Source organism: Oryza sativa, chromosome 1 (genome assembly GCF_034140825.1).
Source record: "Oryza sativa Japonica Group chromosome 1, ASM3414082v1".
Taxonomy (NCBI): Eukaryota; Viridiplantae; Streptophyta; class Magnoliopsida; order Poales; family Poaceae; genus Oryza; species Oryza sativa.
This window is the reverse complement of record NC_089035.1, coordinates 15,056,344-15,344,057: the sequence shown is the minus strand read 5'-3', so window position 1 is coordinate 15,344,057 and position 287,714 is coordinate 15,056,344. Positions and strand designations below refer to the sequence as shown.

At 43.8% G+C, this 287,714-nt stretch overlaps 17 protein-coding genes, 1 long non-coding RNA gene and 2 pseudogenes across 24 annotated transcripts in view; 12 read left to right on the top strand and 8 right to left on the bottom strand.

The window, feature by feature from the left end:
- The first annotated feature begins 4,172 nt into the window (after nucleotides 1-4,172).
- Nucleotides 4,173-4,571, top strand: LOC107280845 (probable carboxylesterase 2). Its single transcript, XM_015782288.3, has one exon. The coding sequence runs from the start codon at nucleotides 4,173-4,175 to the stop codon at nucleotides 4,569-4,571; it is 399 nt and encodes a 132-aa protein (XP_015637774.3).
- A 16,050-nt stretch (nucleotides 4,572-20,621) lies between these two features.
- LOC4325709 (probable glutathione S-transferase GSTF1) lies at nucleotides 20,622-22,293 on the top strand. The gene is made up of 3 exons (XM_015780023.3): nucleotides 20,622-20,868; nucleotides 20,951-20,999; nucleotides 21,634-22,293. Exons 1-3 carry the CDS (start codon nucleotides 20,719-20,721, stop codon nucleotides 22,095-22,097), a joined length of 663 nt encoding a protein of 220 aa, XP_015635509.1. The 5' UTR covers nucleotides 20,622-20,718; the 3' UTR covers nucleotides 22,098-22,293.
- A 40,581-nt stretch (nucleotides 22,294-62,874) lies between these two features.
- Nucleotides 62,875-64,014, top strand: LOC4325707 (probable glutathione S-transferase GSTF1). Its single transcript, XM_015788177.3, has 3 exons — nucleotides 62,875-63,142; nucleotides 63,243-63,291; nucleotides 63,431-64,014. Exons 1-3 carry the CDS (start codon nucleotides 62,993-62,995, stop codon nucleotides 63,886-63,888), a joined length of 657 nt encoding a protein of 218 aa, XP_015643663.1. The 5' UTR covers nucleotides 62,875-62,992; the 3' UTR covers nucleotides 63,889-64,014.
- Nucleotides 64,015-85,194: 21,180 nt separating this feature from the next.
- Nucleotides 85,195-88,008, top strand: LOC9269485 (putative 12-oxophytodienoate reductase 9). Its single transcript, XM_015775226.3, is given in 5 exon segments — nucleotides 85,195-85,382; nucleotides 86,398-86,900; nucleotides 87,040-87,180; nucleotides 87,254-87,558; nucleotides 87,560-88,008. Coding segments are annotated over 5 exon segments (1,317 nt in total). The 5' UTR covers nucleotides 85,195-85,323; the 3' UTR covers nucleotides 87,869-88,008.
- A 4,753-nt stretch (nucleotides 88,009-92,761) lies between these two features.
- Nucleotides 92,762-95,812, top strand: LOC4325705 (putative 12-oxophytodienoate reductase 10; annotated as a pseudogene).
- A 13,360-nt stretch (nucleotides 95,813-109,172) lies between these two features.
- LOC4325704 (glutathione S-transferase 4) lies at nucleotides 109,173-110,533 on the top strand. The gene is made up of 3 exons (XM_015767000.3): nucleotides 109,173-109,339; nucleotides 109,633-109,681; nucleotides 109,899-110,533. Exons 1-3 carry the CDS (start codon nucleotides 109,190-109,192, stop codon nucleotides 110,375-110,377), a joined length of 678 nt encoding a protein of 225 aa, XP_015622486.2. The 5' UTR covers nucleotides 109,173-109,189; the 3' UTR covers nucleotides 110,378-110,533.
- A 4,647-nt stretch (nucleotides 110,534-115,180) lies between these two features.
- LOC4325703 (uncharacterized) lies at nucleotides 115,181-119,118 on the bottom strand. 3 transcript variants are annotated; one of them, XR_010742572.1, is made up of 7 exons: nucleotides 118,577-119,118; nucleotides 117,833-117,866; nucleotides 117,644-117,761; nucleotides 116,275-116,344; nucleotides 115,743-115,845; nucleotides 115,631-115,669; nucleotides 115,181-115,427 (listed from the first exon to the last, which is right to left on the bottom strand). It is a non-coding gene; the product is annotated as an uncharacterized lncRNA (long non-coding RNA). The 3 variants fall into 3 exon arrangements; XR_010742573.1 differs by lacking the exon at nucleotides 117,644-117,761 and having other exon boundaries at nucleotides 115,743-115,860; nucleotides 117,815-117,866; XR_010742567.1 differs by lacking the exon at nucleotides 117,644-117,761 and having other exon boundaries at nucleotides 117,815-117,866.
- A 303-nt stretch (nucleotides 119,119-119,421) lies between these two features.
- LOC4325702 (protein SRC2) lies at nucleotides 119,422-120,526 on the bottom strand. Its single transcript, XM_015767014.3, has one exon. It carries the CDS (start codon nucleotides 120,520-120,522, stop codon nucleotides 119,503-119,505), a length of 1,020 nt encoding a protein of 339 aa, XP_015622500.3. The 5' UTR covers nucleotides 120,523-120,526; the 3' UTR covers nucleotides 119,422-119,502.
- A 3,233-nt stretch (nucleotides 120,527-123,759) lies between these two features.
- On the top strand, nucleotides 123,760-128,643 carry LOC4325737 (probable potassium transporter 3). Its single transcript, NM_001401483.1, has 6 exons — nucleotides 123,760-123,944; nucleotides 125,653-126,151; nucleotides 126,251-126,562; nucleotides 126,646-126,698; nucleotides 126,841-126,958; nucleotides 127,061-128,643. Exons 1-6 carry the CDS (start codon nucleotides 123,870-123,872, stop codon nucleotides 128,428-128,430), a joined length of 2,427 nt encoding a protein of 808 aa, NP_001388412.1. The 5' UTR covers nucleotides 123,760-123,869; the 3' UTR covers nucleotides 128,431-128,643.
- On the bottom strand, nucleotides 128,621-134,866 carry LOC4325736 (cullin-1). Its single transcript, NM_001401482.1, has 18 exons — nucleotides 134,608-134,866; nucleotides 134,380-134,479; nucleotides 133,166-133,351; nucleotides 133,000-133,047; nucleotides 132,715-132,918; nucleotides 132,563-132,640; nucleotides 132,359-132,448; nucleotides 132,177-132,257; nucleotides 132,035-132,097; nucleotides 131,092-131,130; nucleotides 130,924-131,010; nucleotides 130,672-130,821; nucleotides 130,538-130,593; nucleotides 130,149-130,431; nucleotides 129,792-129,935; nucleotides 129,473-129,691; nucleotides 129,229-129,396; nucleotides 128,621-129,056 (listed from the first exon to the last, which is right to left on the bottom strand). The coding sequence occupies exons 1-18, from the start codon at nucleotides 134,748-134,750 to the stop codon at nucleotides 128,955-128,957; spliced, it is 2,241 nt and encodes a 746-aa protein (NP_001388411.1). The 5' UTR covers nucleotides 134,751-134,866; the 3' UTR covers nucleotides 128,621-128,954.
- A 6,616-nt stretch (nucleotides 134,867-141,482) lies between these two features.
- On the top strand, nucleotides 141,483-149,902 carry LOC4325735 (cullin-1-like). The gene is made up of 18 exons (XM_015763583.3): nucleotides 141,483-141,817; nucleotides 141,915-142,014; nucleotides 144,791-144,976; nucleotides 145,089-145,136; nucleotides 145,211-145,414; nucleotides 145,498-145,575; nucleotides 145,782-145,871; nucleotides 145,957-146,037; nucleotides 146,116-146,178; nucleotides 146,426-146,461; nucleotides 146,539-146,625; nucleotides 146,708-146,857; nucleotides 146,933-146,988; nucleotides 147,084-147,366; nucleotides 147,478-147,621; nucleotides 147,695-147,913; nucleotides 148,807-148,974; nucleotides 149,344-149,902. Exons 1-18 carry the CDS (start codon nucleotides 141,678-141,680, stop codon nucleotides 149,443-149,445), a joined length of 2,235 nt encoding a protein of 744 aa, XP_015619069.1. The 5' UTR covers nucleotides 141,483-141,677; the 3' UTR covers nucleotides 149,446-149,902.
- A 5,646-nt stretch (nucleotides 149,903-155,548) lies between these two features.
- LOC4325734 (glutaredoxin-C1-like) lies at nucleotides 155,549-156,310 on the bottom strand. Its single transcript, NM_001401481.1, has one exon. It carries the CDS (start codon nucleotides 156,131-156,133, stop codon nucleotides 155,822-155,824), a length of 312 nt encoding a protein of 103 aa, NP_001388410.1. The 5' UTR covers nucleotides 156,134-156,310; the 3' UTR covers nucleotides 155,549-155,821.
- Nucleotides 156,311-161,187: 4,877 nt separating this feature from the next.
- LOC4325733 (protein DMP2) lies at nucleotides 161,188-162,277 on the bottom strand. Its single transcript, XM_015787565.3, has one exon. It carries the CDS (start codon nucleotides 162,165-162,167, stop codon nucleotides 161,520-161,522), a length of 648 nt encoding a protein of 215 aa, XP_015643051.1. The 5' UTR covers nucleotides 162,168-162,277; the 3' UTR covers nucleotides 161,188-161,519.
- An 18,361-nt stretch (nucleotides 162,278-180,638) lies between these two features.
- LOC136355305 (protein DMP6-like) lies at nucleotides 180,639-181,196 on the bottom strand. Its single transcript, XM_066307695.1, has one exon. The coding sequence runs from the start codon at nucleotides 181,194-181,196 to the stop codon at nucleotides 180,639-180,641; it is 558 nt and encodes a 185-aa protein (XP_066163792.1).
- Nucleotides 181,197-194,024: 12,828 nt separating this feature from the next.
- LOC9266649 (flavin-containing monooxygenase FMO GS-OX-like 8) lies at nucleotides 194,025-195,786 on the bottom strand (annotated as a pseudogene).
- A 2,004-nt stretch (nucleotides 195,787-197,790) lies between these two features.
- On the top strand, nucleotides 197,791-205,169 carry LOC4325731 (probable chromatin-remodeling complex ATPase chain). The gene is made up of 25 exons (NM_001401480.1): nucleotides 197,791-198,218; nucleotides 198,553-198,675; nucleotides 198,816-198,919; nucleotides 199,441-199,553; nucleotides 199,673-199,770; nucleotides 199,867-200,046; nucleotides 200,133-200,354; nucleotides 200,486-200,620; nucleotides 200,712-200,994; nucleotides 201,078-201,151; nucleotides 201,357-201,577; nucleotides 201,663-201,750; nucleotides 201,834-201,927; nucleotides 202,011-202,199; nucleotides 202,267-202,298; nucleotides 202,378-202,454; nucleotides 202,528-202,617; nucleotides 202,721-202,790; nucleotides 202,968-203,010; nucleotides 203,103-203,161; nucleotides 203,255-203,420; nucleotides 203,570-203,748; nucleotides 203,829-204,044; nucleotides 204,645-204,755; nucleotides 204,880-205,169. The coding sequence occupies exons 1-25, from the start codon at nucleotides 197,883-197,885 to the stop codon at nucleotides 204,898-204,900; spliced, it is 3,324 nt and encodes a 1,107-aa protein (NP_001388409.1). The 5' UTR covers nucleotides 197,791-197,882; the 3' UTR covers nucleotides 204,901-205,169.
- Nucleotides 205,170-213,541: 8,372 nt separating this feature from the next.
- Nucleotides 213,542-221,645, bottom strand: LOC4325730 (probable serine/threonine-protein kinase At1g54610). 2 transcript variants are annotated; one of them, XM_015765830.2, is made up of 7 exons: nucleotides 221,165-221,645; nucleotides 220,755-221,039; nucleotides 220,351-220,668; nucleotides 217,736-217,963; nucleotides 216,778-216,878; nucleotides 214,986-215,103; nucleotides 213,542-214,202 (listed from the first exon to the last, which is right to left on the bottom strand). In XM_015765830.2, the coding sequence occupies exons 1-7, from the start codon at nucleotides 221,474-221,476 to the stop codon at nucleotides 213,888-213,890; spliced, it is 1,677 nt and encodes a 558-aa protein (XP_015621316.1). In that variant the 5' UTR covers nucleotides 221,477-221,645; the 3' UTR covers nucleotides 213,542-213,887. The 2 variants fall into 2 exon arrangements, with proteins under 2 accessions (XP_015621316.1, XP_015621317.1); XM_015765831.2 differs by having other exon boundaries at nucleotides 213,542-214,199.
- Nucleotides 221,646-257,191: 35,546 nt separating this feature from the next.
- On the top strand, nucleotides 257,192-261,164 carry LOC4325729 (uncharacterized). 2 transcript variants are annotated; one of them, XM_066305474.1, is made up of 9 exons: nucleotides 257,192-257,386; nucleotides 257,634-257,752; nucleotides 258,092-258,261; nucleotides 259,425-259,518; nucleotides 259,733-259,844; nucleotides 259,971-260,059; nucleotides 260,665-260,750; nucleotides 260,850-260,914; nucleotides 260,996-261,164. In XM_066305474.1, the coding sequence occupies exons 1-9, from the start codon at nucleotides 257,203-257,205 to the stop codon at nucleotides 261,103-261,105; spliced, it is 1,029 nt and encodes a 342-aa protein (XP_066161571.1). In that variant the 5' UTR covers nucleotides 257,192-257,202; the 3' UTR covers nucleotides 261,106-261,164. The 2 variants fall into 2 exon arrangements, with proteins under 2 accessions (XP_066161571.1, XP_015622661.2); XM_015767175.3 differs by lacking the exon at nucleotides 259,971-260,059 and having other exon boundaries at nucleotides 259,733-259,831.
- A 6,655-nt stretch (nucleotides 261,165-267,819) lies between these two features.
- On the top strand, nucleotides 267,820-274,083 carry LOC9270146 (uncharacterized). Of its 2 annotated transcripts, none has more exons than XM_015760550.3 (4): nucleotides 267,820-268,116; nucleotides 269,526-271,264; nucleotides 271,441-271,656; nucleotides 273,267-274,083. In XM_015760550.3, the coding sequence occupies exons 2-4, from the start codon at nucleotides 269,526-269,528 to the stop codon at nucleotides 273,403-273,405; spliced, it is 2,094 nt and encodes a 697-aa protein (XP_015616036.1). In that variant the 5' UTR covers nucleotides 267,820-268,116; the 3' UTR covers nucleotides 273,406-274,083. The 2 variants fall into 2 exon arrangements, with proteins under 2 accessions (XP_015616036.1, XP_015616045.1); XM_015760559.3 differs by having other exon boundaries at nucleotides 271,438-271,656.
- An 8,930-nt stretch (nucleotides 274,084-283,013) lies between these two features.
- The window catches only part of LOC4325727 (uncharacterized), a 4,879-nt gene continuing 178 nt past the window's right edge, over nucleotides 283,014-287,714 (top strand). The window contains exons 1-9 of one of the 2 annotated variants that reach the window (XM_066305137.1): nucleotides 283,014-283,257; nucleotides 283,434-283,531; nucleotides 283,801-283,973; nucleotides 284,424-284,517; nucleotides 284,722-284,832; nucleotides 284,945-285,034; nucleotides 287,131-287,216; nucleotides 287,342-287,406; nucleotides 287,496-287,714. The exon at nucleotides 287,496-287,714 is cut by the window's right edge and continues 178 nt beyond it. In XM_066305137.1, the coding sequence (XP_066161234.1) occupies nucleotides 283,080-283,257; nucleotides 283,434-283,531; nucleotides 283,801-283,973; nucleotides 284,424-284,517; nucleotides 284,722-284,832; nucleotides 284,945-285,034; nucleotides 287,131-287,216; nucleotides 287,342-287,406; nucleotides 287,496-287,605 (1,005 nt within the window). In that variant the 5' untranslated portion in view covers nucleotides 283,014-283,079 and the 3' untranslated portion in view covers nucleotides 287,606-287,714. Of the gene's footprint in view, nucleotides 283,258-283,415; nucleotides 283,532-283,800; nucleotides 283,974-284,423; nucleotides 284,518-284,721; nucleotides 284,833-284,944; nucleotides 285,035-287,130; nucleotides 287,217-287,341; nucleotides 287,407-287,495 lie in introns of both variants that reach the window. The other variant, XM_015760539.3, reaches the window with a different exon arrangement.

Genomic DNA, 287,714 nt, shown 5'->3' with positions numbered 1-287,714 from the left:
GATATGTAAAACCTCAAACTTTTTAAATTAGACAAATAACCTCCATATCTCGATCTGGATTGGTTTTGTTCCAGCGTGGTAGTTCAGCCAGCATAAAAAAAGAAAAAATTCGGAGGACCCACATGTTAAAGAGTCATTGTTACTCAATTCCTTTTATTCTTTTCTCTTCCCTCCCCTACCTTAAGTACGCGTTGACGGCCAGCCTGTTGAGCTCACCGGCAAGGCCTTATCCTCCTCCTTGGCACAGTGTTGACGCAAAAAAAAAAACACTACGAAGGTTTGGGAGATCTTCTGCTGCTGCTGTGTAGTTCCTAATATTTGATGAGATGTGGGCGTGTCAGTCAATTTGATCATGTAACTGACAAGATAGATATATTGACGATAAATAACCCATCAGCTAACAAGCCGATGTAGTGACACTTAGCCGATGTCAATAGGGTTTTGAATAATCGGTTATATGTCAAATGTATATTCTGACACTTAGATAAACATGAAAAAAATATGAACAAACAATCCAATCAACCGACGATAATATATTGAAGTAATGAACTAATCGGCTAAAATAAACTTCTATATAATCCTTACAAGCCAATGCGACATTTAGATAACTCATCGGCTGAAACCCCGATGCTACCCTTATCAGCAACCAAACAGCAAGTTAGTTCTTACAATTCCAAGTATGACTTAGTAGGTCAAACCCAATTGATGCAACACTTAGTATGAAGGAAGTATAAGGTGTAAACAATCGAGCCTTTGATTGTTTTCCAGGGTGCTCGTCATGTATTAAATTTAACTAAGAGAGTAAAACAATCAAAGGGAAATTTAACACATCAAATAAGATCGGCTAACCCTCCGATAAAACATTAGCATGAACCTATGGGCTTAGCAAGACTTAGGGATTATCAACAACTATATAGTATGTCAGACCTAACCAATAGAACATGAGATTGTATATAATAATGAAGCACTCAATGAGCCAATAAATCTGTCTAATATGATGGATATAACTAATCTATCTAAAGTATCATTGTGATTGTTGAGATATATTGGCTAAGTCAGAAGATTAGACCTAACCGAGACAGTCTCAACTAAACCGATACGTCTCTAAACACAATGCTATTAAAGATAAAATTGAACTATCAGGTAGGCAAATATCTTAACCGAACCAGAGCAATCCAAGAGGTCGAACCGATGCAGTCTTGAACAACACCGATGTAGCCGATACATTCACTAAGGCCAATAGAACGTAGGGTTTACCCCTTCGCCGGAGATCAAAGCCGATGCAGCCCCGTGTCAGGTGCCAAGTTCCGCCGATAATAAGAAAAATACTGAAAAAGAGGGTGGCAATGCGTCGAGATTAGTTGTATTGATCCGTGAGATAAATTACAAGGGCTCGAGTATACATATTTATACCTATGTGTAGATACTAGTCCTTATTGGATAAAACTCAAACTTTCCTAAAGATAAAAGGAGAAACACAAGTCCAGATCGGGCATTAAACACACTTTCTTAAAAATAAAAGAAACTATTTAACTCTGACTAATTAATAGATAAATTGTCATGCCGCATCCTCCTTCAACTCTCTTCTAGATAAACTTTCTTTAATTGATTAATTTTCTTAAACGAATCCATCAAGAATCCAACTACTAGAAGTTGATAATTTCCATTAGCCAATTCCAGAACTCGAAGCCGATACTGACTTTAGGCCGATGATGACTTCGGGGCTTACCAAATTTTGACGTTAACACACAAAAACCACGCCACCATGTCATCAGTCTCCCGCGACATGCACTCGTACAGCCATGTCTTCCCTGTCGACCTATAGGTTGCAGTTCCCGATTTTTCCCAAATTATTCCCTAACTCCCGAACATTCGTTAGAGTTTTCCATTGCCGGCGCGGCGCGCCATGACCCTAGGACCAAATCAGTGTGCGGCACGCTCCTCGTGTTAGCTCATGGAGGACAACAGTGAGCGGGCTCATCTGCGAGGAGGTCGTCACTCGGGACATGACTGCCGAAGGGGGAGAGGAGGAAGGGGAAGGGGTGAGGAGGTAATGGGATTGACAAGGAGGAGGAGGAAGGGGAAGGGGTCTAAATTATTCCCTAACTCCCGAACATTCGTTAGAGTTTTTCATTTGCCGGCGCGGCGCGCCATGGCCCTAGGACCAAATCAGCGTGCGGCACGCTCCTCGTGTTAGTTCATGGAGGACAACAGTGAGCGGGCTCATCTATGAGGAGGTCGTCACTCGAGACATGACTGCCGAAGGGGGAGAGGAGGAAGGGGAAGGGGTGAGGAGGCAATGGGATTGACAAGGAGGAGGTCGCAGCCGGAGCCAGAACTAGGGAACACGTCTGTGTAACAACCCTTCCTCCAGAACTGTGTAGCTAGCCCATCCGATGGGCAGGCCCACTTCCACATACCACTCCACTTACACTAGCCCATCCGATGGGCAGGCTCACTTCCACATACCACTCCACTTACACTTTCGTCCCCGCTTAATGTAAGAGGGTTAACCCGGGAGTGGTATGGTTGGAGGGACAAGCCCTTGTAAGTGAAAGTGGTATGGTTGGAGAGACAAGCCCTTGTAAGTTGGTTCCACTCTTGCTAAACTAGCAAGGTGGTACTAAACATGTACACACAGCTCTCGTCCTAATTGGGCCAGGATGTCACATACCCCCTCCCCCCCAAGGATCCGGCGTCCCCGTCAGTCCAACTCACCCACATAGGCATATAGGCAAATGGTCCACTCTTGCTAAACTAGTAAGGTGGTACTAAACGTGTACACGTAGCAGTCATGGGCCACACATGGCTCATCCTAATTGAGTCAGGATGTCACACACACCCCCCTCAAAGGACCCGACGTCCCCGTCAGTCCAACTCACCCACATAGCCACACAGGCATATAGGCAAATGTACAGGAACACACCCCTCTTAGCGCATGTCCGTATGTCTAGTACCGGCCCCCATATGCCATGTCATGTGCCTCACTTACCATTTGTAATGGCCCTTCGTCTAGAACCGCGTAGCCAACCCATTCGACGGGCATTCCCACTTACAAATACCATTCCACTTACACTTTCATCCTTGCTTCGTGTAAGAGGGTTAACCCGGGAGTAGTATGGTTGGAGGGACAAACCTTTATAAATTGATTCCACTTTTGCTAAACTAGCAAGGTGGTACTAAACATATACACACAGCTCTCGTAGGCTACATAGGCCTCATCCTAATTGGGCTAGAATGTCACAATTTGGGAGGAGGCGCTGCTGGGAGGTGGCCGATGGTGGCGACAGTCGGCATGCTTGCTATGCGGATTTAGGACACGGCAGCGGTGGATGGGTGATTTAGCTAGGGTAGGGTGGAGAGAGCAGGGAAGAATGCCTATATTATATGTGGGTCCTTTATTATTTTTAACTTTTTAGTGTTGACTAGGTTAGCACGTATGCGCCACACAACCGCTTCAGATTGAGTTAGGGGTTTACTCGTTCGGTTTAGAGAGTTTGGGATATCAAATATCCTGTTTTGTTGTTTAGTTGTGCAATTCAGACCATCGCGATAGTTTAGGAGTAATTTAGATTTTTTTTCCATCTACATAAATAGAACCTACCAAAATTTATTTTCCAATCTTTCTTGGAGTGACATTTATTTGATACCAGTGCTTACAATCAAAAGGAAAATGCTACACACACGACCCAACATCCGACTCTCAGATGACTACAATGTCGATGTACGCGGCGTCAGCAGCATGCAGTACGAATCATCACGCCGTCTCGCAATGTGTTGCTCTGCCGTTTCAGTGGTACGCCGGTTGGATGGATGGGTCGTACGTATAGCATGATTCCAATCAAAACTATCTCTCCCATTAATCTAATTAAATTACTGTAGCACCCTACCTTCATCACACCACACCATTCCAAGTGCTTTAGAAAAGGGAAATTTTGCTACAGGACATTGTGACTTCACGGTTTTAGCTGTAGGACACCGCGCAAAGTGAGTTTTGGTGGAAGACACTCTAAAAAGTTTGATATTTGCTGGTGGACACCGTACCGATTAAAATAATAATTTTTGATTGGAGATGAGAGAGAAATTGCGTGAAACGTCAAAAATACCCCTGGACCCACATGTCAGCTCTCCCATCTCTCTTCTCTATCCCCTCCTTCTGGCTAGGCCGGGACATGACGTTGTTCCAGTCCCAGATCTGGGGCTCGGAGGCCATCGGCGAGGAGTACCCCGACCCCGAGGGGTGCGCCATGGGCACCGGGCTGTGGATGTACGCGTGCCCCTGCACCACCGGCATGGACGACCCGCGGATGAACCCCATGGTGCCCGGCGCGCCGGCGCTGGGGCAGATGGCGTGCGACAGGGTCATGGTGTGCGCCGCGGTGGGGGACTTCCTCAGGTGGCGCGCCCACGCGTACGCCGCCGCAGTGGCCGCGGCAAAGGGCGACGCGTCGGTGGAGGTGCTGGAGACGGCCGGGGAGGGCCACGTCTTCCACCTGTTCGACCCCGACGGCGGCAAGGCCAAGGAGTTGCTCAACAGGATGGTCGCCTTCGTTAACGCCGCCGGCGCGTGATCTCCGAGTTCGTGGCCACGCGCCATTGTTTGCTGTTGGGTGTGCGAAAAATTTTCCTACTTTGATTTGATGAACTCTGCCAAGTTGTGATTGAATAAAGGAGACAATGAGTGATTTTTATGGTTGCTGACACAGTATGTGTTAATGGAATGCACGAATTTCCAACATCTTCATATGAGAAAATTTTGAGCTGCAAGCCTGCAAGCATTAGAAATCTTTGGAGGAGAATGAGAGTGACAGGGCGCATTCACGATGGAGATGATGATGCGGTTGTTGGAGGAGAATGAGAGTGACATGGCGCAGCCACAGGTCGGCGACGCCACCGGCTCTGGCACGGAGGTGGCCAAGAGCCCGGCGTCCAGGGCGAGCTCGCACCTCAGCATGTCGCCATCTTAGCTGGGAAGAGGGGAGAGAGAGGAGAGATAGGAGAGCTGACATGTGGGCCCAAGGGTATTTTTGATATTTCACGTGATTTCTCTCTCCTCCCTACCTGGAAATTATTATTTTAATGGGTGCGGTGTCCACCAGCAAATATCCAACTTTTGAGAGTTTCTTCCCCCAAAAGTCACTTCGCGCGGTGTCCCACAGCTAAAACCGCGAAGTCAGGATGTCCTGTAGCAAAATTTGCCTTTAGAAAAATACCAGAACTTGGTGAACTTGGTCTTGTGAAAATTTTAGACCGGTTCTTATCTACCCTATTTTCCCACCAAAATGACTGTAGCACCATGGTACATGGAGTAAAAGTGTTTGCATTGTCCACTATGGTGAAATCCTTTCATGCCATTATTTTTTTCTTTTAACAAACGATATACGGCATTATTGGTTACCAGCATGGCAATCTTACCCTGGCAAATAGGTTCATATTTGAAAATATGTTTATAGAGCATTTATTTTTAAAATTATAGTCTGTTTGTCCTAAAAATTTATGCCGTGAATTTATTTGTAACGCCCCGATTTTAGAATTTTAGAATTAAAATTCCAATAAGTTTATCAGTATACAATTGTTTGTAGATGCTCTTATTAATTTGTGATTTCTAGAATAAACTGTATGTTTGGATGCACTTGTTGCTGACAAGTGGGAGAAATTTTATTAGGATCAATGACAGCTAGCAGTGGACGTGGTACAAACGTCCCAGCGGGCCGCGAGCAGGACACACATCTATGAAACGCACTGTTGATAGTAAAGAGTAAATTACGTCTACAGTACACAAACTTGGTAAGTGGGTGCGATCTAGTGCAAGAATTTAAAAAATGATTATATAGATGTAACAACTTGGTTAGTACGTGCATTTTGGTTAAAATATCTCTCTTCCACACCATACTTTTTCAGCTATGTAAAGAAAAAGCAGCCAGTTAGGTCATCTTGAGTTCCGAATAAGGTTTTAGATGTATTGCATTTGCTTGGTTATAATACTAAAATAACCTATTATTTAAAATTAGAAAAATAATGATTATCAAAACTAAGTGCATGCCAACTAACAAAATTTCCGAGCGATCCATCTGATCATACAAATTCGGTGATGAGCACTGTAAAACATACTCATTGCCAACAATTAATCTAGCAGTCATGTTTACAAATACAACCAATAAAATACGATGAACCATAGGTATGTAACCGTGTTTTTATCAAAATGCACATGATTGTTAAGTTTATGTACCAGTTTGCTTATTTTACAAGTTTTTACACTAAATCGTACCCACCTGCCAAGTTTTTTACCGCTGGCGCAATTTACTCATAGCTAAACGTGCCAAACTAAGGCTGTGTTTGATTCTAACTTTTTTTCTTCAAACTTCCTATTTTTTCATCACATCAAATGTTTGCACACATGTATGGAGCATCAAATGTGGACAAAAAGAAAAACTAATTGCACAGTCTGACTGTAAATCGTGAGACAAATCTTTTGAGCATAATTACATCATGATTAGCCATAAGTTCTATAGTAACCCACATGTGCTAATAACGAATTAATTTGGCTCAAAAGATTCGTCACGCAGATTACAGTCGGAATCTGTAATTTGTTTTGTAATTAGTCTATGTTTAATACTTCAAATGTATCCGTATACGTCAAAAAAAAATTTTGGCCAAATTTTTACAGCATCTAAATACGGCCTAAGGCCTTGTTTAGTTGTGGAAAATTTTTAGGGTTGGTTGTCATATCGGATATACGGACAGACATTTAAAGTATTAAACGTAGTCTAATAACAAAACAAATTACAGATTTCGTCAGAAAAATTACGAGACGAATTTATTAAGACTAATTAATCCGTTATTAGCAAATATTTACTGTAGCACCACATTGTCAAATGATAACGCAATTATGCTTAAAAGATTCATCTCACAATTTACACGCAATCTGTATAATTGGTTTTTTCCCTACATTTAATACTTCATACATGTGTACAAACATTCGATGTGACAGCGTGAAAGTTTTTATTTTGGGAACTAAACAGGCCTAAACAAGAAATAAGCTGAATGACAGAAAACATTCCCATGATGTCACTTTCATGGGAGAGCTATTTATTTAAGTTGCTGTTCTAGGAGCCTTAAATAAATATTAATTTTTAGTTTCTAAATTAATGTGAAAATTAATTTTTAAATTCTAAATTAATAAATGGCCTCGTTCTATTTGGTTGTCACTCTAAGATATAAGTTTGTTTATGATTTAATAATATATAATTATAATATAGAGTTGTACTTGATCTAGAGTCTCAATTAAAGTTTGTACATAATGTAATAATTCTAGAATCTGGAGTTATTAAATTCCAACTCATACTTGTTCTAATAAAATATTAATTAGTTTTCTTGGTGATTTAATTATTTCAAATTTCAAAAAAATAAATATCAAATTGCACTTTGTTTCGGGATTGAATTATAGTTTATTTCCCTCACAAAATAATCTAATTTATTTCATTATTTGGTAAATCCAAAATTTGAAATTAATAACAACAAATATAACAAATAAATAGTCAATCAATTGTATTCTTATGAATACCTAGTTTCTTCGAAATTTGGATTAATAATAGCAAGTTGTGGTCTGTAATGATAGAAATTTGAATTCTCAAATAAATAATAGAAATTTGAATTCTCAAATATAATATTTTCATCATTCAATAATTCTACAATCACAGTCGTAGGAGCCTCTCCTGTAGTTTCTCGTAAAAAAATAATTCTACAATCAGAATTAATAATACCAAATTGATAATCATTTCAAATACGTAGCTCGTTTGGATGTGCCAGTTGATTCCTGGTGAATTGAAATTTAGACTCGATGAGGTTTCGTGAAACACTATGACTTGTGATGTCCAATAACCATGACCAAAAAATATGTGTTTAGCTAAATTTTACTCAGAATCAAATATCAAGAAATATGTCACTAAAGTTTTAGAACTAAAATCCTCTTTAACTTTCTCATAAAAAACTCAATTGTTTGTAGATGCTCACATTTGTGATAAAAAATATTGTCCTGCAGATTTCATAACTCGCCTAGAAACCGCGAGACAAATCTTTTGAGCCTAATTAATCCGTCATTAGCACATGTGAGTTACTGTAGCACTTATGGCTAATCATGGCCTAATTAGGCTCAAAAGATTCGTCTCACGGTTCACATGCAAACTGTGCAATTAGTTTTCTTTTTATCCATTAAGAGAAATATCACAGTTTACAGTATAAGAGAAAAAAAGAAAACACAATTGCGTTTAGAGTTTATAAAAGCGACAACAGATATTTAACAGATGACTCTCCTAAACAGGCTAACAAATGTGTCCTTGTTCAAAACTTGGATATTTCTCTCCTCTCTTCTAATCCGCTCAGCTGCTTGTAATCCTTCTGAAGGGCGCGCCATCCATGTCTTGAATTGAACACCTCATTTGTGACCTGCTTTAGCAATTGGATTCCCCATCGCAGCTTTTCTTGATTTCCCACCTGTCTCTGCAGAATAACCCAATCATGCATCCATGAGCACGCTTGATATAAAATTTCAGTGGGGTCCTATGGCAACAACCGCTCAAAACAAGCTTTATTTCTTGTCTTCCAAACAGACCACCGCACAGCTGCTATCCCCACCAACATTAAGTATTTTGTTACTTTATCCCATTTCTGGATCCAAACCCCCAACCCAAAGCATATTGAATGTTTTTCACAGGTTGCAAACCAAAAGTACATGCCACCACATTCCAAGTAAGCCTTGTCATGGGGCAATAAAAAAATAAGTGTTGAATTGACTATTTTTTATCACAGAACTGACATGTTTCATTTCCTTTTTTCCAACCCCTTTTCTTTAAATTGTCTTTGGTTAGAACACTATCTTTCAACAAAAGCCAAAGGAAGATCCTGATCTTCATAGGAACTTTTATCTGCCAAATCTTCTTGTGTATCACCCCCATCATAGAAGCAGCCTCTTGCATTTTCATAGCAGTATAAAAGGATTTTACACTGAAGATCCCATTTTTGGTTAGTCCCCAAACAGTTTCATCTTTGGAGTCTTACTTGATCACAGCAACTTTTAATGTAATTCCAATCCCTCAAATTGTCTCCCAATAGGTTCCTTCTAAAATTATGCTACCCCAACCTTTTTGTTTAACCTCTGCCAGAGTTATATAATGTGTATGTGTGACTCTGTATAGGTAAGGGAATTTTTGTGCCAGAGGCTCCCCCCATCCAGTTATCCTCCCAAAACAGAGTATTTGTCCCATTTCCTGGTTTTTTCCAGCAATAACTAAAGAAAACATCTTTAATTTCCATAATCCCTTGCTAGAAATGTGAAGCCCCCTTTTTGATTTTCTGGGCTGCCAAGATTTTCTTTGATAGGTATTTTCTTTTTAAAAGCTTTTGCCACATTCAATCAATTTTCTCCAGGTTCCAAAGCCATTTACCCAACAAAGCTTTGTTCATAATGTCTAAGTCTCTAATTCTCAAACCCCCTTGCTCTTTTGGAGAGCAAACTACTGGCCATTGTACCAAATGGTATTTCCTAATCCTTTGGTCTTCTTGCCAAAGAAACCTTCTTCTTATAAAATCAATTTTTTCTTTCACTCCTTTGGAAATTCTGTAAAAAGACAACATGTATAGAGGTGTACTGCTCAAACAAGAGTTTATCAAAGTTACTCTTCCTCCTATATATTGCAAATTCCCCTGCCAACATCCTACCCTTTTTTCCATTTTCTCCTCAGTCTGTTTCCAGTCTTTATTCATGATTCATTTTTTATTAATCGGTATACCCAAATACTTTATAGGCAAATTACCTATATTGGAAGTGAAGATCTTACTGTACTCCTCTTTGTTTTTTTGCTTCTCCCAAACAAATAACCTCACTTTTATTAAAATTGATTTTCAGTCCTGAAAGTTGTTCAAAAATGCAAAGTATTTTTTTCAAGTTTCTAGCATAATCTAATATATATATTTAATGCTTCATATATATGCCCAAAGATTCGATATTATGTTTTTGGAAAAAGTTTTTAGGAACTAAACAAGGCCTTAGGAGTATGACTGTACTGCACGTGGTACGAGGTCCTTCCTGGCCTGCAAACAGTACACAATTTATGAAACACACCGTTGATAGCGAAAATGAGAAGAAATATGAAACACACCGTTGATAGCGAAAACGAGAAGTAAACTTTTTCTTGTGCCCAACTGAAGGACAGTAGTAGTATTCATTAGAAAATCGGCGCGCCTATTGGCGTGCCTATTGGCGCGCTGGATAATTTATCATGTGATTTTTTCCCCTCGGGCACATGTATACTTTTTAGAGTAATTACTTTAATACTAATAAAATCTATGTAAATATCATATATTAAAAAATATCATTCAATATGTACTTGGTTTTGGTTTTATGTTTGTATAATTCCTACGGAGAATTATAGCATGACAGTATACACAAACAAACGGTGAATTTAGTCTCACGTTTGTAATTTTAAAATTTTGTATATAAGCTGTTAGAATTAGTAAAATTAAAATAACATATTTTTTATTTCTTGCTATCGATTGTTTTACCTTTTGTTAATAAATTGTTTAACCTTTTCTATAATATAGGATATTAACATGGTTAAGTTACATGTTTCCAGTTTTAACCAATCACACTTAGCACTAAGGGCATGAATAATGGTACGATCACCGTGTAGGAGAGAATGCCACATAGTATATTTTTTGATGTGGAGGTGAGTGAGAGGAGAGAGGATACGTGCGTCTATTAATTGGTAGACATATATGCTAGACACAGTATTTTAGATAGATAGCTTAATACTATATATGCACTCCATATACAAAATATAGAGCCAAATTACTAAGTATAATGTAGGTAATATGTTATATGAATTCTTTTGTATATCGTGTAAATATGATGTGTGACTATTATAGGGCAACCACTCTCTGAACTATTTTCCACACTGGTGGAGAAATGCTTTTTAGTCCCGGTTCGTAACCCCCTTGTAGTCCCGGTTTTCCAACCGGGACTACGAATCCGGGACTAAAGATCGCTATCTTTAGTCCCGGTTCAAATAACCGGGACTAAAAATCAATCTTTAGTCCCGGTTGGTGTTACCAACCGGGACTTAAGATGGGAGCATCTTTAGTCCCGGTTGGTAACACCAACCGGGACTAAAGATATTTTTTCTTTTTTTTTCTGTTTTTAATATTGAATATTGATTTCACACCATCCCCTCCCATATCCAAATCATCACATATTACAGAACATATCCAAATCCTCAAACAAATCATCTCCAAATACATCACAAACTCTTAAAAAAATTACATCACAGGGTTCTAAAAAATTCATCACAGATTCACATCTCACACAAAAATACATCACAGATTCACATCTCAAAAAAAAAAAAAAATCCGGCCGGCGGCCACTGCCTCCTCCCCTCCTCCCCTCCACGCCGGCCGGCCAGCGCCGAGCCGGTCGTCGCCGAGCGGCCGCCCACCGCAGCCGCCGCCTCCGCGCGACCCCCGGCGCCGCCGCGCGGCCTCCCGCGCCGCCGCGCCGGCCGCCCCCCGCCGCCGGCGCGCGGCCCCCCGCGCTGCCGCGCCGGCCGCCGCGCAGGCCGCCTCCGCACCGTCCCCCGCGTCGCCGCCTCCGCGCCGGCCGCCTGCACTGTGGTGAAGGAAAAAAGGAAGGAGAGGAGGGGAGTTAGAGATAAGGAAAGAGATAAGAAGTTAGAGAGGAAAAAAAGAGATAGAGGGAGGAGTTTGTTGTGTGGACGGGAAAAGAGGATCGGTACTATGGATTATATAGTGTGTTTTGATTTTTATTCCCGGTTAGTAACACCAACCGGGACTAAAAATAAGTTTTTAGTCCCGGTTGGTGTTACTAACCGGGACTAAAGATCATAGGGCCCTGACACAGCCTGACATGGAATCAACCGGGACTAAAAATGAACTTTAGTCCCGGTTAGAGTTACCAACCGGGACTAAAGATGATTTTTAGTCCCGGTTGGTAACAACAACCGGGACTAAAGATCTTCCTCTTATTAACCGGGACTAAAAATCATTTTTAGTCTCGGTTTTTAATGGAACCGGGACTATTGTAGATATAGGTCGACCGACCAAAGATGGTTTCTCTACCAGTGCCATGTTCTTATTGGGACATTTCACACCAACATTCCTATAATAGTATGTAAATATTGATATTAGTAGAACTACTATATTTGTCAGTTTTTAATATTTGTTTATACTTATCTTTTTTATACACAAATTTTATTATTTGTTGTTTTATTTTTAAGTAATATATGAATATTATAACCCAATCAAAGTGTGTGCATTTTTTTCTTTATTCTGTTGCAGACTATACCATACTTTCTCTTTTTGAGAAATATATGATGTGTTAGCTTTTAAAATAGCATTGACACCAAAATTTGATCATCAATATTCATGCAAATTATATTATTATTAACTATAAAACTAATACTAATTGAATGCCACATATAATTGTATATTAGACCAATATGGTTTGATTTATTTATTTATTTTTTATTCCAAGCCTGTCATATGCTACAATACTCACATGCATGGGTTCGGCTCACAGGTTAGCCATATAGCTGACTCAGCCAGCAAAGGCGCACGGGCCAATGTGGCGAGGCCAGCTGGGATGATTGATTTTTTTTTATAGAACTGGGATGAGAGATTAATGAGTGTTTGGCCCAGATAGCATGGACATGAGGTGAGACGACATCCAGAAGCTGCTGTTATTTTTGTTTTCTGCCGCATGAAGACAACAATACATGCGCGAGACACTCGATCGTTTGCCGAATGCTTCATGGACACGTGGCGTAAAACTAAATAGGGGTAAAACGAACCAATCAGCTTGCGGCGATAACCGCCAGCTTTAGATAATAAGATTTCGATGATGTCACTCCATAGGTCACCCATTTAGTGGCTCTCATAGGAGCGTCAATGTTAACCAGGTGAGATAAAAATAGCATGAAATTGCTAGTATAAAAAAGGTAAACTCATATAAAGTCCTCTCTCAAATCCATTGTTACGTTTTCAAATTCAGAATTAATAAATACATCGTTGTATTCAGTTTGGACTCTCAATTACAGTTTTTGTTGTTTAATAATTTAAATAATTCAGAATTAAGAAATATAGAGTTGTGCTCGATTCTCAATTATAGCTTTCGGATTATGTGATAATTCTAAAAGTTGGAATTATTCAATAATTTAAAATACGAAATTAATTAATATAAAATTTACATAGTTTAGATATTGGATTATTGTTTATTTGATGATGTGATAAATCTTAAAGTTGAAAATAACAAAAAATAATAACTAATTAATAAATGCATTGGAATGTAGTCTCAATCAATTTTTTGAAGAATTAGTATTTTGAGATTTAAAATTAACAATACCAAATTGTGCTCAGTTTTGAATAAATTTAATATACCTCATCATTTAATAATTCTATGATCATTTAATATTTTTTTCATCAATTAATGAATATTATATTGATTTTAATAATTTAAAATACATAACTCGTGTGGACTACAACTTGAGGTTTCATGAAACACTACAGCTTGTGATTTGTCATAACTATGGCTATCCAACATGCGATTAATTAATTATTTTTGAAATTTTATATCAAGAAATATGACATAATATTCAAGATTGGCCAAGGGCCTACATGAAATCATTGTTCTACTATTAGCACTCCGCCTCTCCAGTAAACAATGTACGCCCTTCCTTCCAGAATATAAAAAGTTTTAGGGTTGAACATGATTATTAAGTAAGTAGGTAGAAGTGAGTGGTGGAGGGTTGTGATCGGATGAGTAGTAGAGATAGGTGGGAAAAGTGAACAGTGGAGTGTTGTGATTGGTTAGAAAGAAAATGTTGGTGGAGAAGTTGTTATATTTTAGGACAAATCCTGAGAGCTAAAAGTTGTTATATTTTGAGATGGAGGGATAACAAGCTTTTAGAGATGAATATAGATGCTGCAACTTAGTACTACACCGATTTCACATCATGCTGAATTTGAGTTTTTGAATGCCCCAATGTATAGTTTCTGGTTTAATCAAGCAACAAACGGCATCTTCATAAGCTCTGTCACTTTCTTCACGCTTGGCCTCAATGTTTTTTTCGAGAATATACTTGTTTTTCACCGGTTTTACAAAAATATACATGTTTATAATAAATTGGCAGAAATATATACACCGTTGTCACGTGAGTTCACGTGGTGAGTGCACGAACTCGTATCATATGTTCGTGATGGCAGTGATCCAAGCTTTAGGTCTGGTATGGTTCCCAATTTTTTTTTTAAAAACATCACATTGAATTTTTAGACACATGCATGGAACATTAAATATAGATAAAAATAAAAATTAATTGCACAGTTTGCATGGAAATCGTGAGACAAATCTTTTGAGCCTAATTAGTCCATGATTAGCCATAAGTGCTACGGTAACCCACATGTACTAATGACGGCTTAATTAGGCTCATCAAAAGATTCGTCTCGTGGTCTCTAGGTGAGTTATGAAATTAGTATTTTCATTCGTGTCCGAAAACCCCTTCTGACATCCGGTCAAATATATATCCAATGTGACACCTAAAAATTTTCTTTTTTGAACTAATCAATAATCCCTTAACATGAGGACAGTCATCAAGCACAGAAGCATGGGCACAAGTAAATAGGTAATATACCATCGAAGAATGGATGGTATCTGACAAGCTAAATGGATGGTATCTGACAAGCTAACGAAATCTCCGGCTAAGAAATAAAGTTGCATGCAACGTAACCTTAAGAAATAAAGTAGTCATTTTGTTTTAACTTTATGCGTTGGGAGAAGAGAAGGTAAGAAATATACTGCTATGTCCAACCATAACCTTAGTAAGAAATATATTGCTATGTCCAACCTTAACCTTAAGCTCAAGACTAGACCAGAAGAAATAAAAAAATAGTTCATACCTTTTGCAACATGCATGGTGCTTTTCATTCATATTGAATAGAGTTTTATTTTCATGAATGGGTCCCAACTTAAGATCAAGAAAATACCATATACATGTAGCATATGCTATATACAAAAGAACATCAAATTGTGAGTCCCGTCTAATTGCTCTAGTTACATTAAACATTGAGGATGCCATAATGTCACAGCCTGATTTTCCGTTTCAGGATTTATAAATTATTTAATAAATTATTAATAGAATTTATATTAAATATTCATTAATTTACAAGTGAAGTTAAATGTGGTCAATAAAATTTCCTAAGTATAAAGCATGGCTGGATTTAATTTTTATTAAATTCTCCATGATTAATTATACTCTCTGAAATTTTCTCGGTTTTTTAGAGCTCAATTCCTAAGTGATACAAAGAATAGTTCAGTAATTAGTTAATCAATTAATGATCTAATTACAATTATGTTAAGTGCTTTTCTTGTTTAAAAATCCTTAAGTTATAAATTGTTGTTTAAAAGGAATTATTAGAAATGATCTTAAAAGCCTAAAAGAGAAGATCTAATTTTAATTTGTTAAATCTCAATATAAAAGTGGGCTAGATAAAATTTTGTTAAATACTTCTCTTGTTTCTATAGTTCCTAGATTTTTCTGGGATTTATTTGAGCCAGGGAAGTATTTTTAATCAATGGAATATCATTTCATGAATAATTTAAATAGAAAAAGGTTTTAAAATCTCCCTTTTGGCTTTGGGCCGAAAGTCGGCCCAGGTCTCTCTCTCCCTCTCCTCGGCCTGCTTGCGTCCGGCCCGTTTGGCCCAGTCCGCCGTCCCTCCCTCCTCTCTCTCTCAGTGCAGCTGACAGGTGGGGCCCACCTGTCATTCGTCTTCAACCTCCGGCCGCTCCTAGCCGCGCCGCAAGCCGCCGCCTCCTTCCAAAATCCGGCCGCCACTTTCCTTCTCCGGCCAAATCAATTGAGGGGAAATAATCTCCTCGATCTCCTCTTCCTTTTCTCTTTTGGAATCTTTGGCTAATATAAATAGGTAATATACCATCGAAGAATGGATGGTATCTGACAAGCTAACGAAATCTCCGGCTAAGAAATAAAGTTGCATGCAACGTAACCTTGAGAAATAAATTAGTCATTTTGTTTTAACTTTATGCGTTGGGAGAAGAGAAGGTAAGAAATATACTGCTATGTCCAACCATAACCTTAGTAAGAAATATATTGCTATGTCCAACCTTAACCTTAAGCTCAAGACTAGACCAGAAGAAATAAAAAAATAGTTCATACCTTTTGCAACATGCATGGTGTTTTTCATTCATATTGAATAGAGTTTTATTTTCATGAATGGGTCCTAACTTAAGATCAAGAAAATACTATATACATGTAGCATATGCTATATACAAAAGAACATCAAATTGTGAGTCCCGTCTAATTGCTCTAGTTACATTAAACATTGAGGATGGCATAAGTATCAAACTTTGACCCCTCAGTTTCATATTATAAATCGTTTTAACTGTTTTATTTTCAAAACTTCAAGTTTAACCAAATTTATATAAAAATTTAGCAACATTTAGAGATTCATTAAATCTAGAACTGAATGTATTTTAATAATATATTTGTTTTGTTTTGAAATGTTACTTATATGTTATACGTGAGAGAATTACTAGCACATCCAACAGTGCATGTATTTTTTTCCTTATTAAATTTTTTCTTAAATTATTTATCCGATCTACAATCCGATTACACCACTGTGTGCTTATTGCAATTAAATCTTTATAACAAGATCTTACATGATTATATTACGACGAAAAAATATTTATGTTCTAAATTACTTTTATTATATATGTAAGTTACTTTTATCATATATATAAATTACTTTTATATTTGATTAAATTACTTTTTAGACATTCAATGAACTATTTACTTTAAAAATGTTAGTTCTATAATATGTTGATTAAATTTAATTTCTAGATAGACTTATGTTTTTACCCCAACAATAGATTTACTTTTAATGTCATGACAAGTTGCTTTATTTTCTAAGTTACTTCTATAATATATGTAAATTACTTTAAGGCTTTGTTGAATTTACTTTTATATGCCTAACAAGAAATCTATAAATAATTTAGATATTATATAAAAGTAATTAATTTGTAATTTTTCATAAAAATATAATCGTGTGACATCTTGTTATACAGACTTTATTGCAATGAATAGAACAATATAATCAGATCGTAAATCAGCTAAGTATTTTAAAAGGAAATTCTATAAGATGACAAAAAAAGACATACACTGTTGTTGGGTGTACTAGTAACAACCGGATCTGATTGGTTGTACTAGTAACAACCGGATCTGAGAGTGAGGTTACTGGTTATATATATCTAACAAATAGCCGTTGATTTTCATTAAATTTGATGGGTCCATTATTTACAATCATTAGATTTATGTTTAACAAAAAATCCACCTCCTAAATGGATCCAGCCCCACCGAGCATTAGGTCATACGTACGTTAAATATGTATAGTTACGTACTAAGATATTATATATGCATAAGTTACGTACCTTCTCTTCCTTCGATTCCCTCCTGTATTCCACCAATTCCTTTTTAAAGTAAAATTTTATATTAACAAAATTAAGTAACAACGATATCTAAATCATACAACTATTTTTTTACCCGCCAATATCTTTGTGCTCCTAGGCCGTTATGTGGCATTCTTCAATCCCACCATCGATTTTTATTTAAATCGGTGGACACATTATTTTACACCGTCCGATTAGATCTATTTTAAAAAATTATGCTTTCTATATCCGAGATAATCCGTTTACCAAAAATATTTATGTACGTACATTGAATGAAAAAAAGATATGTACAACAATATATAACCATTGAGGCCTTTTTAAAATAGAATCTTATATACTATAGAACTCTAAAGGAAAACTCTAAAGGAAAATATATGTACAACAATATATAACCATTGAGGCCTTTTTAAAATAGAATCTTATATACTATAAAAATAAAATTTATTACTCTACAAACATGGTCATTTGGTGCTTCTACAAGCACTCTTAAACCACCATGTTTTAAGACAAAAAAAAGATATGCATTTAGGTACTGTTTATTCGAAGAGAAAAAATAAAGAACATAGTACATATGATTAAAAAAATATAAAAACAATAATAACAAAGAACGTAGTAATACGATAAAAAAACTATAAAAACATAAAAAAACATTAATATACTGTTCACCTATGAAAAAACAAAGGATATGTATCATGTGCACACGATTAAAACTCTAAAGGAAAATATATGTACAACAATATATAACCATTGAGGCCTTTTTAAAATAGAATCTTATATACTATAAAAATAAAATTTATTACTCTACAACATGGTCATTTAAATTAATGGACCCATTATTTTATACCATTACATGAGCTCGCTTCCTTTTATTTTCCTTTTTTATACGAGAGAAACTGTTTACCGGATGTTCGATTAAAAAAAAACCAAAGTAACATACGTATATACCATTAAACAAGCTATAAAACCCAAAAAAAAATACATATGTATGTTCGTACAACCATCGACAAAAAATATAGACAATCCTCAAGATAAGATTTTATATACAATAAAACCAAATTTATTACTCTAGAAATATGCAAGTTAAACTAGATCCATATAAATATCAAATCAAAGGTATTTAAACACCCATTTTTAAATTAATTTTAAATTATAATCCATTGTATTCAAATGTTGATGACTTATCATAGTTATATTATGATGCTAAATACATTATAACAAATGGAGATAATATATAATAATTAATATTATAATAATTTTCAAATAATTTAGGTGACATATAATAATTAATTTCATCATAATCTTTGAATAATTTCACATCATATTTTGTGGTGTCAAATATCACTTGGCAAATATATAACACTAACTGAAATCTGTGAAAGCGAAACAACATTATGTTTTGTCAGTTATATATGATTTAATTTTAATTTATGGAGACTAAGATTCTCAAATGTTTTGTTTCAGATTTTTCAAAACTATTTCAATGGTATTTCTAGGCAATGATTTCGCTATAATACGACCCCTTAATCCATACGTTTTTCCCTTTGCCAAATTGGTTTGGTAAAAAATAGAACAATCATATAACATATGCATTAAACTACTCATGATATTTTTTTGTCAAGTAACTCTAATATGTCGGGCATAAGTGATAGTTGATAGATGTATGCCATATACTCCCCACTGACGTGACCGTAAGTGCACTCCAACAAATTAGTTATTGTAGATAATTTTGATAAATAAATAGATTTTAAAATTAGTAAAGGTGTCTGATGCAATTATGAACAAGTGACGAAAACAAACTAGACGCTAAAATAGAGATCTTTGTCAAAATATGAACAATGATATAATGATATGATACTCTGAAGATTGTTACGGTCATATATCTATTTAGCGATACATTTTTTAATGATCAACCTCACTCATTTCAAAAGAGAATATTGTATATATACCATAAAAATTTGGGTAGTACTGATTTAATACTATAAACAAATTATAACTACACAAAACGTAAAAACAACTATTTTTTATGTGAAGAATTATTTTCATTACATCTATCTTTTCTTGCTTTCTCTAAAGGGCACTGAGGAAGTATAGTAGGGGCATACATTTGGTTCAGTTGAGGTAGCCCCAGTGGAGACCACCATTGACAATAGTGCTCAACTTTCTACTTACTGATGCAATCGTCTTTGAGGGTGTTGATAGTGAATTAAGCATTAAAAGTACATTATACGCTGGCCTTGAGAGGCACGAGTATGTCGATTCGGAACCCATGTTTAAAGGCAACAAAAAAATAAAGAGTTGGTAGCTCCACCTTTTAGAGAGGACATTCATGTCTAATTGTTAACGGTGATATCCCATTAACCAATAGAAGCATCATTTTAAGAATATTTATTTATAGATTTAGAAATAAGTGTTGACATAAACATTTAGGTATGTAGTGGAGACAAATGTTTTATGTATTAATAATGTATTAGGCTTATTTTGGTGGTACAGATGCAGTTTCATTTATTAAAATGGCATCTAGCGACAATGATAATAAGTAATAGTGACAATAGGTGAGTTTACATAATTTGGACAAAAGTGATTTTTTTAATATAAGAAACATTCTTTTCGTTTATATTAAAGTATTAAAGTCTACAATATATTTCACAACATAGATTTTTGTTATTATGAGGTAAAATATACAATTTCTTATACGCGTATGGTGAGATATGACTTAATTCTCGTAACATTATTTATATAAACATAATAAATAAGATGCCTGCGCATTCGCGTGGACTAACTTCCTAATTCCTATAAACCTGATCAAACTAAAATAAATTTATATAGAAAATAATCTAAACGATTTATAATATGAAACATAGGAACTAGACGTATAGAGCTCAGTCTCCCGTTTCTTGTATCTATGCTCTCCGATCCTTGAGCGTTAAGCTAGCGTTAGATTTCGATGAGAACTCGTCCTCCTCTACCGTGCCAAGAACGGATACCAGTAGTACCAGTACAACACCTGATAGGAAATTTCCGAGCACGATGTCAAGCACGTGCTAACCCGGCTGCTAGTATTTCGCCAGGGAATTTCCGCGTTATAAATAAAAACGGAGTCGTGTAGTGCTCACTGCACCACACGCAGCCGCACTCGTCTACTCCACAAGATTCCTCTGATTGCTCGCGGGCAGCTAGGCTCCACGAAGATGGCACCGGTGAAGGTGTTTGGTCCGGCCATGTCGACGAACGTGGCGCGGGTGCTGGTGTGCCTGGAGGAGGTCGGTGTCGAGTACGAGCTCGTCAACATCGACTTCAAGGCCATGGAGCATAAGAGCCCCGAACACCTCAAGCGCAACGTAAGCACACGCTAACGCTTGTGCTTACTCTGCTTTTGTTTTCCTGTGCTCCCAGCTTGATCTCTGTGCTTTCCTCTCGCAGCCGTTTGGTCAAATGCCAGCTTTCCAGGACGGGGATCTGCTTCTCTTCGGTCTGTAGTTCTTCTGTACTCTTGGACAGGAGTCGTGAATAGTTTGGGAGACATCATGAGAACACAGAACTAAACCAATCGACTGGCATGCATATTCGGCAGCTAATTGAGATTTTACAACTAAACAGAGCTTTTTGCAGGGAGTTCCACTGCGATGCTCTCTATCGGTAGTATAAAGTAATCTGAATCGTTGATTTCATTTGATCGAAGTGCTTAAATCTAAGTTTTACTAGCATCAAAGCTATCAGTAGTAGAAACGTGAAGGGAAATTATTTAAAAAAATGCCAGCCGGAGGACTGGGGATCCAGAGCCCTTTTTCCTTTTGTTTTTCTTGATAGAATATGAGCGATATCCGCGATAGTGAGATGGATGATCACCGACCAACCTATATAGAGAAAAACATAAATTACCCTAGTCACTGTATGAGTAAATTATTAATTTACCTTTAATAATAAATAATTCAGATTATTTCCACCGATAATATAATACTACAAATACATAGCATCACATCGCTCATTTGCGGCACAATAGATTTTCATATGTTTACATTACAAATAAATTTTTTTCACAGATTTACCATCTAAAATATTCAGATTTAAGCAAATAAAACTGGCTAAATGCATTTCCTTTTCAGAGTCCCGCGCGGTAGGAAGGTACATCCTTCGCAAGTACAAGACCAGCGAGGCCAACCTACTGCGGGAAGGCAACCTGACTGAGGCGGCCATGGTGGACATCGGGATCGAGGTGGAGATACACCAGTACTATCCGGTGATCTCGTCGATCGTGTATGAATGCCTCTTCAACCCGGCCATGTACGGTGTCCCGACCAACCAAAAGGTGGTCGATAATAGCCTGGAGAAGCTGAAGAAAGTGCTGGAGGTGTATGAGGCCCGTCTATCGCAGAATACGTATTTGGCTGGCAATTTCCTCAGCTTTGTGGACCTCAGCCACTTCCCCTTCACCTTCTACTTCATGGCGACGCCATACGCTTCACTACTCGACAAGTACCCTCATGTGAAGGCATGGTGGGATGGGCTCGCGGCGAGGCCCTCCATAAAGAAGGTCACCGCTGCCATGGTTCTTCCCCTGAAGGCATAAGTAGGAACTTCAATTAATTGTTCAGCGATGGGATTGTTCTTGTCGAGCATGATCCATCTTGCTGTGGGGTGCTTACTGTTTAGGAAGATGTGCACACATGCACGGGCACCTTATTTAATATAATTACGAATGTCCGTGTATGGGTGACTTTATATTAAAATATTCTTTTACCATATCTAAATTATAATTGAACTTATTTAATGTGCTAGAAACATTGGTTATGGTTTTCTTCTAATTACCCTTGCAGCACATAAATTCTAAAGTAAAATTACTTGAAACTGTAAATTGAACAGTTTTCAATTTATAAGAAAATATTATGTCGAAACAATAGATGTAGTTTCTATGAGAAAAATTTGAGTATTTCGACTCCCCACAGGGATATCTTATCCCTACCAAAAAGTCCAATTTTTGTATTAGATTCTATTTGAAATTTTAGATATGGTCATTCTATTAGTCCTACTAAAATATTTGAATATTTATATTTAGAATGGGTTTTAAACCCAACAATTATTTTTTAAAAACTACATAAATTTTGAATTCTTTTTTCCAGCCATTTTTTAAAATTTTGGAGAATTCCACTCTATGAAATATCTTTGAAATGATTTGATCTCTTCAATTTGGGTTAAAAATATATGTGGGTTCAGCCTACAACCTAACATTGGTAAAAGTCATATGTTCTAAATTATCTCTCTTCAAATGAGTAAGAAATATTAAAATAGAGGTCATATAATTCAAATTCCACTGTTAACAATAATAAATACACATTTCTAGACTATTCTACGCTAAAAGTTAAGAATTTACGATGTAGCATAGCAAGTTTTACCAAAAAGAAATAAATGAACATGGTCTTTAATTTCCATATGGAATTGACTCCCTATATTGGTAAGGACACCTTATTATTGTTTCACTGCTAAGATTCCTTGGTGCAACCCACAAGCTTGGTACGAATATTATGATGTTCAACTGAGCACGTTTTAATTTTTAAAATGTTGTCTATAACAAATTAACACTAGATGGGGTACGCATTATGACCTAAAAATTGATATCATTCAATGATTTTTCTCTAATTTATTAGTGACTTCATAAATCATATATATAATTTGGTCTCCTAAAACAATCATTTATTGATAAAAGCATCAAAATGAAATTGTATTGGTAAATAGCCCGAGAAATTAATTAAGTTGATAGAAAGTTGTTAGTTGTCTAATGGGATATAAGTAATGGGTCTACCGGCTTTATTGAAAATTAAGATGGGATATTTTGATTTTTAGTAACGAATTTTAGTTTTTTTTTATTTAGTGGAGGCCTCAGAATGGATGTGGGTTCGGAATATTATTTTTTCTGTTAGCATTTAAATATAGTCAATATAGATATTGAAGTATTGACTTCACTAAAAAATATAATAGTTTAAGCATATCATAAGTTGTATGACTTAAAAAGTTATTATTATTTTATTTATATTGTTCCTATAAGTGCTAGCAAGAGGAGAAAGAGAAGAAAAGGGGCAGTGGGACAGCTAGCTAGACCTGATATGTGGAGGTCCATTTGTGGTTTTTCCCATAAAGATAATTTTAATTTCAATTATCTTTTCTCTTGTCATAAATAGAAAAATAAGAGAAAACGAACGACACACACCGCATGAGGACAGGGAGGGTGGAATGCTTTTTTGTTTAAAACAATTATTTATTTAATGATCTAAAATAATGTATTGGATGTTTAAGTCGAAACCAACAATCGGATGTTTTTTTTTCTTATAATTTTGTATGATTTTTTTAACTTAAGAAAGACCCGTAGTGGCTTAGAAATATTTATAGGATGTTTAATATACTTTATGTCTTTAACATTGTATGGGCGTGGAGGGAGGAAAGGAGGTTTGGTAGTTTTTCTTAAAATATAAGTCTAATAACAACCTATATGATATGTTCGTCGATTTAAGGCGAAACCAATGATTGGATGGTTTGTTCTTAAACTTTTATGATCTTTTTCTAATTTAGAAGTGTCACAGAGTGGTTTAGAAACATTTATGAGGATGGTTAACAGGCTTTAACGATGCATGGGAGCACGGAGGGACTTTTGGGATGCTTTTCTTAAGAAAAAGATATATCTAATAACCTAAAATAAAGTAAATCGATGGTCGAATGTTTTATTTCTTTTTAGATTTTCTCTAATTTAAGAGTGCTTTATGGATGGTTAGAAATTTCTATATGATGTTTAATGGAATATTTATTAGGAGAGGATAGAGGAAGAGCTAGCTAGATCTAGTAGATTGATGAGCTTTTTAGGCCCTTAATTTTTTTTATTTCAATTTTTATGGGGATGAAAAAAAGAGAAAAAAAAAGGAAACGGGGTCAGTAAGTAAGCTGCAGAGGGATCGTACGCACGTTGGTACGTTGGACGGACGGAGATTATGTTTTCATGCAAAGATAAATCTAACGATAGTGGGTGCACCAATTTAAAGAAAATTGACGGTCAAATTTTTTTCTATTTTATTAGAGTGGCATATGGCGGCTCGAGAGTGATTATAGGATGCCACATGGTAGCTTAAGAGTGTTTGTAGGAAGTTTAATGGACTTTTAGTATATAATAGATAGAAGATAGATAGATAGATAATAGATAGATAAGGTAGCGCTGAATTGCTTGGCTGTGCAATTTGCTTGACGGTTGACCATGTTTAGTGTATCTGTGTCATCATAAGAACTCAAAGTATTGGATCAATACTTGATAAGATTGCGTCTTCCAAAAATTTGAGAACAATTCTTACAATGAAAACTGTCTCTCCTGTTATAATCTTGTGAAGGTTACTCATGTCCAGCCATGCAGTGTCTGCTCCTTGGTTTAGGGCACATTCAATAGTAAAGACAATTATGGTCACTTAGACAATATAAACCGAGTCTTTATAACAGTTGAGACGATAAAAGTTCTAACCAGTAACTAAAAAAATATTCTTTTTGTTACTATTCTTTCTATGTTTCTTTCTCATGCAACTATGTTTCCATATTATGGAGGCTAAGAATCATTGTCGAGCCGTTGTTACCCATAACAATGATGTTTTATCTCTCCTCTTTCTCTCTTCCATATGATCAGCAAATATTCCTAATTAGCAATATTAAGAGACCATTATTTACAACCATTGTGCATCCCTAATGATGGCTGCCGTGGGTCCGGCTTGCTCTAGTGACTTTGCTCCCCTAGCTTCCCCGAAAATTTGTGTGGTTCCTTGGGTAAGGTATCATTACTGCTGCGGGTTCACAACAAAAACCATCCGTGTTAGCACCCGTATTGAATTTATTATGAATTGCAAGTGATATTTAGAACAATGCTATGATTCATCGTTAACGGACAATGAAGTTGAAATATCGTTGTCAATTTATAATAAAAACTGACAGTGATATGCCACCGGAACCGGCTAAACAAATAGATTGAGCCAATATTTGCAAATCATGGTGTAAGAACTCCACTAAACTCTTACCCCTTCTTGTTGTCACCTGAACCTCACAATTTCCTATCTCGCCCTCCCTCTCCCTCTCACTCTGCGAAGCCTACCTCCTTCCCCCACCACTCTCCCTTAATGGCTCAATTGATCTGATGGAGCGGGGGACTGTCGAGGAGTGATGCTATGGCAAAACAGTAGTGGTGTGGTAGCTTGCTGAGGAGCAGGAATACACGGAACTCTGATGGTGGTGGTAGTACCAACTACCAAGGCTGCTAGATCCACAATCACTTCCTCTGCCTCCCCGAGCATGGTAAATTGGCACAAGTGATGGTGGTACGGGCGTGCGCAGAGTGGTAGATGAGCCTGAGAACTAGAGTGGACATTCGACTGTGATGATGCTGGTGTCTCCATGACTACTGGATCCACTAATGAGGAGGTTGGGGCTACCGGATCCACTATGACGTCACTCCCTCTCCCTTCCCAAGAATGGCAACTGTGATGAACGATGACAGGCTATCTCGATCAAAAGGTTGTTGGATCTGGCCAAGCGAGCTTTAGGTCACCACATTTTGACGCTCTAACAACTGGCACAGATAATGGCGATATGCAGGATCAACGATCATGGGCGATGACAACAAAACATGACATGATGGCGAGAGTGGTTGGCGCTTCAGCACCTCGAGGAGCATTTGGGGGCCCAAGGAGCTGTCGAGGAAGTCGGCTCCAGGTTGGAGGGAGCAGGAGATAGGTTGGTTGTTGACTATCCTTTTTGGCTCCATGAAAGCATTATCAATGCTGATTCTTTTAATTTTCCTTCATGAATCAAATACGAGAATAATTTTTGATATCCACATAGCAAAAATGTATAAAAATTTTGGCCATTTTTAAGTCTGTCACACCACCCTATGCCAATATCTTGATCTTCGATTGTCACATCTTTTTCCTCTCCATCACTTCATCTTGGCCAGAAGAACCCCATGTGTGCTTCTCCGTCACCATATGCAACCGCTACTAGAATCCACTATCCTTTCTTTAGGTCATAACATGTTGAATCTCTTCACCGCAGTCACCTACATCTCCTACTAACCTCCTAGCTTTGACCCCACGATTCCTATGGCACTATTGTTTCCTAGCCATGCTGCCACCTCCACCTCCCATGATAGGGTCACTCACACCCTCTGCTTCCTACTAAGCCCATGATCTCCGACCCTTATGTAGCACTACCGCTGGCTCACTAGAAAAGTAGAAGAAGTGATCTAATGGTACAAAATTCGAGTCAAATCATAATGACAACAACAATCTTTTGAATAGTGTTTACTGACAACATGTACTGTACTTAAAAACACCACAATCCTTACCATCAAGGCTGCATATCATCTGCACTTACAAACATTAAAATGGTATTATTTAGGAGAAACAGGAAATGATCAAACAATATATAAGCTTCCTAAATGCAATAACTTCTTCTACGGAGAAGCCCCTGAGAGAAGCACATTGGCGCGGTTGTGAATTCCACGATGGCACATACACAACACCCATTCTAGATTGTCAATTATCTTGGGAGCAAGATCATCCAAGTTCTTTTGGTGCATCATTCATTATCACATTGATCTAAAGCTGATAGTTTTGGTATTCAGCCGGAGGAGTCTCTCAGAGTCCAACATTCTTTTGTCCTTGTAGCACTCCGGAGTGTCAATTGTAGGCTACAACAAGTTGGTCTCCACCTCATCATCTATGTTGTACAAGATGACATGGGCTGGGACATTGAAGAGCATAGACAGCTCTCGCACCTTTTTCAGCAACCTAGAAGAGCACCTCTTATATGTGGACCACCAGAATATGGATGGCTTCATTGGTCATTGGATGGACAGTGATTTCCATTAGAGGCATGGCAGCGGAAAACATAATTACATTGAAGAAAAGCATTTGGCTAAATTTAGATTTTCTTGTGTGAACATTAGGGCCCAAGGAAGTCCTCTTTATAGCCAAGTTGGGTGAACTTATAATTATGAATTGAAGTTAAATTAATATGTAAGGGGTGAGTAGGATATGGTCTAACTAATGACAAATATAAAATTTGGACAACTTTGTACCTACCGAGAATATTCTTTACCCCTTACCATGAATAAGTTCTTAAAATAAACACATATTAAACAACAAATATATCATGCAATATATCTGACTATCTAAGTGCTTCCTTGGAAGGGTGTTGGCGGTTATTAAATGCCGACTCTATACCGCCAACATCTGCATAAAGTCTAGATAATAAAACATCCAACATAGTGATAGGTATTAAATCTCACATCTTCCACAAGTGTTGGTGTATATTTGTATGCAGGTGTTAAACCCCGAAGATGGGAGGAAATCTAGACTAAAGTAAGGAGAAACATGTATCCATATAAGGATGGGTTGTAAACTTCATCGAAATATCAAAGACTTAGCCCAAAACTCCGAGAAATAGATAGAGTAGGACCAAGGGAGGAGATCCGCCGAAGGCCAGGCCAGGAGGGCCCAGCCCAGGGTTCGTGTCACACCCTGAAAATCCTAAATATATAAATTGTTGTTTAATTGGAATTTTTAGAAATAATTTTAAAAGCCTAGAAGAGAAGATCTAATTTTAATTAATAAATTCCAATATAAAATGGGGCCAGATAAAATTTCATTAAATACTTTGCTTAATTCTATAATTCCTAGATTATTCTGGGATTTATTTGAGCTAAGGAAGTATTTTTAATAAATGGAATTGCATTTCATGAATAATTTAAATTGAAAAAGGTTTTTAAAAGTCTCTTTTGGCTTTGGGCCGAAAGTCGGCCCAAAACCCTTCTCTCTCTCCTCGGCCCAAGTCGGCCCAGTCCGCCGCAGCCGCACGCGCGCCCTCGCTCGCTGCCAGGTGGGGCCCGCCTGTCGGAGTCGTCGTCTTCGTCGCGCCGCCGCCGCCCGAAACCCTAGCCGAGCCGCACCGCCGTCTCCTTCCAAATTCGGCCACGTCTTTCCGTTTCCGGTGAAATCAATTGAGGGGAAACAATCTTCGGGATCTCCTCTACCTTTTCTCTTTTGGAATCATCGGCTAAATCGTTTTGGAAGTTCGTGGATTCGAGGTCGAATCGGATCGGTCTCTTTCCTCTGAACCCCGAGGTTTCCTTCGCGTCGCCGGTCGTCGTGGGCCTTCGCCGCCGCTCTCCAACCCCTTTAAAAGGATCCCCGGTGTCGCCGCTACCCGTCGCCACTCTCGCCTTCGCCTCTCGTCGCCGGTAGCGCTCTAGCGCCGTGCCGCTTCGCGCCGCCGTCTTCGCCGCCACTTCAGCCGTGCGCCGCCGTCGCTCCAGTCATCATCGTCGCTCGGGAAGGTCGCCATCGTGGTCGCCGTTGCGTCGCCGTCCTCGTCCGCTCCTCCGCCGTTGCTGTAGACCGCCGGAGCACCGTCGCCGCCGTCGACCCGATCTTCTCCGCCGCTTCGATCTCGCCGCCGGTGCCGTCCGTTGATCTTCCGCCGCTTCTTTGGTCACCGGTGAGTTCGCCGCGTCATGCTCTACGTCCTGGTGCCCTCCGTTCTCGTCGTCGCGCCGTCGTTCGCCGGCGAGCTTGCGCCGCCCGAGCCGCCGCCGGTGGTGACGTCACCGCTGACGTCATCGTGGCCGTTTGCCGTGAGCCGGTCGTGGACCGTTCGATCTCGGCCGTCCGTTTTGGATGGATCGATCTCGGCTGTCCGTTTCCATGAACCGCCGCCGTGCACCCGGTCCACCGCAAACCCTAGCCGCTGACGCAATAAATCCCTTTTTCCTTTTCAAAAATAATTCATTATTGCGTCATAATTCAATTAAAATCGATATAAGTGTTTTAATCCGATTAAATCTTCAAAAATTCATAACTAATTCATCTTAGCTCGGATTTAGTTGGTTCAAGTCTCTAAATTTTTCTAAAATTGAGATCTACATGCTAAAAATATCCACATGTACTGTTCATGCTTGTTTATGTGCTGTTTTGGTGATTTTGCTTCTTTCTGTTTAGATTCCGACGTTTCCGGAGAGTCCGTTTTTGCAGGAGAAGAATTTGAAGAGTTCCAAGGCCAGCAAGGCAAGTCACACAGATCCCAAACAACCCTTTGAGCATGTTGATCCCATTTAAAGCTACTGTTTCTATTCAACTATTGCATTTATTTTCGAATGTCATTGGGTGGAATTAACCTATTGTTTGTTATAGCCCTTTTGTTCTTGATTACTTTATTCCTTGATACCTTGGGTTATTATAACTTGACTAGTTGGGCTATATATATTGGTTCAGCTAGATATTAGATATGATTGCTTAGCCATGCTTAGAAACATTAGCACACTATTGGGATAACTTTTGACTCACTATTGTTTAATGATGGCTTAATGATAGTTCACGATGGTCAATCGTGATTGGTTAATTAATTACATGCCAACTAAAACCTGATAATGGTGGGTTGTGAGCACATGGTTTTGAGAGTCGTGCTCATGACAATTAAGGACCGGTTCACGAGTTTCGGTTGTGAAACATTAACCGTGCCAACCACAACCAGCGTGGGCAACGGCTTTACCTTTTGTATAGCATGGTTCATTGCGGAGCACCAGACTGAGAAGTGGCGGAGATAAGCCCACAGGGGTCGCTGGGGAGTCCATGCCTTGTTTATAAGGGGGTGATTATGATCCAGGAAAGGTGCGCTGTAGTGGATTGTGTTGTACGAGAGGTAATGTCACAACTCCTTTCCGAGGTACCGTGGTGGTATTGAGGCACATGGTGACATGATGTGGGGCTGTGTCTTGTGGGTACAGTGGTACACCTCTGATCAGAGTAAAACTATTCGAATAGCCGTGCCCGCGGTTATGGGCGGGTCTAACAATGTCTTTCGTGATTAGTCTCACCCTTCTCATCATAATAAAAGGTGCTTTAATTGGTAATAATTTGATTAGCTCCTGGTTTGGAATGGTATATTCCTGGTTTGGAGATAGAACTGTGCAGCCGGGATGGTTGTTCAGAATGGTTGGGCCTATACAACAGGGTATGTTGTATAGCGTTGGATTAATATTGTCTATTACTTAACTGTTTTATTAAATTCTGAAATGTTTATTAAATGCTGTTTATGCAAATGAAACCCTACTATGCCATCCTTTGTTATCCTGTGCACTTGCATATTTGCTGCGTGGCTTGCTGAGTATGTCATATACTCACCTTGCAATCATTCATCAGAGAAAGAGTTCTACAATGATGCTGATGGTGTGGAGGATTAGGTGTAGCCCTGGTCAAGCTGCCTGTGGAGTGGAGTCGTCTGCGCCGTTTATCTTATTTTTCCGCTGCTTAGATCTCTATTGATTGAGAGGAACTATCTACCTCTGTAATGACATTTTATTCGCTTATTTAATTAGAGTAATAATGGTACTCTATTATCAATTTGTTATTGTGTGCCTCGGCTGATTCCTGGACGAGGGTTCACGCACATGTAAGCGTTTGGAATTTTGGATAGAAATTCCGGGCGTGACAAGTTGGTATCAGAGCCTCCTTAACCCTAGGTTATGCCAAATGGTAACCCATAGAAGCCCTCTAAAAATATTGGAAAAGTAGAACTGTTCTCCTCCCTTTCTCTTTTAATTAAACCAAACTAATGGCACATGCACTTCATAATCTCTTTTAATGGTTCTCAATCAAAATTTATTCCAGTGTTATTAGTACTGTACATCTATTACTGTACTAATGGCTCATTTACCAACAAAAGTTTTACAATATTGTTTTATTTAATCTTGCTTCAATAAAATAAATTTAGCATGTTGATTTTATAACTTTCTTTTATTTCTTTTGGAACCTGATGTTCAAAAGTACAAAATTGGTGACCTTGTTTCCAACTGTTTCAACTTATCTTGCAAGCTTGGTTTACTTTATTTACTTACCTTTTTACTTTGAATTTCTAACTTTATTCAAATTAATCCAAAAACTTGTGCTATTAATTGGATAAATGTCTTAACTCCCTCCTTTCACTTGTCTTTAGATGCCGCGCTACAAGCCTGAGTACTTGTTTGGTGTTGAGGGATTTGTCCAGGAGTTGCGTACGATGTCCTTTGTGATAGGATTTGGGACTACCCCTTTTTATGCCCAGATTCCTCATGATCGTCATGAAGAGAAGTGCCGAGTCAAAGTCACCTTGAACAGTAATAGTGAAGATATCCCCTCAGTGATGTTCGAAGCTGGAGGAAGAAACTACATCCATGCATGTCAGGAGGTGGCAAGGATCGCCATAGGAGAGCTTCGCGATCGCTACAGTGATCAGTTGGCCGACACTGAGTATCGCTACCATCCTCGCCAACCACAGGGAAGTGACCGCGGCAGCTACCTTGAGACTGAAGGAATCGAGAATGATGTTACCACAAAGCATTTGGTTGAGATGCTGTGGGCTATGGATGAAACCCGTGCGGAAACTGTGTTAGCGGCTCAAGATCATGAAGACCGGAATCGTGGTAAGATTTGCAAGCTAAAAGACAAAGTGGATCGTTTGGAGAAGGAACTAGCCGCGTTAAAGGGAGAAGCACCACCGCAGAAGGCCAGGATTCGTCTTACCGCAAGGAAGAGAGCTCTATTTGTCCCTCGTTACCAATTGGCGCCAAAGGTCCGTGTGGTGGAGAAAGAAGTTACCCCAGCCCTAGCGGATCCTCCGGTCATCAACATAAGTGATGATGAAGAAGAAGAATCCAAGCACACTCATTCCAAGATTGAGTAGGGAGCAACTCAAGATGATGAAGACGAGCCGAACGAGCCTTCAATCAACTCCGATGCCCGGAAGAACTGGAGTGCCATGTCAAGCCGTTGTCTTAGATCGTTGTGTTAGCTTGTTTGTTTAAGTTTGGTTGTGTGGGTCTTGCATGTTATTTACATCAGTGGTGGGATGTAAGTGCATGCGTTTGTTTGCTTTTGAGTGTTAGGAAGTTGGTGAGTTTAGTGGTGTGAGAGTCTTCAGTTTTGTAATAACGAAACTCATTTAAGATCAATAAAAGTTAAATTAATTCTTTGTCCTAAGTAGTTTTCCCCGGTTTCTCTTCTTGTGCCTTGCCCATACCAGATGGTGAACACTCGCGCCAGTGGAAGTGGAAACAACAACAATGGAGAGAATCCCACACTTGCCCAAGTTCTTGCTCAACAGACTCAGTTAATGAACATGATGATGCAGCAACTCCAGAACCAGCAGAACCAGGGAAATAACCATGCACCTCCCCAGAATAAGTTAGCAGAATTTCTTCGTGTGAGGCCGCCTATTTTCTCTAGTACCACTAATCCTGTTGAAGCTGGTGATTGGTTGCATGCCATAGAGAAGAAGTTGGATTTGCTTCAGTGCACTGATCAGGAGAAGGTCTCATTTGCATCACATCAGTTGCATGGCCCTGCCTCTGAATGGTGGGATCACTTCCGCCTGAATAGGACTACTGCTGAACCTATCACTTGGCTTGAATTCACCGCTGCTTTCCGGAAGACGCATATACCATCGGGAGTGGTGTCTCTCAAGAAGAAGGAATTCAGGTCGCTCACTCAGGGGTCTCGCTCTGTCACTGAGTATCTGCACGAGTTCAATCGTCTGGCTCGTTATGCTCCGGAAGATGTGCGCAATGATGAAGAGCGCCAGGAGAAGTTCTTGGAAGGACTTAATGATGAGCTTTCTTACCCACTCATGACTGGGGATTATCCTGATTTCCAGAAGTTGGTGATTAAGGCTATTCGTCAGGAAGACAAGTACAACAGCATGGAGCAAAAGAAACGCCGGATTGCTCAATTCAAAACACAACAGGGAAATAATCAGAAGCCGCGTCTTACTTTAGGACCGCAGTCTATGCCACAGGGAGGTTCTTCGTCTGTTGTTCGTCCGCAGCGTCAGTTCTTCAACAACAATGCTGGCAACAACATCCGCAATCAAGCTCCACGTCCTGTTGCAGCTTCGACACAGCAACAACCTGCCAAGAGGGAGCAAGGCAGCAAGCCCGTGGTGTGTTTCAACTGTGGAGACCCAGGACATTACGCGGACAAGTGCCCGAAGCCTCGACGCGTGAAGGTTGTCCCTGCCCAGAGCAACTCTACCGTACCAGCATCAAAGGCTCGTGTCAATCATGTCGCTGCTGCAGAAGCTCAAGATGCTCCAGATGTGATTTTGGGTACATTTCTTGTTAACTTAGTTCCTGCAACAGTGCTTTTCGATTCTGGTGCTACACATTCATTCTTATCTATGAGTTTTGCGGGAAATCATGGGATGGAAGTAGAAGATCTTAGACGTCCTTTGATGGTTAGTACCCCAAGTAATCAAGCACTCTCTTTGCAACGTAGCCCCTCTGTCAGAATAGAAATTAAAGGAGTACCATTTCTGGCCAATCTTATCTTGTTAGAATCCAAAGACCTTGATGTCATCCTAGGGATGGACTGGTTAGCCAGACATAAAGGTGTGATAGACTGTGCTAACAGAAAAGTAATTCTCACCAGCAATGATGGTCGAGTTGTGACTGTTCATGCATTGTCTTCTGAGTCATTAAGGTCAAGACTGAACCAAATAACTTTGGAAGAGATTCCTATAGTCCGGGAGTATCCCGATGTGTTCCCAGATGATTTACCTGGTATGCCGCCTAAAAGGGATATAGAGTTCAGAATAGATTTGGTACCAGGAACAACTCCGATCCATAAGAGACCTTATAGAATGGCAGCCAATGAGTTGGCAGAAGTCAAAAGGCAAGTAGACGATTTGCTTCAGAAGGGATACATCAGACCGAGTTCATCTCCATGGGGAGCTCCGGTTATTTTTGTGGAAAAGAAAGATCATACCCAGAGGATGTGTGTGGACTATCGTGCCCTAAATGATGTGACTATCAAGAATAAGTATCCCCTGCCCAGAATTGATGATTTGTTTGATCAGCTTAAAGGTGCCACCGTTTTCTCCAAGATAGATCTTCGATCAGGATATCACCAGTTGAGAATCAAAGAGGAAGATATACCTAAGACAGCTTTTACCACTAGGTATGGGTTGTTCGAATGTACTGTTATGTCTTTTGGACTCACCAATGCCCCTGCTTTCTTCATGAACTTGATGAATAAGGTGTTTATGGAATACCTAGACCAGTTCATGGTGGTCTTTATTGATGATATTCTTATCTACTCCCGAACCAAAGAAGAGCATGAAGAACACCTTCGCTTTGCACTAGAGAAGCTACGAGAACATCAACTGTATGCTAAGTTTAGCAAGTGTGAATTTTGGTTGTCTGAAGTGAAGTTCCTTGGTCACGTCATCTCAGCAGGAGGAGTTGCCGTTGATCCTAGTAATGTGGAATCCGTAACCAACTGGAAACAACCAAAGACAGTTTCAGAGATTCGCAGTTTCTTAGGCCTCGCAGGTTATTATCGGAGGTTTATAGAGAATTTTTCCAAGATTGCTAAGCCCATGACACGATTGCTTCAGAAAGATGTGAAGTACAAGTGGTCGGAAGAATGTGAGCAGAGTTTTCAAGAGTTGAAGAATCGCTTGATATCAGCTCCTATTTTGATTTTGCCTGATCCAAAGAAGGGTTTCCAAGTGTATTGCGATGCATCCAAACTTGGGTTAGGTTGTGTTCTGATGCAAGATGGGAAGGTGGTTGCCTATGCATCTTGTCAGTTACGTCCGCATGAGAAGAACTACCCTACTCATGATCTTGAGTTAGCTGCAGTAGTTCATGCGTTGAAAATTTGGCGTCATTATCTTTTCGGTACTCGTACAGAGGTGTACACCGATCACAAGAGTTTAAAGTATATCTTTACTCAGCCGGATCTGAACATGAGACAACGGAGATGGTTGGAATTAATTAAGGATTATGACATGGGAATTCATTACCACCCAGGAAAGGCTAATGTTGTAGCAGATGCTCTTAGCAGGAAAGCTATTGCAATGCTACGGAAGGACGACAGTTGCCATTGGAATTATGCAAGGAATTTTAAAGATTAAATTTGGGAATTGTCAGTAGAGGTTTCGTTGCAGCCTTAGAAGCGAAGCCCACTCTAATTGATCAAGTTAGAGAAGCCCAAATTAATGATCTTGATATTCAAGAAATCAAGAAGAATATGAGAAGAGGAAAAGCTATCGGTTTCTTGGAAGATGAGCAAGGAACTGTATGGTTGGGTGAGAGAATCTGCGTCCCCGACAACAAAGATTTAAAAGAAGCAATTCTGAAAGAAGCTCATGATACATTATACTCCATTCACCCTGGTAGTACCAAGATGTACCAGGATCTCAAGGAAAGATTTTGGTGGGCAAGTATGAAGCGTGAAATCGCAGAATACGTAGCAGTATGTGATGTTTGTCAGCGAGTCAAGGCAGAACATCAGAAACCCGCCGGTTTGCTGCAGCCTTTGAAGATTCCTGAATGGAAATGGGAAGAAATCGGTATGGATTTTATCACTGGTTTACCTAGAACATCATCAGGCCATGACTCTATTTGGGTGATAGTCGACAGACTTACCAAAGTAGGATATGGTCTAACTAATGACAAATATAAAATTTGGACAACTTTGTACCTACCGAGAATATTCTTTACCCCTTACCATGAATAAGTTCTTAAAATAAACACATATTAAACAACAAATATATGATGCAATATATCTGACTATCTAAGTGCTTCCTTGGAAGGGTGTTGGCGGTTATTAAATGCCGACTCTATACCGCCAACATCTGCATAAAGTCTAGATAATAAAACATCCAACATAGTGATAGGTATTAAATCTCACATCTTCCATAAGTGTTGGTGTATATTTGTATGCAGGTGTTAAACCCCGAAGATGGGAGGAAATCTAGACTAAAGTAAGGAGAAACATGTATCCATATAAGGATGGGTTGTAAACTTCATCGAAATATCAAAGACTTAGCCCAAAACTCCGAGAAATAGATAGAGTAGGACCAGGGGAGGAGATCCGCCGAAGGCCAGGCCAGGAGGGCCCAGCCCAGGGTTCGTGTCACACCCTGAAAATCCTAAATATATAAATTGTTGTTTAATTGGAATTTTTAGAAATAATTTTAAAAGCCTAGAAGAGAAGATCTAATTTTAATTAATAAATTCCAATATAAAATGGGGCCAGATAAAATTTCATTAAATACTTTGCTTAATTCTATAATTCCTAGATTATTCTGGGATTTATTTGAGCTAAGGAAGTATTTTTAATAAATGGAATTGCATTTCATGAATAATTTAAATTGAAAAAGGTTTTTAAAAGTCTCTTTTGGCTTTGGGCCGAAAGTCGGCCCAAAACCCTTCTCTCTCTCCTCGGCCCAAGTCGGCCCAGTCCGCCGCAGCCGCGCGCGTGCCCTCGCTCGCTGCCAGGTGGGGCCCGCCTGTCGGAGTCGTCGTCTTCGTCGCGCCGCCGCCGCCCGAAACCCTAGCCGAGCGGCGCCGCCGTCTCCTTCCAAATTCGGCCGCGTCTTTCCGTTTCCGGTGAAATCAATTGAGGGAAAACAATCTTCGGGATCTCCTCTACCTTTTCTCTTTTGGAATCATCGGCAAAATCGTTTTGGAAGTTCGTGGATTCGAGGTCGAATCGGATCGGTCTCTTTCCTCCGAACCCCGAGGTTTCCTTCGCGTCGCCGGTCGTCGTGGGCCTTCGCCGCCGCTCTCCAACCCCTTTAAAAGGATCCCCGGTGTCGCCGCTACCCGTCGCCACTCTCGCCTTCGCTTCTCGTCGCCGGGAGCGCTCTAGCGCCGTGCCGCTTCGCGCCGCCGTCGTCGCCGCCACTTCAGCCGTGCGCCGCCGTCGCTCCAGTCATCGTCGTCGCTCGGGAAGGTCGCCATCGTGGTCGCCGTCACGTCGCCGTCCTCGTCCGCTCCTTCGCCGTTGCTGTAGACCGCCGGAGCACCGTCGCCGCCGTCGACCCGATCTTCTCCGCCGCTTCGATCTCGCCGCCGGTGCCGTCCGTTGATCTTCCGCCGCTTCTTTGGTCACCGGTGAGTTCGCCGCGTCACGCTCTACGTCCTGGTGCCCTCCGTTCTCGTCGTCGCGCCGTCGTTCGCCGGCGAGCTTGCGCCGCCCGAGCCGCCGCCGGTGGTGACGTCACCGCTGACGTCATCGTGGCCGTTTGCCGTGAGCCGGTCGTGGACCGTTCGATCTCGGCCGTCCGTTTTGGATGGATCGATCTCGGCTGTCCGTTTCCGTGAACCGCCGCCGTGCACCCGGTCCACCGCAAAACCTAGCCGCTGACGCAATAAATCCCTTTTTCCTTTTCAAAAATAATTCATTATTGCGTCATAATTCAATTAAAATCGATATAAGTGTTTTAATCCGATTAAATCTTCAAAAATTCATAACTAATTCATCTTAGCTCGGATTTAGTTGGTTCAAGTCTCTAAATTTTTCTAAAATTGAGATCTACATGCTAAAAATATCCACATGTACTGTTCATGCTTGTTTATGTGCTGTTTTGGTGATTTTGCTTCTTTCTGTTTAGATTCCGACGTTTCCGGAGAGTCCGTTTTTGCAGGAGAAGAATTTGAAGAGTTCCAAGGCCAGCAAGGCAAGTCACACAGATCCCAAACAACCCTTTGAGCATGTTGATCCCGTTTAAAGCTACTGTTTCTATTCAACTATTGCATTTATTTTCGAATGTCATTGGGTGAAATTAACCTATTGTTTGTTATAGCCCTTTTGTTCTTGATTACTTTATTCCGTGATACCTTGGGTTATTATAACTTGACTAGTTGGGCTATATATATTGGTTCAGCTAGATATTAGATATGATTGCTTAGCCATGCTTAGAAACATTAGCACACTATTGGGATAACTTTTGACTCACTATTGTTTAATGATGGCTTAATGATAGTTCACGATGGTCAATCGTGATTGGTTAATTAATTACATGCCAACTAAAACCTGATAATGGTGGGTTGTGAGCACATGGTTTTAAGAGTCGTGCTCATGACAATTAAGGACCGGTTCACGAGTTTCGGTTGTGAAACTTCACGAGTTTCGGTTGTGAAACATTAACCGTGCCAACCACAAGCCAGCGTGGGCAACGGCTTTACCTTTTGTATAGCATGGTTCATTGCGGAGCACCAGACTGAGAAGTGGCGGAGATAAGCCCACAGGGGTCGCTCCAGTCATCGTCGTCGCTCAGGAAGGTCGCCATCATGGTCGCCGTCATGTCGCCGTCCTCGTCCGCTCCTCCGCCGTTGCTGTAGACCGCCGGAGCACCGTCGCCGCCGTCGACCCGATCTTCTCCGCCGCTTCGATCTCGCCGCCGGTGCCGTCCGTTGATCTTCCGCCGCTTCTTTGGTCACCGGTGAGTTCGCCGCGTCACGCTCTACGTCCTGGTGCCCTCCGTTCTCGTCGTCGCGCCGTCGTTCGCCGGCGAGCTTGCGCCGCCCGAGCCGCCGCCGGTGGTGACGTCACCGCTGACGTCATCGTGGCCGTTTGCCGTGAGCCGGTCGTGGACCGTTCGATCTCGGCCGTCCGTTTTGGATGGATCGATCTCGGCTGTCCGTTTCCATGAACCGCCGCCGTGCACCCGGTCCACCGCAAACCCTAGCCGCTGACGCAATAAATCCCTTTTTCCTTTTCAAAAATAATTCATTATTGCGTCATAATTCAATTAAAATCGATATAAGTGTTTTAATCCGATTAAATCTTCAAAAATTCATAACTAATTCATCTTAGCTCGGATTTAGTTGGTTCAAGTCTCTAAATTTTTCTAAAATTGAGATCTACATGCTAAAAATATCCATATGTACTGTTCATGCTTGTTTATGTGCTGTTTTGGTGATTTTGCTTCTTTCTGTTTAGATTCCGACGTTTCCGGAGAGTCCGTTTTTGCAGGAGAAGAATTTGAAGAGTTCCAAGGCCAGCAAGGCAAGTCACACAGATCCCAAACAACCCTTTGAGCATGTTGATCCCATTTAAAGCTACTGTTTCTATTCAACTATTGCATTTATTTTTGAATGTCATTGGGTGGAATTAACCTATTGTTTGTTATAGCCCTTTTGTTCTTGATTACTTTATTCCTTGATACCTTGGGTTATTATAACTCTACTAGTTGGGCTATATATATTGGTTCAGCTAGATATTAGATATGATTGCTTAGCCATGCTTAGAAACATTAGCACACTATTGGGATAACTTTTGACTCACTATTGTTTAATGATGGCTTAATGATAGTTCACGATGGTCAATCGTGATTGGTTAATTAATCATATGCCAACTAAAACCTGATAATGGTGGGTTGTGAGCACATGGTTTTGAGAGTCGTGCTCATGACAATTAAGGACCGGTTCACGAGTTTCGGTTGTGAAACATTAACCGTGCCAACCACAAGCCAGCGTGGGCAACGGCTTTACCTTTTGTATAGCATGGTTCATTGCGGAGCACCAGACTGAGAAGTGGCGGAGATAAGCCCACAGGGGTCGCTGGGGAGTCCATGCCTTGTTTATAAGGGGGTGATTATGATCCAGGAAAGGTGCGCTGTAGTGGATTGTGTTGTACGAGAGGTAATGTCTGTCACGCCCGGAAATTCACTAGTAATTTCCGAACTTATTTGTGCATGAAATCCTCGTCCAGGAATCAGCCGAGGTACACAAATTGACAATTTAATATACAGATTCATCAAATACTTACTTAAGAGGCACTTAGTCCTCACCAAGAAGAAAATTGCAGTGGAAAATAAAATCTAGCGAAGCTCCGGCTCCACTCCCACAGGCAGCTCAACTGCGGTATAAGCCAAACGTCTTCTCCTTCTGGATCCTTTTTCTTCAACTGAGGTTGATTGATTATTGCAAGGTGAGCATATGACATACTCAGCAAGCCACACAGCAAATATGCAAGTGCACAAGGATACCAAAGGATGGCATAATATAGGCTCATTTGCAAAAGCAGCGTTTAGCAAAATATTTAAGAGAAATAAAACAGTAGAGTAGTTAATCAGAAATTTTAATCAACACTGAACAGCACACCCATGCTGCACAGGCCCGACCATCCTAAACAACCATACCCGGCTGTACAGATCTAATCTCCAAACCAGGAGCTAAGCAAATTATTACCAGTTATAACATCAATAATTATTGTGAGAGGTGTGAGACTAATCACGAAAAACATTGCTCAACCCGCCCATAACCGCGGGCACGGCTATTCGAATAGTTTTACTCTGGCCAGAAGTGTACCACTGTACCCACAAGACACAGCCCCACATCATGTCACCATGTGCCTCAGTACCACCACGGTACCTCGGAAAGGAGCTGTGACATTACCCCTCGCATAACACAACCCACCACAGTGCACCTTTCCTGGATCATAATCACCCCCTCAAAAACCAGAGGCATGGACTCCCCAGCGACCCCCGTGGGCCTATCTCCGCCACTTCTCAGTCTGGTGCTCTGCAATGAACAATGCTATACGAAAGGTAAAGCCGTTGCCCACGCTGGCTTGTGGTTGGCACGATTAATGTTTCCCAATAGTAGCTCGCGAACCGGTCCTTAATTGTCATGAGCACGACTCTCAAAACCATGTGCTCACAACCCACCATTATCAAGTTTTAGTTGGCAAGTAATTAATTAACCAATCACGATTGACCATCGTGAACTATCATTAAGCCATCATTAAATAATAATGAGTCATAAGTTATCCCAATAATGTGCTAATGTTTCTAAGCATGGCTAAGCAATCATATATAATATCTAGCTGAACCAATATATAAAGCTCAACTAGTCAAGTTATAATAACCCAAGGTATCAAGGAATAAAGTAATCAATGCAAATTGGCCATAACAAAGGAATAAGTTCACACCACCCGGTGACATTCGAAAATAAATGCACAGTTGAAATAAATAGAGAATTTAAATATAGGATCAACATGCTCAAAGGATTGTGTTTAGGATCTGTGTGACTTGCCTTGCAATAATCGGTGTTCAATTAATCTTCTTGAATACTTCCGGCGCACTCGCGAACCTTCGCAACGACGGAAACGACAAACTAACACGCAAAACGAAGAAAAAGACTAATAAAAACCAAATAAACAGTACATATAAAGTAAACAAACATGTAGATCATAATTTTAGATGAATTATGAGACTTGAACGGCCTCATTCTGACTTCAAATGAATTTATTATGAATTTTACAAGATTAAATCTAATTAAAGCCCATTTAAAAAGAATTAAATAAATTTAATTCAATTTATGGACAATTTTAATATGTAGATCTTTATTTTATACAACTTTTGCAACTTGAACCACATTAAACTGAGCTAAGATGAATTAGTTATGAATTTTTAAAGATTAAATCGGATTAAAACACTTATATTGATTTTAATTGAATTAAGACGCAATAATGAATTATTTTTGAAAAGGAAAAGAAGGATTATTGCGTCAGCGGCTAGGGTTTGCGGTGGACCGGGTGCACGGCAGCGGTTCACGGGAACGGACGGCCGAGATCGAACGGTCCACGACCGGCTCACAGAGAACGACGACGATGACGTCAGCGACGACGTCAGCACCGGCGGCGACTCGGGCGGCTCGGACGGCGCAAGCTCGCCGGCGAACGACGGCGCGAGGACGCGAACAGAGGACACCAACGGATAGAGGGCGACGCGGCGAACTCACCGGTGACCAAAGAAGCGGCGGAGGAACAACGGACAGCGCCGGCGACGAGGAAGAAGCGGCGGCGGAGATCGGGTCGACGGCGGCGACGGTGCTCCGGCGGTCTTCGGCGGCGGCGAAGGGGCGGACGAGGACGGCGACGACTTGGCGATCCCGATGGTGGCGACGGCGACCGACGACGGCGGCTGCAACGGCGGCGCGGCGCGGCTGAACCGACGGCAACGACGGTGGCGACTAGGGCTACGCGGAGGCGGCGCTAGACACGACGGCGGGCTAAGGCAAAGGTGGCGGCGGGTAGAGGAGATATCGGGGGTCCTTATATAGGTGCAAGGAGGCGGCGGCGAAGGCCCACGGCGGCCGGCGACGAGAAGGAAAGATTGGGGAAAAACGAATCCGAATCAAACTCGAATCCGCCTATTTCCAAAGGAAATTGACCGGAGTTTCTATAAGAGAAAAGGAAGAGGAGATCGAGAAGATCATTTCCCCTCTATTGATTTCACCGGATCGGGAAAGACGCGGCCGAATTTGGAAGGAGACGGCGGCGGCTTGCGCTAGGGTTTCGGGCGGCGGCGGCGCGAGGAGGACGACGACCCCGACAAGTGGGACCCACCTGTTAGCGGCTGAGAGAGAGAGGAGAGCGGCGGCTCGGCGGACTGGGCCGACTTGGCTGACTGGGCCGGGAAGGGAGAGAGAAAGAGAGGTTTTGGGCCGACTTTCGGCCCAAAGCCAAAAGGAGGATTTTAAAACCTTTTTCTATTTAAATTATTCATGAAATGCAATTCCATTTATTAAAAATACTTCCTTAGCTCAAATAAATCCCAGAAAAATCTAGGAATTATAGAATTAAGCAAAGTATTTAATGAAATTTTATCTGGCCCCATTTTATATTGAGATTTAACAAATTAAAATTAGATCTTCTCTTCTAGGCTTTTAAAATCATTTCTAATAATTCCTTTTAAACAACAATTTATAATTTAAGGATTTTAAACAAGAAAAGCACTTAACAATTATAATTAGATCATTATTGATCAAATAATTACTGAACTGTTCTTTGTATCATTTAGGAATTGAGCTCTGAAAAATCCGAGAAAATTTCAGAGAGTATACTTAATCATGGAGAATTTAATAAAAATTAAATCCATCCATGCCTTAGATTTAGGAAATTTTATTTCCCACATTTAACTTCACTTGTAAATTAAAGAACATTTAATATAAATTCTATTAATAATTTATTAAATAATTTATAAATCCTGAAACAAAAATCAGGATGTGACAATGTCACAGCTCCTTTCCGAGGTACCGTGGTGGTATTGAGGCACATGGTGACATGATGTGGGGCTGTGTCTTGTGGGTACAGTGGTACACCTCTGATCAGAGTAAAACTATTCGAATAGCCGTGCCCGCGGTTATGGGCGGGTCTAACAATGTCTTTCGTGATTAGTCTCACCCTTCTCATCATAATAAAATGTGCTTTAATTGGTAATAATTTGATTAGCTCCTGGTTTGGAATGGTATATTCCTGGTTTGGAGATAGAACTGTGCAGCCGGGATGGTTGTTCAGAATGGTTGGGCCTATACAACAGGGTATGTTGTATAGCGTTGGATTAATATTGTCTATTACTTAACTGTTTTATTAAATTCTGAAATGTTTATTAAATGCTGTTTATGCAAATGAAACCCTACTATGCCATCCTTTGTTATCCTGTGAACTTGCATATTTGCTGCGTGGCTTGCTGAGTATGTCATATACTCACCTTGCAATCATTCATCAGAGGAAGAGTTCTACAATGATGTTGATGGTGTGGAGGATTAGGTGTAGCCCTGGTCAAGCTGCCTGTGGAGTGGAGTCGTCTGCGCCGTTTATCTTATTTTTCTGCTGCTTAGATCTCTATTGATTGAGAGGAACTATCTACCTCTGTAATGACATTTTATTCGCTTATTTAATTAGAGTAATAATGGTACTCTATTATCAATTTGTTATTGTGTGCCTCGGCTGATTCCTGGACGAGGGTTCACGCACATGTAAGCGTTTGGAATTTTGGATAGAAATTCCGGGCGTGACAGTTCGTCCGAACACTGGTGATCGCCGTTGATCCCAGGTTTTGGCATGGACGCTCCAGATCACTCCCTGATGACGGTTGCGGGGTAGTTCGGACATTTCCCCTTCTCACAACCGTCATAACTGCCCTATAAATGGACCTCACTCCCTCACTACACACACTTCCAAGCTTGAGCTGAATTATAAGAGGCTCTATTATACTATATTGTGTAATAGAATAGGAAGAGAGTAGAGTAGAAGAAGTCGGAAGAATTCCGGAGTTGTCGGTAATCTTCTCTCAGTTCTTTTATTCTGTTTATACTCTGATTTCAGTATAATATTCTTCCTGAGTAATTCAGATTTATCTTGTGAGAATTATCTCTTGGTTAGTTCCTAAATAGTATACGGGATTATTGTTCACTATAATCAACTAAAATATAGTGATTGCTTTGGTGAGTTATAAACAGCTAAAATATAGTGATTGAAAGTTTGAAACAGCTAAAGTTCACCCTTTTTGTTGCAGATATGCAATATTCCTTGGGTGAGCACCAAATCAATTTGAAAATTTCTAAGAAATTTATGTATTTCTGTTGACTAAGTAGATGACGACTACGGTATTTGCAGAGTATGAGGATTGTTGGTACCGGGGTATGCGCGAGATTGAGGTAGAAAAGATGGGAGATAGGGATTTTTATATAGGTTCGGGCCCCTTATTTGTAAGGTAATGGCTCTACTCCTGTTGGCCGAAGCCGGTGTTCCTCTTATTCATCAGGATCACACAAGTACAATTTAGGATAACCTATCTAGTCATCGTCGACTTGGCGGTATGGAACACCACGCGTAGTCGATGATGGGGTAGTCTTCCTCCTGGAATATGAACTTGGCGAGATTAGAGATAACGCTAGATCCCTCTTGTCGGCCTCTGTAGTATCAGATTGGGTATGTCTAGGCTTATCTTCTGATGTCGATGTTTGGCAGTGTGTATTGGTGTCTATTATGACTGACTGTGTCCCCTCTCCTCCTAGGGGGTCTTGTATTTATATCCACAGATATCTCTTTGTCTAAGTAGAACGAGAGAGACAAGTATGGATATGATATGAGTAGTCCTTGTAGTTTTCATATAGAACTCTGCCTCTCCTTCCTTATCCGGAATACCTTCTGTATATGAGACATGACTCCGCATAAAACTTAGTATATGGTGCCGCCCCCCCACCCCCGGAGCCTAACCAAAGACTATTGGGTATGCCTTATCTATAACACTAACAATTTCTTAATTTAATCCGTCTATGAGTAAATTATTTTCATGCACTCTACGGTAAGTGCAACAAAATTTAAGAAATAGGATAGATGCTAAAATATAATGTAACTGCTGACCTATTTCTATTCCCTTCATTTTATATTATAAAACGCTTTGACTTTATTTCTATCAAACTTCTATAAATTTAGACAAGTTTATAGAGAAATAGTGTACTATCTCCATTTCAATATAAAGTATTTTGCCTATGTATCACCCTTTTTGTATTTTGAGCGGAGGTATAACATCAAATTAGTTCCATTAAATATAACATTAAATATAATTAAATGGTGTGTTTGTTTGGTGTTAACATAACATTAAATATAATTTGTACCAGCGGCATCCGGCCGAGGGTCATTGTTTTTTTCGTGTTTGGTTATTGATGTGCTATTGGGATTGGTTATATAACACTTGCTTTCACAAAACTTATGCCAAGCTAAAACATATTCCCTCTGTTTCACAATGTAAGACTTTCTAGCATTGCCCATATTCATTTAGATGTTAATGAATCTAGATATATGTATATGTTTAGATTCATTACATCTATATTTATGTGGGCAATGCTAGAAAGTCTTACATTGTGAAACGGATGAAGTATTTTAATATTGATGAGAAATATATATTGTAATTCCTACACTTTGGTGTTGCTTAGGTTCACAAGAAAAGAGGAAATTGTCCTTTATTTTTCAGTTAGGATTTGGACAAGCTATATGTTCTGAAGAAATTTGTATTACGAGCAAACGGATACACCAAACATGCTGAACCGCCAAGCAAATTATTCCAGTCAGGCAATTGGACTTCTATGAATCTTATTGTATCAAATGCACATGCTCAGAAATATTGGCAAAGCTAACGAATTCTCCGGCGAGGTATGTGTTCTCCGATAGATGTGCCTCGTACACCTCCAGCACCTTCTTCAACTTCTCCACAGTCTCATCCACGATCTTCTGGTTGGTTGGGATGCCATGCAAGGCCGGGTTGATGATGCACTGGAACATGATTGGCGATAGTGCTGGATTAAATTGGTGCGTCTCCACCTCGGTCCAGAGATCCACCATGGCTGCCTCCTTGAGGTTACCTTCACGGAGTAGATCGACCTCGCTCGTCTTGTAATTGCGGAGGATGTACTTTCCGATTGCGCGGGACTCTGAAACAGATGATGCAATGAGATTTCTTTGTTTTTAACCATGTTTTAAATGTGATAGTTTATTTTATAGTAAAAATAGTTACGAAAATAGTTTGCACGCCTCGTGGTGGAATCTCTCCTTTCTTGAAATGCATATAAGTAGTAATAAAATTTTTTGATTGAGCCGAAGAAATCTCTTTTGGCTGTTGGATATGCCAGTCATTTGTTTGGCTCTGTGTTAGCAATCATGATGACAGAAACATTTCCGGTCCCTTCGAATTACAGGATTGAGAAAACGTAGGAATATAAAAAACGTAGGATTTTGATAGGAATAATGCAAGTGTAAAACAGAGGATTGCAAAACGCAGGAATGAACGTTTGATTGAACCGCAGGAAAAATGCAGGAATTGGATGAGAGAGATAGACTCAAAGGAAAGTTACCAAGAGGTTGAAGCTCTTGCTAAATTTCCTCCAAAATCTCTATAGAATTGTCCATTCCATAGGAATTTCAAAGGATTGGATTGGATTCAATAACAAAGGGCTTCATAGGAAATTTTTATACAGAATTGAAATCCTCCAAAATTCCTATTATTTTCCTCCAAATCAAAGGGACCCGAAGACCATGAATTAATCATGAACAATAGTAGCCACCGACAGCTCCCGACTCATTAAATTTAGAGGTAAAAAACAGAGTAACCAGAAAGTATTAAAATGGTACAGGTGCATTTCTCGGGTAGATAACATATATAATCGTCGATAGTGAGACATCTATTATCTATTATGATTTCTTTAATCTTAAGATATACCGACTCAATCTTCAAAGGAGCTAATAAAGATAGGGATGTACGTGTGTGCATTTATTGGGTAAGTGTGCATGGGTTTATATGAGCGTATGCTTGTGTATTGTGTTCATAAAAAAGTTGATATAATTTTTTCTGAGTTATATTTAATTTTAATCCTAGTGTCCATAATATTTTACACATGGATGTATATTATTTAGTGAGATTAAACATCAGAGGTTGCCATTAACCTCTGAATTTTTAAGAAATCGTAAGCCTCCGTCTCTTTAACAAATGAAACAATATATGAAATGTAATGTTTATCCCTTGTTCGTATGCCTATTCAATGTAATCAGAAAAAAGGCTGATAAGTTTTCATTTGAGAGTTGAGAGCAAGAATTAATCGAAGCCAAAATCAAGCATATATACTAACAAAAGAGATACAGATCCCCGTCCTGGAAAGCTGGGATTTGCCCAAACGGCTGCAAGAAGAGAAAGAAAGCACCATTCATGGCGTCGCCAAATTCAGGAATTCAGGAGCAGAGCAGAGGCGGCGCGCTGGTACACGTACGTACGTTGCGCTGGAGGTGTTCGTGGCTCTTGTGTTCCTTGGCCTTGAAGTCGACGTTGTGCGGCCGTCTGAGGTCCCAAAATCTAGGGGCCGTATACACATACGGTATATATACTACGTACGGTATAAATTTAGTCCACGTGCCATAGATCTATATTAAGTTATATAGCTGAATAGCCCAATACAGAAAATAAATTTTAGTTCATCGTTAGGCCTGTTTTAGCGAAGCCGAAGCGATCTTCATTTGACTCCCATCGCTTTGCCTTGATCACATCACGCCACTCGCGTCGTGCCGCCTCGATCACGTCATGCCGCTCGCTGCTTCTGCGCTCTCGGTGACTTCTCGGCGTCTCGCAAACGAAAACAACAAGTTGGCAAATCGCGACTCGCCAATAGCCACGCTCGTGTCGATCGTCCGCCGGTCGACTTCTCTGCTCATTACTGCTATTTATTTTTCTTTGAAGTTTTAAAATGTTATATATAGATAATTTTGTCACATCGAATATTAAATGGTATGTGTTTATAAGACTATATAAATATATAAATTAGTTTATCTATACATGTAGGGGACTCCATGTAAGTTTTTGCCCTCGGCCCTAAAACCCCAGGACCGGTCCTGTTCACCGGCGCCATATTCTCCGCGCGCGATCCGAGTTCATGGCGGCCTCGGCGTGTGCAAACAGAGGATCCTTTGGAGCTAGCTGGTGCCTGGTGGTAGCTTTAGCGTGCGATTTCTGGAGAGAAATAGATGGATTGGTTGGACTAGTTGGTGTGGTGTGTGGACAGTGTGGTGTACTGTTCTTGTGGGACAAAAGAAGCAGAAAGAAGAGCAAAAATGTTATCGCTTGATACTTTGATGACTCGTCTAGGGTGAGGTGAGTGTCGGTAATGTACAGTGCCTTCTACAAACAATATTATCCTTTTGGATTTGGAGGATTCTGAAGGTCAAGGTGCTGGTGCTTGAGACGTCAGCTCCATCCGAACTGGGATAAAGGCCCTTCAAACTTTCAACTTTTCCATTACATCGAACTTCTACACACGTAAACTTCTAACTTTTCCATCACATCATTCCAATTTCTTCAAACTTCCAATTTTAGCGTGGAACTAAACACATTCTCAAGGGTATATCCCCTTGTTTTTGCATGTCACTTAAAAAATCATCAAAAAATTTAAAAAAGATTTATATGATAGATCAATATGTGATATGTCACTTTATAGATATGCATATTCAAATTCAACTTATACAAGTAGAAACGAAAATAATAAATCTGACTATGAAAAGAACGAGTAATTCACAATCAATTTTTTAATTGTATAAGTCAAATTTTAACTTGCATGTTTACGAAAAGATATTTCATATATATATTGATCTATCTTGATAAATTTTTTAAAATTTTTTTGATAAAATTTTAAATACCATGTATAAAACGATAGGATATCCTTCGAGGGAAAAATACACTTCCATCATCATTCGCATTCGCGCTGGGGAGCCGGTTGCGCATGTTACATGTTGTAAGAAAGGACATTCAACCAACCACACAACATAATGGTGGGATGCTGTGGAACAGGATCATCTGACACACAGTGATATTATGTGTGAGGATGTGGTTGCTTTTCTCTATTGCGATTAGCCTGTTAGGTGTAAGATTTGTAGGGACTCGAATAGATGGGATGCCTCATGGGCCCAACGAGCTGCTAGGCGTGAGGGTGAAACTATAAAGCGAACTAGGTGAAACCCCGCGCGTTGCGATGGACACATTAGAAAAGATTAAATATGGATGTAAGTATAAAATGTCTAGCAGATGATGTGGGAATGTATGCTATACTATAACTATTTTTATTTCCAGATGATTGTTCAGCAGTAGCTGCTGGTTCAGAGGAAATGGATGGTTCAGCAGATTGCCGCTCTGAAACTGATGGATGTGCATAGTTTCGAAAACAGTATAAGCTGGACGTTCCATTTTTTTTAAGAGACTAAAACAGTACTCAGTGCATAGGTCCCCTTTATGCCCGAAAACCACAATGTATGCTCAAATATAATTCTGACAAAACTCATGTGAAATTCACATATACTGAACTGACTCATTAAAGCATCCAATAGTTCTCATTTCTTTTTTTTTTTACCAGAGAACAGTGGGGGGGGGGGAAGCCCCCACGGTTGAATTTCATTTATAAAAGAGAAAACTGTACCAAATTGACATTACAGATCATCAATCCATGATTGCAAAATAGGTCTATCAGCTAACTTAAGCCTAGATAAATGTAGGCTTAACTCTTCTCTTAAATTCAGCTTCCAACACGGGACAGATGTTCGAAAGCTATTAAAGATGATATCATTTCTTTGCTTCCAAAGCAACCATGCGGCCACCAAAAAAATTTCCATGAAACAGGCATTACTGAATCCATTTATCTGAGAATGAATCATCTGATGAAATTCCAAAGAGGTATCCCACCAAAGTCCAATAGAGTTCCAACATGCAGTAGCAAAAGGGCATTGGAAGAACATATGCTCTCTTGTCTCAGGAGTTCCCAAGGAACAGAGATCACAGGAAAGAGGGACATTGGGGGGCTTACTGTGCTTTCTCTCTAGAAGATCCCTGGTATTTAATCTGTCCAAGAAAAGGAGCCATGCAAACACCTTTATCTTCATATAGACTTTACTGGTCTATATCCAAGACAAACACAAAGGCGGTTGGATTGACCAGAAAGAAATTTTATAAAACTTATGAGAAGAGTAAACATTAGAGTCCCAGATGTATGTCCAAATGTCGGCCGAAGAGTTTAAACTTATCTAAGCAATGTCCTCCAGATATAGTTTGTATTCATCATAGGCTTGAACTGAAAGAGGTAAATAGAATTGATCATCCACTGCCCTCTGTAAATGTTGTTGGACAAAGTCATTCTTGTGCCTGACAAAAGAGAAGAGAGTAGGATACACCTGAGCAAAGACCTTTCCATTACACAAGTCATACCAGAAGCTCACTGAAGATCCACTGTTAATTGTTGGCCTTGCAAAACCTCTGAATAGAACTTCAAACTGAACAATGTCCTTCCACCAAAATGAGCCACAAACACTGGCATTTTGAGGCAATATCCTAGAGTAATAGGAATTCCAAATCAGTTTAACCCAAGGTATCTGCATATGCTGGTTGAAAAACTTTCCTAACTGCTTGAGGAGAAGGGCCCTATTTTGCACTCACAAATCTATTACACCCAAACCACCTTTCTTCTTGGGCCTACAAACCTTCCCCCAGGCAGCCAATGATTTTTTGGTGGAAGTTAAATCCTTTCCCCTCCACCGAAAATGCCTTCTTACTCTATCAATATTCTCTATCACTGCCACCGGAAGCTGAAGGGAGCACATATAGTAAGTGGGCATTGCTAACAGAACTGAATTTACAAGAGTTAGCTTATCTCCATAAGAGAGGAAGGAAGAAGTGGCCACAAGTCTTCTTTCAATCCGATCAGTGAGAGGAGAAAAATCCACTACCTTGTGCTTAGAACAACTGAGAGGGAGCCCTAGATAGGTGAAAGGCAGAGAACCCAGGACACAACCAAAAGTCTTTGCCAGACAATCAGCCTTCTCTTCATCCAAATTTAGGGGTATCAGACATGACTTTGCATAATTCACTTTCAATCCTGTGGAAAGAGTCACTGTATTCAATAAAGCTTTTAGAGCTAGAAGTCGTTTCCCAGAGGCTTGCATGAATAGCAGTGTATCGTCTGCATATTGCACAATTGGAAAATTTTGATCCCCAATGACAGGAATAGGAAGCTTGAACACCCCTCTTTGATGTCCTTTGTTAACAATGGCTTGCAAAATATCTGCACCAATAGCAAAAAGCAGAGGAGACAGAGGATCTCCCTGCCTAACACCCCTTTTGCAAGGGAAAAACTTTCCTGGGACCCCATTAAGAAGAACTGAAGTTGAAGCTGAACTGAATAAGAGCTGAACCAACTCAATCCATTTGGGTGGGAATCCCATTGAAGTCATAATCTGAAGGACTGCAGGGTGCTCTATCATGTCAAAAGCCTTTTCAAAATCTAGTTTTAAGAGTACAATTTATCTCTTAGACTGCTTGCATTGATGCAGATATTCAAAAGCCCAGCCTAAACAATCTTGAATTGTCTTAGTTTTGATGAAACCATATTGGTTTTGGTGGACCAACTGAACCATTTTCCCTTGTAGTCTATTTGTCATGGCCTTTGAGATGATTTTTACTGAACTATTCATCAAGGAAATTGGTCTATAGTCACTTGCAAACTAGGGAGAAGATTTCTTTGGCACTAGAGTTATGAACGAGTAGTTCAGAGGCTTTAGATCACAAAATCCTCCATGGAAGTCAGCAAACAACCTGTAGAAATCCTGAGAGATAACTGGCCAACATTTTTTTAAAAAACACCCATTGAAACCATCCGGTCCAGGAGCTTTATCAGCTGGCAAAAGAGATATAATGCTATCAATCTCTTGAGAGGAAAAAGGCAGAACTAAGTCATCCAAATCACCCCTCTTATCAAACAACTCAGATAAGTTAAAAAGCATAGAGGGATCTTCTGAAACTCCCAGCCTTGATCTGTAGGCCTCAAGCAAAAGGGCAGCTTTGCCATCATGATCTGAGACTTCAATTCCTTCTGAAGAAGTAAGCTGAGTAATTGAATTTTTTCTGAACCTTTCTGTGGCCATAGCATGGAAAAAATTAGTATTTTCACCCCCAAACTAAGCCCAGTTCTGTCTGCATCTTTTTTTCCAATAAACTTGCTTGTAATGGAGAAGGGTGATAACTTGCTTTTTGACAATATTTCTAAAAATAAGTTCAGGCACTGAGAGCAAGCGACATTCTTCCAGGATGTCCAAGAAGTGAATGACTTTATGACAATTATCAATAAGCAAAGAGAGTTTCGACAGCTTCTTACTCAACATTTTAAGTTTCTTCTGAGCTGTTTGAACTTGGCTGAAATAGCAAGGGCATTTGAACTCGCATTTTGAATCGAAAGCCAAGCATTTTCAACCTGTTGTAGGAAACCATCATGCTGAACCCAGAAATTCACAAATCTGAACACATTAGCTTTAGGGATGGACATCTTCACCTGGATCATAAGGGGCACATGATCTAAAATGTGCTTAGAAAGAGCTAGAACCATAGTGTTCGGATAGGAGATAGACCAATTTGGGGTAATAAAAACCCAATCAAGCTGCTCCAATAATGGGTTGTCCTGCATGTTACTCTAGGTGAAAGACCTGCCTTTCAAAGGGACTTCAATCAAACCCAGATTACTAATTAGATCATTAAACAGGTAAATGTCACTCATGTCAGCACAAGGCCTGTTTCTGTTGTGGATAGATCTGTAAAAATTGAAATCACCCGTAAAGATCCAGTTTTCATTCAAATATATGTCTAGCCCATTCATCCAGTGAACAAAATCATCTCTTTGGGGGCCAGAAGATGGCCCATAAACATTAACCAGATTAAAGGTATCAGGGCTAACTCTGGCAGAAAACTGCATGATAATAGCATGATCTGTTTGATCCACAACTTGACCATTGAAATGAGCACTATTCCATCCCACAAACAAACCACCAGAAGCTCCCCTAGAACGGACAAATACAAACTTATCAATACGTCTGGGACAAAATTTCTTGACATAAGCCAAATCAAAAACCTCTCTCTTAGTTTCCTGAAGACATACAACTGCACAAGAACTCTCTTCAATTTTTCGTCTGATAGCATTCCACTTTGCATCTGAATTTATTCCTCTCACATTCCAACACAAAAAAACTCCAATTTGTATGCATACCATTCATTTATAACAGGGACGAGAAGGATTAAAAAGTGGTAAATAACTAGTAAGTACCACACAGGAATCAAAAGACCATCCAAAACTGAAGAAGCAAACATCCACAATGCTAATCCAAGATACTGCATTATTACATTCCAAAAGTTTCTAGACGCAGCCAGACAGAGAACATGAAAAGGATTGTCTAACATTAAGACTGGCTAGAAGCAGCAGCATCTCCATTCCCCAGTCCTGCTGGGGTGGTCAGAACTTGGGCAAACACTTCAATTTCTTTCAGCCCATAAAGTTGAGTGCCTATATTCTGCAGCAACTGAATAGAGCATTCAGTAGGAGGATTCTCAGAATCACTATTATCATCAGCCTGAAAAAACTCAGGGGGTAAAGGATGAAAAGAAGAAATAATACCACTTTGTTCAGCCAGAAGCTTGAGCCTTTTAGCACTTTTCCCCCTAGGTTTTCCAATCCCCAGATTGGGGTCAGGTGACATGTACCCCTCTGTGAGCTTGTTTATTCTAGAGCTCCTCCTACGATCAGTGTCCACAATAACCATAGTTTTACCTTTTTTCTTTTTGCTTTTCTTCAAGGAAGGCCGACAAGAGGACCAATTCTGCTGAAAAGGGTCCAGGGGCAGATCTGAGACATGTTACACAGGGGGGACACAGCTAATGGGCTCAATTATTTCAGCATTTTCAAAATGTTGGGCCTCCAAATCTTCCTGGCCCAACATGGTCTGTTGAGTCTCACTGTCTTCAACCCCAACCACCAGCAGGACTGCTGCTAGAAGAGCAAACTGAACAATATGAATAACAGGCAAAGAGAAGGGCACAATCTGAAGGTCCTGAGGGGGGCCCAATGCCAGAGACCACTGAGGTGAGAGCTACAGCAACCTGAAGGGACTCTGATTCTGAACAGACAAAGAGCCTTCCCAAGTAGAGAGAGCTATGTTAAAAGCAGACAGAATCCTCAAAAAGAATGGATTAATAAGAAACTGAGGCTGCACAAGATGTTCAAAAGAGATAATCCCCTAATTCTGCAGCACCATGTTATGAGAACCAGCCACCACTGACAGAGCACTATTTTGAGAAATTTGCTGATTAGCAGGGGCATCCTCTTGCATATTATCCCCAAAGACTTCCACATGAGATGCCGGCTGTAGGACAGGATCAGGGATAGGAATATGATTCACAGGAGGAAGATCTTCATCCCCAGGCATGATATCAGGCATCTCCCCATGACACAGAAAGACCGAAACAGTCCAAGATCTTCCAACACCCCCAAAAGCAGCGGCCCTTTAAATCACAATTCTTTTAGGGACCTCAAGAGCAGAAGAGTACAAAGCTTTAACCAACAATCTTCCTCTTATATTATCATCGAACTGGACTTTGACTACTTTTCCAAAAAGAGAAACTGCTTTGTCAATAATGGCCGGGGTTTTGAAGTCCAGCGGGAAGTCCAGAAACATAATCCACCCTTCCACAGTAAAAGGAGAGTTTCGGCAACTAGAAGTGAGATCATGGGGGACAAAACGAAGCATAAACTGGTTATCCACCTCATAAGGACCCCCCGCAATTAGTGTATCTCATAGCAGAGCAGACGCAACCCGAACATAAAGAAACTCCACAGGATGACGGCTGACCTCTAACACATGATACCCCAACACATTCTGAACATAGTTTTACCACCAACTGTCGAAAACCCTCAAACTGGTCAGGGGTTGGGGGAGGCTCAATGCAAGCCACAGCCATACCTTCATTACGCCTTGGAGGATCCTCTTGAAGACAGAGATCAACGTGCTCAAGCTGATGATCCCAGGGTCCATACAGTTGTAAGGTTGGAGGGAGGAAGAGAGCAGGGTCAGGGTTGACAACCGCCATGGAAGCACTAGGCGAAGCACTAGGCGAAGAAGCTAGGAACAAAAGGGGAACACTCTGCCGCTGATGCGAGGAAGAGGAAGGGTTTCCTTGATTCATAAAACAAACAATCTCCTTCCCGAAACCAGCCCCACCAACATCAGGCTTAGACACAGTCCTGGGCCGCCAGACTTGGGCCTTCTTTTTATTCCAAAAGACCGCGGCCCGATGGTCTAATTTGCGATAGGAAGCACATTTAACCCTATTAACACATTCAAATTCCCGGTGACCATGCGACAAACAACGATCACAAAAAGGAGGGGTTTTAGGCCGATCTAAAATTGAATTCTTCTTCTTATCAGCCGATAATGGCGGATCACAATTCCCCTGAACACGGACCGGAGTCTTACCGGCGGTGATCTCCGGAAAACGAAGACGGGCAAAAACAGACTTGACAGGAATAACATTCTTAGTCTGAAATTTAGAATCTGCAACCTTTGGAGAGCGAACCAAAGAGAGATCTAAAGACTTTGTTATGTTAGGCTTTAGAGAACTAGAGACCCTGGGAGGATTAACCATCTTAGGAGAGGAAACAGACTTAACAGGCTTGGAACGCACAGCAGTTTGCTTTTTAGATTTTCTAGAAACAAGTGTCCATTCAGAATTCTGCTCAGCAGACCATAGCCTTCATTCTCTCTGCCAATTTGAACCTCCATCTCTCCAAAGATGGAAACGAGCATGATAGTCTTTACAGATGAAAGAATGAAGATTATAGATCCAAATACCCATGGCTTTAGAACAAACCAAAAAGGAATAGCTCCGATCCTTTTGATTAGCGACAAACAGATCACCCGGAGATCCCCCAATACAAGCTCTCAGCGCTAGACTAACCGAAGAAGTGCACAACCGAAAAGAAGAACGGGGGAAATCGACCACAAGACGAAAAGGACGACGAGAGAAAAAAACGAGAAAAGTGCACCGGGGAAGAGAACGTGGAGAAGACTTCATCACGAAAACGGTCACCAGAGGAGAAATCCCAACCCCCTGGGGGTGCTGGCGTCACCATGGATGCACTCAGAGGACTCCATGGATCGCCTCCCCAATCATCCAAGAAACCCGGAGCAAGGAGGTCGCCTCTATAAGATTCTCATTTCATCATACTTATGCGGCAAAAAAAGCATCATAACATAATAATGGCTGAAGAATAACCTGAGGATCTTCAAGTCTTATCAATTCAATTGCCTGCGCAATTCTCAGCAGTCCTCTGAATGTTTTGAAGGGATTAGCAGGGAATTGAATGGGGGTGCTGCTGACATAGAATCAACTCAAAGTCAGTGTCTTTCAAAACAGTTTGTACAGTAGTAGCTAACCCTTCCATCTTGGTTTCCACCAAAATAGCTTGTATCAAAAAGACACAGAAAACATGAATAGCATGGGTGAGCTCAATAGAAGACATACCAAGCAGGTTAGGAGCTTCTTGCTATGTGAGGACATCTATGTAGCAATCCTTTGGCTCATCCCCAACTGCTCAAATAAATTGAAGTGATAGAACATATAAGTATAACTGGAACAACAATCAGTGCATACGATAGGGATTATTTCTGTAGGTTTGGAGAAACCAATTTACAAAACCTTCATACTGATCTTGCTTGGTTCAAATCACAATGTATGCTCAAATAGAATATGGAAAAAATTCATGTCAAATCCAGGCTTATTAAATATAATAAATTCACACACTTTTTTTCTTCACAAACTAAAATTAGTACTGACAGCAAAGAACCAATTCAATTCAGACATACAAATTCAGTAAAGAAGCTTACATAAAAATTTGGCAGTGTAGTACAGATGTTTGCAGAATGAAAGGATGATGTCGAGGAAGGTATGGATCTGACGCTTCCAGATGAATGGGTGATATCTGACGGAGACACATGTTTGAGGAGAGGCCTGGTTGCGCTGGGGATTGCAATAGGATTATCAAAAGGTTTGGAAGAGATTTATCAAGAGAAATTGCAAGAGGCACATAAATTGTATTAACCATCGCCTCCTGTCCCATAATGATTTTGGTGGTTTCTAATGCAAATGCACGTGATTAAGGGAGGGGAATGAGAAGGAGGAAGCGATTACCGTCTCTGCTACCGGTTGAGGATGAGGGAGGGGGCGGTTGATTTCACCATAGATGGCGTCAGGTTTCCCGATGTTTCTCCCCATCGGCGCATTGCTGCATGGATCACTCCCGATATTTCTCCACATCGGCGCATCGGTGCATGGATCGCCATCGCAACCTCCCGCGACCGATGCCAACGGATGCTGCACCACACCTCGTCGTGCCCTGTACCTACCAACACCTCCGCGTGACCGCGCCGCACCACACCGCGCAGCGCGCTGTCCCTACCAACAGCCACGCGCGACCGCACCGCACCAGGCGGTTCGCCGCACTACGCCGCCGCCGCTCCTATTGAGAAGTCAGCTTGGGAGGATGAGACACCGAACCCTAAACCACTGATTAGGCCGCGGGCTGCAATGCACTGACGTGGGCCTCCTTTGCTGCGCTAACATGGGCCTTCTTCGCTGCCTCACACGTCCTGTGAATGCATCACGTCATGTGAACTCAACCGCCTTTTCATCCAACGGTTGAGATGCAATGTAATCAAGTGATCCAACGGCTGTCAATTAATGATGACGTGGAGCACTGTGGTTTGTGTTTTAGGAGATTAATTGCACTTAGTGGGTGATAACTTTATAGGAAGAAGGGATACCGTCTGTCAGCATTAGAAAAGCAACATCAGTACCTCATTGCATCGATAGGCCAATCATGCACTCTCCAATCGCACAATCGCATTGGTACTTATCTGATTCAGGGCCAATCATGGTTTGAAATTTTCCAATCCCCACCCATCCCACACGCACTCACGCACGGACGCACGCAACTATCTCGTCCAACATTTTTGGATTTTTTTATGAATTTGGCCTAAATTAATTGAAAATCCGTCAAACTTTGTTTAAATTGTAGGATCGCATCACAAGAACTAAGCTAACCAGAGGGGGTGAATGGTTGGTATAACCAAAAACCGAAAACTTTTAGCGGAAATAAAAGACAAAGTTACCCTCGAAATCGACGGATCGCGGTCTGACCGAAGTAGATGCACCGGTCTGACCGCCTGGATATCGTCGGTCTGACTAAGGTTGTAACACTGGTCGAACCGCCGAGATCAATCGCCAGCTCCAGTTGCCGCCGCCGGTCTGACCGCAGGTCACCCGCCGGTCTGACCGCTGCCTTGCCGCCGGTCTGACCGCCGGAGTGTTGCCAGTTAGACCGCCGAAACCCAGTGAAACACAAATCGAAGAACTCTCAAAGTAAACGATAACTTTATTGCTTCTCTCTGTGTTTACAAAGTGCACCAACAGCACACCTTACAAAAATCTCGACTAAACTCGAAACCCTAACTAAACTAGCAACTCTATTGCTCTCAAAAACCGATACAAAAAGCGATACCGGGAAGCCTCATGCTCTCCCTCTATTTATACATGAGATAGGCAGCCTAAAGCCACGAACCAAACTCATACTAAGAGTCCAAAACACCTTAGGAAACCCTCTAGTACAAGACACAAACTTTACATAACCAATCATACCAAATTTGGACTCCTTCCAAATTCGACTCCGCATCCCATACGCACACAATACCTCCATCGTATGCCATGTGAAATCTCCATCAACCACGTGCATCAACTCTAGCCTTAGTATCACGCATGATATCTGACCACCACGGACATCGTCTTACCACCAAGCCGACTCCCGGTCCATCGCCGCAAATACTCTCCCGAGGTATCGAGTCACCTACACATGAAACAAACAAAGAAACCATATTCCGAGACTAAGCTATCCCCAACTTGACTCATTGTTAGCAAACAACAGTATTACATACGTATAGTATCCATCTAGAAGCCATAACCATGAAACAATCACGGATATCCAAAGAAACAACCCGAAACCGAAACCGACACGGCGTCGGCCGGTCAGACCGCGGGCCTGGCCGGTCTGACCGCACACATAGCACCGGTCTGACCGGCAACCTCCGCCCGGTTGGACCGGTCACATAAAATAACAGTGAATCCGATCATCACCTGAAAATTGATTATCTACAAAACCACTTCGACGATAATCTCCAAATATCAAAACCAATAATCACGGATGCCAATTGTTCATCACATAATAAGAATCAAAACACACATTGATCTTATATGTGTTTAACACGCCCTAAAGCATCTTTTCAACTTCATCTCATTCAAAACACACTTTGAACAATCTTGAGAAATCAAAATACCATTGTTTTGTTTTGCCTTATTTGCACATGAAGCATTGACCAAAGAACTTGCACAGAAAGCAACTTTTTATTTTTTCAAAACGATCTTTGTCAAAATCAACTCATCAACAACACGAGCATGTAAAGCAAATCCAAGAGCAAAAGAAGACTCCAACTTTTTATATTTTTCAATCTCAAATTTTAATTTTTTGCAATTAACCGAATTGACATCTCGCAAAGCATTAATTTCAGAAAATAAAACATCACAAGATTGACAATTATCATCATTAGGAATCAAAGATTTTAATCTAGAAATTTCAGCATTTAGAATCTCAATAGTGCGATCCTTCTCATCAAGCACAATAGAACATGTTTGAAGTTTCTTAGCAAATTTGTAAGCAGCAAGAATTGATCATAACTAAGATTTTCTTCATTATCATCATCAGATTCATCAACATCAGAACTTGCATTACAAGCAATAAAAGCTAGATCAACAACTTGCTTACCTTTGCCCTCATCTTCATCTTCCAATTCATAAAAAACTTTTATGAGTTCTTGGATTAACCACTGCATGCAATGCTTCTTCTTCTCCTTCTCCTTCATGCTCTTCTTCTTCTTCACGTCATCATCTTTGACTTTACAATCATCTTCCTTCTTGCCTCTCCCAAGCTTAGGACAATGCGAGCGAATATGATCAAGTGCACCACACTCAAAACAACGATTTGGTTCACCTCTTTTCCTGTTCCTAACATTTTTCATAGCTCGAGAAATTTTGGTAGATAACAAAACCAAGTCCTCCTCCTCGAACTGTTCGAGTTGATCATCGGACACGGCATTAAATAAAGCAAGATCAGAAGACTTCGATGAAGAAGCACCAACATCCAAAGAAGTCGAGGAAGAAACCAAAGCACTAGACTTAGAATCAACTTTACGAGCAAGAATATTCATCTCATGAGTTTTCAGTTTTGTGTAAAGCGAATCCAAAGTCAAAGTAGACATATCAACTGACTCTTGAATAGATGTAACTTTCATCTCCCAAATAGACATGTCAAGACCATTCAAAAAGTGGCGAGAAATCTCAGATTGTGGATAATTGGCATCATAAGAAGAATCAACAGATCTAAGATCACTCAAAATTTTATTAAACCAAGAAAGATAGTCATCCAAAGCTTCTCCAGGTTTCATCTCAAATTTAATATACTCCTTTTTGAAAAGATCACGACGAAGTTCTTTAATATTATTTGTTCCTTGATAAAAATTACTCAAAGCAGTCTAAATCTCATAAGCAGTTTGAAGATGAGCAACACGATCATAATCCGAACGAGAAATCCCACTCAAAAGAATATTGCGAGCTTTGCAATTTAGTTCAAACTCAGTTTTTGCAGTAGCAGTATTAATAACTTCAGGAATCACATAAGGATGAGAAACTTTTCTCCAAATATCATAATTCTCAGCCATAATGTAAGATTGCATCCTACTACACCAATGAGAAAAATCCGTTCCATCGAAAACATGAGGCTTAGTTGTAAACTTATTAGAAGTAGCCATGACAAAAACTCAAGATCAGTAAAGATCGAAAAGAGCAAACGTGGCTCTGATACCACTTGTAGGATCGAATCACAAGAACAAAGCCAACCAGAGGGGGTGAATGGTTGGTATAACCAAAAACCGAAAACTTTTAGCGGAAATAAAAGTTACCCTCGAAATCGACGGATCGCGGTCTGACCGAAGTAGATGCATCGATCTGACCACCTGGATATCGTCGGTCTGACTAAGGTTGTAACAGTGGTCGAACCACCGAGATCAATCGCCAGCTCCAGTTGCCGCCGCCGGTCTGACCGCAGGTCACCCGCCGGTCTGACCGCTGCCTTGCCGCCGGTCTGACCGCCGGAGTGTTGCCAGTTAGACCGCCGAAACCCAGTGAAACACAAATCGAAGAACTCTCAAAGTAGATGAAAACTTTATTGCTTCTCTCTGTGTTTACAAAGTGCACCAACAGCACTCCTTACAAAAATCTCGACTAAACTCGAAACCCTAACTAAACTAGCAACTCTATTGCTCTCAAAAACCGATACAAAAAGCGATACCGGGAGGCCTCATGCTCCCCCTCTATTTATACATGAGGTAGGCAGCCTAAAGCACGAACCAAACTCATACTAAGAGTCCAAAATACCTTAGGAAACCCTCTAGTACAAGACACAAACTTTACATAACCAATCATATCAAATTTGGTGTCCTTCCAAATTCGACTCTGCATCCCATACGCACACAATACCTCCATCGTATGCCATATGGAATCTCCATCAACCACGTGCATCAACTCTAGCCTTAGTATCCCGCATGATATCTGACCACCACGGACATCGTCTTACCACCAAGCTGACTCCCGGTCCATCACCGCAATACTCTCCCGAGACATCGAGTCACCTACATATGAAACAAACAGAGAAACCATATTCCGAGACCAAGCTATCCCCAACTTGACTCATTGTTAGCAAACATCAGTATTACATACGTATAGTATCCATCTAGAAGCCATAACCATGAAATAATCACGGATATCCAAAGAAACAACCCGAAACCGAAACCGACACAGCGTCGGCCGGTCAGACCGCGGGCCTGGCCGGTCTGACCGCACACATAGCACCGGTCTGACCGGCAACCTCCGCCCGGTCGGACCGGTCACATAAAATAACAGTGAATCCGATCATCACCTGAAAATTGATTATCTACAAAACCACTTCGACGATAATCTTCAAATATCAAAACCAATAATCACAAATGCCAATTGTTCATCACAGAATAAGAATCAAAACACACATTGATCTTATATAAATTGCATATAAATTTGTTCCAAAATTTTCCCTCTTTTTTTCCCTCCTCCATGCACGCCACTGACATTTTTTCCCTCTTTGCACGAAAATTGTCGAGTGATTTTTACAATTTCAACGAAGACTTGAAGATGACTACTTGGGCAGTTGGGCTTCTTCTGACGCTACGCTTTATATAAGTGAAGGGCACTCTGCCAAGGCCTTGCATCCGCGCTACAGTGGGTCATCGTCTTCACTGCACTTGCAGTGTCATCTTCAAGCTGCAGTGAGGACAAAGGAAAAAAAAGAAAGAAGGCATGTCGCCGGTGAAGGTGTTTGGCCGGGCCATCTCGACGAACGTGTCGCGGGTGCTGGTCTGCCTGGAGGAGGTCGGCGCCGACTACGAGCTAGTGACCGTCGACTTCCTCGCCGGCGAGCAGAACAGCCCAGAGCACGTCGAGCGAAACGTAACTGAATTTCTCCAGCTGTTTTTTTCAGTAATTTTTCATATGTATGTATCAGCTTCCACCGTGATACACAGTGGATGCCACCTCTCCTTTTCTGCAGCCATTTGGGAAGATCCCTGCTCTGCAGGACGGGGACCTCGTCTTGTTCGGTGAGTGGCCACCATGGCCAACCTGCAGCTCTCTACCAAAACCCAAATAATTAACGACCATGTTAATTGTTAAATACTTGCGGCAATCTTATCAGCTTCTCCTGCAGCAAATACAAACTTACTAGTCCTCTTTTTTCAGAGTCGCGCGCAATCGCAAAGTACATTCTTCGCAAGTACAAGTCGAGCAAAGTCGATCTCCTCCGGGAGAGCGACATCAGGGAGGCCGCGTTGGTGGACGTATGGACGGAGGTCGAGGCGCACCAGTACTACCCTGCACTGTCGCCCATCGTGTTCGAGTGCATCATCTTCCCCATCATGCGCGGGGTCCCGACCAACCAGCAGGTGGTTCACGAGAGCCTGGAGAAGCTGAAGAAGGTGCTCGAGACGTACGAGGCGCGGCTGTCGGGGAGCAGGTACCTCGCCGGGGATTTCCTCAGCTTCGCGGACCTGAACCACTTCCCCTTCACGTTCTACTTCATGGCGACCCCGTGCGCGTCGCTGTTTGATGCGTACCCTCATGTGAAGGCTTGGTGGGAGGGCCTGATGTCGAGGCCATCTATCAAGAAGATTAGCGCAAATATGCCTACCAAGTTTTAGATTTGTTTTTTTTTTTTTGCGAAATGTGGCTACATGAGAATTAGCAGGGACATTTTTGCTCTTGCAGAAAGATTCTCTCCAAAACGGATGAAAATAATAAAATCATTCTTGTGCCTCGTAACAAAAGAGGGAGTGTCGAGCAAAACCACATTTTCCTATGTGCTGTAACAAAATTTGCCAAAATATAATGGAGCTGTTTGGTAGGATGCTCCATTTTACCAAACATTTTATCACACGTAATAATTTTTATGGCACCAAATTCATTGACCATAAGGATAGCAATGTTATGGCAAAATTTTGTGCGTATGACTTGCGGGTACACGAGCTACAAAAGCGTGATAATGAACTAAACAGTTATCTAATTTGATCAAAGTGCGTAGCCACAAGTTCCTTTAAAATTGTGGCATCCAACTAAACAACCCCTTCATGTAGGTAACGGACATGACAGATAGCTAATCAAATGGGAGGTACTACATCTATCAACTAAATAAATTACATAAGATAAAAACATTGATCTTTTTTTTTTTTGCAAAGGGCGAGAGCCCTCCATTTCCATTAATAGAAATGGAAATGAAAAAGTATCTATGGAAACATTGAACATAGTAGATGAATATATCCTCGTATGCCTGATATACCTTAAAATACATGCCCGTGAATTATAATGCTATACCCAGAATAACACAATATCTACATTCAAGACAGAAAATTTCTTGTATACCCATGAAATTTTGCCCAATCTTTTCTATGCCCCTGAATTTTACTCATTCCCTTATATACCCCTGGATCTTTTTTATATGAATTTAATGGTCAACTAATGAAAAGTGTATGGAAGAGATTCAAACTAAAATTCGGGCGTACATAAGGGACTGAGCAAAACATGAGGGTATAGAAGGCAGGCTTAGGCTAGGGAGGATTCCTGTGGTTTTTAATTAAGTAGGCTTAAGTTGAATGTAAAACTCTATCGATTACTTCGGGCACCGACTCCCCCCAGTCTACCAAGCTGAGTCCGGCATGTAGCTCTATGATGTGTCCAAATATGGAGGGATACAAAGGATGAACAACGCTATCATCACCTACTACCTACCTCACTTTTCAGAGAGCACACAACAAACAAAGGTAATCGCTAACCTAGACAACACACCTAAGTTATTGATTACTCTAGCCTCGTATAGGAACTTCCTTTTTCCTACAAAGTCCTAGTACTAAAGCACTCAACATAAATACTAAGCGACAAACACGCAACGATAGGAATATATATCTCACTTAAGTAGTAAATTAAATAAAAAAGAAAATCCCGAACACTTACTTTATTAAAAGAAGCATCCGCGGAGTACAAGCGAGGAGAGAGCACCGACAATTCTGACGCTTCTCTAGGACTCCCCTGAAGATAGGTCAACACTAGAAAATAGACGCGGCTTTGCCGCATAATGGACCAACTAGTATAAAATACTCCATTCGTTTTATATGGATCATCGTTTAACACAAATTAAAATTTTCAAATTGATCATCACGTAATCATAGACCCTTCGTTTACTTGTAATATTATTGCATTTAAGCATGAAAATTGAGTTTGCATGCATGTTGTACGAATTTGAGGTAATAAAGCTATCGTTTCTTATGTATGGGGCCCAGAAGGAGCTAAAGTGTGCATGTTTCTTGATTTTTCCCTACCACATTGTAGCGCCCGTTCCGTCGTGGCGCCTAGCGGGAAAACTATCTCTTAAAAACCCTAATTGCAAAATCTGTTACTTTGCTTGTTGTCTAGTGTCCGTGCCATCTCAGATCTCAAATCCCCGATCTATTGCCGAGTTCAATCCCGAATCCAAATCCTTCCCAAATCAAATCCCTCCGCAAAAGTCTATTTTGCCTCCCTCGGGTTCGATGGGCCGAACTCCTCTCGGCCCATCTCCCCCTCCATCTCTCTCTCTCTCTCTCTCTCTCTCTCCCTCTCCCCCACTCTGCCCGTGCGCTGCTCACGCGTGCGCATGAGCCGCGCTGAGCCGAGCGCCCTCTGCCCTCGCTGCCGCTTCCCGCCGACGCCGCTGAAATCACCGCGCCGCCTGTTGCTTCCCGCGCGCACGCGCGCCGTGGTGGCCGACCGCCTGGTCACTGCCGCCGTCAGCGCCTGCCCGCGCCTACCGCCCGTGTCGTCGCTCCGCTCCAAACCGCCCGGCCGTCATCGCCGTCGTCATCGACTTGGCCCCGCCTCTCCTCGCGCGTGCTTCCAAGGGACAGAGGCAGAGCTCCCCCCCGCCTCTGCCGCATCGCCCTCTCTCCTCCTTTTCCCCAATGTGGCAAGGGGGCAAGCCCCCTTTCTCTCCCCCTTTTTCCCTTTTCCCTCTCGCCGGCGTCATCCTCCCCCCCTGTCGCCGTTTGGGCCGCGACCGCCGAGCGCTAGCCCTCTCCCTTGACCGCCCTAGGTCGGTTCCCAAACCGACATTGTCGCACCCTCTCCTTCCTCTTCCCCGGCCCGAGGCCGGAGAGATCACTCCGACACTCCCATGCCGTCGGCCTCTCGTCACAACGCCCCGCCTCGTCTCGGTAGTGCCTCCCTCCGTTCTCCCTCCTCGTTCCATCTCCTCCCCTTAGACTCGGGTAGTAGCACGAGTAGCCTCCCCACAGCTAGCTGGCGCCGCCCCGACTGCTGCCGTCGCTCGCCGTGTGCTCGCCGCCGTCGCCGCCCGAGCTCGGAAGCGTCTCTCGTCGCCGACCTTCCTCGATGCGTTTCCTCCTAATCCGGCGCAAGAGGTGGATTCCCGTAGCCGCGTAGATGCTCTCACCGCCGGGAATCGGCCCCTCGTGACCTCGTCGCCGTTTCCCCCTTTTCTCTCCGCCGGTTGCCGCCGCCGTAATCCGCCGCCGACGGACTCCCTCCGGCGAATCCGAGCCATTGGCTCGTCTCCCCTCGTCCTGTGCAACATCCCGGTGTGCTCGCCTTCGCCTGTATCGCCATGGTTCGCTCCGCCGCTCGCCGCTGTCGTCCACCGTCCGTTCCGGCCGGCGTCGTCGTCTACCTCCCGCCGGCCCACGTGGCAGCCACGTAGGCGCCACGTCGGTGCCACCTCGGCCGCGACCGGGTCAAGCAGACCCCGGTCCGCCGCTTCCCTCCGCCCCCTCGCGCGCGCGGTCCACCGCGAGCCGTGAGGCTGCGCGTGGGCCCGCCGCACCGTGTCCTCCGCGAACCGCGCGCATGCGCCACGCCTCCCTCCCCAAACCCTAGCACACCCTGCGTGCACCTCGCTCACGGTGAGCCGAGTCGCCGACAAGCGGGTCCCACCAGGGACCACGCGGTATGGACCTGGCCCACCAGCTCTCTCTCTCCCCTCCCCGCCCGCGCGCGCGCCTTTTGGCCGCCTTCTTGGGCCGGCCGGCCCATTAAGCTCGGCCGAGCCGCCCCATTCTCTCGGGCCGCGCCCTAGCCGCCCGAGGGAAGTCTAATTTCCCTCCCTCCTTCTTTTCTTTTCTTTTCTTTTTCAAAAAGGATTTAAATAAATCCTTTTCCTTTAGACCAGAAATCCAATAATCTTAGAAATTCAATATCTTCCCAACCGTAAGTCCGTTTGACTCCGTTCAAGTTCCAAAATTCCTCAAATCTCAAGATCTATCTAATGGCACGCTTAGAGGTCAATAATAGGGCTTTATTAGTTGTCCCGTTTCGCGTGTAGTTTCGGAGCCCGAAGACCCGCAGTGTGAGGATTTCGAGGATCAAGTTCAAGATATCGAGCGAGGCAAGCCACCTTTGAACATCTTAAGCCTATATTTGAACTTAATTATGTTGCTTGAAAAATATTATGCATTGATAGGATCACACTTAATCTGCTTGTCCCGTTTGCAAGGCAGATTGGCGGACCTACCTAATTTGTTGCATTTGACCCTTCTATTGTAATTGTTATACCATGTTCCCTTGTACTCACCTAGTTGCGCCTTGGTAATCGTGCACTCTGCATAGGTATCGACGGTCGCCTTCAAACTTAAAATCTGAGAAACATCTTGGGTAAAACTTGGGTTTTACAAAAGACTTGGAAAACCCTACACCTGGGTCGGTGCTTGCGAACTAAATGAATTTTCAAAACCGCGGACCGGGGAACGTACCTGGTGTACGGTTTCCCGCTCTTGCACTTAAGGACCGTTTCCTTGGAATTTCATCCGAACATAAGACAAGTACGACCACATGGGTGGAATGGGACACCCCTGGCTGAGTAACTAGCTTATCGGGGGAGCCATGATGCTAAGAGACATGTGGATTCGCCGGGGTGGTGTCGGGGAGGACCCCTGGGCTTCCTGGCACAGTATGGTCTGGGACCTAACCTGGTGTTGGTCTAGGACCCCTCTCGTTGGCATATGGTGAACCCATGTCGGCTTTCGAAATGCCTTGTCATGAAAGCCTTAAGGTCTCTAGTCGTGGCCGTTCTGCACGGGCTGGATGATCCGGGTTAGTAATGTCGTGTGGGTAAAGTGTACCCCCTCAACAGAGGTTATTAAAACTGTTCGAACAGCCGTGCCCACGGTCATGGGCGGATGTGAGGTGATTCCTAGCGTAGTTTTGTTTGACTACTGCCTTGTGAAATTTGCTGTTGTGGAATGGGTTTGATGTTTGGAAAATCTGCGGCTGATGGGATCAGCCAGGCCCGGGTGGCCGTTTGAAAGCTGTTGGCCGGGTGCCAATCTTGATCAATTCAAAAGACTGAATCATTGCACATACTCCGACCGGACGAGACGCACTGTCTCATCCATGTCATTTGAGAAGCACTCCCTTAGTTGTTTCAGAAAAGAGTTTAAATAAAATCAATCGCAAAAACAACAGCCTTTCTTTGAAGCCTGCATTAAACACTTATTTCCCATGGCTTGCTGAGTACTCCTGTACTCACCCTTGCTCTATATAAATAATCCCCTCCCCCAGTTGCTGAAGAAGATGAAGCGGATCCTGCTGACGAGGAGTTCTTCCAGGAGCAAGCCGGCTACGATGAGTTTTAGGGTTTCGGCCTAGTTCCCAAGTCGTGTCTGTGATGTTTGGTCCAAGTCTTGGCTTCCGCTTCCCTTTTGTAATGCAGTTGTGAGCTCGGGATCTGTCCGCAGCCCAACATGACTGTACTCCTACTCTATAATAAAGAGACCTCTGTTGCTGTGATATTCTGTCTTCCTGTGATACCAGCACTGTTTCCTGGGACTGGTATCGATTAACAGGTTAATTTGGAGCGTCACGGGCTAGTTCCGGTCGGGACTAGTTCGGGGCGTGACACACATACTCACATTAAATGAAATATAGGAAAGTTAATACTTTTTGTTGGTCTTGGTGAAAAAGTTATATAATAATGAATATGGAATGTAGGGAGTCTCATAAGTACACCTAATTTCTTTATCTATTTAATACCTGAAATTATGAAATTTTACCCTGTTATTCATATATTAATTTAAAGCAGCAAGACATTGAATTCATCGACATAAGTTGGAAGTCGAATATATGCGCACAAATTCCAAATTCCAATGAACCAAAGTGATGAAACTACTTATTCCCATTTTATCTCTCCTCACAGTGGCAGAGCTAGAAAGATTTTTGAGCCTGAGCAAGCTTCACTTCTAGTAATTGTTATATAAATTTCATCATCAATTCATTCAATAACATATAAATTTAATGGAGTTTTTGTCGGTGAGCATGCGCAGCCGCTTGGCTGGCTCCGCCCTTGCCTCCGTATGTCTATAAAAATTGAGAAAATCCATTTTTTAATAACACAATTCGAATGCATCTGTCTATAAATGCTGTGCAATTCAAATGTATTCTGGGAGTATTTTTTTCTTCTATAAGAAAATAATGTATTAAGTTTTAATGCAGGTGTATACTATGGTGCAGTTCAAATGAATTTTGGTAGTAGCATTTTTTTATGGTGAGAAATAATGCATTACATTTTGAATGTGTCAGGGTTCCGGGTTAGGCATACCCTTTACCCTTCGATATACGTTACATATTGGTAGGGTATACCCACGCGCATACGGATACTTCCTGCGTACACTAAGGAAATCCTTCACGGAGTCTACGAATGGAAAGAGTCCTACTCGGACAAGACTGGGTCGTCAATGTATTGTATAGGGTCTATTATCTCCGAGTTCTACTTGGAAACCGCCTGACCAGCGATATAAAAGGGACCCCCCGGGGAGGACCTGGGGCATCGAATCTCGGAGCCAACACAACCCTCACAACCTACGAAGTCGGAGCCTGCAAGGAGCCAAATCGCGAGGATCTAGTCGAACCAACTTGACCATGATCTCGCCGGATCCCTCAAGTTCCATTGTTCCCTTTGTAACTTGTGTTTTCCACCGTATAATCCCACATCAACTGGATTAGGGCTATTACCTACCAAGGGGCTTGAACCAGTATAATCCTCGTCTTTTGTCTGCTTGATGTCGTATTACGTAGATCCTTGTACCAACGTACCCCAATACCCTCTATATCGGTCTACGGGTATCACCCGTCGACAGAATGCACGTACATTACTGTGCATTCAAATATTAAGTTATTATTAAGAACATTTTTTCCTTGTGCAAAATATACATAGAACACAATGCATCTATATATGATGATGTAAAGATAAATGTATTATGTGTTTTCTACCAATGTCGTATAGGATTGAGATCCTCTGCCCTAAGTCAGGTGACTTTACCGTCACTGACATGTGGGTCCATAGCAAAGAGGACCCACATACCAGTGACTCAAAGTCATGTGGCTTAAGTCAGAGGATCTCAATCCTGATGTACATATATTTGCCTTTTGAGCAATTCATAAGTGTTGCAATTTAAATCTAAATTTGAACCCAAGCAACTAGTACTCGTTGTACAACAAATTTCAAACAGCGCGTGAACTCTGAAAAAAATACATTAAGCGGTAGCGTTAATTCACGTGTTGCGCGCGGAATATTAGTTCGAGCGCCGCACAACGCACTCTCCTTCCGATTTTCCTCTTTTTTACCACCCCACCTTTACTCCGCATCCCACCTTTTCTCAGTTCGCGCGTTTTTTCATTTTTTTACCACCCCGCCTTTCGTGTTTTTTTTCTCTTTAACATCTCTTATCCATGCTTCATCATAGGACCCAATAAAATATTAACCATCCAGATTTTTTTTCCTTCTCTCTAGGTTTTTTGTTTTCACGTTTTAGTAAAATATTTACCATTTAGTTTTTCATTTTCAGTTTTTCTAGTGTATCCCCACGTTTCAAAAATAACGAATTTATTGTGTTGAGTTTTCCATTTATTCCTAGAGTAACAAATTTACTCGAATGAATACCCTCTTCTAAAGTAACAAATTTACTTGCACGAATACCCCCATATAATACGTGCACCATTCCTAAATGATTATAAAAGAATTACTACCAGCTTATAACGCTAGTTATTCATTTACCAGTGTTATAAATATTATTTAAACTAGCATGGTGGCCCGCGCAGATTACGCGGCTAGCATCATTATATTTTCTCTCATATAATAGCATATATGTTTTCTCATTATATTATTTAAATATATTAAAATGACAGCATAATTTTAAATTTTGCAATAACTTTACAAAACTACTCATGTGTAATATTCATATTGTATTTTATATACGTGTTAGTTATTAATTATTTTTAATATCAAATTTTAGTTATTTGTAAATTATATATATTCCTATATGGACTCTAGACTCATCTTTTAATATTTTTTTAATTCTGAATTTTCTATAAATTGTATTTCTATATAGACTCTATGATCTTCTTCCAATACTATTTATTTTTGTTTCTGAATTTTTATTATTTCTTATTGTATTTCTATGTGGACTCTAAACTCATCTTTCAATATTCTTTAATTTTTAATTTCGAATTTTAGTTACTTCTAAATTGTATTCCTATATTGATTTTAAACTCTTCTTCCCATGTTTTTCTTAATTTCAAATTTTAGTTATTTATAAGTTGTATTTTTATACGGACTCTAAACTCTACTTTTAATTTTATTATGTTTATTCCAAATTTTAGTTAGTTTTAAATTCCTAGATGGACTCTATACTCTACTTCTAATATTCCTTATTTTTAATTCCCAATTTCTATTATTTCCTAATTGTATTTCTATATGGACTCTATACTCTACTTCTAATATTCCTTATTCTTAATCTCGAATTTCAGCTATTTCCTAATTGTATTTCTATATGGACTCTATACTCTACTTCTAATATTCCTTATTTTTAATTCCGAATTTCAGTTATTTCCTAATTGTATTTATATATGAACTCTAGTCTCCTCTTCTAATATTCCTTATTTTTTAATTCCGAATTTTTCAACTATTTGTAAATTGTATTTCTATATGGACTCTAGTCTCCTCTTCTAATATTCCTTAGTTTTTAATTCCGAATTTCAACTATTTCTAAATTGTATTTCTATATGTACTCTAGTCTCCTCTTCTAATTTTCCTTAGTTTTTAATTCCGAATTTCATCTATTTCTAAATTGTTTTTCTATATGGACTCTGGTTTTTCTTTTTCTCGGATTAATGTGAGAATTTCTAGGCCATGAGTGTCGATGGGGGATACCCGTAGACCAGATATAGAAGGTATTGGGGTACGCTGGTACGATGATCTACATAATACGACATCAAGCAAATAGAAGACAAGGATTATACTAGTTCAGGCCCCTTGACAGGTAATAGCCCTAATCCAGTTGGTGTGGGATTATATGATGGAAGTCACAGATTACAAAGGGAATAATGGAACTCGATGATACCGATGAGATCATAGTCGAGTTGATTCGACTAGATCAACCGGCGACTTTGCTCCTGAGGCTTCGGCTTCGTAGGCTGTGGTCGATGTGTTGGTGGTGAGATTCGATGGCTTAAGTTCTCCCGGGGAGGTCCCTTTTATACCGCGGGTCAGTTGGTCTCTAAGTAGGACTCGGAGACATCGGACCCCACACGATATAGTAACGACCCGGTTCTGTCCGAGCAGGACTCCTTCCATCCGTGGACTCCGTTTCTGTTACACGATGAATTCCTTAATGTGTACAGGGAACATCCGTATACACGCAGGTATGGAATTCGTTAACGTGTACAGGGAACATCCGTATACACGCTGGTATACCATACTGGTATACATCGTATATCCAAGGGTAGAGGGTATACCTTATCCGTAACCTTGACAATGAGAGCGAACGTTTAGTTTTAAATTCCTATATGGACTCTATACTCTACTTCTAATATTCCTTATTTTTAATTCCCAATTTCTATTATTTCCTAATTGTATTTCTATATGGACTCTGTACTCTACTTCTAATATTCCTTATTTTTAATTCCGAATTTCAGTTATTTCCTAATTGTATTTCTATATGGACTCTGTACTCTACTTCTAATATTCCTTATTTTTAATTCCGAATTTCAGTTATTTCCTAATTGTATTTCTATATGGACTCTAGTCTCCTCTTCTAATATTTCTTATGTTTTTAATTCCGAATTTCAACTATTTCTAAATTGTATTTCTATATGGATTCTAGTCTCTTCTTCTAATATTCCTTATTTTTTAATTCCGAATTTCAGCTATTTTTAAATTGTATTTTTATATAGACTCTGTTTTTTCTTTTTCTTCGATTAATGTGAGAATTTCTAAGCCATGAGAGCGAACGTGGATGCTCCTTTTTCTATTCCTTTAATAATATAACTAGCATGTTGGCCTGCGCAGATTGCGCGGCTAGCATCATTATATTTTCTCTCATATAATAGCATATATGTTTTCACATTATATTATTAAAATATATTACAATAACAACATAATTTTAAATTACGAAACTACTAATGTGTAATATTCATATTGTATTTTATATACGTGTTAGTTATTAATTTTTTTAATATCCAATTTTAGTTATTTGTAAATTATATATATTCCTATATGGACTCTAGAATTGTATTTTAATATTTCTTTTTTTTAATTCTGATTTTTTATTATTTCTAATTGTATTTCTATGTGGACTCCAAAGTCCTAGATTTAGACCTTATGAACAAAGCCCTACTTGGGAAATGGATCTGGAAACTCGAAAATGAGGAGGGTTGGTGGCAAGATATTTTAAAAAACAAATACTTAAGAAAGAAACCAATGTCAATTAAAAAAAACAAACCTGGTGACTCACATTTTTGGCAGGGGCTGATGGAAATAAAAGATAAGTTCTACTCTTTGTGTACTAAGAAACTTGGAGATGGGAAATCTATTTTGTTTTGGGAAGACAGTTGGTTAGGGGGCAGACCCCTGAACATCCAGTACCCTGCCTTGTATAATATCACTTTTTCTAAACACATTACCTTAGCCAAGATAAAAGAGAAAGGCTGGGAGGTGATCAAATTCAGAAGATCCTTATATGGGGATAAGCTACATGACTGTAACAAGATCAAATCGAAATTTGGGGAGTTGGACTTTCAGGAAGGGGCTAAAGATAAACTTAGTTGGACTCTGACAAAACATGGGACCTTTTCTGTGAAATCTTTTTACAGGGCTCTGTGTGTTCAACAGGCCAGCTCACCTCTGAAAAAGGTTTGGAATTACAAAATCCCCCTGAAAATTAAAGTTTTTCTCTGGCTCTTGCTCAGGGGAAGAATCTTAACTAAAGACAATATGTTCAAGAGAGGGTGGAGGAAGGGTAGTTTAAACTGTCAGTTTTGTGACAAAAGTGAGACTATCCAGCACCTCTTTTTTGAATGTCCCATTGCCAAATTAATCTGGAACACTGTCTACTGTGCTTTTGATCTAAATCCTGTGTCAGACAGCAACCATCTCTTTGGCTCTTGGATCTCTGCATTTGGGAAAAAAAATGAAGAACCTGATTGTTGTTGGTGTGGCAGCTATAATTTGGGCCATTTGGAAAACAAGAAACAAAGCCTGTTTTGACAAAAAATTGCCAAATGATCCTACTGATGTTATTTTTTTTGTCTGTCATTGGATGGACTCCTGGGCTATTTTGCAGAAAGCGGAGGCCGATCGAAGAAGGCTGCTCTTGGGTGCCAAGCTCTTAAGACAGGTGGCAAATGATATCTTCTGCTCAAAGTTTGGATGGAGGCCTGGGGCAAGAAGAATTGGCTACTGTTGACAACACTTGGATATGCAGGAAAACGAAAAAAGAATCTGGGGCTTGGAGCTCCTTTAGGCTCTTCTTTAGTCTGATAGTTAGCTTAGTTTCACCTGGGTGAATGTTGTTTTGGGAGGATGTTTGCAGGTTCTCTTAGAAACCATGCTGAGTGTTGTCCTGTTTTCAGCCCGACAAAATGTGGGCTTTGTGTCTGCTACTTAACTTCTGAACTCTCTGTAAACTCGAATTTTTTTTATTTTTAATTTTTTTTATTAAAAGTTTTACAAAAATAATTTTTCATTTTGAAAATTGACGGAAGTAGTCGCCTACCGCCCTCTGGGAGGGCGATTTTTAAAAATCGCCATCCCAGAGGGCGGCGAAAATGACGTGGCAGACGGCCGTTCGCTCTCGGGCGACGGCCGTCAACGAAATTTGCAGGCGGCCCCCTTGCCGCCCTCCGCTAGGGCGATTTTATACTGTGCGGGGGGCCGCCTGCAAATGGGCGGCGAGGGGGCATGGAATTTTGCAGGCGGCCCCCTTGCCGCCCTGGGGGAGGGCGATTTTTGCCTCCCCCTATAAAGCCCAGTCCCCCCTCTCTGAAATTTCATTATATTCACTAAAAATCCAAAAAAAACGAAAGAGAGAGAGGGGAGGGCAGCAGAAGGGGAGCGGCGAAGCCCTGCTGGTTCGCTCACTTCATCACAGGTTTGCTCCCATACATCTTTTACATTTGTACTAATATGTTATGTTTGAGTATATATGTTGCGTTTTAGTTTTAGTTCCATATATTTTAGCATATCTGTAGCACACAGCACATATGTGTAGATCCAGAGTATAGAATATAATAGTATGAATTGAGACATAGACAGTAGTGTTAATTGTAAGATGTAATTTAGTTTGATCTGGAGAATGTAACCTACTTTTAGAATTTTGGAGAACAATATTGTAGAGAATGTAACTTAGGGCGTAGTACAGAAATGCGAGGTTAACGCAGTTATTGTTTTCATCAGGCACAATGTCAAATAAGGTCACATTTCAGATAGTTCACGGTGAAGGAAATATTAGATTTGGTCCAGATGGTGTTGATCTGTCAGATTTTGTAATGACATCTAAGGGCATCGATAGGCCTGCGGAGAGAACATTTCAGTCAATTTATAGTTGGTTGTTGAGAGGATTTAGAATAGACCAAGAAGTCTACACAATGACAGTATCAGTTGTAGTGAGTCGTGCAACAGAAGGTTATTTTTGGGAACTAATACCGATGGACAGCACTGCTGCTTGGAGACGGTATGTGGAAATGGCTTTTGAACGGTCATGGCCCCTCGTTATATTTGTGTCGGTACAAGAGAAAGATATAAATGTTTCAATGCAAACCGAAGATGTAGAGGGTCCTATCAATGCAGGGGATGTTGTTGGACCATCGATGCAAAATGAGGAAAATCAACCAAGGGAGGAGCAGGCCATGGGCATGGCGGATGAGGGGGAGAGAGTCGGTATAATTGTTGATGAAATGGAGAGGGAAGATTCGGATAATGAGGAAGCGGACGACGACGCATCATCCGATGAGGAAGGTGATGTAATGGCCACTGATTGGGCAAATGAGGACTTCTCTGGACTTGTTATATCAGAGGGTGATCATGTACCCTGGGAGTATAAGGAGAACGAGGTAATTGACGGTGCAAGGTATGCTCATAAGGATGAGATGAAGGAGGCAGTGAAGCATTGGGCAGTTTCCTTGCAGAGAGAGTTTAGGGTGGTCAAGTCAACAAATTATGTGTATGAAGTGAGGTGCATGAAGGAAGATTGTCCGTGGCGTGTCCATGCATATAAGGGTAAATGGAATGATTATTGGAAAGTTAGCATTGTGACCGAGCACAAGTGCTACTTACAAGGGGTGGAGAAGTATCACCGAAACATCACTTCAGCTTTTGTGGCAAGTGAGATGTACAGCAGTGTTGTTGGTAACATTGGCTTTGAACCAAAATCAATTATTAGGCACATCGAGAACAAATTCAAGTACACCATAAGCTATGCAAAGGCCTGGAGAGCCAAACAAAAGATTATTGAGATGAGGTATGGCACATTTGAAGCTTCTTATGATAATTTGCCTCGTTTGTTAGCCACCATTGCCCAGAGGAATAATAATACTTACTATGACCTACATACATTTACATCGGTTGATGATCGAACAAAGAGTGTGCTGCAAAGAGCCTTTTTCTCATTGGGTGCTTGCATTAATGCTTTTGTGCATTGTCGACCTGTTCTATGCATAGATGGAACTTTTATGACAGGTAAATACCGAGGTCAGATATTGACAGCAATTGGGTGTGATGGGAACAAACAGGTTCTACCTATGGCTTTTGCATTTGTAGAGAGTGAGAACACTGAAAGCTGGTACTGGTTCCTAGAGAGAGTGCACATTGCAGTGGTGCGTATGAGGCCCAACGTTTGCCTTATACATGATCGTCATGCGGGTATGTTGCGGGCTATTGACTACTTGCAGAACGGTTGGGATGAGAAGGGACTTCCAGCTAAGTGGCCTGATGTTCGGAGTCGGTGGTGCATGCGTCACATGGGTGCAAATTTCTACAAGCAATTCAAGAACAAACATCTTATGGAGCTCTTTAAGAGGCTCTGTGCACAGAACCAAGAGAAGAAATTTAATGAGTTGTGGGACAAGTTGGATGAGTTGACAACGAAGCAAACAGATGAGCAATCTCGCAGACCACAAGTTGAAGGTGACGAGCCTCCCATACCTCTTGGTGCATTACATGATGACCCACCAACAATGAGAAGGAGGTCAGGGTCGTCCATCAGAAATTTCACTCAGTGGATTGAGAATGAGCCTAAGGAGAAGTGGTCTCTATTGTTCGACACCGATGGATCCCGGTATGGCATAATGACAACCAATTTGGCAGAGGTGTACAACTGGGTAATGCGAGGAGTTCGGGTACTTCCATTGGTTGCTATTGTTGAATTCATCCTTCACGGCACGCAAGCGTACTTTAGGGATCGATACAAAAAAATTGGTCCGTCCATGGCCGATAACAACATAGTGTTTGGCAACGTAGTGACAAAGTACATGGAAGATAAAATCAAAAAGGCACGGAGACATAGAGTTGTTGCTCAAGGCACACAAGTGCATCGGTATGAAATAATGTGTGTTGATAGGAGCAGGCGTGGTATCTATCGCAAGCAAGCCGTGCAGGAATGTGTCTTGAAGGCGGATGGTGGATGTACCTGCAGTTGTATGAAGCCGAAGCTTCATCACCTTCCTTGCTCACACGTTCTTGCTGCTGCCGGTGATTGTGGCATATCTCCCAATGTGTACGTCTCAAATTATTTCAGGAAAGAAGCAATCTTTCATACATGGAGTGAGGAGATATATGGGTTCGGGATCTCAGGATCTTACACAACGTTGAGTGCCCAAGTTTTTTATATTCCAGATCCATCTAAGTTAAGGGTGAAAAAGGGTCGACGCCAAACTAGACGCATCAGAAATGATATGGATGAGTCAGAAGCAGGTGGGAGGACTTTACGCTGCAGCAAGTGTGATCTGCGCGGCCATACTTACAAGAAATGCCCGAAGAATGCAGAAGTTCCAAGCGGCGCAGATGCTAGTCCATCTGGACAGGCAAGTGATGGTAGGCGACCACCTGGTGAAGGAACAACAAGCAGGCGCGCAAGGCCAAGGCGTCGTCGCGCAGCAGGCGATTCCATGGTGTAACAATGCTATCGATTTAGGAAATAAAATGCTGTTGTGATGTGATGAGTGTTCGGACTAAATACTTCTATCGTGTAATTTCAATTGAATGTTGTTGTAATGAGTACCTCTGACTATTGTTGTACTAGTAGTATTGCGAACTATTCGGTGTTGTATCATAATGTTATCGTGATGAGTGTTCGGACTAAGTACTCATATCGTGTAACTGCAGTTATTGTTGTAATCAGAAATATTCCGTATGGTGACACTTTTGTTTGTTTGTACTCTTGTTTAATATGTGTTAGTAATTCGCTTATGAACATTTATTACTTATGTTGAACTAATTATTTATATGTTTCTGATCAATCTATTTGATGCAGGTATGGCGTACGACACACCGGCGCTGTTGAACCGTGGGATTGACAGGAACCACCGCTCGTTCCTGTCAGCAGTCGAGGGTGCACAGCTCGGCACCTTCCGTCCACGCACGTCGCGCGCGTGGTTGCGTGTCGACCCCCGTCACGTTCCTTGGTACGCGTATGTTCACATTTCAACTCAACTTTGCTTTATGTTGTACTTATGTTTGAAGTTTGTTCTATACAGGTTGCGTGCGGCAGGCCTTCTACCACTTTGTAAGCTTGTTGAGGCGGCGGCGGACGACCGTGACCCAGCGAAGCGGTGGGATGCAGACCGGTCACTCCTTGCCGCTCTGGTAGACCGCTGGAGACCTCAGACGCACACGTTCCACCTTCCCTGTGGGGAGATGGCTCCGACACTGCAGGACGTGTCGTACCTGCTCGGGCTACCGCTGGCGGGAGCACCAGTTGGTCCCGTGGACGGTGTTTTTGGGTGGAAGGAGGATATCACTGCGCGCTTCGAGCAGGTGATGCGCCTTCCACACCTAGGACCGGCCAACACCCTTCCTCCGTACTCTACAGTCGGGCCTAGCAAGGCTTGGTTGCTCCAGTTCACTGTAAGTAAATAAGTTGTTATTATCATACATGCTTATTTGCGATCAACATAGTGTTTTGTACTAACATTTCATTCTTAATTGTAGGCGGACCTTCTGCACCCTGACGCTGATGATAACTCGGTCCGACGCTCCCTTGAGGCGTACCTGTTGTGGTTGTTCGGGTGGGTGATGTTCACTAGCACCCACGGGCACGCTGTGGACTTCCGGCTGGTCCACTACGCACGGTCCATCGTGGATGCTCAGCCACAGGACGTGCCGCAGTGGAGCTGGGGTTCTGCCGTGCACGAAGACTGACGCGGGAGCGATCATCGCTGGCTGCCCTATGTTGCTTCAGCTTTGGGCAGCCAAGAGGTTTGCCATAGGTCGACCAGTGGTGGACAGCGCACCCTACGGGGTTGGTCGCAGCGCGCAGTGGCCAGAGGACGGTCCCACGATGGGGACTTACTGGTGTCGACGTGGGGTTAGTGCAACTTCGCTGCGTTATAAGTTTATCAGTCGTCTTCTTTTTTTTCTTCACATAACATGTCTAATTCCGATCATGTTTATTGCAGCGTCGTTACGCTCACGTCCAGGTGAGACGAGGTTACCCGGACTTCGTGTTCGAGTTTGACCGTCTCCAGCCGAGCGACGTCATCTGGGAGCCGTACACAGAAGAGGCCGTCGCTGCGAGAGCACCGCTAGGACTTTCGTCGTTGTGCACACGCGACCAGGCTTACTGGCTCACCATCCTGCCGATGGTGTTCGACATTTTCGTTGAGCCTCACTGCCCGCAGCATGTGATGAGACAGTTCGGACTTAGGCAGGTGTTTCCGGGCAACGTGCAGCCGACCGTCCTCCCTGCCGACCACTCGTGAGTTCGGATTGTTCATTTCTAAATTTTTATGATAATTACTTCATCGAGCCATATAATTTACCTCTCTTCACAGGTTGACTCGACGGGGACAGCTAGCAGGCGCACTTTGGGCTCCACGTGTACAGCAGTACGTTGACGACTGGGTGTTAGCTACAGAGGAGGTGATCAACGAGCTCTTCCCACACACGGAGGAGAACTACCGTGACTACCTTCGCTGGTACCTTCCTCGCACTCGTGCGCGTGTGACCTTCACTCCAGACGCCCCAGAGCCGCACGTTGCCGCTGTGACGGACGCGTATCCCACGCACCGTGACCGAGACTACTTCGTGGGGGTACGTCGAATTTGTATTAGTTCTTACAATTATTTCATTTATCTTGCATAATATAGGACAACTACTGAATTTTTTATTTCCATCTTGCATAGGCTGATGCCGCACGGGATATCAGTGCCGATATCACCGCAGTCCAAGTGAGGTTGAACAGAGGTTTGCACTTGACTGACGTTGAGCAGAGGGTGACCTTCGACTGGATGCAGGAGAAGATGCGTGCGGTCATGCGCGTCTTCTCCTGTCGCAGCACCGTGGACGTCGTACCTCCAGCTGGTCCGGTACAACCACGGCCTCGCGCGCCTACCGTCGGAGCAGCACCTCGACCTACGGTACCTGTTTCGCACGGTACTGCTCAGCCCAGAGGTTTCTTAAGTTTTGTTTCTGTTTTTGTACGAAAACATCACCCCGTCGTAACTTGATGTTCCATCCTCGCAGGACCTCGTTTGCCTTCGAGCGCCCCTAGCTTCGGAGCAGTGCGACCTACAGCACCGGTTTCGCACGGTACAGTTCAGCCCAGAGATTAGTTCATTTTTGTTTCAGCTTTTGCACGAATATGTCACCATGTTTTAACGGCACGTTTCTTCATCGCAGGACCTCGTCTGCCTTCGAGCGCGTTCGCAGGCACGACCGGCGCTTCCGCGAGCTCCGCAGGGGCGTTCGCCACCTCTTCGGGCGTGTTCGCCAGCTCTTCCTCTCACGGAGCGTCGATCCCTCGCCCACACGGTACTTTACTTTTTATTAATACTATTAAATACCTGTATGAAACTGATGGTCCTTGTCCAGCAGGATTTGCAGCCGGGATCTTCGGTACTGGGGCCTCTTCGTCTCACGCCGGTAGGACTGGTCCTACTAGCCAGTTCTACGACGACGACTTGCACGGTGCACACCACCACGACGTACTAGGCTCCTCTCAGCTTGGAGGAGCTCCAGAGGCGCACACTCAGGAGCAGCCAGAGGTCACACCTGTACAGGCAGGACGGGTTGGCCGTGCCGTACCCCCGGACCGACTCACGTACTCCCAGGGGCACATTAGGGCGCAGGGTAGGAGGGACAGGGGTAAGAGGCCTCGTCAGTAGTGTTCTACCTCTTCTGTCCTTATGTGACCGTTTCTTTTGGCTTACAAACTTGTAAAGCAGTACTACTTTTGCTATTACTACTGCAGTACTACTTGTGTTTGTCTCGTCTACATAGTTCTTTTCATTCATATGGTGCTAGAACAACTTATGCTCACAACAACACACTTTCGGCGCTTCACGGTAGTGTCAGATCCAGTAGCGCGCACAGTCCATAACAACACACATGAAAAGCGGCAGCTCGAGTTGTCACTATCAACTTTCGGCGCTGCCTGTTGACATAAAGTGAATCACGCCCACGCGTGATCGTCTTGTCACATCTAATGAATAATGTATCTCATTGAGTTCACATATATTGCAGTGAAAACGACGCTATATAATTGACAATCTGAAGGCAACCTCTTCATATCTTCTTTCCCACTAGCACACAACACACGAAAATGGAAGCGCCATTCCTTGAGCGTCTCAACTGGCGAAGCGATCCTTTTGCTGGTTGGTTTCTACCATGGTGTGACCGTCCTTTGTGCGATTGTGGGGATGGATGCATACTCAAGTCTTCCCTCATGATACAAACTCGGGGCCGGAGATTCTTCCAATGCGCGAACTTTGATCAGTTATGCTTCATCTATTCGAAGTTCAAATGGATAAAAAAACTAACTTCTTCGTACACAATTGTAACATCTTACGCAGACATATCGTCCAATGTGCAACTTCATCGAGTGGGTAGACATGGAGAACCCACAAAACGACGGAACCCGTGCTTACCCACGTAGTGAAACAAGATCGGACTACCTAAGGCGGAAGGATGAGCATGAACGTCGAATTGCTGCTGAGGCTTTAGAATGGCACGTAAATCCCCTAGGACTCCCCACGTGGCGTGAGCGTCCGGAGTGTCGTTGTGGTGACCGTTGTCAGGTCATAAGGTCCGTAAGGCACCGAACTCGAGGACAAAGGTGTTTCGTGTGTCCAAACATTGTCGACGATGATTTCGTGGTAATTACAACTATTCTTTTCATCACTCCTCAGTACTATCATTAACTTAACTATCCCAAAATGGATGTACATAGGAGGATGTAAGGAAATGTCAATTCGTACAATGGATTGACACAGTCAGAGTTACTTCAAGTGGCGGGCCGATAACGCAACCTGAACCGACCATACAGTTCATTCATGCTTGGATGGAGTACGAACGTCGGGTGGAAATTGCAAGCTTAGACTGGAGGAACAATCCATTAGGGTTACCTAAATGGTCCGAGCGTCCAAAGTGTGGGTGCAGAGATCGCTGGCATGTGGCTACATCCTTTGCTGAACAAACATTTCGAAGGAGATATTTTGTCTGCCCCAATGTAGACAACGATTTCGTTGTATGTCTAACCATTTACAAAATCCGCTATGATTTGCACAAAATTACTACCCAAACTGAATAACATTACTATTTTTACAGGGCAATCCAAGGATGGGTGGATTTACTCGATGGATCGACAATGTCACTCCATCATATCATGGCCAGAAGATAACAGAGTCAGAAACACAAGTAGAGTATCAACGATTGAAGGACCACGAGAATACAATGCATTCTGACCGACCTAGAAGGGGCCGATAGGTTACCGCATGCTTGATTCGTCGGGATCGACAAATTTGTACCGTGTATCGATGGCACTTCTTATCTATCTTATCATTACAATGTTTAATTATGGTGGTGATTTTTTGTATGCGTAAGACTAAGGGCCTATTTGGATTGCTACCAAAAACATGCCCTACCAATATTTTGGTAATTTGAATAGTACTTGTGTTTGATTTCGATTGAAGCCTATTCATTGGTAATACGTAATCTAGATTTGAGATTATGTAGAACATTCTTCACTACAATTTTACATTTTGGCAGCAAACCAAATATGATCAAATGCAATTTTACCTTACCAAATATTTGGTAGTGCCAAAACTTGCTTATATTTTGGCACTAACAAAATATTTGTACGGTAACATTCCAAATAGGCCCTAAAAAATAATAAAATTGTATTTTACCAGTCTTGGAGATTTTAATCTTGTATAGTTTTCAATATAAAAAGATTTGATAACTATTGATATTTATACAAAAATATAAAGCACAGTATAAAATCGCCCTCCCCCAGGGCGGCAAGGGGGCCGCCTGCAAAATTCCAGGCCCCCCGCCGCCCATTTGCAGGCGGCCCCCCGCACAGTACAAAATCGCCCTAGCGGAGGGCGGCAAGGGGGCCGCCTGCAAATTTCGTTGACGGCCGTCGCCCGAGAGCGAACGGCCGTCTGCCACGTCACTTTCGCCGCCCTCTGGGATGGCGATTTTTAAAAATCGCCCTCCCAGAGGGCGGTAGGCGACCACTTATGTCAATTTTCAAAATGGAAAATTATTTTTGTAAAACTTTTAATAAAAAAAATTAAAAATAAAAAAAATTCCTGTAAACTCTATCATTTCTAGTAATGGAAATGAGAGGCTTTCACGCCTCTTGATAAAAAAAATATTCTTTAATTTTAAATTTTAAATTTCAGTTACTTCTAAATTGTATTCCTATATTGATTTTAAACTCTTATTCCCATGTTTTTCTAAATTTCGAATTTTAGTTATTTGTAAATTGTATTTTTATACGGACTCTAAACACTACTTTTCATTTTATTATGTTTAATCTGAATTTTAGTTAGTTTTAAATTCCTATATGGACTCTATACTCTACTTCTAATATTCCTTATTTTTTACTTCCGAATTTCTATTTTTTTCTTAATTGTATTTGTATATGGACTCTATAGTCTACTTCTAATATTCCTTATTTTTAATTTCAAATTTCTATTATTTCCTAATTGTATTTCTATATGAACTCTATACTCTACTTCTAAACTTCTAATGTTCCTTATTTTTAATTCTAAATTTCAGTTATTTTCTAATTGTATTTCTATATGGACTTTAGTCTTCTCTTCTAATATTTCTTATTTTTTAATTCCATTAATATAATAGATAGATTTCATGGTCTGGGACTAAAACAAACACAGAAACAAAAGGGTTCGTGTAATCGCCGGTGCGGCGTCGGGGCTAGCTAGCTAGCGTACTCCATGCATCTAGCGTCTAGCTACTACCGATGTATATAGCGTGCAAACCCCTCCCAACTCCGAAGTCAACAGCCAGATCAACACGAATCCTCTCATTCCCAAGTCAACTCTGCCGGATCAATACGAATCCTCGCGGCTCGCGCGCTCCGGTTGTTAAGCAGTACGTGTTGAGTGCTACCAGAAAAGCACATAGCCATTAACATGCATATATACGATTCGTAATTTGATATGACTAATTAACTACACCTCTTCTTCCACTATAAGTACTCAAGATGCCAAGCTAGAAGATGTAGAAGCGAGCCGAAATAGCCTCGAAAGGAACAGAGGTGCGTTATATAGATCGGGCTGTCAAAAGCATACAAACACACATGGAGGACACTCATCTCCTGACACCCTACAAGATGGGCCAGCTCAACCTGGCACACAGGTCAGTTATGAACTAGTTACTCTCAAGTAAAGAACTTGATTAGTTCGTCCACGGTCCACCCCACCTATAAAATTTCCTGAAAGTTGAGATGTCTTTTCTTTGGTACAAACAATGTGTTACTTTCATATATACGGGACACGTGATTGTACTTTTGCACAATTTTTCTTTTAAGAAATGTACTTTTACAAGCTCTGAAATTGGGAGTATGTAAAAATAAATGCAGCAAATTTTTTGAGGCAGAAACTTTTATATGTAACTACAGTATAATTAAAGTGCAATTACATTATAATTACATTATGACTGCAATGTAACTGCGTTGCAACCATAATATAACTTATATAAAACTTCCATTCAACTATGGTTTGATTAGCTAGCACTGGGACATGTGATATGTGTGAAATTTTCTTTCTAGCAATTTTTTTCATTCGTGCACAAATCTCGAGGTGATACGATGGTCACAAATCTGAGTGTTTTTGGGGGAAAAGAACTTGCAGCCTGTTTGGTTGGAGGGAGATGGTGATGGGGAATGGGAGTTTATGATATCTGGAAGTTTAAGTCTGTAGTTTGGTTGTAGTTTGGTTGGAAGACTTGGGATTTGAGAGTGTTTGAGATGGGGAATTAAGAGGTCCAATTCCTACAAATCTCTTACCTGGGGGAGGCCTATTAATTCGTGAAACTTGGTGGGATTCGACTAAGGCTGTGTTTAGATTCAAAGTTTAGATCTAAATTTCAGTCTTTTTTCATCACATCAACCTGTCATACACACACAATTTTTCAGTCACATCATCTTCAATTTCAATCAAAACCCAAACTTTGCGCTGAACTAAACACAGCGCAAACAAGGGATGGGAACTAAAAATGTAACTCCCATAACCAATCATACCACCAACTCCCTCCTTGAAACTCCCATTCATCTTCCCTTCTCTTGCCAAACAGGCTGTTGGGGGAAGTTTTCTAGCAAATCCGTGAAAAAATTACTAAAATTCATTACGGAAACTTACGGCGGTGGTTACAGGATTGTACATGCACCGGTATCAAGGTTCAGATCATATGGGAGCATGCCCCAGCCACACAATCTCCTCTACTACGCGCAGAGGGCGACGCCGGGCGCCCTCCTCATTGCAGAGGCCAGCGCAGTCTCCTACGCTGCGTTGGGACGATCCAAGGACGACGCTGCGAACGGTCCAATCCACCGCCAGCGTCCAGGTCCCCCTGGCTTTCTTTTCGGCACGAACTTAACAGACTATAATTCAGCTACAGATGGTGTCAAAGCAACTGAATCAGGGGTAAATGACCGGAATAACCTGTCAAAATGGTGGTTCATGTCACGCCTAAACGAGAGCGGGAATGCTGGTGGTGCTGAAGAAAGCCACTACACGCTTCCGTCGTCCCTAGACGCGCCTGGACTTTGGAACCAGGAGCAAATCGAGGCCTGGCGGCCGATCGTTGATGCCGTGCACGCCAAGGGCGCACTCTTCTTCTGCCAAATCTGGCACAACGGTCGCGTGTTTTCAACGGGTATACTTAACATGTTTAATTCTTTATTACAACTCTTTTTTTTCTCTAGGAAGGGAGTATTGGAAAGAGAACATTTTACGGTATATATGCTCTTATTGTTTCACATAAACTTCCCTTCATGCCCCGAATTCAAACACAGATAATCCAGTAACACCTCAAGTCAGCTATTTTGGAAATACCGATGACCTGGCACCGGCGGCACCTCAAAGGCTGGAAACAGGGGAGATAGTCCAGATCGTCGAGGACTTCCGTGTGGCCGCTAGAAATGCCATCAAAGCTGGTAATATTTCACCATCTAACTACTAGAGATCTTACCAAGTTATTGATACCGTTAGTCTTACGCTTTGACGAAGGTTTCGACGGCGTGGAGATCCATGCGGCCAACGGGCACCTGCTTCACCAGTTCATGAAGGCTAGCGTAAACGACCGCACCGACGAGTACGGCGGCAGCGTGGAGAACCGCTGCCGCATCACCGTGGATGCCATGTCCGCCGTCGCAGAGGAGATCGGCGCCGACCGCGTCGGCGTGCGCCTCTCCCCGTTCGCGGACCACTGCCGCGAGGAAGGCACCGACCCGGAGGAGGTCGCGCTGCACCTGATCGGCGTCATGAACGGCCTCGGCGTCCTCTACTGCCACGTGATCGAGCCGAGGTGCATGCGTGAGCAGCATCGAGGAGCACCGCGCGCGCCGCAACGTCCCGCACCGCCTGCTCCCGTTCAGAAGGGCGTTCCACGGCACGTTCATTGTGAACGGAGGGTACGACCGGGAGGAAGGGGACAAGGCGGTCGGCGACGGCTACGCCGACCTGGTGTCGTACGGGAGATTGTTCCTGGCCAACCCCGACCTGCCGGAGAGGTTCAGGCAGAAGGCGGCTCTGAACGCGTATGACAGGAGCACCTTCTACACGCCTGATCCTGTGGTGGGCTACACGGACTACCCGTTTCTTGAGCAGCCTCTAGCTGTTTGATTGATTCGACTGACCCATCTGTTGATACTATGGTCAAAGTTGGTGCAAGTCAGCAATAAATTAAAGCTAGTTTGTGGTCGACCTTACGAATAAAATGGAGTGGTGGACATGCATGTTACGCTACTTTGTATATGTAGCATTTTGCAAGAAGCCTATATCAGGGGCAAAGTCACAGAGAGGCTGAGGGTGGTATAAAGAAACTCTTTTTTCTGTTTTTAATTTGATCTCCTGTTTATTTATCATACGTAATGCACCTCTTTTTCTTTAATAATAGAATAAAATATGGCATTTGCTTCAGAGAAGCTACACCCACTTGTTACATAATTCTCTCAAAGAGAGCAATAATCCAGGCAACCAAAAAAAGTTTGACTAACATACACTAACACTTAAGGATAATACAATTATTGAAGTTTATTTGTAAATCTCCAACGGAAAATGATGAAAATCTGCATAACTGTAACCTCCAAGTTTTGGCATGCAACATGTATTAGCTCCTTGTTCTGTTCACACTTTTGAAACAATGCCCTAAACTAGAATCAGTGTGTTGCCTTTAAAAGTACCTGCACCATAAGTTTTTTTAAGATTTATTAAAAACCACATCATTTCTACACAACCATTGAACCCACATAATGTGGACGCTCCTAAAAAAAATAAGTTTCTTTGTTCTTGAATCGATACCACAAAGCCAATTCCTAGGTATATTAGAAATACTATTAAGAGGTTTTAGTTCAAAGAAAATATAAACTACTCTCCAACGAAATTTCTAATATGACAATAAAAAAATGTTGAATATATAGTCTCATATCTCATAAAAAATAGCATCTTTTACTACCATTCTAATTTCTTTTTGCTAAATTATTATAGGTTAGAATTAGTCCTTTGAACAGAAATCACACATAAAAATCTTGATTTTAATTGACATTTTTAGTTTCTATATAAACTTATTTATCTCAATATGACTGTCGGAGGAGCGATCAACCAACAGTGGGGGAGGTGCAGACCTCTCCCCGAGTGAAGATTCGGCCAGGGGGTTAACTACAGATGAAGTTGCATTGACTGAAATTGTTAAGAACTGTGAAAATCCAAATGAACACGCGGATTATATAGGTTCAGGCCACCCGAAGGTGTAATCCCCTACTCCTGTGTTTGTTTTTTTTTTTTTTTGCTATCTTGATATGGAGAAAATACAAGATTTAACTATTCTTGAACTAGATAATGTGCATCCTCCTCTAAGTGGCATCTCCCTCTCCTTTTATAGTTCAAAGAGGGGCTTGCAATTCTGCTGTAGGCTAGGGACTTTGGCTTTGAGTTGTCTTGTCGCTGCTTGGTGGTTCTTTGGCCTCTTAATGCAAGACCTACTGAAGATCTTGTCATTGGATTGCCCAGGCTCCCCCGGTGATGACCGAGGCCAGCTGGTGAAGATCTTGTCTTTGGATTACCCTAGGCTCCCCCGGTGATGACCGAGGCCAACTGGGCCATTGTTTAGCTCGCCACGCGCCAAGTGGTGGGCCCAGAGGGCCCAAGCCTTGCCGAGATAATGTCACATCTCCACTTTTCTGCCGACTGGCGCTACTGGGTGTCGTTGGGCATGTTTGACGCGCGGCTTCACTCCTATTGTCCCAGGTGACTCAGCAGTGCCATATTTTCCATGTCTTTTCACCTCTAGAAAACTTGGAAATCCAGCTGTGAACCCGTTTCATGGACTTTCACATACTAGCAAATAGCTAGTTGGGGGCTGGACCCATGGACCCTCTCGTTCTCGGGCACACCCCGATGCTCCTTAGTAGGTAGTCTTGTTATTTAAGACGAGCTTCTCGAAGACATTATGAATGAGTTTAGGACACTAAGTCCACATCCACGGGATGTAGATCTTACATGTCTCCATGCTCTCTCCACGTAAAGGAGAGTACGAACTAAGAAGAGCCTGAGGGGTCCTTGTTCCTGGAATAGGGTGAGTCCCAGGCTCCTCATGGCTTCCAAATCCACAGATATAAATCTTATAAGTCTCGACACTCCTCTAAAAGAGGAATGTGTGGTCTAGAAAGGTAAGGAATGCCATTTGACCTAGTCTAGGTTAGGTCCTAGGCTTCCCCTGGCTTATTATCTTAGGATGTAAATCTTATAGGTCTCCACACTCCTCTCAAGGAGGAATGTGTGACCTAGAAGGGCAAGTAGAGCACTAGGACCCGGTCAAAGGCGGCCCCGGGCTCTCCGCCTTGCTAATTTATAGATCCAAATCTTAGATATAGATTTTATATGTATCTACACTCCTATGGAGAGAGAGATAGAGATGTATAACATAGAATAACATAGGAGCCCTTGGGACCCGAAGTAGGGCGGGTCCTGGGTCCCCTACCCTGACATGCGGTCGTCTTTAGTTGCGACTAAATAAGGTTTTTCTTCTACGGAATAAGAATGTAAGCTCGGGTCACTGGGGAAAGGGATACCCTAGTTCCCATTTCACCAACAATGACCATTGTTAATCAAAGATAAGTACATTGATCTAATAGAAAACTAACCATTTTGATGAGATTCCCTGTAAAGCTATCTTTGCTATCATTCATATTAGTATGTAAAATCAACACAACTAAATTGTGCCAATTATCTAAGTTCTGATCAACCAACGTCCTTCTAAAAGAAACATTAAGTGGAACATAACTCATAACTATTGCGATTGAAACAATCCTCCTTTGAACGATATTATAAAGGGATGGGTATCTATTCTGAAAGGAATAATTTCCTACCCATTTGTCTTCCTAGAATCTTAGTTTAGTGCCATTATTAACCATTCAAGGACCCAAATTTAAGAATCTATCTTTAACCATAAGACCTAATAAAAAATGGGAATCTACTTGTTTCCATCCAGCTTGAATAATTGAGCAATTTTCAAGTATTTTCTCCTCAAAAGATCTTGTCAAAGTCCTTCTTCATCAATCAGTTTAAACAACCATTTAATTAGTAAATATTGATTCTGGTTTTCTATATCATGAACCCCTAGTCCACCTGTTCTTCTGGTTGACATAGATATCATGTATCCTATCTCATTTTTTTTTCTCGGAATTAGATTTGGGAATGGATATTTATTTGTATCACTAATTCATAGATATTAAATCTAGGGAGGCAATTAGAGTGTTAAAAAGATACATAAGTAAGAATTTATGCTATATTAGTTATGAACTTGTAAAATAGTGATTAACCAATATTTTATCATGTTTGTAGCTACTTGGATTCCTAATAGATTTATATAAATTTTTTATAATATAGGACATACGGTTAGATAGAACTCTTCCTTTATCCCTAACTCATAGTTTGTGCGGATTCAGGCTAATTTGAACTCGGATAGTACCGGGTCTCCATGTTTCTTGCCCATTTCCTCCTCGCGAGCTTCAGGTTGGGTGGGTAGGATGGAATACACATCCCATTTCCTTCACCACCTCATATATATTCATGTGCCCATGCTATTTCAAAAAAAAAAAAGAGAGCTAAATTTACAATTTTATGTTATTTGGATTCTAGCTGGATTATTTAGTTGGTTGGCTACCCAAATTTACCACACTTGTGGAAGCCAAATTTGACCAACCAAGGCAAACGCTTGGTTCATATTATTTTAATTTCTTGCCGTATTTTGCCACCTTCATGGGCACAAGTCTCGTTCACCATAAAATATGTCATGCTCATTTCTCCAATAGTTTCGTGTCTTGTGGCAAATGTAGATTGTGCCATCCAAACAACTAGATATATACAGTTTTGTGGGAAAAAAAAATCTGCCAAGTCTATGGTTTTTTTTACACATGCCTATATAGCTTTTTTTTTTATTTGCGCCTCACGATAACTTATTGTCTGAAATGAAGAAAACAATGAGCTGAAAAAAACAAAACTATAGTGTGCGCTCCGTCACAATCTGTGAGTAGTACTAAGACGTGACCCTCAAGGCCTGAACAATCTCATTACTTTTTTTTTCGCCCCACAAACCATTGCTATTGTTCCAGTTGATGTGATATAATAAAAGAAGAGAAGTTGCTTTCGTCCCAATTCATCAATTTATAATGTTGTGGCCCACAGAGATGCGACAACTTAAAGTATGTAACTCGCGTGACCTACACTAGAAACTCAGGTCTACCTCCATATGTTCATTGTATGGTACTACCGGCGAATCTATTACTAGTAATTAATTTATACAAGATTTTGACTTCTCTCTCGAAATAATTTCATTTTTAATAATCATTCCATCAGGGTTTGTGAAATTATGAAGTAACTATGTTGGAAATAGATAAAGTGAGAACTAGTTGCATTAAGATTTGATAAAGTAGGAATATTATAGTATTTTTAGTTTTATATTAATATGTGTAATATGGATAAAAAAATGAATTTATGTTGGGAGGGATGAAGGGAGTTTTTTTCTCAGAAACTGTCACTTTCGTTCAGTTTGATGTGATATAATATAAGGAAAAGTGAAGTCGCTTTCGTCCCAATTCATCGATTTATGTGTTGTGGCCCACATAGATGCAATAATCTACACTATGACTATGGAACCTGCGTGACCTACAATAGAAAAAAAAAAAGAAACTTATGTACGTCTATCTCCTTGTGTTCATTGCTTGGTACTACCAGCTAGTCTATTACTAGTAATTAATTCATACAAGATTAGATCGACCGCTGATTGGCACAATGCCACAATGACAGGACCTGCCCGTCCCCTTCCGTTAGCCGGGCAGACAAGCACACGCCATTGCCAAAGAAGACTATAATATCCCAGCTAGCGAACCATTTCGGCCGGGCAAAGTCAACTAGGACACCACTACTCTGCCGCGCGCGCGAAAGCAGAACACACTACTACAGTGACGCAACTTCCCTCTGCCTATAAAAGGTTCAGCGGCAGAACAAGCTCAGCTCAGCGCCTCGCAGCCTTCTTTTTCATCATTTCTTGCACAAACAAAACAATCCAACCATCGGTCGAAGCTGTCACAATAATGGAGGCGTCGACCCCTCTTCTGACCCCTTACAAGATGGGCCAGTTTGATCTCGCTCACAGGTTCGTGTCCATGCTATTGTTCTCGTCGATCGATCGGGTTCTCCTGTGCACGTTTCATGCAAATCCCTTCAATTTGCTTCTGCCTTGTGTGTGCGCGCGCGCGCGTACTGATGCAGGGTCGTTCTTGCGCCGTTGACGCGGTGCCGGTCCTACGGGAACGTGCCCGGGCCGCACAACGCCGCGTACTACGCGCAGCGGGCGGCGCGGGGCGCGCTGCTGGTGGCGGAAGCCTGCGCGGTGTCGGAGACGGCGAGAGGGTACCCCGACGTGCCCGGGATTTGGAGCGCGGAGCAGGTGGGGGCGTGGCGTGCACGCCAAGGGCGCCGTCTTCTTCTGCCAGATATGGCACACGGGCCGCGTCTCCCCGACAGGCAGGGTGACGCTCGCTCGCTTGATTATATAGTTGGCCATAAGGCCCGAGGCCCGAAGGCCCGGCCCACGGCACGCCTTTTTGCCCGGCCCAAGCACGGCACGGCCCGACTTGGGTCGGGCCCGTGCCGGCCCGGCCCGACTGTCGGGCCGTGCCTGGGCCTCCCCACCAGCACGCTGGGCTGGCCCGGCACGGTCGGGCCGGCCCGGCACGATGGGCTGGCTGGCTAGGCCCGGTACACAAAGTATAGGGACTAAAAATAGACATATAAATGTCAATGTCTAAAGAATAGGGACCTTAAATAGACTTATTTTAGCTATTTATATACCACAGCACAAAGAAGAGGGAGGTAAAATAGACTTTTTTTAGCTATACAATGTCACAGCCCAATAGGAGGGAGAAAATTTAGACTTATTCTGAGGAAAAGCACGATGGCCCATCGTGCCTTCGGGCCGGCCCGGCACGGCCCGAGGCGTGTTGGGCCGTGCCTGGGCTGTGAGTGCAGCACGTGAGCTGGCACGGCACGGCCCGGTGCGTCGGTCGGGCCGTGCCGGCCCGACAAGCCTCGGCCCAGGCACGGCCGGGCCTAGGCCGTGCCGTGCCGGGCGGCCCACATGGCCATCTATACTTGATTAGTTCTTCTCCAAGTCGTCCTTTTATGTTTTTTTTTAAGTTTTTTGGTTTGATTCATCTTTCTGCAGTTTGCCATAGTACCATGCGCTAAAAGTTTATCTAATTATCTAAAGTATATTGTTTGCGTTTCGTAGTTCTTAGTTTATAGTTTGATCTAAGCAACACCTCGGCAGTTTCATTTCAGAAATTTTTGCAACCCAACACTGCTGATGATTTGTCACTGATCGACGCTGGTGAAACTCGTGCTTTTTTTTTAAGATAATGAACTGGTGCTGTTTTGTGATTTGTTGGCTACCTTTTTTTCTCTCTCATTCATGCTTGGCTCTACTTTGTATTGTCATCCAAAACGATTTTGATTTGTTGTGATATATTTTTAATAATAATTTTAGACAGATATTTATATATCCTTATCTTCTTATGGTCCTGAAATAGACCACTAAAATGAAAGTGACAACCCCCTCCTCCTTAAATTAGTCATGAAGTCAAGTCCAAATCAGCTGAGTATCTTTTCGTATCTCCTGGGAATTTGCTCGCTCGACACTTTGTTAAGTCCAGTTGGCCGCAAGATGGATGCAATCAGTCCGCTGGTGATTTTAAGGATGGACAATCATATATCCTCTTTTTTTTCAGAGTTCCAGCCTAATGGGCAAGCACCCATCTCAAGCACGGACAAGCAAGTGACCCCACAGGTCAGCCATGATGGCCAAGTTCTGGAATTCGCTCCTCCTCGAAGACTGAAAACAGAGGAGATCCCAAACATCGTCGACGACTTTCGTATTGCTGCCAGAAATGCCATCGAGGCCGGTAATAAACACAACTCGGACATATCCGCCGTAAACATGTTATGTATCGATAATGTTGAAATTTTGTTGCAATTGCTGATTCGGTCTGTTGCAACGAGTAAAGTGTTTGGAAATGGTTTGATCGACCCACACATATTTTCTTTTTCTTTTTTTCTTTTTTTAATCATTGCAACAACATTAAAAGTCAATGGACGAAACATTGTTTTTTTTTTACACTTAGTCGATATTAACCAGATACTACGTCCTCAAGTGTTAAGAGTCTTCGGTATCAGTAACCACAGCTTAACAATGCTACTCATTTTCTAACAAAGGTTTCGACGGGGTTGAGATCCACGGCGCCAATGGTTACCTGATCGACCAGTTCATGAAGGACAGCGTCAACGACCGGACCGACGCGTACGGCGGCGGCATAGAGAACCGGTGCCGCTTCGCCGCGGAGGTGATCACGGCGGTGGCCGGCGAGATCGGCGCGCACCGCCTGGGGGTGCGCCTCTCCCCGTTCGCCGACTACATGGACTGCCACGACTCCGACCCGGAGGTCCTCGCGCTGCGCGTGATCGGCCTCATGAACAACCTCGGCGTCCTCTACTGCCACATGATCGAGCCGAGAATGTGCGTCGGCGCCGGCGAGGACGGCAGCAAGCCGGTGATCGCGCACGGCCGCCTGCTTCCGTTCAGGAAGGCGTTCCGGGGCACGTTCATGGTGAACGGTGGGTACGACCGGGACGAAGGCGACAAGGCGGTCGCCGACGGCTACGCCGACCTGGTGGCGTACGGGCGGCTGTTCCTGGCCAACCCTGACCTGCCGGAGAGGTTCAGGAGGAAGGCAGGTCTGAACAAGTATGACAGGAGCACGTTCTATACCTCTGATCCTGTGGTGGGCTACACGGACTACCCGTTTCTGGATGATCAGAATTCAGAACTAGCAACTCGTTGAGTTCTTCCGTCCCAAAGACCGACCAGATGCTCGTGCTACCATGCTGGGCACTTGCATGCATCTAGCTTGGACATTTGTGGTGTGAACCTCAGCTTGTACCGTGTGTACTATACTAGTATAAAAACGACTTACTCAAAATAAGTACTTGATTTTATTATGAATTTTTTTAGTTTTCAGGTGTCCAAAAATATCATAAATTTGAGCCAAATTTTTTACGTCTAAGACATGCATCGGGATTCATGCGCAATAGTAAGCATTAGGCCATTTCCAACCCAATGACTAGGATAGTGTTCATAGTATTAAATAAGTTGCCACCTAGAATGAAAAATGATGTGGCAAGTGAATAAATGAGGAAATAAAAGGAATCTATATACTCCCTCCATCCCATAATATAAGGGATTTTGAGTTTTTGCTTGCAACGTTTGACCACTCGTCTTATTCAAATTTTTTAAAATTATTATTTATTTTATTTGTGACTTACTTTATTATCTACCGTACTTTAAGCACAACTTTTCGTTTTTTATATTTGTAAAAAAAATTTGAATAAAATGAATGGTCAAATATTACAAGCAAAAACTCAAAATTCCTTATATTGTGGGACGGAGAGAGTATTGCATGAGACATGGTTTCTACACAATATCGAAGACATCATGTGAGATAAGTAGCATTAAATTTAAGTATGGAATAGTGGTGTTTGCATTGGAAGAGTAGTGTCTAGTACTAGTTTCTTGACGATGTGGAGTTTATAGAAACTATGTCTAGTGTCTTGGGTTGGGAATGGGCTTATCCCTTCTCCCCCTCCCCACCTCCCTCCCTCACTTCCTCACTAAGCCAACGGCAACACCATTCCCCTGCACCACCTTTTTTCTAGTCTTTGTCGCCGTCCGACCACCACCTGCTAACCTCATATCTCGTTGCCACCCATCGCCAACTCCACCCACTGCTGGCCTAATCTAGAATAAAATTTACTAGGGGTATGTCGGTGATATGGGCCCGGGGGTATCATGTTTAGAGGGAGGAGGCTGCCCCCCAAGGCCACGTGGCCCTCCCCCGAGGGGAGTGAGGCCCAAGGTGGGGTGGCGGCCACTCCTTCCCAAAGACGGAGTCAGGCCCGAGGTGAGGTTGGCGGCCACTCCTACATAGACTAGTCAGAGGAGGCTGCCCCCCAATGCCACGTGGCCCTCCCCCGAGGGGAGTCAGGCCCGAGGTGGGGTGGCGGCCACTCCTACATAGACTAGTTGGAGGAGGCTGCTCCCCAATGCCACGTGGCCCTCCCCCGAGGGGAGTCGGGCCCGAGGTGGGGTGGCAGCCACTCTTACATAGACTAGTCGGAGGAGGCTGCCCCCTAATGCCACGTGGCCCTCCCCCGAGGGGAGTCAGGCCCGAGGTGGGGTGGCGGCCACTCCCTCCCAGAGATTGGACGGAGGAGGCTGCCCCCCAATGCCACGTGGCCCTCCCCCGAGAGGGATCGGACCCGAGGTAGGGCGGCAGCCACTCCCTGGCCGAGACTAGAGGGAGAAGGCTGCCCCAGGCGCCACGTGGCCCTCTCCCGAGGGGGGATCGGGCCCGAGGTCGGACGGCGACCGCCCCCTCCCATGACTAGGGGTCGGGCTCCCCCGACCCCCTCTCTAGGTCACCACGTACGGTGGGTTAGGTGTCCGCCTCCAGGTGCCCACCTACCCACATTAATGGCAACCCGAGCGGTCGCGCCACGCCGCATTTAATGCGGTGTGCAGTGCACTCAACCGGTCTGTGACCGGTCGAATGACTGATGGGACCCAGGATGTCAGGCGCACCATCGCGTGTGTCAGGCGACGTGCAGCCCGACATATCCCATCAAATAATGATGGTGAGAGGTTCTCATCCTCTTATCCCAGCCGGAGTCGGTCCTCCCGCTCTGGTCAAAGCAAGGCTCTCGTTTCCCGGTGTAATAGGAGCCCAGAAGTCTTCACCCATTAAATGGTGACTGACAGGGGCACCCCCCGTGTCAGGCGGCAAGGTTTGACAGGCCCCATCATCAAGACGACGTGCGCTTGGCTTCCCAAATCAAGAGACAAGACATGCATTTAATGCAAAGATTATAATACTTCTCCACCGGAGCTAGGTTAGGTTGTTGGGCCCATGTGGTAACCCCTTGAGGTATAAAAGGAAGTCCAGGCCTAGTGGTGGAGGGGGGGACTTCCGAGCGAACTGGCGCTTGAGTCTAGCAACCCCAGGCACTTGTGTTCTACACTCGACCATAATCCCAAACACAGGAGTAGGGTATTACGCTTCTTAGCGGCCCGAAACTGTATAAACCCCATTTGTCTCATCGTCTTTAGGGGATTGAACCCCCTCAAGATCACACATCTTCGCTCACCGAATCCTCGAATCTCACCCGCTGCCCCCGGCCGAACTCACAAAAGGGGGCCTCACGGTTCCCTGGTGGAGGTGTTCATTCTCCGACAGGGTCTAATATCTAAGTAGTGAAAATACTAAACTTTTTGACCATTAGAATGTGCCACATCATCGGATTAAAAGTGACAGTCGAATGCAGCTACAAATTCACTGGGCATGTTTGCCAAGCTAGCTGTGGTGGCGGCTGCGCCTACACCGTGTGTGTGCGGCACTGTTGGAGAACAGGAGAAGCCTCGCGAATGTAAAACGCTCATGAGGCCAAGAGCGAAAAACAAATCTCAAATGCCTCCCAACCTTTTCGTTGCCGCCCCAATTCCCGTTGTTTTCACCGTTACATCTTCCACTACACCTCCCCATCACCACCACCCACCACTTCTGCCGCCGCCACACCCCCGCACCCATTACGACCTCCACCACAGCTAGTTCTGCCGCCATCCGCCCCTATCAATTGTTGCGTCCATCCTTCCACATCCCCGTCCCAACCACCACCGCCTCCTCCACTGCGCTTCCCCATCAAGGTTGGCGACGAAGAATCAGATTCTCGACGAGAACAACACCAATACATTAGTCCAACAATAATTTCTTTAGTTCGCCCCAATCATCTGGTAAGTTTAAAAACTAAGGGTGTATTTAGTTCACGCTAAAATTGGAAGTTTGGTTGAAATTGAAACGATGTGATGAAAAAATTGGAAGTTTATATGTGTAGAAAAGTTTTATGTGATAGAAAAGTTGGAAGTTTGAAGAAAAAAGTTTAAAACTAAACAAGGCCTTAATGAATCGCCATCCCCTCCTGGTTCTATTCACTTAACCATGATTTGTTTATTCTGTAATGAGAAAAGAAAAACAGTCAACGCTACTAAGTTACCCAGGTGAAGCATGCCCCAGTGCCGCCACTATAATATATTAATCCTAACACCATAGGAGTGCAACAGCTAGCACTTTCAGATATACTCCCTTCCTTCCAAAATAAATACAGCCATAAGTTTTCGTATCCAACTTTAATCGTTCATTATAAAAAAAACATTTAATTGTTCGTTTTATTTAAATTTTTTTAAAAAAACTAAGAAAAATAAGTCACGCATAAATTACCATTCATATTTTATAATATAATAATAATAATAATAATAATAATCATAAAAAAAATCAAATAAGACAGGCAATTAAAGTTGGGCACGGAAACTTATGGTTACGCTTATTTTGGGACGGAGGTAGTATTATCTGCCAGAGAAAGGATCGATAATGATGTATGTGGGTTTTTTTTTCACATCAATCAAGTAATTTATGGATGATAATGATGTATGTGGATTTATTTTTTTAATTTTCACATCAATCAGTAATTTATGGATGACTACTGACTCTTTCATCGCAATTGTTTGGTAGTCCATTGTCCCATATCAGTTTGTAAGCTAGTAACGCCAAGCACTCTGTGCTAGTGCTTAATGCTAGCATCTTCCAATCGACAGACCAATCTCAGAAAGGTCCAAATGAATGCAACCTGGTTCATTATTTCTGCAAATGTAATGTTTTGAACACAAAGTAACAACCTAACTAAATTCCACCTCACTGCTGTTTAATTTTTAACACACATATATATCCATCATTTTTATAATATTTAACATATACTTATCTATGTGCGGGATATATTAATATTTCATCTACAATCTCATACATAGTCTACTAACTATATGTCTCTTTTAACATAGTTTGACAAACCAATTTTATTTAATTTAATTTGTTGTTAATAACTAATATATTTTTTATTTTTAGCTTGATTATTAAAAAAATAAAAGTTACTTAGGAACTTACATAGCAAAACGCGGGGAATTACCTATTGTTCCTGCCACAGGTTATCCATACATACTCAACAAAAAGAATCGGAACACGAATATCATGCACCTGATGAGAATAGGTGCATTTTAGTAAACCCACGTTCCATAATTTATAAAGAACGGGGCAAAAGTGAAATTGCATGTGAAAACTCATATTGAAAATCATGAACAGTGGATGTGTAGAGCTATGTTGCTTTGTATCCGTTCACCCAAATCTTAACTCGACCCAGCCAAACTAGAACATCCATGTGGTGCACATATTTTAAGAGATCTTCAATGCTTGAAATTAATTAGAACGCTTGATCAGTAATAATCTAACGGATAGAGAGAAGAAACTAGAAAAAAGGTATTAAAATGGTGAGCCAGGTATAGAAGGTGGAAGGGTAAAATAGTAATTGACTTTCATAAAATTATTTTTCGGTAAAGGGCAAGAGCGGTGGACCTCGTTGCCATGATCGCCATGGTGCGGAAGGAGGTGTTCTGATTAGGGCGGCATCAATTGAGTTGAGATCTCCGGTGATCAATCTAGTCAATCTATCTGCAGGATTGAATTGTTTGCTTGATCGCTTCATCACTAGTTGGTCGGTTGGTGTCGTTTTTCTTTCGTATCCTGTAGCTGTGATCTCGGCTGCCTGACAGCCTGAGGCCCTTGTGCTTCTGAAACTTCTGATCAATTTGATGATCCGAACCTGAGATGAGATTGACCGCCTTGCTGTTAGTGCGATCATTCAAGATGTTCGATCGATTTTGATTGTCTCGTCAATGTACATGATCGACCTGCTCGAGTACCCAGTACCCTTTGCCTTCCTGGTGAATGGATTTGTGCAGTGTAAAAATTTTTGTTCCTAAATTATCCTTTGAAGATTAACGGTGGATAACAATTCGTTAAGGAGGTACCTCAGGTACCTACCAAGCACTGTAAAAGAGTTTTTTTTTCTAGCATAGACACAGCCGTTGAGTTTCTGATTTGCAAAGCTCACTCTAATAAATATTTTGGTGCTTTGACACTGGCAGGTTCTTAATAATGTTTTATTAGTTTTCCCATAGGTTGTAATATATTGTAAAAAGTGTGAATAGTTAGCTATATATTTCTATGCCATATGTATGAATAAATAAAACGCAATAAATAGGTAACAGTTGGAAGAAACTAATTGAAGTAGAGAACAAATATGTATTTTGCTAATTAAGCATGTCAAAACTAAACCAGATCACATCGTGACATGAAATTAGTAGATTAAAATATGACATCATTCAAAACTTATAACTGGTGGACAAAGCCAGAAGCAATGAATTATAAAGGGGAAACACCACTGCTTGCAATTAAGTTGTGTGACCTGAAATGATGACTTGACAGAAGTACATAACCCAAAACGTAGTATATAAACCACTAATACCTATGAAAACAATCAATTGAAATATCTTATAAATATTGATATGGCATATATGTTCCTGGGCAACCTAATCTAAGCACTAGAGGGTGTTCATAGTGTGATCTTTGGCCAGTGCAGGTGGAGATCCAAACGCGAGGCCGCTACCTCACATGAGATCACGAGCGATCACTACTAGAAAATACATTTTTCCCGACGTACGGGTCTGATTTTCGCAGACGGACATGACCCTTAAAGCCAAATGACCGCCTATAAAAATATAAATCGGGGTGAAGTTCGCTGTCTATTTTCGCAGGCGGACCACTTAAGCGCCGCCTGCGAAAATCATTTTCGCAGGCGGACCACTCAACCCGCGCCTGCGAAAATCGTACCTACCCCAAAAAATTCTAAGTCTTATCTTCTCCTCCACCCCCTTCCCACCACTCATTTCCCTCGCTCAGCTCTCTCTCTCCCTCAACACTTTCCCCTCCCCTCCCTCCCTCTACCGGCGGCGGCGGCGTGGACGGCGACGACGTTGACGCAGCTAGCTCCCTGTGCGGCGCGGCGGCTCCCCTCCCCTCCCCTCCCAAATCCGGCCGGAGGGAGACCTGGGAGGGCAGTGAGGCACGGGGCGGCGACGACGATGGCTCGGCGGCGGCGGTGACGACGACGGCGCGCGCAGGGCGGCGGCGGCGTGGATGGCGACGACGACGCGGCTAGCTCCTGGTGCGGCGCGGTGGCTCCCCTCCCCTCCCAGATCCGGCCGGAGGGAGGCCTGGGGAGGGCGGTGGGGCGTGGGGGCGGCGACGACGACGGCGGCAACGGCACGCGCGGGGCGGCGGCGGCGGCTCCCCTCCCCCCTCCCTCCTAGATCTGGCCGGAGGAGGGAAGGGGGAGGCCGGCGGAGGGGGGGGGAATCACACCAAGCATGATGGCTTCAAGTAACGATCCATAATCTTAAATTCCGCATTATTGTGATCTTTAGGTTAAGCATATTTTGTACATTAGAAAATCTACAGGTGCAGAGATCATCTTGTTGGCCTGAGCTCCGATTTAGGCGACTTGATACAAAGCAACATATATAATCAACGGTTAAGCTCTAAACAGCCACAGTTCATGATTTTCAATTTGAGTGCCCAAATGAAATTTCACTTTTGTTCCCTTCTGTATAACTAATCTAACTAGGGTTATCACAGACATAACATCGCACAATCACTCTCCAAGAAATAAATAGAAAATTTGATAAAATAGTTTATCCGAATTCTTTTTGCTATTTGAAATATTGGAACTTTGAAATTTGATAAGACCATTTATAACACTAACTAAATACCCATGCGTTGCAATGGAATTTAAGAAGGATGTTTTTATTCTAACAAGAAAGGTAGCCCACGCGAATGAGTGGGCATGTATCGTAAGTTGTATTTGAGAAACTTATTGAAGCGGAATATTAACTGAGTAACATTTGCATGCCATGCTTCAAAAGAACTATTTGTTTCATAAATTTTCTTTTTGGCATTGCTTAGATAATTTTTCAAACCTATTAGAGTTGTTCCAATTATCTAAGGTAATTATTATGCAATGGTTATTGCAATACAATAATTGTCAGGCTTAGATAATTTTTCAAACCTATTAGAGTTGTTCCAATTATCTAAAGTAATTATTATGCAGTGGTTATTGCAATACAATAAATGTCAGTAAAGTAGAGCTCATACAATAAATTCATGTTTCTATATTGTTCTATGCTGATACAATTAGTATGGTGTTCAACTGATCATGTTTATATATTCAACATGTTGTCTATATGAAATTTAGGCAAGATGGGGTACACATTATGACGTAAAAAAATGATATCATTTAAAGATTTTTTCTTTAATTTATTAGTGTCTTCATAGATCATATATATAATTTAGATGCTATGATCATTTTAAGATTATTTATTTATCTCCTAAAAAGATCATTTATTGATAAATGCATGAAGATCAAATTGTATAGGTAAATAGCCCCCATATACATGTTGAGAGAAATTAATTAACTTGACAGGAAGTCGTTATATGTCTATCAGGATATATAAGTATAGGTCTACCAGCTTTATTAAAAAATAGGGATTTTTTTAAAAAAATATAATAACAACCTGTTGACGAAAAAATCGAACACACCGGCCTGGGAGATCTGCTTGGCTCCAATGCAGGTCCAAAGGTTGTTGAGATGCGGGCGAGCCAGTCAGTTTGATCCTGCAACTGACAAGATATGCAAATAGTAGATCAAAACAGCCAATCAGCTGACAAGCCGATGGAGTAGCTTCAGCCGATAGCCGATAATAGCCAATGCCAATACCAGCCGATAGCGATAGGGTTTAAGCAATCGGCTATATGTCCAATGTAGATGATGATATAAAGGCAATCGGCTGATGATGATGTAATAAAATAACAATATAATCCAGTATAAACCAATCGGCAAATAATGATATGATAAATAAGCATCGATCCGAAGGTTAAAGCACACATCGGCTGGAGGTCCGATGTCATGAAATCCACAAGATTAGATTAAACAGTGAAACCTTTGTTGTCATCGGCTAAATCCAACTTATATGTATATGCAATCCTTATGAGCCGATGCAACGTCCAAATAACTCACCGGCTGAAACCCCGATGAAACCCTTATTGGCAATCAAGAAGTAGGCTAAAGATTATGGTTCTAAGCACAACTTAGTAGATCAAACTTAACTGATGCAGCACTAAGTATGAAAAGAAACATAATATCTAGACAATCAAGCCGTTGACTGAGTTTTCAGGGTGGTAGATGTCTAAGTTAGTCTAATCTAGCAACGCGATTTAGCCGATACCGGCAGAAACCCTAAAATGAGAAGCAGCCGATAGAGCTAAATTGATATGCTAAGACTAGATTAACATAGACATATGATAAATAGGTAGGCAAATATATCATCCAAACCAGAGTAATCCAAGAGGTCGAATGTCCTGATGCAGCCTTGAACGACGCCGACGTAGACGATACAATTGCCTGGACCGGCGGAACATTGGACTTATCCCTTCGCCGGAGATCGAACACCGATGCAGCTCCACGTCAGGTGCCAAGTCCCGCCGGACGATAAAACAAAGTAGAAAAGGTAAAAGGTGGCAATGCGCCGAATTGTATTGATCATGAAGATAGATTACATAGACCCCGGGTGTACATATTTATACCCATGAGTTGATACAAGTCCTTGTCGGACAAGAAAAAAACTTTCCTAAAGATAAAAGGAAACTAACAAACTATTCCTAATTAATAGATAACTTGCCATGCCGCATTCTCTTTGAACTCGGTCTCTTTTGGATAAGCTTCCTTTAGTAGATCAATTTCCTTAACCGAATATAGCAAGAATCCAACAACTGACGACTTGGCAACTCTCATCGGCTAATCTCAGGACTTCAAAGCCGATGCTGACTCTAAGCCGATGACTACTCCGAGCTTACCAAATTTCACCATTAACACATCCCCCCCTAGTTTTGGAGTACGAGAATTCATGCTTCAAAATTTCTTGTCTTGATAACTCCAAAACCAATCTTCCTTTGCTTCTTGTAATCGGCTTTCATGAGCCGATACTGATGTGCTCCACCATGTTGAAACTGATGCGCTTGCCCCCCGAGCCAATATTGTTGTTCCTCCGTTAAATTCTCCACCGTGACCATGATCTTGGCATTGACTTCTTCTTCAGACTTGTGGATATAAAATTCGTGATCCCACCGGGCGTGCCAATTGCGTGTTGATGAAAAACACGAGGCCTGAGAGATCTGCTTAACTCCAGTGCAGGTCCAAAACTCACCTTCGGGTATGCTAGCGTACCAGTTGATTTGATCCTGCAATCAACAAGAAATAGAAACAAAGAAACCGTGGTTAAATCCATAAACGATAGCCGATCGGCTAAGTGCCGATGACATATCATTTATCTTTGAGCCGATGTCATATATACATCGATCGGCAGTTATAATTAGATAATAAAGGACTAAATCTACTCGATCGGCTGTAGATATTAACAATATATAATCCTTATGTCGATATATACTTAAATCAAGTGATTGGGATAGATCAGTCGCCATGCCAAGACAGTATAAATCACTTAAATTGAAATATATACCAACAACAAGACTATATATGTTTATAGCATAGCTGATCAGATAGATCTAGCATGTATCGGCTAGTACTCAGATACAACTCTATATTAAGATATTAAAGTAAGCAGAATATATCAAACGAAAGCCTAATATACTTAAATGCAATAAGATCTTAACATAAAGGGCAGATTTAACATGTCAATAAAGCATATAAAGCAAGTATAGTTAAATCAGGTAAGATCGGTTGAAACCCTGATACTACCCTAATCAGCAACCAATAAGCAGGCTAGAGATTGATATTCTAATCACGACTCATAAGATCAAACAACTGATGCAGCTATAAGTGTGAAAAGAAGGACAATATCTAGACAATCAAGCCATTGGAAGTTTCATAGAGTGGTGGATATCGTATATAATCTAAGCCAGCGTTGATATTTAACCTAATCGACTGCCCTCTACTGATAGATGTTAGCCGATTGTAGGTTAGATAGCAATATTGCCAGAGATTATATAAAATATATGATAACTCGACGAATTACATAAATAAGATTAGAGTATCATAAAGATGGAAGCACTAATCCCGAAAACACAAGCCGTCATAACAAGTTTTACCTCTTGTTGAAGATCGAAACCGATGCAGCTCAACCCGAAAGCAAGAACTCGTCGAAACAAAACTAAAGCAAAAAGGGTGGTGATGCGCCGAGATTGTATTGAACGTGTGTGTTACATTACATAGACCCCGGGTGTACATATTTATACCCATGGGTTGATACAAGTCCTTGTCGAACAAGAAAGAAACTTTCCTAAAGATAAAAGGAAAAGATAAAGTCCTTATAGGACACTAAATACACTTTCCTAAAGATAAAAGGAAACTAACAAACTATTACTAATTAATAGATAACTTGCCATGCCGCATTCTCTTTGAACTCGGTCTCTTCTGGATAAGCTTCCTTTAGTAGATCAATTTCCTTAACCGAATATAGCAAGAATCCAACAACTGACGACTTGGCAACTCTCATAGGCTAATCTCAGGATTTCAAAGCCGATGCTGACTCTAAGCCGATGACTACTTCGGGCTTACTAAATTTCACTGTTAACACAACCCAATGGTTGGATGCTTTGTTCTAATTTTTTTTATGATTTTATCTAATTTAGAAGTGTCACGGATTGGTTTGAAAACATTTAAAAGATGATTAATGGGCTTTAACACTGCATGGGAGTGTGGAGGGAGGTTTTGGATGTTTTTTAAAGAAAAAGATAGATATGATGACCTAAAATAATGTAAATTGATGGCCGAATGTATTTTTTTTCTAATTTAAGATTACTATACAAATGTTTAGAAATATTTATATGATGTTTAATGGACTATTTATTAGTAGAGAATAGATGAGAGTTGGTTGGTGTTTATCTATGGCCTTTTAAGGCACGTAAAAGAGTTTTTAATTTTAATTATCACGGGGTTAAAAAAAAGGAAAGGCACTGAGATGGGATGGATCATTCCTATGTACGTCCGTGAAAGCCCTGAGGCGCGCACGGAGGGGGATTTTATTTTTATTTTCCTGTAAAGATAAATCTAACGATCTAAAATAATGAGTCTACCAATTTAAATGAAAATCGATTGTCAAATTTATCTATTTTATTAGAGTACCACATGGTGACTCGAGAGCGTTTATAGGATGCCACATGGCAGCTTGAGAGCGTTTGTAGGAAATTTAATGGATTTTTAGTATATCATAGATAGATAGATTTGTTATACAACATATATTGTATTAAAATATAATTTTAGACCTAAAAAATCTTATGACGTATAGCAGATCCATCCTGAAACCACACGGAAAAAAGAAAGTTACATTCAGATGGGCCACTTCAGCCCGTGTGCTTACTGCATGCACACAACTCATACACCCTTTGAACTAGGAAACTTCTCTTACCATCGTTGGTTCCCACAAATCACTTGGTAGTGGTGGACACAGACTAACTGCCACCGCCACTATTGGTAGTATAGATTACAAAAACTTACATCCACTAATTAACTTTAGTTGAGCCAACTAGGTCAACACTTTGAATTATAATAAAAACTAAACTAATGATCTTCCTAGCCTTCAAAATGATAAAAATGTGACAAATTTACAGAACACATAGCTCATAAAATCGCTCCAGGATCGAATAAAAACTTCAAGATTAGTGGATGGACTTTGTATATCCTAAAAAAAATTCCCAACTCCGTAATTCATCTGAATAAGCTAATTTGGCCAAATTGCTTGGTAACTAATGTGACATTGTAGGAGCCAAGTTGTGGAAACCACTCACACTCATCAACAAACAGATCTTGTTTTGCTAATTTGATTGTGTCGACGTTTGATGTCGCGATTCCGGTATTTGCATAGTATGGGGATCGTTGGTACTAGGATATATGCGAGATTTTAATAAAAGAGATGGGGACGAGGAATTTTATACAGGTTCGAGCCCCTGAATCGTCAGGTAATAACCCTACTCCTGTTGGCCGAAGCCGGTCATTGCTCTTATTCACCATGATCACACCAGTACAATATTTAAGGTAGCCTATCTAACTGTTGTCGACTTGGCGGTCTGAAGTGCTGACTCGTAGTCGACAACAGGGTAGCCTTCCTCCTCGAATCCACATCCGGCGAGATCAAAGACAGCGCTATGTCTCTCCTGACAGTATCCGTAGACACCGTAGGGACTAGCCATGCTTATCTCTGAAGTCAATATCCGGCATCTTGTCTTGTCTTGGCGTATGTTGGCTTGTATGTTGTATCTTGATCTATTGCTCCGTGTCCCCTCTCCTCCTATGGGGTCTTGTATTTATACCCATAGGTGTTCCCTTGTCTAAGTAGAACTAGGGAAACCAATATGGATACAATCCGAGTAGTCATTGTCGTTTCCATGCAGAATTATGGTTGTCTTTCTCTATCCGGAACTCCCTCCATATCAGAGGTCAGTATCCGTATAAGACATGGTATGTGGTGGGTTCTGCCAAGATTTAGTCAACTACTATTAGGTATATGGTATCCATAACCCTGACAGATTATTTGTGGCTTATTCTTGGTTTTTTTTTATGCATTGTATTTGCATGCATATAATTAAAAATGACAAATCACTTATGCTCAAATAAATTTCTACAAAGTTTCTCACATTCTATGAAATAGCCTTCTATGAAATATTTTTTCATAATTTTGTTTCATATTTTGGTACTCAATTAAATCAGTCAAAACGGTCAAATATGTAATGAAACAATAACATTCTCACAGATATTCTATCTTTTGCCAATGACCAACGATTGATCCTAAGAATTGCCATAGATTACGTGAGTTGCATCACACAACTATTTTTCTTCCTTTATGTTATTACCGTTAGCTAGGCTTCTGTCAACTTCAGTTAAAATGTATAAAAATGTAAGGAGAAACACGTAAATATAACATTCAAACTTTGCAACTACCACTGATGAGAGAAAATTTATAGGCCTTAAAAAGATGCCGAGATATACCATTTTTTTTCTTTGGAAAAAAGTAGCTCCCCTGTAGCTCTCAAGAATGGTGAATTCACACTTCCATAGAACCAGAGGTGCACGTGCCTGCGTGGAAAGAACAAACAAATGGCCCTCGCGTAAGCAATGACGCAAGGCAATAGCAGCCACAGACCCACAGTTCCGCAGCCAATATATAAATCACAAAAGAAACAACGCTTATATCACCAAATCCCCCACACTACGGTCAACATTGTACAATAATAGACGCCCAGGGTAGCAACAAAATGGGCCGATGAGCAGCAACTATATATGTACCAACAAAGTGCAGGGCAAATTCAGCTGCAAGAAGGACCAATGGCGCCGATGAAAGTGTACGGGTGGGTGGTATCGCCATGGATGGCGCGGGTGCTGGTGGCCCTGGAGGAGGCCGGCGCCGAGTACGAGGTCGTTCCGATGAGCAGGTCCGGCGGCGACCACCGCCGGCCGGAGCACCTCGCCAGAAACGTACGTGAGCCTCTCATAATTCTCGCACTATATCTTCTTCGCATGTTACGCAAATTAGTCCAAAGGGTCAGAGCGACCTACAGTGCAGGCTGATTCATGGAATACCTGCACTTCGATTGCCCAATAGTAGACTATATGTTGGCAATAGACGTTAGGATCCGAATTGTCATGAATACTCGGTTATTTGGATGCGCTTTTTGCCCACGAGTTGTTGTTTCCAAACTTAATTTCTCCTGCTAAGAACATTTCAATTCCTGCTTATTAAAGTTGTTTTCTGTATATCAATTATGCAGCCGTTCGGTGAGATTCCAGTACTGGAGGATGGCGACCTGACGCTCTATCGTAAGCAAGCTTGACTTGTATTCTTGTTTTCGTCGATTGAATTCTATTTGCTTCTCTGAATTATTCCAATCAAAACTAATACTTGTTGTTCTCTGAATAACTGTTCAATTAATAGTAGAGATTCAGTAATTCTTTATTCAAGATCACGGATACACATACTATATAACACACTATGCCCAAAAGAAGAAACTAAAATCGTTTGTATTTTTCTTGTCAGAATCGCGAGCAATCGCTAGGTACATCTTTCGCAAGTACAAACCAGAGTTCCTGGGACTCGGAGAAGGTGGAAGCCTGGAGGAGTCGGCAATGGTGGACGTGTGGCTGGACGTGGAAGCCCACCAGCACGAGGCCGCCGTGAGGCCCATCCTGTGGCACTGCATCATCAACAAGTTCGAGGGCCGCGACCGCGACCAGGGCGTCGTGGACGAGAGCGTCCGGAAGCTGGAGAAGGTGCTCGGGGTGTACGAGGCGAGGCTGTCGGGCTCCAGGTACCTCGCCGGCGACCGCATCAGCCTCGCGGACCTCAGCCACTTCTCCAACATGCGCTACTTCATGGCGACGGAGTACGCCGGCGTGGTCGACGCGTACCCGCACGTGAAGGCGTGGTGGGAGGCGCTGCTGGCCAGGCCGACGGTGCAGAAGGTGATGGCCGGCATGCCACCGGATTTCGGCTTCGGAAGTGGGAACATACCATAGTGTGCTTGCTGTTGTCCAGCTTTGCAGCTTGTTATTAGCATGTCTGCATTTCCAATAAATGGGATAGCCAGCTCTGAGAACCTCCAAACAATGTCAATGCTCTGCATCAGGCGCTCGTTGCAGAAGCAAAAAATCATGGCGTTGCTTTTTCTTCTCTTTGACAAGCTGTTTTCATCATGGTGGCTTTGGCGTTATTGTCACAGCCTCCTCGGTTACCGTTGTTATTGCGTTGTCGATGTGGAGAACGTCGCTGGTGATGGCAGACGTCATCCTGCTCCTATCGTTCCCGCCTACACCCGTTCAAGTGGTCGCGAAGGTCGCGATCATCTCGGGGCGATAGGGTCTGCTGACTTTGTCGTCTTGGTGAGGCGTTCCAAAGGTTCCGGCCTAATCTCGACTCGGGTGCTCGCAAAGGATTTCGGTAGCATCGACGTTCCCATCGGCATGCACCTCTTCTCCTTGTGCCGGAAGACAAGAGGGTCCCTGAGTTGCTGGTCCAGCTGTTGCTGTAAAGGCACTGTTGAGGTTGGATATTGTAGATCGTATTCTTCCAACCAGTGATCTGCTTCAGGGTACAGAACCGGATCGAAAGGACTCTCTCAATAGCAAGTCGATTGCGGTGAGATGTTATGCATGAGTACGGACAGGATCTGTAGCCTCGCGATGAGGTGGATCACATGGGTTTGCATTGCTTGGAGCGTCTCCTTCGATAACGTTCACATCACGTGTAGTATTAGATGCTGAAGATTCTTGATCCTCCATGCTATGTAGAACTAAGGGTTTGTGGGGGTCAATGCCGACGGATCCCACGAAGCGATCTGGAGATCCTTCCACGCTTTGTTCCTCTGCAACATGTTGAGATTGAACTTGTCGTTGTTGGATCTGGGGGTGTGGAGGTATAGTGGCGTCAAGGAAAACCTTGCAGTTTGAAAGGTCATGTTTTCTTGACTTATTGATTGGACTACACCAGGTGAATCTGGTTGGTGAGACGCGTTGAATATCTCGTTATTTGCAAGCTTCGAGTTTAGCCTTCATGTGTTGTACCACCTTGTAGTCCGTCAGAGCCTGTTTCGCAGAAAAAGAACGAGATTTGGCCGCTTGAGGCTTCTTCCTGAGTGTTGTCGTAGTCGGCGCCCTCTTTTCTGTCGAGACGGGAGGTGCGGCTGAAGTGATGTCGTTTCTCGTTTTCTTTGCTGCACCATTCTCAATCTCGACAAACACTAGGGCATACGAGATTGGTTTTGCAGCGTAGACCGGAAAGACGATGGATCCAACTTGAGTCCACACTAGCGACGTCTGGGTTGGATCTCCTGGGCCGAAGCTAGTGCTGATGCAGACGTCGGGGAAGCTTGAAATCATCTCGGTAGAACCTTGTGCACCAAGTTCCCCTACCTGGCACTCCACTATCGACGGGGGATACCTGTAGAACGGATGATGAGAGTATTGGGGTATGTTGATACGAGGATCTACACGATTTGACGTCAAGCAAACAAAGAGACAAGGATTATACTAGTTCAGATCCCTTGTAAGGTAATAGCTCTAATCCGGTTTTATGAGATTGATATGGAAACCACATAGTACAATAGAGAACAACTGATTACAAGATTACAAGCAAGATCCTTGTCAAGAGATTCTCGACAAGATCTACTGGCGAGCAGGCTTCAAGTCTTCTGGATTACTTCTATGGTGACGGGTTATTGGTGTTATGATTCGATGCCTTGGACCCTCAGGGGGTATGTATTTATATTGTGAATTCTCTTGGTCTCCAAGTAGAACTCAGAGACCCCAGACACTGCACGATATGATATATCAGAATCCTTTCCGAGTAGTACTCTGTCATGCACTTGCCCATGAGGATTATTTCCATAATCTCTTGTCGATGTCCTTATCGCATACGGAGCTTTATCATACATACGAAGGTATGCCATATCCGTATATTCCATGACTAGTAGAATAGAGGGTATGCCTTATTCGTAACCATGACAACTACTGATAAGGAATGACCTAAAAACATTATTTTTCTCTTTCATATAACAAACTACCACAAGAAATGGGCAAGATCACCAATGCTTACTCAAGGATTCTGAATAAATAACCAAATGGCGCCATCATGGTTACCTATGGCACTTGAATTACATAACCAAATTGAGAATATAGAATCATAAAACAATAAGAGCATCATTTACATTAATATCAACTTGAAACTTGCATATATAACTAGAATGGTAGCATTAATGCATAAGTTAAGGAAAATGAAAGAAAATAAATAGAGCAAACTAGTCCATTTATCACAACAAGTAGTTTGTCATAAACTTGAGTACCACATTGGTACCAATCCTATAATTCCACAAAATCCCCTAATTTTCCTTTTCTTCTTCTCTCCCTTCCTTACCCCTTTCCCTGTTATTGGCCAGCAAAAACAGCAACAGCGAGCAGACAAGAAAGCAGAGAAGAGGTAAGCATTAGCGCAGCCCATGGTGGTGGTGGCTACACTGTGTGGCGACAACAGTGGTAGCTAGCAATGGTATGAAGCAGTAGATGGCGTAGCTAGGCTTTGAGAGGCTTGGGGTGGTGAAGTTTGACAAGGCGCAGCCCAGCCCATGCTTCTCACTCTCTTTTTGTATCTCCTTTCTGAAGCAGAAGCGATTAGGAAACACAAACATATCCAATGGCCAAAACAATCCAGTCGTCATTTTTAGGATAAACCTTAAAAGATGATGGGACTCATGTTTTAGGGTAAACCAGGAACAAAAACCTCATAAATGCACAGGTAATTGGGTAAAACTGGCAAAGAAAACCACACAAAGAACTAACTATACACTTGCGGCAGCATAATTGAAGCTCAAACACAACTCATCATTGTCAAGCCCAAAGAGAAGCTCCAACTTCCTATGATCAAACCATAAACGAGACAACCAAAATAACCAAGAAACCACCCCTGGCAAGCTACTTTGCCTCCACCACAACACACCGACATAGAGCCATTCCGCTATCTCTGGATATAGTTGTTTGAGGATCTAGCTATTTGCTCTCATGTATAATTTAGATGCTCTAGCCCCATTTAGCCCGCTATTAGCTATTTGAGAAGACCAATTGCTAAATGTCTTAGCCGGCGATTTAAAACACTGGGTTTCATACCAGAACTGAACTCTGGAGAGCGCTACAAATCAGACGTCCAATATTCATTAAAACACCAGAAGGTGTTACACTATATTGTTGCAAAATGTTTCACATGTTGCATTACTCGATGAAAAATGTTTCATATATTTTATCAATCGGGAAAAAATGTTTCATCACTTGAACGAAAGTGTTTCAACTAAATCAACATTTTAAACATACTGACTACAACACGAAGAATCAGTAGATGCAACATCGATTCAAAACAAAATGAAACACCTTGATACAATAAAGTGCAATAAGATAAACAATAGACTGCAACATCGCTAAAACTCTAACAAAATAAAACCACTACCGTCTTCTTCTCATACTCCAACCGCCGAAACTACTAAGTGGCTGATGCGGCAGCAGGAGGTGATGTCTAGGGAATGACATAGATGAGTAGTGGCACGAGGCAGGCAACCTTAGCTAGGACCAGCAGTGTCCGCATCCGGTCCCTATCGGTTGCCAAGTCCAACACTGCCATCAACACCGCCTACCACTGCAATACGTGTAGCCACCGACAACAATAGCTTTGGCCTCTCTCATAACACCCGGCAGAAGTAGAGGCAAGCCTAGGGAAGCTTGGGCTTGAGCCGTAGGCTTGCCTTCATAATCATGCTTAAATTCTCTTAATTCACCATGTAATTTTTTGAAAAAAAAAACTTCATTAGTTGAGCCCTACCCAACTCTATGATTTGTTAATTTCTGTCTCTGCCACTACACCCGGCAATGGTGGCAATGCAGTGTCTTTGAGACTATAGAGAGTAAGAGGAAAAGAAAAAAAATAAGGAAGGGAATGTGTGGTGGAGGAGATAGCTTGGAGTTTTGGATAAGGACGAAATGTATGATACTTTCCCGATGAAAAATAGGACCTTTCATCCAAAATATTTTAATTAAACAGAGAGCTTGAGAATTGAGGAATTTGGACTTTCTTATCATATTGGAATTTTCGAATTAGAGACTGGAACTTCCAATCCAAGTTGGTTTATGACATTTGTAAATACAATTTAATCCGGTTTAGGATAGATTTGAGAGCAAATTTTGAGGGAAAACAATCGTCAAAATTATTCTACTATTTTTGTTCTTCCTTTTCCCTTTGTTAAATGTTAACTACCAATTTGTGCTTGGTTTGGAATCTTGATTATAACATTTTTCATGATTTAAAACTTCCAAAATATGAGTTTAATTACAAATATATACCAAGTTGATATTAAGTTATATATGTAGTACTCCTACTAGTTGGGTGCCCGTGCGTTGCAACGGGAAAAATTATACATAAATTTAAAATCACTATGGGTCAAATGATGTTAAATAATCAATGAGTGTAAATTTCTTGGAATAGAAAACTTAATATAGCACGCAAAATAATTACAAATTTTGGATGTTAGTAACATGAACAAACAAAAGGCATTATATGTTTTGGCAAGCAAGCATGGAAAGAGTTATAGATATAAGACTCATAAAAAGGAAATTGAAGATAATTAAAATTTTAATTATAGAATGAATTAACAGCAGGTAACCACCCCAAACCATTTTCCAGAGTTTACAATCCAGACTGAACAAGTCTTGCTACATTGTGACTATAAGACGCACCAAAGTCTGAAATTTCATAAGAAATGTTAGTCAAATTAATTTTCACAGATATAGTCCAATTGAGCTTTAATTTGATGAATGTCATATTTCAAATATTTTTAAGGAAAAGTTCAAAATATCATATTGTTTAGAAATTAATTCGAAACCATCAACAATTATATCTAATCAGAATCAGCTAGCAAGTAGTAGTACTAAGGAGTTGGGAAAAACTATGAGCTTCATTCAGATCACAGGTTTGATTTATCTTCTGCAGATCGCCATTGATGACTTGTGCTCCAGATTCCCATTGTTGCTTTTCCTAAAATGCAATTCAATAAACCGAGGATGCAGCAGGGATTAGTCCAAAATTACTACCAAAGAGATTATATGTAGATCTGGATAAGTAGCAACAAGATACATTATTAGCCACTTTCCTGGCAGAGTGCCACTGGTCAATGGTTCCTAGAATGCACAGAAATATGATAGCGGCATGGAATAAAGATGCACAACTAATCGACATACTCGTACTTGCCGGCTTGTCAGCCACCAGGTGGCGTTGTGCTGCAAGGAAATCAGGAATCAAAATCAATATTAACCAATAATGGTGGCCAATCCACTGGATTAGGAGGGTCACCTCGTATGCATCCATGAACCATGACAGTTGCCGCCCTCCAACGAAGTTTCCCTCGTAGACCAGTGAACTTCAAGATTAATGCACAAGTACAAACCAATGCATGCTACACAGCAAATACCTATAATTAAATGTGTGCAAATTGATCTCATTCCCATTGCCAAAAATGATTCAGCTTACGACAGTCAATTGCCGACCAAAAATGATTTCCACTGGTTTCTAGAACATAAATCTTTATGTACAAGCAAAAGCGTGTGCAAACACAACCCTCCCAAACGGTTCCCATGGATGACCAGAACATATATTTGGCATCTTGTCTCCAAGTAATAATAAATCTGAATGTGTTCATCCGTCCAAGCATAACATCAAATGGCGTCCGGTTGCAACAGTAATAACAATAACCATTGTATAATTACAGTTCAATTTTCATGACCCGAGCCCTTTAAAAAAACATCTGTTCACTTAGAGCCAAAAAAATGTTGGATTTTCACACTAAATGATCCAATAGAGAAAAGAAGTATAGTACGAAATGCACCTCTTTTCTTGCAGCGGACCATGATCACACTTTTTTTCCTAGCCTGTTTCCTTCTCCAAACAGACTTGGACTGTGTCAGAAGAATAAATAAAAGGCATAATTATTTTCTTCTAAGGCATTCGAACTTAGTAGATCATCAAATTAATATCAGTATGTAAACTTAAACGAAATCAATCTGAACATATGATCATGCTCACATATAAAATTCATATTGAATACCTAGATAATTTTAAGGATAATGAGATTGTTTCTCCTGATACAAATCTGTGGGTAATTGTATATTTAGGTTCACAAAAAACGATAATAAAATTGTAGCTTTAGAGTTAGATTTTTATTTGGGTCATGAAAGAACTGATTTATAATGACATATAAAATCATTAACTCTACACAAATGCTATAAATTCATAAGCAAACAAAAAGGCACCGAGAAAGCTATTTTGAAACAAAAAAAAAGTCAGGAAGAAGCACTGTACCCTTCATCAACCTCAAAGCCTCAAGCTACTATACAGCAATCATATTGGCATATTGCCATCCATCCCTAATTAAAAAGGTGCACAAATCCAAGTTTTGCAAAAAGCCTAATCATAATCATATTTTTTTCATGCTGGCAGTCAGCTGAAGAGGTGCACAGATCAAGACTTGCAAAAGATGTACTCATCTTCAGAGCTATGGTCAGGCATTTTTCATTCTGACAGAACCGAAAACTCTTTACTCATGATTCATCAACCATAGCTCCAGGTTGTTCCTAACCAGGGCACTCAGGGCTTCTCCTAGCTCGATAAAAGATTAGGCCTGCTATCTAAATTTGAGAAACACATGCAGATAATAACTTCTTTTTTTTGTCACACATGCACATTAATAATTTGATTTCAATTATATCACTGATGTATGCTATAGTGGGTGGAAGGAAAATTAAACAGCAAATATTTTGTCACACATGCACATAATAATTTGATCTCGGTTATCTCACTGATGTAGATCACATAACTGATCGAGTCACTATTGAACAGATGCATAATAGCCATTGATAAATTAGTATTAGGATGGTTCATAGCTTCTGTTAACATGAAAGAGAAACCAATTTTTGTTTCCATGCTGCACAGCATCATATTTGAAAGAGCAGCAACCATGATTAGTGGCACTAACAGTAAATGGATAATAATATGGATTGCTGAAACCCTTTAGAAAAAAAAAGGTACCATTTGATTAAACCTTCAGAATCATAGTCATTGAACATTCACAAATCAAAGCAACCTAATATTCTTACTTATGTGCATGACATGACAAACCACATAGTCATCAAAAATGGGATATGCTATCTATCATATGTAATGAATGTACTAATCTCTATCCACGTCTCCAGCATTACGTAATATGCTATCTATCATGAGAGATTGTTGATCTCAGAGCATGCAAAGTAATAAAATGAAGTAGCACATCAGTCCACTGCTCTTTCAAATTCAATCTTCAGATGATCCTTAAGAGTTCTGCAAGAACAATTACAGATCAGTGATAATATCAGTGCAAAACATGGACTAACCAATTTAGCATCATAGACCTGAAGAATTAATTTAGCATCATCCATTGGAACCCTGAAATGCACAAGTCCAAATTTATTAGAGTTCAATCCAGTACAAACCATAAGGCAGAATCTCAGTGCTGCTGATGGTTGTTTTTTTCTCATCGGTTGATGTAAACGTTCAGAATCATAGTCATTCAACATTCACAAATCAAAGAAACTTAATATTCTTACTTATGAGCATGACATGACAAACCACATAGTCATTCAACAATCACAAATCAAAGAAACTTAATATTCTTACTTATGAGCATGACATGACAAACCACGTAGTCATAAAAAATGGGATATTACTACTTGATTGCAAAAATTATTACTTAATGTATTTGTGATGAAAGAAGGGATTCACAAAGCTTGAAACATGAACTGATGATAAATGAACACTTGAGCTCATTGCCTACACCTAACATTTGGTTTAATACACGGTAAAAAAAATAAACCACATTATAGGGATGTTTCGAGAACAAGACGATTCAGATAGCTTGATCAAAAAAGAAAATCAAACCATCTCAAGCTGTATATACATGGAAATCAAGGAGTAGAAAACAGGAGTTGGACAGGTGCACAGGAATGGTCGACGTCATCACATAGATGATTTAGAAAATAAATATTATCAGCAGATGTCCTAGAGCCAGGTTAATCGTAACAGCTGGCTCAAAATCACACCACGGATTGAGCTTCTTACTGGAACATGTTGCGGCCATATCGTCAGGGGATACATACCTTCAGATGACGGCGATCGTGACCGGCGGAGGTGGCTGCGGCCTGGCGGCGCGGGGCGTCGGCGGTCGAGGGCGGCGAGGAGGCAGCGGCGGTCGAGGGCGTCGAGGGGCGTCGGCGTTCGACGGCGGCGAGGAGGCGGCGCAGGTCGAGGGCGGCACGGGTGGAGAGACGAGGGTAGCCGGCGCGGTGTGGGGACGGCTTCTGGTGGAGGTGGAGGGGCGGCGCCTCTCCGGCTAGGGGTGGAGGCGCGGTGGGGAGGCGAGGGTCGCCGGCGCGGTGTGGGGACGGCTTCTGGTGGAGGTGGAGGGGCGGCGCCTCTCCGGCTAGGGGTAGAGGCGCGGTGGGGAGGCGAGGGGCGGCGGCGGCGCGGGTGGAGAGGAGAGGGGCGCCGGCGCGGTGTGGAGATGGCTGCTGGTGGAGGGGCGGCGCGGAGGAGAGGCGAGGGGAGGGCGCGGGGCGGCGATGGACCGCGCCGCCTGCTGGTGGAGGGGCAGCGCGGAGGAGAGGCGATGGGAGGGTGCGGGGCGGCGATGGAGGCGCGCGGAGGAGGGGGCGCAGGTTGCGGGGCGTTTCTGTTTTTTACGATTTTTTTTTTTGTTCCGGATCGCGTGTACGTCTTCTTTTATTTTTGTCGCTCCAAACGTGTCGATGGTTTGTATGTTGGATCGCATGTCTGCTTTGTATGTTAGATCCTATATCTGCTTTGGCTTCACTATCACCAACACCAATTTGAATTTTTTAAGGAGTAGAGATGTGTGGTTGTACGTACTGGATGATATATATATATATATAGCGTTGATTTAGGATCTGCTTACCCTTGTGGCCTGACATCGCGTTTCCCATTGTTGGATCGTGAAATTTCTTATGCACGTGACAAATTTATACAGGTGCATTGCCCATGTACACAGGAAAACACGACAAAAGACCTAAAATTCCAGTGCGTCGTTGAACCCGGCGTCGTAGGCGGCGTCAGCCTCCATGTCGCCGACCATTTCCCCGAGCATCATCCCGCCGACCGCGCCGCCGAGGAGCCCGAGTCCGAGGCCCATGCCCATTCGTCCACCTTTCCTCGCCGCCGGCTGTTGTGCCGCCGCGTAGCTGTACGTCGCCGGCGGCGGTGGGCCGGCGTTGTACGCGTACGGCGGCTGACCCGCGTAACCGTACTGCTGCTGATGCGGTGGGTACCCTCCTCCGTACGGCGCGCCGTACGGCACGACCGGCGGGTGCGCTACCACGGCGTTCGACGGCGGCGGGTAGGCGGTGACCGGCGACGACACGCTCTTCTCCGTCGCCTTCTCATCAGAGTCCTGCGCGTACATGGGCACGTACTGCCCTTGTTTGGTGGCGCTGCTCGTCGCGGTCGCGGTCGCGGCCTCGATGGCTTCGAGGGCGGGATGCTTGACGTCGGTGAACCTGTAGCAGAAGTAGAGCGTGCCGTGCGCGCGGGCGGACATGGGGCGGCGCACCTGGTAGCTAGCCGGCCTCGGCTCGCCGCCGTCGTGCGCGCCGGCGAGGAGGTCGTCGAGGGGCACGAACACGTCCCCGACGTCGCGGTGGCCGCCGAAGGAGCGCCGGGCGCGGAGCTGGACGTGGAGGGCGAGGCCGCGGGTGTCGAAGCGGGCGGGGACGGGGAAGTGGAGCACGGTGTTCCACGCGGGGTTGCTGCCGCCGTTGCGGTCGGCGTGGGTGCCGTGCATGGGCATGGGGACGTTGCTCCCGGAGATGGAGGCGACGGCGTAGACATGCATGCGCGAGAAGAGAGTGACCTTCTTGAGGTCGCTCGCGGAGACCAGCGTGAGCTCCAGCAACCGGTACGCCATCGCCGGCCGGCACAGGATCAGGAGGAGGATCGTCGGAGTGGAGGTGGTGGAGGAGGAAGGGAGAGAATTTTGCGTAGCCTGTGGTGGCAACGTGCGTGTCCTCCTCGAGTTGGAGAGGAGCGCCATGGCGGGAGTTAAGAAGGGATTCACGGTTAGGCTTGGCAGGTGTCGGTGCTGCATTGTGGCACTAAGAATAGCATTGTGCCTAAATCTCGCATGCTTATCTTTGTGTGGTGTGGCGTTCCGCTCGGGCACTCGCCGTAGAAAATTGTTGTTCTGTTTTTTTCCTAGAGGCACCTTCAAATTAATAATGCTGCTTATCTTTATATATGCACAGTGGTGGAGGACGGGAAAAAAAATTAGGTGTGACGGTGTCGCCGGTGTGGCCCATGGACTAGCACAAAGAAAAAAAAACAATCTTAATGCACTATATTATATGACGCAACATTATCCGATCATGACGCAATCTCAAACATGGCAACAAGCACTAGCCATAGGTTCACATTCATCATCCATTTGCCAAAATTGTAAATAATACCTCTAAGATTCCAGCTGTCAGCAATGCATCACATATAAGAACTAGAGACTAGTGAGGATAGATAGACATATAGAAACTGCAAAACAAATTGCAAAGATTAATTAGTATACTATATACTTAAGATTGATAACATAAAGAGCAATGATTGGAATAAAATGTGAAGGTATACCAAACATTTATTTAATTGCTTAGAGGTCTAGGAGATTTAGGCAATTGCATTTGCCTACTTTTCTTTTTCTGAAATACTTTTTTTGATTTTTTTTGAAAATCAAGTCCTTTGAATCGATGTAGCACACCATCAAGTCATTGAGCCAACCATCGGACATCTTGTTGCGTAGCTCCGTCTTGATAATCTTCATTACCTAGAAGGCCCTCTCAACTGATCTAGTCGCCACCAGTAAAAGCAATACTAACTCAATGAGACAATATACCAATGGAAATACAATGTGTCTCTCAAGTTCAGCCATCTTTTTTGCTAGGCTTGCTAAATCATGACAAACTTTGAACTCGTCAAGCCTTCGCACATAAAGGATGAACCAGGCCAACTAATTAGGCCCATTCTCTCTCTCTCTCTCTCTCTCTCTCTCTCGATCGCGCCATGTTCTCACTCTCCCTCTCTCGATCGTGCCGGTGCGGCGCGGCGTCCTAGGAAGGAGGACGCGCCCCGGGGGGGTCTCACTAGCAGATCAAGGTATGGCGAGCGCCACAGCTCGCCATACCGAGTCATCTGCCCCTTATATGCAGTGTTCTGGTACGTTGAAATGATTTGACATCATTTGATCAAACCTAGCCTGTCAACATGGAGCCGATAAATAAATGGGAAAAGTCTGAATTACACCCCTAACTATTGGGTGAGTACGAATTACCCCCCCCCTAAACCCGAAAACCAGATATCTTTCACCCTTAACTATCAATACCGGACGAATTACCCCCTAACTCAAACTCGGAGCAGTTTTTGTCCTACGTGGCAATCCAGTCAGCAATTCTTTTTCTTTAAATCGATAGGTCCCACCTTTTAGTCTCATCCTCTCTCTCTTTCCCCTCACCTCTCTCTTTCTCTTTCTCTTTCTCTTCTCGACTCCCCCTCTCTCTATCACCGAGCAACCGGCCGAGGAGGAGTCAAGGATGGCGATGGCGGGCATCATCGAGGGAGGCAGCTCAGTGGCGGAAGGGGAGCTGAGGACAGTGGTAGCGGGCAGGGACGGGGAAGGCACCTCGAAGCAGCGGCAACAGGCGGGGACGATGGAGCCAGCTCGGAGTGGCGGAGGGGGAGCCAAGAACGGCGGTGGGGGGGCACGGCTGCTGTTGTGCGTGCTCGCCGCCAAAGCTCATGCCGGCCTGCTGCGTGGAGCTCCCTATGAACATCACCGACCTGTACATCGCCGCCGATTCCCTTTCCGGCCATCGCCTCCAGCTAGTGTCGCTCGAGCTCCTCCACCTCCGCCACTCGAGTCCCACCGCCCCCAGTTGCACTCCTCCTCGACGGCCGCCACCGCCACGCGCTCCTCCCCAGTGGTGGTCGTCATCGCCTTCCGCCTCGGTGCCAGGGCGACGTCAGCGGTGGCCCAGCCACATCCTTGAGGGGGACCAAGCAGAGGCGGACCTGGTGAGTGAAGGCATCGATGTGCTCCTCCGTCATGGGCACGGTGGTCATGGTGACGGCGACCCCGGAGGACGCCATCATTCCCCTACCGTGCTCCCCTGGCTCACTTTCTCCGCCATTGCTCTCAAATTCTCGACCGACTCCCCCAAATCAAAATCATCATATCTGAGCCCGGTGTCGATGTCAGTCGCCCCCCTCTACTGGTGCGGCGAGATGCGCCAGCCCTGCCCCCCAGCTTCCTTCACTGGCTCCTCCCGTGTCGCTTGTCACCGCCTCACCCTCGACATAGCTTTTTTTAAGCAGTGGCAACGAGGAAGAAGAGGAAGAGCTGGCAGGTGGGTCCCACCATTTTTTAAGCTGACTGGACCGCCACGTATGATCCAAATTCGCACTGAGTCAAGTTAGGGGGTTTTTCATCCATATTGATAGTTGTGGGTTAAAGATGTCTGGTTTTTAGGTTTAGGGGGATAATTCATACTCATCCAATAGTTGAGGGGTGTAATTCGGACTTTTCCCTAAATAAATAATGCACTCTATAATATAGTTTAACTTTTTTTAAGTCAAACTTCTTAAGACTAAGTTTATAAAAGAACAACACCGAACAAATATTCCATCAAAATATATTGACTGTTGGATTTAATGAAATTTGGTGTTATAAGAATTGTTAACTTAGAAAAAATTAAAGCCTGGCCAAACTTACATAAACGGAGGAAGTGCTATTTTTAAGTTAAAAACTAAATGGATTCGCTCAACGCCTCAACACATTGTTATTACTTGTAACGGTCTTTGACACTATTAAGTATTAATAACAATCCCGAATAAAAAGTACAAACAGCATGGACTATGAGTAATTTTACTGTTCTTAAAAATGTACCCGAAGATGATAATATAAATTTGGTACCTCTAGATATTTGGTATTTCGTGGTGTCAAATTTTTTAGTGTAAATTTTAATACGTACCAGTACTTTTCCAAGGAAAGTAAAATATCTTAAAAAGCGGCACAGCTACAAAATTAGAGTACTATACGCTACTACTCCTCTAATGCTTCATCTTTGCATGACTCCATGGCCACAACTGTTAACACCTCATTATAAACCGGGGGCTCTCCCCCTCTCTCTCTCTCTCCCCTCTACATTTGCCTCGATGAATACAAACTCATCCACATAACCCCAAGAATACCGACGAGTGCTCATTAACCCAAATAAAACAACAGATTTAGGGGACGGCGAATCGGAGAAGAAGCACGCAGTGAGAGAGAGTGCGCATGTCCGCAATTGGTGACTCCATCCCGGCCATCTTCCTCCCTCTCCTTTCATCTTCCAATAAAATAAAATGCCGGTGGCCGACTGCGAAAGCGGTCTCTCGCCGGCAGATGTCACCGGTGCAGGTGCCGCAAACGGGAACCCGGTGAGCTATACATTTCCCCTTGCTCTGGCGTGCATTGAAATCGCATTTTCCAAATAATTTATTTATTTGCCTCTTGTGATGAATTTGTGATATTGTGTAAGCATACGGACATGATGTGCACCCCTACCGTTTGCAATTTTTTGCATTTCTGTTACCTAAACCAACATCGGTGCTGGTCCATCAACGGAATCTGACCCTTTTTTTTCCTTTTCTCTTTATTTCCTCCTTTATGTTACTGAGGTGTAGTAGGAAATGGTGTTGATTAATGTACCCTGCATCTTATCTCTGACCATACTTATGGAAGAATATATTACTAGTACCTAATCAGGAAGAACGATCCCAACTAAAATGTTATTCTTGACTGAATTATTTGACAATAACAGAGTGATTTGTTTGTTTTTTTTTCCAAGAGTGGATCATGCAAGGAGAACATTTACATTAAGAGTGGCATGCAGTAGGAGTAGCTCATTGTTATTTTACACCACTAGTTACTAACACCGTCCTAAAAATAGCTTGTGACCGAGTCAGACAGTGTGAGCACAGAGGGCATCAGTAGTATACAGTATTACCAATCCATGAAGAATACTGACGCTAGTTAAATAATTTTGCAATGTGTATCACTTTAGTGCGACCAATGATGGAAGGAAAATGGACAGCTTTTTTTTCCTACCGATTTTGTCTCTCCTCAGCCGAACCAGATTAAAAAAAAAAACTTAGGACATGTTTGGTTCTTGGCCATTGTTGGCCTTGCCAATTTATTTGGCATGGCAAGATTTGATCATTGCCTCATTTTTTTTATTTATTTATTTTTCTGCAAAGTGCTTGGATTGTTACCAAATGTTTTTGGCTAGGCTTTGAATTTGGTTTGTTACCACAAAGGGATGCTAATGTTTTGGTATGTGTTTTATTTGCTACCTATGAAGTATGCCAAAAACCAAATAATTTGGCATGACAAATTATTTGGATATAAAACAAATGGATGACAGTTTTTGAGTAATGCCAAGTATTTGGTATGGTTAAGTTTAGTATTGAACCAAACATGCCCTTACATTGTGCAAAAGATGTGGTTGGGTCATGTCCATCAAAAAATACACTAAACCAAGTAAGACACGAGGAGAAAAAACGCGCAAACAATGGTAATTGGGAGGAATATATATCGAAACAAGGTGAGTTAAGACATGGAATTTGTAACAAGTCGTTTTACATGAAGAAATCTCGAACTTAGGATGATATATTTAGGGTGATTTTTGCAATCTTCCCTAAATTAAATAAGCACGTATTTCTCCATATATTGGGCCTGTTTAGTTCGCGAAAAGAAAATTTTTGGGTGTCACATCAGACGTTTGACCGGATGTCGGAAGGGGTTTTCGGACACGAATAAAAAAAACTAATTTCATAACTCACCTGGAAACCGCGAGACGAATCTTTTGAGCCTAATTAATCCGTCATTAGCACATGTGGGTTACTGTAGCATTTATGGCTAATCATGGACTAATTAGACTCAAAAGATTCGTCTCGCGATTTCCCTCTAACTGTGCAATTAGTTTTTTGATTTATCTATACTTAATTCTCCATGTATGTGTCAAAAGATTCAATGCGATGTTTTTAGGAAAAAGTTTTTGGGAACTAAACAGGGCCATAATACGAAGAATGAAAGTAATAATCTGATAAAATAATAAATAATCAGTAGAATTAATTACGGGTACAGGGTCACTGGAGGAGCTACTACAGGCATGTGCTGCTGCTGGCGTACCAGAGCTGCGGCGTGGTGTACGGCGACCTGAGCACGTCGCCGCTGTACGTGTACAAGAGCACCTTCATCATCGGGTCGCTCCGGCGGTTCCAGGACGAGGAGATCGTGTTCGGCGTCTTCTCCCTAGTGTTCTGGACGCTGACCCTCATCCCGCTCCTCAAGTACGTCTTCATCGTGCTCGCCGCCGACGACAACGGCGAGGGCGGCACGTTCGCGCTCTACTCGCTGCTGGTGCGCCACGCCAAGTTCAGCCTCATGCCAAACCAGGAGGCCGCCGACGAGGAGCTCACCTCCTACTACCGCCCCGGCTACGCCCCCCAGGAGACCCCCATCCTCACCGCGCTCCGTCGGTTCCTCGAGAACCACCGCAAGTCCCGCACCTTCCTCCTCGTCACCGTCCTCTTCGGCGCCTCCCTCGTCATCGGCGACGGCGTCCTCACGCCGCCCATGTCCGGTGAGCGCGCGTACCGTAATACTACTACTACTTGGTGTGTGGTTTGGGTTGCTGATGTGATCGATGATCGATCTTTTGTCCTGGCTGCTGGCTGGGCAGTGCTGTCGTCCTTCTCTGGGCTGCAAGTGCACTCGACCGCGCTGACGAGCGGGGAGGTGGAGATCCTGTCGTGCACGGTGCTGGTGTGCCTGTTCATGGTGCAGCACTGGGGCACGCACAGGGTGGCGTTCCTGTTCGCGCCGGTGGTCATCGTCTGGCTCCTCCTCCTCGGGGCGCTCGGCGTCTACAACATCGTGGTGTGGAACCCCAGGGTGCTGCGCGCCCTCTCCCCTTACTACCTCGTCAGGTTCTTCCAGCACACCGGCAAGGACGGCTGGATCTCCCTCGGGGGAATTCTCCTCTCCATGACAGGCAAACAAACCTTATTTTGCTCGCTGCACTGCGACTCATCAACTACATATTTTATAATAATATATATATGTATGTATGTGCAGGGACCGAAGCCATGTATGCGGATCTTGGCCACTTCACAGCTGCATCCATAAGGGTATATGTGTCTGTTTATGCTTGCTGTCAGAGCACTGATAGTGCAGTACTGCGTCTCGTTTAATATAATGCAGATTGATTTTAAGAGCAGGTTAAATATCTTGACATTTGTTTGACACGTACGTACGTACACTTGTTGACAGGTTGCGTTCGTGGGGCTCATCTACCCGTGCTTGGTGCTGCAGTACATGGGGCAGGCGGCCTTCCTGTCCAAATCACCCCACTGCGACATCCACTTCGTATTCTTCGAGTCCATTCCAAGTAAGTGGAGTACTCCTCTAATCTACTGCTAATCACTGGTGGTGAGGTGACATGAATCGTGATACGACGACATCGATCCGAATGAAATGTCGCATTTTGCAGCGGGCATCTTCTGGCCGGTGCTGGTGATCGCGACGCTGGCGGCGATCGTGGGCAGCCAGGCGGTGATATCGGCGACCTTCTCCATCGTGCGGCAGTGCACGGCGCTGGGCTGCTTCCCGCGCGTGAAGATCGTGCACACGTCGCGGCGGATCCACGGGCAGATCTACAGCCCGGAGATCAACTGGATCCTGATGCTGCTGTGCATCGCCGTCACCATGGGGCTCCGCGACACCACCCTCATCGGCAACGCCTACGGGATGGCGTGCGCGGGGGTGATGCTGGTCACCACGCTGCTCATGGCGCTCGTCATCGTCTTCGTCTGGCAGTACAGCTGCCTGGTGGCGGCGCTCTTCCTGGTGGCGTTCGGCGTCGTCGAGGCGGTGTACCTGTCGGCGGCGCTGATGAAGGTGCCCCAGGGCGGGTGGCTGCCGCTGGTGCTGTCGCTGGTGTTCGTCGCCGTCATGTACGTGTGGCACTACGGCACGCGGCGGAAGCACCAGTTCGACGTGCAGAACAAGGTGTCGCTCAGGTGGATCCACGCGCTCGGCCCCAGCCTGGGCATCGTGCGCGTCCCGGGGATCGGCATCATCTACTCCGAGCTGGCCACCGGCGTGCCGGCCATCTTCTCGCACTTCGTCACCAACCTGCCGGCGTTCCACCAGGTGCTCGTCTTCATCTGCGTCAAGGCCGTGCCGGTGCCGCACGTCCGCGACGAGGAGCGCCACCTCGTCGGCCGCATCGGCCCGCGGGAGTTCCGCATGTACCGCTGCGTCGTTCGGCACGGCTACAAGGACGTGCTCGCCGAGGACACCGACTTCGAGAACGACCTCGTGCTGCGGATCGCCGAGTTCGTGCAGATGGAGGCCGACTTCGACCAGCGCTGCAGCATCAGCGACGATGGGGTCGTCGCCTCCGTGGAGGTGGAGGGCCGCATGGCCGTGGTCCCGCGGCCCAGCGACCTTGCCAGGACGGGGCTCCTCATGCGGGAGCCCGGCGAGGAGGAGAGCGTGGTGGCGCGCGCCGCCGCGGCCGCCAAGCCGGAGTCGCTCATCCACTCGATGCACACGATGCACGAGGCGGAGTCGCCGGGGTTCGCGAGCCGGCGGCGCGTGCGGTTCGAGGTGGCGAACCAGCACACGGACCCCAGGGTGAAGGAGGAGCTGAGCGCGCTGGTGGAGGCCAAGCACGCCGGCGTCGCCTACATCATGGGCCACTCGTACATCAAGGCGAGGAAGAGCTCGTCGGTGTTCAAGAAGTTCGCCGTCAACGTCGCCTACGCTTTCCTCCGCAAGAATTGCAGAGGCCCCGGCCTCGTGCTCAACATCCCGCACATCAGCCTTATCGAAGTCGGCATGATCTACTACGTCTAGTTTAGATATAAACTGCTTATTACCCCCAACATTTTTTATTTTATTTTATACAGTACTAGGTCGTTTATTAGGCCTGCAGAACAATTAATGCAGGGCGTGTCATCGACATGTATTTAGATTTAATAATAACGAGCTTAATAAACCACATATGCTAATGCTAGGCACTAGGCAGGTAAAGTGCCAGTGACTCTGCAATAAAGTTCTTTCTCCATGATGAGTTGCGATTTAACACAATGATCGGCAAGAAGAAAGTAATCAACAAAAATTATAGAAACTCAAAAGGTAGAGCAAAGGGCGTCAAAGCTAAACATGTAAATGTGGTTCACAGTCACAGCCGAGCCATAGCTGCTTCTCCTAATCTGTTTTTCCTCTAATCATTCACTTGAGCAGGAAAAGAGTGTACAACCCTGATGCGTGGATGTAAGTAAACAGAGACTACTGGTGGCAACATCAGGGCACTGCCCTAGGAATCCAGAGGGTGAGTAAACAGACAAACAGTCAGCAAGTCGCCTCAGGACCAATCATCAAGCCAAGTATTTGTAGGTCTGGGCATTCTCCGAATCACGCTCCAAGTACTCCCTGCTGATAAGATCCTCGATCCTCCTCTTGATGATCTTGATGTCAGGCTGCACAAGAGTGAGAACAAATCCCCATTGTCAATATCTGACAACACAAGTCTTAAGAAAACATGGATTTTCTCTCCCTTCTCACCACAGATGACTGAAAGCTTTACACAAATTGGCAGAATGTTCAAAAAGTAGGTTAGCAGAATCGACATGTATGTGTTCTGCCGTGTACCTTAAACATGCGGCTGAGCTGCTCCACGCATTCCGCTACAAGTTGCTGATGGCCCAGAACTTTGCGGCTTTTCATGATGCGCACAAGAGATGCATCAATTGCGAACCTCCTGTCCTTGTTGACATCATCGACAACCTTTTTCTTCTCATCGATTTGAGGAAGTGGTACCTGCACACAAAAAAAAAATTACGTTTAGTTAGCTCGAAAAACCAGGGGGGAATGGGTAAATAGTTAGAAATGGCACCTTAATCCTTCGCATCCTATCGGTAAATTTGGAATTGAACTCAAACTCGTCCTCTGGAGAAATCACTCTGTTGCTAGGCTCTTTGTTGAGAATCTTATACTTTGCACAAGAAAGCGAATGAAGCAAACGCACGGCATCATCATCAGACAGTTTTAATTGTGACACAATATCAGAGTAACTCAGTTTATCAGCTTCATTGAATAGCAGCAACAATGCAGCCTGACCAAAGAGGGAAAAGGTAAGAGAGAATTAAGTGAGAAGTTTGTTCCATGCATTAAGTGTGTGAGCGATTCACTTTGTACAAAGATTTCGAAATAACCTGATAAGTGTTGAGAACGAACTCAACAGGTTTAGCATCAAAATTTCCAATGACGACGCAGTTTCCCAAGGAAAAGATCCAGGTAAGCTTTCTGTGTTGCTTGTCGGACCGATAATATTCCTTGAAAACCTCCACGCATTTAACCTGAAAACATGGAGTTCCAGAACAATAGATGGCATTATGGCTTAGCACTGCAATATTCAGGTCGCATTTCGTGGCCATTGATGAGTTACAAGACAAACTCAAATAGGAAAATGAGAATGTCTCAAACAACTGTGAATCGGACGGTTATAAAGTTAATCTGTGATAGTTCATCAAAAATTTAGTGCAAATTAAACAGGAAATCCATAGACGTACCATCTCCAATGGAAGATTTATATCTGAGTTCTTGTATGTTGGCCAGTATCCTGTTGTCAAGACAGTCACATTCAAGTCTATCAGAGGATTTGACTCTGGATTGTTGCTTACGTACTCCTCAAAACTTGACTGATGTTCTTTTGCCAATGTAATATCTTTGAGCATCCCCTCCATTTTTGATGTAAACTGTCCCCCGAAGAATTGCTTCAGCTTGGAGAGTAGGATTCTCTCATGTTCGTCATTTGTATTCTTATCAAACAGCAATCTCCTTCCAAGTTTCTTCCTGTAATAGATTATTCCAGAAAAAACAAAGGCTTCCAAAATGTGAGTTTCCTATTTACTTTGGGAACATAATAAAATTGTCATCAAGAAAATAGAGAACCACGAACCTATGAAACTCTACAAAGAGGTCCTTGTCGCTGAGATATGTTAGAAGCTTGACAACCTGATACAAATTAAATACACTGTTGAACAAGAGATTTCGTAACTAGTTTGTACAAACAGTATTGCAATAACTATATACCTTCTCAAGACTTTCATCTATAGCTTCATCACTTAGCTTTTCACTTCCACCTCTTTTTAAGATACTATCACAGTATGCCGCAAACAGTTCAGCACTACTGCAACCAACAACATCTTTGTTGCAAATAACTTCAAAGGCCTCCTTAAGTGCCTGAGACAAGTAAATAAAGTAGGTCAATCAGCATTATACAAGGTTTGAGCAACCAAATGCTGCAAGACAAAATTAGGGTCGGTAACTTGGCAAGTAGCAAACCTTGTGAAATACTGAGTTGCTCTGGAAACAGTTGGTGACATATGCCATATATTTGTCATGGAGCTCTATGACACTCCTCACAAAATCCTAAAATCGGTGGTAACCCATTAAGACTAAAAAAGCAGTAGTACAACCTTAGTTAAAAGCAAATGTATGTCTAATTCAGACCTGCTCCGGCAATCCCACCACCACCCCCTTCTTCTCATCCTGTATACGTGCAGAATACAATAATATAAGTAATCTGATTAGCACAAGTTGTACACAATACAATTCCAACGTTTGCGATGCATTCACTTCTGAAAAAAATAACACGAAAAAAATATTGCAGTAGAAAGCATGAAAACCAGTTAACTAGTAAATCCTTCTAATAGCAATTGACTTGTAAAGCTGTCAGTTGTAATAAGCTTCCTTACAGTTTCAGATACTCCGCCCTTTTCATAAAGTACTCGACCTGGTTTAACAACGGCTACGGGCTACCCAATATTCGTGGATCCCTTTCTCGAATCCATATGTGCTTCTGTGGGTCTTATTGTAACCAGTTTGTTGGACAGACTACATCGACCACATAGTAAAGATTCACAGCAGGGTGAGATCTAGGAACAAATAGTCCATTCGAAAATCAGATTCAAGAATAATTAGAACACATTATTATCTATTGCATGTATCTATTTAGCAATAATTAGGGTATGTTTGGCACAGCTCCAACTCCAGCTCCACCTTTCCTAGAGCTGGAGCTCAACCAAACGGTTTCAGCTCCACTCAGAAAGAGAGTAGAGCTCGCAGGAGTACTCTCACAAAATAAACTAAAGAGATGGAGTTGGGTTTAGGCAGCTCCACAACTCCACTCCATACTCAATTTCTAGAGTTAAATTTAGGAGTTGGAGCTATACCAAACATGCCCTTATTCTCTTGCTATTATAGAATTGCAGGCTAGTCAGCACAATTAAGATGTTAGATGCCATTATGCACCCACAGGAGACTGATTTGACAAACAAATGAAATATAAATTAAGAATGTCATCCCAAGGATGTGGAAACTTGCAAAGCACAATATGAAGGAACAGAGCAAATCCACTGGGCCAAGGAACAGAGCAAAGACATAGAATCATCACCTTTCTGCTGTTGGCAGCATCTGTTGCATGTTTCAGCAGAGACATACCCTCAGCAATGACATGCTGCACAGAAGTAACATTTCAAGGAGATTGGAATATTTCAGCAGTGCAGCATGTGGAGCATAATGAGACAATTCAATACCTCCTTAAATATTTTCGATACTGGAAGCAGCCCGTCAGTTATCCTAGAGAAGAGCCTAAACATCCTTGCTAGATCCTCGGTCTACAGTCAGAAAGCAAAAAATAGTCAGTAAATTGATTGCCAGCGATTTCCTCATTTTGCAACTTCACAAACCAGAGTTTTTTTTTTCAGTGTAATGCAACCTTTTCATCACAAAGCAACACTTTGCATCCGGAGTTCTCCTTGTTCAGAATTTCTTCTGCACGCCTATCTATCAACTCGAAGAGTGCAGCCTGAAAGCATTTAGGTTGAAGGGTACAATTTCAGAAGCACAGAAAGTCATTGCATGTTTTACATGCATCATTGAAAAGCTGCCAAGAAACATCAAACATATAACTGAGACAAACCGCAAATAGCTTTGGTTCTGTAGTAGAATGCAAGTAATTTGCAACCCGGTCTTTCTCTTTTTGTAAGCATTCCTCAGCCTATTAAGCACATAACTAGTAAGAGGGTATCGTTAAACTTAGCAGCAATGTAAATTTCAGAACTCCACAAATACCTTGAGCATGTATTCAGGGCAAGAATTCTCAAGAATCCATGTTTGTGCCTTCTTAGAATAGTAATCTGTTGTTCCGTTGAGAAATGATTGTTCAAAATCATCACTGTAATAATTCAGTTGACTATCCCCAATTTCAACATAGATATCAAGGGCATTCTTCAGGAGTGGACGGTCTATTAGATTGCCTTCCCTCTCATCATCAATCTATTAAATAAAAGAAATTAGTAGTGATCAAGTTAGCTCTGTAGAATGCGCACGAGATTAAGAAGCGGAGGGCAAGCTCACCATGCCAATCATAATTGTTGCCACAGTACTTTTGAGCTTATCGAAAACCTATCACAACAGAAGAATCATCAAAGGTATTTGTCAAATCATGGAGTAATAATAAGCAACTGTAGTGCTTCTAAGTTATACTCGTCTAAAGATTCTCTGAAAACTAACTGAGGCTCACCAAATCCCGGAAGCTACTCCAGCCCAGATCTTTGAGTGAATCAAGGGACCTCCGTGTAACATAGTAACGATCGAGGTAGTCAAAGAACCTCCTCAGCCACCTTACCATTAGCTTGTGTTTCTCCCACCTCTGCACTATTTCCCTCAGAAGGAACACGCCATGCTTCTCATTCAAGGAGGGCAACACCTTCAAGCTCAAAGATATAAATTAGGAAAAAGGCACATTAACGATCTCATACTATCATTCTTAAGATGCAATCATCGATCCCAACAAATGTGCCTCGCACTGAAAGTACAGAATCAATCTAATTAACATGCTTCACTGCAAACAATTATCATAAATAAGGCATACATATCCATCTCCAAGAACTCATTCAGGAAATACACAGGAGGACACCAATAACATGCAGGTTGCAACACAGGAGCAGAAAAAAAAATGAACCAAATTAAATAAGCGTCAAAATGCCATCAGCCGTCTATGTAATTGCTACTACGTTGAAACGTCTTGGCTTTTTCAAAGGCTGCACAAACACAAGTCCTATTATGTTTCCATTACAAGATCACGTTCAATTTTACTTTCCATGATTTCCGTCAGCCATTTACGCACTATGAAGAGATTTTCACTATCGGGGTTTTTTTGGTTGCATCGCACGGGCAGGGGCGGATCCAGGAACAAAAATTTGGGGGGGCTTAATTACACAGTTTCTTTAACCTCCAGCCATTTAGGGACCTTTAGTTTATCATTTATGGTGAAAAAATTGAATTTATGGTGAAAAAATTGAAGGGGGTGTTCCTAAGGATATCCATGGGTCTTGTGGGTGCAGGAGGGACTGATCAGCCCCTGCGCACGGGCACAACTAAGCAACAATAAAAAAAAAAGCGGAATAACAATGGATCGATAAAAAAAGTTTAAAAACAATAACAGACAGTTAAGAAATAAGAATCGTCCACATAATGCCTCAAGTCCTCAACCGAGGGTCCAAATCACGGGTTACAAGTGCAACATGTTAAACTGTACGGACCAGCGGCAACCCCTAATTGGTGCGAAATTCGCCCAAAAAATCGCTGATAAATCAGAATAAACCGAAAACCCCCTTCGGCAATAATTCATCATCGCACTAAGAACCTAAACGTGCAGCGGCGAAATCGAGCAGCCGGGTCGCAGAAAAAACACCCAAAACAAAAAGGATGGGAGATTAAGAGCAGCACACGTACGACGGATTCGATGTGATCGTCCAGGGCCTGCTTGTAGCGATCGTAGAGCACCTGCGAGTAGTCGTTCGGCGGCTTCTGCGTGCACATGTTGTAAACCGTCCTGCCACGGATCAGCCGTACCAGATCAGATCAAATCAGATTGGAACCAACAACGAACGAACAAAAAAACCCCCGCGAATCCGAGAGAACCCAAGCGGAGAAGACGAGCGAGCAGATTGGGGAACGTACGTGTAGAGGTGCATGTACTCGTCGGGGACGAAGTGCACGACGTTGGAGCCATCGAGGATGCACTTGAGCTTGGCGACGCCGGCGAGCACGTCGCGCCACCCGTCCTCGAGGTCCACCACCGGAATGCGCGGCGACATATTCATCACGCCTACGCCGCCGCCGCCGCCACCGCCGCCGCGCGCGAGGCTTGTGGACGAAGGAGGCGTGGGGCGAGGGTTTTGGTGGGGTTTGGGGTTTCTTCGATTCGATCAATCGATCTCGCGGGGGAGACGGCGGAAATAAATAGGGGAGGAAACGGGGGTCGTGTGGGGCCCTTCTGTTTCTGGAATGTGCGGAGGCAGTTTGGATCGTTCGTCTGCTTCGATTGAGTTTGGAGGAAATCCACGGCCTGCCTTTTTTTTTTTTACAGAATCATACCAAAGCCATTCCTGATAAGTTGCAATGTGGGCAATAAGAATATGAACTATGCCTTAGACGGAATACAACAGAAAATAAGGAGAAGGATATGTGAGATTACAATTATAACCATATTAAATTGTGAAATCTTAACAGAGAGCGTTCTCGTTCTTTATTAAGCAATGACGCCTTCCATGGTTGTCCGATCTACTAGCAATTGTGTAGCCGTCCGATCGAGCTAACGGGTTCGATGCAAATGTGTGGGTGAGTCAAGAAGCATCCAAGATGAGTCGTTCTACCATGTTCCTGTGCGAGACGGACACTCAGTGGTTTCTCCCCAAATCCATGATTTTCGTGTGTGTGTATGCGAGAGAGTTGTGGTTTTGAGTTTGTATAAGTGCTTGGTGTTAACTCAAAACTTATATATGTAAGTTAGACAAGGCTCTGTATGGCTTGAAACAAGCACCACGAGCCTAGTTAAGTATAAAATTTCATGAGCTTGGGTTTAAACCATCAAGGAGCAGATACATCCTTATTCTTTTATACTAAAGGAGACATCACAATTTTTGTGCTTATTTATGTTGGCAATATAATAGTGGCTAGATCTACAGCAAGTGCAACTTCATTAATGTTGCAGAGAATGTAAAGCCGGAAAAAAGCCTTGTAAACTGGCAGATCGTCTGCATGCCGAGGGAACTAGGAGGGTTGGGAATCCTTGACTTGGAAAGATTTTCATCAGCCCTTCAAGTGAGATGGTTATGGATAAGATGGCATGATTGTAACAGACCATGGAATGACATGGAATTACCATGCAATGCAAAAGATTTGCAACTCTTCCAAGCCTGCACCCAAATTGTCATTGGAAATGGGCAAAAAATTCTTTTCTAGAAGGATAATTGGCTCCAAGGAATGTGCCCCAAAGAAATTGCCCCAAACCTCTTTCAGTTGGCAACAGGAAAAAACAAGAATCTAGCAACCGAACTTGACGATAACCACTGGGTGTTTTCGCTTAGACAGATTGACAATGGGGAAGCCATACACGAGCTGGTGCAACTTGGCAATCTTCTATCAAACATTCAACTATCAATACAGAATGAAGATTCTATAATCTGGAAGAGAACCAGCACAGGTATCTACTTAGCACAAAAGTTCTTACAAGTTCCAATTCATAACTTGCCAACAAGACCCCATTCTCAGAGCAAACTGGAAAGCACAGGCACTACCAAAGCAAAGATTGTTTTGGATGGCTGGTGCTACACAAAAGAGCCCTAACAGCTGAAAACCTTCTAATCCGACATTGGGAATGCGATTGGATTTGCCCTCTGTGTAGAAGCGCTTTTGAAGACACTGAACACCTCTTCAGGGAATGTGATTTCACTAGAAGAACTTGGAACTTGTAGCGGCAACACAGGGCATACAGGGGACAATAAACCAAACCTCCTTGGCACACTGGATGATGGATTTAGCACAGGGAACCAGTAGAATAGAATCACGACACCGAGTCGAAATCCTAATCAAGACACGGTAGCACATATGGCTGCAAAGGAATGCAAAAATCTTCAAACATCAGGAACCGAATTCAAGTCGAGCTGCCCAACAGATCAATGAAGACATACAAGAAAGCGTTTTCGTTTTCCAACTGCCCTGATTTAGCTTGTCGTCCTAGTCTTATACCTACCTATATGCTTAATAGCCCGAGGCGCTCACTTTATGCCTGTAATATTGCTCTTTTGAACGTTATGTAAAACTCTCCTCTCTCTAATATATTCGGCAATACTCTTGCCGCTTTCACCTCAAAAAAAATTAATGTTGCAGAATCTTACAAGGAGTTTGCCTTGAAGGACTTGGAGACTTGCACTACGTTCTTAGTATAGAGGTGAAGGTAAATGATGAAATAATGTTGATTCAAGCCAAGTGTGCATATGATATTTAACAACGAATAGGAATGCACGATTGCAAACCAGTAAGTACTCCCTTGCTTAGATGCGATAAAATTGTCAACTCATGAATCTATTTGGGCCAAAAGATGCAATACTGAAGTATTGTTGGAGCACTCCAGTACTTAAATTTGACAAGACCAGGTATTTCTTTCTCAGTTAACAAGGTTTGTCAATTCTTTGTTGGTCAATGGTTTTTCTGATGCGGACTTGGGCATGATGCTTGGATGACAGGCGTTCAACTAGAGGTTTTGCTATCTTTCTAGGCTCTAAAGTGTCATGGAGTGCAAAGAAGCAAGCAACTGTGTCCAGGTCAAGCACTGCAGCAGAATACAAGGCGTTAGCTGATGAAACAGCTAAGATTATGTGGTTGCCGACTCTGTTATGTGAAATTGGTATAGATGCACCTAAGGTCGCGAATCATGTGGTGTGATAACATTGGAGTTAAGTATCTATCAGCAAATCATGTGTTTCATGCTTGTATTATCACTTTGTTCGAGAAGAGTTTCTAGAAAATTATTTGAGATAGGATATATTTCTTCCAAGGATCAAATAGCAGATGGATTCACCAAACCACTGGCTATGCGCCCGTTTGAAGAGTTCAAGAGCAATCTCAACATTGATAGTTTGGATTGACGGCGAGTGTTACAGATAATATATACGTGGTATGCGCACAACGGCACAAGGTTGAGGAGACCAGTAGTTAGAAGATAAGGTTTTTTTATCACATATAAATAGGAATCCGGTAACCTCAGCTAGATGTGCATATATATGTATTTTTTCGCACCATTTTGAGTGCCAAGATTAACACACATCGTCGCATTTGTCAATGTTACCCTAGATTGTTATTTCTTTCAAGGTTAATAGTATAGCCAACTGCTAGCTATAAAAATAACACATAATCTAATGCTAATTAAATAGCCATACATACAATAGTTAGTTATAGATATATACAACACTATTAAAGTATGGCCCATCTCTTTCTCTCACACAACTTAATTATTATACCATATATCTCGCTTTTCTTCTCTCTACTCCACTTAAGCACAAATCTGATGTGCAAACTTTTATAGCCAGCTATATCATCTTATTGTATTCGCTTTTATGCATGCATGTGTGAAGTATATATTATTTTTTTTCTGACTAACATATGGATCTCATTAAGTTTTTAAAGTTTTTCTTCTACTGCCACATAAGCATCCACATATGACGAAAACCAAGTTAACATACCACGTGGACGCCAGATCAGATGAAACCATCGTGGGACTCGATTTGCAATAGTTTTGATAGTAAGAGGAAATTTTGTAGTTGGTTTTATGGCTGAAGGCCGCGAATGAATCTCCACCATAGTTGAGGGACATAAAATAAACTTTACCCAAAAGTATAAAACAAAGGAAAGGAAAAGGAATAAGTTCGCTTTGACTCCCTTAACAAGTGACCGAATAATCAGATTCGTATCCCTCAACCATAATGCCAGATATCTTGACACCTCAACTATTAAAAACGGTGCAATTTGACTCCCTTGGCGGTTTTGGAGGGCGTTTTAGCTGACGTGGCCCACACGTGGCGGTGTTGACCTAGTATTCGTCCTACGTGGCATTGACGTGGCATTAATGTGGCAATAAGATTAAAAAAATATGCGGGACCCATTCGTCATTCACGCAAAAAAAATTGTGGGACCCACAAAATGTAGGGCCCACATGTCATCCTCTTTCTCCTGCCCTTCTTCCTCCTCCTCTCTCCCTTATCTCTCTCCCCTTTACTTCACTCGGTGGTGGCAAGGAGAGGATCCAGGCAGCGAAGCATGGTGTCCAGGCGTTGTTTCTCTAGCCGCGTCGCCTCCTCTTCTACCTTTGATATGGCGCCGCCGCGGCAAGTGAATCCAAGGGGAACGGAAGGGCGAGGCGGTCGACCAACGGCGGCGATAGGCACCCCTGGACCTGGAGCGGCGGCGGCATCGAACAGCACGGATGTCGAGGTCCACACCGGTGGTTGCAGCGGTGCGGCAGCGGGTGGCCATGGAGAGTTGTTTGGCCCTCGCCAGCCTGCCATCGTCGCTACTCCAGCGCCCGCCCTCCCGCCCGCCACCGCCGCTGTGGCCCTCGCCCGCCTGCCTGCGTCGCTGCTCCAACACCCGCCCACCCGCCGGCTACCGTCCACCGCCCGCCGCCGCCGGCGGCGGCACTCGATCCCCCGCCTGCCTCCAGCAGATTGAGTGAAGTAAAGGGGAGAGAAAGAGAGAGAAATAAGGGAGAGAGAGGAGGAAGAAGGGCAGGAGAGATAGGATGACATGTGGGCCCCACATTTTTGTGGGTTCCACAATTTTTTTTGTGTGAATGATAAATGGGTTCCAAATATATTTTTTTAATTTTAATGCCATATAAACACCACGTCAATACCACGTGGGAAGGAGACTAGGTCAACATTGCCACGTGTGCGCCATATCAGTGAAACCGTCGAGGGAGTCAAATTGCACCGGTTTTAATAGTTAAGGGATCGAGATATAGAATTGTGATTGAGGGATACGAATCAGATTCTGTCACTTGTTAAGGGAGTTAATGTGAACTTATTCCAAAGGAAAAACACTGAGTTGAATTATAAAAGGGCTTGTGGGCTGTGGTCCATTACCAACATCACACGCAAATTCATGTAGGCAAAATCTGAATAGTGGATACGCATAATTCTTCCTTAACTAGTGCACACTCTATTTTTTCCAATCAAATACTATAGGGACTGTCTAGGTGTCTTTTGACAGAAAAAACCTCCCCAAATCTTGCAACATAACAAACATACTTTTCCTCCACTTCTCAATCCATCCACCGCCACCACCGCTTTCACGCATGCGTGAGCGTGAGCGCTCCTCCACGTCCTGTGCAGTCGCCGCGCCGCTACCCCGCCGCCTAGCCTTGCTGGCTAGCCGGAAGGGGTCAACGGCGCCCGCAAGGCTCCCCCTAGTTGGCCTCCTCTCCCTCCCCCCATCTCTTTCCCAAGGTTGCAATCCGTTTTCCCCCGCCGCCAACGCCGGCCCTCCGCCCGCTGTCAATCCCGCGGTTCCGGCGCTTGGCCGCCTGTCCATGTGCACCACCCACCGCCCCACATCCTTCCCTCTTAAGCCCCGAGAAACCCCTTCTTCCCCCTCCCTTAACTCCAAACCCTAACCGATATGCTCCCTGCTGAAGTTGCGGGTGTCGCTGGCGCCGGGGAAGAAGGGGAGTCCACTGGAATTGGAGGAAAAGAAGTCGATGCATAAATCTTGGCACAGATCCAATGGTCCAAAATATGTAAGATTTCATCCCCAAATTTCTGTCGAATGATATATAGTTATTCCGCTCTTTTAAAGAGAGTATAATTTTTAAGATCCGATTACATCATTGTATTTAGGAATAAGTCTGCTTCACCCCTTGGGGTTGGTCTGCTTAACCCCCCTAAAGTACGAAACCGAATATTCTACCCCTTGAAGTATGAAAACCGGTTCAAATAACCCCCTAGAGTAGTTTTGTTGGTAGTTTTGCCATGTAAATGATTATGTGGCAGCGGTATTGGCTTGCATGACACAAAGATTAGTCTAGTAAACCTAAGTTGATCTAACTATTGCTTTTCACTCATTGATCGGCAAGCCTAAAATATATTACTCCCTTTATCCTATAATATAAAAAATGATCAAAATTGGTACGATTGGCTTATAATTTCTCATATACTATAAGGTTTATTATAGCAACAAAATTATAATCATATGAACGTAAATTCAAATGCCAATCCAATGATAATATTCCCAACAAATAAAATTTAATTCATATTATACTAATTATTGGTCAAATATTATAGAAGTTGAATCTTGAAATGCTTGTGCGCCTCATATTATGGGTTGAATGGAGTATATATTAACACTAATTTACATCATTCTCAGCCTGTTTTCACTTGTGAATAAAATGCTTAGCATGTTACAAGGCCAGAACCATTGACATGCCATCGTGTGCACAACAAAACCACATATAAAACCACTCTAGGGGTTATTTAAACTGGTTTTGATACTTTAGAGGGGCAGAATACCCGGTTTCGTACTTCTGGGGGTTATGTAGACCAACCTCAATACTTGGGGGGTGAAGTAGACTTATTCCTTGTATTTATTTCAATTAAAATCTTTATTTATAACAACATCTCACATTATTATATCTGAAAGGGTCAATTAATGCCTAGAGAGGAGTAGAGTAGATAGGTGATTAAAACTTTTAAGTAAATGCGAAAGAAACTTTTCAGATATTCCGAGAATAATAATTTTTTTACCAATTTACAAATGGGCCAGTTTTCATAGAATAGCACCACTAATTTACCAATTATTGAATTTCAGAATAATCAATTATTACAGATATAAAAGACCTGGTTCCTTTACCCCGGCGTGTTTCCCACACGAGACACGATCACACGACCGCCCCAACAGCAAAACTTCCACCCCGCGCGGCCGCGCCCCACCCTATCAGCGAAAAGGGAGCAAAAAAAAAAAGGAAAAAGAAAAGAAAAAGGCCCCTCCACTTTTCCCATTTCGTCATCCCCCCTCCTCCTCCCCTCTTCGCCTCCGTCCACCTCGCGTGCGGCGGGAGGGAACCCACCGACCTCGTTCCCCTCCCCCCACGTACACGACAGCGAAGAGCCCCCCCCAAGCTAGGGCTCCCCGGCGGATCCTCGGCGGGGTGGGTCTCGCGCCGCCCTTCCCCCGATTCGGCGGCGGCGCCGGCCGCGATGGCGACCCACGAGCGGAAGACGATCGATCTGGAGCAGGGGTGGGAGTTCATGCAGAAGGGCATCACCAAGCTGAAGAACATCCTCGAGGGGAAGCCCGAACCCCAGTTCAGCTCCGAGGACTACATGATGCTCTACACGTGCGTGTGCCCGCCCTCCTCGATTTCTCTCCCGATTTATTCGATTTTTTTCTTCCCCGCGCGCTGATCTGATTTAGGGTTCGTCTCCGTGCTCCAGGACGATTTACAACATGTGCACGCAGAAGCCGCCGCACGACTACTCGCAGCAGCTCTACGAGAAGTACCGCGAGTCCTTCGAGGAGTACATCACGTCCATGGTGAGCGGCTGTTGGGTTCCTCCCTTCATTGACTAGCTCGATTAATGCGCTCCTGTGTTGAATTTTCTAACGCAGATGGGTTAGGGATAGCGTTGAAATTATGCCAATCATGTCGTATGTACCAATGGACTAATAGCACACGCATTGAGAGTTTATAGCTGTTTACATAGAGAAGATAGATTCGATGCCGAAAGATGCTGCTCTAATTTTGATCATTGTCGATACTTTGGAGCAATCGAGATATTTTTTGTTGGCTTCTTCTGATAGGTAGATAATTGTACTTTCTTAACTAAGGAGGACCGCACTAAGTACTGCAGTATTACTTCATGTTTTTTTGAATATAGCTTACTGCGTTTTGCTTATTATTTGGTCACTGTGCTCTTAGATGCTGTCTGCTAAAAGTACTTTAGTTTGTACTGCCTGTGTCCACTATACAATTTTTTTTGATTTGCTTGGAGAGCATGAGTTGCTCAATTTAGCATGATTTTATTCAGTGCATTTGGATTTGATCTTACTGGAAGTAGGCTACTAACATCATCACTACAGAAGTACTCCAATTCACTGCCTGTGCATTTATATAAACTTCGCGATTTACTTAGAGAGCATTGATTATTCAATTTGGGATGATTTTCTTCAGCACATTTGGATTTGTTGTTACCCAGAGCAGACTAGCATCATTTTTACCGAAAAGGCTCATGCCCTGCTTTACTGAAAGCTTCAAAGGTTCAACAAAATAGCATCATATTGAGTTTTGTTTTCTGAATTGGAATCCCTTTATGTTGAAATGATTGTTCTTTCATGATTTTGTCCCTTTTCATCATGGCAGCATGTACTGTGCAACCACACTTTATTGTGTAATCACTTTCTGTTTGGGCGCCAAATCGACATGAGAAGTTTTGAGAAATACTGAATTTGCAAGGCATATGTTCCTTTCAACTATGAATTGTGATTGTAGGATCAATTGAGCAACCACTGTGGGTAGAATGCTAGATGCCTGGATGCATATTACTGTTGTTTCTTTATCCTCCCTCAGTCCCTTGTATTGACCTTTACTTCTTTCCCAATAAATTATTATCCACAAAAGGATCAATTTCTTTAGTAAATGTACCTTGCACCAGGTTGCATCATGAAATCGGAGGAAAACCTCATGAAATTTGAGTGAAGCCTTATGAAACTTGATGAATCTTGACCATGTTTGACAAAGTTTCATTTAGGGCTTATGGCATTTCTTGGGATATATATTAGTTCGATGATGTAATCTGGTGCGAAATGTGTGCCACACCTCATGCAAAGTGAAATACGGTGCTTACCGTGCTTTACTTGGTGCAAAATGCAGTTTATTCATTTTTGTTCAAAGCTAATCTTTGATTTTGTTACCTGTTGATTGCATGATGTGTCATAAACACTTCGAAGATATTGTGATTTGAACTGTTTATGGTTTAATGTCACATCTTTCATATCTGAGAGAATTTACATAATGACCATATGCATATCTATTACACTCTCCCTCACTCATTTTGCATTGGATCATTTTAATGCTGAGCAAAGTGCTCCTCAAGTCCTCATGTAATTCACCAGAAAAAATGCTTTTCAATGTTCTGAATTGTGCCGCGTCTATTGTCTAATATGTTAACTTTGTTTTTCAAGGTGTAAGTTTTTCGAGGTCATAACTTGCTTGCTAAGCATCGATTACTTGATTTAGTGATGCTGGAACAGTTGCTGCTGCTGAAATCTGTCCATACTACATCCATTCCATTTGAAATATCGGTTTCCTTTTCCCTTTGCATCAACAGGACCTTTATAGTATCATCCTGGCATATAGATATGCATATGTTTCTAGGATGTATGTGTTCATTGCTATTTAGTGTGCAGCGACTTGTATTAAATATGTAAATATGCTAATTGCTATTTGTTGTTGATAAGTTAAGTATATCTCAAATATATGGTTGATCATATAATTGATACAACATTTTCTATAACTAGATATTGCAATGCATACGATTCTATGGTCGGGACCCTGGTTCCCCGCCATATTGAGGATCTGTATATGAAGTCCTGAGCTTAGTTGCTCCCTGTCCTGTTTCCCTTCCTATTTGGAGAAAGTCTATTTCTCGTCCCTCAATTTTTGACTCAGTTTAGTTTTGTACCTCAATTGCAAAACAGGGTTAAATATGTCCCACTCCCACAATTCTGAAAACCGGGTAAAAGTTGCCCCTCCACCATGTTTGGTGATAGTTTGGACCCAAATAGATAGTGGGGCCCATTTGTCATAGAGTGTCATGGCTGATTGTGTAAGATTCACCATTCTCCAGTCCATTTCCCAAATAGATAGTGGGGCCCCACCTGCTGAGTCAAAATCACTATAGGATAGGGCAGTGGGATAAGTTTTGTTTGGTTTTGAGAGTTGATGGGCAGCTTTTATATGGTTTTATAGTTGAGGGATGAAATTAAAACGTGTGAAGTGTTGAGAGATGAAAACAGACTTTTTCCATCCTATTATGATAGGATTGAGATCCTCTGACTTACTTCTCTCTAACGTGGTCACTGACATGTGCGCCCTCTACTCAGCGGTCCCACTTGTCAATAACTCAAAGTTAGAGGATCCTCTTCCATTATGATATAGTTCATTAGTAGTTCTAGCTAATTATCATGCACTACAAATTCAATGAAGTTTAATTACTCTTCATCATTTGCATGTTGCCTATCTCAGATCTTCTTTTGTATTGTTCACTTCTTTTGGAAGATAAGTCCTTTATTTGGTTTCAATATTTTGTAGGTCTTACCTTCATTAAGAGAGAAACATGATGAGTTTATGCTGAGAGAGCTAGTAAAACGGTGGTCAAACCATAAAGTGATGGTTCGGTGGCTATCACGCTTCTTCCATTATCTTGATCGGTACTTTATTTCAAGGAGGTCCCTACCACAACTAAGTGAAGTTGGGCTTAGCTGTTTCCGGGATCTGGTAACACTACTTGCTTGATTACTCATGATTCTCGTTTTTTATGCAATACAACTTGCATTTCTTTGCTTGATGACTATATCTAGAATTTAATCAGTTTTATTTATTGTAACAGGTATATCAAGAGATCAAAGGAAAAGTAAAAAGTGCGGTGATATCCTTGGTGAGTCATTGTATCTTGTGATGCTATCTTTTTTTATTGTGTATGGCTGGTGATAGACATACTTTCTCGAACAGATAGATCAAGAACGTGAGGGTGAACAAATTGATAGGGCCCTGTTAAAGAATGTTCTGGATATATTTGTTGAGATTGGCTTGACTAGCATGGACTACTACGAAAATGATTTTGAAGATTTCTTGCTCAAAGATACTGCAGACTATTACTCTATAAAAGCCCAGACCTGGATTCTTGAGGACTCTTGTCCAGATTACATGTTAAAGGTATTCTCAAGAATGTTTCATGAACATCCCTATCTGTAGGTAAGCATAATATATATTTTTTCTAATGGTTGTTTGTTTCATAGGCAGAGGAGTGTCTGAAAAGGGAGAAAGAGCGAGTTGCTCATTATTTGCACTCCAGTAGTGAACAGAAGTTGTTGGAGGTTAGTGAATTGTCTGCTGTTGCTTCTACTCCACAGTCCACATTTTAGAGCATACTTTTTGATATTTAATCTACGTTTGCTAAGTGCATACACACCACATGTCCATATACAATTTATAATTGTATGTTCAGAAATCAGAATATATTTTTTTCCTGATAGAGCATTATGTATAATTCACTTTCTCCGGTATGACATGATTTTCACAGAAAGTGCAACATGAGTTGCTAACTCAATACGCAAGTCAGCTCCTGGAGAAGGAGCATTCTGGATGCCATGCATTGCTTCGTGATGACAAGGTTTCTTGGAGAAGCTCCACGTCTCTCAACAGTTTATCAGGAACAAATGAAGTCTGCTAACATAGCATCTTCTGTTTTACTCCAGGTTGATGATCTCTCTAGAATGTACAGGCTCTTTTCCAGAATAACTCGTGGTTTAGAACCTGTTTCTCAAATATTTAAGCAGGTATTTTGTTTTTCAGAAGAGAGTGGTTTATTTCTTAAATCTATTTTGATGATGTAATGGAATGTTGCTTCTGTGTAGCATGTTACTAATGAGGGCACTGCCTTAGTGAAGCAAGCCGAAGATGCTGCTAGTAATAAGAAGGTGCACAGTCTATATATTAACTTTTGTTTGTATTAATGTTGTCTTAGTACATTCATCTTATTGTGTACTTGGGGTGGTATCAATTGGTTAGGATATTTAATCAATTAGCTAGACTTTGTACTCAACTCTTGCTGGTAACATATGTAGTGATATTTACTCTGCTGATCTGTACATATAGCTCTGCACTCCGCCAAACACTTTGGATTTGCACTTGAAGTAATTTTGCTTTTTCTTTGTTATACTGCAGCCAGAGAAGAAGGAGATAGTTGGTTTACAGGAACAGGTTTTGTTTCAATAACTTTTTATATATTCTTTCGTGGCTCTACACTTGTTTCAATTACTCACTGTTTGTTATCTTAGGTTTTTGTCCGGAAAATCATTGAGCTTCATGACAAGTATGTAGCTTATGTTACGGATTGTTTTCAGGGGCACACTCTCTTCCATAAGGTTTGCTATTTGATATGCTCACACCATTATTGTCATAATGATATCAAAATATTGGATCATGTTCTGTATCCTGTTTATGCAGGCACTTAAGGAGGCTTTTGAAGTTTTTTGCAACAAAGGTGTTTCTGGCAGTTCAAGTGCTGAATTACTAGCTACCTTCTGTGACAATATCTTAAAGAAAGGCGGTAGTGAAAAGCTTAGTGATGAAGCAATTGAAGATACCCTTGAGAAGGTACAACCATCAATTTGTTATGTTTGATCTATTAGTGTCATTAGTAAGTCCTAATCTTGAATGGGTGATTACCAGGTTGTAAGGTTACTTGCCTACATTAGTGACAAGGACTTGTTTGCTGAGTTCTATAGGTAAGCTGTTATTATCTTGCATGCTTATTCTTTTTGTCTTTAAATTCTTGCGCATGGATTCATGCAGTTGTTAACCTCTGGGGCTAAATTTGCAGAAAGAAGCTTGCAAGGAGATTGCTTTTTGACAAGAGTGCTAATGATGAACATGAGAGAAGCATCCTTACCAAGCTAAAGCAACAATGTGGAGGGCAGTTCACTTCCAAAATGGAGGGCATGGTTACTGATCTCACTGTGGCAAGAGATCACCAGGCTAAATTTGAAGAGTTCATAAGCACACACTCAGAGTTGAATCCTGGAATAGCCTTAGCTGTTACTGTCCTCACAACAGGATTTTGGCCAAGTTACAAATCTTTTGATATAAATCTACCTGCAGAAATGGTAAGTTTGCCTTGAGGCTTTTAAAAGGCCGGAGTTTGCCTTATTTTGCATAAAATTTGTGGTTGGCATTCTGCTCTACACACAGTGATTGTTTTATTTTTTTATTTTTAGGTGAAATGTGTAGAGGTTTTCAAGGAGTTTTACCAAACAAGAACAAAACACAGGAAACTTACCTGGATTTATTCACTGGGAACCTGTAATATTAATGCTAAATTTGAGGCCAAAACTATTGAGCTCATTGTTACAACTTATCAGGTAGTTCGAAATCACATTATCCACTTCCCTCTTGTATTATGACTTCTGAAATGCCTTTCACTTTTGTTGGTAGGCTGCATTGCTGCTGCTGTTTAATGGAGTTGATAGACTCAGCTATTCTGAGATTGTGACACAGTTAAATCTCTCAGATGATGATGTTGTTCGATTGCTCCATTCTCTATCTTGTGCAAAATACAAGATTCTTAGCAAAGAACCAAATAATAGATCTATTTCACCAAATGATGTCTTCGAGTTCAACTCAAAGTTTACTGACAAGCTGCGAAGATTAAAGGTATCTTCAATTTATTTGTTTTATAGGTTTGATAATTTACTTCTGGCAACATTGGTTATGTAGCTTCGGAAGTTTGTATTTTTAGTTTTATACCCCTCAAATTTTTGGGTTCATTTTATTACCAAGGTCACACCGTTGCATCTTTTAACCAATTCAATGATGCTGAGACCACCTGTTGTTATCTTTGATCATGTGGCCTCATCCGATCAGACAGCAAGGTTGGCTACCCAACCAAGAAGCCAACACAGGCTTGAATTAGTCTCCATATGCTCAGCCATTAAATTGTACACAAGCAAGCTGCACACCAACAAAAGAGAATGGAAACTATGGCAATGTAAGATGTAGAATGTGGCAGTGCTGGCAAAGGCATCATTGGCAGGTGCCAGTAAGCGGCCGCTAGCCAATATGGGTGCATGCTAAGGATGATGGGTTTTGCGTCCTCAGTTCTGGATAAAGTTAAAGAAAAATGAAAAAAAAAAACTCCCTCCGTCCCAAATTATAGGACGTCCTCTTTTTAAGGAAAATCAAACTTGGTAATTTTTTTTTACTAATAATCATACTAATCATATATATGCTACATATTATGCATGTTATATCACTAGATTCATATTTGTTGGAAACATAACATGGTATAAATTAATGGTCAAAGTATGTCATTGAAGACCATGTAAAAAAATATAGGCCTTATAATTTTGGATGGAGGGAGTACTAAGGAATATGTATAGAGTGGTAAAGAAAATCAGCAGTGAGATCTTCTGACGGCAATAAAGTGAACCCATATTCAGTGGTATAATATGAAAGCGTGAACTTCTGATGTTGCATAATCAATTATGCTTGTACTTTTCTGATTTCTCTGGTTCAATGTATTATCTTTGTGTTTGTGCTGTTTTTAGATACCTCTTCCTCCAGTTGATGAGAAGAAGAAAGTAGTTGAAGATGTTGATAAGGATCGCAGATACGCAATTGATGCATCAATTGTGCGTATTATGAAGAGTCGCAAAGTATTGGGTCATCAGCAACTTGTGATGGAATGTGTGGAGCAGCTTGGACGCATGTTTAAGGTACGAGTTATTTCTTCAAGAAAGTTCTTGCACTTGTTAGTGAAAGCATTTTAAACACACTCCATTTATGTAAGTGCTGGGCTCAATCCATTATGTTCTTTTAAGGTCATGGTGTTCCTACGAAATTCTTGGTACAACTCATTAATTGTACTTTGTTGATGTAGAGTTTGTTGATTGCCTTGATGGGCTAGCACCGTTTTGTTCAGTTAGACTTGGACCACCGTCTTGTTGGTGTTTCCTTATTCTGAAATATACTATAATTATTAAATATAATGAATCTGACATCCGGGAAATGTGTAAAGCACTTGTTTGCTCGAAACTCCTTTGATGTCTTCACCATCACAAGTTTTTTTCTCTTTTCCGTTGCAGCCTGACTTCAAGGCAATAAAGAAGCGAATTGAGGATCTTATCACAAGGGATTACTTGGAGAGGGATAAAGACAACCCAAATGTGTACAGATACTTGGCTTGATGGGTTTTCTGCTGGTGGACGGATACTTGCCGGAGCCTGACTTCTGTGCCCTGCGGTGCTGCATTTACGAATGGGAAAATGATAAAAGTCGTCTTGTGGTACAACACCACTGGCTGCTTTGAGTTTTCAGGCAATGGTTGGTCTGTCAAAAACTCAGCAGAGTCCGCCAGGACAAAGATTTGCTGCTGGGACTTCGCAAGGTTCTCCTAAATGTTGTAATCTTATACTAGGTGATGCCTTATTTGTTACTTTTCTGCATATCATATAGTTTTGTTGATTTTCAATATGTTGTCTAGAATCTAGATAAATGGAGGGATACTATGAGTTAGCGATCCAACCGTGCCCTACTCTCAAGTCACAAAGCAGTAAGATGGCCATCTCTGCTGTAATATTTATTGTGTATGATGTCGTAGATATGCTGGAAGCACTAATGATAATGGTGCATTGCTTCGCCCCACATCGTGGTTTATTGTACAAGTTGAGCTACTTTGTTAAGTACTATTTGTGCTTGTAATTTTGCAAGTTTGCGGTACTTTTTTTTTTGGCATAAAATGTTGATTAAGCCGTGACCCCCAATAAAGTGTTATTAGATCCCTTATTTCACAAATAAGGCCCTATAATAAATGCATGTCTTTTTCCTGAATGCAAGCAGAGCTACAGTGCTATTTAATGTGAAATATGTGATGCAACATGACCCGAGCAATACAGCGGGGTTCTCAAGGTTCCACTCATGCTTCCCTTAGCAAGCGTTTAGTTAAGGGATGGAATTGGTCGTGTTGGGTCGGACCCATTTTCTAGTGTTTGGTTTGGGAATATGTGAGGTGGATGATCTCTAAAAGGAAATATTCTCCTCATCTAGGGTGGTCTCTTGAAAATTGATGGACAAATCCAATCTATTTTTTTATCTCCCTAACATGTGTGCCATCTTTTGAAAACTAGGACTATCCCATCCAAAAAAGAAGGATGAATCAAACTCATTCCCAAACCAAACACATGCTTAGAAACAAAAGATGAACGGTTAATAGCAACTACTTCCTTCATCCCAAAATATAAGTATTTTTAGACTCTGACACGGTTCTTGATATGCTACTTTGACCAATAATATCTATAAAAATAAGATGTTTTAAATAAAAAGAGTTGCATATTATGATAGTTTGTTTAATGATAAATCTAGTAACATCAATTTTAGATGATTGATCTTTTTTATTTTTTTGTTATTAATGGTCAAAGTTGAAAATGTTTGACTTGTCACTATGCTAAAAATGTTTATATTTTGGGACGGAGGGAGTACGATATTTTCTTGGGATACATTGGTGCTCTAGGGATTGTTCTAGATTGTGCTGAATATCAGAATGATCTATATATGATTATTATTCAATGGTACATATGAATGAATTAAATGATATAAATAATCTATGGCAGTGTAAATTTGCACTTTTTAAAAGTAACATCATAATTCATTCACAAGCCATTATAAATTTGTTAAAACTCAAAGTAGTCTCAAATACTACTTCCTTTGGTTTTTAGTAGATAGTTTTGTCTTTTGGACCTATTTAACTTCAGGAGACAGGGTTTGCTAGAAGTTTTTGAGATTGCTTGGTACATTCATAATGAGATAATGCACGATAAAAGACCAACACCCATAATTGCATCGAAAAGGTTCTTGGAAAGCTACGTCCAATCCTTGCTGATAATAAAGAATGGCCAACTGATAATAAAGAATGGCCAAAGGAGTGACTTGGTAAAGGCGAAGCAGATCCAGGGCGACACAATTTGCCGGACGCAAAAGGATGATAAGCCAAAAGTGTCGGGATACGCGTAGACTACGATAGCATAAATCAAAATTTTCTATCACGTAAACTAGGAACCATGCAAGTATTAGATCATAGATCGTTACCACTCGACGCGCTGTGTAGCGGAAGAAGGCGCTAAGAAGTCGAAGGAACTCTCGCAAAGTAGCGCGCGTCGATACAGAGGAAGTAGTCGATCGCACCAGCTCGTCATTATCCTCCTCGTGCGTTCTCCTCGCCGTACTCCCACGCCCATCAGCACCGCAAAGCAGTGGCGCCTCTACCGGTATCCACACGTACAGGGACGGAACGACACGCGCAGATGTGCTAGCACCCGCGCGCGGCTAAGGTTTTGCCCGGGGAGGGGAGTGACGGCTAGGGTTTCTCACGTGATGCAATACCTCCGCCGATTACACCCCTCACGAATATATAGGATCCATAACTCGGGCCTCCAAGGCCTGTAGGACTCCTATTCGGATCCCTATCCGAATTAAGCTTATATTGGATCTCCATCCAATCCCCTTATTTCGGCCCATTAAGCGTGTGACCCTGTAGGTTCATGTACACTCAGCTATAACCCGAAAACTCCTTTTCGGTCCACGTGTCAACAGCGGTCCCTAGCAGAACGTATTGACCCACCGGACATACATAAAGATCATATCGGCTGAACCTCTAGTGTATACTTGTTTGAACCCCTTCGCCTCACGATATCGATTAAGCTCAAGGCTAGATATGTGCCATCCTTTAATAGCTCAATCATTCGCTCGAACCTGTGATAGATTATATAACCTGTGATTGACTCCTCAATCACCTTTGGCATGGCCATGCACTTCCATAATCTATAACATCGAGGGGCCCAGAGATATCTCTCCATAGGAGGGGCAAATCTCATCTTGATTATTCATATCCTACTGCATGTTTCACAGCATACCCGTAAACTACTTTTATAACTACTCAATTACGGAGTAGCGTTTAGCAGTCCCTAAGTAAGCTACTACACATGTTGGGAATCATGATAATCTCAGGTCTAATTAGGATTCAACACCAACACTAAATGAGATCACTGATGATACAACACATATGGCTCTTACAGTGTCTCATGTTGGGTCTATCCAACAACATGTTCCCCAACATGTATTCACATTATTAATTTGATATCTCTGTACCATGATCCATGAGATATAATCATCAATTAATACATGTGCTGATCATTTAAACTTATTTGTTCCACATATGTTATTTGATCAGGATCCTTTAAAAATAGTAACAAACAACATAAAGAGTCTCATGAAAGAATCACATATTCATTAACCAATAATAAGTTATCTACTTCAAGGAACAAAGTCGGAAAAATATGTAAACATAGTATGTGATACAATAATCTCTATGATTGCCTCTAGAGCATATCACTAACAAAAAGAATGCTGGAAACGACATCCCTCAGGATGGGCAAAACTGAACATCAATGGCTCCTTCCTTGAGTCCGATGGTAGTGCTGGGATCGGTGCAATTCTTCGGGACTACAATGGTGAAACCCTCTTTACGATGTGCAAGTCACTTGCAAACTGCTCTTCAGCGTTAGAGACTAAACTTGCCGCCTGTGTGGAGGGCCTTCGGTTAGCACTGCAATGGACACTGCTGCCGGTTGCAATTGAAACAGACTACATCTCAGTTGTGCATCTACTCACTGATAAGGAGGAGGACTGCTCAACCCTGGCGTTTCTAGTCAGAGAAGCAAGATGGCTTTGATCAGGAGAAAGGACGACTTCCATTACGAAGATCCAGCGGGAACAAAATTTGATTAGCCATGAATTAGCAAACAAAGCTAGAAGGGACGATTACTCAGGCTTCTGAACTGGGTTTGAGTCCAATTCTGTTTCTTGGTTGATTGAAAACGACTGTAATTTGTCCCATGTGATTTAATGAAGTCCTTTTTCTTGGTCCAAAAGAAAAAACGGTTATCTACTAAAAACCAAAGGGAGTAGTATTTAGACTGCTTTGAGTCAAAAAATGACTCACATGAGTCACGGGACATGCGAGTTTGATGTATCCCATTTGATATCTTCGTATCCGAGAATCAATAAATTCTACTCCGCATTTTTGGCAAAATCTTTCGTCTTCGTTTTCAGCTCCGCTTGCTCGAGAATTTCCACAAGCACAAATTCTGCTTTTTATGGGTCCAAAGATTCTTTCGCAAAACAATCCATCTTTTTCTGGTTTATCGGTTTTATAATGAAAAGTAGAGGGCCTTGTGACTTCGCCAACGGCTTACCTATTAGGTAGTGTTTTGTTAGCCCAAGCCTGACTCAAAGCAGTCTAAATACTACTCCCTTTGGTTTTTAGTAGATAACCGTTTTGTCTTTTGGACCTATTTAACTTCAGGAGACAGGGTTTGCTAGAAGTTTTTGAGATTGCTTGCTTACCTTTGACTAATCCATGGTATTCCAAGTTTATATCCTGAAGCTGGAAGTTTTTGAGATTGCTTGCTTACCTTTGACTAATCCACGGTATTCCAAGTTTATATCCTGAAGCTGGCCGATCTCATTCCTCAGCTGATGCTCTCTAGCTTTGGCGGCTTCTTTAACTTCTTTAAGGGCCCATTTGAAATACAGGATTGTCAAAACATGGGAATAGAAAAAATGTAGGAATAGAATGTCATGTTCATTGGATTCCTATGAGATTTGAAAACACAAGAAAGTTTCAAAACTACCATTTCATAGTTACACATGAAAAACATAAGAATTCAAGACCCGGGAAGAAGAAAACATGAGGTAAGACCTCATGCTAATTTTCCTCTAAAATTTCCTACAATAGTCCATTCCATAGGAATGTCAATGGAATTGGTAGAAATCAATCCTTTATTTCAAAGGGTCTCATAGGATTATTTTCCACATGGTATAAGTCCTTTGGAATTCCTATGTTTTTCCTTTGTTTTAAAAGGGGCCTAAATTCTTTCCTGGCCGACTCCAAAGTATCAAGATAAGTCTTTCTAGGGTTTCAGACTTAGCTTGGAATTGCTGGTATATTCTCTACAAACACGAAGCAAGATGTCAATCGGCATAAAATAAAGTACCAATTACGTGGGACGGATTTTAACTTACGTTCACAAGCTTGGTAGACTTGGATAATCTTTTTTGACCAGGAGATAATCGTTTTTGACCAGGAGATCACATTCCTCGCCTTTTTTTTTGCTTGTTCAAAATTATTCCGTGTTTACGGCCTTCAGAATAGTGCCGCTGAATTTTGACAGGGGGAAGGGAGTCTCAGGAATCGACGGGTCGCTACTTGGTATAGGATATCATCCATGGTGTTACCTGGTGCAGCGATGTACTGGTGATGTGGTGGGAAGGGACGATTGTGCGATGGATGGTTGTGACGGTAGCAGATGAAAACTTTCGAGTTATTGTTAATGGGCCAATCATCTAGCCCAGCTAACAAACGTGGCCCTAGATTTCTGAGTGCGTTTCTTCTCGTGCAACCATTGCTCGAGCTCTCTAGCCTCCATGCTGCAACACACCTAGCCTATTTCAATCTCCTCTTGTCCCAAACCACTGTCCAAAAAATATATTGTTCTATAATACTCCAACCCGTTTAGTCTGTTTCAGCTCATGAGTGTTCTTATTTCGGTTTAGACCTGTAAGGTCCAAGTGTTCATTTAGTGATAATAGTCCTATATGGAGAGTCTTCATAGGTTTGAGACTGCTTAAATATCCAATTCACTCCAAACACAATATCACTAGATTAACCATTTTACACGAAACAAAAACGAAAATATAAGCGAGTTGCTATGTGATTATGTGAATGTGGGTCCACTCAGCGTGTAGAGTGAACTAATGCGAGTTTGAAGACGCTGTGTTATAGGTTCTTGATCCACATCCCAAGAGGTATACCCCAAGTCCCTAATTAACCAATCGTCCTACCAGTTTGGAGATGGTTTTCCTAATTAAGCATATATGTGTTTGTGCTAGAGTAGATCAGGGATTTCAATTTCGGTTTAAGTTTTTTGAAATTTTAGTAATTTTGCCCCCCCCCCCCTTCCGGCAAGCAAAATTTGCACCCTAATTTTTTTTCAAACTTTTGTGAATTTGATCAAAATGTATTCAAATTCAGTCAAAAATTGGTAAAATTTTCAAATAATTTCGGACAAAAAGTTGAAAATTTCCCAAAATTTTTGGAAATTTCAGTTGCACCAAAACTTCAGAATTTCGATGCAAACCGAAAGTGAAAACCCTAAATTTCGATGCAAACCGAAAGTGAAAACCCTGGATTAGATAGCTTTTTAAAAAATCACACAGACGAAAAGACCAACGATCGACAAAAGAGGTATACTCCATTAAACGGATATGTGTCATTATTACATCTCAAAAGAGCCTTACAGGCGGCTGACATGACACACTTAATTCCCCACTCTCTATAGATTTACTAGTATTGCAGTGCAAAAAAGGCCTGCACGTACTATTTATTTTCCCTTAGATATACCTGACCTGCCTGATACAAACCAAAGTACCCGTATAAAATTATTCTGCGCCACGGTATCAGTCCAAATCAAGAACCAGTCGCTGGTAGGTATAGTTGCGTCGTTGGTGCTACACCCAGAGGGCACCCGCATTGCGAAGCAGCGGGACAAGGTTGCCGCTGAGGTGCAGCGACATGACCTTGTCGGTGGAGCCGACGAGCCTCCCGCCGATGAACACCGCCGGCACGGCGGGGCTGCGGCCGAGGAGCCTCGCCAGCGCCTTCTCCATCTCCTTCCCCCTCGGGTCCTCGTCCAGCTCCACCACCGTCGGGTTCACCCCGAGCTCGCAGAAGAGGCGCGTCACGGTGTGGCACATGCAGCACGAGCTCATGCTGAAGATCACCACCGCCCGCTGCGCCGCCAGCCTGTTCACCCTGTCCATTTTCTTCTTGCCTTCTTCTCCCAAGAGCTAATTAATTAAGCTAAACTGAGAGATTTTTCCTCTGGAAAAATGCAGCTGGTCGCCTGCTACTGCTAGCTAGGTATTTAGCTTGAGTACTAGCTAGCTAGCTTCTTGTATGAGGCTTTGATTGTGTTGTGCTTTGCTTTGCTTTGAGCTGTGCATAGGTGAGGAGCCTCCTGCCTGCTTATATAGCCATGGAAAATGTGCGTGCACGACATGAGATTTTGCGGCAATTCGATCGGGGAAAAGACGAAGGTTCGGATAATGTATGGCCAAGCAAGCTTGCTCCTCGCGACACCACGGTCCACGGATCGATGGATTTAGTGTGGAATATGGAATATATGGATGACAATGGTGATGCAGCAAACTGATGCCGAGATGGTCCTTGGGAGGTGTTGATAAGGCCTTGACCCTCCTCTTACTTTTAGTAGTTCCATTCTATCATATTTGACAAAGCTAAGTCAGAAGAGAGAGAGAGAGAGAGAGAGAGACGCTGGTGGTGGTGTTCAGATTAATGCCAAAATGAATCTTTCCAAAATTTGGTATTGTCAAAATTTTGGTAAATTGCAACGTTGCCAAATTTTGATAGGATAGTCTTAATACAATATTGCCAAAATTTCATAGACATTACCAATATTTGGTAAGAAACTAAATGCAACAACATGATTGTCAATTTTACTAAATAATGGTATGGTTTAAAATGGTACCAATCTGAACAAGCCTGTAGTCTTAGATATAAAATACTATGGAATTCTGTAGAAAATCCAAGGAAAATATCAAATAACTGTGAAGGAATCAGAACAAAGCAACTTGCTAGAATTTGCTGATAAATCTGCTTTTACTAGTTTTTCACCTTTATGAATAAGAACGAGAATGATATGAAAAATGTTCTGTTATAAATAGCATGGACTGACTAACTAATGCAAATTATTTCTTTATTACTCAAGAGAGCAGCGCTTGCTGATATATAATCTCTCAAATCCCAACAAAATTACCAGGGTCAAGGTCTCAAGGCATAGGAACTAGGAAGTACCATGCTTAGGGAGAAAAATTTTGAGGAGAAAGAGAATTTTGCCTTTCAGCCATTAGGTGTGGTATGGATAATGTCTGCGTAAGATTGTACGGCTTAGACCTTTGCGTGAGAATAACAAACTTGATGATGTAAAATGCACAGGTCACAGGTATGAGGAATGCAAATCAACGCCAACATCAGAATATGAGTTGTTTTTTCTTTCCTACTAAGATCTAAGTACAGATCAATTCATTCTGAATTTTTTTTTCTTTGTCCTATTGTATAGTTGCTTTTGCTGTCCAGTATCCAATGGAAGTATGCAAAGTGTTTTATTAAGAAACTGAACTGTGGAAATTCAGCACTCTGGATAATCTATACCTGTGCTTGGAAATTCAGCAAATATTGTCTCCTGTCATCCCGGATTCACCGTTCAACTGAAAATCAATTTATTCAAATTCAGACAACATCACCCTCTTGGTTTACAACATTACCAATTGATCAGCAACACTGACATTAGGCCAGAGCCACCAAATGTATGTGTTGTGGTCATCCCCAAGGAATCATATCATCGTCAGCCAAGTCAACGTTGAGAGAAGCTTTGATTCCATTCAGAGGCTCTCATGAACAGCAATGGCCTCTCAACAGGAACTCTTATCCCGTATGTCTAGAATTAGAATCTCACAAAAAGCAAGGTCCTCACACCTCATCAGATATGGAGAGGTTAGAGGTATGCGATGCCGCGTTCCGAAGTCGCCTATTGTAATATGAGTTTTTCTTTCTCTCTTGTTCTTTCAGTACTGGCCAGAAAGTCAGCATTTTGTATGGATAAGGAGCATCTGAAAGAGGGTAGGGATTCCAGGCAAAGTGGGTATCAAGAGATCTGCTATGTGGCAGCTTGTAACTTGCTAGTGAAAAGAAAGGAACAATGCTACACATGGGTGTGATACTTACAGGCAAGAGGGGGGGCTGGCTGCTGCAATTGGCAGATCGATTGTATCCCAGAGAAATTCTGGGAATCTTTAATGGAAAAGTATTCCTAACTTTGGTCAAATCGCTCCTACAAAGCATGTAAGCATCTATAGATCGTCGGTTAGAAACAACATTCTTCAATTAGTGGCATACTCAAGATGAAGTGATGACAAACTTTGTAGAATGGATGTTCATATATAGAGATGAAGGTAACTTTGAACAATGCATGTTCAAAGTTCAGTTAATAATATTTATTAATTTACTTTTTGGGAAGTTAATTTAATTTATTGATTCACTTTAAACTGCACTCATAATTTCAATTCAAATTAAATGATGTAATCATGTAAAAAAAGTAAGGTTTGTTAAGACGAGCACATAGAACATCTATACTCCTTTAAAAGAAATTAATGGTGCTGGTAGTGAATCTGTCACCCTATCTATTTCCATTGTCAATTTTATAAATTTGCTCTTGAACTTCTTATTATTAGAAAAACAAACAAATCTAAATGATGCCCACATATAAAATCAAATTAGGGTCAGAGTTCCCTATAGCAAAGGAATTGTTAACACAATTAAGAGAAAACACATGTTAATTTATTTTAGACAATATTCTAATATACTTTTTTATCATCCGTAGCAAAGCACGGCATTCAGCTAGTGAAGAGAAAACAAGAGCAACAGATAGCTGAGCTTGTACTGTAGCAAAAATGACAACAACTTTTCAAGAATTTGCATTTGAAATTATGACAGCAACAGTGATCAGCCGAAGAGACTGTTAAAAGTTCCAAAGCAAAACAAAGTAAAACAAAATTTTATTTTGTTGGTATGTCTTTCATTCATAAAAACTGGTCTGGCAGCTGGTAAATTAGCAAGAAAAACATATTTTTCTCTCGTACCTTCCATTTAAGTTATATTCTCTTTAAGATTAAAAAAATAACTTCTGCATGTTTAGAAAAGATGCCATGCTTGTACAGTTTAAGCCTCTTGTGATATCATGGCCCCTCTCTAGTAGTATCAATCTCTCAACAAGAATAACATATATTGCTGTTATATTCTTTTTACCAGATTCTTACATGCCATCGTATACTTCTCATTCCATATCGCATCAATGAAATAATTATCATTGTAAGGTTGAACGTCAACTGTTCAATAGCTTGTTGAGTTGCTGTTCATCGGAGCCAATGACAAATGCGAATTACACCAAATTTCTGGAAAAGAATGCGCTATAAGAATTGACCTAAAAAGTTATTTGTACAGCAAAGCATCTAAAAATAGTCAAACACTAGAAAAGGGAATATATATATATATGTCCTATTTTAGTTTGTGTATATTACGACTTTTACCCTGTTCTCTTTTCATATATCAGCTACGTGGCTAGAGCTAGTGTCCTTTGAGCGAGTGAAGAGCTAAGGGACACTTGGTGACCTATGCTGCATAGACAGGACCATTTTGAAATGCATATATGCTGGTTGCAGGGATCTTATCAAGAACAATTCCACTATCTGAATCTGCAGCTCGTGGAACTCTTCAGATGGAGTAAGATACATTTATCGTGAATTGCAATATGAAAATTTATTATTACGTGTTCAACACATAGAACTAGCGATGAAGCGCTGTTGAAGGCATTGGAGCAGGGCATCCTCATTGCCTGCAACAGTTCAGCAAAAGTTCCGGATGAACAACAAACCCACAGTTTGGTCTCTAACGAGTATGAACTACCCCCAATCGAAACGGCAATTCATTGACAAGCTAAAGGGTTATAATACAAAGGATATTGAGCTAGTAATTTACATCCTTGAGGGATGTATAGGCCGGATTGATATCCACTACCTGAAAAAAAAATAGTTTCAAGCTGCTCTGTTAAACATGACAAGGAGAGCGCACGCCCAACACATAAAGCTAATGGGAAATACAAGGGCTTGGTATGTGAACAAGAATATGAGCAATGTTTCTGTTAGATTTGTGTCAGATACATATACGTAGTCGGTTATAGTTTAGGATTTAGAGTTGTACTAGATATTAGCATGAAACATCCCGAAAATTTCGAATTTAAAATGTGGAAACCAAAATTTGGACAAATATTTTTTTTTGAAAATTCCCTTATGCTGGTATTTATTGGATTTTCAAAATTACCTCATGCTGCCAAAATAAATTAAATAAGAAATTAAATGCAAATTCTAAATTCAATTGTGGAGTTAAAATAATATTTATTAAACAACCATGATTATGAATTAATATCAAGAAAATATTTTCACCTAAAGGCAAATACTAATTACTTTCCTGAAAACCCTTTTATTAATTAATATCCCTTTAATGAATTCTTTTACAAATAAAATCAAATATTTTTTAAAAAATCCTTTTAAAGGATTAATCCTTATTTACAAATAAAAGAAACTAATAAGTATTTTTTTAAAACCTTTGTAAACTAAAGTATTTTGATAATCAATTTTTCAAACTTGTAAGCTAAAGTCTAATGTTGTCCCTTGCGGGCCTAGCCCAACTCATCTAGACCCAAACCCTAATCCTCTTGTTTTTTTTCTAAAAAGTCTAACTTGAGTCGCTCAGCTCTTTTCTTCTCTTTTTCCATTTCCCCTGGCCTAGCCCATCAAGCCTACCAAGCCGACCCAGCTCGGCCATGAGGCAAACCCGTCTTCCTCCCCTTCTCCAGGCGGCTTTGCTTTGGCCTAAACCGACCGAACTGGACTGGCAAAAGCCATCGAGCCGAGCCGCCACTCGCTCCGACTTAATCCCTTTCGCCCCTAACGCTAGCCGCCGATCTGCTGCCCTGCTTCTCTCGTGCAGTCGTGCGCCATGCCGCGCACAATGCCTATGTGAGGCAACGCCGTGACGTGAAGGACTCGGCACAGCACCAATGTCTCGTGCACGGCGCATCGTCTCCTGTGCGCCGCTGTCGTTTGCCGTACGTGCACTGCACCGTGTATATGTATGTATGTATGTATGTATGTATGTATGTATGTATGTATGTATGTATGTTGAGGTTTGCTCCAGTCCATAGTATGTATGTATGTATGTATGTACGAACAATCAAGCATGGTAATAAATAAAATCCACAATTTTCATTACTCTGTCTAATCTTATGTAGGTAACTTATCCAAATATGTTTTCCTTGACAATTACCTACAAATTCCGCTGCAACGCGCGAGATATATGTAATTTCCGATGATTTTTTTACACCACATATATGCTAGTTTAGATATAAAGAAAGAGGGCTTAAAGCCCCACATGAGTACATTCTACAGTTCCATGCTTGGATATATGTCCAATATATATACCAACTTCTACACACCACTACGGATTTACACTGTACAGTCATTTATACCTTCCTATAAAGTATAAATGGAGTATCATGTTATGTTTACTTCATCACACCGACGGCGTGGTCTGGCCAGGAATATTATTACCTCCTTTCCCGTAGTCTTCCTTGTGCGGCATCATGTCCGTGTAGCCGATGCTCTTCCTGGTAGTAGGGAAGATCATGAACACCATGCTGGCCAGCAACCCTAATCCCATTGGCAGGTTCCTGAACATCTCCGTGAAGCCAGTGCCGGCGTCGGGGAAGAGGCAGCCCTGCACGTCGGCGTTGCCGAGCGCGACGACGACGAACACGACCGCCGAGACGTGCGCGTGCACGAAGTCCAGCGCCCTGACCTTCATCCCCGGGAGGTCGCCGAACCTCTCCTCCATCTCCTCGCGCGTCCCCTCGAAGTTGAACGGGCGGAATCCCCGGAGGGTGGCCACGCCGTAGTAGAGGCGGCGGCCGTCGACATGGCTGACGAGGCTGTCGGTGAAGGAGAGCAGCACGCAGGACGCGGTGCAGGCGGCGATGAGCGCCGCGGTGGTGTACCGGCTGGCCGCGCCGCACGCGCCGCCGTGGTTGGTGAAGGACGGCGCCAGCTCGTGGAAGGCCAGCACGGTGCCTGTCGGTAGGAGCTTCAGGATGTCGCACGCGGCGCACATCGTCTTGTCGACGACCGCCGGCGGTGTCGGTGGCCTGGCGGCGCCGCCGATCATGCTGTCGTACGTACAAGGAGAGTGGGGCTTCTACCTTTCTTTTTTGTTTTCCCTATGTGAACGATTATTGTTGCACTTGTCACTTGGCAGCACGAGAGACTGCTGCTCCATGTTTGTACGCATACATATTTATGGGTACTCCTGCGTTTCAAAATATATTAAACTCATATTGTATGTGATACATCTTAATACTATTAATTTAGATATGTCTATTAGCATGTGTCTCACATCTCATATGAGATTGATTTATTTAAATAATGATGTGTCATATTTCGTACGAGATTGATTTATTTTCGAGCTAAAGAGAAGTTGGTTGCAGAGATGAGACATGTGACGACTGTGACAAAACATGTGGTGCCTTGTCATGCAAAGTGCAAACTCGTGAAAAGCAGCTCGATGATGATCATTGAAGTTAACGATAATGTATATCGTACACGTGAAATATTTTCTTTTAGTAAATTTCAGATATCCCTACGTATATGCACATTAACCAAAAAAAACCCTCCATGATTTAACTATCTTTCCCTAAACCCTTCATGTACATGAACATGAGAGACAATTAATAAGAAATACATTGCCTTTTAGTCACTTAGGCCACGTCTACTTGCCAGAGAGGTCCTAACTCTCAACTGACAGATTTGGTGTGATAACTGGGTGCGCCTAATTTAGGTGCGTGTCAAGGGAAATTTGGCTGGGCCACTGTATTATTTTTTTAAAATTATTTTCAGAACTCATACTCATTCCATCTCAAAAATATAAGTCACGGATACTTTTTATCGTGTCTCATAATATAATACGTGCATGCATGCATATATTACTGGCACTTTAAATCCTACACCATTAACCCCTTCCCCCTCCGATCACATTGCTTATATGCATCAAGGTAAATTTTGAATTGGTCTTTGTGTTAAAAGTGATTGAGCCTATATTTTAGAATGTAGGGAGTAACATTTTTATTACACATGACAGATTGAGGGGGCAGGTTACATTAACACCCCCCCTCCCCCCCCCCCAACACACACACAACACATCGTCGTACTTATTAGTTGAAAGTATTGAACCATGCAACTTTATGGAGGGCTCAGTTTACTGAACTAAGGAAGCAATCTATTCCTAATGAAACCAAACAATAGTAGAGTAGCAGGTCGATTTGGAGCTACGGCATTGCCACGACAACTACGTCCTTGGATCTCATTCAACATGCATACTACTTGACATCCTTGGACCGCATTCAACGTGTGTACCACTTGACAGGCTGGCAATCTCTTTTGGCTATCTCCACGGAAACGGCTCAAAGCAGAGGTTTCTTGCTGAGCCATAGATTTTGGTGTATATAAGCGTTATCAGACTCGGCAAAGGATTTCAGCGGAGTTCACCATTGAATCTAAAGAGCTTAGAATGCAATCCTGTCAACTAGAGTTGCACAAGTGGTCCATGCTCTACCCAAATGGCAAATCATGTATGGTTGCAGCTATTAAGAAACAAATAGAAAGATGAATCCAAAATCCAGATAACCATAGTGGCAACGGTACTCAGATGGTCGTGAAAGAGTTGTCTTGTTGGATCGATGAAGGACGTTAAGGAAGAGGTGACAAGAAATTTGATTTGAGGCTGCTAGATCCTGGCTAGTGGAATCCCCATCTCGCAAGCTTGCCGAACATCTCACCAGAGTCTGACTGACGCCCCTAAATCAACCGATTAGGGAGAGAGATGGAGTAGGAACAACACCAAGTAGATGGCAAAGGAAAGTGTGAGGATGAGTAGGTGTACAGGCCAATGGCAGTAACATGGAGGTGGTGCGGGTGCAAGTGTGATGGGTGCTTGGATTGCACCAGCTCCTTGTCATCGGGCTCCGGTCCTCAACCACCACCGCCTGTAGCAACACGTAGTTGCACACCGTTAGCGAGCGCATCAGTGACGAGGGTGTTGGTGTCAGCTCTTCCCCATCCCCACCTCCCCCTCCCCAAATTGCCGCCTCCCCTCCACACCCATCCATCCCTTAGCCGCGCCGCTTCTTGTTGAGCAAGGTCGCTCCATATCTGTTGAAACAAACTGTCTTCGTCGTCTGCTTATAACCCTGGAGCCCGAATTCGATCAAACATCCTTGTAGAATAGGGACAGCACAACCACCACAAGCAAACGCCTCCACCAACACCATGGCCTCCAACCTCCATGTACTCGACCTCAGCAAAAAAAAAAAAACTAAAATGGGACAAACATAATTCCATGCAGGCGGCTGGCTCAGGGGCAATCAGATCCGACATCCACGTGCTTCGGAGGTGGCTAAATCTTGTTGTCATGAGCTCGGGGAGGCGGGGGGTGGTTGGCCCATCAACATTGAGCTCCGGTTGCTCCATGGTGATGAGCCCCAAGCAATCGGTGGTGCCCTTCCCTCACAAGGTGTCGAAACATGAATTCGGCAATAATAAAAGGGGGTAGCACACGGGACCTAAAAGTGGATGGATGCGGAGACAAAGGATTTAGACAGGTTCAAGCCCTCTCAATGAGAGGTAATACCCTACTCCTGTTTGGGGATTTGAATCCACCGGGTGTAGTATAGATCTGACGATCATATGTGCTCATGCCCCCTAGAGGGCCTCCTGCCCACCTTATATAGGATGGGGGCAGGATTACAAGATAGAAACCTTAACCAATACGGTATCGGTTTCCTAAATCTACTTTACAATATTATCAAATGAGGACTTTAGGCCGCTCCATAATATAAAAGGAAACGTAATACCCAAGTCATGATCTATTACATATTCCATAGATATAAGCTATCCTCTATAACTAGTCGGATAACCATGCCGTGTGGGTATGCGGTACCCATAATCTCCACACAAGGTGACTCAGGGGTGGCCAGATGCAGCCGCCACGAGCTCAGGGCTCGCTCGACGTCCTCTTCAACATCCATGCCCTTCGCCTTACCTCCCTCCCTTGGCCTCCATCTCGCCATGGGCCGTTGGCTTCCACAAGCTCGACTTCACCCACGGTGGGTGGCGGGCGGTGGCTACGGTGGCCTTCCCTACGACGTCCTCCTCTCCATGTTCTTGGATTTTATCGTTCATGGATTTTTGTGGTTCATGTGTGAATATCAATTTTCTTCTTGATCCTGATTCTATGATCTTGTTCTTGGATGTTGATTTTGTGGATGCTGCTGGATCTTGGGGTGATGGGGTGCTCAAAGCATTGGCTCGATTAGAGCTGATGCTTATTTTTTGCGATTTTTTTTTCTTGGATGCCGATGGGTTTTGGGGTGATGGGGTTGCTCAAAGCATTGGTCGATTCATCCCATGTTTCGAGTCGACTTTTTCTTTATTTGTGGAATCTAAGGTTTACCGGTTCCTAAAATTGCTAGATCACACCCACAATGTAACACCGTATTTTCGTCATCGTTCGAACCAGTGTTAAATCCTCAGCATCCATCTCTTTTCTAGTTTTCTAAGTTGGTGACATTCTCTCCAAATAGGACTAAACTTTAGCTGCTGCTGCCGATCTGTTTGCTAGCTCTTGCTGCTCTATTGGGAGTACCTAGCTAGGCTATTTGCTGCTGCATGGGCCAAGGCCCAAGGCCTGCACTACTACCGCTACTGCTTGGAATAAGTCCACATTGAGTCCTATTTAAGTCCAATCTAATCGGACATGGCATCCCAAGCATCAAAGAAAAGAAAGACCCACCTGTCATACTTCCTCCACTCTCTCTCTATTCTTCCTTCTTCATCCCAAATTCCCTCTCCTTCCTTCCATTCAGGTCGTGGGAGCCGCCGAGCCTGTCCGTGGAAAGGAAGGCACATGTAGGCGGTGGCCGGCGCTTGGCAGCACTGGGCTCAACACGGCAGTGGCAAGTCAGAGGCAGCGCTCGTTAGAAAACGATGGGCAAACAAACGACAAAGAATAGTAGATTAATCGTAGAAGACACAAGATTTAACGTGAAAAAAGCCTCTCAAAGTAGGAAAGAAAAAAACCACTAGCGCCAGCCAGCAAAATATCTTCACTGTATCGGGGTGAGGGTACAACACCGCACAGCGGCTTACAAGAGGTATATATATGAGGTGAAACCCTAACAGGTATTACAATCCGTACCGCAGAACCCAATGGGTGGCCCAAGCCTCCGGCGACGGGCCTCCGCTTTACTTCGGCAGAAGCTGGTCTTTATTAAGTGCAAATGAATTTGGATCATAACTCAACAGCGCTGCGGTGTCCGAGTGCACGCAATGCAGGGGAGGCAGGACTAGGAGGAGGCGCACGTAGATGGGGGGGATCCCCCGCCGCTGGCCAGCTTGGATCTCCCGGCGTCCATGCCATCTCCGCCGCCTCACGATGAGGTGATGGCCTACCTTTCGAGTAGTGCATCTGGAGCCTCGAGGCCAAGAAGGCCAAGACGGAGGTGTCGATCTCATTGCCCATGGTTAGCTCGTTTACTCGATTGCTCACTCCTCAATCTGCTTGTACAAATTACAGTTTTTCGATGTGTTGGGATGATTTCTAGATCAGCTTGTAAAACATTGCAGCTCTTCTTGGACGGTTTTGTTGAGAGTTTAACATTTTTTGGGCGTTGGGTAATAGTGATCGTGTTTATTCGAGAACAGGCCTCCATGATACATTATTTATTAGAAAGGCAGTTTGGCTTTTTACATATGCATTAGGTAATGAATCACCTCTTAAGTCTATCCATCAAAACTTTTGTTACAATCATTTCAGAAGTATATTCATGATACTCTATACGACTGAAAAAAAATTCATTTGACGAATATATTTATTAATGTATCAATAGATAGATACAACCGTTTGAATGAATACAAAAGTTAAGGCTGTGTTAATATGGTATTTAGTATGGGACAATTGCTTATTTGACCCTGTTTTGAAGTGTAACTACCAATATGACCCTACTTTTTCTAGTTTGCTTATTTGACCCTACATTTTTAAAACGAACACTCCGTTTGGCCCTGTTTTTTAACACTGTTAAGTTTTCATTTTTTAAAAAAGAAAGAAATACAATTAATTTTTGTAATGACCAAAATACCCTCGACCAAACCCTATCCATATCTACGTCTCTCCCCGTATTCCATCTCTCTCTCTCTCTGAGTGCTGGCGGCGGCGACCGCGAGGTGTTGCGGCGGCGGCGGTGGCTTGTGGAGGGAGGGAGGGGATCCGCGTGGCGCTGGCTCGCGGAGGGAGGAGCGGCGACGCCGGCCTGTGGAGGGAGGGAGCGGTGGCGACCGTGTGGTGCGGAGGAAACGGCGGCGGCGGCCGTGGGGGGAGGGGGGTCCGTGCCGGCGCCGCCATCGGCGGTCGTCTTCCTCGTCGCCGAGCCGCCGCTCCTCCACCGTCAACGGAGGGCCGCCTCGTCGCCGAGCCGCTAGCGGCGCTCCTTGTCGCCGGTCGTATTCCTCGTCGCCGAGCTGTCGCTCCTTCGCAGCCACCGCCAGCGGAGGGCCGCCTCGTCGCCGAGCTGTCGCCGCTCCTCCGCAGCCCTCCGCATCCGCCGCCAGCGGCGGCCCTCCGCATCGCGCCGTCCAGCCGCCGCTCCTCTCGCCGCCCCTCATCGCCGCTCCTCCGCCACCAGCGGAGGGCCGCCTCGTCATCGAGCCACCGCCGCTCGTACGCAGCCCTCCGCATCTGCCGCCAGTGGCGGTCCTCCGCATCGCGCCGCCGAGCCGTGCTCCTTCGCAGCCGCCGCCGCCGCTCCTCCACCGCCGACGGAGGGCCGCCTCGTCGCCGAGCTGCCGCCGCTCCCTCCGCCGTCGGCAGTGCTCTGGTGAGAGAGAGAGAGAGTAGAGAGAGAGTGGATAAGAATGAGTGGTAAGAGGATAGATGGATGTATTAGGGGTATTTTCGTCATTTTACCACTTAGTTAACGGTGTTAACTCGTCTTAACGGAATAGGGTCAGCTTTCCTCTTCGATTTTGAAAAGCGGGGTCAAATAAGCAAACTGAAAAAAAATAGGGTCAAATTGGTAGTTAGCTTTCAAAATAGGGTCAAATAAGCAATTACCCCATTTAGTATTTAGTACGATTAGCACGCAATTAATTTAGTATTTGCTAAATTTATTTTCAAAAATGGATTAATATGGTTTTTTTTAGCAACTTTCGTATAGAATTTATTTTGCAAAAAACGCACCGTCTAGCAGTTTGAAAAGCGTGCGCGCGGAAAATAAGTGACGGAAGTTAGAAACCATGGGTATAGAACGCAGCCCTAGCCAACCCAACAATCTGTGTGGGCTCTACGTACAAGAGCAGATACGAGAAGCACGTAGCACAATCGCACGCCGTGCGTGCGTCCTTTATTCGGACAAACAAAAGTGCTCGCCACCTTTCATCCCGGGAAAATATATAGTGCAAATCACATATGTAATGGAAACTTAGAAACTACCGTTGGATTGAGAAATGGACGTCCAAGATTTATCCACGTCACTATGAGTTAAAATTTAACTCGCAGATTCACTGATGAGTTAAAAATTTACTAGGAGTCAAATTTTAACTCATGGTGATGTGGACGAATCTCGGACGTCCATTTCTCGATCCAACGATAGTTTCTAAGTTTCCATTACATATATTATTTGCACTACGTATTTTCTCTTTCATCCCTCCTGGCCTGGCGTTATTCAAACAAAATACACGAGCATATATACCATATATGCACGTGCTCAAACATCATGCATGCATGCATGCCGGCACGTACACACATGCAGACACACACTTAATTATCACACAATATTAGCTATCTTCTCATCAGCCCTGTTCGATATCTCTTTAGTGGAGGGTTGAATGGGAACAACCTGGTTGGCAGAGTTCTTCTGCACGCTGCTGCCCGCGCCGTCGCCGCCGCCGCTGCCGTCATTGGTGGTGGTGGTCTTGGGACAGTCGTCGTTGTTCTTCTGCTTGCTACCTTCCGCGTCGACGCCGCCGGAGCCGCCGTTGGTGGTGGTCTTGGGAGGCTCGGCCTTGCCATCTTTGTCGGCGTCGGCGCCGCCCTCGGTGCCAGTTTGAGCCTCCCTGGGGTAGCCAACGCCCTTCCTGGTGGAGGGGAAGATCATGAACACGAAGCTGGCGACGAAGCCGACGCCGAGCGGCATGTTGACCAGAGCCTCCCTCCACGTCGCGCTCTCCTGGGGGAAGAGGCAGGTCTGGATCCCGGCGTCGCTGAACGCGAGGGCGAGGAAGACGAACACCCTGAGCGTGGCGTGCAGGAAGTCGAGCGGCCTCACCCTCCGCTTGTAGAGCTCTCCCACCGGTGGAGAAACCATCTTTCGTCGGTCGGCCGATTTCCACAATAGTCCCGGATGCAATAAAAACCGGGGCTAAAGATGATCTTTAGTCCCGGTTCAAAAGGGTAACGGGCATATTTGATCTTTAGTCCCGGTTTGTGTTACCAATCGGGACTAAAGATCATCTTTAGTCCCGGTTCGAATGCTGTCAGGGCCTGTCAGGCCCCCCCGGGATCTTTAGTCCCGGTTGGTAACACCAACCGGGACTAAAGTTACGATCTTTAGTCCCGGTTGGTGTTACCAACCGGGACTAAAGATCCCGGTGATCTTTAGCCCCGGTTGGTGCTACCAACCGGGACTAAAGTCCCACCCCTATATATATATATGTCTTCTTCCTCCTCCAGCTGCCCGAGCAAGCTTCAAAATTTCTTCAAAAAAGAGGGGAGGTCATGCCAAAATTTCTATTGAATTTATTTTGGTGATTACATACAAATCAGAGGTGCCTAAAAGGTTTGCAACTTCATCCTCCAATGTTTTTTTTTTGTCATACTACATTTGCACCTATGTTTTGCACACTTTTTTTGTCTCCAAAATTTAGTTGTAAGTTGATGAGAGAGAAAATGTGTGTGGGGAAGAAAGAATATATAGAAATTTAGTTCATTTGCTAAACAAGGTTTTATAAAATAGTTGAGAAGGAAAACTCTAGTGAAAGTTAATCTTAAATAATAGAAAACAAACTAAAATGAAAATTAAAAGAAGTAAAACACATTAAAATTAGTTTAAAACTTTACAAATAGTTTTTAAGAATTATTTGGTGTAATATTTTATGATTTTTGTATGAATAAAGATATCTTATAATTATTGTATGACTGTCATTATTGTAAGAATAATTATTTGTGTACGGTTTTTTTGACTCATGTAGATGGATCGGCAATGGATGTACGCTGACAGGCGATCCAAAGAGTTTATTGACGGCGTGCACTATTTTTTGAGAGTGGCCGAAGCTAACAGGCAAAGGGGTTTTATTTGTTGTCCATGCAATAAGTGTAAGAATCAGAAGGAGTATTCTGCATCCAGGACTATTCATTTCCACTTGTTTGAGTCGGGGTTCATGCCAAGCTATAATTGTTGGACATCCCACGGAGAGCAAGGTGTTGAAATGGAAGAAGATGAAGTGGAAGATGACAATATTCCGGACTTTGCTCAGTATGTTGGATTTGAAGGAAATCAAACGGGCGAGGAGGAAATAGCTGCTGATGGTAACGACGTTGCGGATGATCTTGGTCAGATGTTGCAGGACGCCAGGGAGGACTGCGAAAGTGAAAAGGAGGCGCATAAATTGGACAAGATGTTGGAGGACCACAGAACTTCATTGTACCCAGGTTGCGAGCAGGGGCACAAAAAGTTGGATACCACTCTGGAGTTGTTGCAATGAAAGGCAAAAATGGGGTTAGTGACAAGGCATTTGGCGATTTATTGAAACTCGTCAAGAACATTCTTCCGGGGGGAAACAAATTGCCCGAGACAACGTACGAGGCTAAGAAGATAGTCTGCCCGTTAGGACTGGAAGTTCATAAGATTCACGCATGTCCGAACGATTGTATCCTATATCGTGGTGAGGAGTATGAGAACCTAGAAGCATGCCCTGTTTGCAAAGCACTACGATACAAGATTAGACGGGACGATCCAGGAGAAGTTGACGGGCAGCTAACAAAGAAGAGAATTCCTGCTAAGGTGATGTGGTATTTCCCTATAATACCACGGCTAAGGCGTTTGTTCAGGAACAAGGGGAATGCTAGAATGTTGCGATGGCACGCTGAAGAGCGTCAACAGGACGGGATGCTGAGACACCCCGCCGATGGTTCGCAGTGGCGAAACATCGACAGAAAATTTAAAGAATTTGGAAAGGACGCACGAAACATACGGTTTGGTTTGAGTACGGATGGCATGAATCCTTTTGGAGAGATGAGCAGCGGCCATAGCACTTGGCCCGTTACGATGTGTATCTACAACCTCCCCCCCTGGCTATGCATGAAGAGGAAGTACATAATGATGCCGATTATTATTCAAGGCCCCAAGCAACCTGGTAACGACATCGACGTGTACCTAAGACCACTGGTCGAAGATCTTAAACAGTTGTGGAAGAAGGAAGGTGTCCCCGTGTGGGACGAGGACAAACAGGAGGAGTTTAACCTACGAGCGCTGCTGTTCGTAACCATCAACGATTGGCCTGCACTTAGCAACCTATCCGGACAGTCCAACAAGGGGTACAAGGCTTGCACTCACTGTATGGATGAAACAGAAAGTACGTATCTTAAGCACTGTAGGAAGGTTGTATACATGGGGCATCGTCGATTTCTTGCAGCAAACCACCCGGTACGGAAGAAAGGCAAGCACTTCGAACATAAGGCCGACCACCGTACGAAACCTAAACATCGCAGCGGGAAAACAGTGTTTGCTATGGTTAAAGATCTTAAAGTAGTGTTCGGAAAGGGGCCTGGAAGCCAGCATATAAAGAGCGAAGATGGTCACGCGGCGATGTGGAAAAAGAACTCTATATTTTGGGAGTTACCATATTGGGAATTCTTGGACGTACGCCACGCAATCGACGTGATGCACCTCACTAAGAACCTTTGCGTAAACCTTCTTGGCTTCCTAGGTGTATACGGAAAGTCGAAAGATACACTGGAAGCACGTAATGATCTGAAGCATATGGAACAACGCGGCGACCTTCACCCGGAACCAAAGGAGAAAGGAAGCCATTACTTGAGTCCAGCCAGCTACACTCTTAGCAAGGCAGAGAAGGAAAGTATGTTTGAATGCTTGGAGAGCATAAAGGTACCGTCTGGATACTCCACGAATATCAAGCGAATAATAAGCACGAAGGAGAAGAAGTTCACAAACCTAAAGTCTCATGACTGTCACGTGTTGATGACACAACTGCTACTAGTTGTAATAAGGGGTATCCTTCCAGACAATGTCCGGGCAACAATAACAAAGCTATGTGCATTCATGAACGCAATTTCGCAGAAGGTCATCGATCCAGATAGATTAGAAGCCCTTCAGAATGAAGTGGTGCAATGTCTCGTCAGTTTTGAGTTGATATTTCCACCTTCATTTTTCAATATAATGACGCATCTGCTTTGTCACCTTGTGAAAGAGATCCGTATTCTCGGGCCTATGTACCTACACAACATGTTTCCTTTCGAGAGGTACATGGGCGTTCTGAAGAAGTATGTTCGTAACCGTGCTCGTCCAGAGGCAAGCATCGCCAAGGGTTATGGAACAGAGGAGGTCATCGAATTTTGCGTAGAATTTATCGAAGACCTTCGCCCAATCGGGGTACCTGAATCACGCCATGAAGGGAGACTACGGGGAAAGGGAACTCTCGGAAGGAAAGCAATAACGACGGTAGACAACAATTTATTCCGTAAAGCCCATTTCACTGTTCTGCAACACTCTTCATTGGTAGCTCCTTACATCGAGGAGCACTTGGCTCTAGTTCGCGCCAGGAACATCGGTAAGTCCGATGCATGGATTACACGGCATCACATTGATACTTTCCCCGCGTGGCTACGACAACATCTCATGGGTAACGAGTCGATCAACCAACAACTTGCCTTCCTGGCGAGGGGACCGTCTGGGTCGATCGCGACATTCCAGGGATATGAGATCAATGGGTACACATTCTACACGAGAGCCCAAGACATGAAGAGCACGAACCAAAACAGCGCTGTTCGTGTCGATGCCATGGGACACGATGGAACAACTGCCACATATTACGGTGCCATCGAGGACATATGGGAACTTGACTATGGTCCTCTCAAGGTTCCTCTGTTCCGGTGCCAATGGGTTAGGTTGACTGGTGGAGGCGTAATGATTGATGACAGTGGGATGACAACTGTTGACCTTAACAAGGTTGGATACTCGGACGAACCTTTTGTCCTTGCCAATGATGTAACGCAAGTCTTTTTCGTGAAGGACATGTCTAGCAAAGGAAAGAAGGGCAGAGGGCCTGATGAGCCTAAGCGTCAAGTGGTTCTCCCAGGCAAAAGAAAAATCGTCAGAGTTGAGGACAAGACTGACGAGGATTACGATCAGTTGGATGGGCAACCCCCTTTCACGGTGACGATTGACCCTAGCATCTTCCTATCAAATGAAGACACCCCTTACTCACGCAGCGATCACAAGGAGGGAACAATAGTGAGGAGAAAGTACGTGCCGTAATTATTGTGTACACGATGTAAACTATTTTGGATGTATTGATTATCCATATAAATCAATTGATGTATGGCATATGTTAATTACGCACGATTATTAGAGGTTTCAACAAGTTTAAATCATGTATATGCTAGTTATATGTGATACTTACAATTTTGAAAAGTTTTAAATCACACAGGTGGCAATTTCATATGTATGTTAATTAGAGTTTTTAACATTTAATTTACTAGCATTCATATGCTAATTATAATTGACTAGAGGATTTTTAAAAGTTTTAAATCACGCAAGTGGCAATTTCATATGTTAATTAGAGTTTTTAACATTTAATTTACTATCATTCATATGCTAATTATAATTGACTGGAGAATTTTTAAAAGTATTAAATTTAACATATTTTTAAAACTATCATTCATATATTAGAGTTTTTCACAATTTAATTTACTATCTTTCATATGCTACTTATATATGACTATTCGAATTTTTAAAAGGTTTAAATCATGCATGTGGCATTTACATATGTTAATTAGAGTTTTTAGCATGTAATTTAATATAATTCCTACGCTAAGTACATATGATGATTACAATTTTTATTAATTTTAAATCATGCAGTATGTACATACATATCTTAATTAGAGTTTTTACCAATATAATAATATCATTCATATATATGCTAAGTATATATGATTATTGGAATTTTTATTAATTATATTTGCTTATTACGATTTATCCACTTCATTTATTACAGACAAAAATAATTTTTCGAAGTAATTGTCATTAATCTTTGTACTTTAAATAATGTTAATGCATTAACTTCTATTTTATAAACACATATGTAAGCGAAAATCATATGCAGTGCTATAATCTTTAGTCCCGGTTCTTAACCCTAACCGGGTTTAAAAAGAATTTCGAAATAGCGGGAAAAGATATTTACTCCCGGTTGTTGAGAACAACCGGGACTAAAGATATCTTTAGTCCCGGTTGTTCTCAACAACCGGGAGTAAAGATCCGGGGGTATATATATTCTCGGTGCGCCCTCGTCTTCTTCACCAACACTTAGACGTTTTCGGCCGATCGATCTCTCTCGGCCTCTCTCCTTCGCCGCCACTGCCTAGGGCAAATCCCCGCGCCGACGCCGCCGTATCTCGCCGTCGTCTCGAGCTCGTCGTCCTCGCCGCCTCCTCCGCTGCCGCCGCATCTCTGGGGTGAGAGCCGCCGCCGCCAGATCTCCCTTCATGCATCTCGATCTCTCCGATCTCGATCTCTCTCCGTCGCGCCGCCCGCCACGAGACGCCGCGCCACGACGATGACGCGCCACGACGACGACGCGCCACGCCGCCGCCTTCGCCGCCGCGCAACGCCGCCGCCGCATGCCAACGCCACGCCGCCGCCGCCGTCGCCACGCCGCCGCCGCCTTCGCCGCCGCGCGCGCAATGCCGCCGCCGCCACGCCACGCTGCCGCCGCCACGGCCCCGCAACGCCACGCCGCCGCCGCCGTCGCCACGCCGCCGCCACGCCGCCGCGCCAACCGCCGCCCCGATGCCGCCACACCGCCGTTAACGAACGAGAACGAGAACGATCGAACGAACGAGAGCGAGAACGAACACGTCAACGTACGTTGCCGCGAGGACGTGAACGAGAACGAGAACGATCGAACGAACGAGAGCGAGAACGAACACGTCAACGTACGTTGCCGCGAGAATGTGAACGAGAACGAGAACGATCGAACGAACGAGAGCGAGAACGAGAACGATCGAACGAAGACAAGCGAGAACGAGGGAACGAACGTGAACGAGCGAACGAACGAGGACGAACGTTAACGTGAAATGCAATATATATATATATATATATATATATATATATATATATATATATATATATATATATATATATATATATATATATATATATATATATATATATATATATATATATATATATATATGTTACTTTGCATTTATCCTAATACATCTTTTTGTATCTTGCAGAAAAGACGTGTTGTCGGAGTCGTCCGTCAAGCCTGAGTGGAAGAGCTAGCCCTAGAAGGAATTGGAGCAGGCAAGTGACGTAATAATATAAATGATTGTTATATTTGTAATGCAATTAATTAAGATTATTAGACCTAGCCCTAGAAGGAATTGGAGCAGGCAAGTGACGTAATAATATAAATGATTGTTATATTTGTAATGCAATTAATTAAGATTATTAGACCTGTAATTAGACTTATCATATAAGATTGTGTAGTGTTCTAATATTATTTGAGTTTTAATATAAGATTATTTTATTGCAAATTAGACTTAGTATGACATTATTGACTACGGAATTGGTGCGACTCCTAGCAATTGACTATTGTAGTCTTAATTAGACTTAGCATATACGCACGAAACACTTAGCATACATGACTATTTTAGTCTTAGCATGTAATATTATTTGAGTTTTAATATAAGATTACTTTATTTGTAATTAGACTTAGTATGTAATTATTGACTACGGAATTGGTGCGACAAGTAGCAATTGACTATTGTAGTCTTAATTAGACTTAGCATATACGCACGAAACACTTAGCATATACATGACTATTTTAGTCTTAGCATGTAATATTATTTGAGTTTTAATATAAGATTATTTTATTTGTAATTAGACTTAGTATATAATTATTTACTAGCTAGGGTTGTATAATATACGTCACCTAGACTTAGCTTATATCACGATTTGTAATTAGACTTAGCACGTAAGGTTGTGTAGGGTTCTAATGTACGACATTTACACTTAGCATACATGACTTAGATTGTTAAAACATAAATGTCTCGTGACTTAGCAGATGTTTCTTGTATCAACAGATGGCTGACCGCGATGAGGAACAGATATTGTACGATACAATCGCGGAGGGAAGCAGCCAGTACTGGAATGAAGAAGAGGGGAACGAGGATCCAAACCAGTACTTGAACGAGGAAGGGAACGTGGAGAGGGATGCGGAGGGGAACCAGCAGGGGCACGTGGAAAGGGATGTGGAGGGGAACCAGGAGGAGGAGGCTAGTGGTAGTCAACCCTCCGTTGGACAGAAGAGGGCACGCGGGCAACGAGGTGTAGCGAACAAGCTTGAGGGTCGGCACATCATAACGGAAGTGGAAGAAGATGGACATCCTAGTGCCCCGGCCGAAGCCGCCAAGAACTATGTACGTCACAGCGGTTGGGTTGTGCGGGATAACGTGCCTGTCAGTACGGTGTACTGGCGAAGAACAAGGGCACGCGGAGATCATGAGAGCTTTGTCCCAGATTCGGAGAAAGAGATGCTGTGGACCACAATGCTCGAGACATTCACCCTTCCTGCGGGTACAGAGGACAAAGTGAAAAGGTGGACTCTGAAGAAAATGGCAGAACAGTTTCAGAGCTTCAAGGGAGATCTGTACAAGAAGTATATACTGAAGGGGCAGACACCGAACTTCGACACATTCCCAAAGCTAAGGGATCACTGGGACGAGTTCGTTGCATATAAGACAGGTGAACAAGGGCAGGCGATGATGGAAAGAAACAAAGAAAATGCCGCCAAGAAGAAGTACCATCACCACTTGGGGTCAGGAGGCTATAGCGTCGCGATGCCGAAGTGGGAGCAGATGGAGGCTAGCTTGATTGAGAGGGGTATCGAACCGGCAACAGCCAATTGGCCGGAACGATCGAAGTTCTGGTACTATGCTCACGATGGAACGCTCAACCCAGCTGATGGCTCACTGGTCTTCGGCGATCAGATACGAGAGGCTGCGCGACGACTAACAGATGCAGTGGAAGCCTCCTCTCAGGGCACGTTCCGACCAGACAGAGATAGGGACGAGCTGACACTCGCCCTGCAGACTCCAGAGCATCCAGGACGAACACGAGGGAAATGGGTGATTCCTTGGAAGATTGGTTTCAAGGAGGACATCCACACGTACAGGAGTCGGATGAGGAGCAAGAGAGATACCGAGGCGAAGATTGCAGACCTAGAGTTCCGGGTATCGAGCTACGAACTCAACATGCAAGAGGAGGTGGCAAGGAAGGTTGATGAACGCATGGCCGCACATCGGTCCCATGATCCCCAGCCGACCATTCCTCCTGCAATGGTGAGCCCGTCAGGAAACCGTAGCAGCTGCGCCTCAACGGGGCAGGTAGGATCACAGAGCATGGACGCCATGCAAACACAGGACGAATCGACCTGTCCCGTTGATGACATCACTCAGCGGACACCATGTGAGCTGCATATTCCTTTCAAGAACTTATCAATAAAGGTAAGATTTAGCCATTCCGCTAGTTGCTGCTTATATATGTTGATTACTAATAAATAATCTCTCACAACATGAAGGTGGCGTCGGGCATGGCCATCCCAACGGACCCTTCAGGTACTTACCACTGCAGGCCGATTCCAGCAGGATACTCGAAGGTCGAAGTTGAGTTGGTCGAAGGCGCGTACGAGGACCTCGAGCTGGATTACCCTGGAGGAGACGGTGAGACGCATCTACGAGACACATGCCATGCCATTATTCTATGGCGCAGGCGGTACATCATCCTCCCTGGGCGACAAGCGGCGTCTCGTGCACCATCTCCTCCGGCTCCGCCATCTCCTCCTCAGGATCCTGCACCGTCTCCTCCTCATGCTCCGCCAGCACCGTCTCCACCTCAGGCTCCAGCATCGACTCCTCCTCAGGATCCTGCACCGACTCCTCCTCGTGCTCCTACACCTACTCCCCCGCAAGCTCCTCTTCCGGCACCTTCAAAGTCAGGGGCCCCCCAGCTCCACCGCCTGCCCACACAAGGGCAACGAAGAAGGCGAAAGTTGACGCCGCCAAGAACAAGGACCCGGGGTACGATTGCACGCAAGAGGAGCTTGACGCTTACGTTGCATCAGAAGTCAAGAGACAATTCAAGCCTCGAAGTCCAGAAAAGAAGATTCCTATAGACCCCAGTGTCAGGAACTTCTTCAGGGGTATGTCTGCATCTGTCAAGGAGGCCATCAAGCTATCGGACTATGAGCGAACGCTGAAGAAAGCATCTTCTGGAAAGTCCAAACCAGTCCCTCAGCTTGGAGAGCAACCAAACCAGGAGATCGAGCCGTTGGTGACCGGTAAAGAAATGACGATAGAACAATTTATTACTGACACCGGTCTAACTACGGATCAATTGCTAGGAGTCGCACCAATCGAAAAGGCGGAAGTGAAATACATGTACGAACTCGGTAAACCGCTTGTCAAGCCTGAGCTGCTGCAGTCCCTACCCACACAAATGTACAAGTTCCATCAGCTGTACATGGAGATGAGCGCCACCGGTAGAGAGATGATCGGAGCGAGGATCAGGGACACGGACTTCTTGCAAGGAGATGACATTCTCTGGATCAATTTCAGGGGAATCTACGAACTATACCAGCTGGACGCCCTCGACGTCTCTATTATGAGTTGCTGGATTTTGTAAGTATATCGTTCAGTTAGATTTCTTACTATACGTCTCCTTTAACTAATTAGGTCATTGTATATAAGTAGACTATAGAAAATAATATACTCCCTTTTATCGTTGTAGAATGGAGATTCAAAGGGCCCGACGGCGGAGGGTTTTCGATACTGGATTCATCGACCCTCGGAAAGTAAACGTCGCAATGCTCGACCAATATCCAAAAGAAACAGAGGACAATCTCGTCCATCTCCTGAAGGCGCAGCATTACAAGACGTTCATACTGTTGCCATACAACACAGAGTTAGTTTAATTTTACTGTCTTCCTACATACCAAATTTCATTCCCGTACGAACTTGCTAAGTGTTTCATATGTAATGCATCCCACGCACATTGCAGATTCCACTGGGTGCTTTTACTCTTCGACCTGGAGGCCTGCACCGTCAACGTATATGACTCAATGGATAAAAAAGAGTCTACGTTTGACAAGGTTTTCGAACTTATAGACAGGTACCGTCATAAGTTCCTTTGTTAATTAAGAAAATCTTGTTATGTTAATTGCTACTACGAATCATAGCTTTAAACTCCATGTAGGGCTTGGTATCGGTTCCGTCATTTGGTCCGCGGCAAATGGAGAGAAAGACTTAGGCGGAAGTTCAAATTTCCTGTGAGTACACATGATCAACATTTATATTTCTCCGATTCAAATACATACAAGTGTATATTAATTAGATCTCTCGTTGTTTGTCATTTATTTGTAGTGCGCAAAGCAAAAGCAGGGAACTAACTTGTGCGGCTATTACGTGTGCGAGTATTGCCACTGCCTTGCAGACCAAATCATCACCACAAGAGAGCTCGATGTACGTACAAATAAATTCAAAATTTCATTACGTAGCGATTTCTTGTTTAATTACTAATCAATTTCATACATTCATATAGTTTATTCGCATGAGGGATAACCTGACCACACACAAGGAATTTATCGCGGCGGTTCAAGAACAACTCATGGGATTCATCAACGAAGAAATCCTTGATCCCAAGGGTGAATTCTACTACGACGGAAACACAATTCACCGGTCCTTAGCTTCTGAGCTAGCAGCGAGTACTACTACGTCGAAATCGTAGCTAGCTAGGACATATAATGGATTGTAATTAATACATGACTACATATGTTTCTATATGCATGTGTACACATTTTCTATAATGTAAATATATTTTGGTCATATATATATCTATATACATATGCATTTGCATAACATATATATGTATAAATACATATATATTATGCATGTATATACATATAATATAATATAATATATATATATATACATATATATATATGTATGCATATATATGTATTGAAACATATATATGCATGGTTTAACCGGGAGTACCAATATCCATGCAAAAAAAAAAAAGGTCAGCTCGATCTTTAGTCCCGGTTGGTAACACCAACCGGGACTAAAGATGGCTCAGCCGGCCACGTGGCTGAGCCATCTTTAGTCCCGGTTGGTGTTACCAACCGGGACTAAAGATCGATCTTTACTCCCAGTTATTTCACCCGGGACTAAAGATAGCGATCTTTAGTCCCGGATTGGTACTCCCGGTTTGGAAACCGGGACTAAAGGGGGTTACGAACCGGGACTACAAAGGGTTTCTCCACCAGTGTCCTCTGGGTCGAAATCCACGAAGTAAACTTCCCAGCTATCGTCGTCGTCGGCGGCGGCGGTGGCGGCGCCGTTGCTGGGACGGCGCGGCTTCTCGTAGTTGAAGGGGACGAAGCCGCCCTTGCCGGTGTCTTCGTCGGCGGGGAAGGCTAGCCCGTAGTACGGCCGGCCCTTCCTGTCGATGATGCTGTCGGTGAAGGAAAGCAGCGCGCAGATCGCGCAGCAGAAGGCGATGAGGCCGCCGGAGATGTAGCGGTTGATGGCCAGGCACCTGCCGTGGTTGGTGAAGGACGGCGCCAGCGCCTGGAACGCCAGCGTGGTGCCCGTGGGGAGGAGCTTCACCAGGTTGGCCGTCGTCGACAGCGTCTTGTCGACGTAGTCGCTGTTGTTCTTCTTGCCACCGCCATCGGCATCGGCATCGGCGCCGGGCGCCTGAGCCGGCTTCTTCTTCTTGTCATCGTTTGTCGGGTTAGTGGTGGTCGACGACGCACCTTTTGAGCCCTGGGCGCCGTTCGTGCCCATGAATTTTGGCCGTGCGCGCTGCTAGAGAGAATTGACAGGGATCGAGGTGTTGGTGTGTTGTGCAGTCACAAGAACGTGCGACCGCTTCGTTTCTGCATGGTTGCATGTATATGGTACACCCCGCATTTATAGGCAGCCACCCACCGGGGGGCAGTGAACCAGATGCCAAAAGCGGGAAAGGCCAAAGTGACATCGTGCGCATATATGTGCCTAATTGGCCCCTGGCAAACATTCTACTTCAAGTAGCTTGTCTACAGGGTAATGGCATCGATGGTAAGCATATATCCGCCACACGATATATTGATCATCTTTTCATCATATGCTTTGCTTGCTTAATTAGCCCTAGAAATTGCATACCTGCTTTAGTTCGACCTTGGATCTCATTGTACAGGAACATACCACGCGAGCTCCATAAAGTGTGCTTGCACATATCTGGCATATATTATGAATATATAATAATAACAGCTAGCCACGTACGCATGTGTTTAGTACAATATATCATCTCTGGAAAAGGTGGATTTGCTATTTCCGTCAAAATCTCACATCTATAAATCAAAAGAATTACTCCATCCGTTCTAAAATATAAGCATTTATGACTAACACGATCTTCGAGATACTATTTTGACCAACAATATCTATAAAAGTAAAATATTTCAAATAAGAAGAGTTGCATATTACGATATTTTGTTTAATAAGAAATCTAGTAACATCAATTTTACATGGTTGATCTTTTTTTATTTTTTTTCTATTAATAGTCAAAGTTAAAAATGTTTGACTTGTCATTATGCTAAAAATGCATATATTTTAGGACGGAGAGAGTAGTATATATATTCTTGCGAGCAATTTTATAGTACTTGAGGAGGTACCACTTTTTCTATTGTAATTTGGTACCTTTTGGTATCTAGGTACTAGGAGGTACCAAATTTTACCCTAAATTTTTGGTAGCTTATGGTACCTCCACAGGGAATGTAAAATTACTATGGTTCGTAAAATCCATCTATGATATGGTATTTTACACAGTAATCGTGATCTCTATCAAAACTACAGACACTAAGAAGGGAATCTCTCCCTTGTGCCCGAAACACATGGTAATTAAATAGTGAAAAACACTCGGTAATTGTCACTACCACATATCCTCACATCTATTATCTATGATGGGCTTAAGTGCGCCGCTACATATCACGTGTCTATAACGAGTGACATTCAAGCCATTAGGGATTAGCACTGATCTATAACGACTCCAGTTATATGGAGTTGTTACATATGTCATCTACCAACTTTGTAACAGTTTAAGTTGAGGAGCCGTTACAAACGAGCCCCTCATGATTGTAATGGCTTTCCATTATGAGCCATTAGAAATGGTTGCACCTCATCTGTAATAGCTCCTGTAGGAGCCGTTACAGATGTATCTCCTATCCGTAATGGTTCCACACATTAGGAGTAGTTCTAGATGACTTTTAGGCCGGTCTAGCTAACCCCAACTTAAATAAAAGAAAAACCTGGCCAGCCCCTCCCTTGCCTCACTTCTCCTTTTCCCCTCCCTCCATCCCCATCTCCGTCACCGACACCACCCCCCCTCCCCCCAGCACTCTCCTCCCGAACGACAGCAGCCAGTCATCGTGTTGGCGGGCCTCTCCTTCCTCTCCTCTTCCTATTTTGAAACAGGCCTACCGTACTACTACCTCATGAACTCTCTCTCTCTCTCTCTCTCTCTCCACATTGAAAGGAAGCAAGTAAAGGCAATGGTGATGACCGGCAACGACTGCAGCTCCCCGTAGCTCAGGATGGTGGATCTACCAGCGAAAGATCCTAACGACGGTGGTGGGCTAGCCTCGGTACCATCAGAGTTGACGGTGGTAGGCCTCGGGACCGCAAGATCTGGCAGTAGCAGGCAGCTTTGGTGAGCCTCAGCAAGTGGAGGACTCGGCGGCGATGATGAAGGGGAGGGTGACGACGACGTCGACCACACCGCCACAGGGATCCAGCGCTGGTGAGTCTCCTTCATCATCACCACCAAGTCCATACCAGTGCTGGTGAAGCGCCTCCCCCAGTTGCTCGACCACCGTGGCGGCTCGGGCGTGGTAACTCAGACGACGACGATGTAAGTTCAAGTGCAATTGGATTAGTTTTGGTGACTAATGCCAAATCCAATTATATGATACTATTATCTTTTATATATAAACATTTATTTTGCATAGTCTCAATTAATATGAAAAATAAAAATGATGAGAGGTACGTGTTAAATTCCTCGTGTTCTAAATTATCTCTCTAATGGTTCCCAAATAGGGTGAGGAACTCTAAATATTTTATATTGGATTGTCATCCATCACCAAAAAGGAAATGATCATATTTTATATTGGATTGTCATCCAACACCAAAACGGAAATGATCAAAAGATCTATGGTCAATAATGTGTAAATGTTGTTCTGGTGATTTATGACAAACCAGGTTACTGTGACTTACTTTTTTCCATGAGTTGGCAAATAGGTTGTTCTCGGATGTCATATGAGTTGGGATAGAAATGTATCCATTGATGGTTGACTTTAATCTCAATAAGGATGAAACACATCGAAATCAAGCTATACTCTCTTTACACATGCTTTCTTTTCTTGTATAGGATAAACTCCCATGGATTCATCAAAAATTATGCATACACCTATTTCACTCGAAATATTTTGTATGCATATATTTTGGGGGAAGTATATCTTATATTTTATTATGCATGTGTGTGATCCAAGTTAATCAATTTTATTTAATTGAGATCTTTACATTTGTGTATATGTGTGAGTATATGACATTTGTGGTGTTGTTGATTTTCATCAATTTATTCATATCATTTTATATGCGATCGGTTGGTCAACAAGTGGAGGTTGACTACCAGATCATTGGGACTAACAGTTTTATTGAGTTGAATGAAAGAAATAGATACCAAGAAATGAAAATAATGTTGATGCTCAAGTGAGATCAAGTCACTGTTGGTATTTCTTAACGACGTTACTAGAAATATAATTCCCAGCAATGGCGCAGAAATACTTCTGGTATATTATGGTTACAGAGTTCATCCGCAAGCACACGAATATACCATTATAGCATTTCACCCGAGAGTATTCCAAGGGTATCGTATTTATTTTATCACGTGGAAAGATCATGTAGAGAGAACTCAACTAATAATTTATATATTACTTGTGATAATCATATTCTAAGCAGGGGTTATGATAATCCAAGGGTAGAGTGACACACAAGCTTTTCTACTTATCCTCATAATAAATAATCTAAGCTAGGTGGAAAGAAAAGAGAAAGAGAATCTATTCCTATACTTCTAATATACATAGTATACATACATTCTAGTTAACTGATATACTAGCTAATACCATTTATCCGATGCCTTCCTGGTACTTCGAGAAGCCACCCCTGACTGTCGAGTTCTTTACGACAGCCCGTCATGACCATCCAACCGGGGCTAAATACAGAGGAATACCCTCCCCAGGAAATTAACTAAGGATTATATATAGGCACGGAGGAATACTCGTACTGAGCTGTCACCATCAGCGGCCCACCTCTCATCCGCAATATATAACCCCAAATAATGATATCCCGTAATCTAGACACCACGTCTAAATTACCAGATACTACTCTAATATCATCGTCATGATATAGAATAATTGCATAAGCAAACACTATACCTGCACCAAAGCATATCCCAGATAAGCTAGCAGTATATTCAGTATAACATGAACATAATATAAAGAAGGTACTCATATACTCGGAAAATATTTCAATACCAGAAATGTATCTAGAAGAGTATTCTAATGAAAGTACAAAGCTTACAAAAGAGGAAAGGAAAGCTACTAGAGCCATACCCGAACTCTTCCGAAGGCTTCCAGACTCCTGATTCCTATTCTAATTCTATTCCACCAGCTAGATACTACTAAACTAAACTTGAGAGGAATGAGAGAGCTCTTGCTTGAGGTGTGTGAGTGAAGTGAGGAGAGGAGCTCCTTAAATAGGCTGCCAATGACGGTTGTGGTAGTTGGAATGGTCGGAATTGCCCTCCAACCGTTATTGGGGAGTGATCCATGCCGTCCAGCCAAAACCTGGATCCAACAGCGTCAAGGGAGGTTCGGCCCAACCTCCCCTGATAATATCTAACATATTTATGTATTGCAAGCATCACTAGTTCTCCTTTATTTTGATAATATTGATGGTCGAAACTGATCGATAATGACCATCAACAGTCACGTATGTCTCAAGATGAAGAGCTGAAACATGGGAATCATGTGTTGATCCACATCAACAGTGATTGATATCGTCATAAGTTGAAAGGCATCAAGTGGCTGGAAGAAATGAATGTGACCAAACATCATAATAAATGAATGTGACTAAACAGAGTGGTATGCGTTGTCCAGCTAAGTCCACAAGAAGAAGCACAAGGCAAAGGTATAATGAAACTAAGCATCCTTTTTCAAATCCTTTACCGGTCTCGGTGTTTTTAATTAAAATCTGGATTGAGTATAGGAATGTTGTACTGGTAAGATGAATACAAATGTGTTTGCTTAAGTTCTCAAAATGATTTATCTTTGGACAATTGTTTATGATGGATTTGATAGCCCTATAACCAACCTTTACATGGAATCCAAGATCATCAAAATCAAACTCTGGAGTAAAAAGTTCTTATATTTTTATCTTAGCAACATCACACTATCCGACCTCTATCGGACTGTCTAATCCATTTGAGTATTCGTGGGAGGAACTTGGTTCTCAGTCTGGCTTGCCATTTAAAATCGGAGTTTCCTATGTTGGGATCAAAGTATCCGATCTAGTTAGTTTTATAGACCTGCGATAGAATTTTTGACTGTTAGAGGCCTAACTCCGAGGTAGGAGTAAGTCATGCCTGATTTTCCTTCAGGGATTTAAAAATCATTTAATAATTTATTTCTAGAATTTATATTAAAATAAAAAGAAATTTACAAGTGAAGTTAATTCAGAAAATAACATTTCCTTTAATAAATCATGATTGGGAATATTTTTCTCGTATTATCCATGCCCTAAAATAATTAATATAATTTTCTCAGAATTTTCAGAGATCAACATCAAATTTTAATAGCACAAAGTCCATTTCAGAGAATATTTAAATTGAAAAACCAATTAAAAGTCCTCATTTCCAGGTGGGCCATCATTTCCGACCCACTCCTCATCGCACGTGACCAATAGTAGTCTGGCCCACCCGCTCCTCCTTCTTCCCCTCTCTCTCGCAGTCGCAGGTCGCTCAACATCTCTCTTTGTTTCTCTTTCCCCATGGCCCAGTCTTATTTGCTAGCCCAACTCCTAACTCAGCACGCCCCCTCCTTTTGGGGTCACCAACCTGTCAGCCCATCTCACCCACACCCGATTCAGCCTTTCCTCCCACCTCCCACGCCGGGCATGCTTGGCTTGCCTTTCCTCCTCTCAATGATAGGTAGGACCGAGGCCCACCTGTCAGGCTCATTTCCTACCACTAGCCGAAGTCGACGACCGCTGTAGCTCCCACGTACCCACCTGATCCACGAGCCCCGCTCCTTCCCTCACTCTCAAACAACGCAAATTTGGTCATCGCCATATTCACACCCACATCCCCCTCTCTCCCGACAAAAATAGGCGCTGACTTGAGCCCACACCCTGCCCACATCGCCACCTACATCTACTGACGGTTACCGCAGCTCCCACCTTGTTCATGGCCCCTCAAGCCTATAAAAGGGACCACTAGACATCCCCCCCCACACACACACCTTCACGAGCTCGCCGCACCAAATATTGTGTTCCCCATGCTGCGTCCTCGCTCCGTCGCTTGTTGCCATCCTCTGTCCAATGCTCACCGCCGCCCCATGCCACTTGTGTCAAAAGCTTTGCCATGTCGAGGAGTGTCTCAACCGCCTATTCCTCGAAGCCAACCGCTGCCCCGAATGGCTTATTCCTCATGGAGGAGAGCTCTGTCACACCCCAATTTTCTTTTGGGGTTTAAAAATCATTAAATAAATCATTCCTAGAATTTATATTAAAATTTAAAGCAATTTACAAGTGAAATTAATGGGCCGTCCACGCGTGCTAGTCATCCGCCATGCGGTTGCAGCCCCTGCGCATCTCCATGCGCCCAGAGAGAAGGCCCCGCCACCACCACAGTCGGGTGAGCCTTCCGTTGCCGCCAGCCGTCACAGCCCTTCCGCCATTGTTGCTCGTGCTGACCTCCTTGCCACTGGCTGCTACAGCATCCCGTTGCCACCAACCGCCAGGGCCTCCCCCGTAGACGTCCGTGTAGGCCTCCCACTGCTGATGCTCCACCGCTCCAGCAACTCCGGCCAAATTCAGCGTGGATGTTCCGTATCCACCAGTGGGACTAGGGCATCGGGTCTGGCTGCGCAGGATCCAGATTTGGCTATTGATGCCCCACTCCCTCCTCAAGCTTGGATGCCTTGGCCACCATCCAAATCATCTGATGGGGGCCCTCTCACCGCTCCTCGCCGGATCAGGACGAGCAGGGCCTGGATCTAGGCGGCATCACCTCTTCATCCTTCCTTGAGAGAGAGGGGAAAGCCCTGATGCCGCCATCCTCATGGTCGGCCGACTTTGCCGACGTGCCACTCGAGCAGCGGCAAGGTGGGAGGAGGAAGAAGGAGAAGCGGCGGCGGTGTTTTTCGGTCGCTTCTTGTGTCGCTCTAGGGAGGAAGCGACACGAGCGAAGGGCTCCAGGGTGGTGATGGTTCTAGATGGTGCAATCGGTCGAGGAAACATGAATAATGAAATGTAGGGAATGAAGGGGATTCTAAAGGAGAGAGTTATTTTACCATGGTGAAGCAGGGGCGAAATGTGGCCGATCACAGTGGCGGTGGAGAAAAAATAGGACTGCATGCTCCTGGATGCCAATTAGGTGTTCAACAGAATGTCCAGTACTTGTCGCAGAATGGTGGAGCCGAGCTAGTGTAAGGGAAGGTTGGGCAACTGTGGCGATGGTCTTTTGGAAGCTTGGGGTGTAGGTGGATGAAGGAAAAGAGAGATGAGGCAGCTAGGTGGTGGTGGTTAGGAAGGTGACCATGGATGCTCGCTTGAGTTTGAGCTCGGTTTGGGCCGAGACACGGAGAGTTTGGGAATTTGGTATTTGTAGGCTACGAAGGCTTGCTTGAGAAGATGTGGAATGGGGAGGCAACGAGACGGTGGGTTCCACTTGTCGGTGACGGATAGGAAGCTTCTGGATTGGATTGATGGTGAGGTGGCGTGGTTGTGGTGGTGAACAAGGAGTGTTGGGTGTCCGCTTCTTGGTGTTCGATGCAATCCATTGGCGCCGAGGAGGGGGTTGGCTACTCGACCACAGATTCACTGAGCGGCGGGATGGACGGTGTGGCGAGATGGCGATTCTTGGTGTTCGCCGTTGAGTCGGCTTATCCGGTGCTGTAGCAAGGTCAAGCGGGGCTGAACAGTGACAGAGGCGCTAGACTTCTGTGCAGAGGAGGAGACGGCGCCAGAAGGAGGTCGCGCGTGGTGTTTTGGGTCAACGATCTCGCAGCGGCAGTATGGCTGAGCGGGTCCGCGCGGTGGCAGTGATGCGGGACCAGCGACGAGACACAATGCTGAGGCAGGGCCGGCCGAGGTGAGGAGGCGCGGTGATTTTTCTACGGAGCGGAGGGTGCTGCTCAGTGAGATGGATATTCGGTAGTGGCGGCATGCTGATCTGTTGTGTTGATGTTTGGTCAGTGATGTGCTGTGGCAGCGGGGCCGGGGATGAGACTCGATGACGAGGCGAGGGAGTCAAAGGAAGAACATCAGCGAGGGGGATATGGGTGGTGATTGGTGCAGCACATGGGGAAGGGCGATGCAGCTTGGCACGTCACACAGTCGGGTTCGACCTGTGTTGACGCGAAAAACACACACTGGCCTGGGAGATCTGCTTAGCTCCAGTACAGTCCAAAGGTTGATAGGATGCGGGCGTGCCAGTCAATTTGACCCTGCAACTGACAAGATATACAAATAGCAGATCAATGAGCCGATCGGCTGACAAGCCAATGGAGTAATTCCAGCCGATATCGATAGGGTTTTGAGCTATTGGCAATATATCCAATGTAGATAATGATATAAAGGCAGTTGGCTGATGATGATGCAATATAACAATAATATAATCCAGTAGAAAAACCAATCGGCTAACAATATGATATCATAGAACAAGTACTGATCCGATGGTTAAAGCATACATCGGCTAGAGGTCCGATATCATAAAATCCACGAGATTAGATAAATCAATGAAACCTCTGTTGTCATCGGCTAAATCCAACTTATATGTATATGCAATCCTTATAAGCCAATGCAACGTCCAAAAAACTTATCGGCTAGTATCCTGATAAAACACTAGCATGAACCTAACCGATTTATATTATCAACAATCTAGTAGGTCGAACCTAACCGATGCAGCACAAGATTGTATATGATAATCTAATACTCGATGAGCCAATAGATCTGTCTAATGTGATGGATAGAACAAATCTATTTACAACAGCATTGTGATTGTAGAGATATGTCGGCTAAGACAGAAGATCAGACCTAACCGAGACAGTTCCAACTAAACCGATGTGTCTCTAAACATAATGCAATTAGAGATAGAATTGAGATATCAGGTAGGCAAATATATCAACCAAACCAGAGCGATCCAAGAGATCGAAGCGATGCAGCCTTGAACAACACCAACGTAGCCAATAGATTCACTAGGGCCGGCGGAACGTAGGACTTACCCCTTCGCCGGAGATTGAACTGAACCGATGCAGCCCCGCGTCAGGTGCCAAATTCCGCCGGATGATAAGTAAAAACCTCGGGAAAGAGGGTGGCGATGCGCCGAGAGTAGTATTGATCGAGAGATGATTTACAATGACCTCGGGTGTACATATTTATACCCATGGGTAGATACTAGTCCTTATAGGACAAGAAAGAAATTTTTCTAAAGATAAAAGGAAAACATAAAGTCCTTATAAGACACTAAACACACTTTCCTAAAGATAAAAAGAAACTAACAAACTATTCCTAATTAATAGATAACTTGGCATGCCGCATCCTCCTTGAACTCGGTCACTTCTGGATAAGCTTCATTTGATAAATTAATTTTCTTAACCGAATATAGCAGGAATCCAACTATTGATAATGTGATAATTCTCCTAGGGGCTTACCAAATTTTGGCGTTAACAACTTGGTGCGAAAGATGGTGGCACAGCGCGATGCTGGCTCGAGCTCGGCCGAGAGGAGCGGTGCGGGGTCGGCCGAGAGAAACGGCGCAGTGGGGCATAGCGTGGACTGGCCCGTTGCGTGCGACACTGCTGGCGCGACGCGGAGCTGCCCGGTCGCATTGCGTGGTGCAACATGCTCCGTGGGATCAATGAGTTGGACGAATGGCGTTGCACAAGTTCAGTAGTGTGCAGCAGCCACGATTCGGGGAGGTGCATCGTGCGGTGTCCGCGTGCCTACACGATAAGATCTATAGCCTTGTCTTTTAATCCCTTTCTTAATCACCAAGCAGTCCGCATGGGCCTAGGGCACTCGGCCCACCCCATGCTTCACGGCCCAAGGCCTTGCCGTGTGTACCTGGGTACCATGTACCGCACAACATGAAACAAGTGAAATCAAAGTTGACGGAGCGTGGGGCTCCTCACCGGGAGACCGCGCGGGCCCCCCTTTGCCGGTTCGGCCAGGGGCGCTGGGTGAGGTTCTAAGCCCTTGATCTGTGGAATGGTTCGCGAGAGAGCAAATGCGCAAGACACGGGCGATGTAGACAGGTTCGGGCCGCTGAGAAGCGTAATACCCTACTCCTGTGTTCTGGTGGATCTGTGTATGAAGGAGTTACAAAGAGCTGGAGAGCAAGAGAGTTCAAACTCTAGAGACCCTCTCCCTACTCTTTTTCCCCAGTCCCCTCTACGAGCTCAGGTCTTCTCCAGTCTTTTTGTCCGTCCCCTCTCTTGGTAGGCATGGTCCTCCTTTTATATCTCAAGGGGATACCACATACACCATTTCTACCTACCATTCTTTTGGGTGGGGACCCATCCTACTTTGACCAAAACTTGGCTCGTACCTTTGCCTGACACCGGGATAACCCTGTCCTCCCTCATTAATGGGCGGAGATTTGCAATGGCTGTTGTCCGAATGACCCTCCGATGGGATGGGTCATACCAACCTCCACTCCGCCGGAAGCAGGTGCAACGTGGAAGCACGGTTGTTTGCCGATGACGCGACCGGCGTCAGACCAGTCACAGACCGGTCATTCTTGTCCACCACGTGTCAGTTTAGCATGCTACACGTCTGCCCTTCTTCATACAATGACTTCCTTGCAATGGTTGCGATGAAGCCTGGAATGTATCTGGCCGGGGCTGACGTGCCAACTCCAGGAGTTCCCACGCCGGCTCCGGCTAGGGACGAGTGCCTGGAGGCTCTCATCATTCCGACGGGACGGGGCGAGGCGTGTGTCAGGCCGCCTGTTGCCCCCTAACCCGCGATCTGACCGGTCTGTGACCGGTCACACACTGTGACCGATCACGGACCGGATGAGTGTGCTGCGCTACATTAAATGCGGCGTGGGGCGCTCGTCCAACCCGCAATAAACGCGGTTAGGTGAGCGCCGCTGTGCTCACCTAACCCACACACGTGGCGCCAAACCCTCAGGGGGTCGGGGCGCCCCAGCCCTCGGGGACGAAACGGGAGCGGCCCGACCCCTCGGGGAGATAGAGGGAGGGGCGGCCTCATCACCCTCGGGCCCGACCCCCCCGAGGGGGTCAGGCCACGTGGGTGACCGCGGCTGCCCCAAACCTCTAGTCAAGATATCCCCGGTCCCATGTCACCGACAAAAGTAAACAGACACCAGCCTGGTAAAAATAATAAATAAATATCTGCTACTTCATGTTACAGTAACTCAATCAAAAGCAAAAGATTAGCAATTAAATGGGATTGGAATTGTATACTGTAAAAACAAACAGTGGGTTCTTTCACAGCACATTGCTTATTTGCTTGTAGCATGATGAAGATTCGCACTCAAATAGGATAAACACCATTTTTTGACTGACGAACCTTTGATAGCACATTATTCAGTTGAAGCATTATTTAATGATTGAAACCCAACGTGATGTCCATCATGATAAGTTCATAATCTCCATTCCTAACAACTTGAAGAATATCAGAGTTGCCAGTAAAATTAACTAAATTATTTGTTGGAAGCTATCATATAAGAGCCCACGAAAGCATGACATGTTGGCAATAAAAAGCATATCATGTGAGCTTGAGAAAGGGAGATTGGGAGCCCGATTTGTTGTTTCTGTCGTTTGCACGCTCTAGAGTGCGAAGGTGGGAAAATAGTGAGGCCTCCAGATATAGGGATGGTGGAAAAACAGTGAGGCGACTGATTCATGCAACACCGCGCGCTCGCTCATGGCGCGACCAGGGAAGGACCCTCACGCTCTTGTATTCATGCAACAACGGTGTGACTAAGGAAGCTCCATGAGCCCTAGCCTCTACATCACAGTGCCACAGAACGGCGAGATGGACAACACCAAAACAGGGACATCGCTGATTTTGGGTCCGGCGCGCGGCGGCTGATGTTGCTGTCACCGTGATGCGGTGCCGAGCGGGGACCGCGGCGGCAACAGGGAGGGAAGCGGGCCGACTTTTCAGTCATCGATGTAGGTTCAATGGAAGGGATCCTTGGTCTACTGCTATCGTGAAGCTGGCGCTTCCGCGCTTCCTCCTTCAGGGACAACAATGGTAGACACAGTTGTGGGAGAGGGGATAGTGAGGGTGATATGGTGGTCGTCGATGGCGAGACGGTAGGAGAAGGGATAGCTAGGGATTGGAGCATGAGGCCATCGCAAGGCCGCAGCCGTGGCTCAGAGTGGAGGTGCATGTTAGGGATATAGTGGGCGCGGCGTGATTGGGGGAAGCGATTTGCTGAGGATTTAGCTCGCGTGGAGGAATTTGCGGTGGCAGGGATCCCATGTGTGGGCTGCCATTCCTTTGATTTCACGGTAGGATTGCTATGCAAAACTTCTCCTTTTTTATTAGTATAGATATAGATTAAAAAAAAACTAATGGTACAGATGAAGGAAAATCCTTGTGTCCACTACTGCAAACCCTCAAATGATCATCCTCCTTTCAAACTGAATACATTTCTTTTCCTATAAAAATCATATAACCATACAAAAATAAATATATACCATGCATTGCTTTAATCTAATGTTGGAGACAAGTAATCTTGCGTCCCGTGGCAATGTGTGGGGCATTTTCTAGTTCTATAAATACTTATACTTATAGCTTGTATCACGTGATCAAACAGGTTTTCTTTTACATCATGGTAAACTCCCTTATAGAAATAAACTGAAAAACGATTTGCATCAGAAAAATTGCATGGATTCCACGGGGAGGCTTCTCAGAAGCACAAGTTTGTATGTATGTGACATATACATACTGCCAGTCATATGACAGTGTCATAAAATGAAACTTCTGGTGTTGGTAAGGGCCTGTTTGATAGGTGCCACAGTTTGCGGCGCCTCAAGTTTGACGCGCCACAGGTAGTTAGCATATTGTTTGTTTGCTTACCACATATTAGCTTGCCATAAGAAGTTATGTGCTCATGAACTACTTTGCCACATGTTTTTTGGTCTAAGTTGTGGCTCTCAAATCGTTCACCAAACTTGTGGCTTGGCAAGTTGGAGTAGTCATCCAAACAAGTCCTAAGTACACCTGATTCAGCCATATGTTTGATATAGTTGACTTTAACCATTCTCTGATAAAAAATTTTGGAACAAATAAAAATTTAAGTACCTTTAGTGATAGAATAAGTTATTACAAAATAAGTAATATTATATATTTTTTATTGATAAGATAAATGATTGCATTAAATATTTTTTATGACCGGAGGGAGTAGTAAACTACGGTAGTAATAATAATTAGATAAAGTGAACAAAATAAGGAGTTCATTTAATTTCGTTTGCTTATCTTAAGCTGAATTTACTAGGGCCAAATCCCAAATGCTTGTCTTCTTCTTTGTCATGGTCGTCGTCCTTCTCCTGCGGCCGCGGCGCGAGGGGAGGAGAGGAAGCCCAGCCGTGCAGGCGCCGGCCGTCGCGGACGATGTCGCTGTCGTGGTAGTCGTCGCGGAAGTTCTCGATGTCGTCGCACATGTCGGAGATGGACGACCAAATCAGCTCCTTCTTCCACTGCTCCGTCCGCGGGAAGCCGCAGTGGCGCTCGCCGTACTCGTCGCAGTACTCCAGGTCCAAGAACAGGTCGTGCGTCTGCCGCTTCGGCAAGCCGGCGGCCTCCTTGGCGCGGTTGTACTCCTCGACGGCGCGCAGCATCTCCCCCGGCGACGGCAGCGTCCTCCGCCCGGACAGCACCTGCGCCACCCACCTCGCCTGCACCTCGGCGAACCGCGGCAGGATCACCTTGACCGGGATGCCCACGAAGGAGAGCGACGGCGCGAGCGCCGGTGGGAACACGTGCTCGTACAGCGGCCCGACGCGGTTGTCGTCGACGGTGACCTTCCCCTCCGTAGATGACGGCGTCGGCGACGACGAACGAGCCGTCGTCGAACACCACCCGGCCGTCCTCGCACAGGTGTTCGACCAGTGGTTGCAGGTGAAGGTTGTCGTACCTGGCGAGCATCTTGGACATCGACGGCGTCATGGCCTCCTTCGTCGACTTGGAGCTCAGGTGCACCTCCTTGGCGACGCGGAGGAGCTCCAGGGCGACTTCCTTACCGCTCAAGTTGCAACCAACGATGACGACGACCTCGCCGGCGAAGGAGTCCGGGACGCGGTACGAGTGGCTATGCAGCTGCCTCCTCCTCCACTTATCCATGCCGTCGATGCTTGGAAGCCTTGGCTGGGAGTATTGCCCGGTGGCCACGACGACGGCGTCGAACACCTCCTCCGTCTCCGCATCGCCGTTGTGCTTGCTCCTCACCGTCCACCGCAACGAGCCGTCGCGCCGTGGCGGCGCCATGGCGACGCGCACGACCGTCGTGTCGAGCCTGACGGCGTCCATAAGGCCGAACACGTCGCAGAACTCCCGGATATACCTGAGGAGCTCGCCGTGGACGGGGTACCGCCGCGCGTCGCCGCCGCCGCCATTGGTGGGGCGGAACGGGAAGTCGGAGAAGCCGCAGACCTCCCTCGGGCTGTTGAGACGGAGCGAGGAGTAAATGCTGCTGTGCACGCCGGCCATGCCGAGCGGGTCGCGGCCGTCGGTCGCCGCGTCGTACAGCCACTGCCCGCCGACGTCGGCGCTCTGCTCGAGCACCGTCACGTCGAGGCCCTCTCGCCGCAGCTCGCGCGCCGCCGCCAGCCCCGCCATCCCGGCGCCGACGACGCACACCTTCTTGGAGCTCCAACCCGATGATGATGATGATGACATCTTGTCCAAATCTTGCTCCCTGATTGCATTCAACGCGGCGACAGCTCTCCAAATTTAATCGGTTGCCAAATCTTTTTCCCACCAAGCAACAAAAATATCTCAATCTCCTTGATGCTAGAGATGCCATTTGGTGCCTCTTGGACTACTTCAATACCTGTTTATCATTTTTATTAAGATAAACACAAAACAGCTACAAGAACGAAAGGAATTGACAACTTTACATCAAGAATCAGGCTCCCATCGGATGGCCTATTCAGCCAAAAAAAAAGCCAAATTTTAAATTTTCAAACTTAATTTTGATATTAATTTTGAGATATTTTCAACGTAATTTCTTTTTCAGCATTGACTTTTAAGTCACCAAGAACACATCTATAAAAATTTTATATACAAATTTATTTTTATTCCCTAATAAGCCCCGTTTTGACTTATTAGAGAAAAAGCCAAACGATGGGGCCGTCATCATCATTGGTGAACAGTTGAGAAGACTATATACATGTAAAAAACAAGGTATAATGGAAATCTCAAATCATCCCTTAGGGTGTGTTCGCCCATCCATGTTCCCAACCGAAATATGCGCGGATAACGGAACGGTCAATTAGCGCGTGATTAATTAAGTATTAGCTATTTTTTCAAAAATAGATTAATTTGATTTTTTAAGCAACTTTCGTATAGAAATTTTTTTGCAAAAAAACGCACCGTTTAGCAATTTGAAAAACTTGTGCACGGAAAACGAGGGAGATCGGTTGGGAAAATAGGGTGCCAAACACCCATAAGAGATATCCCTTTTTCATGTCACTTAAAAAGTCATTAAAAAATTTAGTAGGATAGATTAATATATGATATGTCACTTCACAAATATACATATTAAAATTAAACTTATACAAGTAAAACCAAAAATAACAAATTTGACTATGAATAGAAAGCGTAATTCACAGTCAAATTTGTTATTTTTGTTTCAAATTGTATAAGTCGAATTTTAACTCGCATGTTTACAAAAAGATATATCATATATTAATCTATCTTAATAAATTTTTTAATAACTTTCTGAACGCCATACATAAAATGAGAGGATGTCCCCTCAAAGGACAAAAATCCATTTCCAGGGTATAATAAGAAATCTTATACGATAGAACTATTCCTTTTACAAAACATGAACCAAGGGAACTCTAGGAGTTATCAGAGTGAATCGGCAACTTTTGTCCTATCAACAAAAAAAAAAGGAATTTCGATCGTTTACCAAAAGAAAAAACAATACCAATACCAAAAGAAAAACGGGGCTACCAATACCAAAGGCTGGCCCAGCATGACTTCGAACGTGTCTATACAGGATGGTCCCACAGCTACCAACCGTGGGCTCGGGCCGTTCGTCGGTCGCACCAGAATGCAAAACCTGGTCGAACCCAACCGCCTTCGTCCGGTCCGGACGGATCCGAACCCAAAGTCGGCGGGCGGGATGCCTCAAACCCATCCCCGCCTCGTTGGCGGGAACGGAGCCCCGCCCACTTCCCTCTTGCTAAATACGCTTCGTACGCGTGGTCTTCGGTAGGCCACCGGAACTGTGACCCTGACGCTGGGACCCACTGAGGAAAGGCTCGCCATGGACCACGTTCACGGGAGAATCCCTCGCGCTCGTGCTCCCGAGAATTTCATTTCGTGCTGCATTTTTTCACATGCATCCCTGACACGTCAGTATTTCGTTCCATAGCCTCCGATCGGCTATGAAGGCACTTCCACTTTTGCCGCTGGTAGTATTTCTTTTTGAGACAGACATATCTTTTGCTGCTGTCCTCGAGGATTTTGTAGCCAAGCCCGAAAACTTTTGGGAAAATTAGTATCAATAATGTGCTTTTTTGCTTAATTAAAATTTATAATATTTTCTCTACGAGTTCACATAGTTATTTTTCAGTTAGGACTCAATAGAAGCAACGAGGCTTAATTATGTTGAATTCCACTAGAGATTACTTTTATTTGCAGTACTAGTAGAATTTAGAATGAAATAAATAGCTAATACTTCAGAAAGTCACGTAGTTTGCATTATGTCCTGGCAAAAAAAAAAATCAAAATTTTAGAACGAATGTAAGATTAATATGCAATACTGCAATAGAAAAGGGGCAAAATGCAAACTGCCAAAAAATTGCGGATACAAGGCCACTCGTATAAATTAGCTGCGCTCTCCTCCCTTTTCCCCCAAATCGCTCGGTCCTTCGAACCCCCACCGCCTCCGTCGACACATTCCGCGCTCGAATCGAATCTACGAAACCCTAGCCCGCCACCGCCGCCCCAATGGCGAAGCCGGTGAAGTACGACGAGGAGGAGGAGGAGGTCTCGTCCTCCGGCGAGGAGGAGGAGGAGCAGTCGGACGGCGCCGGGTCCGGATCTGGCGAGGAGGAGGATGAGGAGGAGGAGGAGGCGCCCGCGGCGGCGGCCGGCGAGGCGGCTGGTGGGGAAGAGGAGGAGGTGGATGAGGAGGAGATCGAAGCCGTCACCACCGGTGCCGGCGCCGACGAGGAAGAGGAGGAAAGCGGTGCGGCCGCCGCCGCCCCCGGGGAGGGCGATGAGGAGTCGCAGTCCACTGAGGACGACGAGGCCGTCGTGGGGGAGGACGACGACGCAGATGAGGTGAGCTGAGGGGGCTAGGGTTTGGGTGGTCGAACCGGGATTCGGGTGGTGCCCATTAGATTTATAATATTTTGGTAATATATTGAGCTGCTTCTGTAAATTGTACGAGTTTGGGGGGCCATTTCCTATGCCTGCATTTTTTTTCTAGCTTTGCCTCTATTTTGTTGTCAGTGAATTAAGGTTGTGTTAACAGTGGGAGTTTCCTTGCATTATGTGCTGCAATGTAGCTGTCATTTAAGTGTCATTCTGTGTATTTCTACGCAAAATTATTAGGAGCAATAAGTAGGGTTTAGTTTCTGAATTGTCGAGTCCTGCCTAACTTTTCCCATTACAGGCTGAAGGAGGTGCAGTAGTAGGGAAACGTGAGAAAGCCAGGCTCAAGGAAATGCAGAAATTGAAGAAGCAGAAAATACAAGAAATATTGGATACACAGAATGCTGCAGTTGATGCTGACATGGTTTGCTCCTATAAGAATCCGTCAATACAAATGCCTTTCAGCACATGATATGGCATATCATGTGCACATAATTTATTTCAACCTGCTTTGAATACCTTTGTGTATGTTGCCTTTTGCCCTGATTAATATTTTTTTAACAGAACAATAAAGGGAAAGGACGATTGAAGTACCTACTGCAGCAAACTGAAATATTTGCACATTTTGCCAAAGGGAACCAATCAAAAGAGAAGAAACCGCGTGGAAGGTAAAACTGGTTTTGTTTGTGTAGATAGTACTTTACTTTGTGTGTTCAACCATCCTGGAAATTGCATAGATCTTTGCTGTTGTTTGTCGTGCTGCTGGAACTGGGATATAATTTAGAATGTGTACTTTGATGCTGGAATATGTTAAAATAATTCCATACTGAAGGACTGGTGTTTCAAACGTACATGGTAAACATTTCTGTTTGATATGTTTGTAGATATCAGTAATTGTTGGTCTCTTCATCTGGTTGGTATTACGAAATTGTGAATTAATGATTTTAAGAATGCAACATAATGTTTATTTTAACTATATTATTATTACTTCAATTTGTGGGATTAAGGAAATTCTGAATACATTTGTTTAGCCATACAATTAACCTTGCATAGTTATAGTTCTTATGGGCATTTGGGACACATCACCTGCTATTTATGTGCAGGGTCATAATATGTAATTGATTTTAGGAATCTTGTGCCTCTTTTTTGATGTTCCATGATTTGATTGTCTAACATTGGTAAACTGTAGGGGACGCCATGCCTCAAAGATGACAGAAGAGGAGGAAGATGAAGAATACCTTAAAGAAGAGGAAGATGCCCTTGCTGGTTCAGGGGGAACACGCTTGCTTTCACAGCCTTCATGTGAGCTCCTTTCCCTTCACAATTATTTGTAACTGTATCATAAGAGTATGCTGCCACCATTCTGTTAATATAAGTTGAATAATAAATTGTTAAAATGTAATATATTTTTTGCTCTGCAGGTATAAAGGGGAAGATGCGAGACTACCAACTAGCTGGGCTTAATTGGCTCATACGGTTGTACGAGAATGGTATCAATGGTATATTGGCTGATGAAATGGTATGTTAGTTGTGTACTCCTAAGCCAAAGTCAATAAAATGTCCCCAATATATTATTGAATGATACTGTGCTTATACTTATAAAATCATCATTCAGGGTCTTGGGAAAACTCTTCAAACTATTTCGCTGCTGGGCTATCTGCATGAATTCAGGGGAATAACTGGTCCGCACATGGTTGTTGCACCAAAGTCTACTCTTGGCAACTGGATAAAGGAAATTCAACGGTTTTGCCCTATTCTACGTGCTGTGAAATTCTTAGGGAATCCAGAAGAGAGGGTTAGTTTACTTAGCCTCCGCTCTCCAACCATTCTTATGAACAACTTCTGATGTTGTACTGAACATTTTGCATTCTGTTTGGTCAGAACCATATAAGGGAGAACCTATTGCAGCCAGGAAAATTTGATGTGTGTGTCACTAGTTTTGAAATGGCAATCAAAGAAAAAACTACACTGAAGCGTTTCAGCTGGCGTTACATTATTATTGATGAAGCACATCGCATAAAAAATGAGAATTCTCTTCTGTCCAAGACAATGAGGATTTATAATACTAATTATCGTCTCCTTATCACAGGCACACCACTCCAGGTAGGTCTCCCCTGGCTGTGCTCTTTTTTTGGACTGTAGCCATGGTCAAAGTAATTATGTTGGTTTACATCCTCAAGCATTTTTTTGCTTTTATTCTGATAATTCGTTGATGCTATGATTGATGTTTGCAGAATAATCTCCATGAGCTTTGGTCTCTCCTCAACTTCTTGTTGCCTGAAATATTTAGCTCTGCTGAAACATTTGATGAATGGTTTCAAATTTCTGGTGAAAATGATCAGCAGGAGGTTGTTCAACAGCTTCATAAGGTGAGTAATATAACTCCCATGCTCAATGGCTCATTATGCTAATAATTTGGGACAACCTGCATAGTTCATTCATGTAAATTCTTCTATGAAGGTTCTTCGCCCATTTCTTCTTCGAAGGCTTAAATCTGATGTTGAAAAGGGATTACCCCCCAAAAAGGAAACTATCCTTAAGGTTGGAATGTCTCAGATGCAAAAGCAGTACTATCGTGCCCTGCTTCAGAAAGATTTGGAGGTTATTAATGCTGGTGGTGAACGCAAAAGATTGCTTAACATAGCCATGCAGTTGCGCAAGTGCTGCAACCATCCATATTTATTCCAAGGAGCAGAACCTGGTCCACCTTACACAACTGGTGAACATCTAGTTGAGAATGCTGGTATGTTCATGTCACAATTTCCATTGTACTGTTGCCAAAGGTACAGTTCAATATTTAACCTTCCCTCCTCACAATATCTGTAGGAAAAATGGTTCTGTTAGATAAATTGCTGCCCAAACTGAAGGATCGTGATTCTAGGGTGCTCATTTTCTCACAGGTGATTATATTCCATCCTCATGAGATTCAAATGGCTTTTATACTACGTGCATTGATTTTATGATACTTAGCTGTGTATAACATGTACATAATTCATGTGTGGATATGATCTGAGTTCTCTATTGTTCCTAAGCATGTTAACGTCACACATAATTTGGTTTCTTCAAATCTTGTGTTTGACTTTGACATTTATGTCCATTCTACAGATGACCAGGCTTTTGGATATATTGGAAGATTATCTTATGTACAGAGGCTATCAGTATTGCCGGATAGATGGAAATACTGGTGGAGAAGATCGTGATGCATCCATTGAAGCTTTCAACAAACCAGGCAGTGAAAAGTTTGTTTTTTTGCTTTCAACCAGGGCTGGTGGCCTTGGCATCAACCTTGCTACTGCTGATGTTGTGGTTCTTTATGATAGTGATTGGTATGCTGTTATGTGCAAATTGTTTTCTTCTGAACCCATGAATATGTATGTTGAATATTTAGTGTTAATGTGTTGATGTCTTCAGGAATCCACAAGCTGATCTGCAAGCTCAAGACCGTGCACATAGGATAGGTCAGAAGAAAGAAGTTCAAGTTTTCCGATTTTGCACTGAGGTTTGTCAATCTTTTCTTTAGAATATTACGTAACAATCTTTTGTATTGATATCTAAGATAGGATGACGAAAACTTAATTTCAGTATACCATCGAGGAGAAAGTGATTGAGAGGGCATACAAGAAGCTTGCATTGGATGCTTTGGTCATTCAACAAGGCCGACTGGCAGAGCAGAAGAGTATGTTTTTGCTGCTTGTATTTTATGTTTAAGAAGGCATTCATGCAGTAGTAAGATATGGATTTATTTTGTTCTTCTTTCAGCTGTCAATAAGGATGATCTGTTGCAAATGGTAAGATTTGGTGCGGAAATGGTATTCAGTTCCAAGGACAGCACAATTACAGATGAGGATATTGACCGTATCATAGCTAAAGGAGAGGAAACAACAGCTGAGCTTGATGCAAAAATGAAAAAGTTCACAGAGGATGCTATTAAATTTAAAATGGATGACAGTATGTACCCTTCTCCCGCAGTCTCTTTCTTTCTATCACTCAGGTCTAACTTAGTCTTTTTATGCAGCTGCGGAATTGTATGATTTTGATGATGATAAGGTAACAATCTCTTACTTTATTTCTCTGCTGTCAGTTTGGAAGTTTACTTAATTCCATTTACATTCTTGATTTCTTGAAGGAGGAAAACAAGCTTGATTTTAAGAAACTGGTCAGTGATAACTGGATAGAGCCACCTAGAAGAGAAAGGAAGAGAAAGTAAGTCTCTATCTCTATGTGTGCATGCACACGTCTGGTGCTCAAACTGACCTAATTTTGTTTGTTACTCTAGCTACTCTGAGTCTGAATACTTTAAGCAAGCACTTCGCCAAGGTGCACCTGCAAAACCTAGGGAACCACGAATTCCAAGAATGCCGCACCTGTAAGTTTTCTCTTGCCTCTTTCATTTTGTGAAAAAAAAATCATGATTACCTTGTTTGCTCTCTTTAGAACTACTGTCAGCTCATATTGTTTTTGTTTGTCAGACATGATTTCCAGTTCTTCAACAACCAAAGGCTCAATGAATTGTATGAAAAGGAAGTCCGGTACCTTATGGTAATTTCCTAGCTAAAATGCTTGTATTGTTTTGCTAGATGTTGAGAAACTAGCTCTTGGACTCCATGTTGTGTCTAATGTGCCAGTCCGATTAAATAGCATTGTTCCCGTACTCAGTTAATTGTTTGCCAATTATTATTGATAATCCCAATGCTAACTTGAGAAAAATTATTCCAGCAAGCAAACCAGAAGAAAGATACTATTGATGGTGAAGATGAAGGTACCGCTGATTCTCGCTTTCTAAGTTATAATTGTGCATAACATCATCCAGCTCAATCATGCTAATGTATATAATACTTGCACGATACTCAGATCAGCTGGAGCCTTTGACTGCGGAGGAGCAGGAAGAGAAAGAGCAGTTGTTAGAAGAGGTAGGTGGCAATGCTTTCTGGATTTCCTTACCTGCCTCTTTTGTCCATACTTGTCTTTAACTCTGGTTTTGTTTTCGGTTTGCAAAATCATAGGGTTTTGCAACATGGACGAGGAGAGACTTCAACACATTTATTCGTGCATGTGAGAAGTATGGTCGAAATGATATTAGGAGTATTGCCGCTGAAATGGAGGGGAAGACAGAGGAGGAAGTTCAACGATATGCTAAAGTTTTCAAGGAGAGATACAAGGAACTGAGTGGTAAGCAAGTGTTTCAATTGAGTATACATGATTAATAAATTGTTAATTAGTACATAAATCTTCACCAAACAGCTAATTTCTTATGTGGTGAATGGTGAGTTGAGAACTGAAGATTATTGGCTGATCATTATTATTGACTGTCCAACCAGATTATGATAGAATTATCAAGAATATTGAAAGGGGAGAGGCCAGGATATCACGGAAGGATGAAATTATGAGAGCCATCGGGAAGAAGTTAGACCGCTATAAGAATCCATGGTTAGAGTTGAAAATCCAGTATGGACAGAACAAAGGGAAGTTCTATAATGAGGAATGCGACCGTTTTATGGTATGCTCTATCATACCATCTCACTTTCTGCACACATTTGTTTTCAAACGTGACATGTCTAATTAGTTGTCACATTTCAGCTTTGCATGGTGCATAAGCTTGGTTATGGAAACTGGGATGAACTGAAAGCTGCCTTCCGCATGTCGCCTTTGTTCCGATTTGATTGGTTTGTCAAGTCCAGAACCACCCAGGAGTTGGCTAGGAGATGTGATACCCTTATCCGTCTAGTTGAGAAAGAGAATCAGGAATATGATGAGCAAGAAAGGCAGGCAAGGAAGGACAAAAGGATGGCTAAGGTACCTCTGTTCATTTCACCTTCCAAGATCTTTATTTCATTGTTTGAGGCTTTATGCACTACTTTGTGTACTGTTTTGTGTAGTACTTTCTTCGTTTCACAATGTAAGTCATTTTAGCATTTCCCACATTCATATTGATGTTAATGAATCTAGAATGTGGGAAATACTAGAATGACTTGCATTGTGAAACGGAGGGAGTATTTCTTAAGAGTTAGGACATGCTTTGGTGGTTGCCATGCTTTTCCACAATGTTATGCCTGAAGTGTGGCATATACAATTTGTGGCCATTAACAATTATTGACCACAATTGTGGTAACATTTAGCAAAACAATGTGACACTGGTGCTAAGAAAGCATGGCACGCCACAAGATTGGCAAGGACAAAACGCTAGTCTAATACATATAGTTGAAAAATGGCCACTTCATGTGTGGCAACTTGTGGCACCAAGTCATCACCAACCTAATTTCCTGCAAATGGATATATGGCTTTTATAGGGCTGGTGCAAAGGGACATTTGATATTATGCCATCCTTATGATATGAGTGGCATACATTTTGTATCAATCTATCTTGCTAATCTCCTAATGTATCTTCTGTTGCAGAACATGACACCGACAAAGCGATCTGCGTTAAGGGTTTCAGAAGGTGAAACTACTCCATCGAATTCTTTCAAGAGGCGACGCCAGTCCCTTATGGATGACTATGTGGGCTCGGTAAGCTAAGCTATCATCTAGTATGGTGTCGTGAAATGACAAGTCATGCACGTTTTGCAGGAATTTTACATGGTACTCTGTACTTAGGAATGCAGTGCTAATCAGCTGTACTAATATTTTACAGGGAAGGCGTAAGCGAGGTTGATCGGGCGTTGCCTGCTGCTCCCTTTCAAGCTTGTCGGAAGTCTGGGAGAGCTTTGAAATGTGCGCGCTATGTGATGTTTAAAGCCTCTAGGCGCACTTAACTCATCGCTGAGGCCTAACTCAGTATGATAGTGTAGTGGTATATAATACTATATGTTTTCTCTGCGGGGATTTCATGACCGCTCTGGCTAGCCTATGCATTAGGAATCAGATGTACTATGGATTATCCAACTTTGGTAGAGGTGAACTCATCGAAGCTACCCTTTTAAATCCCTATGCTTATGTTACATTGGCCAAAAGTCCGCTCCTAATCCGAGTATTCTATCTTCCGAGTATATCGTATAAATCGCTATCAGTATTTTTCTTTTCTGGCCCTTGAAAATATATTACCCTCTGTTTTATAATATAGGATATTTTTTAATCTAGATTTATAGTGGTAGAATGTGTTTTATTTGGTACTATGTTTTTATGTTATGGAAAGGATGAAGTAATGGTACTATGTTTCTATATTATGGAAAGGATGAAGTAATAGGTAGGCTTACATGCATGTGCATAAGCACACGGTTATCGCGAAAATCTTGCGGTTACCGTAAGATATACCGTGGTTAAAAAACTAAGAAGGCCATGTAGTTACCGCGAGATATAACTGTGGTTAAAAAAACTGAGTACCGTGGGTATGGAAACTAAGAAGGTCATGTAGTTACCGTGAGATATAACCGTGGTTAAAAAAACTGAGTAGGCCGTACGGTTATGTAAACCTATGCTGTGACTGGTGGATCATAGGAAATAGGGATAGGTATTAGAGATTTGTGATCTCCAACATCATAGGAAATAGGGATAGGTATTAGAGATTTGTGATCTCCAAACTTGACCATAAAGGGGTGGACTCTTCAGACCACCACATCCATTTGTGATCCGAACATATGTCCCTTGGGAAATTTAACTACTTGTAAATCTTATGAGGGATAGCTCTCCTATATCACTACTAGGTTTGTCCTAACATATTTGTCATTCGAGAGAGATTGAGGACTCATTTTTTACCATGGATTGGAGCGCCACCTCAACATGAATTGGCATGGCGAAATGACCTTTTTGCCCTTGTGCACAAATGAGAAAACCCAGCAATCCATCCCGACCACTCCCTCGAACCTTAATGCTACCTTTGGGAACCCTACACGTGTCGCCTCGTGATTGGCCCTCATGCTAGCCCCGCATTGGCAGTGCAGGGCTAGTTCACGCCCCTGACCAGCGCCGTGTGGCCGACCCCCTCGCGCTATCGAGCCTATGCCTTTGGCCGAGCCCACTCATTGACAAGGGGCGTTCTTGTGCGGCACCCTCTCCCACCCCCCTCCCCTACTGCCCCCACGCCTGTACGCTGCTGACACGTTCCCCGCTTCACCCCTCCATTGGGCCAGCCGATCATCAGGGAAGTATATTTGGTTGTGATGAAGCTCTCGGAGTGTCCTCCTTGGTAAGTTCATTCCCTTTCTCTTAACTCTATGTAAGGTGTGCAACATGCATGTGGAGTTAGTAGGGATGACAACGGGTCGGGTCGGGCACGGGCGGAGTGAATCCATGCTCGACCCGAGACGCAACATGCATGTGGAGTTAGTAGGGATGACAGTGGGTCGGGTTGGGCACGAGCATAGCGAATCCATGCTCGACCCGAGACCTACGTGCCCGCGCCCGATGATGAGGATGTTAGGTCTCGATCTTCTGATAGGTATTGATAAACAGTCGATTTGGGCGGAGTCACGACAAAACTCGATCCGGCTTCTGAACAAACACGCTATTGAGCCCTGCAATCACAGCACCACGTCTCCTCTGGTTATCAACCGTGCCGAAACCTAGTTGACCTCGCCGAGAAGGTTAATCCGTGCATGCGAATCGAAGAACTCAAGTAAGAACAAGATAGATTGCAACACAATTGCATATGAATGATTAAGCACTTAAATTTGGGGTTTCACAAACCGATCTAGCGGTCAAACTGTTCTTGGCAGATTAATCTAAGCAAAACCCCACTCTAAACGATATGGCTACTGAATAAATATGATTAAGGACGTCCTAGAGTTGCCCTAGGGCGCACACCCCCTTAGGCTAAGCCCACGATACAATTAAAAGGCCCAAAATCCAAATCAGATTCGGACTGGATGAAATATGTGGCTTGTTTTGCATATTCCCGGAAGCTCGGTAGGAATTTTGACATGGGACCAAAACCATCTGAAATTAAATTAGACTTCATAAGCTTTCCAACAAGTACTAATGGGCCCCGAAATTCCTTCTAGATCAGCGGCTAGGTCCGTTTGAAGTTGGTGCTGTCAGGAGGTCCGAATCCGAATCCAAAACGTGTAGAACTTCATCTCTTGTCTTCTATGGACCAAAAGTGACGTGGTGAGGTAGAAGTAGACTTGGAGAAGGTCTTGGTTTGGTCCCCAATCAACTTCTTTGATCATCCATGTATTCGTTACGCTCGGTCTCTTTTCCTTCACCCAAGTAAGTACCTCTGCAAACAAAAGCACACGAAACTCATTGTGTAGCAACGTTTGTTCAAATATATAACATGTAAATCTAATAGAACATAAGGCAGTCATGGTTATATCCGAGCTAGTTGTGTCCTCATCACTCGACCCGTGCTTTTAAAAACAGAAGTATAAATGCAAAAGTTGCACAACAAAGCCACATGTACACATAATTTCTCTGTTCAACATTTAAAAACATCCACATCATGACATCAACATAATCACTTAATTAGGGCAGCCATAAGTTGCACAACAAAACCAACAATATCTCTGTTCAACACTTAAAAACATAACCAGGGCAGCCATCTAGGCTCTAGCATCAACACAAGTCACAACTCACCTATGTAAGGAAGGAAAACATGTGCATTTAAATTCTAAACTACTTACCTAGCATATCAGCTCTAGACCAACCTTGCATGCACGTAAGTGCTTCTGCCATTTTTGGTGTAAGTCTACTACGATGTGGACTAATAGTCCTTCCACTAGTACTAAAGGTTGACGTTGAAGCCACGGTTGTCACTAGAATTGTCATGATATCCCTTGCAATCTTTTGCATAGTTGGATACTTGATCCATGCAAATTTCCACCAATTGATAATGTCCAATTCTTGTCTAGGAGGTAGGTTTGGCTCTTCCGTACAAATCCAATTCTGTGTGTACATGGGAGGATGAAACATTTCCAACTATGGCCATGTATTCATGTTCACCATAAATAGGTTTGTAAAGAGCATACAAGAACTAAAGCTTATATTTAGGATCCAAAACATCTAACCAATAATTTAAAACTTAGCCTTCATCTCCTCTGATATGTTTTCTACCAAGGGATCTTTAGTAGCTTTCCATTTTCTAATTGCCAAATAAATGCCACAGATTTTTAGAAAGAAAAGATTAGATGTGACATAATTTCTTCCAGATAGTAGCACTGTTATATCATAAAACATATGTAACCTATCACAAAGCTCTCTAGCAAACTTCTAATCTGATGCAGTAGGACACATATCTTCAAACAAGGGGCACATCTAGAAAGAGTTTCAAAGACAAGTTCATACTCTTCTGCAATGGAAAGAATAAGGTAAGTGGAATTCTATCTAGTTTTACAATCAATAGCCATTCTTCTAACATATGGAATGTTCATGTTAGACGCATTTTTTTTCAAATTTTCTCATGTCTTCTTGGTGTGGCTGTCCAAAACCCTACACTAGCACAAATTCTTCCGATGCCTTGCTCCATAACAGCCATGCCATCCTTAACAATCAAGTTTAAACTATATGTTGCACAACGCATATGAAGCAAAGAACCTTCCAACATAAGAAAGTTAAGAGGCAACTTTCCTTGTATTTTCTCCATCAAATTATCATTGGTGGAGCAATTGTCAAGTGTGATTGTTGATAACTTCCTCTCAATGTGATATTCCAACAGAACGCATGAAGTACCTCACTTATAGCAATACCGGCATGTGGGGCAGGCACATAAATGAACTTACAAAAGAGAAATGGACTCAATAATCAGTTTGTCACTAGTAAATTACTCTATACAACAAAATAAGATTCAATACATCATTAGTTAGCTACCTCAAAAGAAAACTTTTTAGCTTCCAATCATCATCTATGTAGTGTGTCGTGACAGCCATATATCCTTTCTTTTGATGATCAGTTGTCCACATATCGGTTGTGATGGCAATTCGGACATGCGATTGTTGAAAATACTTGATCAATGCAAGCCTTTACACCTCATACATACCCAAAATATCCTTCCTAATAGTATTCCTTGACATTAACTTGAACAACGGTTGCAATACATCACAGAACTTGTGAAATCCAGCATGATCAACAATGGAAAGTGGGTACTCATGAAGACATATCATCAGTGCAAGTTTTTTCCTCGCAAGATTTTGATCAAAGACATGTGTTTCCAGCATAACTGAATGATGAGGACATCCTCCACTATTACCTGTTGGCAAAGACGCAAAAGTCGGGCGGCGACTGTGTGAGCCTCTGAATAATCCCACCTTGCTTAGCTTGGGAGGAGGAAGTCACCTTAAAAGGGAGAGTCACCCTTCCCTTATTGGACTAGTCTTTTAGGGAGATTGGGCCTTTCCCCGAGTGGGTGGGCCTAAGAACTGTGAGGTCCGGGCAACCTTAATTTGTTGGGTCTCGGCCAACCCCACCTGGGCCGGATTGTTATCATTTGGTATTAGAGCTGGGCCCTTGTTAAGGGGGTGTTAAGGGGGTGGGAATGATGAGGACATCCTCCGCTATTACCCGTTGGCAAAGACGCAAAAATCAGGCGGCGACCATATGAGCCTCTGAATAATCCCACCTTGATTAGCTTGTTAAGGGGGTGTTAAGGGGCGGAATAATCCCACCTTGATTAGCTTGTTAAGGGGGTGTTAAGGGGCGGCGACCATGTGAGCCTCTGAATAATCCCACCTTGATTAGCTTGTTAAGGGGGTGGGAATGATAAGGACATCCTCTGCTATTACCCGTTGGCAAAGACGCAAAAGTCAGGCGGCGACCATGTGAGCCTCTGAATAATCCCACCTTGCTTAACTTGGGAGGAGGAAGCCACCTTAAAAGGGAGAGCCACCCTTCCCCTATTGGACTAGTCTTTTAGGGAGATTAGGCATTTCCCTGAGTGGGTGGGCCTAAGAACTGTTGGGGTCCGGGCAACCTTAATTTGTTGGGCCTCGGCCAACCCCACCTGGACCGGATTGTTATCACTGAACCACCTGTTGAGTTATTTGTAAATGTGAGGGTGGATTGTTTAAGGCCTTGTCTAGCTTGTCGAGACTGACAACTTTTGAGGTGATTCTTTTAAGTGTTTTCCCATTTCTTTGTCTCACCAGAGAGCAATTTTTGACACCAACTACATTTAGCTTTCCACACATTTCCGACCTTTACTTGTCCAAATTCTTGCCAAATAGCATATTTTAGTTTTCTTTTGTTCCCTACTGCAACATCATCATCTATCTCTATCACATTAGTATCTTTAGAGTTAGTGTTGGGTGTTGTGACTGGTGCTAGGGAAGGAGAGGGTGAAGGCGTAGGAGAGGTCACAGCAACAGCACCTCCAGCAGGTGATGAGCTAGTTCCCGGAGTTGACATTTCTTCAGATCTAGCATAAGAAATATGCATACACATACTAAGAACACCAATATTTCAGATCTGGCATAAGATCGACATGCTACAAGGATGGAGACACAGAGTGGATAGGCTTACACTTGCTGATCCGAGGACGGAGTGGGCGGGCTTGCTTTCCCATGCACCGGCATGCCGCTGCCTATGCGCCGCCACTCGTGCTCCCTGTACCTACTCCCTCTCTTGCGCGGCCGCATGTTCTCTCCCTTGCACTGCCGCGTCGTCGCCCGTTGTCCCTCCGCCTGCTTCCTCCCTCCCTTGCACCGCTGCTTGTGAGCCGCCACCCGCGCTCCCTTCCGTGCGCCGCCACCGAGAGCCCGAGAGAGAGAGAGAGAGAGAGAGAGAGAGAGAGAGAGAGAGAGAGAGGGGGGGGGGTAGCACGATGGCGCCGCCCATGGTGGTGAGGAAGGATAGGGTTAAGTAGTCGGCTAGGGTTTGAGACTTTGAGATGTTAATATATATATCGCCCCATATAAATGGGCTATTGGGCCATTAGGGGGGAGGTTAAACTATTAAAGGCATGATGGATATATATGGGCTAAACGATTTTCGGGTCGGGCATGGATTATCTGTAGGCAAAATATAAAACCTATCTGCGCCCACTAAGTTCGCTGGTATCGGATCAGGCGTGCCCACAGACAAAAAAAGGTGCCCATGGCCATGCCCATCGAGTCGGATATCCGTGGATACCCGAACCCATGGGCATTACTGCCAACCATAGGAGTTAGATGTGTTCTGACTAAAATGTTTTGTCCGTATTGATATGTTAACGACCAAATTTGGTAATATCAGTATCGGAAAAGAAGATTAGATCGAAGCGGAGTCAGAGGCGAAGATCGATTCGAGAACAGAGCATGAATCGGCTGGAGTCCAGATCGGCTACGATCAGGATCGGCTGGGTCCAAGTTAGACTGGGTAAGCCGATGCAGCCGATTCCGACAGTATGACTTGGTGTGCGACATCGGGTTGAATTGAGATGCTTCACGGTGATTGCCACACATGGATAGAGTCCTGAGAAGGCAATTGTATCTATTAATTATGATATTTTATGTAATTTTCTTAGAGATATGTTTAGGGCAAAAGTCTGCCGTAAAGACTTATGGTATCTTAAAGTTTGTTAGAGATAAGAGTCGTGTTCGATATGAACATATTTTGTAATTTTCGGGTATAAATAGACCCCGAACCCCATGTAATCAATTAACACACACGTTCAATACAATTTTGGCGCATCGCCACCCTTTTGCTTTAGTTTTATTTCGACGAGTTCTTGCTTTCGGGTTGAGCTGCATCGGTTTCAATCTTCAATAAGAGGTAAAACTTGTTATGACGGCTTGCGTTCTCGGGATAAGTGCTTCCATCTTTATGATACTCTAATCTTGTTTATGTAATTCGTCGAGTTATCACATATCTTACATAATCTTTGGCAATATCGCTATTTAACCTATTATCGGCTAACATATGTCAGTAGAAGGCAGCCGATTTGGTTAAACATCGATGTTGACTTAGATTATGTAGGATATCCACCACTCTATGAAACTTCCAGCGGCTTGATTGTCTAGATATTGTTCTTCTTTTCATACTTAATGTTGTATCAGTTAAGTTTGATCTATTAAGTCGTGCTTAGAATATCAATCTCTAGCCTGCTTTTTTGTTGCCGATTAAGGTAGTATCGGGGTTTCAGCCGATCTTACCTGATTTAACCATATTTATTCTATAAGCTTCATTGATATGTTAAATCTGTACTTTATGTTAAGATCTTGTCGCATTTAAGTACATTAGACTTTTGTTTGATATATTCTACTTGTTTTAATATCTTAATATAGAGTGGTATCGGAGTATTAGCCGACACATGCTAGATTTATCTGATCGGCTATGTTATAAGCATATATAATTCAACTATTAATATATATTTCGATCTAAGTGATTTATATTGTCTTGGCATGGCGACCGATCTATCCCAATTACTTAATTTAAGTATATATCGATACAAGGAGTGTGTATTGTTAATATCTACAGCCGATCGAGTAGATCTAGTTTTTTCTTATTTGTTTATGACTGTCGATCGATATATAAATGACATCGGCTCAAAGATAAATGATATGTCATCGGCACTTAGCCGATCGGCTATCGTTTATAGGTTTAACCACGGTTTCTTTGTCTTTATTTCTTGTTGATTGCAGGATCAAATCAACTGGCATGCTAGTATACCCGGAGGTGAGTTTTGGACCTGCACTGGAGTTAAGCAGATCTCCCAGGCCTCGTGTTTTTCGTCAACATGATCATAGCAATGTTGATATGACTAGTAAGGTAATATGGGGGTCTAGCCAAGAAATTGTAGTGTGGGGATTAGACTTTGATAGTGGCTCTGAATGAATGAAAGGTAACCGGCAACTAACAATTTGAGAAGTTGATTCAGTCTGGGTGGAAAGAGAGGGTAGCACCGTTTAGGATGGGTGTACGATTTTTTCCACATAAATCGGACGTCCGATTCGTAGTTGTCTCGAAAGAAGATTTAAGATTTGAAGTAGACCAAACACATCGCTCAACTCTCGTCTAACCAAACACCGGATAGTTCAACGCACAGCCGGACTGTTTAACACATGTTTTAATTAGACAATTCTTTCACTTGATGGTTTGACACAAAATCAAATTATCCAGCTCGTACACATTGTATTGTCAAAACGGACGAAAAAAAACTGTCCAACTCGAAGAAACATTGCTATTTTGCCACGTCAATAGCGTGGCAAAAGGTTTCACATGTAAGTTATCGGAGTGTTCTATCTTAAATTATTTGAAACGCAACTTTTTAAAAGAGATTGTATTGGAATTGATGGGCCAAATGAAGAGTGAGAAAATACAGATAAGGAAAATGAAGATGACTAGTGACTTCAATATCAATAACAATGGTACTAATCGCACCTCCCAAATCATATATAACCAGCGACATTCAAATAAGCAATATCACGCAACATACGGAACCAGTCCGATGCACCAAAAAGACAAGACAGTAATTCCACTGAGATGCATGAACCATCCGTTTATTTACAGAAGAAAGAATACTCCATATATACACAAGGGCAACCGAATTGTCACGTTGAGCTTAAATACCTTTGGTTCCGGACACCAATTTGTTCAGAAGCACCTGAGATGAACAGAAAACACTACCACATATACATAAGCTGGATGAATTTCTTCCTACTGAAGCACTACCGCTTTCTTTCCGCACGAAAGGAACAAAACAGAAGGAAATAATTCATCTACAGACTGACCATTCTAAAAACTTCCCCTTAAACTCGATGAAAAACATGTAAAAGAAACTGTATTGAGTTCCTCTTATCGTGCTCTTGTTCCGCCCTTGTCCTTCTGGAGCTGCTTTGAATAAGCTGCAGCCTTCGCATCTAGGGCAGTTTGCTTCTTCCGCCTCGATTGCCCTAGAGCTGCTGGATCAACCAATGGTCCAGACCATGTTTGTGAGGACCCCTTCTGGATGGGGACTACTGTGCTGAAGGAAGCATCCTGGTGCTCATACATAGGCTCCATATGACGACTGGATCCCAATGGGTTACCCATAGCTCCATCCTGATGAGGTGGGGGGAACTTCTCACTTTTGCTCTTGGCATTGGCATGCGTTATCATGCGTCGCCTCTGCTGTTAATGAAAATTTGAAAAGTTCAACGTACATGTTTGTCTTGAATGGTTAAAGATAGTGAAGTGAGATCAGAGAGAACACAGAACAACGCTAGTTTACTTCTACTGCATTATCTTCTGCAATCCCTACCAATTCCATGGACGCAAATTAATAGTTCTACAGTGAAGTCTACTTTTATTTCCACACCCACAGAAATAGTATTGTGTAAGAATTTTGTATACAAAGGACTTTTGTAAACATGCTTGAAATTGAAAGACCTTGTAATAAATGAGGATTATGGAGCGCGACTGATTCTGTTGATGTCAGAGGTGCTACAATTCTGGCCCAAAAATCGGAGGGGAACAAGGTTTCCAAAAAAGAGTCAACCAGGTTTTCTAGTTCTTTTTATATAATTTTCAAATTTAAAGCAGTATAAATTAGATGCAATTTTTAAAGGCTGATAAATTGAATTTAATAATAGGGGTTTGGGAGCTTAGCACATTGAACCAGCTGAACTCCAAAATCCAAAATCTGACCAGTGGGTATTGTTGTTTTTGCAGAAAACCAACTGACATTATTAGGTTTATCACATGATACCATGTTAGCACACATTACCATCAGAAAAATAATGATTGTTTTAATTGGACTTATATTTCTTCCCAGAGAAATACAAATGGTTTGGGATATATCGTTAGTACTAAATATCACTCGTAGCCAACCCAGTTGGTGTATGTGTAACAAATCTACAGTGGATAAGGCAGCAAATTAAACAGGAAATCTTCAAATATAAATAGCTGGCTTACATCTAGGTTTGCTTGAAGCTCTGCATTAGCCTCTGGAGCTGGTCCTGCCCTTTGAGATCGATCCCGCGTTCGAGTCCTTTTTACCCCCTCTCCTTTGGCCTTTGCAGCTGCTCGTAGCCTGGAATAAGAATATACAGCAAAGGCATATGACACCATGTATGATACAGTAGAAACAATTAGACAGATTAGTGAAAGACAGTTCAGGCTCATTTGGATGGGTTGGGCTTTGGCCCATCCAAAGTGGGCCTTAGAAAAGTGAAAGAAAATCAGCTACATATTGTATGTGCCCGTGAGGTAGAATGGATGGACAGTTGGACACATGCCAATGGATGTAGCGAAAGAATTCCAAACTTTCTAGCTAGCATTCTTAGCAAAAGAAGATTACTGTCCCTGAACGTAGTCCCAAATAGGGGTGGGCATTCGGTCTAACCGAAAAATTCGGTTCGGTTTCTTGATTTTTTTGAAAATTCGGTCTTTGTAATCTCAAGACCGATCGGTCTCCAACAAAACCCAAGACCGAGCGAATCGGTCTTCGGTTAGTTCGGTTCGGTCTCGGTTATAGACCGAACTAACCGTAAGAGAAAAGTTTGAACAACAAAAGCAAATCAAATAATCAATAATTAGGCCGCAGATTGTCACAGCAAATCGAGCAAAATCACAGCATATCACAGCAAAGAAGCAAGGCTGGAGGCGACACCCGGCGATGGAGGCGGCGCCCGGCGATGGAAGTGGAGGCGGCCGGCTGGAGGCAGCACCCGGCGATGGAGGCGGAGGCGGGCCTGCTGGAGGCAGCGCTCGCCATGGAGGCGGAGGCGCACTGGCTGGAAGCGGCGTCCGGCCATGGAGGGCGAGGTGGGCCGGCTGGAGTTGGAGGCCCGGCGACGGAGGCGGAGGCGCGCCGACTGGAGGCGGCGCCCGGCCATGGAGGCAGAGGCGGAGGCGGGAGGCGGCGCACGGTGAAGGAGCGAAGGAGCGAAGAGGATGGAGACGGGACGGCGCAGTGCTCTGATGGGGAAGAAACGGCGCACGGTGTGGTGTTTGCCTGTAGGGTTTTTTATTAGTGGGCTTATTGGGCCAACTAGATCTATTGGGCCTTATTCGGTTATTTCGGTCAATTCGGTTAATTGAGGCCCATGACCGAATTAACCGAACAAATTTCGGTCTTTTAATGGTTGAGACCGAATTGCTGACCGAATTTTTCGGTCTCGGTTTTTTCGGTCTCGGTCTTTTCGGTTCGGTTCTTCGGTTCGGTCTAATTCTGCCCACCCCTAGTCCCAAATAAAGAATGGCAGTAGAGAATATCAATATAGTATTAGTTTGCCTTTAAAACACTCTGACTTAAACACTCCTCCTTTTTTTCAATAAAAGAACTACAGAACGATTCATCATTACTTAGGCTGCGTTCGGTATAGGAAGTTCCCAACCCCTCTCCCTCATTTTCCGCGTGCACGCTTTTCAAACTACTAAACGGTATGTTTTTTTGCAAAAAGTTTCTATACGAAAGTTGCTTAAAAAATCATATTGATCCATTTTTGAAAAAAAAAGCTAATACTTAATTAATCACGCGTTAAACGCTGCTCCGTTTTGCGTGCCGGGGAGTGAGGGTTCCCAACCCTCACTCCCGAACACAGCCTTAGTTTATAGAGAAAGAGATGCAAAAACTAAAGTGGAGTTCAAATGCACAGTGAACCATTCATTACTTAGTCTAAATGGCCCAAGTTGATAATCAATGCAAAACAAATGTAAAAGGATCATAACATGATTTATATAATTATGTGTAAGCCCAACAAACCTTCTAGCTTCCTCATCTCTCATCTTAGCATCCATCTCCTTACTTGGTGGATATGTCGGCAAGCTTGATGGATCACATGCATAAGGCTCAGTTGCAAAGAACTGCAATACTCACAGCATAAAACCTTACTACATAGTGATAGCCTAATAGCTCGTCAAAATAAAAAAATTAGGACTGTATACCAAGGGTGGAGCTATATTATTAAATAAATAAATAAGAGATTTCCTACGTACTGAACATTAGGGAGAGTCGTACCAAGCGCAGCACTAAATATTGAAGCAGAAAACATAATGTAACCCATTAAATCATGTGGTCTAGAAAATTGCAATGGTGCTAATAAGTGGGCATAGATCTCCAGATATCACATGTGCATGAAATGCAGATATTAAATCGACAATTCTAAAACAGAAAACCTTTTGGAACCTATACTGGAAGTCAAAGTAGCCATTTAGACCTTCATAAAGATGAGGTCCTTGGTACAAACCAAATCTAAAGATTTAAAAACATAACAGATCTTTTCCATTTATAGTTACAGTACATTACACATCTGAATACCAGCCATTTCTTGGTATTTGAGTGTGCAAAACGTCATTTTATTGGTGTTGCTCCTTGCATTTTATGTCATAGCACTACTCATGTAGGATATCTACGCTCAGATTATTAGGAGAAAAGGAACTAGATTAATCAAAAGATGCCACATTGTCAAACCAGCAGTTTAGTATCTATAAAAGCTTCCGAAAGACTGAAACAATAACAAAGATGGATTGTTGTTTAAAAAGATTCTTGAACACTTTTGCTCATACTGCAGGATTTTTTTTTCTTCTGTTCTCAAGAGTATAGAAGTGATTCCACATAGAGGTGATATGTATCAAAGGACCACATAAATCACAGGTCAATTATGTTACTTCACACTAACATTCTCTGTTACAATGCTAAGGAGGAAAAGATATGGACATACTTCACTTTGCAAGGCAGATGTAGCAGTTTGGCGCTCAGCTGGATCAATTGCAAGCAGAGTTTCAACCAACGGCAAGGAAGATGGAGGAAAATCTTTAAATGCTTCTCTGATACAACGCTTATAGGGCTGCTGAGGTTTGAATATTGTAGCATGTGGCAGCTTGGACTTTTTCCAATACTCCTCTGAGGGGGAGCCACATAGCTTGAAAATCTTGTGCAACTGTTCTACCTGATCAGTTCATATTGCACATATTAAAATTAGAAAATGGCAATCAATTTTATGTAAGCAACTAAAGCATATATAGCAACACAAGATAAAAACAATAAATTAATAAACATCACGAGTTCACCCTAGATGCATGGATTCAACCAGATAGATTAGAAGAACTGAATATTTATGGTGGTTTGATCACCTGATGAAACAAAATCCTACTCGTTGTGTCACGATCAAAAAGATATATAAGTAAGTTAACAATTGTACGAATTCCAAATAATCCTCATCAAGCAGGTCCATATTCATGTTATCTTAAAGAAACTTCAAATGATTAAATTCAGGTTTGACTATCCCATTAATAGCATATATTGCTGGCAAACAGCACAGAGTTTTGCTCAGATTGAGTGGTTTGTGGTACTATAGGAGTTTTAATCATAGACCATGCCTAAATATTTAGCTTAGCGATCATTTCATTTTCTGGACATATTTAATAAGCCTATGTGTACCTTCCAGTGAAAATATCATGGCAGGACAAGTTATATATAGCCTATATGTTTGAAAGTTTTGAAAGGCCTTATAAATTGGCTTTTGCATTTTATGAGCTATAAGCAGAACCAATCAGCTTATGAATCACTGCTAAATAAGGTTCAGCTAATCACTCTATATTGCCAGTGGCATCGTCGATCTGAAATACAGGACTTCTCTTTTCACAGAACCAGAACAAGATGATTATGTTTTACATTTGCAGAATTCCAAATTTACTAATATATGGCGATGCCTGAAATGCTCTCGAGAAAAGGAAAACCATCCACCAATTATATATAAATTGGTACATTGACCACTTATTACTTACATAGCAGTATGATTTTATAAGATGTAAACTGTTATACATAATGTAACCACCAATAAAACAGAGATACTAGTCAAAGTGGCAGCTTATCTGATTTCCAACAGGAGTTTGCCCTGCAAATGCACAGAGCAAAGGAAACTGACAAACCTCTATGGCAATCATGGATTGACAACTTTCTTTAATTTTCTCCTGTATTTATTTGTAACTATTGTAAACTATATATTTATACATTAATATATCGCAGTAGGAGCCTCTCCTGCTGTTTTCCGTCAAAAAAGAAGTGGCAGCTTATATTTGTCTTGTGTTTACTCCCGACAAGTATGGACTTTAACCTTCATGAAATTGGGTTTGGTTTCAGCTGCACCTCAGTCCTCTACAACACGTTTTTCAGGTTGGTGGAGCAAAGTTGTTAAGGGTGTTCCCAAAGAGCCACGGAAGGGATTGAATTCTTTGATTATTTAGTAACTTGGGAGATTCGGAAACACTGAAACAATTGTGTTTCCAATGGAACTAATCCTAATGTGGTGGTGGTGTTGCAAGCTGTGGCTAATTAGGGTTGGTGTTTAGTGGGAGCCCATGAGCTCCATCAGTTTCTTTGTAAGTTGCTTACCCCGGCAGTGAGTTAGTCTCAGTGGGTTTGTTGGTTGGGCCTCACTTATGTGCGAGGCTTGTTGGGACGTGTTCTTGGTGGGAGGTGTTCCTTGACCCTTCCTTTGTACTCCTAAATATTTCTCTCTTCTTAACGAAATGAAGTTCTCTTGTGTTTTCAAGAAAAAAATTGGAAATGGAGAAAGTGATACTTATGTGACTAACTTAGAACATCTACTACCTCAGTTCACAAACATATGCTGTTTTGGATATCCATGCAGCCAAACTTCCAACATATGTGTACATTGAATACATGAAAAATCATACGTGCAGATTTGCCTAGAAAACTACTTCCATAATAAAGGATTTTTTTCGTGTTTAATAAATTAATTGCAACAAAAATTAAGTGGCAGATAAGTGTTTGGAGGTCTGCATTGAGGTCCAAAAGACCAAAACAACATGTATTAACGACAGTTGAGAGTACTATACTGACGAATTTTAAATAACAGGAATAATGGCACAACATATTTTAATTCCAAAAGACGTATGCTTTTCAAGGAAGCTTCAACTGAAGCCATGTGGATAACCAGTTAAACACTGATGGCAGTACCCTATACAAAAATAATAGTCATGACATATACAACGAAGTCAGCATATCATTCAACCCCTTCAATAAATGACAACGGCGTGGCCATCAATCACTATCACCAAAACATTAAAAAAAGAACAAACGTAGAAGATTAATCAACCTAGAGATACTACAATCCATTGGAGCAAACCTAGTATAAAAAGTCAACATTTTCAATACACAACAGCCACCATGGAGTTTTTTTTATATAAATAGTACAAGTTGACTTTTGGTACCAAATGAGATTTCGATATTGGATTGATAGAACAAGTATGGTCCCCAGGATTACCAAAGGAATAGCATATAATGAAGAGTAGAAATTGTCCTATGACTCACCTCAGTACGCCCAGGCATGATGGGCTTCCCATGCAAGAGCTCTGCCAGAATGCACCCGGCACTCCACAAATCCACACCAACACCATAGTCTGTCGCCCCCAACAACAATTCAGGTGGCCGGTACCACAACGTGACCACGCGGCTCGTCATTGGTCGTTTATGTCGTGGGTCAAAGAATGTTGCCAGGCCAAAGTCGGCGATCTTAAGAATCCCATTGTTATCCAACAATAAGTTTGATCCCTTGATATCCCGATGCAATACATTATTATTGTGGCAATGCTCAAGCCCTGACAATAGCTGCTGCACATAGCATTTTATCTGCGAGAAGTACATCATCATCAAATTTAACATATTCCCAGCAAGTATTCGCCTATAAAACGAGATAGCACGGGATCCTTAAACACCTGCGGCAGAGTAAACTTGACGTCCGGGCTCGCTGCCAGGCCAGCAAGGTCATGCTCCATATACTCGAACACCAGGTACAGGCTGCATGACATCCTCGACGTGACCAACCCCTCCAGCTTGATAACATTGGGATGGTCGAGTTTCCTCAGGATCAGGATCTCCCTGGCCATGAATTTGACGCTCTCGGGCTCGAGATTGTCGAACCGGACCTTCTTCAGCGCCACGATGCGGCCGGAGACGGTGTCCCTCGCGCGGTACACGTTGCTATAGGTGCCCGACCCTATCTAAGAGTCAATTGCCGGACAGGGAAGGCCACCACCACGAAACGGCAAAATCAGTACTCGTATGGTAGGTAACAAGTGGCGGATCGAAATTTGCGGATTTCCGGGGGGTGCTTTCCGCATAATACCTTGTTGAGCTTCTCGAAGGTGTCGGCGCGGCGGGGCGTCCACCCGCGGAGGGCCTCCCCGGCGACGGCGACGAGCCACGGCGGCCACCCCGCGGCGAGCTGCTCTGCGGCCGCTGGCGCGGGGACGCACCCCTGCCTGGGCCCCGGCTTGCGTCCCAGCCTCCGGCGCGGCCTTCCCCTCCCCGGGGACTGGTCCGCCGCGGGAGAGTCCGTGGAGGGTGCCGGCATCGGGGACGACCTCTTCTTCCTCCTCCCCTTCCTCGCCGCCGCCGCCGGTGGCGACGACGACGGGCGCCCGAAGACGCACCCCATATCCTCCCCTCTACTCTACCAACCCACCTACTACTGCAACCCTACAAGCAGCATCTGGCGGCGGCGGCGGCGGCGGCGGGCAGCGGGCGGCGGCGGCGAGGGGGGAGTGAGGCGAGGCGAGGCGAGGGAATCGGACTAGCGAGAAAGGGGGGGAAGCAAAGCAATCAATGAATCGGCTGCGGCGGAGGTGGATGAGCATTGAATACCTCACCCCCCCCTCGTCATCACGTGGCGGTGAAGGGGGGAGGTGGCTGACAGGTGGGGCCCAACAGCTTGGCTGGCGACGCATACTGTACCGTAGGCCGTAGCAGCTCGGTGGGGGCGGAATTATTAGCGTGGCAGGGGCCCACCGGTCATGGAGCGAGGACCACGGTGGATTGGGTAAAGGTGGTTTTTAGTCGTCTTGCGGTTTGGCTCTGGGGGCTCGTCGCGTCGCGATGCCCGAGCCGAGCCGTAAAGGTCGAGAGAGCCAGAGAGGCGTATCCGGTCCGGCACCGCTGTTGCTGCCTGTGTTGGCTGGGTCGGTCCGTCCGCGGGCGCGGGGTTGGTTGGTCCTTGGTTGGACAGGTGGGATTTGGTGGTGCACCGTAAGGCACGGCGAGGCACGCTGGACTGCTGGTGGTAACGTGGCGTGGAGAAGGAAGGAAGGAGTATTTTTCATGCTCGTATTTACCGGTTACCACATCTATTTTAAAAGAGAGAATTCGATCTATAGCACAGAAAAAAACCGATATAAAAAACAGCACACAAATTTCTCTCTTTTAGTCAGAAGCACGTGCCACTAATTTTTTCTTTGATCCGTACCACTCCTGTCAATTGTTTAGGGGCATGAAATAATTATTTTTGCTCTTCTTTTCTAACCAAACATGAAAACTTGGACTATTCGGCTCGGCTCAATCCCGATGGATGGTGAGAGTGAGTGGGTGTAGGTGCGGTGACCGAGCGGGTAGTGGCTAGCGGTGGTGACAGAGAAGAAGGAGGAGGAGGAGGTGCGGCCGATGGAGGTCGTGCTCCTAAAAGAAAGGGCAATAACGACGGCTGCTTCTAAGGCGCAAGTCACACACCTCGGAAAAGGGTAACAATAGTGACTACTTGCGAGGCACGGTGGGGTGATGACATTGGTTGCTTGTGGGTTGTTCGATCACGTGCAGGGGCTACGAGGTGCAATGACTTGGTTGACAATGCTCGGGGCCGCCGCATGATAGAGACTTTTACGGATGAGGTGTGCACCAATGAACTAGCCAGAGCCGCCATGGCCGACAAAGGCACGTCGTGAACGAGTGCTAGGGTTTGGGGGAGTGAATGCGAGATGTCGAATGGGAAAGAACGAAGAGGCGACCTAGTCATGTATGAGGAAAACAAAGGGTAAATTAGTCAAAGGATAAATTTATCTGCTCTAATCTAATGTCGTTTGCTCAAAATGCGATGGAAGTGGTACATATCGAAGAAAAATCAGTGGCATGTGCTTCTAGTCAAAGGGGGAAACTTATGCTATTTATGCTATTTTTTGTATCAGGTTGTTTCTCTATAGCAACCGTTGGAAGAAAGTGCATAGTCGTAAGCCCACGCTTAAATGAGTGGCTTATACTCTCGCTCACATCGTTTGCTCTTCCGCTAATAAGTCGATGCTAAAATTTAAATTTTAAATCGTAATTTTGAAGATGGTTGGAGTTAATCAAGGATTACGACATGAGCATTCACTATCATCCGGGTAAAGCCAATGTGGTGGCAGATGCATAAAGCAGGAAGAGCTACTGCAATGCTTTATGCACCGAGGGCATGTGTAAAGAATTGCAACAGGAGCTTGAACACCTCAACTTGGGGCTTGTAGAATACGGGTACGTGGCTGCCCTAGAGGCATGACCTACGCTCGTGGATCAAGTCAGAGCCGCTCAAGTAAATGATCCTGAAATAGCAGAGCTGAAAAAGAACATGAGGGTCGGAAAAGCCCGGGATTTCCACGAAGATGAACACGGCACAATCTGGTTGGGAGAAAGATTGTGCGTACCGGACGACAAGGAACTAAAGGATGTGATACTCACCGAGGCTCATCAGACTCAGTACTCCATTCATCCAGGCAGCACCAAAATGTACCAAGACCTCAAAGAAAAGTTCTGGTGGGTCAACATGAGAAGGGAAATAGCTGAATTCGTCGCACTCTGCGATGTTTGCCAACGAGTGAAGGCAGAGCACCAAAGGCCAGCAGGTTTGCTCCAGCCTCTTCAGATTCCGGAATGGAAATGGGAGGAGATTGGAATGGACTTTATAACAGGACTGCCCCGGACATCATCTGGCCATGATTCAATCTGGGTAGTCTTGGATCGACTCACTAAAGTTGCTCATTTCATCCCAGTGCATACCATGTATACGGGGAAGAAATTGGCGGAGTTGTACCTGGCAAGGATCATGTGTCTGCATGGGGTACCCAAGAAGATCGTATCTGATCGAGGGAGTCCGTTCACCTCAAAATTTTGGCAGAAGCTGTAGGAAGAATTGGGGACCCGTTTGAATTTCAGCACAGCCTACCATCCGCAGACAGATGGCCAGACCGAGAGGGTCAATCAGATTTTGGAGGATATGTTGCAAGCTTGTGCGCTTGATTTTGGTGGAGCATGGGATAAAAGCCTGCCTTATGCGGAATTCTCGTACAACAACAGTTATCAGGCCAGTCTACAGATGGCACCGTTCGAAGCGTTGTATGGACGGAAGTGTCGCACACCTCTCTTCTGGGATCAAACAGGCGAACGTCAACTGTTCGGAACAGAGGTGTTAACGGAAGCAGAAGAGAAAGTCAGAACCATCAGAGAGAGGTTGAGAATTGCCCAGTCTCGACAGAAGAGCTACGCGGACAACCGTCAAAGGGAACTCACTTTTGAAGCAGGGGATTACGTGTATCTCCGTGTTACTCCGCTCCGGAGAGTACACCGTTTCCAGACGAAAGGCAAGTTGGCACCACGCTTCATGGGACCATACAAAATCTTGGAACGAAGAGGAGAAGTGGCTTATCAGCTAGAACTTCCATCCAATACGATCGGTATCCATGACGTGTTCCATGTGTCCCAGTTAAAGAAGTGCTTGAGGGTACCCGAAGAACGAGCCGACTCGGAGCACATTGACATCCAAGAGGATCTGACCTACGTGGAGAAGCCAGTTCGTATCCTTGAGACCAGTGAAAGGAGGACTAGGAATAAGGTCACCAGCTTCTGCAGGGTTCAGTGGAGCCATCACTCAGACGAAGAAGCAACTTGGGAAAGGGAAGATGAGCTAAAGGCCGCCCATCCGCACCTCTTCACCAGCTCCTCCGAATCTCGGGGTCAAGATTCCGTTTAAGAGGGGTAGGTTTGTCACACCCTGAAGTTCTTTCCCAAGCCTAAATTGAATTTATAATCCACCAGAGAAAATATCGGTGTAAAAGCAAGAGAAAACCCTAATGAATTAATGCAAATAATAATCGGATTTGGCATGTGGAATTTTTCTTGAGTTCTACATGTCGAAATACGCTAACAAGATTTTTAGTGGAATTTTCAGAGCTCTAGAAATAATTTTAACCAATTAAAATTGAGCAAAAGCAATATTTAATCCCAGGAAAATCCTTTTTCCTTCTTTTTCCTTTTTCTTTTCTCTTTTTCTTTCAATTGGGCCGCCGGCCCATTCTCTCTTCCCCCCTTCTTCCCGTTGGGCCGGCCGACAGGCCGAGGCCCAGTCGAGCCGGCCGCCTCCCTCCTCTCTCCCCGGGTCGCCGACAGGTGGGGCCCACCTGTCGGGCCCGTCCCCTTCCTCCAGCCGGCGCCGCCGCGCCCACGTTCCCGCCTCCTCCGGGCCACGTAGGCCACGCCTGCGCATGCGCCGTGTCCCCCGCACCAACTCCCCCTCCCTCTCGCCTGCGCCCGCGCCCGAGATGGCTGGGATTCGAAATTCAAATCCCGCCTCTCTCTCCTCCCCGACTCCCCCACGTTGGCCGGCGATTCCCGCCTCTACTGGCCACGTCCGGGCTCCCCCTCCTCTATTTAAGCTCCACCGCCACCCCCTCTCTCTTTTTCCCCATCTCGCCGAGCCCTCCCGTGCCCTCTAACGCCCTAGCGCCGTCACCCTCCTCTTCACCGCCGCCGCCACCACTCCGGTCGCCGCTAGCCGCCGCGCCGAGCCGCGCCGACGACGCCGCCGCGTTCGCCGTCGTACGGGCCACCCCGTCCACCCCTTTTCCGCCGGATTCCGCCGCCGGAACCCACTCCGCGCCGTTCGCCGGTGAGCGCCGCCATGGCCGCCGCCTTCGGCCGGCGTCCTCGCCCTCTTCCAATTCCTTCTCCCTCTCTAACCCCTTTTACCGTGTTCGCTATGTGGTTCCGGAGATCGTCCCGCCGTCGCCGCCGCCCTCCGTCGCTCGCCGTCGTCGGTCGTCGTCGGTGAGGTTTCCCTCTCCCTTCCTCTCTCCCTCTCCCATGCCGCTTAGCCGCCGCTCTCCGCCGCCGGTCGGTCACCGCCGGTCGCCGTCTCGCGCCGCCACCGCATGCGCGCCGCTAGCCGCCGCGCGCCATGGCCGCCGGGCCGGCTTGCGCCGTGCCCGCGCGCGCCGGCCGCGAGCCACACCCGCGGGGCCGTCGGTTCGGGTGCCGCGTGGCCGCCGCGTCTGCGCCGCGTCGGTGCCACGTGTGCGCCACGTGGTGCGCTGGTTTTCCCCGGTCCGTGGACCCGGTCCGCCGTGGACCGCCCCCGAGTCACTGCCATGTGGGGCCCGCATGTCGGCGCCGCCCTCTCTCTCCCCGGGATTTATTTATCGCGCAATAATTCAATTAAGGATTTTTCCGTTTATAGTAAAAACATAGTGAATCTTCTAAAATTCATAACTAATTCATCCGAGCTCCGTTTAAGCCCATTCAAGTCTCAGTAAATCAAGAAAAATGTGTAGAACCCACTAAAAATGGTTTTGTTCTCTGTTTCAGTAGTCTTATAGCCTGTTTGTATTGTTTGCTTTGTATGTCGCTTAGATTCCGGCTCTCCCGACGCTCCGGTATACCTTGAAATAGTCGCCAAAGTTCCTCCAGCTGCAGAGCAAGGCAAGTCATGCTTGTCTCTTGAACATGTTGATCCTATATTGCAAATGCTCCATTGTTTTCCTTCAAATACTGCATTGTTTTATAATATCACTATGGGATGTTTACCTACTGTCATAGCCATGCTATCTTGTACCATGTTTCCTTTGTTAGCTTGGGATATAACATGACTAGAGATTGGACTAGGGAATGCTTAGTTTTGCGTAGTTCAACTAGCACACAATGGGGAACTACATTAATGCATAGATATCAGATTCTAGGATTGATGTTGGTTAATGCTCACCGCTCCGGTGTTGGTTAATTAATTAATATTAAATGGTGGGCCGTGGGTGCATGGCTTTGATGGTCGCACCCATGGCAATTAAGGACCGGTTCGCGGGAAACCCTGGAAGAATTCCTCGTACTTACCACAAGCCAGCGTGGGCAACGGCTGGGCTTGTAGTGTAGTTTTTCTCTAGCCGACGCATCCAAGCAAGGGTGGGCGTGATGGAGTTTGGATGGGCCCTGCGATGGCCTATGCGGCTTCCGGATTCACCTAGGCACGAGAGGGGACTGCCCACTGCCTTGTGAGGAGTGGGGGTGAAACCTGAGGTGTGGTGTGCTTGGTTAGAGGGGGTTATGCGAAGGGTCCTGTCACGGCCTCTTTCCGGTATGTCGTGGTGGCATGTCGGCGCACGGAAACGTGTCGTGGGGCTGTGTCTTGTGGGTACAGTTGTACACCTCTGATCAGAGTAAAACTATTCGAATAGCCGTGCCCGCGGTTATGGGCGGTCAACCAGATTCACCGTGATTAGACTCACCCTAGACTAGTCTAATGGAATTGAATAGTATAGGTGGATGGTTGGGCCTGTTGCAACGTGGTATAGCGTTGGACAGTGGATGATTAATATTGATTAATTATTACAACTGTTTTACTGCTTTCAACTTCTGTTTATAAATGCCCGCTTTATGCAAATGAACCATTATAGCTATCCCTTGATAATTCCCTGCATCATACCCCTATTCCGGTATGACTTGCTGAGTACAGTGGGTAGTACTCAATCTTGCTCTATTTTCCCCAAACCCCAGAATTTGAGTATGCGTCAGATGGTGGTTTCTCCGAGGAGTAGGCTTCGTCCGTGCCGTCGAGGATGCTTGTGGAGTGGTGTTCCCGCTGCAGTCCAAGTCAAGGCTTAGCTCCAGCTATCCTTTAAGTTTTCCGCTGCATTTATGTAAGACTTTTATAATGTTTGTAAGACGTGGATCTGTATGTCAACTTTGTCGTTTGTGTACCCCGGCCGGTCCTGGACGGGGATTTTAATGCACATTCTGCTTGGAATTCTATTCGGGAATTTCTGGGCGTGACAACTAATCACCTGAATAACTCAATAAACTCATTAGTCCCTTAACCTTATTCATCATTAATCACCAAAACCCACTAGGGGATAAATGCAACTTCACAACTAACCTTCTCGATCGCTTCAGTCATTGATCACCCAAGACACACCAGATGATGACACATGAACACACAATATTTTTTAACGAGGTTCAGCCGAAGCCTACATCCCCAGGGCTCTGATTATGGGCGCCCATCCCCAGTCAATACGAGTTCATGGCCTCGCCGATAGTCTGATGTGTGAGGACTGCCCCCATCTTTTAAGTCGTGCTCCCCCATCATCAATTACCGATATGGGACTAAACCCAACAATCTCCCCCGTCAAACATCAGGCCCAACAATCTCCCCTATCACATTAACCCATGTGACCCCGAAGATTTGTTACCTAGCCTCCCCACCACGTGACCCATGGAAATTGTTCTGGATTCTAAACCTGGGCTCTGATACCACTTGTTATAGTGCGCAGCCTAGTCCACCAACTATGGGCCACCCAGGTCAAATTAGGCCTATCCACCACAGGCCCAACCAGAGCCACAACTTTAGGACCTAGCCCTACCCAACAGAGTATTGCATAACAATTCATTTCAAGTGATATTAGGCGGATAACACTTTCTAAGTTAAGAAAATACCAACAAAGTGTTTCTGAACTCTACTATTTCAGCATGAATACCTAATGTACTAGTAATGCATAGTACAAATGTTTCAGGAATGTAATTAAAGAAAATGTTTTGGTCATTTGAATTTTCAAATATAGGGTGTTATTTGTGTTTAACATTGGGCCTATAATTATGTAGTACGGCCCTTAAAGTTGGGAAGGCCCATATAGGTACTTAGGTTAGGTAGAAGGCAGGGTCAACCGCAGGCGTGGCTAATGGGCGGGTGATCGCTGACAACAATCACCCCCCATCCCCCCTATACGCTCCTCCTCTCCACCCTTCCTCCTCCCCTTCTTCTCTTCCTACTACACCATAAATTTTTTTTAAAAAAAACAAAGTTGGAAAAATTTATGTATAGAAATGCTATATATAAAAAATATTTGAATTCAAATTCAAATTTGAAATGGGTATGTAAACTTTTGACTTACAAACTTTGGGTTTATAAACTAATATTTGAATTCAAATTCAAATTTAAACGGGTATGTAAACTTTTGACTTATAAACTTTGAGTCTATAAACTAATATTTGAATTCAAATTCAAATTTGAAATGTGTGTGTAAACTTTTGACTTATAAACTTTGGGTCTTTAAACTTTAGGTGTATAAACTTTAGATGTATAGAAATACTATATATAAAAAATATTTGGATTCAAATTCAAATTTGAATCGGATATATAAACTTTTGACTTATAAACTTTGGGTCTCTAAACTTTAGATGTGTAAATTTGGGGTGTATAAACTTTAAGTACATAAATTTACTAAAATAGGAAAGTAATACGGTGCCAAAAAAAGAAAACCACGTAGAGGGAGGGGGGATCGGCTGATCGCTAGGGGCGATCGATCGCCCCTTTTGGTCAACCGCACCCTACCCTCCTAGTCAAGGAACTGCATTTGTTGTGTACTATCAAATCCCCTTGCTTTGAGGCGTGTACTATCAAATCCCCTTGCTTTGAGGCCTTGAGACAAGCTGCCCAATCAATCCCAAGTATTATAGCAGATGGCACTATCAGTGAGCTCTCTCATAATTAACCCATCCATGCCAACCGCCAAGTCCCCACCAAGCAAATACAGGGGAAATTTCTTCTTGAATCATATTTGTACAGTACTACAAAGGAATGTGTTGACTACTCCGGCAAGCACGCAGGTGACGGCCGGCTGCAACCAAGAGCTAGGTCTCCATCAGCTCTAATTGGAGATTGGGGTGTCATTGTCCATATGAGCATCAAACAAGCCTGAACATAGGGTCATGTGTCGTGCTGAACTCTAATGAAAATCACTGTGGATTTTCATGATTTTATTGGAACAGAAATATGGAAAAAATTTTGAAACTAATCGTGTTTTTGACCGTAATTGCAAGATTAAGCTGACTAGTGGCGGATTTGCGGAAATATACTAGCGTCGCGGATTGAAAAAGCGAAAGCGCGATATCGCGCTATCGGCGCGCGAAAGCGGCGGCGCTATCGCTAATTGGGAGCGAGGGAGCGGTATTGCATCGGTATCACGTTCTTAAAGCGCGAGAGCGAGGCGGTGTCGCGATTTTGTAAAGCAAGTGTGCGGGCCGCCGGGACACGAAGCGGTCTCGCGCTTACAAAGCGCGATAGCTCGTGCGGTGTCGCGGCCGGAAAGCGCGAGATCGTGGTGGACTGACGCCTGCGGGTCCCCGAGCGGTGTCGCGCTTACAACGCGCGATAGCGCGCGCGGTGTCATGGCCTGAAAGGGCGAGAGCGTTGCGGACTGGCGCCTGTGGGTCCCGGAGCGGTCTCGCGCCACTGCTCTGCGAAAGCGCGTCGGTCTCGCGGTACGCGCGTGCGAGAGCGCCGTCGGTATCGCCCTTTCAAGCCGTGATACCGATGCCGCGTGATTCGCTGCTGTGCGACAGCGACGGCTTCGGTCTCGCGCTTTGAAAGGGCGAGACCGCTAGCAATATCGCTCTCCCCGTGCGCGAGAGCGATTAGCTAATTACACCCCCAAATGGTAATATTTCATTTGACTCATGTCACAGTTCTCATGTCATAGTTGGTAAGTATTTCTTCCATCCCATAAAAAACCAAATCAGTACTAGATTTGTTTTTTTGACTGAGAGAGTAAAAAGTATAATTTTTTTTTTCTATTCCCTCCGTCCCCAAAAATACCAAGATAATATTTTTTTCATAATTTTTTATTATGTGTGCAACATATATATACATAAATGAACATGACAAATATGTTTATATTGAAAATAGGCAAAGATTGTGTACGCGGCTACGAGAAGAAATATAAATATCTTGGAATATGCAAAATAGTGATATCAGAGAAAGAAAACATATATTACCTATAGAAAAACAGAAATTGAATATGTATGTATTAAAAATATATAAAGGAGTAGAGAGATCATTCGGGAGCAATTTTTACAAAGTTGACAAAGAATAGGAATTTAGAATATGTCATATTCACAGAGAAAACCACCTTTGCATATTCACATGTTCGATCTTGTGAGAAGAACCGTGTAGCGAGTTAACGAAGTACTCAAGTTCTTGCCACAATATCGGGCCTAAGAATATGCAACACCGAGTTTATGAATTTGCAGGAGTAGGTTATATTTACAAACGGATGGTGGAACTTGGAAAAAAGAGTGGGCGTAAGGATGTATTAAAAAAATCACATTTGTATATTCATAGACTCGATCTTGGGACAGGAACCGTGTCGCGAGTGAACGAACAACATAGAGCGAGTTCACCAACTACTCAGTTTCTGCCTCAAGATCAGGCCTAAGAATATGCAACACAAAGTTGGAACCAGCAAAACGTTTATGAAGAAGAGATGTAGTTGTGTGCTAGGTTTGGTTGTTATTTATAGGGGATGGCAAGAAGCTGCGTAGTTTCAATTATTGGAAAGAGACGACGGTGCGTCTGACTGTTTCAGTAATCAATTCAATAGTGTTAGACTGTTTCACCCGTGATGACAATAATTGCAAAGCGACACCGTAACTTTCGGCGGCGCATGCTGCATAACTGTTTGCTTTATTAATCACAAAGCGACGAATTTACATTCGGCGCAGTGCAGCATAATCTTGAAAGTTTAATTGTGAATGATTTGATGCTCTGGCGCATGTCCCGTGATTGGAAAGAGAGGATGCCATTTCAGGTGTGTCGGTGACATGGGGCCGGGGGTATCGTGACTAGAGGCTTGGGTAGCCGCGATCACTCACGTGGCCCGACCCCCTCGGGGGGGTCGGGCCCAACGGTGACATGGCCACCCCTCCCTCTGTTTCCCCGAGGGGTCGGGCCGCTCCCGTTTCGGCCCCGAGGGCTGGGGCGCCCCGACCCCCTGTAGTGTTGGCGCCACGTGTGTGGGTTAGGTGAGCATAGCGGCCCTCACCTAACCACATTTATAGCGGGTTAGACGAGCGCGTCACGCCGCATTCAATGCGGCGCAGCGCATGCTTATCCGGTTTGTGACCAGTCGCGGCATGTGACTGGTCACAGACCGGTCAGATCGCGGGTTAGGTGGCAACAGGCGGCCTGTCGCACGCCTCGCCCCGTCCCGTCGGAATGATGAGAGCCTCTAGGCACTCGTCCCTAGACGGAGCTGGCGTGGGAACTCCTGGAGTTAGCACGTCGGTCCCGGCTAGATTCATACCAGGCTTCATCGCAACCATTACAAGGAAGTCATTTTATGAAGAAGGGCTGACGTGTGGCATGCTAAACTGACGCGTGGTAGACAAGAATGACTGGTTTGTGACTGGTCTGACGCCGGTCACGTCATCAGCAAACAACCGTGCTCCCACGTTGCACCTGCTTCCGGCGGAGTGGAGGTTGGTATGACCCATCCCATCGGAGGGTCATTCGGACAGCAACCATTGCAAATCTCCACCCATTAATGAAGGAAGGACAGGGTTATCCCGGTGTCAGGCGAAGGTACGAGCCAAGTTATGGTCAAAGTAGGATGGGTCCCCACCCAAAAGAAGGGTAGGTAGAAATGGTGTATGTGGTATCCCCTTGAGATATAAAAGGAGGACCATGCCTACCGAGAGAGGGGACTGGGGGGGGGGGAAGAAAGGGAGAAGAAAAGAAGGAGAGCTCGAAAAAGGAAGAGCGGAGCTCATAGAGGAGAGAAAGAGGGAGAGGGTCTCTAGAGTTTGAACTCTCTTGCTCTCCAGCTCTTTGTAACTCCTTCATACACAGATCCACCAGAACACAGGAGTAGGGTATTACGCTTCTCAGCGGCCCGAACCTGTCTACATCGCCCGTGTCTTGCGCATTTGCTCTCTCGCGAAACATTCCACAGATCGAGGGCTTAAAACCTCACCTAGCGTCCCCGGCCGAACCGGCAAAGGGGGGACCGCGCGGTCTCCCGGTGAGGAGCCCCACGCTCCGTCATCTGGCGCGCCAGGTAGGGGACGCGTGTGTTTTTCTAAGCTCTCGTCCTCTTTCGTGTGCGCCAAGCTTTTCCCGCTCAGCCCAATGGCAGAACGGGCAGTGGCGCACAACCTCTCTCCGAGCGCTAGCGGTGACGACGGGGAGCAGAACCCGCGCCGTCGAGCTCGTACTCCACCGCCCCCCTCTCGCCGAAGTCTTAGGCGGGAGGAGGCGCTCGAGGGGGTCGAAAGATCCGCGACATCGCCGCCCACAAGCGATGGAGAAGGACGGCGAGACGGGGAGCGTCGCCTCCTTGTCTACGGCGATGGCAGCACGCCCCAGGGCGCGCTCCAAGCTGCGGGCGCGCTCTTGCGTTACCCGCCCGTCGTCCCCGATCCAGAGACTCCAGCCTGACGTTGGCTGGATGACGTGGCCGACTTGGTCATGACGGCGCAGCAGCGCCTAGGCGCCGGTGGGCGGTCCTCCGCCACCAAGGCCTCTGGCGCTGCTACCGCCGGCTCCGTGTCGTCGAGGCGGAGGGCGCGGCGAGCGGCGGCCGGTACCCGCCGTTCGTCAGCCATTCCCTCGTCAACGCCTCCGACCCAAGAAGATGTGCGTAGGGGGTCGGATGCCCGCCTCAGTATCGAGCGCCGGCGCAATGGTCGTCGTGCTGCCCACGCAACGGAAGGCGCTTCCTCGTCCGGAGCGCCACTTCGGTTCGGGCGCGGGGGCTAGCCCCCCGTGCCCCCAGTTGGTGGTGTCGGCTGTCGAGCCTTTGTGGCGAGCCTTCGGAACGTCCGTTGGCCCCCAAGGTTCCGGCCCACCATCACCGAAAAATATGACGGAAGTGTCAACCCCGCCGAGTTTCTCCAGGTCTACACGACCGGGATCGAGGCCGCCGGGGGTGACGACAGGGTCATGGCGAACTTCTTCCCCATGGCCCTGAAGGGACAGGCGCGGGGTTGGCTAATGAACTTGCCGCCCGCGTCGGTCCACTCTTGGGAGGATTTGTGCCAGCAGTTCACCATGAACTTCCAAGGCACATATCCGCGCCCAGGTAAAGAAGCGGACTTGCATGCGGTACAGCGAAGGGACAATGAGTCTCTTCGCTCGTACATTCAGCGGTCCTGTCAAGTCCGCAACACCATACCATGCATCCCCGCACACGCGGTGATCTACGCGTTCAGGGGGGGCGTACGGCACAACCGCATGCTCGAAAAGATCGCCTCCAAGGAGCCCCAGACCACCGCGGAGCTTTTTCAGCTCGCGGACCGTGTGGCTCGCAAGGAGGAGGCCTGGACCTGGAACTCCACCGGTTTCGGTGTGGCAACTTCGGCCGCCCCCGGATCCGCCGCTCGGTCAGGACGGCGGGACAGGAGGAGGAAGAAGAGGTCGGCCCATTCCGACGACGAGGGACACGTCCTCGCCGTCAAGGGCGCTTCGCGGGCCACCCGAAAGGGGAGGCCTGCGAGCGACAAAAAGAAGGAGGCCGGCGCTCCCAGCAGGGAGCGCCCGACCGGCAAGTGGTGCACTGTGCACAACACCTCCCTCCACGACCTCACGAACTGCCGCGCGGTCAAAAGTTTGGCTGAGCGGACGAGGAAGTGGGAGGAGGAGAGGAGGCAGGAGCGCCGTGAGGGCAAGGCCCCGGCGGCTCCCTCCAGCAACCGGCGAAGTGAGGCCAAGCAGAAGGCCCCCGCCGAGGACATCGACGATGGCGACGATGACCTAGGGTTCCAGGAGCCTGGGGCCACCATCGCCACCGTCGATGGAGGAGCGTGCGCTCACGCTTCTCGTCGGAGCCTCAAGGCCATGAAGCGAGAGCTTCTGGCCGCGGCCCATACCCATGAGGCGACGCGGCGGGCGCGGTGGTCGGAGGTTGCCCTCACCTTCGACCAGACCGACCACCCGCCGTGCGTTGCCCGGGGAGGACAGATCGCGATGGTGGTTTCCCCCACCGTTTGCAACGTGAAGTTGGGGCGTGTCCTCATAGACGGGGGTGCAGCCCTCAACATCCTTTCCCCCACAGCCTTTGACGCCATCAAGGTCCTGGGGATGGTGCTTCGGCCGTCCCAGCCGATTATCGGTGTGACGCCGGGGCACACTTGGCCGCTAGGTCATATCGACCTCCCGGTCACCTTCGGTGGATCCGCCAACTTCCGCACGGAGCGGGTAAACTTTGATGTGGCGGACCTCAGTCTGCCCTACAACGCAGTCTTGGGGAGGCCCGCGTTGGTGAAGTTCATGGCGGCGGTCCACTATGCCTACCTCCAGATGAAGATGCCGGGCCCCGGTGGCCCCATCTCTGTCCATGGCGACCTCAAAGTCGCGCTTGCTTGTATGGAGCAGCGCGCGGACCACCTCGCCGCCGCGTCCAAGCCCGAGGGTGGCAACGAGAGGCTCAGCACCTCCGTCCCAGCCGCCCCGAGGCAGCGGATGATCACGTGCGACGAGGTCCCGGTCAAGGAGATTGCCCTGGGCGACGGCCCGTCCAAGACCACACGAATCGGTGGTCTTCTGGACGGCAAATAGGAAGACGCGCTCGTCTCCTTCCTGCGGGCAAACGCCGACGTCTTCGCCTGGAGACCGGCGGACATGCCCGGGGTCCCCAGGGAGGTGATTGAGCACCATCTCGCCGTGCGGCCGGGCGCAAGGCCGGTCCAGCAGAAAGTGCGGCGGCAGGCCCCGGAACGTCAAGCCTTCATCCGCGAGGAGGTGGCGCGACTTCTGGAGGCCGGATTCATCCGTGTGGTCATCCATCCGGAGTGGCTGGCGAACCCGGTCGTCGTTCCCAAGGCGAACGGCAAGCTTCGGATGTGCATCGACTACACCGACCTTAACAAGGCATGTCCTAAGGACCCTTACCCCCTGCCACGCATAGATCAGATTGTCGACTCCACCACGGGGTGCGACCTTTTGTGTTTTCTAGATGCATACTCTGGTTATCATCAGATTCGCATGGCTAGGGAGGATGAGGAAAAAACTGCATTCATTACCCCTATAGGAACTTATTGTTATACGACAATGCCTTTCGGGTTAAAGAATGCAGGTCCTACTTTTCAGCGTACTACTCGAATTTCTTTGGGTAGCCAAATAGGACGTAATGTTGAGGCCTATGTTGATGACTTGGTTATGAAGACGCGCAACCAAGAGACCTTACTCTCGGATCTAGCGGAAACTTTCGAAAGTCTCCGCTCCGCCCGCATAAAGCTGAACCCCGATAAGTGCGTGTTCGGCGTGCCTGCGGGCAAGCTTCTCGGGTTCTTGGTCTCTGCCTGAGGCATCGAGGCCAACCCCGAGAAGATACGAGCTATAGAGCGGATGCGCCCCCCCAGCAAGCTTAGGGATGTGCAATGCGTCACCGGCTGCATGGCCGCCCTAAGTCGGTTCATATCGAGGCTGGGAGAGAAGGCGCTACCCCTATTTAAGCTCCTCAAATGCTCCGGGCCGTTTATCTGGACGGAGGAGGCTGAGCGGGCCTTCACTCAGTTGAAGGCGTACCTCAGTTCTCCCCCAGTCCTGGTCGCCCCGGAGCCAGATGAGCCGTTGCTACTCTACCTGGCGGCAACCCCGCAGGTGGTCAGCGCGGCGTTGGTTGTGGAGCGCGACGAGGACAACCCTCACCTCGCACATCCCCACCCTGTGTCGACTCGACCCGGGAGAGAGCAGGGAGGAGAGGCCCCCGAGCCGAACGGCGGCCCGAGGCCCCCGACGGCCGGAGCTGGCCCTCCGCCTGCTTGTCCGACGGTGCCAGGCGCCCCCGACCCCCAGGATGGCCCCGGGGCCACTGCGGGAAGGCCGCGCCTGTCGCCCTCCGACCCCGAGGTCGTCGGCATAGAAGCCGAGTGCGCCCCGCGCGGCCTCTCGGACGAAGAGCGCCCTGGAGATGCGGCCCCTAGCGAAGAGGATCGGCCCCGCCGAAAGGTGCAGCGGCCCGTCTACTTCGTTAGCGAGGCCCTCCGGGACGCTAAGACCCGATACCCTCAGGCCCAGAAGATGCTTTACGCTGTCCTGATGGCTTCGAGGAAGTTGCGCCATTATTTTCAGGTGCATCGGGTCACGGTGGTTACGTCTTACCCCCTCGGCCAAATCTTGCATAACCGAGAGGATACTGGACGGGTGGTGAAATGGGCAATTGAACTCTTTGAGTTCGATTTGCACTTTGAACCACGCCACGCGATCAAGAGCCAGGCCCTCGCCGACTTTGTGGCAGAGTGGACCCCGGCCCCTGAGCCCATCTCCGTCCCCGAGACCAGCTCGGGCCCCTCGCAGCTGCCTCACACCGCCTACTGGGTGATGCAGTTCGACGGCTCCCTATCTCTTCAGGGCGCCGGTGCGGGGGTCACGTTGACCTCGCCAAACGGAGACGTCCTCAGATACCTGGTTCGCCTCGACTTTCGGGCGACCAATAATATGGCGGAGTACGAGGGACTCCTTGCGGGACTCAGGGTGGCAGCTGGACTGGGGATCCGCTGCCTCCTGGTGTTAGGCGACTCCCAGCTGGTCGTTAACCAGGTCTGTAAGGAGTACCGGTGCTCTGACCCGCAGATGGACGCTTACGTGCGCCAGGTTCGGCGTATGGAGCGCCATTTTGATGGGATAGAGCTTTGGCATGTGCCCAGGCGGGATAACGCGGTCGCCGACGAACTCTCAAGGCTCGCTTCCTCGCGAGCCCAGACCCCACCGGGCGCCTTTGAAGAAAGGCTTGCCCAGCCGTCGGCGCGACCCGACCCCCTAGGGGAGACGGACGCACCTGAACGGCCCCCAAGGCCCGTCGGAGTCCAGGCCTCGGGACCCGAGGGGAGCGTTCCCGGCTCCCCTAGATTGATTGCTTGGATCACTGAGATCCAGGCATACCTCACAGATAAGACTCTACCCGAGGACCGCGAAGGGAGTGAACGCGTCCAGCGCATCTCCAAGCGCTACGTGCTGGTGGAAGGGACCCTCTATCGGCGCGCGGCTAACGGAGTCCTCCTAAAGTGCATTCCTCGGGAACAAGGCGTCGAGCTTCTTGCCGATATCCATGAAGGCGAGTGCGGAGCCCACTCCGCCTCACGCACCTTGGTTGGCAAGGCCTTTCGCCAGGGTTTCTATTGGCCGACGGCTCTCAACGATGCGGTTGACCTGGTCCGGCGGTGCAGGGCGTGCCAGTTCCACGCCAAGCAAACCCATCAGCCGGCCCAGGCCCTGCAGACCATACCTCTTTCATGACCGTTTGCTGTCTGGGGGCTCGATATCCTGGGTCCATTTAGGCGGGCCCCGGGCGGTTTCGAGTATCTGTATGTTGCTGTCGACAAGTTCACTAAGTGGCCCGAGGCTTACCCGGTCATCAAGATCGATAAGCACTCCGCGCTTAAATTCATCAGGGGCATCACTGCTCGGTTTGGGGTGCCTAATCGTATCATTACGGATAACGGCACCCAGTTCACTAGTGAACTCTTCGGTGACTACTGCGAAGATATGGGCATCAAGCTCTGCTTCGCCTCTCCCGCCCACTCCAGAAGCAATGGCCAAGTGGAGCGCGCCAACGCAGAAATCCTCAAGGGCCCCAAAACCAAAACCTTCAACATCCTCAAGAAGCACGGCGACTCGTGGATCGAGGAGTTGCCAGCGGTGCTCTGGGCGAACCGAACCACGCCAAGCCGAGCAACCGGGGAAACGCCTTTCTTCCTCGTCTACGGCGCGGAGGCGGTTCTCCCATCCGAGCTCACCCTGAGGTCCCCTCGGGCCACCATGTACTGCGAGGCTGATCAAGATCAGCTTCGCAGAGATGACCTCGACTACTTGGAAGAGCGAAGGCGGCGCGCGGCCCTCCGAGCCGCACGCTACCAGCAGAGCCTGCGGCGCTACCATCAGCGCCACGTCCGGGCCCGATCACTCTGCGTCGACGACCTCGTCCTACGCCGCGTCCAAACGCGTGCTGGACTGAGCAAGCTCTCACCAATGTGGGAGGGTCCGTATCGAGTGATCGGTGTCCCCCGGCCGGGCTCCGTTCGGCTGGCCACGGGCGACGGCACAGAGCTGCCTAATCAGTGGAACATCGAACACCTTCGTCGCTTCTACCCCTAGTGGGGGTCGGGTGTTAGGTCTCGGGCTCGGGCCAACCCCGCGCCCCCCTAGGCGTGCAGGGTTGGCCGGGGGCTACCACATGCATATCCTTATCTTTTTTCTCTTCCGTATTTCAATAAAAGCATTTTAGATTTCCTAAGGACTGTGTCTGTGCCATTGTTTCCTTTCGAAGAATCTTGGCTTGAATTAGCACGCTCGTGCTCGATCCTGCCCTCGGTGGCCCAGGCCGGCTAAAATCGCCAAACGGGGCCCAGAACCGAGCCGTGCCTCGGGGCGTGGTGAACTCCGGGGGGGAATCGGCAAAGGCCCACAATCGGGTCATCCATAACCCTCGGTCACCACATTCCCGGCCTGGCCAGTCTCGACACGCGGATCTCCCCAGGCACTAGCCCCGACCCGCGCCATTTGAGGCTGGGACCTGGGCACGAGCCCTCGTTCAAGCCAAGACACAGAAGGACCGTGGCACAGACCATCCTCGTCTCATACACACAACAAATGAAATTGACACAAAAATTTCATCTTTATTTGATTGCAGATTAAATTAGTTTATACAAGAAGGGAGCCCGAAGGCCTCAGAAGAAGAAAGAAAAAGCTATTTAAGATTGGTGGGGGCCTGGGGGCTCACGCCGACGCGCCCGGGTCGCCGGCCTCGTCGTCGCTGTCGTCCGCACCACCGTCACCGCCCTCCTCGTCGGAGTCGAGGGCGAACGCGAGTCGAGGGGCCGTACCCTCGAAGCTGTGGACGATGTGGTCGGCGGCGTCCCGGACCTGTGCGCGCGCGCCATCCTCGGTTCCAGGAGGGAACTCGTCCAGCGCCACCGCCCCCCGGGCGAGGTCCCTCGAGGATGACTTGATCGTCTCCTCGAGCTCCTCGGGGAGCCGCTGGAGGGTCCCGGCCATCTCTGAGAGGCGCTGGGCGAGGCCCCCCTGGTTGGCGGCATATTTCGCGGTCCGCCCGCCCCAAAGGCCCGCCTGCCGCCCGGCGCAGTCTAGACGGGAGACGGCGTCCCGAAGCATGCCGGGCCCTACCTCGCCTGCCAAGTGGAGGGCCTCGACCTCCCCGGCGGACGAGTCCAGCGCGCCCTGCAGCTCGGTGATGGTGTGTTCGGCGGCTGCGAGGCGGGCGGCTAGGTCGCCGTCGCCTGCGGCCGCCCCGCCGCTGTGCGCTCTCGCGTCCAGCTCCTTCGCCCGCGCCTCGAATTCAGCGGCCCGCTGGTCCAGTGCGGCCCTCTCGGCGCGGGCGCCTTCCAGATTGAGGCGCGCCTGTTCCTCCCGCAGCTGCGCTGCGGCCTCGGCCTCCTCGAGAGCTCGCTCCCGCTCAGTGAGCTCGTCCTCGCGGAGGCGGAGTGCGGACTCCTCTTCGGCGCAGGCAGCCTCGTGCGCCACCAGCGTTGCCTCCCGGATGGCGACGGCGGCCTCGCGACCCACCAGTTCCCTCTCCTTCGTGTCCAGGGCGCGGGCGCGCTCCTCCAGCACCGTGGCGCGAGCCTCAAGGGCCTCTTCGCGCTGCCGGGACGCGTCGAGCTTCTTCTCTAGCTCCGCCGCCCGGCTCCCGTATTGGAGGCAGAGGTCGTCCCGCGCCGTGTTGAACACGGCGGTGGCAATGAGGGCAGTCTCCCGCTCCTCCTCCACCTCCCTGGCGATCTCCGCCAGGTCCCTACGACGGGCCTCGAGCTCTGAGGTGTGCCGGCGGTGTGCCTTGCGGCCTGCCTCCACCATGGCCTCCACCGAGCGTCGCCCCTCTTCGACACGCGCCCACGCCGCGTCGAGCTCCGCCCGCTCTGCCTGCAGGACCTCCATCTGGGCACTTAACCCGTCCAACACCGTGGTGTTCGCGGCGGCCAAGGCCTGCAGAAGGGGCTCCGCGCTTAGTGGGGCAGCGGAAGGCGTGGGGAAGAGCCGCCTCGGTAAGGATGCCGCACGGCTCGGCCCGCCGATCGACGTGCCGAACTCGGGGGCGTCCCCCGAAGCGGGCTCGTCCCGAACGTCGCCCGAGGGGTCGGGCCCGGGCGGCGCGCCCGCGGCCTCGTCGTGGGCGGCCTCGGAAGTCGTTGTCGCCTCGGGTGGAGTCGGGTCGGGGGCTTGGCAGGCCGCCCGGCGTGAGTGCGCCGCCTCCGTCTCCCGGACGGGCTCCTCGGCCCGGCGGAGTCTGGCCTCTTCCCAAGCGGCTTCCTCAGCCTGGCGAGCCCGGACAGCCTCCTGGGCAGCTTCCTCGGCTTCCCGGAGGCGGTTTGCGGCTTCTCGCCGATCAGCTTCCCGCCTCCGGGCCTCCGCGGTCGCCGTCTCCTCGGCCTCAGACCGGCCGGACTTGGAATGGCAGGAAGGGCGCGACGGGATCTCGCTGAGGCAGACAAAAAACAGGTGAGTAAAAACTTGCCTTGGGAGATGGGAGAATGAATACGGCCGTAGTGGGCGCGGGGACGAACCTGCGAGGAGGTCGGCTAAACGACCACCTTGGGGGGGAGATGAGGTTTCCCCGGCATGGTTCGGTCCCCCCCATCTTGCGGAGCCGCTTCTTTTTTCGCTCCCCCTCGGGCTGCGACGTCGGCGCAGCACCCTCCGGGCGCCTGCTGCTGGCACGCACCGCCCCGCCCCCTCGGGGAGGAGATGGGGAGGGGGTATCCTCCTGTTTCCTCTTCCCCCGGGCGTCGGCAGGGCGGCTGCCCCCCGGGCCCCCGTGACGGGGCCCAGAAGCACGACCCCCTCCCGGGGTAGATTGTTCCCCCCTGCGGCTCCCGCCAGCGCCATCGTGGCCTCGAGGAGCCCGCTCCCCTGACGCCCCGACCGCCTGCATGATGGTCAGGATGTTGGCGCGCTCTGGATCGCTGCAGAGGGGGAGGACACCTTGGGGGATGAGGGATGCCTCCACGGAGCTGAGATTCAGCACCCGTTGGATCACCACCTTGAAGTCTTCAGGGACCCAGTCCCATTTGACCCCCTAGTGGGTCCTCATGTAGTCCTCGGACCCGGTGTACTCCCAGGCGCCCCGGGCGCGCCGCTGGAGCGGCGCGATCCGGCGACGAAGGTAATCGCCGTACACCATGGCCCCCGTGAGCCCCTAGGATCACAGACCAGCCAGGCGGTCAAGAACGGCGTCGTAGCCGTCTCCCAGATCTACCGGCGCCCGCCAGCTGGAGGCCTGCGCCGGGGGCTGGCTCGGAAGTCGGAGGCGCGCTTCGTCGGCGAGAGGGGTGTAGAACCAGTCGCTCTTCCAGTCGTCCCACTTCTTGCGAAGGACGCAGGGAATGTAGCGGTTCAGCACCGGCCCCCACGGCTGGAAGTAGCAGCCACCGACTACCGACGGTGGCGACACCGGCTGTACGGTGAAGAACCACCGGAACAGCCGGAGAGATGGGCGCACCCCGATGAACATCTCGCACAGGTGCGCGAAGATCGCCAACGTCATTACCGCGTTGGGGGTAAGGTGTGCCATCTGGAGATCATAAAACTCCAGAACATCCATGAAGAAAGAAGAGAATGGCAGGACCAGCCCTGCCATTGCGAAGGGAAGGAAGAATACGGACCGCCCCGGGTAGTGTGGCGCCGGGCGTCCCTCACCTAGCACAACCACCTCCCGGCCGGTGGCAGATTCCGGCATGAATCGGCGCGGCAGCCCGGCCTGCCTCTCGCTCACGATGCGGGAAGGCGGCAGCACGCTACCATCGAGCGGTGCGGAGCCCCGTGCCATGACGCCGGCGGAGGAGGAGCTTGAGAGCGAGTGAGTATGGCAAGGGTAGGGCGCAGGAAACGGAGAGTCAGAGCACAAGTGGCGAAGGCAATAGGAAGAGTGGCGAGAGGAAGGAAACAAATCTCTTCCTCGGCGTCTTTATACCCTTGCCAACGCTATGCCCGGCTCCTCGCTTCCCGCGCCCACTATCTCGCCCCCTCGTTTCTCGCGCCCACTCCTCCACTAATCCCGTTCGCCCGTTTGCGGCGCACGAGACGGATGTGCGGCCGTGGCAGTCGAGATGGGACATATCGTGCGCGCGTTAACTACGCTCGCCGACCGATGCACCATCATCACATCACTAGGCGAAACGAACCGGTTCGTCCCGATTCGCGCACTACTCAAGTAATGTAGCGGTCTTGAAGAGGCCACTCATTATTGTCGATCGGTTTCTCCCTTGCCGATGCGCGCGATTTGCGACCGTTAGGTTTCTGCCCGCCTGTGGGGACCGGCCCCACCTGTCACCGGGCCTAAGGAGTGGCATCTCGCCCGATCGCCTCCCTCGAGGGGGGCGGTCGCCCTGGCGTGACGCCGGGGGCTACTGTCGGTGACATGGGGCCGGGGGTATCGTGACTAGAGGCTTGGGTAGCCGCGATCACTCACGTGGCCCGACCCCCTCGGGGGGGTCGGGCCCGACGGTGACATGGCCACCCCTCCCTCTGTCTCCCCGAGGGGTCGGGCCGCTCCCGTTTCGGCCCCGAGGGCTGAGGCGCCCCGACCCCCTGTAGTGTTGGCGCCACGTGTGTGGGTTAGGTGAGCATAGCGGCCCTCACTTAACCACATTTATAGCGGGTTAGACGAGCGCGTCACGCCGCATTCAATGCGGCGCAGCGCATGCTTATCCGGTTTGTGACCAGTCGCGGCATGTGACCGGTCACAGACCGGTCAGATCGCGGGTTAGGTGACAACAGGCGGCCTGTCGCACGCCTCGCCCCGTCCCGTCGGAATGATGAGAGCCTCTAGGCACTCATCCCTAGACGGAGCTGGCGTGGGAACTCCTAGAGTTAGCACGTCGGTCCCGGCTAGATTCATACCAGGCTTCATCGCAACCATTACAAGGAAGTCATTTTATGAAGAAGGGCTGACGTGTGGCATGCTAAACTGACGCGTGGTAGACAAGAATGACTGGTTTGTGACTGGTCTGACGCCGGTCACGTCATCAGCAAACAACCGTGCTCCCACGTTGCACCTGCTTCCGGCGGAGTGGAGGTTGGTATGACCCATCCCATCGGAGGGTCATTCGGACAGCAACCATTGCAAATCTCCGCCCATTAATGAAGGAAGGACAGGGTTATCCCGGTGTCAGGCGAAGGTACGAGCCAAGTTATGGTCAAAGTAGGATGGGTCCCCACCCAAAAGAAGGGTAGGTAGAAATGGTGTATGTGGTATCCCCTTGAGATATAAAAGGAGGACCATGCCTACCGAGAGAGGGGACTGGGGGGGGGAAGAAAGGGAGAAGAAAAGAAGGAGAGCTCGAAAAAGGAAGAGCGGAGCTCATAGAGGAGAGAAAGAGGGAGAGGGTCTCTAGAGTTTGAACTCTCTTGCTCTCCAGCTCTTTGTAACTCCTTCATACACAGATCCACCAGAACACAGGAGTAGGGTATTACGTTTCTCAGCGGCCCGAACCTGTCTACATCGCCCGTGTCTTGCGCATTTGCTCTCTCGCGAAACATTCCACAGATCGAGGGCTTAGAACCTCACCTAGCGTCCCCCGCCGAACCGGCAAAGGGGGGCCCGCGCGGTCTCCCGGTGAGGAGCCCCACGCTCCGTCAAGGTGTGTATCATTGCATCTCTGTGAAAAGAAATTAGTGCGCAATTTACGTCATAGTAGTAAAAAGTACAAGTAATATGCAATTTTAACCGCACGGGTAACATAGAAACTGCACTATTAATTTAGTTTGTGAGACTATTATTGTTGTTAGCTCTCGTACGAAAAATTAACAGTTAACCAAAAATCATATGTGTTAACTGGCTACAAAATAGGGCATAAAAATATATAATATTTATGAAATACGATACATCGTACATAACATGCAGAATAAGCAATACAAATAAATAATGTTCATTGCAGTACAAATAACATGAAGAATAATCCAAAATCACATGAAGGTTCAGATAGGGTTGCCAGTGAACTGAAAAACATAATGTTCAGTTGTACTCGTCATCATCGTCATGGTCAGTCGTAGTCATAGATGTGCCACCTCGTTTTTTTGTAGTTTTTTTCCTTTGTCCTACGGCATGTCGCGGGCCTGAGAGTGACAGACGGTTCGGCTCATGGCGCTCACGGTTAGATCTACGCGGGTCATTGTCGTTTCCTTCGCCAACCTCTGGTTGTATGGGCTGTGTCACTTGGGGTGCATCATCAGTTTGTGAAGTGCGAAGCTCATTGGGTACCGATGACGACCCTCCACCGAAGCAGGACATGTCGCCGTACGATGTAGTGTAAGGCCTAAACCCTGACATTAGTTCAGGGCGAAATGACCCTACAGAAAAAATGTAGATATCAATGAAATTATCAAAGCTGGAGCAAACAACAATAACAAAAAAAAATCCAAACCTGTTGACGGTGCTTGCATATATGGAATTTCATTAGGATGCGAGGAATATTGACCAAATAGCCAATCACCTTATTGCAACAAGTCCATATAACCCTGTACTCCACCACCAAACGACGTGCCTTGCACCCATATAAAATGTCACGGAGTTATTTCTTAAGTTGAGGTGGGGATCATGTATGGCATGAAAGTGCCATTAATATATGTGTATGGAGAATGATGGCTGTGCGTACCACCGTAATCCATGGATTGTCCTTGCCATGGGTTGGTGCCATATGTAGGTGCATGCAGTGGAACCGGCTGAGTAGGCCCTGTTAATATCAGGAAGTAAATAGTCAATAAGATTCATATAGATGAAAAAGTAATAAATTGAAATAAAAAAAATATGAAATTAGATGTAAGGGGAGATTGACCGCCTAACGACGTAAACCCTCCTTGACCGATAAAATCTGCAGACATTTGGGGTATGGTAGGGATACCTTGGCTAGTCCCTGTATGTGCAATTAGTTAGCAAAAAGTTTAATTACGAGTGGACATATGCATGCCAATATAGTACTGAATGTACACGCACCTGCAAATGGTGCAAATCCTCCTTGCCAGTGTGAGGTTGGCACATCGGGAGCCATTTGACGAATCATTTGTGGCCTAGCAGGAGGCATATGAGGCACGGGACGGACCATTCGCGTTCCCTCTGTCATCAATTGGAAAACATCATTTAGTTAGTTTACATACACAATTGGGAAAAAAATTAGCATATTGATGAGCTATCCCGTACCAGCAAACGACGCACTCTCACCCTGCCATTGAGAGGTGATGGGCGTAGAGCTATATGGGGGTACCCATTCCGGTTGTGCTGCGAACGTATAAATTAGTCTTTAATATAAATGGCATTTATTTTAGCATTATGCAATAACGTATTTTACCTTGAGTTGAACCAAAGCCTCCTAGGCGTTCAGAAATTTCAGTGATTTTTGGGATAGTCGGAATAGTGGGTGGCTCACGAAAGGAAGTTGACCTTACTCCTACACGACCATCACTGGATCGTCGCGCGGATGCTGAAGGGCGGGATGAGGTGGACGGCCGGGAAGAGGTAGAGGGACGCTCACGCATTGGCTCGAACGTCCTTCTTGATGTTGCCGGATTATAGATGTCCGAGGAATGACGGCACGATGCGAGGCGCATGATTCGCTTTCCTTTTCGGCGGAGGGAGTCGACCGCAGCCATTACTTCCTGATTCGTACCCGCCATTCCATCTCTAAGCTTCTCCCATAATGTTTTCGCCTCCTTTACTAGCTCCCCTGCAATGTCGGTCTGCATGGAGCGTAGGAAAAATTGTTAGAAAGTGGAACCCCATGTATATGGACACACAGCTGCAACGATAAATTTAAATGCTAGTAGTACCGTCAAGTGAGCGGGGGGTGCTAGCTGCATATCATATATTTGATCAATTGTTGGTGGACCTCGCTCGTCGGGATCCTCCGGTGCAAGCAGCCGGATGCGAGTCTGCGATGTGTACCAGGCCATGTATTGTTTGTAAGTGTTGTGGTCGTATGCCCTGGTCTCATGGACGACATCATTCAAGGCCTGGGACCACGCCTCTATCCATGGGGTCATCCTTGAGTGCATAGATCGACAAAACCTATTGTCAGCTTGCCTATTTTGCCTGCAATAAAAAGACAACAATTATGTGTTAGGTATATGTGACAATTTGTAGTGCACAGAAATTAGACAGGATTGAAATAACAACATACCTGTGCACATCTGGTGGAAGGTAAAGTCCAACAGGAACTGGGACTTATTGGTACAGTCCCATCTGACGCATTACCCTTTGAACATTATACCCCTCGACAAATATGTCGTACACCAGCATTTTTCGTGTCATCCAGTACGCTTCATCGCGGTAGCATAAGATGCTTACTCCATGTGGTGCACGCAAAATGGCCTCTTCGTTCGTGTACGGAGTCCACCGAACTTCGTTTTCCCTAAGGCTTTCGAACGCCTCGGTGAAGTACTCGTACACATTGTGCACCTGGATTCTTGCCCACTGTGGCTGCACGATCAGAGATTGTAGATTTAGTTATGCAGTACCATTGAAATGACACAAATATTCCTTTAATGCAAGCATACGTACCGGTCCGTAGCACCATCGAGTTCCGAAGGTAGGACGATCATCAACTGCGTCAGTGTAATCATCCTTGTGGGCCACGGCCACGCTCATGTATGGACGTCCGAACGAGAAGCGCTCGTATGACCACAACATGACCAAAAGTGGACACCCCGTGAAAATCGCCTCCCTTTGCCCGGTCTTAATACAAGCGTCGCAGAAACCACGGTATGTGGCTGCAAGGATGGCTGATCCCCAGGTAAACTGTGTAGAAGGCGATATATTACCTTCAGCAATTTGGCGAGCAAGGGGGATTAGCCTGGCGTCCACAGGGTTCCCGTGCGAGCCGGTGAACATGACCCAACCAAACAGCCAAAGTAGATAAGCCTCAAGGTACAACGTCAGTTGGTACTCCTGGACATCGTCGGGCATATATCGCACCTAAAAAAAACAATGTGTTGTCAGATATGTGAATGTGAACAGAATATGCCTTAATTAAAAATATTCAATTACCTCAAACTGTGACAACCACTTCAATGTGGGGCCATGAGTTTCTTTTTCAGAGAAAAATATTTTGTCCTCATCATCGTCTGTATCACCGGTAGCGTACCGTGACAAAATACAGGCATATCGTGATACAATATCATCTCTCCAATCTTCCGGAGGGTCCGGAAGTACAATTGCCTGGCCGGCTAGTGGCAGCCCCGTGAGCATTGACACATCCTGCAAAGTTATGGTCATTTCACCGCACGGTAGATGGAATGTATGTGTCTCTGGCCTCCACCTATCAACCAGTGCCATAAGTAGGGACTTGTCGATATTTTGGCGTCGTTTGCTATGTGCCCCCATTAGTTTTTGTTTAGGTTCTCTTGCGTCGTAATGCATCCTTGCCTGCGTCATCTGCACGAAGGTAAGAAGACCTGCAGCTGACAACCTATGAGGAAATTTATTAGTCACATTAGGCAATGTTATAGTACGATATCATGATGTTGCAAACTTTAACCATTTATGCACCTCGCCTTCCATCGTCGATCAATCCCCTACCATCCGGCTGTACGCGGTATCAGGACAGCTAGACTAGAGCAAGAATTCCCATCATATATCTTCTTTGCACGATGCCGTGCATCGATCTCTTTGCTAAGCAACGGGTAAGGCCACTCCTCTTCCATATCTGCATGTACATCATGAAGGATAAATTAGAAATTTCATCAAGTGCACATACGGAAGAGTACATAATGTATGAAATTAAGGAACAAAATTTCCTCATAGTACAAGTACAAACTCGAGCAATATCATTAAAACCGCCATTACAAAAATAGGATTACATACTTGGTAACACCTTACAATAAAATATTACAACATTATCATAATAAAATAAATATTACACGTAATAAATGACTAACATATTAAAACCTTATTGAAATAACTGTCATGCAACGTTACAAACTAATAGGATTACAAACGTTACAATTGTCATCCAACGAACATTTCATGACCGAACATAAATAACTGGACAGTGTAGGTTATAACTACTGCATGTTTCCTTCCTCCCTATCGTGAGCACCTTGAGAGCCCCTTCTATTCCTCCTCGCACGTTGTTGCCTAGGTTCCACGGGTGAAGATGTACCCTCCTTGTTATTCTTGCAATCTCTAGTGCGGTGCCCGTACTGAAGACATTCCTCACATCGCCTCACAGGCCCTCCCGCTTCGGATGCATCCATATCATTTCTTAAGCGCCGTGTTTGTCTTCTACCCTTACCAGCCTTCAACAAATCCAAGTCTGGCACATAGATCCTGTTATCACCCCCAGTTTTGACTAGGTGTTGGAGGGACCTCCACCCGAGGATCTCAGCACTCCATGCATTCAGAACTCTATCCTTTAGGTAGAACGTCGACACGTACGATGTTGAATCTAGCTTAATTTTAGCGCATGCAGCCAGGACATGGCTACATGGCTTATGAAGAAGCTTCGGCTTATTGCAAGAGCACGAACATGTGTTATCAGATTCGTGCCCTAGAGTAACTTCATAAGTGATGACCCCAGTAGAAGATCCAAAACCCCCCTTAGTGCGACATGTGACTTCCCACCTTCGTCTAACGTTCCCAGTGGTAATGACCGTGTGAAATCTGGCCTTGTTAGCCTTCTCTTGGAGGTACTCTGCCATCTTTTTACAGAAAGGTGTTTGTGTGTTAGACATTTGTTGCAACGCCGCGGCCCGCCTCGTCCTCATCCACATCGTTGTCCTGTGCATAATGCCTTCAACAATAGCAGTCAGAGGCAAAGGCCTTAATTTGCGAAGAACCGCATTGTACGCCTCTGCAAGATTAGTGGTCATTATGCCATGCCTAGCCCCATTAGTGTCATGCAGGAGTGCCCACTTATCATTCGGCTTGCACTCAATCCAATGGGTAAAACATTTTATATTCTTTGATGACCGACGCTTCTTTCCATTTGATGGAATAAGATCATCCATTGGTTCCAGGGCCTGGGGGACATGTACATCCTTCGGGTTGTTGTTCGTCTGCTTTGACCGGGTATGTGTCCTTGTCGCCTCGTCAAGTTGTTTCCAAAGCTCATCGAACTTTGTGGACTGATTTGTCTTGCACAACCGCTTGAACATGTTCATCAGCCGCCGGCTGTTGAATTGTTTGAAAAAATTGGCTCCCATGTGCCGCATGCACCAACGGCTGTGCATGTCAGGCCAGTAGTATGCACCATCACCATCCTCCTGGAGCTCTTTGATTGCCTTCAACAGACCGGCATTCCGGTCATGGATGATGCATATCGATGTGCGTTTTTGCACCACTCCCCACTTTAGATGTTGCAAGAACCAAACCAGCTTTCGTAGTTCTCGCTTTCAACAAAAGCAAGAGCTACTGGAATTATCTGGTTGTTCGCATCCGCACCAACGGCTGTTAATATCTGGCCTCGGTACTTCCCAGTTAGGAAAGTACCGTCGACACACAGCACCGGCCTCGAGCACTGGAACGCATGAATGCATGCTCCGAATGCAAAGAATGCTCATTGCATCACAAGATAATTTGGAGGACGAATTGACTCCCGATCCTGCACAGCAACATAGGTCCCAGGGTTCCTGCTCTTTAGAATGTTAAGCATCTACGGCAGAGTGTCATATGCTTCCTCAAATGTCCCATATCTTTTCTCCATGGCCTTCTGCTTCGCCCTCCAAGCCTTGTCGTAACTAATTATGTATTGTTCACCTTTCTCCACCAGTTTTATTATGTGCCGCACAGGCAGGTCATCACCTTCAATAATTTCCTTGTAGTACTTGTTCGCGACGTATGCCGCGGTCAGGTTGCGGTGCGACTCCCTAGTGTTCCGAATCAGACAGGAGTGTTCGTGCAGTTTTGACACAATCCAGTAAGACTCGTACTTTGGCACGTGACCATGAAGACGGAAGGTGCAACCTTCCGTCTCACAGACGACCGTGTACTCAGTCTTGTTAGACTTCACAACCCTGAACTGCCTTTGCGTCTTGAATGACCATGACTTCACTGCATCTTGCAGCCCCGTTTTATCACAGAACATTGCACCCAGATTGATTTGGCCATTCCCGTAGAACCATATTGAATCATGACAAGAGTTTTCTGCAATATAACCAGGGTCTTCTTGGTTCCACGAAGCAGGCATAGGTACTTCCTCAACTTGTTGTTCATCTTCGTCATCATTCTCTTCAGCAGCGAGGTTTTCCTCATCTTCGATTGCATGTCAGTCCACCCTCTCAATTTCTTTGACTATAGCAAGTATGTCCTCCCCTTTATCGGCTTCACCAGTAGGATGGTGGTTGACCACTTCATCTCCTTGTATGGATAGATTTTGAATGTCAGGACCAACATCCCCACCACGATGGGAAGCTACAACTTCATCTTCTTCATGTGAACTAGACCCCAACTCCTCACGGTTGCTGGATTGCCCCGCTGCGCTCTCCGTGGGGACTCTTCCTTGACATGCTTGCACCAGCATGACATATTCATATCCCCGTCTCCTACAGCCAGCGAGCCAATCCTGCCAGGCCTTACTCCGTGTCACATTTTTTAACTCCCATCTTATGTTGTTGGCCGATCGGCTCCACATAACCCTCACGTTAACACTATATATACCCGAATCTAAAGAAAATGTGCACGTTAGCCAGTACCTAACTTCGGGCATGGTAAGGGTGTCAGGATTTGGATGGTGTAGTGTGCATTGCCTAAAGTTGCTCAGATCGACACCACTTTCATTTTCCAGAATTTCACCTTCACCGAAATACACTATAAATGCCGACATTCCTGCCATTGCAGACAACACGGACTAGTCCGTAAGGAAGTCTAATAGAATAAACGTGTCCTATTCGCGACCAAAATTAGTTTACACGCATACTGTTTTTTTGATAAAAAATTCTTTATAAATAACTACTTATTTATATTTCCATATTATTTATAAAAAAAATCATGTACTTCTAATAAAAAATTTATAAAAAAATAATTACGTAAACATAAATTATTTACTTACGAATACATGACAATGCAATTCATTATTTATAATTTTACCACAACTTTGACATAAAAAATATACACATGACAATAAAAATAATACATATTAATTAATTAAAAAAACGTAATTAAACATAACTATGGCAATTAATTTATGGCAATTAATTTAAGTAACAGAGTATGTAATACTCAAAACAACACAACCATACCATATCGTACAAATAAATATGATGACGAAATAATTACCTTCGGTTATCAGATAACGCCTACTCCCTTTTAACCAGCTTGCTCGTATAACAATTGCTGCCTCAAAGTTTAGTTCACTGCATAATCCATATGTTTAACTAACAAATTAATTATACATATCAATTAATTTTAATACAACAAATGACTACTTGCACCGAAGAAACATTGACGGAAGCTAAGTTAAAAATCATTTTTGTTAGCTCTTTCTGTTCTTTATCTAGGACAATGACACTCATTGAGCCGCATCATGTTCTTTGCTACGGACGGTTTGTACCTACTTGGATATGACATCCGAAACAATACTACTACTGCAAATTTGGATGAGTACATTTATTATATTACTACTTTAACTATAAATTATCTAACGGACAACTTTACTTAAATACAAAATATTTGTAACTATCTGTTAGTACAAAACTTTTTGCAGCGACATAAATTTATTTAACTGCACTTTAATTACAATACCAAATAAATTACAAACTGTCTATTAATTACGAACTGTCTTCCATTATATTACCATACCTTGTTGTCTTGCCTTCTTCTTTTGAACCAATGTGCTCTTATAAAAATCCCAATTTCGAAGTTCTTCGTAATTATTGCATTTATTTGTTCGTTCGTAACAACCTACAATGTAAAGCACGTGTTTAAGCACACCATATATATGCACAGCTACTTAACGAATATTTATACCTTTTCCATTTCTTACAAAATAAATAAATGCATGAAATAGTAAGTAATTGTAACTTAAAATTACTACAAATTAATTACAACTTTAATTTTTGTACCACATTTAATAATTATCAATACTATTAATATCAATATCAATAACTACGAATACAACTATTAATATTTTAGTTTTTTTCATTTCTTACATATAATATTGCTCGTATATATAAAATTAAACATCACATGAACTACTAATTAATTATAACTTATAATTACTACTACGTACAAATTAATTCTAACTTATATTATACATTTAACCTGAATAGACTCTATTAACTTTCTACATTTCTATTTTCACATACGACCTAACAAAATATAATGTAGTTATACCTAATACAGACATTAGTTTTTCTCTGACATAACTACAAATAAATATTAACTACGTGAACTAACAATTTAGAAATCCTCGTCGTACGAATTTATGCTAATAGAAAACTAATCAACTTACGTGTTTTATTTTCCTTCTCTCCACTGCATGCACTGCCTCCTCTCCTCTTGCTCTTCCTCTCCTCAGTTCACTCCCTTCTGTCTTTGCTGTGTGAGGACCATCTCCTCTCCTCTCAATTTAAGCCCGTGAGGGCATTGGATTCCAACGCTAGCGGTTACAAATGGCCGGCATGATGTGACTACAACAGTAAATCGATAAGACAATGCACAGAGCTCTTCCACCTCTCCCTAAAGCTAACCCGTGCAAAAAGCAAAAATCAAATAGGGATGGGAAAGAAAGGCGTTGGTGGAGAAAAGCGGCGACGCTCTCGCGCATGCGGAGCGCGATACCGAGGCGGTCTCGCGCATGCGTACCGTGATACCGCGCCTGCTGCCGCGACCGGCGCGCGCAAAGCGCGACACCGCTTTCGGTCTCGCGCCCTAAAAGCGCGACAGCGCTGCCCCACCTCGCTCCTCGCTCTCGCGCACGCGGAAGGCGAAGCCGCTTTCGGTCTCGCGCCCTCAAAGCGCGACAGCGCTGCCCCACCTCGCTCCTCGCTCTCGCGCTCGCGTATAGCGATACCGCTTTCGGTCTCGCGCTCCCAAAGCGCGACGCCGCGGGCCCACTGCCCTTCCCCAGGATTTCTCTCCCTCGCGCATGCCGCGTCAGCACTCTCGCGCGCGCAAAGCGCGATACCGCGTGCCCACGTCTTCCCTGTCGCGTCATAATCGGTCTCGCGGTTACATATAACGAAACCGGCCTCGGTCTCGCGTAACCAAAGTGCGAGAACGATGGCTCCGCCCGAGGTAGTCGTGGGGATTTCTCCACGTGGCGCTCTCGCCCCTGGAAAAGGCGATACCGCTATGGTCTCGCGGCTCGCTTGTGCGAGAGCGCCAGCTTAACTTCGCTATCGCTTTTTCCGATCGCGATTTCGCTTCGCTCTCGCACTTTCAAAGAGCGAACATCGGTATCGCTATTCCAAAAAGCGATACCAATGGTTTATTTCCACAAATCGTTCGCTATAGAGTATATTTTTGCACAATCAATCCATAAACAGTATAATTTCAAAAAATTTTCCAGAAATATGAGTTCCTGTGTTACAGTATGGCTAAATATAATAGGAATATATTTATTAACCATAAGGAACTCCTATGGTGGAAGAAGATCAGTTAGTGTGGTGAACATGTTATATTTGCTTTCACTACTAGAAAAATATTTTTTTCGCAACGTTACGATTTTATTTTTCCAGGTGGATTACAAAATCACCGTTTGTAAAAATAGCTCAAGAAATGCAGGACCTCAAGTCCACCGCTTGCAAAAATCCGGCACCCACGCGCTACCCACTTCCTTCACTCACAGGTTGTGTTCTTACCACAGGTTTCCCAACTCATCTCCCTCGTTTTTCGCGCGCATACTTTTCAAATTGCTAAACGGTGCGTTTTATGCAAAAAGTTTCTATACGAAAGTTGCTTAAAAAACTCATATTGATCCATTTTTGAAAAAAAAAGCTAATACTTAATTAATCACGCGCTAATGGACTGTTTCGTTTTCCGTACGCACTATTCCTAATGGGAACAAGCTGGAGCGAACACAACCTAAGTCCTCACCCCCTCCACCCATCCCCCCACCTCTCCCTTCACTCCCTCACCTTCATCCCTCCCCCTTCCCTCCCCCTTTACTTCCTCACCCCTCCTCTTAGATCCAGCCAGCGACATGGAAGGTGGAGGCAATGGCCACAACAACCGACGGCGCGGAGGCGCGTGGCGACCAGGAGGAGACCTGGCGGCATGGAAGACAACACAGTAGCCGGCGGCACGGAGGACAGCACAGCAGCCAGCAACGCTCTCCTCCCCTCCCTTCCTCCCTCCCAGATCCGGCCGGAGGAGGAGAGACGACGGCGGACGGAGGAGGAGCACCCTAGATCTAGCGGTCCCGAGCACCGCCGCTGTTTGATCTAAAGGTCTTGAGTCCTGCCGCCGGTCGTCTTCCCGCTCCACCTCTTCTTCGAGCCGCATGCCATCTCTGGCCAGTCAGATCGACCAGCGGAGAGCCCGGGGTCACTAGATTCAGCCGGTGGCTCGGCCTCGCCGTCGGCCGATGCGGCAGTGTTGCCCTCAACGATGACAGCTTGGTCGTGGAGGGAGGCGATGACAGTGGCGCCGGAGAGAGGGCCAGAGAGAAGGGTAGTGATTAAGGGAGAAGAAGAGAGAGCGTGAGAGAAGGCGGGGGAGAAGAAGTGAGGTGGGGACTGGAGACTTCGAGAGTCATCAATGGGCGGTGGCTTTTAATATGGTAGATTCTTCTTTACACTAGCGGTCGCTTAAGAGGTCCGCCGGCAAAAATAGGGTTATTTTTGCAAAGTGACTTCCTATGCAACCGTGAGCAAGAATGGATTTTTCACTGACGGTCCTAAACCCTTCACCAACCCTTCACCCCTCGTTACAGTTTCGCACGCGGAGATCTCATGTAACCGCCATCAGAAAAAATAGGGTACAGCCATGAAAAAATCATTTTTCTAGTAGTGAAGCCAGATACCTGCAATCTGAATCTGATTTGGACCTTGAGCCTTGTAATTGTGCCGTGGGCTAAGCTCAATGGGTGGACGCCCTAGGGCTAACCCTATTATGTCCGCAATCATATTTATTCAATGGCCATCATATATTAGAGTCAGGTTTTGCTTAGATTAATCCATGTCATGCATTTTCGCCGCTAGTCGATTTGTGAAACACCAACTTCGAGTGCTTAATCATTCATCTGTAATTTTAGTTGTAATCTACGTTGTTCTTGCTTGTGTTTTTTTGATTCGTATGCAGGGATTAGCCTTCTCGGCGAGGTTAACCAGGTTTCGACACGGTTGATAACCAGATAAAACGGGGTGATGCGATTGTAGGGTTCAGATCGTGTTGATCGAAAACCGGACCGTGTGTATAAGTTTTCGTCAAATCGATAGTTATCTACATCTCACGGAAGATAGAGGGCCCGTTGCCATCAGCGGCTGTGGAATCCAATGAAAAGTGCTATCAAACTTAGAGTATGTGTTTACAATTTGGATCTTGTATCATCTACTTGCAATCACTATTGTGACTGTCAGTAGTCGGTAGCAGCTCTCACCATCAGATGCAAATCGAATGGTCCAAGTTTTTTTTGAAAGAACCGAATGGTCCAAGTTAACATATAACACTATTCATTGTACCGTAGCAAATAAATGTAGCGTGGGATATTGCTCATGATGTTATTGTTGTATAGGAGTGGATTTGAACCGTTGATCACAAAAAATGGACATCTCAAAATGCATGCAGTATTTAACTTGTTGTGACTGCACTTTAATCCTTACCATTTGAGTTCTATGGGCCCTTCCATATGGACGGTCAAAAAATAGGATGCTACTGGTATAATAGGAGTACATGCCCAATTATTACCTTGTTTACTTGGGGAAAAATTTTGGGTTTGGTTATCACATCGGATATACGGACACATATTTGAAGTATTAAACATAGTCTAATAACAAAACTAATAACAAAACAAATTACAGATTCCGTCAGAAAACTGTGAGACAGATTTATTAAGCCTAATTAATCCGTTATTAGTAAATGTTTACTATAGCACCACATTATCAAATCATGGCGTAATTAGGCTTAAAAGATTCGTCTCGTAATTTACACGCAATCTGTGTAATTGTTTTTTTTTCTGTCTACACTTAATACTTTATACATGTATCCAAGCATTCAATGTGACGGGCGTGAACATTTTTGTTTTGGGACTAAACAGTGCCATATATACTACTATTTTTTTTATCACGCATATTGGCATCTGGCAAGCCCACAGGATGATCATTTGACTTGGCCGCCAGTTGATCCCAAGCCAAATGTGCCTTTTCAGTTTCCCATACGGCAATGTACGAGTGCGACGCGCTGCCTTTGCATGCCGCAGGCAGGGCGCACCCCCCACCACGTTATCCTCATGTCCTGTTCCTTCCGCTTCCACTCCTCCGCCCTACCCGCAGCCGCTGCACGGCTCCACCTCTCCCGCGGACTCCGGCCGCCACCGTCACGCCGTCGCCTGCACAACACATTCTCACCCACCCTTTCCATCTCCCCGCCCTCCCGTCACGCCGCCATCGCCGCCGCCGCCGCTTCTCCCCTCGGTACGTACGTGCCCAATCTTGACAGAGAGCGGGTTAGTTTAGTTTAGTAATATCTGGTTGCGGATTGCTCTTTTCTGCTTCTACCTCGATTTTTGCCAATCCGGCAGGTCTCGATCGGCGAGGGACGTATAGGATAGGGAATCCATGAGGGAGGGGGCAAGACTGCGATGGTTAATTGCTTAGTTTGGTCCTATCCGATTGAAACTGACTGCTGGTTGTTCGCTTCCTCTTCGTTCCGGGATTGCAGGCGCATCTCAGGAGGCATCGGCGATGGCGGTGTCCGCGTCGGAGGGCGTTGGCCAGTACGATCTGCTGATTGTTGGGCCTGGCGTGCTTGGCCGGATTGTGGCGGAGAGATGGCAGCAGGTTAATTATTGCTTTTTGTACCCTTTTTTTTAAGCATTGGTACCCTTTACCCTGCTTTTCTGCTGTTTCTGAATATCAAGAATTTCATTGTACATTGCCGACTTGATGATTAACATGGTTGAAACACATAAAGATAATCTTCAGTGGTGTAGTGAAGCACCGACTAGTAGGATTATGGTTATCTTTTCCTTGCTTAACGATGGTTTCTGAATGGAATTCCTATTTTTGTTTCTAATGTGAGGGATGGTATATATGCTGAATTGCTGATAATATTTTCTGCTTTCCTTTTCTACTAGTAAAGATGTAAAAATATGTCTGATAGCTTTGCATATTTTACAGGAGCATCCAGGTTGCAAAATTTTTGGTCATACTGCAACCACAGATCATCACAGTGAATTGACTCAACTTGGGATCATTCCCTCCTTGAAAGGACCAGCTGTTCAGAAAGTTCCGTACGTTATTTTCTGCGCTCCTCCTTATCGGACAGATGATTACCCAGGAGATCTGAGGTAACAAAACTGTAGTACTCAAACGATGATTCCTCGTACATAGCATTCCGTTGCTTCTGAGAAAAAAAACCAAAGTTCTTTTAGTAATTATGCAAATACACAGCTATGAATTATAGGGCATCACTTCTGGGATTTTCAGAAATTTTTCTTTCAACCATCTAGAATAGACTAAGTGAGATCAATGAATGCTATGTTAATATTTACTGATAGCAGTCATATATTTGTTGAGAAGTAGCTGAGCGGTTTGAAAGCTGACACATACTTGTAATTTGGTCTTGTGCTAATATTGGAACCGGATGTCTGCTTCTGTAGTTCTGTTTGGGGAGTGGACACATCAGTTTCTTGATAAGCTTGGGAACCACATAAAAATATTCCCATTAAAACAAATAATGCCATTTGTCCTATTGCCAAACCTTAGGTAAATGCTGGCCCCCATCTTCTCAATATTGTAAGTTGAGAGCTTTGACTCGGGAGAGTATATAATATGCTACTTGCATGGCCAGAACTCAGAACTAGTGGCGAGTGGCGTTGAGTGCATGGAGATGTCTTGTACGTTGTTTATTTCAAATGTATGCGTGTACGCATTTCACATCTACTGATAGTGTACATTTGGGTATTTTATATGATACTAGTGTGAAATTTTCAATTTGTGTAATCCTTCTCAGAAGACATAACTTAGGGTCAAATGTGCAAGCTTGGGTACGCAGCTGGAGCATCATGTTTAGAGACTAGATAATTACTAGAAAGGCAACAACTGTAAACTGTCTTCTTGGCCCCTTGGCATTTTCTTTGAAATTTTGGAATCTTTACTTCCTTGCTAATTTAATCAAATGCCAATCCTCCTGCCGTTTCATTAAAAAAATTAACTTGGGGGACCAACATTTTAAGGAGCTGACAGCAACGGTTTGAACGGCACTTAGAGGATTAGGCTTGGGTGGGTATACAGAAACCAGGCTACTCTTTGTTTGGTGTCAATGGTAGCATACCTCTTTATACTGAAGTGCTGATAGACAAACAAGTAGATTATTTGCATACCTAAAAGAAAATATCGATACCAATGACACAAGTGTCTGCCATCAAAATTTTCATGTAGCTATTTTTTACTCTAAGCAAGTATAGTATATCAAGGACATGAACGTTCTTATTTCATAAAATATGTGCAGAGTGGCAGCATCAAACTGGAATGGACAAGGCTCTTTCCTGTTTACATCGAGCACTGCTGTGTATGACTGCAGTGACAATGGATTGTGTAGTGAGGTATAGTTAACCTAAACCGCACAATAAACAGGATCAAAGTTATGTCTACCGTTTCATTCTTCTCTATTTTGTAAGAAATATACCAGCATATGCAGAAAAAAAAATTAAGAAAATCTTTTGGTGGTTCAAAAAAGCTCTTGCTTTGTGGCAGTACAGTCTCACATCCAACTTTCTTGATTTTATTTAACCTTAGTATTCCTTTTCTGTTGTGTAGGATTCTCCTTGTGTGCCAATTGGTAGGAGCCCTCGTACTGATGTGCTCCTAAAAGCTGAAAATGCCGTCCTTGAGGCAGGAGGAAGTGTTCTCCGGCTTGTAGGACTTTATATATCCTTACTAAGAGGCGACTTTGTTTCAAAACTTAATGCAAAAATATTATTAAATATACCTGTGCCCCCATACACTTCTGTAATAGAATGGACATAACTGTTATATCTCCTTGACATACCACACAAGAGTGATAAAGGTCCTCACATTTTTTGGTTATCGAAGGGAACTTTTGATTCACGTCCAGATCACATACTCAATCTGATACACTATGAAGTAAGACCTGATACTTATCTATGTTTGGATAATAACATAAATGAGTCACAAAAGAATGTCATTTTGTAATTTGTGCAGTCCACACAAGCTAACTTGTTCATTATATAGGTCTTTTGATATATGAAAAATGACATAGCAAAGTTTGTTATAGCCAAAGCTTTTACAATATTACACTTACGCAACTATTTTAGATTTATGCAGAAGAATTAAGTGGTAAAAGTTATGTTTATTGACTTGAAAAGTTTAAAATGACCACTGTGACCAGAGGGAGTAGTTTAGAATTCATTTAGATTTTGTGGAGTCAAAATAAGGTTTCACTACCTGGTTAGAACTAAGCCACTTGTTGCAGTATTTCTCTCTCCATAATATATGATACAAATAACAGAGAATCTGAAGTTTGATTGAACAGTAAATACAAATTGAAGCATCAAGCAATATTAAGAGCGGTCCAATTTAATAAAACTGGGAGAATTAACAAAGAAAATATTTTAGAGATCCATTTTATAATTCTTACATAGGCAGGCAATAAAGATTGCTGCATGCATGCGGTCTACATATTCCAAGTATTTGTAAGTATGTGCTTTTTCAATTGTTATTATTTGTAGGATGCTGCTTCTCTTGCAATTGCCATTATGAAAAGGAGACTACGTGCTCGTGTTTTTGTTGGTTGTGACAATCAGCCTCTATCTAGGTAACTACAAACTTCATCTTATCGAGCCGACCTTCTATTCATCGAAGGACAATTTTGTTATACGTAGCTAGTATATTGATATGATGTTGGGCTTTGCAGGCAAGAAATAATGGACCTTGTTAATAGAAGTGGGAAATTTGATACGAAGTTTCAAGGCTTCACAGGTAGTCCCTGCAGCTACTGTTATGATTTATTGTGCAAATATTTGCCTATCCTAAATGGTCGTCATCTGCCTGTAAATGCAGGGACTGATGGTCCTTTAGGGAAGAGGATGGAGAATTCCAAAACTCGTGCTGAGATTGGGTGGCAACCGAAGTATCCAAGCTTCACAGAATTCCTTGGTTTGAGCAATTAGTATCCATGTATATCACAACATTTTACGGTTTCAATTCAATATTAAAGCATTGATGTGAATGTGATTCCTCTGGCAGTTGTTTTTTCTTTGGTTATTCTCAGTATGTGAGAGCATATGTGTTGATTTGATTTGTAATGTATGATAATTCATTATTACATAATCGACTGTACCATACCAAGAAGAACCTTTCGTGTCCCTAAAAAAGCACAAACACCACATAAATCAAACAATGAAACCACGAGTTGTATGTCTTTTGATCAAGAAGAAGAACAATTGTATCCTAGTTTCCTACCAGTGTGATGAGATACAAGTGCAAGCATGCATCTGAAGTGGTTGGTGGGATGTGTACCTGTGCACTTGTGCAACGTGAATCTTGAGTTGCGCCGGAAGAGGAAAGTTTGGTGAATTGATTATATCTTGCCACATCAGATGTTTCTTTTTTTTTTTGTTAATGCACTCCTCTACCTTGCGTCCTTGCCTCGGAGGAGAGGACAGGATTGCGTCAATTCACTGCAATTGTGCAAGTGTGGAAATAACCTCTTCACATATCCAGCCTCAGATTCGTAGGGATGGAGTTGTGTTTGACCTATTCACATGGATGAGAACGTATTGGAAACTAACTTACCATATTCGTTATTTTTTGAAATCGGAATAAAAAACCTCAATATAAAAATAAAATCGAATATTATTGAATACAAATACATAGTGAATATAAAATAAAACGAAATATACAAATGAATATTTGCAGGAATATAAAAACATCTCAAATTGAACTTGCCGAATCAACAAAGCAATTTTATATTGTCAATTTACATAGGTGGTTCCACAACTATGAAAATCAATTTTCACAAACAGTTTTGGAACCGCCTATGAAAATTGATGATATAAAATTTAGAAATGTTCAAGGCTTAGGTGTTGTTTGGATCCAGGGACTTAACTTTAGTCTTTATATTTAAACACTAATTTAGAGTATTAAATATAAACTACTTACAAAACTAATTACATAAATGAAAGCTAATTCGCGAGACAAATTTTTTAAGCCTAATTAATCCATAATTATAATTAGAGAATGATTACTGTAGATCATATAGGCTAATCATAAATTAAGTAGGCTTAATAGATTCGTCTCGCGAATTAGTCCAAGATTATGGATGGGTTTTATTAATAGTCTACGTTTAATATTTATAATTAGTGTCTAAACATCCGATGTGATAGGGACTAAAAAGTTTTAGTCCTATCTAAACAGGGTCTTATTATTTTTCTAAAATAATAGGTAAACATGTCCAAATTTTCAATTTTCACCGGCTAAATTTTGATACGAAATTTGATACATGATGGAATGAGCAAAACTTAAGGATATAGGAGGGATTGGGTAAAATTTTAGGGGTTTCATAGGGGATTTTTTTCAAAGGTCATAAACTATAGAGCACATGCCCATATGATATTATTTGAATCATATGTTTGAGATTTTGTAAAACGAATATTAAGAGCCCTAAATAATCTCAAATGATAAATTTGTCAACAGTAAAATTGTAGATCTAATTGCAGTAGCCCTCTCGAGTCTGAACTCCTGGCCTGCAAAGAAGGCATCAACCTGGCCCTGCAATGGACCCTGCTTCCGATCATTTTAGAATCGGACTGCCTGACAACATGATCCAGTCGGCAAAGAAGGAAATGTCCCAACTTGCTTACTTGGTTAGGGATATTCGTGAATTGATGATGGGTGGCAGAGACATCAGGGTCAGCAAGATCCAGCGTAGTCAGAATAATGTTAGCCATTTCCTGGCAAATAGAGGCCGAACAAATTCTTGTTCTGTTTTTTGGCCTGATGAAAGCTGTAATCTTATATCCCAAACTGTTCATGATGAGGCTTTAGCAGAGTAATATATTTCAGCTTTCCCCCGCAAAAAAAAATCTAATTGAGCTCCACAATTTTGATATAAAGTTTGTCTTCGTAAAGTATATAGACATGTTTTTCTTTCTTAAAATTGATATCTACCTACTGATATCCGGGAAAAACTCTGAATAATTTCTGACCGTATCTGATTTCCGCTCGATACTAATCTTACTATATTTGTTTATGTTCCAGAAAAAAAAATCCGTATTCATCTCCATATATGGTACTATCTGAAAATTATCCATCCAAGACTATCCATTTACGGAAATGCGTCCAGATAACGCAAACTATCTGAATCGATTTCATTCCTAGCCACACAGAACATTAGACCAATAATGTGTTTTATTTGCCATGATATCTTTATGTTATACCTTTTTGTTGTAGCGTTGTCTATTTAGCCGGACACCATAATCAATGTGTTTGTAGGACTTAATTCTTTTCAAATGATATTTTATTAATAAAACACGTTGAGTTATTTTCTGATATGGAACTTTTGGCCATACCATTTGTGTTAATTGTTGAATGAGAATTGAGTAATGTTTTTTTTTCTTAAAAAAGTATTGAGTATTATCATGCCATTAATTTGTGGCATAATATATGAAAAGAGATATTTTATGGTCCATAAGACACTAAAAAATGTGGTATCTCCCGATCTTAAGGATGGTGAAATTAACCTAAAAAAAAAGGTTAGTGAGGGCAGTCCTAACCATAGTGTCCATAAGCAGTGTCTATAGTGACATGTCAATAAGACATCACAATAGAAACTACACTCTACAACCCATGGTTTCTTAAAGTGGACCATTAATAAATACATCATCTCTCTTCTCTACCAATCATATTTATTCTTCATTTATTATGAAGACATTATTTTCTCCTAATGCAAAACTTGATAGTGTCTAGTGTATAGGTTCTCGTGTTGAAGCTGTGTCTTGCATGAGACCCAATTTCTTCCTCTATTCACTCTCTCTTAATTAATATAGTGCCACATAAGCTAAAAGTACTATATGACAATGTAGTTAATGCCATAGACACCATCCTGACTGCCCTGATGTTGTAGTGTTTAGGTGGATATAGAGGCATGGACATGCAACTCCTTCAGCTCTACACTTTTGTTATCCACACGCTCCAATGTGCTTTTAATAAAGTATGGCAAATTGGCAAGATTCCCAGGGTATGCACATTAGTAACATGCATTAGCTGCCAGTAGAAATACATCAATGTGCTTTCCTCTTCCAGTGGGCTGGCTGAATTCCAATGTTTTGAGTTGAGGTTAATCCATCGTAGCATTACCATTTGAATTGCTAACACTGGTGGAGAAACCATTTATACTCCCGGTTGGTAACCCCTTTTAGTCCCGGTTTTTCAACCGGGACTATGAATCCGGGACTAAAAATGCCTATATTTAGTCCCAATTGAAATAACCGGGACTAAAGATCCATCACCAACCGGGACACCAACCGGGACTAAAGAGAGGGTAGCGGCAGTCCCATTAGGTCTCTTTTTTTTCATTGTTTTTTAGCTAGAGTTTAATCCTTGTATTTTCTCCCAAATCAAGTGGGATACATATACCAAAGCAAGTGTGATACATATCCCCAAATCAAGTGGGATACATATCCCCAAATCAAACCTCAAATCAAAGTAACATCCCAAAATATTCACATCACAAATCTTAAATTACTTATACACACAAATCAAATACATCACAAATCTTAAAAAAATTACACACAAACTAAATACATCACAGATTATACATCTCAGATCATGCAACAAATCACAAAATTATACATCTTAGTGAATCACAAATTGTAAAAAAAAAAAGATGCCGGCAGCGGCTGCCGCCTGCCGCCGCTCGCCACTGGGCCCGTGCGCGGCCCAGCCGAGCGTCTCCCGCGTGGGAAGGGAGGAGGGGGAGGAGAGGGCCGGGGATGGGAGGGGAAGAGGAGGAGGCGGATGGGGAGGAGGAGAAAGATCGATCTGAGAGGGAGGAGGTGAGGAGGAGAGGGAGATCGAGATGGGAAGGGAGGACGGGGAGGAGAGGGCCGGGATGGGAGGAGGAAGGGGAGGAGGCGGAGGGGGAGGAGGAAGGGGAGGAGGAGAGGGAGATCGATTTGAGATGATAAGTGTGAGGCGGTTGTGGAGGAGAGGATAGGGAAGAAGGATTATATATTAAGCATTGAATTTTAGTGCCGGTTGGTAATACGAACCGGGACTAAAAATCTTCTTGATCTTTAGTCCCGGTTTATAACACCAACCAGGAGTAAAGTTAGGATCTTTAGTCCCGGTTGGTAACACCAACAGGGAGTAAAGATCCCGGGGGGCCTGACAAGGCCTAACAGGTTTAGAACCGAGACTAAAGATGATCATCTTCTTTAGTCCCGGTTGGTGTTACCAATCGGGACTAAAGATCAAATATGCCCATTGTAGCCACCAACCGGGACTAAATATCATCTTTAGTCCTGGTTTTTAGTGGAACCGGGACTATTGTGAATTTCGGCCGATCGACCAAAGATGGTTTCTCCACCAGTGTAAGGCGACAGACAAATTTCTGGTACATCAAACAAAAAAAAACTCACATATTTTCACTTGCTCTATGGCGTTTACTCTTTAAATTTGGGTGTTTACCATTAAATTAACTGAAAAAAATTACCTATTATTCTCGCTCATGCTATCGACATGCCACATAAACTAACTGTTGTGATCCATTTTGTACCTATACAAAAGTCAACTGTACCATATTTATTTTCTTCGATAAAATGAACTATGAAAAACATTTTGTGCAACCTTAGAAGGTACTTGTGTAGATGTGTACATTAGTTGCTCTTATCTAGTTGATGGTATGTATGGTAACTAAGTACAAGTTATTTTAAGAGTAAATTTCACATTGAGATAGATTTCTTTACCAAACTTTCAGGTTGAACCACCACAAAGGCATTGTTTTCACTAAAGGGCAGGTTTTGTACCAAATATTTTTACTTTGGTCTAGTGGTTACCATGTCAGTCAGATTAAATCATTAAGAGTACAGGGAAGCGGCAAAGCAGGGAGGACGCCAGAGCAGCTCCTATTATTCTCCGGTAATGGAATTAGTAAAAAGAATGAATAGTAAGCAATTAATCCATACAGGCACCATCGATTCGCTCAATGACTCGCATGTGCCTGTACCGCAGCCGCAGCCGCAGCCGCAGCCGCAGCACCTGCTGTGCCACTGCCGCTTGTTGATTCACCCTAGGTGCGGCGTCACTGCCTTGCCTAATGCCCACTGCGGTGCTGCTGCCGTTTGGCAATTTGCCCGCTGTGCATTGGCTCAATCCCGCTATACATGACAGATGGAACTTCAACGCTCCCATGTTCCTCGCCGCATCTTTGCTGCTAAGTAGGAACATGGTGGCGGTGTTCACTCCTCACATCCCTTCCAATAACCACATACTTCACCACCCCCAGCATCTCCTCGTCGATGGCCTCCGAAGCCCATCGCCTTCCACCTCGCCCTCAGCCACGTCGCTTGCCCTTGCGCGCTATGGTTGACAACATGAGCAGTGGCGGCGGCAAGGTCACACGTGCTCTTGCGGGAGCCGGGAGGAGAAAACTCCTCTTGTGTGGATGAGGCTCACATCGTGGTCCCTAACCCAAAGTGCAATTGTTTGGAAAATATAACTGGTGTTAAGTGAAAGTTTAGACTCAGCCCTGGCCCAGTGTAAAACATAGGGAAAAAATGTAGACTAATGTGAAATTTACTCTTATTTTAATTTACACGTGTGCTATTAGATTTATATTGGCCTTGTTTTCTAGATGCCTTTATATGGAATTTAACGAATGTAGGTCAACTAACATTAGTGGTATAAGGGACATAAAAAACAAATATAGTCATAAAATAAATGCACCGTTTTATGGTTGCAGAGTGATGATCTTCTTTAAAAAATACAATGCTGGCCTAGTGTTGTTGCCTTCTTCGCATGCCTCAATGATGAATGGATATCAAACGGATAAATGCTAAAATAAATTGTTTTATATAAGGATTAAATGGAATAAAATCCAACAGAAAAACTCTTAGGTTGTTTACTAATGCACTATTTCTCTTTTATATTTTATATTGTAGCTACTGAATTATCGCGGACATGCTTCCATGCCACCAAAATAGTGCGATTTTTAAAGACCGGAAGTTCCGTTAAAATTCAAATAAATCATTTTCTTTAATAATTCCTCCGTTTCATATTATAAGACTTTCTGGCATTGCCAACATTCAACATTCATATGGATGTTAATGAATGTAGGCATTTATAATATGAAACGAATGAAATATTTAATTAATAATGTAATAATTATCAAGTTAATCTGATTAGCCACGTGCTGATTGATAAGCCCATTGGGTACATTAAAAACAAAGCCTAAGTAAGCTCTCATAAAGTACGAAGATTGGTTAACACTTTTAAAACTTGAAGCACCTAAAATATCTCAAATATAGGTTTAAAAACAAAAACAAGGTATAATTTGCCTTAACAATTATTACCACAGTATCAAGTTCATTACATTTTATAAACTAGCTAGAGATAAAAGTCTTGAAAGTTTGACCAAATTTTAACCTATACCCCAAAATATTTACTATGACACGGGCCCTTCGAACATGAATATTGGGGGTGAGAAAAGCCGATATTTTCAAAAGATATTTTTGTCACGATAATAACAAAAAAAACAGAAACAAAAAGAAAAGAAAAATAGGGCTAAGCTCCGCCCCCTTTGGTGCCCTGGATCTGTGCCGAACAGAAGAGAACAGCTGAGCCTCAGAAACAAAGAACCCGTCATCCCCACGGCCGCTTCTCTCGATTTTGCGGGCCTCCCGGCTTCCTTCTCCTGCTCCTGCCACCCAGACCGTCCCAGCCCTTGCCATGGGCGACTAGGGTTTCCTTCCACCCCCCCTCCTTCTCCCCACCCCCCGCGGGACCCGCTCTCCCCTCCTCCCCCCCTGCCGCCGCCGCCGCCCCCGCCCTCCCCGAGCCGGCAGGGACGGCGCCGGCCCAGATCCGGGCGCCGCCGGACCCGCCCCCAGATCCAGTCGCCGCCCCGCCGGAGGAACGCTGCCGCGGCCACCACGACCTGGGTTCGCTTCAGTTGAGTAGAGGTAAAATCACGCTGGCGTGTTTCCTCCCTCTCTCTGGATCTGGAATTTGGAGGGGTTAATTCTGTTTATGCGGCTGTGCTCTTGATTTGGGGACGTTTTGCTGTGGCATTCAATCTGCTCGTCGCGGTAATCCCAATTCAGTAGTGAGCGTTGGGCGCGTGGAATCCATTTTTTTTTTGGGTAATAATTTCCAAGTTGCACAATTAAAGGGGAGGTAAATGCCAATGATTTTGTTCGTACAGTTGCCAGAGATCTACCCGGGAGAATTTGTCAGTTTAATGAAGCTGTAGTAAAAAATGACAATGTGTCTTATGTACTGAAATTGGTGATTTCAATACGAAGATTTGCAATGCTCGAAACTGTTCTTCATGGAATCGCTTTTATTCCAACTTCATGTGTAAGGGCTAAGGATGCATGTCGCTTTGGATTAAGTGTATTCAAACTGTTTATAAATTGACTATTCACATAGGCAAATGTACCAACATTTGGATCGTGTATTGTTGCATGCAGCCTTAGCAACTAAATAAAAAACTAAAACTAAACAAGAAAAAAACAAAGGGCTAAAACTAAACAAAAGAAAAAAAAACAAAGGGTATATTAGATATCTAAATTTAACATACAACCTATGGCTGTACATCCAATACCAGCTCTCTACTCAACTTAATCACATGATGCATCCTCTAGCATGATCAATGTGATGGACACTGCCAGAGCGATCCATGGTTTTTCTGTTTTGCTGTTTTCACTCAGTTAGCAAATTTTCCTGAAAATACAATAGGCTCACTTGTTTGTATTAGGCACATATCTTGGATGTAATTTTACCACATGGTTTACTTAGTTGTTGTTGATGTTTCCTCCAATGCTTTATGATGCACCCAAAAGGCTGGGTCTGACCACCATCCTTTTTAGTATTTCATTTAAGTCCTGCCCTTTTCTTCTAATTTAATGCAAGTCACAAGTCTGTGTTCCTGGAGCTGAAAGAAAACTTCCTTTCGAGGCAGTAGATTTCAGGGAGTGTCTTATGGAATTGATAACACAAGCATATCCAACTGATATTCTGTTGATGTTTCCTGCGCAACACTTTCTAATGGTTCAGTGACTTGACCACTCTCCTTTATTGATAGTGTAATGTAATGTTGTCATTACTTGAGTTGTTATTTCTTATTTTCATTTTTTTTCAAGAGAAACTCGGAAAGCAATCCTTAGTTTGGTTATCTTTGTAGATATGAGGTTATTCTGCATAAGTCTTAACTTTTTTATCATCTACTATCTTGTCTTGCTAATTATGGTTTTATCAGTGTCTAAGCTGTATATTGTGGAAACAGATTACCTATTACTCTGTTCTATCATGTGCTATTAGTTTTTATTTATTACCTGCTCTTATACTATTTTTATCTCTTACTATTCAGATGGATTACATATCCCCTGATAGAAGTCTGGAAGGGGCTTGTGGAGATCCCGGACCTTTATTTGGAGATCATGATGGGAGCTTGTTAGAGCACATGGGTTTTCACGGGGATCCACAACATGTATCTCCACAGCTAAATGAAGGGCTTTTAGTTGATTCAACTGACCAAATTTCATATTTGGCTGCTGATTCTCCGTCCTTCATGAATGATCAAATCCCATGCAATACAATGAAGTCTGCCTCAACTAGTCCAGCATCTCCCCTGAAGCAAGCAGATGACCATCATGTGCATATAGATTCTGATATGGAAAATGATGCAGCTGAACAAAATCTTCACGATAGTTACTCTGAAGCACAGACTACTTCTCTGGGTTACGGCATACATCGGAGAACAGAAGTGGCTGATGCTGCGCAGCCCACAGAGCTTCATGAAAGTAATGGTAATAATGATACATCGAACTTTCAAGAAGAAACCACACAATCTGACACCTATCTTGGCGATGCTATGCTAAATGAAAATGGCAGTAGGGATTACCAACTTAACAATAGTGGTGCTGATGATGATGAAATTCCAAACTCTCCAGCGCTTGAGATGGAAGATGTCGACACCAGAGCGTTACATGAGACTTCTCACGATGAAAAGTATGAGGCAGAGGATGATCAAATGAATGGTAGGAATTCCAGTCCTTGTGATGAACATGATGAGGACAACTGCAACTCTGTGATTGAGCCATCTTATTTAGATGTGATGGAGCATGAAAATCCTGGTACCAAAAATGGCATGTTGACACCAAGCAATCAATGGGATTCTCCTCCTGAAAGTTCTGCAAGATTGGAAAAAGGGACACCATCACCAGACAGGATGGTCTCACTTCCAGTTGGAAGGTCTCCTCGTACTCATTCACCTAAGGAACTGGATTCACCACGTCCTGAAAATGAGGTTGGTAAATTAGCCACTTCTCAAAACTCACCTGTTAGACGTCGGTCCCGGTCTCCTGGAAAGCATGAGACTAACCGCAGAAGGGCTTCTTCACGTGAGTTATCTCCGCATGGTCGACAGAACTCTCCATCTCCTCCAGAAAAGAAAGCACGAAGGGAGCATCGACATGGAGATGGGTCACCGCGACGAAGATCTGTGTCTCCTAGAAGAAGGGCTTTGCCCAAGAGGAGAGACTCACCAAGGAGAGACTCTCCATCAAGGAGAAGGGACTCACCAAGGAGGGACTCCCCATCAAGGAGAAGGGACTCACCAAGGAGGGACTCCCCATCAAGGAGAAGAGACTCACCAAGGAAGGACTCCCCATTAAGGAGAAGGGACTCACCAAGGAGGGACTCCCCATCAAGGAGAAGAGACTCACCAAGGAAGGACTCTCCATCAAGGAGAAGGGACTCACCAAGGAGGGACTCCCCATCAAGGAGAAGGGACTCACCAAGGAGGGACTCCCCATTAAGGAGAAGGGACTCACCAAGGAGGGCATCCCCATCAAGGAGAAGAGATTCACCAAGGAGGGACTCCCCATCAAGGAGAAGGGACTCACCAAGGAGGTCCTCCCCATCAAGGAGAAGGGACTCACCAAGAAGGGACTCCCCATCAAGGAGGAGGGACTCCCCACGAAGGAGGCACAGGTCAAAATCAAGGTCACCTTCGAGGAAAACTGATGGCTCTAGACATAGAAGGGAACATGGTAGATCTCGGTCAAGGTCTCCTCACTCAAGGAGTCACCATAGGCGATCTCCAAGGTAATTTTGTCTTAACATTAGTAACTTCCAAGACCAAGCTTTTCAAAGGACATGTATGTTTAGTAGTAATTTTGTCTGCTGATGCAGCTTTCAATAGGCTTATTTTTCTTCCATGGATATTCATTTCAACTATGCACTGCTACTTTATGCTTCTGTTCGTTTTGACATTGTAGAAGGCATTCACCACGGCGCAGATCATCTCCTTCCAGTCATCGTCATCATTCACCTAGAAGGCCGTGGTCACCACCTGCCAACAGGAAGACTGGATTGGGTAAGCCTGGACGGAATCTGTTTGTTGCAGGTTTTAGTTATGCCACCACTGAGCGAGATTTGGAAAAGAAATTCTCTAAGTATGGGCGTGTGACAAGTGCACGTGTTGTTCGGGATAAAAGGTAATTTACTTCCAGATGCAGTTCATACCTCAGTTGTTTTTACCCCAAATGCATATAAACATCTTTTGGCACTACATTTTGGTTTCAGCGCATCTTTATTTTCTTTAAAGGTAATCCATGCCCCAACTACAAAATATCTTGTGTGTAGATATATGTTGACGTGTGTTTGCAAGATCTTTTTGAAAATGTTTTCCATCCTTGGACATATGTAGATGTTTGTAAGTATTAAATTTGAGGGTAATTGTTCTTGTTTAATTTAAATTTGAATCTTATACCCCCTCTGGTTCCAAATATAAATCATTTTAGACTTGTGCACAAGACTTAATAAAATAGCTTAAATGACCTTGTTGCGCTTCATTTGTACTGCATTGCAAAAGATAATAATTTATTTGCGGAAGGGGCAGCATTTGTTTAGCAATGGCAAACTGGAAATAAAAGATGTAAAGGTGGCTAGAAGTTCCTAAATGGCTTGCATCTAGGAATGAGTTGAGAATGCTAAATCGACGTACACTTCGAATTTGTGGGGGTAATATATATATTTGACAAATGACATAATGTTAGATTAAATTACTTCTCTTCCATATTAGCTTGCTGGATGATACATTTCTCTGTTGCAACTACAACTGCATGTTGTTCCGTATCAATTTTCTTTTGCAACTTGTTCAAGCCAAGTAGGGATAGTCGGATAGCGCTATGCTAGGAGAATACTGTGCGAGTTGGGAAGCTATGGCCATGTTTTTTTTAATTGTTTGTTTTTGTACATTATGTTCCTCTAGTTTTAGTTCGGTCCATGTTGTATTCAGAGGAGTCTGTTGTTCAACTGGTTGACATTTGCTTAATATTCAGCCGGTTAACATTTAAACCTGAAGCTTAATGGGAGCAAATTTATTTTTCTGAATATATAGCTTAACAGTTAAACACACGGTTCATGGCATCATATTTATGTTACTGTATTTAGGATAGTATATGTGTGAATGCAATATTCATGTAATTTGAAATTATAACAGAGGGAGCAATTTGGCTAACATATACATAAGCTTTGCTTTCGTGATTATTGTGTATCTCAGCATGAAAGAACTATTTCATCCTGCCAAGTTAACTACTCCCTCCAGTTTTTGATGTATCAGGCTGTTGACTTTTAAACATACGTTTGACCATTCATCTTATTCAAATAATTAAGTAATTACCATTTACTTTGTTGTGATTTGTTTTATCATTAAAGGTACTTTAAGCATGACCTATATTTTTACATATTTGCACAAGTTTGTTTGAATAAGACGAATGGTCAAAAGAATGTTCAAAAGTCAATGGTGACATTGAAGTCAATTTTTGAATTTTGGAACAGTATGCCTTTCTACTGTTTAACCATGAGAACTCTTCTAGCATTAATGAGGCTTCTGTGGATTTTACTTTCTACTATGATAAAAGCTTCTCTTGAGTACTTTTTGCTGGGCAGTTCTCTTGAGTACTTACTGTTGATATGTTCCAGATATGTGATAGAACCAGTTAGTGAGCAATATGAAAGCAGCTCATTTTAATTTGTACTCCACTTTATTTGATTATTTTGCAATATGAAATATTACTTAAAACTCATTTTATATTCTCTATAGATCTGGGGATTCTCGAGGCTTTGGTTTCTTATCTTTGGAGAAGGATGAGGATGCTGATGCAGCGATTCGTGCTTGTGATGAGACTGAGTGGAACGGTAGGATCATTCTTGTGGAGAAGTCAAAGGCACCTACATGGTGAATCTTACACCTTGGAGATCAGCACACCATGAGCCGACAACATTGCTTCAGCTTGCACAGCTTTTATTGCACCAAAGATTTCCTATTGACTATAACATAAATTATCATTAAATATGGCAAACTCACCAGCTATTGATGGTATATTAGGAGTAAGAGTCATAATGCACTTCCTATGGCTACCTTGCTGACAATTACAACGAATAAGATGTTATGTCACACCTTAGCTTGTTTCAGGGCCCTGCTGCTGATAAGAGGGAATTAATACCTTTTAATGTCTGCAACCTCTGCGCACAAGATGTTATGCCCTGCCAGATATGCACGAGGCGTTCATCCTCTTCCTCATGGTCACCAGCTGACCTGGCCAAGTGGTTAAGCTCCACTGCATTAAGGGGCATGAATGGAATTCAGATCTGTGAGGCTCTGATACTAAACCGTCTAGTTGACCTTCCAATAATTTATAGCAATGTAGGTTCCAATCATCATGTTTATATTTGCACCTTTGCGAGGTAAAAGATGGCATCTTTCTTTCTTCACTGTAGTTTGTGGTTTTGGATTCTAGTTACTCCGTGCTTGATAATGGATATAGCCAACTTGTATTTTCTTTTTGCTCGTTATGTTATCCTGTATGTTACCTTCCATTAAATTCAAAACTATCTATGCTCGACAACCTTTTAGCTTCGCTGCTAGCGTCTATTGTCTGTCACTACGAAAAAAATTGCTGGGCTCTCTTCTGGCATGGCATCGTTGGCTACTTGGCCACCTGAGACCTGGGACCTGAACGCATCCTGGTTGTTTGGGTAGTAGTGTTGAAATGGCTTGGCAGGTGCCGGTACGTGATCTGTTCATTGCCTTAGACGCATGTTTTCAACGACATTTCAACTTTGGGTTTAGTTTTATTACGCTAAAATTTGATTTAGTTTTATTTCTGATGGAAAAGATTGGTTTAGTTTCGCCGCTACCAAGTTTTTTTTGGTCGTGTAGAATTAAAATATCGGTGTGTTTTATGCAAAATTACATAATGGATCAAACCCTTGGAAAATGTTTCTTATGAGACACTTAGAAATAAAATAATATGATGCCAAAATTCTTATGGATTGACTTCATATACCTATATTCCATAAGAAAACAAGCGAAACTCATACCTCTTGTTTTTTATTTTTTGAGAAGTCTAATGCACTCTATGTCTCTCACACATCATTTGCTTGTTATCCGCTATAGCTAAAATTTAAATTTTGAAACTTAATTTTAAAGGATTGGTTTTGAGTTTTTATCATAAAGCCTTTGTCGATTAAACTACGAATAATTCAAATATAAAAGGCTTAGCTTATTTATTTTTGTTTTGCTATATATGTGTCGACATTCTTTTTTCGCCAAAAACTGTCGAATTTTCAGCCTATGATTTTGCGTGGAGATCGGTGATCATGCGTGTGATTGATTTGCTTGGAGATCAGTGATTTTGTACTGGATTTTTTTTTCTTGCTAGCTGCTGTATGCAGTTTCTCGTTGCTCTTAGTGTAAATTTATTAGATTTTGCACGTGGATTTGATCCGTATCACTCACATCACATGCACACGCCTCTCCCACTAAATTACATGTGTTTTTATGTATTTATTTACATAAGAAGACTTACATACTAATACTAATTGCATATGTAATTTGAAGCTTACATTATAAATACACTAAAATTACATATTGCATATGCAATTTGAAGCTTACATTATAAATACATTAAAATTACATATATAATTTAGGAATTACACACTAATTATTTTTCATGAAAAATATGACAATATAAATATAGATAGTCCTTTATTTTTTATTACTCAGTTCATTTTCTACTGCTTATAACAAACTTATATACTTGCTTCCGTAGAATATGATTCGACATTTTTAGAATCTTACATTTTAAAAGAGCTGTCAAATATTTTAGTAGGGTACAATTTTACAAGTTCTTGGTTTGCTATCGAACCAGACTTTTTGACGACATCAAAATTTGGTAATGACGACACGAACTACTCATGAAACATGGAGCTGTCAACCCTTGTATCTCCGATGGTCCTACGTCTTACTCCTGGGCCCATCAGGCCATGACCTATCTCGGCAAGGCTCCTACGGCTGAGTTCTTTTTGTTCACTTTTTAACTCACCACCATCGTTTTTCACGCGCTTTTCAAACTATTAAATGGTATGTTTTTAAAATTTTTTTTCTAAGTTGCTTTTAAAAAATCATACTAATCTATTTTTCAAGTTATTTTAGCTAATAATTAATTAATTATATATTAATAAACCACCATGTTTCCGTGCAGGGAGATGAAGTCTCCACCTCCCTAACACAACCTACGTGTAGAAAGAATACGAGCTACAACAAACAGATAACATGCGATGCAACATTAAATAAGGACACAATCCATGAAATGCCATTGACAAGCACTCTAATCCCAGAAATGCCATTGACAAACGCAACTTCCTCAAAATGCCATCGTACAAGCGTTTTTCTCCCTAAAATGCCATCACAGTAAACTTACCGTTTAGTCCACGCCGTTAGAATTTTAATTTTTACCAGAATGACTAGATTACCCTCGCTCCAGATTATACTGTCTACAGGCGGTAAAAGAAAAGAAATTGGGGAAAAAAAAGAGGGAACCCTAACCCTAACCGATGGGGGGCGACGGCGGCGGCGATGCGGCGCCCCCAGGCGACGGCGCGGTGGCGCTCGCGGGCGGCGACGAGGCGGCGCTCCCGGGCCGTGCGGGCGACGGCGCGGTGGTGCTCCCGGGCGGCGGCGCAGGGATCCCCCGCGGCGGCAGCGAGGCGGCGCTCCCGGGCCGCGCGGGCGACAGCGCGGTGGCGCTCCCGGGCGGCGGCGCAGGGATCCCCCGCGGCGGCAGCGAGGCGGCGCTCCCGGGCCGCGCGGGCGACGGCGCGGTGGCGCTCCCGGGAGGCGGCGCAGGGATCCCCCGCGGCGGCAGCGAGGCGGCGCTCCCGGGCCGCGCGGGCGACGGCGCGGTGGCGCTCCCGGGAGGCGGCGCAGGGATCCCCGGCGGCGGCAGCGAGGCGGCGCTCCCGCGGCACTCAGGCGCGGCGGCCCCCGGCGGCGGCGCGTCGGCCCCCGGCGGCGGCGCGTCGGCCCCCGGCGACGGCGCGCGGCCCTCAGGCGCAGGCCCGGCGGCCCCCAGCAACGGCGCAGGCCTGGCGGCCCCCAGCAACGGCGCAGGGCTCCCCGGCGGCGGCACGTCGGCTCCAGGCGACGGCACGGCGGCCCCAGGCGGCGCGGGGCTCCCAGTCGGCGGTGTGGCGGCCCTCGACTGCGATGTGGTGCTTCCAGGTGACGGCGCGGCGGCTCCAGGCGTCGGCGCGTCGGCGGTAGTCTCTCAGGCGACGGGAGGCGAGGAGGTGGCAAGCGGCGGCACAAGGGGTGGTGCGGGGGCTGCATGCGCCGGTACGGTGGTCACAGGGGCCGGCGAGGAGGTCACTGGCAGCGGCATAATAGTCCCAGCAGGTGGCACATCCCTCTCAGGTGGTTCCATTTTCCTTCTTTTGTTTGGTTTCATTTGAAGAATTTGTACTACATGATGTGAATGAGATATTGTGGTGGAATTATAGATGGATTGGAGCACAGTGAAGGGGAGCATGAACATGAGGGGATGGATTCATCTTGGATTCCGGATGGGTATGTCTTTCATCTTATGCCCTATGAGTAATATACTTGTATTAGGGAGTCAGAGCAGTTACATTTTTCACATTTTTCTTCTCACACATCGACGATGTGTTCATCAACAGAATGGACCCATCTTCTACTTATTTACTTGACGTGAGAATAATGGGCAAGACATGTAGGCCTGAATTTCCGGGTGGTTTTTCTTTCAAATGGCCTATTGATGCAGACGTAACTAACTTCAAAGATTTTCTGGGTGATATTTGTGAAAAATATCCATGGGCTTTAAATGAAACTGTATGTTTGCATTATATTCATGCTAGTAGCAAAGAACTCATTCCAATATGCAAAGATCAGGACTTGACAGCAATGTTTGAGTGCTTTCATCATACTAAAAGGGGTAAAGTGGTAATCACTCTGGGAAACCAAATTAATCTGTCCCAAGCTATTGTGCCTTGCACTCCATCACTTTCAGTCCCCTCTCAGGCATTTTTTACTCAGGAAGGCAGCACTAGTCAGGCATCCAAAAGTGATGCATACCTAGAAAATCCATTCCCGCACTATGAGCATGTAGGTGTAGATGATGAGAAACAATACTCAGTTGGTATTGATGACTCTTCATCGGAGAGTGATGACTCTTCATCTGAGAGTGATGACTCTATTGCTGAAACTGATAATGTGCCTGAGGTAGAAGGGGGAGATGATCTGAGTATCACTGATAGTGATGATGAAGAGTGGATTGCACGAGATGCTCAGGCAGATCCAGTAATCCCACAAGTTGCATATGACAAAGAGAACCCACCCATGACTGTTGAGACTATTTATCCTTCAATGTGTGAGTTTAGATTGGCTGTGGCTCAATATTCCATTAAGAAAGAATTCGAGTTTTTTGTTAAAAAAACTGATCCTAGTAGATTCAGAGCTAGATGTATCAAAGAAGGATGTGGATGGAGGCTTCATGCATCAACTATTCATGGTGGTCCAGCAGTGCAGGTATGTGTTACATTAATGTGTTACATTGCATATTTTGTTATTTTCTTATCTAATTGCATCTTTTTTCTTTTTCAGATTAAGGTCCATGAGATGTACCATGGTTGTCTTAGTACTAGAAAAAGCGAGAAGGTCAGGAATGCAAAGAGAGCGTGGGTTTGTGATAAGGTTATGGGGTGGCTACGTGAGGATGCTAGTGTTGGGGCCATGGAACTGCGAAGGAGGATTAAGGACACACATAAGGTAACCATCCCCTACAAGAGAGTACATTCTGGGAGGGAATTAGCAATGAGTAAATTGTATGGTGACTGGGATAGTAGCTTTGACAAGCTATATGGTTGGAAGGCAGAGATCGAGAAGAGGTCCCCAGGAAGTATAGTCGCCATTGACCATATGACATTCAAGGACAAGAAGAGATTCACAAGGCTATTTGTGGCACTACACCCTTGCATTCAAGGTTTTTTAGGAGGTTGTAGGCCATACTTAGCAATTGACAGTACACACTTGACAGGAAAGTATAGAGGTCAGCTAGCAACTGCATGTGCTATTGATGGACACAATTGGCTGTACCCAGTAGCCTATGGTATTATTGACTCGGAGACTAGTGAGACATGGCTTTGGTTCATGGAGAAACTGCATGAAGCTATTGGTGAACCAGCTGGACTATCAATTTGTTCAGATGCAGGAAAAGGCATTGACTATGCTATTGAAGAGGTATTTGGTTATGCAGAGCATAGGGAATGCATGCGACACCTTGTGTCCAATTTCAAGCTCAAGTTCCATGGCAAAGTTTTTGAGGAACATTTATGGCCAGCAGCATATGCATGGACTCCTACAGAATTCGATGAACATATGGCTTCAATAGGTGAAGTAAAGTCTGAAGCTATAGCATACTTGAAAACCCACCACAAAAGGTATCTTTTTTAGTCGAATACTTGTTTTTTCAGTACGTGAACTGAAGCTGAATGTAATATTTTGTCTTTGCTTATTTTGTAGGTTATGGATGCGAAGCGAGTTCTCCACGCACTCTAAGGTTGATTACATCACCAACAATTTAGCGGAGTGCTTCAACAATTGGATCAGAAAACATAAAGGTCTTATGCCATACGAATTGGTTGATAAGATTAGAAAAAAGGTGATGGATAAATTTCGTGTGAGGAAGAAGGTGGCAGCCAAATTGGAAGGTAATATCATTCTACCTTGTGTCATGAAGGAGCTTCTTGAGAAAAGTAGAGGACTAAACTTTGACCTAGATAGAAGTGATGATTTCATTGCCGAGGTTACTGATAAAGACCCAGGTAATGTTATGTTGTATGTCGTATTGAATTTTTATACCTGCAATTCCCATTATTAATGTTGATGGACATAATCTTATTATTGCATTTTTCACAAAAGGTGGTAAGAGGCATGTAGTTGATCTTGAAGAGAAGACATGTACATGTAGAGAGTGGCAAGTGTCTGGAAAGCCTTGTGCTCATGCCTTGTGCTTCATCACATCTATTAGGGGGGTGCAGGTGCATGATTATGTTGATGAATGCTATAGTGTGGCCAGATTTAAAGCCACATATGCAGCCCGCATTCCAGCTCTAACTGACATTTCCCAGTGGCCAAAGAATACACGTGATTTCTTTCTTTATCCTCCAATATTGAAGAGATCTGCAGGGAGGCCCAAAACTTTAAGGCACAAAGGTGGGGTTGAGGGGAATAAGAAGGGCAAGAGAAAAGCAGGTACCAAATGTCAGCAAAAGTGTCCTATCTGCAAAAATTATGGCCATAGATGGACAAGTTGCAAAGAAGCAGATCCAGAAGCCAAAGAGGCCTATGCTTTAGTGGCAAAACAAAGGTGATTTCTATATCCATATCTTCATGTTGATTTCCTTTGCCAACAAACTTCACTTATTTTCATTTTCCTGTAGAAAACTGAAAAGGAAATCAAAACCAAAATCTACTTCTGCTGCCACTGTTGCCACTGAAAACATTGATCCTACTGCTATGTCAAGTCAAATCTTGGGTAGCCTATCAAGGTGAAATTTCTATCTTCCACTTTCCACTTTGTTAACCTTTTATTGCTCCTAGGCTGCAGCAACTTAACTAATGTGTAATATATGATTTTAAAGTGCCGTTGTTGGGACAATTAGTGATTCTGGACTTGAGTCTAATAATGAGCCTTTCCCATCCTTACCAAGGTAACCAATTATGTTTTTTACTGTACCCATTGCACTTGATTAATGCCAACTTAAATTGATTGCTAAATAACTTTTTTTTCAGCTCTATGACCATTGTGCCACTACAACAAGTTGCTGCACCTGTTGCCAAGGGGAAGGAGAAGGAGAAGGAGAAGGGGAAGGGGAAGGGGAAGGGGAAGGGGAAGGGGAAGAAGGGTGAAAAGGAGGACAAAGACAAGAAAATCAAGAGAAAACCATCCCCAACAGTACAACCTACTACTCCACCTGCCAAAAGGAGGAAGAATAATGAAGTACCACAGGACAGTCCAGCAACGAGAACTAGAAGCAAGAAGAGTAGTCCAGCAATGGGGACTAGAAGCAAGAGGAGAATAATTGATTGAGTTTCTTACTGTCACATGTATTGTCTGAACTAAGATGTATTAAGCATGCATGCAAAGTACTCTTGTATTGGGTTGTGATGCTAAGTACTGTGAACCCTTTATATTGGGTTGTGATGCTAAGTACTCTTTATATTGGGTTGTGATGCTAAGTATTGTGAACCCTTTATTTTGTGAAAATTCATGTTGATCATGATTGGTACTTTCTGTGATATTGGGTTGTGATGCTAAGTATTGTGAACCCTTTATTTTGTGAAAATTCATGTTGATCATGATTGGTACTTTCTGTGTGTGTTGCCCTGATAATTGATGCCCCTATTTTTGCTCATATCACAACCCTGATAATTGATAGCAAAATTTCTGAAATAATTTTGATGCCAAAATTTATGAATTTAATTTTGAAATAATTTGATTGATAGCAAAATAATACACGTCTGTGAATTTAAATATGCATCAATTCAAAATAATGTTCTGTGAGCAAACAATACAAAATAATGTTGTTTTAGCACAAAGGTTGCCCAGGGGTAAGAATGTCTTTTCATACAACTTAACGGAGAGGAGTTAACAGCACTATGGCTGTGATGGCATTTTAGGGAGAAAAACGCTTGTACGATGGCATTTTGAGGAAGTTGCGTTTGTCAATGGCATTTCTGGGATTAGAGTGCTTGTCAATGGCATTTCATGGATTTTCTCTTAAATAAGGTAGGATGGTAATCTTCCCGCAAAATGAGGAAGAAACTTAGTGATGCTAAGAATTTAGTGGCCTCCATTTATTTAAACGTGCGTTAGAAGGCACATTTAGGAACGTGAGTATGATGTGCATGCTTAGCGGCTCCGTGTAATAGTTTTTCTTACAAACTCATACTAAAAGCATCTTTGGTTTAATATGAAAATAAATTATACTGGGGACATAAACCACATAAATAATGTAGACAAATATTTTATGTCATAGATTTGGACTGACATGTCCTTGCAACAAATCGTAAGACCTACTGTAACTAAGATATCAAGCTGGCCTGACTCGTTAAGATAACGAGTTAGATTTTCTGTTTGGCTCGGCTTAGCTCCACTGGCAATTCGAGCTAGCTAGCTTGTTTAGCTCGCGAGCCAACACATTCCTCCTCCATGGTAAACAAGGATATGATGTCGCCTATGCATGAGGCATTGGGCGCGACCTCACCGATATTAACAGCGACGGGTGGGTTAGGATAAGGTTGTGCGGCCATGAGGGCGTTAGGATGCACTATCGTGAAGGACTTGCAAGCCTAGGACCTGGGAGCCGGATGGACGACGGTGACACGAGATAGAGGGTGCACGAGAACGAGCATGAGCTGGAGGCGCAATATGGCCAATGGCTAGGGTTATGTTCTCTGTCTTCATGGAGAATAGCGTTTGAGGGATGAGGGAGACTGGGAGGATAATATGATCGCGATTAGGTATTTGGATCATTGGGTGTCTGACTAGGCTTTGTTGTTTTGGAGTGCTTCATGTGTAATTGAAGATCGGAGTGTTGTATTTGAGCTGGCAAGTTTGCCCATGGGTTGTTGAAATGTTGATAGTTGTCATATGCACTCCTTGTTAAGCTCGCTATTGAGCTGAAACAACAGCTTGGTCATTAGGAAAACGCAATAAGCTGAGTCAGATTAGCAAGGTAACAATCTAAATACATCTCAAATCCTCTACCATATCTAAATACAGCAAACAACAGCCACACACTTCTATCCTACCAAAATAAAAAAAATTGAATGGTTAATTTTGTCATCAAAGTGAACAAACCCAAAACCATAAAATCGAAGTTACTAAACTAATTATTTTTTTGAGAGAGTACAATCCAGGACGCACACAAACACACACCACACTTACACATGCACGTCCCTAACACATGCTAGGATTGTAGCATCAGTGCACGGGAAACGTGCAGTACAACGTGCACACGTATGTCGGTATGTGTACCCATATACCTACTGGGACCAACCGAAGTGTGTCCAGGGAAAGAGGGAAAAAAAAACCCTCGGGTGAGCACAAGCGTATCGTTCGACGCTCGCGGGCAGCATGCCCACCGGTGACACTAACCACATGAACAAACGCTTGGTCTCACCAAACTAAGGGCCTGTTTGGGGAAGTTTATAGAAGCTACAACTTATCCCAGAATCTACCACCTCAACGGTCCAGATTGTCACTTATATTATGAGAATTTGTGGGTGTAGAATTCAGAAAATAAAGCTGGGTTTAGTAGCTTCTCCATATTCTTAGAAGCTGGTTGCCAACCAGCGGATTCTCAGATAGGGCTAAGTAGTCCTAGTAATCTTATTATCAGGTCCTGGCCAGTGTTGGGCTCTTGGCCCACTCAACTGTGCAAGCCGGGCCTTCATTTCTGTCTCTGCTCCAATCCACTCTCCTCCGTTTGCCTGATCCGATCCCCTCACCTCCGTCCCTGCTTCCTCCCGGCGACCACCGCCCGCCGCGCGATGGGCGGCGCCGCCGTCTCCAGCCTGCTTGCCACCCCAACACCGACCTCTCGACCTCGACCCGTCTCCACCACCACCGCCCCCTTCTCCGTCAACCTCTCCACCGCAGCTGCCCGCGCACCTCGCCTCCTCCTCCTCTCGCGCCGCCCTCGCCCTCGCCCCGCCGCCGCGGTTCTCGGTAACCACATCTCTCTCTTTCTCTCTCCACCTCGGATTATCTTGTTCTCCTATGTTTGCGGTACCATGTACCATGGTGAGGGTGAGGGTGCATGGGAACGAGATGGGCTTGCAATTTGATGACTCTTTGTTACTTGGGTTTTGGTACTTCCAATCCAGGGGTGTCTGATGATACAGGGGTCAAGATGGCTGGCTCCGACATTGTTGGCAAGAACGATTTGCTGATTGTTGGCCCTGGAGTGCTTGGTCGACTGGTAGCTGAGAAATGGCAGGAGGTATTATTATCAGATTGCCCGATTGTTATACTCTATCTCAGTTATTTACCTTGTGTCTCCTATTGGTTTAAACTTCGAAAACCATATTCCTCTTTCATCGTGTGGAGCATAATATTTTTTTTGGTTCAAAATGGCGTATCTACTTTTGTTGCTTCTGTAATACTAGGATTTTTAATATTTAATCTTCTGATTAACATAAAAAAATGATGCCGCACTGTTAATTCGTTTAATTGAGTACAATAATAATGTACACTGTCCGTACTCTGTAGGAACATCCAGGATGCAAAGTTTTTGGCCAGACCGCAAGCACAGATCACCACAACGAATTGTCGAATATTGGCATCATTCCCTCCTTGAAGGGATCCACTTTTCCTCAGAAGGTTCCATATGTTATTTTCTGTGCTCCCCCATCTCGTTCGGATGATTACCCTGGGGATGTGAGGTAAATGAGTACGATTATAATGATGAATCCATGATTATATTACTGTTAACAGTATCATCCTACCTTCTGGTATCATGTGAGTTCCTAATGGCTAAGGTCCATTGGTTACTCCTAAACATTTATTTTCTTTTTAACACATAAACTATCCAAATTTGTGTTTATAGTGTATAGTGGTATTTTGCTAATGAATATGCCTCTGGCAACATTTGCTTGTGGGTGTAAGTTTCTTTTTTGAGAGGAGGGGTTTGAATTCTTTTCCTTGAAGGCCAGAACCATGATACGCAACTCTCTTGCGTATTCAAGAAAAAAAGAACCATTCCAGAACAAAATATTATTGAATCATTGTTGTAATAGTTCCATTCCAATGATATGAACCATTCATCTATCTTGCACTAATCGAAACGCATACATGGACATGTGATGTATTCTTATTTCAGAAAATGCGTGCAGAGTAGCTGCCTCAAATTGGACTGGTGAAGGCTCTTTCGTTTTTACATCAAGTACTGCTCTGTACGATTGTAGTGACAACGAATTGTGCAATGAGGTATCCCCACAAGCCTGCAGATTGTAGCTGTGAAGTCTTCCATACTTTTCTTTTTGGCTCTTTTCATTTATAGAAGTTCTAGTGACATTAAAAAAAAAACAATGTATCCACAAGCCATATTATGCAACTCTAAATATTTTTTCTTGACGGTTGAAAAACTTTATTGTTTTTGTTTTAACCATAATTATTCCTCCCATTATGTAGGATTGCCCATCTGTGCCAATTGGCAGAAGCCCTCGTACTGACGTCCTTCTAAAAGCAGAGAATGTTGTTCTTGAGGCAGGAGGCTGTGTCCTCAGGCTAGCAGGACTCTATATATCCTCAATTGATGACTATTTGTTGTTCTAAAGTGCAAGCAATATTAACGCAAGTTCTTTTACATTGGTATGAAGAGAACTGATACAACGTTTCCTTGACTTGGACACACAAAATAGATAGAGGTGCTCATTTTTTTTGGTTGAGGAAAGGAACTTTGGACACACGACCAGATCATATTATCAATCAAATTCATTATGAGGTAATGAGCTGCAAGTTTATCTCAGTTATATGTCTTGTTATGCTGTTCTTTCTTTATCTGTCGTATCATTTGCATTGTGATCACAACTGTGGAACTTGGGTTTACTTACCATACATAGTTGGTACTTTTTATAATTTAGATCTAACTTGTTTGATTGTATAAAAGCATATGCAATTCCATTTTATAATTTATAGTGCGTTGAGATACATTCGACAGTCTAAATTAAGTTGCAATATATCTTATTATTGTAATCTAGGAAAGAACTTTTCAACCTACTATTCTGTATCTTATGTTTTGGTTGCTTTCTATTGTATATTTCGATCTCTGGTTTTATGAACTCATGAGGGGTTTCCATGACCTTATATATACTCCTAAATATGTAGTTATCACTACATTATCCTAATACAAATAGCTGTAAACTACCCAAAATATCGAAGAAAAGAAATACTGTTCTCACATAACATTTTAGATTATACTCCCTCCATTTCTAAATATTTGACGCCGTTGACTTTTTTAAATATGTTTGACTGTTCGTCTTATTCAAAAAATTTAAGTAATTATTAATTCTTTTCCTATCATTTGATTCATTGTTAAATATGCTTTTATGTATACATATAGTTTTACATATTTCACAAAAGTTTTTGAATAAGACGAACGGTCAAATATGTGCTAAAAATTCAACGGTGTCAAGAAACGGAGGGAGTATATAGTAATTGGATATCTCCCAAGAGTCACTTGCTTGGTCCTAGAAACAAGCTAGGCAAAGAGTCCTACATTAATCAGAAATAATCATTATCCCACATTAATAAAAAAAATGGGAACATCGTGATATTGATAGTCCATTTTTTAGATTGCACGTGACTTGGAGGAAGGTTAGTTTATTCTAGGGAGCAAAACAACAGAGCTGGTGTGGCATTTCAGCTATATTTCAAGCAAAAGAGTCAATATGTCCAATATAATTTAGTTAGAAATATCTATTGAGCATTTGGGTTAACGTGAAAAATAACAAAATGTATTTTTACAAACAGTTTCCAGCCCATGGTCATTGAATTAAAGACACAACTTGTTATCTTTTCAATAGCAGTTTTCTTTTCTTTTTTTAAGAAAAAACTGGAATGACGCAAAACTGTAAGCAATATTTCTCTGCAGGAAACAACAGTTTTGCACTTGTTTTGGGAGAGATAAAATTTCAAAATTCGAAGGTCTGATGTTTATGGCATATCTAAAGGGCCTAGGGATCTGTTTGACCAATTGTCTTCTTTGGCCCCGTTTGGTAGAGCTCCAAACTCCAACTCCAGTGGGAGCTAGCTCCTATAGGAGCTAAGGTGGTTGTGAAAGTGTTTGGCTAGACTTGTTAGCTTCACACCACCACGTCCCCTGTAGTCATTTCGTCGAACACTTGGTTAGCGTCGCCCCACCGTCAGCTTGTGCACCACCACCGCCGACGCCCGCCGCCGGCACCGCCACTGGTCACCCCGTGCGCTGCCACCACCCAGCCCATGCTGCTGCTGCCCGCCGCTCGTGTCCACCGCCGTCGACGCCACCAGCCCGCGCGCCATCGCCCGGCACCCAGCCCCCGCGCTGTCGGCCAGCCCTCGCGCCGCCGCCGAGGCCGCGTGCTGCCGCTAGCCCGCGTGCCGCCATCGAGGCCGTGCGCCGCCTCCGCCAGCCTGCCCGCTGCCGGTTGCCGCCGGATCTCGCTAGAGATGATGGGAGGATGGGAGGAGAGAGAATGTGAGGAGGAGTTTAGGGGTAGTTTAGTGGCATTTTTTTGGTAATACATCAAAAAAAATTAAAGGGTAGTGGGTCTTTTGGGGTGGAGTGGAGCTGTGGAGCAGCAAAAACCCAGCTCCACCCCCGTATTACAAATTTGTGGAGCAGCCTTGCCAACTCTGCTCCAAAAAATAGAGAATCTGTACTTTGGCACAGCTCTAGCTCTAGGTAAGTAGGAGCGGGAGCTGGAGCTGTGCCATACGGGGTCTTTATATCATCGTGTTTCCCCATGGGCTTTTTCATGTTCATTGCATGGGGTGGCTATGATGGCTGTTTAATTAGCTGTTAGTATTGGTGTAATTCTTTGTGGTAATTATTTGCAGGATGCTGCTTCCCTTGCAATTGCCATAATGAAAAAGGGACACAGGGGTCGAATCTTTTTGGGCTGTGACAATAAGCCTCTTTCCAGGTCAGTGCTAGGCTACTTGTTTTGACTAATTATTTGTTTCCTACGTCCACTTAGCTGTGTATCATGACTGCACTAATAGCTGAACGGGTCTGTCAACTGAAACAAAATTTACTTCAACTTTTCAGGCAAGAAATAATGGACTCTGTTAACAGAAGTGGAAAATTTGACACGAAGTTCCAAGGTTTTACTGGTTAGTATTCTACATGTTCATTTATGCTTATATTTTACTCCACAGGCATTCGCATCTATTGCATAATCTTCATTCTGCCTTAACTGCAGGTACAGATGGTCCACTGGGTAAGAAGATGGAGAATTCGAGAACTCGTTCTGAGATTGGTTGGGAGCCCAAGTATCCAAGCTTCACAGAATTCCTTGGTCTTGACAGTTGACATGCTTGTGTATGCTTGCAAAAATCTTCAACTCTAAATGAACAGCAACACGTTGTGAACCAGTTATTTTGTTTTGTTTCCATTGCGTTTTTTTTAAAAGACGTAAATA

Excerpts from the sequence above, each read along its gene's own strand:
- LOC4325736 (NM_001401482.1), bottom strand. The coding sequence starts at position 134,750 with ATGAATATGTCGCCGCGCATTCCGGTGGTGGACCTCGAGGACGGGTGG. Across the intron at positions 133,352-134,379 it reads ACGATCACATCGAATCCGTC|GTGTTGCCCTCCTTGAATGA; the intron begins GTACGTGTGCTG and ends TTGAGCTTGAAG. Across the intron at positions 132,098-132,176 it reads TATCGAAAATATTTAAGGAG|CATGTCATTGCTGAGGGTAT; the intron begins GTATTGAATTGT and ends ACTTCTGTGCAG.
- LOC4325707 (XM_015788177.3), top strand. The coding sequence starts at position 62,993 with ATGTCGCCGGTGAAGGTGTTTGGCCGGGCCATCTCGACGAACGTGTCG. Across the intron at positions 63,143-63,242 it reads CAGAGCACGTCGAGCGAAAC|CCATTTGGGAAGATCCCTGC; the intron begins GTAACTGAATTT and ends CCTTTTCTGCAG. Across the intron at positions 63,292-63,430 it reads CGGGGACCTCGTCTTGTTCG|AGTCGCGCGCAATCGCAAAG; the intron begins GTGAGTGGCCAC and ends CTCTTTTTTCAG.
- LOC4325735 (XM_015763583.3), top strand. The coding sequence starts at position 141,678 with ATGGCGACCCACGAGCGGAAGACGATCGATCTGGAGCAGGGGTGGGAG. Across the intron at positions 146,462-146,538 it reads TAGTTGGTTTACAGGAACAG|GTTTTTGTCCGGAAAATCAT; the intron begins GTTTTGTTTCAA and ends TTGTTATCTTAG. Across the intron at positions 147,367-147,477 it reads TAAATCTACCTGCAGAAATG|GTGAAATGTGTAGAGGTTTT; the intron begins GTAAGTTTGCCT and ends TTTTATTTTTAG.
- LOC4325733 (XM_015787565.3), bottom strand. The coding sequence starts at position 162,167 with ATGATCGGCGGCGCCGCCAGGCCACCGACACCGCCGGCGGTCGTCGAC.
- LOC107280845 (XM_015782288.3), top strand. The coding sequence starts at position 4,173 with ATGACGTTGTTCCAGTCCCAGATCTGGGGCTCGGAGGCCATCGGCGAG.
- LOC136355305 (XM_066307695.1), bottom strand. The coding sequence starts at position 181,196 with ATGGGCACGAACGGCGCCCAGGGCTCAAAAGGTGCGTCGTCGACCACC.
- LOC4325704 (XM_015767000.3), top strand. The coding sequence starts at position 109,190 with ATGGCGCCGATGAAAGTGTACGGGTGGGTGGTATCGCCATGGATGGCG. Across the intron at positions 109,340-109,632 it reads CGGAGCACCTCGCCAGAAAC|CCGTTCGGTGAGATTCCAGT; the intron begins GTACGTGAGCCT and ends TCAATTATGCAG. Across the intron at positions 109,682-109,898 it reads TGGCGACCTGACGCTCTATC|AATCGCGAGCAATCGCTAGG; the intron begins GTAAGCAAGCTT and ends TTTTCTTGTCAG.
- LOC4325734 (NM_001401481.1), bottom strand. The coding sequence starts at position 156,133 with ATGGACAGGGTGAACAGGCTGGCGGCGCAGCGGGCGGTGGTGATCTTC.
- LOC4325709 (XM_015780023.3), top strand. The coding sequence starts at position 20,719 with ATGGCACCGGTGAAGGTGTTTGGTCCGGCCATGTCGACGAACGTGGCG. Across the intron at positions 20,869-20,950 it reads CCGAACACCTCAAGCGCAAC|CCGTTTGGTCAAATGCCAGC; the intron begins GTAAGCACACGC and ends TTCCTCTCGCAG. Across the intron at positions 21,000-21,633 it reads CGGGGATCTGCTTCTCTTCG|AGTCCCGCGCGGTAGGAAGG; the intron begins GTCTGTAGTTCT and ends TTTCCTTTTCAG.
- LOC4325730 (XM_015765830.2), bottom strand. The coding sequence starts at position 221,476 with ATGGGGTGCGTCTTCGGGCGCCCGTCGTCGTCGCCACCGGCGGCGGCG. Across the intron at positions 220,669-220,754 it reads TCAAGTTTACTCTGCCGCAG|ATAAAATGCTATGTGCAGCA; the intron begins GTGTTTAAGGAT and ends TACTTCTCGCAG. Across the intron at positions 217,964-220,350 it reads TCATGCCTGGGCGTACTGAG|GTAGAACAGTTGCACAAGAT; the intron begins GTGAGTCATAGG and ends TGAACTGATCAG.
- LOC4325702 (XM_015767014.3), bottom strand. The coding sequence starts at position 120,522 with ATGGCGCTCCTCTCCAACTCGAGGAGGACACGCACGTTGCCACCACAG.
- LOC4325737 (NM_001401483.1), top strand. The coding sequence starts at position 123,870 with ATGCCGGTGGCCGACTGCGAAAGCGGTCTCTCGCCGGCAGATGTCACC. Across the intron at positions 126,563-126,645 it reads AATTCTCCTCTCCATGACAG|GGACCGAAGCCATGTATGCG; the intron begins GCAAACAAACCT and ends ATGTATGTGCAG. Across the intron at positions 126,699-126,840 it reads TCACAGCTGCATCCATAAGG|GTTGCGTTCGTGGGGCTCAT; the intron begins GTATATGTGTCT and ends ACTTGTTGACAG.
- LOC4325729 (XM_066305474.1), top strand. The coding sequence starts at position 257,203 with ATGTCCTGTTCCTTCCGCTTCCACTCCTCCGCCCTACCCGCAGCCGCT. Across the intron at positions 258,262-259,424 it reads GATTACCCAGGAGATCTGAG|AGTGGCAGCATCAAACTGGA; the intron begins GTAACAAAACTG and ends AAATATGTGCAG. Across the intron at positions 260,915-260,995 it reads GAAGTTTCAAGGCTTCACAG|GGACTGATGGTCCTTTAGGG; the intron begins GTAGTCCCTGCA and ends CTGTAAATGCAG.
- LOC4325731 (NM_001401480.1), top strand. The coding sequence starts at position 197,883 with ATGGCGAAGCCGGTGAAGTACGACGAGGAGGAGGAGGAGGTCTCGTCC. Across the intron at positions 199,771-199,866 it reads GTATATTGGCTGATGAAATG|GGTCTTGGGAAAACTCTTCA; the intron begins GTATGTTAGTTG and ends ATCATCATTCAG. Across the intron at positions 202,299-202,377 it reads ATGATTTTGATGATGATAAG|GAGGAAAACAAGCTTGATTT; the intron begins GTAACAATCTCT and ends GATTTCTTGAAG.
- LOC9270146 (XM_015760559.3), top strand. The coding sequence starts at position 269,526 with ATGGATTACATATCCCCTGATAGAAGTCTGGAAGGGGCTTGTGGAGAT. Across the intron at positions 271,265-271,437 it reads CACCATAGGCGATCTCCAAG|AAGGCATTCACCACGGCGCA; the intron begins GTAATTTTGTCT and ends TTGACATTGTAG. Across the intron at positions 271,657-273,266 it reads CGTGTTGTTCGGGATAAAAG|ATCTGGGGATTCTCGAGGCT; the intron begins GTAATTTACTTC and ends TATTCTCTATAG.